General features: G+C 42.3%; 2 protein-coding genes and 1 pseudogene across 2 annotated transcripts; 2 read left to right on the plus strand and 1 right to left on the minus strand.

The window, feature by feature from the left end:
* Positions 1–328: 328 nt before the first annotated feature.
* On the plus strand, positions 329–29,672 carry LOC124775344. Its single transcript, XM_047250175.1, has 4 exons — positions 329–372; positions 26,883–27,091; positions 27,868–28,091; positions 29,412–29,672. The coding sequence occupies exons 1-4, from the start codon at positions 329–331 to the stop codon at positions 29,670–29,672; spliced, it is 738 nt and encodes a 245-aa protein (XP_047106131.1).
* LOC124778901 lies at positions 24,613–24,730 on the plus strand (annotated as a pseudogene).
* A 38,521-nt stretch (positions 29,673–68,193) lies between the features above and the next one.
* LOC124775345 (otolith matrix protein OMM-64-like) lies at positions 68,194–225,065 on the minus strand. Its single transcript, XM_047250176.1, has 9 exons — positions 225,002–225,065; positions 185,566–185,794; positions 143,445–143,770; positions 124,637–125,176; positions 87,145–87,409; positions 73,852–74,080; positions 72,735–72,887; positions 70,420–70,554; positions 68,194–68,504 (listed from the first exon to the last, which is right to left on the minus strand). The coding sequence occupies exons 1-9, from the start codon at positions 225,063–225,065 to the stop codon at positions 68,358–68,360; spliced, it is 2,088 nt and encodes a 695-aa protein (XP_047106132.1). The 3' UTR covers positions 68,194–68,357.
* Positions 225,066–288,358: the final 63,293 nt, after the last annotated feature.

The following is a 288,358-nucleotide window of genomic DNA, read 5'->3' on the forward strand; positions in this document are numbered from 1 at the left end:
ATGGGTCAAAGGTGTTGACAATTGTAGTAAAATAAAAGTAGTTGGTGATTTCACCCATTATTATAGAAAATAAATAAAGTTTTCCCTCCACCTACCCTTAAAAAAATGCACATGGATCTTGCCAAAAGCTGAGAAGCAATTCTTTTTGGTGTTGTAGCTCTCAGCAGCACTCTGGGATGCTCTCCGTGTGAGGCACCTCTGGGTATCTCTGTGAGTCACAGCTCATGATTTGTTGTGCAACACTGAGCTGTATGAAAGGAGGGGCGATAGGGGAGGTTGGTGGGACCGGCACCAAGCGCCGGGAAGCTGGAACCCCAAGGCACAACACATGCAACAGCAGGCATCAATGGGCTCAAGGCAGAGGGCAAAGGGGTAAGCTGTGATAATGGGGACCACATTCTTGAACCGGTAGCTTCTAGCAGTGAGCAGGGGTACAACTGATGAAAGTGGCACACCACCAGCCCATCGGTCATACATACAGATGTCACAAAGACAGAATCCCTGTTGGGAGACAACAGTGGCTCGTATCAACTTGGGACAGTGACCAAACCCCTGTGTCCACATCAACGATCTTGGTATGAAACAGCTGCATGAACCTGACCGTGTCAGGTGTGGCAAAGGCCACAGAAAGTGTAGGAGTGTGTGTGTTGATGCCAGCCATGAAACAGCTCAGCTGGGCTCCAATTCACAATAGGCATGAAGTGATAAATGCTCAGAAAATGGTGAAGGGCATTGCTTGGCTAAGAATCTGCATCAAACTTCTTCATTTCGAACATGAATGTACACACTACCTGTTCCATGTCACCATTTAATTTAGGGTAGAATGACAAAGCTATAAACAGGATAAATGCCATGACAGAAACCAAACAATTGAAAGGTGTGAGAAATGAACAGGAGCCCATTACCAAAACTAAGGTACAAGACAAGCCCTCAATACAAAAAATCCTCAAAGGCATATGAATTGTGACCTCAACTGACATCAAGGCATGTCAGAGAATGTAAGGAAACCAGGAAAATGCATCCACAACCAAGAGCCAATATGAATTCAAGAAGGGACCTACAAAGTGTATATGAATGCATTCTTATGGGTGGTGTGGAGTGGGGAAGGGGAACAGAGATGTCCTGGGAACTGCCTGTTGTTGGGCACACTGCTCACACGATGTGACAAAATGGACAATTTTGCCATCAATGCCTGGCCAAAAAATATGTCTCTTAGCCAGCAGTTAGTGCATGAGACTCCCAAATTGCCCTGGTTGAAAAGGTGTAGAATCTTGCACCATAGTGTGGCAAGAATAACAACTCTGGGAGAGAGATCTTCCTTGGGCAACAACAAAACACTGTCAAAAACAGAGAGGTGATGGAAAAATAATTGCACATGGAGTCTGAAGCCTGACCTGGCAGTTTATCTGGCTAGCCCTGTTGAACAAACCAAACCACATAATGGAGAACCGGGCCAGTAGCAATGGCAGCCACTATGTCCGAGATCATAATAGGGAAACCCTCAACCACTGTGTTTCAGTAGCATTATGGATGCAAATCAATTTTCGTAATCAAAATCGATTTCAGGATCCACAGGAAGGATGGATAAGTCATCTGCATTGGCATGTTTAGACTTAGGTTGAAAGTGGATTTCATAATTGTAGTGAGACAAGAACAGTGCCGAGCATCGTAGGTGGTGTACTGCCTTTTCATCCAAGGAAGTATGAGGATTAAACAAGGAAACCAAGGATTTATGATCAGTAATAAGGTGAAACTTGGAGCCATACATAAAAACATGAAATTCCTGGAGAGTATAGACTATGTCAAGAGCCTATTTTTCCACCTGAGAGTAATGCTGCTTGGGTGGGTGAGAGATTGAAAGGCAAAATCAACAGGTTGTTCAGAGCCGTTGACTTATCAGTGCCCTAGGGGTGCACCAAAATTACATGCTGATCTGGAGAGAAAGTAGCTAAACAACGGACCAAGAGTAGTTCGGATTTCAACATTTGAAAAGCATGTTTGCAATCCAGACGCCAGCAAAAAGGTAAATTCTTGCATAAAAAGGCAAGCAACAGGTGGGCCAATTTGGCCACCCACCTCAGAGAGATTTTTTGGTAGTAGGCTATCTTCCCTAGGAAGGCCTGAAGCTCCTTCATGGACAATGGACGAGTCATAGACATAACAGCGGGAATGTGGTGTAGCAGAGGGTCAACCAATCCCATGAGATCTTAAACCCCAAATAAACAATAGAAGGTCAAAAAGACTGAGATTTTGTAAGTTACACCGTAAGCTTGTGGACTGGAAGACAGAAAACAAAGCGCAAAAATTTTTCAAGTGATTGGCCATGGAGGAGCCCATAACAACAGTATCATCCCAATAATTAATGCACCCTGAGACAGATAAAGTCTGTTGCTCTAAAACATCATTGGAATATAGCAGGGTTGTTAGCCACCCCCAAAGGAAATTGCAAATATTGATAGAGACCAAAAGGAGCATTCAAAACCAGAAATCACCAAGACTCCGCACCCACAGGAGTCTGCAGATATGGTTCAGACAAATCAATTTTAGAAATGTACTGGCCCCTCAGTATTTTCCCCAACAGTTCCTTCTGGAGTGGGAGAGGATACGTATCCATGAACGACTGTGCATTGACAGTAGTACTGAAGTCACCACAGGGGCAAAGTTTTCCCAACAACTTCTGAATTACAACCAGCAGAGGCGACCATTCACTAGCTGTAACAGGATGCACCATCCCTACAGACTGAAGTCTGCCCAACTCTGCTTTCTCTTGATCATTCAATATGACAGGAATAGGACGTGCATGATAAAAATGAGGCCGAACCATGGATTTCAAAGAAATATGAACAGAAAAATTCATAGCACACACTATACCTTCTGAAAACAAGTCCAATAACTCATCACACAGTGTTTCCAGTTGTGAATACAGTACCTGATTGGACACAAGATTAACTGTTTCAGTGATAGAAAATTCAAATGAACGAATGCATCCATCCTAACAAGTTCTCAACACTGGCATCAGCAGCCACCAAAAATGTTATGGAGCAAACCACTGACCTGTAATTGGCAGATGGCATAAATTATCCTCATAGGGTAATCTTCAGGTTTGTTATAAGTGACTAGCTTCTGTGTGAATGGTGCCAATGGTGATGAGCATAAACTCACATAGGTTTGAGAATTCAATAACACCATGGCGGCAGTACCTGCGTCAACCTTAACCGGAGTAGTTGATGACACAGTACCTGTGCCAACCTGTAACTGGAGTAGTTGATGAAAAACACTTAACTTAGTAAATAACTTGGGAGAAGTCACAAGCATTGGAGTCACACAGTTTTTGTCCATGATGATATCCTGAGCAACCTGTGGTGAATGGCACACAGAGGTGATGTGTCCTTTCTTCTGACAAGCATTACATGTATCTCAGTGCTTAGGATATGCTGAACTTTTGTGCTAGACAAAACAGAAAGGACAAGATAGAAGAGAGAATACTGACACTGACACTGTAGCAGTCACAGCTGCTTGGGCTGGCCTTGATCTGCTCGGTGCTGGGCCCACATTTTTACTGCTGCCACTGCCGCTTTCTTGTACAAGCCATCTGTTGTACTAGTGGGCACATCTTGTGACACTACTGCCACATCACCCCATGCTTCAGATTGGTCTCCCACCACCTGAGAAACTTCAAAAGTTTGTGCTATTTGCAAAACTTTGGCCAACAGGCATTTTCACAGATTAAAGCCTTCTGGTGTACTTTCATTTCCAGAGCTAAACAGACTCTGCATAAGTGTCATTATGTGCATCACTAATGAACTGACACTTATGCCTTAGGCTGTGAAATTTGGCTGCCCAGGTCCTGTATGACTGGTCTGGTTTCTTATGGCATTGGCAGAATTCGACTTATGCTGATATGACATGTTCATTTGGAATGGTAGCTGGACAATAAACTGCATATGTGATCAAAGATAGGAGCTGCCATTTCTTGTAAAGGGGCAAGCTAACACAGCAACTGATACACCTTAGATGGAATCCACAAGAGAAATAAGCCTTTGCACAAATTTGTGTCTGTCACACCGAAATCCAAAAAATGCTCTCTGTATCTTCTTTCGTAAGCTTCCCAATCCTCACCTGAAACACCATACAGAGGAAATGTGGATGGATAGACAGGAGGAACAGTACCCTATGTCTTAATGGAAGCTGATAAAGTGGACACTGCTGAAGTAGGCCTAAGCTGTTCAATCAGGGCTGGTAGCATGGAATCCATAATGACTAAACCTGATGAAACTGTGCTTAAAGACTGCACATGTATAAACCATTCCAACTCATTTTCAATCATGTACTAACCAAGAAATACATGAAACTGATCTAAGTAATGCAAATATGGCTTTATTCATCACCTCTGAACAATAATGAAAATAAACCTCTCATGACTCTAGACTTGACAAGACAAAAAAATCAAACAGAAGGTGCAATATAATTGATACACAGGACAACTGACATGAGTGGTACAAACTTAAAGTACATAGTGAGAGTGAGTCAGAGCTGCTCAATGCATATATAGTGTGAATCGCTGATAGACAGTGTGGTGAAGACCGTGCCATGTGCATGCTTTTACATGTAACCCTAGCAGTTTAGCCTGGGCTGATAAGTTGGCAGTTGATTTAAGTACACACCCATAGTGACACCACCCTCAGTGCACTCACACTCACATGCTCTGAAATTACAGATTCTCTCTTAGCAAACTGCAGAACACAAATTACTTTATGCTCAGACATTGCCATTTTATGTATGTGACTCTACAAGTGGGAAAACAACAAAGCAGTATTCACATGTGCACTTATCTATAATTGTTTGAGTTCTCTTTAATTGTAGGCTTGAACCAACACTCTATAATGCTTACTTTTGATAGTATTAAAATTTATAACTGGGGCATTGTTTTATGGACACCATATATATAGAAGATTACAAACAAAATCCTGGCCAAAAATCAGTTTGGCTCTAGAAGCAGTAAGGATACTAGGGGGAAAAAAATCTGAGTTAGCATTTATTTATGAATGGAAGAACCTATAATGAGTAACTAGAATATTTTCAGAATATCTTTATATCTTTAGTCATCCATTCATTCCTCATCTTCCATTGATCCTATTCACCATTCACTGGTTGTGGAAAAAGTCGAGGGACATATTACCAAAGCAATTTACATTGATTAACATAGCAAATTAACAGAAAACATAATTTTTAAGGAAAACTGCTGCTTCTTTAGCTACACTATGTACCAGCTATTTAGCTCCCCTTACTAGCATTATATCTACATAACCATCATGATATTTATTGTAAAACAACAGTATCTATCTGTCATACGAACAGAGGCCTGTGTTCCAATAACATTGCCCCTCTCCTGGAGCTAACAGCAACCTTCAGTCTTTGAATGTAGATAATCATGTTACAAGGGTTGGAACTTTAATAGTGGCAACTATTTATTTACAGCTCATACAAAAGAGATATGTGCTTCAAAGTTTTACTGATCTTCAAAGTAGTCACCAGCATTGTGAATAACTCATTGCCAGCGATGTGGAAGTCATAGGATACTCTTAGCAGTGCCAGTTGTGTTGACAGTTCAAGTGGTGCAGTCTATTGCCTGACGAATTTGTAGCAGTTCTGAAGCGAATGCTGTGAAGTGTTTCCTTCAGTTTAGAAATCAAACTGAACTCACAAGGGCTTAAGTCAGGGGAGTGCAGTAGGTGGTACAGCACTTAGCAGCCCCATCAGTCAAACAAATCAGTAACAGCTTGCACTGTATGTGCTTGAGCATTGTCCTGCAAAATGATGGTCAGATCCTGCAGGAAACGTCATCACTTCTGTCTCTATGCTGTTCATTTTTGGAACACAACCTATGACCAGCTTAGAGACAGAAGTGATGACACTTTCTGCAGGACTTGACCATCACTTTGCAGGATAATGCTCAAGCACATACAGTGCAAGCTGTTACTGATTTATTTGATTGATGGGGCTTCTAAGTGCTATACTACCTACTGCATTCCCCTGACTTAAGCCCTCATTAGTTCAACTCAGTTTCTAAACTGAACGAAACACTTCATGGCATTTGCTTCAGAACTGCTTCAGATTTGTCGGGCAATAGATCGTGCTGCTTGAACTGTCACCACAACTGGTGCTGCTAAGAGTATCCTACAACTTCCACATCACTGGCAATGGGTTATACACAATTCTGGTGACTACTTTGAAGGTCAGTAAAACTTTGAAACACGTATCTATTTTGTATGGGCTGTAAATAAATAGTTGCCACTATTAAAGTTCCAACACTCTTATTTGAAGGAGTGGCCAGTAAGGCATATTTTCAATTTTCTTTCAGATTTATAAGGATTCTCAATTTCTAACATCTATCCTATCTAAACAGGTTTCTTTATGAGTAGCATTTTTTGTACTGAATAAATTTAATGACCTTGGGATATTGAAAAAAGATCTTGATATATGTAACTTCCTGGCAGATTAAAACTGTGTACCAGACCGAGATATTTGAACTCAGGACCTTTGTCTTTCACAGGAAAGTGCCCTACCATTTGAGCTAACCAAGCATGACTCATGATCCATCCTCACATCTTCAATTCTACCAGTACCTCATTTCCTATCTTCCAAACTTCACAGAAGCTCTCCTTTAGAGTGAAAATTTGAATCTTGATATTTGCATGTCAGAATTTGACATTTCTATGGAATTATGCTTCTGTAGTAGTAGGTGACATGTAAGCGTTATGAAAACACCAATAGGTCTATGTAGACATTTATTAAACTTTATTCAGTACAGGAGGCATCCACCATTTAACATCACTTCTCAGTGTGAACAGGTGTCCAGGGTACAGGAGCTTCACACCTCCACTCTGTGGTGCTAGTCGGTGATTCTCTTCCTCACAATGTCCCACAGAGCAGCCCCCCCCCCCCCCTCTCCCTCTGAGTGTGGCGCACTGGGTGATCTGGTGGAAAACCAAAGTCTGCAAGGCATGCAGGTTGTTGATCGGCAGTGCTCGCTGTAGAGTGGAGTTGGTGTACATCTTGTGCTGCACAAACCCAGAAGGAAGGTGACGTGACTGACTGTAGTGGGAGGTGGGAGTGGTGGCTTTGACTCATTCCATTGTTGAAAGCCGTGTTGAATTGTCAGTTATCGTGGGGTGATTAGGGTACATATTCGAATTAGGCAAGCTGGTCATGGAGTTAACGGGTAGACTGATCGTTAGGTTACCACAAGTGAGAGCTGCGATGACAATGCTGCAAAATCCACCAGTTGTTAATGGGCTGACTGATCATTAGGTCACCTATGAGTGAGAGCTCTGATGACATTGCTGCAAAATCCACCATCATCAGTAGGTAGAAGGTAGTGATTGCCCTGGACATGATTTGTGAAGCTGTTTGTTTGTGTGTTTTGCTTCTGTCCATAGGTCATTGTTGTACGAGAGATGTTTGAGTTGTCATGATTCTGTGGGATATTTGTGTCATCTTTGGTGATAAGTGTCCATGCTGGTTCCAGTCTGTTGATTGAGACCATGGTGGTGTTTCTATTGACCTCAATGTCAATGATATGAGTTCCCCATTGGACAACTTGAAATGGGCTATTGTAAGGTGATTGTAATGCCATCCATACAGTATCATCACAGAAAATGATGTGTGAACAATTTAGGAGTATCTTGTGTAGGGTCGGTTTGGGGGCAGTGTTCGTGGATGGAGGAGGCATCAGCGAATTACAAATATGGTTCTTGACACTATGCACCATTGAGAGAAGGTGCAATGGGTCAGGAGTTGTTGTTGGTAATGAAAATTCAGCTGGCTGGTTTAATATCTCAACATAGAGTATCTCTGCAAGTGAGACTTGCAGATCATCCTCACCACGTGTAGGTACTGAGGAGGACGCACAGGGAAGTTTCAGTCCATGCGCCCCTATGACACATAAGAGCTTCATCACGCAATGCTATCACTCTTCTAGGTCATTGCTTTTGGGATGGTGTGCTGTGGTGGATTGGTGAGAGTTGCTGCAGAAGCTACAAAGGGCTGTGAAGAGTACCAGTTCAAACTGGAATCCCTGGTCAATGGTGATATTATCTGGGCCACCAAAATGTGATATCCAAGCTGTGTAACAGCTTTTTCCCAGTGTGAAACACTGTCAACCATGGATATGACATGTCTGTAGTCCTCTGACTCTAGTAAAGGTCCCACAAGATCTACGTGCATGTGGAAAAAGCACCCGAATGGTATTTCAGAACTGCCAAGCAGTGGCTGTGGATGTCAACCCACCTTGCTTCATTGACAGTCAAAGCTTGTGTGTGCTCAGGTGCAGCAGTTACATCAAACATCTGTTCAAATGAATCACTCAGTGACCAGCCATATAATAGATCAGGAACCTAGGTGCACAATGTTGTGTGGGCAATCATAGAGTCTACACTGCATGATCCAAGGTGAGGGAGATTGTGTGCACTCAAGAAAGGTATTCAGCCATTATGTGGTCTTCCCACTGCAAGTGCTGGATGTTGGATGAGTATTGAGCAATTAAATCCAAATGACAGTAGTTTGACTGTCACTGACAGTTGTTGAATTGCCTCTGCTAACAGCTTGTGGTCGGTGTAAGTGATGATATGATGCCCCTCTGTATCTTCCTAAAATTACCTTACTGCTTCATACACTACTAAACTCTGCCCAAAGAGGCCATGAAGACCCAATGGTACTGACCGGCTGCCATGTCATCCTTAGCCCACAGGTGCACTGGAGGTGGATATGGAGGGACATGTGGTCAGTACATGACTCACCTGGCCGTATGTCAGTTCATACAGTACTAATAACTCCTAGTCAAATGATAACCATTTTGTTTGAGATTCTGTTAATTTCTTAGAGATAAATCTGGGAGGCTGTGTAGTAAACCCCCTCCTCCTCCCCCCTCCTTTCCCCCTCTAGCTGGAGTACAGTGCCGATAGCTGTGTCACTGGCATCAGTTGATAGTGAAATTTGTATGCCCAGTGTGGGATGTGCTAAGGACATTGCCATCACCACAGATTTCCAGTGATTGAATGCCTTTTGCATTTCTGTGTTCCACATTACTTTTCGTTTCCCCAGCCAGGGCATCAGCCAAAGGTGTCTGTGCTTGTGCATGTGGCAAATGGTGTCAATAAAAGTTCCGAATACTGAGGAGTTCATGGTAAGTTTGTGAGAGAGGCAGCAAGCAGATGGATTCAGTTCGATCTGGAGCTGGTTTGATTCCATCTGCATTGATGGTATGACTAAGGAAAGTAACTTTGTGTTTTTGTAGTTGTGATTTGTCATTATTGATGTTGACACCTCTGTCATGGAGGGTGATAAGAACTAGTTCAAGACTCCTTCCATGACTGCCAGCTGAAAAAATTAAACTATCATTCAGATAGGCATAGCAACAATTAATCTTGATTAATATACCATCAATGAAATGTTGCCATGTCTGTGCTGCACTTTTTGGTCTGTATTGAATCATCAAGAACTCATATGGTCTGAATGGTGTGATGATGGCTGTTTTACTGACATTGTCTGAGTGCATGGGAATCTGACAACAGGCTTTTTGACAATGAATTACACTAAAGGTTGTGTCTCCCATGAATAATTGTGAGAAATCTTGAATGTTTGGTGCAGGGTAGCTGTCTTGAATCATATGAGAATTAAGTACCCTGCAGTCCCGAAAGAGTCTCATAGAACTGTCTTCTTTTAAGTACCAGTTTGATGGGTAATCCTCAGGTGTTGATTGAAGAACAGATGATGCTCACTTACAACTTGTTGTCTGTTGCTGTCTTGGCTGCCTGAAGAAGAACTTGTGTGAGACACCATGCCTTTAGCAAACAAGTAGACCAGTGATTGTGCATAATACCATTTCTACTTGTGCACAGATAGAGTCTAACCTTTTGTGTGTCACTCGATGTACTGCACTGGACTCATTGTAGAGGAGTAGGCGAGGCAGGTAGCACTGTACTAACCTGTACTGTTTGGCACTAAGCTGCAGCACATGTTGTGGTGTCAGTGAGTTGTGGCAGTGAGGCATGACCACCTGGTGCAGGCACAATCATGTGGGCCATTCTTACATTGTTGTGTGAGAGACATAGACTTTGGTTGTGAGGGATGTTTCATGTATGCAATGGCACAGGTCACCATTGACAGAGCATAATTGTTGTTAGTTGACATGAGTCTCATATAGTTGATTCTGAACTGTGTTGACTGGTTGTATTGTGGTAATATACTCATGTATAGAAGGCTGCTATTGGCAAATGCCATGACATGGGTTGTAGGTGGGGGCGAACTGTGGGTTGCGACTCTTGGTAAAGTCAGGCCAAAAAGCCCCAGGATGAACTACTGTGAGGCACAGTGCTGTAAAGCATGGCAGTAGAGATGAAGTGAGAGGTGGAATTTGTAGAAGAAGTCTACTCATATCACCACTCTGGTGACACAGAAGGTCCTTATGCAGTGTAGCATATCAGAAAGATGCACTGCTAGATCCCATGTGCCATTTACAGGAATGTCTGTGTTGTTAGTCAGATGCAGCTGTAGTCTGAAGATTGTAGTGTATGGTTTGAATAGGAGGCAAGGCACATCCAAGCCTGTGTCAATGGGGAAGTAGACATCTGTGTTGCTGTCTTTGTATAGGCGTCCCTCATGCAGAGTCAGTGTGGTAGAAGAGAGGTGACTTGATGCTGTGGTGTGAGGCAGTGTGCCTATTGCAGCATGTGGTTGTCATTAGGATATGAGCAGGGTTAGTGACAGTTGCGTGTGGATGCAACGTACTGTACATGATACCAGCAGAGTTGTGGGAGAAAGGGGGTGCAGTCAGTGGGCACAGCATTCATAACAGTTGTTGTGGTACCATGTGCAGTCAGCAGCCCAATGCTTGGAGGGGAGCTTGCGATGTCAGCTTGGCATGATGTCAGATGCTGGCATGACTGAACAGAGTGCCTGCTGGCTGACTGAGTGGAGAGGGCAGTGTGTCCAAATTGATGTTCTGCCTGTGTCAAATGATTCAATATAATATGTTTGCTAGTGCCAATTTCTTGTCAAGTGGTTTCATCTCATGCACAGTCATTGCAAGCTGTAGCTGAGATGGAAGTTTCACAATCCATAATGTCCAAAGGGTTGGATCTGGCATTAGTGTGGGGTCAACTACCAAATGTAGGCAATGCTATAATTCTTAAGGGGTTCCCTCAGTGAGCTGCTTGTCATAAAAGACTCGCCACATCTGTTGTTCAGGATTGTGAGCAATTCATGTAGTGTGATGTTTTTGCTGCATCAGACTTATTGAGTGGAGGAGGGGAAAGGATAACATCACTTATTACTTTGAGATGTTCTGTGAGATAACAGATTAAGATCAGAAATTCTGAACTGTGATAGATAATGTTTAGTGAAGCAAATACACACTCAACTGTTTTGTGAAGCACAATGACACTTAGTCTGATCAGAATAGTGGGAGTTCTCATTGTGCTGCAGCTCTGTGTTATCCTGTGAATTCTGATAACAGTTGTACCACCTGAGATGACTGGGAAGACATGACTACTTCTGGGCCTTTCAATCATGATGTAGTTGGAGATGGGAACATGGCATCGATATTTCATAAAGGTTGTGCATATGAGACGGGTGCATCAGGCATTGGCAATAGTAGCACAGCTGATGTAGAAGACCTATCAGCACTATATCTGATTGTGCGAAACCTGAAATCAGACTATCCTTGAAGCAGCTCAACATGGGGGTGGCATGCGGGTTCACTAATAGAGACTCCAGTGATGGCCACTGCTGAGTCGCAATCACTATATTTTGTGAGATGACATTATGCGCACATTTTGCTCCATATTCCACACAATTTGTTGATGAAGTCAATGGGTGCACTCCACTATGGTTACTCTCAATGAATTTGTAGCCTTATGGCTGCAAGGAACAATGAACAGAATAAGCTTTGCATCAATTGTTAATGCACAATAGCATGACAGACAATGGTATTTCACAAATAATGTCAGCGTCATTTGTGTTAGCATACCTCTGTTTGATAGTAGGTGACATGTAAGTGACACAAAAACACCAATAGGTCTAAATAAACATATACTAAACTTTGGACAATACAGGAGGCATCAACCATCTAACATCACTCAGTGCAAATTGGTGTCCAGAGCACAGTGGCTCCACATCCCTACTCCACGATGCTAGTCACCTATCCTCTTTGTTTTGAAGTCATGATGACCTCATATTTCTGTACTGAAACCACCACAGCAAACTAACAATCTAATTTATATATAAAAACAAAGATGAGGTGACTTACCGAACAAAAGCGCTGGCAGGTCGATAGACACACAAACAAACACAAACATACACACAAAATTCAAGCTTTCGCAACAAACTGTTGCCTAATCAGGAAAGAGGGAAGGAGAGGGGAAGACGAAAGGAAGTGGGTTTTAAGGGAGAGGGTAAGGAGTCATTCCAATCCCGGGAGCGGAAAGACTTACCTTAGGGGGAAAAAAGGACAGGTATACACTCGCACACACGCACATATCCATCCACACATACACAGACACAAGCAGACTCTGCTTGTGTCTGTGTATGTGTGGATGGATATGTGCGTGTGTGCGAGTGTATACCTGTCCTTTTTTCCCCCTAAGGTAAGTCTTTCCGCTCCCGGGATTGGAATGACTCCTTACCCTCTCCCTTAAAACCCACTTCCTTTCGTCTTCCCCTCTCCTTCCCTCTTTCCTGATTAGGCAACAGTTTGTTGCGAAAGCTTGAATTTTGTGTGTATGTTTGTGTTTGTTTGTGTGTCTATCGACCTGCCAGCGCTTTTGTTCGGTAAGTCACCTCATCTTTGTTTTTATATATAATTTTTCCCACGTGGAATGTTTCCTTCCATTATATTGATAACAATCTAATTTTTTTTTTTACACATTATTCTAGCAACAGCATGACTTTGAGAAACAAAGATGTCTATTTCAGGTTCAGTTAGTCAGTGTTTTCATATACAAACTACATCCACTTTCTTACTTCTACAATAAGGTTTCAATTCTAGTATCTTATTTGTACTGCTATATATATATATATTGATTTGTAGAAGGGTAACTTCCTCATATCTGCTAGTACATAGTCCCACTGAGACAGATGTTGTTATTTCTTTCAACACACCAAATGGCTTATTCCTTGTGAAGGGAGACATCTTGTAAAGATACTGACACTGTTCATCATTTACCTTGGTCATGTTACTTAGATATGGGGTGGATCTCTCCTCATTTTTCCACAGTATTTTAAAAAGTCATCATCTCATATTGTGACTCATCTTTGTCTCATTGCCAGTCAAATTCTCCGTGTGCTTGCTGCTGTTGTTTCATATGATGATTTTGCTGTATATCTTCTGGATCTCAGACTCATTCTCTGGATTTCCCTGGTGCTCCTGCTGTTGATTTTTCTAGGAGCTTCTTTATCTTAGATTGAATATTGCTGCCATTTGAAGAGTATACGAAAACAATAGATTTTGTCATAATTATACATCTCACTTTTACATTGCAGGGTATTATACTACATCACCATTAACAACTCCTGTACCTAAAGATAGGCATATACCACTAGAGAGCTTTCCAAGATAGACCATAAAAATCAAATGCTTATCAATTACATTACAATTTATTACCTACCAAAAATGAAACCTACAAAATAACGTGCACCATTCCATGTGACAGTTATAAGTGTGTCACCCATATTTGGATTATTTTTCTATAAAGTGTCCAATGAATGAATTCTGTACTTTCTTTTGAACAAGAACAAGTTAATTATTAGAATGATATGAAATAGTATATGTATAGAGATGTCAGAGTCAAAGTCTTAGGCTGTACATAAATGTCATAAATGTACACAACAAACTGTTAGCAACTTTACCATGCTTGTGATTGTTTAGTTGTTTATTTTCATGATTTGTTTGAAATATATTTGTCCACTGTAAAGTAATCTTCAATGCTTATATGTAGATATTTTAAATATAAATAGATTGCATTTACATTACTTAATGAATAAAAGCTAACTTTGTTTCAGAACCCAGCTGATAGTAAAAAAGGATCCTTCCTGTGGCTCCTACGATAATGGCCAATGGTCAGGGATGGTAGGTGATGTCCATGAAGGAAAAGCACATGTTGGGCTCTCATTGTTCACAATGTCTGCAGCAAGGACATCAGTGGTTTCATTTACAACACCTATATTTCTTGGAAGGTCACTCATACAGATTTTTTTCAAGCAATTTACAAGAAATTTTAAATTCATGTAGTGTAGATTACATTTGGGTCCTTTTTATCATATTCATTGTTACTCTGGATATCATGGTCTTATCTTGTATGTTACATTATACACTGAATGAATCTTTGTCATTTATCTTAATTAATTGTTCTACTAAATGCACACACACACACACACACACACACACACACACACACACACACACACACACACAACAATAGGTCATAGACTCACTCTTTACATTCTGAAGATCATTATTTGTTCTACAATATATTGTAGATGAGATTAACAATATAATTAACATCACAGTAGGAGACTTCTAAGTAGATGAAGGGAAGGAATCCTACTGCATTGGAAGCAAAACAACATATGTCAGTAGAAGCAATGTGGACATAAAGACCAGACTAATGTAGGAAAAAGAAGTCTATTGGTATCAAAAATCAATCTTAATTTGACGAAGAAATTTCTGAGAATGTACATTTTGAGCATGACGTTGAGTAGAAGTAAATTGTGGACTTTGGGAAAACTGGAACAGAAGAAAATGGAAATGTATGGGATGTTGTACTATAGAAGGGTGTTGAAAATTATGTGAACTGATAAGATAAGGAATTATGTTGTTCTACACAGAATTGGTGAGGACATGAACATGTGGAAATCAACGACAAGAAGGACTGACAGGATGGTAAGATATATGTCAGGACAGCAACGAGTAACTTCTGTAATACTGCAGAGGGTAAAAACAGCAAGGAAAGATAGATATTTCATTGTATCGAACAAATAATTGAGGAATCTTCCTGGCAGACTAAAACTGTGTGCTGGATTGAGATGCAAACTCAGGACCTATGCCTTTCATGTGCAAGTGCACTACCAACTGAGTTACCCAAGCATAGGTCATGACCCATCCTGACAGCTTTACTTCTGCCAGTATCGTATCTCCTACCTTTCAAATTTCACAGAAGCTCTCCTGTGAAACTTGCAGGACTAGCACTACTGGAAGGAAGGATATTGTGGAGACATGGCTTAGCCACAGCCTGGGGGACGTTTTCAGAATGAAATTTTCACTCTGCAATAGAAAGTTTGTTGGTATGAAACTTTCTGGCAGATTAAAACTGTGTGCCAGACCAAGACTCAAACTGGGGACCTTTGATTTTCACCTGCAAGTGCTCTCACTGCAAGTTTCACAGGAGTACATGAAGTTTGGAAGGCTGGAGGTGAGGCATTGTTGGAAGTAAAGCTGTGAGGTCAGGTTGTCAGTCATGTTTGTTTAGTTCAATTGATAGAACACTTACCTGTGAAAGGCAAAGGTCTAGAGTTCAAGTCTCAGTCCAGCATGCAGTTTTAATCTGCTAGGAAGTTTCATATCAGTACTCACTCTACTGCAGAGTGAAAATTTCTGTCTGGTAACATCCCCCAAGCTGTGGCTAAGCCATGTGTCTGCAATATCCTTTCTTCCAGGAGTGCTCTACATGCAAGTTTCACAGGAGAGCTTCTGTGAAGTTTGTAAGGTAGGAGCTGAGGTATTGGTGGAAGTAAAGCTGTGAGGACATGTCATGAGTCATGCTTGGGTAGCTCAGTTAGTAGAGCACTTGCCCTTGAAAGGAAAAGGTCCTGAATGCAAGTCTCAGTTTGGCACACCGTGTTAATTTGACAGGATGTTTCATATCAGAGCTCACTCCACTGCAGAATGAAAATTTGCATCTGGAAACATCCCCCAGGCTGTGGCTAAGCCATGTCTCCTCAATTCCCTTTCTTTGAGGAGTGCTAGTTCTGGAAGTTTCACAGGAGAGTTTGTGTGAAGTTTGGAACATAGGAGATGAGGTACTGCCAAAAGTAAAGATGTGAGGACAGTTTGTAACTTGTGCTTGTGTAGCTCAGTTGAAAGAGCACCTGCCTGCACATGCAAAAGACCCGATTTCAAGTCTCAGTCTGGCACACAGTTTTAATCCACTAGAAAGTTTCACTGTAGTACACATTCTGCTCCAGAGAGAAAATTTCATGTGGGAATAATTGAGTGTTCATAATCTCCTCAAGTTTGCTGCCAGATCATACCATTAAGGCTAACCTGACTCAATGTTTTGGCAATGCAGCTGTCTACCACCTTCTGGAGAGATGCTGCTGCTGAGTCGCACTGAAAACTGATACATGACTGGAAACCATCATCCTATATGGGCCTGACATTTCAGTGATCCACATATCTACCATCTTCAAGAATGGTGCTACTGCTGCTGCTGAGTCCTGCCGAAGTTTTCATGTAAATGAACAAGACTTTCATCCAAACTTGGTACACATATGATGCACCTGTAGTATCAGGAGACAGTTACTGTGAGGATGAGGTGCTCCTAGAACCTATACTTGTGGGGTTGGAGAAGGAAAAGTGGTGACACATAACTATAACTTTGAAATACCTGGAGCAATGTCAGTCAGCCTTAGGATAGATGTGACTTGGACCTACTCTGTGGCAAAATGTACTGTTAGTGTGAAACATGTCTAGCACTCTAAGGGGTGAGATGGGATCTCTATGGATAATGAGTGAAGGTAAGGCTTGCACACCACATAAAATAATGTATATACAATTGAAACATACAGAACTACATTTTATTACTTTTTATTTTAAACAACACAAAAACAGATCCACAAATACAGATAACTCACCACTGAGATTAACTTCAAAGATACGCCTTGTACAAGAGGTAACACACACTACAGCTAGTTGTTGGACTGATTACTCCTGAACATCCCACCCTTACCATCTCTCTGCCTCCCCCCCCCCCTCCCCCTCCCATAGTGTGGAGCACCTGGAGTGTACAGCTTTTTGTAGATGTAGATGTAGATATTTGTCACCCAGTTACTGTGTGGAATGCTGAGCATTAAGTCGATGCAGTTTTGTTACAGTGACTGTGTAGCTACTGGCTAATGGTTCAGTAATCACAGGAGAGGCCTGCACAGGTGTTTTCAGATACAGTAAGGCTTCCAATGTCAATGCCAAAGGCAGTACCCGCACCAGATTGAACAACTCGATAGAAACCTTTGCAGTTTTGCTGTTTTACAAGGGCTCCTCATCACAACACTGGGAAGGGAATGGTGTATCATGGTTGGCGCAGCTATTTGATGGGATTTGCACAGAGAAGTTGCCCAAAGCTTTTTCGATAACAATAGGGTGTTTGCCATGGTATGAAGCAGGCAGGCAGGCTATGTGATCTTGGTGTTGTTGTACCTGCTGTGGCATTTCTGCTGTGGATGGCAGTGGTGCAAGCTGTAATGTGTAATGTCTCCTCATAAACCATTTCTGATAATAATTCTCTGATGCCTGCTTATAAACTGTACAAAAGCCTAAAGGTCAAGGGGAAGACCTCTGTCCATTTCCCATGGTGGCACATGTCTGATACCACTTTTCTACCATCCCATTGCTGGTGTGCTGGTAACTTGTCATGTGATGATGCTGGATGCTGAAAAAGTTGGACAATTCTTGGAACAATTCGGATTCAATCTGCCAGCACAGATCTGTAATGATGTGGTGGGGTCAACAGACTCATGCTATCCATATGGCAATGAAGGTCCTTGCTGTTACCTCAGCAAAATCATCCATTATGTGTTTGGCTTATACCCATCAAGCACATCTCTCCACTGATGTTAAAAGGTGCCTGTAACTGTCCTCAGGTGGGAGGGAGCCTACAAGATCATTGTGGACATGGGCAAATCTCATCGATGAACTGTGAAATTGCCCAGTTTCCGCATGCACATGTTGCCCCACTTCATAGTGCTGACACTGAAGTCACAAACATCCCCATTCACAGGCATTTTTTTTAATCATTGGCCACACAAAATGGTTTGTCAGTAATTTGCTGTTGGGTATGATTGTAAATAAGTTAAAAGCAACTTTGCAGAGTTTTGGCAAAATATAGATGCCTGGCACCAGGATTTAAGTGAGTTGCAGTTTTGTGGAAGGCCAGTAAATGGTGTAGTTGTGGATCTGCAGTGTGAGTGCCATTTAGTTATTTGTAGTCCTTGGTATTTGCCAGACCACAGATGTGTGAAAAGTAATCAGACATGATGTTTTCTGCTCCTTTTATGTGGCACTCATCTACATAAACAGGCTGACAAACTGTATGTCTGCACTGCTGGGGAGACACTTATTGCTAGTTTTCTGGAAGCACAGACTTTCAATTTGAGCTGAGTGTAAATTATCTCAAGGAAAGCTTCAATTACTGCTCAGAAATATTTAACAACTCTACAAAATGCAGGCAGTTCCCTGCCACACGCATTCCAGTACAGCAGCACTAGTTGCGAATTTTTGGAAAAAAATTTAATCGTTGCCAATGGTGGCCAATTTGTTGGTATATGGCTGCACCTATTTCTGTTTGGCAAGTGTCTATGACTATTGCCAAGGACGTATGTGGCACTCGGTGATCAAGGAGTACTGCACTAGTTAGACATCATGGAAAACTTTTTCCATCTCCAAGGTCCACTTGAGGGATCTCTGACCTGTGGTGTCCTGTGAACACATCCGTAAGTTGTGTTTGTATAGTCACCATTACTGGTAGATGACAGTGATAAAAGTTGACCATTTCTAGCAAAAATTGTAATTGTTGATAGCCTGTCAGGGGTATTGCAGGGCTGCTGTCTTTTACGGTAACAGACAAATGCCATCTACCAAAATTGTTTGTTCCAGGAAGGTCACTTCTGTTTTGCCATTGACACATTTTACTTTATTCAGCATTATGCCATAGCTATACTGCTTCTGACACATCTGCGTGTACATCTACATATATATTCTGCAAGCCACCATATGATGCATGGCAGAGTACCCTGTAGCCCTGCTAGTCATTTCCTTTCCTGTTCCACTCGCAAATAGAGCGAGGGGGGGAAGAAAACGACTGTATGTATGCCTCTGTATGAGCCCTAATTTCTCTTATCTTATCTTTGTGTGCTTACACAAAATGTACTTTGGCAGAACTGGAATCATTCTGCAGTCAGCTTTAGATGCCGGTTCTCTAAACTTCCTCAATAGTCTTCCTAGGAAAGAACACACTTTCTGCATGTGTCATACATGTAGCCAAGCATATGGTTAGAACACTACAAAGCCATCATGGTATATAAAGGAAATCCAAAGTGTCTTTAATACTCATCCATGAAACACTGCTATGCTATGCAGCATTTTTAAGACCAAATGGCATAAATAAAAATCAAAATAAACTCAAAGACATAATTACAATGCATCATAAGCATCTGGTAGCCCATGATGCTGAAAAGTTTTGTGATGGGTAAAGCATATGTAGATGTACATAGGGTACCTTCCTGGTACTGTCCTGGCATTTAAAGTGTGGTAATCTTCACAGGGGCACCATGAGCCATTGAAATGTGGTAATTATCACATGGCATCAGGATCAATCTTTCTTGCAAACAAAGTGCAAAGTTGAAGACCACAGGCTGTCAAAATGATGGATTATCCCAGCTAGGAGCATTTCTTCAGATATCACCATTGTTCCTGTGAACCACTTCAGGACAAGTCTATGGGTGTGCTGTGAAATGGGGCTTTGTATACAACACACAACCTGGGAAGGGTGCTGGTGAAATGGTGTTTAACAACTTCCTGGAAATACTCATAGAGTTATGGTACTCCTGCTCACCATTAATCAAAAGTAGCCCTAAGCACAAACAGAAAAACAAACAGCTAAAATGGTATACAGATGAGCTAGCTCTCACTAGGGAGGAGATGATCAGACTGTACAGAATATATAAAAATTCTTGTAAACGAGGACCTGAGCTAGATAATACTTCTTACAGAACTTATCTAAAATGTAAAAAAATCTACAAAGACAAACTGTCCTTGGCCAAAAAACAAGCATGTGAACATTACATTGAAAGTGCTCCCAACAAATGTAAAGCAGCATGGGATATCATCAACCAATATAATTCACAAACCCATACACAAGATGCAATGCTGGTCCCAGAAGAAGTAAATAATTACTTCTTAACCTCAGTGAGCGAGCTGAAAAACAAAATAAAGCAAAATGGCACTTGTGCACTACATCATCTTGGTGCTGTGCCCCATAGGATGTATACTTTCCACTGGAATGTTGTCACACCAGAGGATATTGTAAAAGCTGTGGCAAGGTTCACCAACTCCAATAGTATGGACTGTTATTGGTTTTCTAACTATGTAATGAAAAAGTAATACACCTTATCTGTCAACCGCTTTCTTTCATTTTTAATATTTGTTTAGAATCTGGAGTTTTCCCAGATGCACTCAAAACTGCTAAAGTGATACCAGTCTTTAAAAAGGGAGATAAGCATCTGCCCCAAAACTATCGACCAGTTTCTATTGTCCCAATTTTCTCTAAAGTTTTTGAATAGGTAATGTACAGTCAACTAAATAACTATTTTGATAAGCATGATCTCCTCTCCAACAGACAGTTTGCATATCAACATGGTAAAAATACCACTACTGCTGTCACTGAAGTTGTTAACCAGGTGTTAACTGCATTCGAAAATAAGGATCTAGTATCAGTCATACTTTGTGATCTTAGCAAAGCCTTCGACTGCATACCATCTAACACCCTACTTGCAAAACTGGAATTTTATGGCATACACAAACCATCTTTGGATGTAATCAAATCATACTTAAGTAACAGGAGACAGTTTGTATCAATTAGAAATAGATGCTCCTCACTGAAGGAAATTCGGACTGGAGTGCCTCAGAGCTCGGTCCTAGGTCCTTTTCAGTTCATCATTGCAATTAATGACTTACCTTACCATGTAGGAGCAAATTCAATTGTGTGTTATGCAGATGATACAACATTGCTCATTACACCCCATGACACAACAGAACTGCATCAGGCAACACAGGAAAACCTAGAACTAGTAATGGATTGGTTTTCTTCTAATGAACTCCTGTGTAATCCTGATAAAACACAAGAACTAATTCTGGGTTTAACTACAGCTGTTGAAAGCAAATCAATAAAATTGTTAGGATTCCACATTGATTCAAAATTAAACTGGGAGGAACACATTAGCCATATCTGCAAGAGAATAGCAAGAGTGTGTTATCTCATCTGGAGACTGACACATGTAGTCACTGATGAGTAAAGGTGGTATATTTTGGCCTCTTTCAGTCACACATTTCCTACGGCATGTTGTTATGGGGACATTCTTGCTTTGTCAGTGAAATTCTGAAAATTAAAAAAAAAAGTAATCAGAATAATAAGCAAAGCTAAGCCCGAGGAACACTGCCGCCCCCTCTTTATCAAGCACATGATATTAACTGTTGTGAATCTATACATCTACACAGCACTGCTTTATGTCAAAAGCAACTTAAATGAGTTCGAGACCAGAGAGAACATACATCCCCACACCACCAGAGGCAAACTGGACTTCGACATACCAAGACACAGACTCACAAAGACTGCAAACTCACACAAAATAATGAGTTTAAAACTCTTCAATAAACTTCCAGCATCTGCTCGGTCACTGACCAGTAATATTTTCAAATGTAAGGTTTATGACTGGTTTGTTCAAACACCCATTTTATAAGATAACAGAATATTTTGAAATAATCATTGACATTAGTATATAAGAATATTTCTAAAAGAAAAGGAATTAAATTGTAAAAACTTTACCGTAAAGTTATTGTTAATTGTATATTTAATGTTCAGACCTATTCCGCTGTAAGTGGTCAATGGTGAATAAACTGAATACCGAATACTGAATTCTGAATGGACAGGTGTGGTTCAGGTAAAATACACAGTGTTGTGCTTGGTATCCATAAACTAGTCATCCCAGGTGTTGGTGATGTCTACTCTCTGTACTGTGCTATAAATTGAGTGTCACAGTGTGCTAGTTATTGCGCTGCCATTGACTGTGTTCTGTGGTTGTGCTTTTCTCAAATTTGCTATTAATTCATAATAAGCAGGGAAGTCAGAGGTCAATATGGGCTCTGTAACATTGGCAGCTACAAATGTCCATGTGAAGGTGGTCGCAAGGCCTGTGTCAATGATCAGTAACTTGTGACCATAGATGGTGACTACCAGATTGTTTACCACTTTCATGTGAGGTGTAGAGAAGAGGCTATGGAATAAGCCAGTACCTGCTGCATACCAATGGTGCCAACTGTTGAAGAGTTATGAAGGTGGAGGCATTACTTTTCAGTCAACCCTCGTAATCAGCATTTGAACCATGTTGAGGTGCAGGTTCAAGGTCAACATTGATATCATGGTGCAACACCACCTACCAGTAAAATGCATCTGTGGCTCTTTTTGTCACTATAAATGGAAGGTAATGGATCAGTGTGACCTGAGTAGATGTCCAGGATGTCTCACAGACATATGTGCGAACTGTACCATCAAATCAGTGAATCTGAAAGAGGGCACATTATTAGCGAGAGAATGTGATGTATCCATCTGGGAAATTGCTGCTAATGTGGGCCAAAGTGTTTCGGCAGTGCAACAGATGTGTGCAGAATGGTTCACAGAATGTCGTAGAACACAACAAGTTGGGTCAGGTTGCACCACCCAGATGATCCCCCAACAAGATTGACACTTCATACGAGTGGCACTGCAGGACAGATCTGTGTCTGTCTGAGCTCTATCACAACAGTCAAACAATGTAACACATCATACACCATCAAGTGTGACAGTTCATTGCCATTTACACTCCTGGAAATTGAAATAAGAACACCGTGAATTCATTGTCCCAGGAAGGGGAAACTTTATTGACACATTCCTGGGGTCAGATACATCACATGATCACACTGACAGAACCACAGGCACATAGACACAGGCAACAGAGCATGCACAATGTCGGCACTAGTACAGCGTATATCCTCCTTTCGCAGCAATGCAGGCTGCTATTCTCCCATGGAGACGATCGTAGAGATACTGGATGTAGTCCTGTGGAACGGCTTGCCATGCCATTTCCACCTGGCGCCTCAGTTGGACCAGCGTTCGTGCTGGACGTGCAGACCGCGTGAGACGACGCTTCATCCAGTCCCAAACATGCTCAATGGGGGACAGATCCGGAGATCTTGCTGGCCAGGGTAGTTGACTTACACCTTCTAGAGCACGTTGGGTGGCACGGGATACATGCGGACGTGCATTGTCCTGTTGGAACAGCAAGTTCCCTTGCCGGTCTAGGAATGGTAGAACGATGGGTTCAATGACGGTTTGGAGGTACTGTGCACTATTCAGTGTCCCCTCGACGATCACCAGTGGTGTACGGCCAGTGTAGGAGATCGCTCCCCACACCATGATGCCGGGTGTTGGCCCTGTGTGCCTCGGTCGTATGCAGTCCTGATTGTGGCGCTCACCTGCACGGCGCCAAACACGCATACGACCATCATTGGCACCAAGGCAGAAGCGACTCTCATCGTTGAAGACAACACGTCTCCATTCGTCCCTCCATTCACGCCTGTCGCGACACCACTGGAGGCGGGCTGCACGATGTTGGGGCGTGAGCGGAAGACGGCCTAACGGTGTGCGGGACCGTAGCCCAGCTTCATGGAGACGGTTGCAAATGGTCCTCGCCGATACCTCAGGAGCAACAGTGGCCGTAATTTGCTGGGAAGTGGCGGTGCGGTCCCCTACGGCACTGCGTAGGATCCTACGGTCTTGGCGTGCATCCGTGCGTCGCCGCGGTCCGGTCCCAGGTCGACGGGCACGTGCACCTTCCGCCGACCACTGGCGACAACATCGATGTACTGTGGAGACCTCACGCCCCACGTGTTGAGCAATTCGGCGGTACGTCCACCCGGCCTCCCGCATGCTCACTATACGCCCTCGCTCAAAGTCCGTCAAATGCACATACGGTTCACGTCCACGCTGTCGCGGCATGCTACCAGTGTTAAAGACTGCGATGGAGCTCCGTATGCCACGGCAAACTGGCTGACACTGACGGCGGTGGTGCACAAATGCTGCGCAGCTAGCGCCATTCGACGGCCAACACCGCGGTTCCTGGTGTGTCCGCTGTGCCGTGCGTGTGATCATTGCTTGTACAGCCCTCTCGCAGTGTCCGGAGCAAGTATGGTGGGTCTGACACACCGGTGTCAATGTGTTCTTTTTTCCATTTCCAGGAGTGTATTATGGCATGGGTTGCATGCACGTCATCTACTTACCTGCCTACCTTTAACGAATGGGCAGAAACACAGACAGGGGAAGCGGAATCACAGTGACTACATTTGCACAAGACATACAGTACCAACTCAAGGTTTTATGGTGTGGTGTGCTATTGGGTACAGCCGCAAATCACAGTTGGTGCATGTCCAGGGCATGTGCCCATTGTGAATAACGTCCTGTGACCCATAGCCATACCCTTTCTGCACAACATCCCAGGTGCCATTTTTCGCCAAGGGATTGCACGACCACGGCCAATGGTCTTGCCGCAGTGGTAACACCAGTTCCCATCAGATCACCAATGTTAAGCACTGTCGGGCTAGGATAGCACTTGGATGGGTGACCATCAGGTCTGCCGAGCACTGTTGGCAAGCAGGATGCACTCAGCCCTTGTGAGGCAAACTGAGGAGCTACTTGATTGAGAAGTAGCGGCTCATGTCTTGGAAACTGACATACAGCAGGGAGAGTGGTGTGCTGACCACATGCCCCTCCATATCTGCATCCAGTGATGCCTATGGGCTGAGGATGACACGGCGGCTGGTCGGTACTGTTGGGCCTTCATGGCCTGTTTGGGAGGAGTTTTAGCGTTTTTTATTGCACAACCACATATTGCTGCATGAAGATGTGCCTTCTTGGTGTCACAGGAGCTCAGTCTTTTGCTCTGGACTGCCAGATCACCAGACTTGTTGCCAATCGAAAATATTTGGGATATGGTGAAACAATGAGTGCAGTGCTGTGACCCAATGCCAACCACCACAGATGAACTTTGGAACCAGGTGACTGCAGCATGGATTGTTATATCGCAGGACACCATTTGTGCCTTATACATGTAATAGCCATCACATGTGGAACAAGGTATCAGGGCCCATGGCATACCTTGTGCTTCCCAGGTAATGGGACACATGCTAAACCAAGGTGACTGAAATGCTAATCATTTCTGCTGAACATACTAATGTACATGTTCTGTGAATATGAGCATTCTATCTCTAGTCATTTTATTTTTTTCTGAACACGAGTGTATGCAGCAACAAATTATCAAAAACTGTAATTATATCTGTCATACCTCATAGGTGCTGTCAAAATTCTGATGGGGATTTTTGTCTCCCTCTTTCTTTTGATAAAGCATTTTTCTTTGCCTTTGGTCTGTGGGTTTGGTGCAGCAAGCAATTAATTCAGCTTTCATAGCAAGGTAAGCTTGATGGAATATGGCGGGTGTCTGATGATGTCTGACATCAGTGTTATCTGGTCTAAATTGCTGATCATTAGGATAAATTGTTCATAATGATTTGTAACTTGTTGGTGCACAAAATATTTTCCAACACAGCAAATCAAATTTGTAGTTGGTTGAGCATAAACAATGGGGCCCATAACAGCAAATATGATGTGAAAGAACCTCTCGAAACCACAAAAGGGAATTCATTGCTCCTGGGTGTGATCACGATGTGGAACAAATCACTGGAACACTCAGATTTTCAAATGTGGTTTAACATCACGTCATGGCATAGTGCAAAGATGAAATGCACAGCAGCGTGTGGTTGGAATTGTTGTCTGCATTTGTTGAACTGCCACAGGGTTGTGTATAGTTTTAGGATTCCATTTTTTTCTATGCACTGCGTCCACTTTGCATTGCAGGAAGAGAGAGCTCCAAATCCAGGATTTAATTGTAAATTTCTTGAATCTTTTTCATGATGGAGTGCAATTGCTTGTGAGTGTGTACCACTGCTGTGATGCCATATTTAACTGTCCACAAAAGGGACTGTCCACACTTATGCCCATTTTTTTCAATATTGGGGCTACCAGTTTTATACATATGGCTCACAACCGCATAAAATAATATACTGCAAATACACATCAATAAATGAACATAGACAACTTCACACTGAGAGCTACTTTATTAAACATACCTCTTGTAGCAGAGATAACAGATGGCAGCTGGTTGCTGGATCAGTCATCCCAAAGTATCCAGCTAATTCTGCATAACTTTTTTTATAATCTCTCTGACTGCTTTTGATATGTTCTCACTATATTCCCACCCTCATAACCCAGCTGTTTCTATGTCAGAAAAAGGTGTGATATATGCATGAAACTGCTGTGCACACATTTGCAAAAACAGGTTCTGTGCTTCATTTGTTTACATTATAGAGACTGAAATTTGGTTTTTTATGAACAGACTCTTTTCTGCATATATCATATTTTTAATATGAATTTTATGTTTACTCTGTCCTCTGTAGATAGTTGATTCTATTCTATAATTTTATTGTCCATGAAGTAAGCTGTAACCATCACTTCTGTCATAGATTGTCTAAATATTTTGCTGGGCTCATTAACCATGTCTTCTATCAACATTAATTGCATGACATCTACTTTAATTTTTGGTTGACATATATTAAAACTTTCATCAAAAACTCTTTATTACAGTTTCTGTACATTCTTCAACACTCAAATGCTTAATTTAGTATGCAGTTATCTACAATGAAGTGTGTGTGTTTTTTAAATGTAATATTGAAACTTCTTTGTGAATAGGTACTACATATTCATCAGAAGTGATGGAATTACTCAGTTGGGTCCAAATCCACTGGAGCTTCTTGTTCCACTGAAACATGATTTGTGGCTGGCTATTATGTTTACTTTATTTGCCTATACCATTGTCATGGGAGGTATATTTTATCTACAGAGGAAACCATTATGTGATGCTATCTTTTCAGTCATTGGAGCATTTGTTCAGAAATATGGTGAGAACTATTTATGAATTATTACTTGCTCTACGTTTCATTTCAATATTCATATGTATTGACTTCTGCAATATGAATTATGCAGAACATTAGTATTCACTATGCTGAGTGGAATTTGCTGTGTAATCAGTTACTACAATCAGAAATATTCATTAAAACATTTCACAGGTGGATGGGAAAAGGAGCAGAAAGAACTACAAGAGGAATTATTTTTGATTACTTAATTTTTCCACAAAGTTAGCTCTCCTTCTTCATGCATGATTTAAAAAAAATTGAGATATCTATTTTGTTTTGAGTGCATCCATTGGTCACACCAAATTTTTGCTACATTTGATGAATTTTATTTCATCGCAAGAAAAAAAATAGAAAAAGGGAATCAGAAACACACAGAAAAAAGAGATGAATGAAAGGAAAAGAAAAGAAACTGAAGATAAAAAAGGAAGTATGATAAATTTTCAGACATATTTGTGGATCAATCTTAGTTCTTCTTTCAGAATTTTGCCTCAAAAATGACTTGGTAAGCTTTCAGCCAAAATACAGTCAGAATAATTAATGGTGATCTGGCTTCTTTTCCTGAAACACATTTAACACTCAATTCCTGGAAAAATTTAAAGTATCATAAGGAAAAATGTAGGAGTCAGCAGATAAAATATGCAAATAAACAAGTGTCAGTTTTATTTTATATTCTTAAAAAAATTGATATAGGCCTACTGATGTTTTTCCAAGAAAATAATGCTTAACATTGCTTTGATTTATATGCTTTTGATTCACAACAGATGAAACTACTAGTTACCACCACAGGATCACATCAGAACAATGCCTACGATTTGCAGCTTATATCACAGGGTCTGTCTTGCTATCAGCGTATTCTGCAGGGATTATCTCCATACTTACTGTCAGCGAGCAAAAGCTACCATTTCAGAATTTTGCTGAAATTGAACAGGATGGTTCATATATGCTGAGCGTCACTGGAAACTCCTTCGAGTATGATTTTTTTAAGGTAATTATTTCCCTCGAATACGTATGTGTGCACTACACAATTATTTTCCTACTCTTGATGTGACAACTGTTCATGTAAAATATAAAAGTCTGATATGAATATAATCAAAGAGTCATTATACTGTACACTAAAACAACAAATCTTGTTTAATAATTTAATTGGATAGATAAAAAAATCTACTCACCAGATGGCAGCAGAAAACACATATAAAAGAAAGTTATAATCAGGCAAGCTTACGGAGTCTGTAGCTCCTTCTTTAGACAGAAGGGCTGAAGGAGAAGGAAGAGGGGTGAAGGAAAAGGACAGGAGAGTTCTAGGAAAAGGGGTAGATTTTGGGAAAGTCAAGGGAGACTTACCAGATGGGATGAGAAGGAGAGAGTCTTTCCTTCTCACTTCATCTGGTAAGTCTCCCTTGACCTGCAGTTCTGGGTGACTTTCCTGAAATCTACCCCTTTTTCTGGACCTCTCCTGTCCTTTTCCTTCACCCCTCTTTCTTCCCCTTCAACCCGTCTGCCTGAAGAAGTGCCACAGGCTCTGAAAGCTTGCCTGATTATAACTTTCTTTTATGTCCCTATTCTGCAACCACTTGGCAAGTAGAATTTTTATACATCCAGTTAAATTATCTTGTCAAAAATTGATTGTTTTTGTTGTTGTAAACCAATCTTGTCTGAAATTTTGAGAATATTTTCTTCCATGTTTAAGGAAGTTTACTTTTGGTTCAAATAGTAGGGTGTTTTTCCTTTCCTCAATCACTTCAACATCTTAATTTCCTTCAAAGATGCATGCAATGTAGCATCTTTTTGTGTTGATACTATTACAATTCCAGCATTTTTACTTCCCTTTATTTACATTTTACTGCTTTTATAAAAAGAAATAAAGAACCTTCTATATTTCATTTCTTATTTACTCATGACTACAGATGAAATTATTAGACTTTATTATATCATCCATATCTGTCTGATATTGTTAGATATTTCTAATGACTGAAAAAAATAAAATTATTAGTATAATTTTTCATGCAATAGTATGCATATTACTGTGTAGTCAGATTTTTTTCTTTTTAGTCTACTGAATATTCTCCTTTAATTAATCACATGACTCTCAGTGCATACGTGTAAGTCTACAAAATCCCCAGTGTTCAATGAACATTCATTCCTAGGACTTTTTCTGTCACGTATCAATTATTTCACCTCTGGCAATAATTTACTAATATAAAAAATGTTGTGCAAACTTATCTTTGGTTTGAGGATGGTTTTTAATTACTGAAACATATATGCAGCTGACAAAAATAAAATATATTATTTATCATTTTATTTGCAGCTGTCACAGCAAATGCTCCTGCAAAAGTTGTTCAGTAAACAAATGGACATTCATAATCCACCAAGAACAAAACCTGAAGGTCTATCTAGAGTGTGCACAGAAAACAAGTATGCCTTCCTGTCAACTGATCTGTCCATACAAAGCTCATGGAATCATCAAAACTGCAATGTTATAGCAGTTCCAATTGATATGTTCCGCTGTACTCTTGCACTGATATTAAGAAAAAACAGCCCATATATTGGAGCCATGAATTTCCAGTAAGTTAATTTTATCTAATATATGCAGACAAAGGCTTTTTGGACTTATAAATAATGTATCTTACACAATTCATCTTTTTTGCATTATTTGTACACTCCTCTTTTGCAGTTCTAATGTTTTAATTGCTTAATAACTCTCACTCTGTATCATTCATTCATTACCTCCATAGATGCCACATTGTAGGAGAATCTTCGTGGAAATGGAACAAGTCAAATTCTACATTAACAAATGGAAGTAGCTGTCATACAATGAAACTTGTTGTAGAATCTAAGTCTCTCACAATTTTGCCATACATCAATTGCCTGTAGGGTATGTCCTAATTGGCTGATTAGTCTGAGCTCATCTTTTAACACATAGCTGCAGAAGCCCACTTGCATAGATGCAGTAAGTGACATATTTTGACAGCGAACACATACTTATGACCCTTCAATTGTTGCTACTCTCAAACAATCTGTAATTAACTTTTAAAAAATATTGGTTTTGTGGCTTTGCATTATGGCTTATACTCAGCATTGAATATAAGCACTTGCAAGTAATTAGATAAAATTTTTTGGATGAAAAAAAACTTTGCTGAAAAATTTATACTTATATTGCTCAATTGGAGGTGTTTATCATTTTTTATCAATTTAATGCTTAGTTCTTGTTTGCAAAAAGTATTGGGATGATTCTCTAGGAAATAAGTGGCATTTCTACAACATAACAAATGACTTTCTCACAGTAAATATTATTTTTCAACATTCACAATTTATGTGTAATTTCTTTACTTATTCATTATACAACTTTTCATTAACAAACATTGAGATGTAAATGTGTCGAACTGAATGATATCTCGATTGCCACTCCTGTGGTTGCAGCTACCATCACTCATATAACATGTCAATAATGTAAACAATCGTAGGTAGTATTAAAAATGGTATTTTAAGCTATTTGCTATATACAAAAAAAACCAGTACAAAATCATTTAAGCATGATGTATGTACAGCAGAAAACATAAACATTTTGTTCATAATAAATTTCATAAAATGTAATGACTTTTCATGTCAAATATTTCATGATGAGTATTTTTAACAATTAATATTATGATATCTAAATTGTCATTAGAATTAAATTAATATCTCACTCATGTACAACAGTTGTAGTTCTGTTCAGCAGTCCTGATTAATACATACATAATATACTATCCCATACTATATTTAAAACTAGTAATTAACACATGTTTACTTCATGAACAATATTTAAAAAAAAAAGACTTGAACAAAAGTTATTTCAGTACCTTCTACATTGTCACAAATATCATTAAACAACAATGAGAATAAGTTGAAAAATAGGATGTGGCCATAAAGATTATGAATACATCATAAAAATTACAGTATATTTTGTTGTTTACTAATCAGGTATATCATATACTACAATAAATGAATCTATGTCTGTTACATTATACCTTTGAAACTTAGTGCAGGATCTGAAGCTCAAGTGTCTGCCATAGTTCAATTGCCTAATCTCCTAGTTGGCTTGTTCATCAGGATTAATTTATTGCCACAAAGAAAACCGCCTTTGTGTCAGTGACTGCCACTCCAACTCGTGTATCATGTCAGTGACACTCTCACCCCTATTGCACGATAACATGGAATGAGCTGCCCTTCTTTGCACTTTTTCGATGTCCTCCAACAGCAACAGCCATTTTCCTAAATCTCAGCAAAGCATTTGATACAGTTGACCATAAAATACTACTAGGTAAACTTGAAGCACTAGGAATCAGGGGGGTTGTAAATAAATAGTTTAGATTTTACCTTGTAGACAGAGTGCAGAGGGTGGAGATATTTCAAATTTCAAGTAGCTCAAATTATTTAGTGAAACATCTTCCAGATGGAGAATATTTGAACATTGGAGTACCTCAAGGGAGTGTGTTAGGCCCAATACTATTTCTTATTTATATTAATGACTTCCCACAGTGGGTAACACAAGGAGAAACAGTGTTGTTTGCTAATGACAGCAATATAATAATTACAGACAGGACACCAGAAATGTTAAATGTAAAAGCTGAAAAGGCACTTATGGAAGTTCACAACTGGTCAAATAACAACAAAGTAACCATTAATGTGAAGAAGACTAATAACATAAACTTCTATATAAAGAAAACACCAAATATGACAAAACTTAAAGTTCAGAATGAAACTGTAGAGTGTGTAGCCAGCAGAAAATTTTTGGGTATGTATGTTGATCAACAACTAAAATGGGATGAACATATTAGGGTGCTTAGGAAAAAAATTAGCACAGCATGCTATGCCTTACGAATATTAGTCACTGTGTGCAATCTGTGTGCAATAGTTCATGCCACAGAATGACACACTTTGCACACATACATTCTATAATAAGTTATGGCATAATACTCTGGGGTGCAAATGCCCAAAATGTGAAATATGTGTTCAGATTGCAAAAACGAGCTATCAGAATAATGAGCAAGAGTCACAAAAGAACACACTGCAGTGAGCTATTTAAAAAGTGGGGTATTCTGACAATCCCAAGTGAATATATCTTGCAAACTACAGTTTTTATTCACAAAAATATTGAGCAATACTTAGCAAACAACTGCATACATGATCACCAAACCAGAAACAGTAATTGCTTGTACCTAGACAGAATGAATAAAACTAAAACCAAATCACTATGTGTCAAGATAGACAATAAATTGCCAAAAGAAATCAAAAACATAAAGAAACTCTGTAAATTTAAAGCATTCCTTAAAGAATATTTATTAAAATATAGTTTTTACTCAATTAGAGAATTCATGCAGCATAAAATTGACATAAATAAATAATCAGGTTAAAAAATTATAAAGTGGACATATTAGATTGTAATTTACCCATACAAGTATTAGAGGAGTCTTGTGATATATTTCTTTTGATTGAAGCAGGGTCTTCTGCATTATGTAATTCAATGATAAATTGTGTGTGTAATACACACACACACAGAGATATATATATATATATATATATATATATATATATATATATATATATATATATATATCTCTGTGTGTGTGTGTATTACACACACAATATATATATATATATATATATATATATATATATATATAGGGCTATTACAAATGATTGAAGTGATTTCATAAATTCGCTGTAGCTCCATTCATTGACATATGGTCATGACCCACTACAGATACGTAGAAAAACTCATAAAGTTTTGTTCGGCTGAAGCCACACTTCAGGTTTCTTCCGCCAGAGTGCTCAAGAGCGCAGTGAGACAAAATGGCGACAGGAGCCGAGAAAGCATATGTTGTGATTGAAATGCACTCACATCGGTCAGTCGTAACAGTGCAACGACACTTCAGGACGAAGTTCAACAAAGATCCACCAACTGCTAACTCCATTTGGCGATGGTATGCGCAGTTTAAAGCTTCTGGATGCCTCTGTAAGGGGAAATCAACGGGTCGGCCTGCGTTGAGTGAAGAAACGGTTGAACGCGTGCGGGCAAGTTTAACGCGTAGCCCACGGAAGCCGACAAATAAAGCAAGCAGGGAACTAAACGTACCACAGCCGACGGTTTGGAAAATCTTACGGAAAAGGTTAAAGCAGAAGCCTTACCATTTACAGTTGCTACAAGCCCTGACACCAGATGACAAAGTCAAATGCTTTGAATTTTCGGTGCGGTTGCAACATCTCATGGAAGAGGATGCGTTCAGTGCGAAACTTGTTTTCAGTGATGAAGCAACATTTTTCTTAATGGTGAAGTGAACAGACACAATGTGCGAATCTGGGCGGTAGAGAATCCTCACGCATTCGTGCATCAAATTCGCAATTCACCAAAAGTTAACGTGTTTTGTGCAATCTGACGGTTTAAAGTTTACGGCCCCTTTTTCTTCTGCGAAAAAAACGTTACAGGACACGTGTATCTGGACATGCTGGAAAATTGGCTCATGCCACAACTGGGGACCGACAGCGCCGAATTTATCTTTCAACAGGATGGTGCTCCACCACACTTCCATCGTGATGTTCAGCATTTCTTAAACAGGAGATTGGAAAACCGATGGATCGGTCGTGGTGGAGATCATGATCAGCAATTCATGTCATGGCCTCCACGCTCTCCCGACTTAACCCCATGCGATTTCTTTCTGTGGGGTTATGTGAAAGATTCAGTGTTTAAACCTCCTCTACCAAGAAACGTGCCAGAACTGCGAGCTCGCATCAACGATGCTTTCGAACTCATTGATGGGGACATGCTGTGCCGAGTGTGGGAGGAACTTGATTATCGGCTTGATGTCTGCCGAATCACTAAAGGGGCACATATCGAACACTTATGAATGCCTAAAAAAACTTTTTGAGTTTTTGTATGTGTGTGCAAAGCATTGTGAAAATATCTCAAATAATAAAGTTATTGTAGAGCTGTGAAATCGCTTCAATCATTTGTAATAACCCTGTATATATATATATATGAATATAATAGAGGAAACATTCCACGTGGGAAAAATATATCTAAAAACAAAGATGATGAGACTTACCAAATAAAAGCGCTGGCAGGTCGATAGACACACAAACAAACACAAACATACGCACAAAATTCAAGCTTTCGCAACAAACGGTTGCTTCGTCAGGAAAGAGGGAAGGAGAGGGAAAGACCCTCTCCTTCCCTCTTTCCTGACGAAGCAACCGTTTGTTGCGAAAGCTTGAATTTTGTGCGTATGTTTGTGTTTGTTTGTGTGTCTATCGACCTGCCAGCGCTTTTTTTAATATCATTCCACGTGGGAAAAATATATCTAAAAACAAAGATGATGTGACTTACCAAACGAAAGCGCTGGCATGTCGATGGACGCACAAACAAACACAAACATACACACAAAATTCAAGCTTTCGCAACAAACTGTTGCCTCATCAGGAAAGAGGGAAGGAGAGGGAAAGACGAAAGGATGTGGGTTTTAAGGGAGAGGGTAAGGAGTCATTCCAATCCCGGGAGCAGAAAGACTTACCTTAGGGGGAACGAAGGATGGATATACATTCGCACACACACACATATCCATCCAGACATATACAGACACAAGCAGACATATTTAAAGACCAGTGATGTGGGAAAAACGGAAATGGAAATAAAGCGAAAGTTATCAGAACTAGACGAAATGGTTGTTTAATAGGTGAAAGGAACTGTTTGTGGACTAGAAACGGTGGATTTTGTAGCAACGGTAGTGTTGAAAGCGGAAAAAAATTTTTTTGGTTATGGTTTGGAAGAGGCTGACGTATTATTGAGTATATATAGGCGGGATAAAATTGTATAGTAGATTACGGTAAAAAGGAGAAGGTGAATACAAAGTGAAACTACTGGGAAAAACAAAAAGAGAAAATAAGACGACAGAAAAGATTTCGAAATGCAACAGTGACAATAACAAACGTAATTGTTGGGTCCAAATTAATGATATGAATTAATAGAGGGAAACATTTCACGTGGGAAAAATATATCTAAAAACAAAGATGATGTGACTTACCAAACGAAAGCACTGGCACGTCGATAGACACACAAACAAACACAAACATACACACAAAATTCAAGCTTTCGCAACAAACTGTTGCCTCATCAGGAAAGAGGGAAGGAGAGGGAAAGACGAAAGGATGTGGGTTTTAAGGGAGAGGGTAAGGAGTCATTCCAATCCCGGGAGCAGAAAGACTTACCTTAGGGGGAAAAAAAGACGGGTATACACTCGCACACACACACATATCCATCCACACATATACAGACACAAGCAGACATATTTAAATGTATATTATTTTTTCATATAAGGTAATGAAATACAAGCTATATATAATAAATTCATTATATATATATATATATATATATATATATATATATATATATATATATATATATATATATATATATATATATATATATGAAAAAATAATGTACACGTGTATGTGCAATGACGACATCCATACAAAGAAATTTGTTTATGGATGAATAAATAAATAAATAAATAAAATAAACAATCCTACCTGGTAAGGATCCCATATCACTCAGTAAATATTCCAGCAGTGGACCCACAAGTGTAATGTAGGCTGTCTCTTTAGTGGGTTTGTCGCAACTTCTAAGTGTTCTGCCAACAAAGCACAGCCTTTTTTTCGCCTTCCCCTCAATATTATCTATGTGGTCTTTCCAATTTAAGTTGCTCATAATTGTAATTCCTAAATATTTAGTCAAATTGACAGTCCTTAGATTTGTGTGATTTATCTTATACCCAAAATTTATTGGCTTTCTTTTAGTACCCATGTAGATGACCTCACACTTTTCTTTGTTTAGTGCTAATTGCCACTTTTCGCACCATACAGAAATTCTCTCTAGATCATTTTGTAATTGGAATTGATCATCTGATGATTTTACTAGATGGTAAATTAAAGTGTCATCTGCAGACAATCTAAGGTGGCTGCTCAGATTATCACCTAGATCATTTATATAAATCAGGAACAGCAAGGGCCAATGACACTACCCTGAGGAGTGCCAGCTATCACTTCTGTTCTACTTGATGATTTACCATCTATCACTCCGAACTGTGACCACTCTGAGAGGACATCACGAATCCAGTCACACAACTGAGACGATACTCCATATGCATGCAGTTTGATTAATAGTCGCTTGTGAGGAACAGTATCAAAAACCTTCTGTAAATCTAGATTATATGGAATTGATCTGAGATCCCTTGTTGATAGCACTCATTACTTCATGGTAATAAAGAGCTAGCTGTGCTGCACAAGATTAATATTTTCTGAATCCGTGTTGATAATGTATCAATATGTCATGTTCTTCAAGGTGATTCATAATGTTCGAGTACAGTATATACTCCAAAATCCTACTGCAAATTGAGGTCAGTGATATGGGTCTGTAATTCAATGGGTTACTCCTACTTTCTTTCTTAAATATTGGTGTGACCTGTGCTACTTTCCAGTCTTTAGGAACAGACCTTTCATCAAGTGAGTGGTTGTATATGATTGCTAAGAAAGGTGCTATTGTGTCTGTATACTCTGAAAGGAACCTGATTGGTATACCATCTGGAGCAGAAGACTCGTCTTTCTTAAGTGACTTGAGTTGTTTTGCAACACCTAAGATATCTACTTTTATGTCACTCATGCTAACAGATGTTCTGGTTTCAAATTCTGTAATATTTACTTCGTCATCTTTCATGAAGAAATTATGGAAAACTGCTTTAGTGGCACCATCATCGGTAACATTTCCATTGCTATCACAGACTGTTTTTTGCCATGAGTGTACTTCACACATGACCAGAGTCTCTTTGGGTTTTCTACTATATTTTGAGACAATATTTCAGTGTGGAAACTATTAAAAGCATCTCGCATTGATGTCCGCACTAAATTTTGAGCTTCCGTGAAACTTAGCCAGTCCTGGGGATTTTGCGTTCTTCTGAATTTGGCATGCTTTTTTCGTTGCTTCTGCAACAGTGTTGTGACGTGTTTTGTGTTCCATGGTGGATCAGTCCCGTCTCTTATTAATTTATGCGGTATGAATCTATCTATTGCTGTCTATACTGTATCTTTGAATTTGAGCCATATCTGGTCTACACTTACATAATTAGCTTGGAAGAAATGGAGACTCTCTCTTAGGAAGGCATCAAGCGAATTTTTATCTGCTGTTTTAAATAGATATATTTTGCATTTAGTTTTAGTGGTTTTGGTTGATATGGTTTTGAGCCTCACTACAATGACCTTGTGTTCACTAATCCCTGTATCCATCATGACGCTCTCTATTAGAGCAGGATTATTTGTGGCTAAGGTTCAAGTGCATTTTTACAACCATTTACAATTTGTGTGGGCTCATGAACTAATTGTTCAAAGTAATTATCAGAAAAAGCATTCAGTACAATTTTGGAAGATGTTTTCTGTCTACCACTGGCTCTGAACATGTATTTTTGCTAACAAATCGAGGGTAGATTGAAGTTTCCACCAATTATAACTGTACGAGTGGAGTACTTATTTGTAATGAGATTCAAGTTTTCTTTGAACTGTTCAGCTATTATATCATCTCAGTTGGGGGGTTGGTAGGAAGAGCCAGTTATTATTTTGGAATGGCTGTTGAATATAACCTCTACCCGTACTAATTTGCAGGACCTATCTGTTTCAACTTCACTACAAGATAAACTACTACCAACAGACACAAACACACCACCACTTACTTTATTGAATCTAGCCTTTCTAAACATGGTTTGCACCTCTGTAAAAATTTCAGCAGAATTTATCTCCAGCTTTAGCCAGCTTTCTGTTCCTATAATGATTTCAGCTCCAGTGCTTTCTATCAGTGCTTGAAGCTTTGGTACTTTTCCAACACAGCTACGACAATTTACCACTACAATACCGACTGTTGCTTGGTTGATTCTCGTCGTTTCTTTGCCCTGTACCCTTTGAGACTGGAGCCCTTCTCGATCTTTCCCAAGACTGTCTAACCTAAAAAACCACCCAGTCCACCCCACACAGCCCCTGCTACCCATGTAGTTGCCTCCTGTGTGTGGTGGACACCTGACCTATTTGGCGGAACCTGAAACCCCACCACCCTATGACATAACTCGACGATTCTGCAGCCTACACGGTTGCAGAACCATCTGAGCCTCTGATTCAGACCCTCCACTCTGCTCCATACCAAAGGTCCACAATCGGTCCTGTTGATGATACTGCAGATGGTGAACTCTGCCTTCATCTCGCTAGCAAGATTGGCAGTCTTCACCAACTCAGATAGCTGCCGGAATCCAGAGAGAATCTCTTCCGATCCATAGCGACACACACCAATAGTGCCGACATGAGCCACCACCTGCAGTTGGCTGCACCCTGTACCCTTCATGGCATCTGGAAGGACCCTTTCCACATCTCGGATGACTCCCCCTGGCATGCACACTGAGTGCACATTGGCTTTCTTCCCATCATTAGCTGCCATATCCCTAAGGGGCTCCATGACCCGCCTAACATTGGAGCTCCCAGTGACAAATTGGAGTAAAAAATCTAATTTCCACCTGAGTCCATAATACAAAGACATTCTAAATAGATAAGCGTAAACTAGAAATACATAGGTCAAATAATGAACCATACATACTAACAACATTGTGACTCTTCTATTTCTCCAAGTTATGAAGAATAGTTCTCGAGAATATGGATGGAACCTAGTCCCCAAAGAACACAATATTGGGGCAAGTGGCCATGTTGCCAGTATCAGTTGTTAGTGAACCGACTGCTGACATATGAAGGTGCATCTTTCCTCTACTTACATTCACAAGTCAATAGCAGATCTGCTGCTGCTCCACTTGAAGTTTTTGCTTGGGATTGTTTCTACTACACAGTGTTGACACTGCCTTAACAATAGTACCTTCAGTGGTGAGTAGGTTTGATTTGTGTCCTCTGACACATTAGGGTCAGCTGAGATGAACAGGCCTCAAGGGAGGAGCCAAATGAAAAGGGTATCTTAACATAAGGCAGTGAAGTCGCTGGAGGAGTAATAAAGCTAACTTCCCTAATAAAGAAAACCCCAAAAACAAATTCTGTCCACCCACAGGTAGTAAGGTGGCAGTACCACTACTGGACTTACCCTACACAAATACTGTGATGTGATCAGGTTATATTCAATAACCAAAACCTCTACAATCATGCTTCATAATGGACTAATATCACAAGATACAAAAATTGTTGAACAGACTGGTCTATGAATTGGAACATGGAATGTATATCTCCATCCATACTATAGAAATCACTGTGAACTGCATTACAGAGGGCACTTTCCTGCCAGCTGTGATTACTATAATTGTCACTGGTTCTTGAAACTTTGCAAGTAAGCCTTTGGTTGACAGTTGACATCTCTCTGCTAGTTCAGGTTTACCAGCATTTGCATGACATTCTCCTATGAGTCAACCAACCTGTGACCACTCATACTTCCCTTCTTTATATGCATTTGCGGTGTCGATAGGTCATGTTGACCATAGACAACTTTAATGTTTGGGACTCAGGTCACTCATCCGAGCTGCAATGTTAATTCAGTCTGTTCTTATACCTTGTACTGTGTGCACATGTATGATAATTGTCGAAATATATGTATGTGCAGATATTAGTGGGGACAATTTATTCTGTATACCGCTATTTGTATCCTATTCCCATACTGGTGACCACAAAGTTTCTACATCTTCCGCGACTTCCGCGCCAAATGTTGTAAATCATTGCATGCCGCCATGGCCACCTCACTCAATGCTTTGTTCAAAGATTTGGAAGCCCAACTATGACCGCTGGGCCCCTTCAATCCTTTGCCAATGGCCGGCTCTCCATTACTCCATAGTGATTCACGATCTCCAACCACATTAACCTCAAACTTTGTTGTTCTACAATGGTCAAGTGCTACACTGTTAACTCAAACAATGGACTCGGGTTTTGTGTCACCGGACTGTGCTTGCCAACATGTGAAATGTGAAGTGGATAATATTCAGAACTGTGTTCCTACTGACTGATCGTATAATGTTCAAAGCGATCTTCATTTGCACACGTAATTTAACTCTCAATGGGCCGCAACCACAGTTCATGTCATGCCGTGTGCAATGCCGTTCCAGTTTTGCCTCATTTGCAGACTAACAATGGACATTTTTGTGCGCAAAATTCTGCTTGCTCAACCCCCCAGACCTATTGCTTAACTTTTCAACTATATGGGTTCAAGTACATCTTTTGGTGTTTCACCTTCAAGGGGTGTCTTACTACACCGCAGTGATCTTCCGCAAGTTCCACTGGTAATTTATAGTCCAACCCCACGGCACGCATTTTCAACGTGCACAGAGAACTCACACTTTTGTCACACGAATTACCAACCCCCTCCCCCCCCCCCCCCCCACCCACCCACAAACACACACACTAACAGGCGGCCCTGGTTCCGACCGCTCAGCCGCTTGCCTCTCCCACAACTCCGCCTGTGTTTGCCGCGCTGGCTGTCCGCATTATTTCCGAGGTGGGCAAATTCAAATCAGTACCTGTAACCTACGGTCCAGTTTACAAACCCTTGCACGTATCACGCAGCCGCTCATACCCATGGTACCGACTGTGCCAGCCACGTTGTGTTTTTGCAACATGTCAAGGACAATGCAACCTGCTGTTGCTGCGGACCTTCTTGCCCGTAACACACTCACACCTACTGTGCCGGCCTGCTGTACGACCTCTTTTGCCACAGACCAGCCGGTTTTCCAAGGGACACTGAAGCTGCCTTCATCCTCTCCCCCAGGTCATCTGCTGAAGCTGCCACCTTTATATGAAGACAACCCTGTATCATGGTTTGCATCTTTTTGAGTTACATCACGTGTCCAACGACAACTCTAAATTCCTGTGTCTCGTCACACACCTCCATAATCATTCGGACTTAATTTGTGATCTGCTCATCTCACCACTGCCTCCACCACCATATGAGTTTGTGAAGAAAAAGATCATGGAACAACTCGCCTGCTCACCACAAGAATTAATCTTCAAGATCTTGTACAAGGAACATCTGGGGGACCGAACTCCATCACAACTCTGGCTCTCTCTTTGGTTACTTATGAGTGAGCATACCATGCTGGTCATCACTCTGTGGGTGGTGTGGTCTGCCAAATTGCCTATCACCCTACAGATCCACCTGCTACCACACTCCTTCGAGTCAATCGGCTCTCGTCTGCACATTGCAGACCAACTGTATTCATTGCTACAACAACACCAACCAGCTCACCACTCACCACTAATTGTCACAACTGCTCCTGATTACCATCTGTCTGCTGGCAGAGGCAGGGCTCACTCCACCTCTGTGCCTTCTACATCGCCTGGCAGTATCTGCTCACTCTTTTCACCATCCGAGCACTCCAGGATCGCCCACACACCATACCTGCCATTATACATGCCAGAAATACCAAGAAGTGCCGGTTACCTTGCCAGCACCAAAACGCTGACTGCAGGACCTAAAAGACGCCAAGTCCTGCGGGGAATCTCACAGGTGTCCTCATACATTGCACTCCGTCCACTAGTCCGCCCGGCTGAGCGGACGTTTGTACATGACTGACATTTTGTCACGGCTCATTTTCCTAGTCGACACTGGTGCTGATGTGTCTATATTATACATACATCAATGGTTCCCCCCCCCCACCCTCCCCCCCATATTTTCACCAATGAAGTCACTTCTATGAGCTGTGAATGCAACAAAGCTCAGGCTCTTTCAAATGTTATGGTGCACCTATCTCCTTCACTGTGTTTTCTGTGGACTTTCTACATTGCCAACATCGATGAACCAATTTTCGGTATGGATTTTTTGTCCCATTACAAACTCCCTCCAAACGTAGTTCAGGGCTCAGTGTTACACCATTCCACTAACACTCAGATACTGTGCTCCCGCACTTATGTTCCATGTTCTGTTTCTCTCATGACATGTGTGTTGGTATGCGAGTGCTCCACCCTCATGGGTGACATTGTGACCTGCATCACTAACCTACTATCAGAATACAACTTGGTGGCACAACTCCCCTGGGAAACAATGAATAGCATACACTTATGAGTTCATCGCAGCTCGTACATCACTCCTGAAACTGCAGTCCACAGTTCTGCCACCTAACTGTGTTTCTCCAGCAGACACCAGCTCGGAAACTCATCAGGATAGTCCAAAAACATTAATTGTGTGTGACAATTCGCATCTGGTAGACTCTGCATCCTCAATGCGCTCGCCACATTCACTGCCATGTGTGGCAGACAGTGCTTCTAATAACAGTCACGCATGTGATACGACCACGCCCACCGCATGGGCAGCTGCCCTGCGTGTTGATAAACATTCCCTCTCTTTCGTGCACCAGCCACATAACCCGGCGGCCATCGCTGTTCCACGCGTGACACCAATGCTGCTCTCACCCACGCTGGGTACCAAGTGCAAGGCTGACAGCAGACAGTCGCCACGCATTCCGACCCGCTCCATGCTGCGCACGAAGCCGCCCTCTCCAAACAAGTGCACACTGCACTCACGTACTAGACATGTGACTTTCATACTGCCTTTTCTCACTCGCACTAACAGCTACACCTCATCGCGCCCTACCTGTCCAAAAACTTCGCGTCAGGACATTAATCAGTCTTGTGTGCAGTTCTCAGTTTCTTCTGTCAGTGATGGAATGAAACACAAGATATTTACCACTGCCGGCCCTCCTATTAGCAAAAGGTTAGATGCCTCAACCCTATTAAGTTGCACACAGACCGGCAGCAAATTAATGAACTTTTGGAGGCAGGTATCCTGCAAACGTCAGACAGCAACTGGTCTTCACCGATCCACCTCATCCACAAACATGATGGTTCTTTCCTAATGTGCAGAAACTACAGACGTTTAAATGCTCATATTGTCATGGACAATTACCCCGTGCCTAACATAAATGATTTCACTCATATGTCATCGGGTGCTACAATCTTCAGTATTATTGACTGTAAACATGCTTACCACCAGATTCCTGTAGCACCAGATGACATCCATAAAACAGCTATTATCATGCAGCTTGGTTTGTTCCCATACAACTTCATGCCATTTGACCTAAAAAACGCGGCGTGAATGTGGCTTTTTTCATTGACTCCATCTTTCGAAAGTTCAAGTTTTGCTTCACATATCTGGTCAACACACTCATTTTCAGTCAGCTGAGGAACATGAAAATCATTTATCTATGGTCCTCGAGACCTTGAACTCCAATGGCGTTGAGTCAACAAAGAAAAATTCCAGTTGCGTCAGTCTTCTGTCACTTTCTTGGGTTACACCGTCTCCACTGATGGAATACAGCCTCCCAAGTCTCACATATACACCATCACTTCACTGCCACCCCCAGCTACTTAAAAAGAACTCCAATGTTTCCTGAGCACAATAAATTACTACCGTCTTCACCTGCCTTCTGCCACCTCCGTGCAAGCCCAGCTGACAGACTCACCGTTGGGTAAACAGACTTCAGGACTCAAACCCATTCACTGGACTGCACCTATGCTGGAGGCTTGCAATGCATTAAAGACTTCTTTAGCTCACGCTGTGATACTCGCCCACCCCGACTTTGTTCTTCATCCTCACGGATCACAAACCGCTCGCAGACGCTCTCTGCAACCTCCTCCCCCCCCCCCCCCCCCCCCCCCCCCCCCCGAGGACCCACCCCCTTGGCATTTCTGTCACTTTGATCTAGTCTCCAAATTTGCACTCAACATTCGCCACATCAAAGGCACGGACATCACCACAGATTTTTTTTCCGTGGATCAATACTATTTACGCATCATTGACTTATCCAACCTGGCCACCCTACAAGCCTCTGACAAGGAATCTCAAGCTCTCCACATGGACCCTCAAACATCCTTTATGTTTACTAAAGCTAAATTCCCTGGTGTTGTGGATGAGGTGTGGTGCGACTCTTCTACCGGTACCTTCATTTATACCCATTACTCCCCCCGCCCCCCTCCCCCTGCATGCCTTTGACACTCTGCATAACCTCGCTCACCCTGGCATCCATGCCACTACATGACTTGTCTCCGAGCGGCACTCATCTCTGAGCGTTTTGTTTGGGAAAATATAAAATGGGACTGTGAGACCTGGGCCTCTGCCAACACAACAAAACCAACCGGCACATCACCCCTACAACTGGGCAAGTTCGACATCCCTCCAGGACGATTTCATCATGTACATATTGATCTTATTGGTCCTCTTCCCTCTTCCACCGTCGGAGGGCCACAGATACATTCTATCCACAATTGACTGTACATCCCTGTGGGTAGAAGCAGTCCCCTTACCTAACATCACTGCTGAGACCATGGCCAAGGGTTTTATCTCCTCATGGATTGCTAGGTTTGGTTGTCTGACCACCATCACCACTGACCAGGGTCGGCAGTTTAGGTCTTCCCTGTTCACCATTTTATGTAATGTCTGCAGCGTAAAGAAAATTCACACCACAGCCTACCACCCACAAAGCAACGGCTTAGTGGAACAGTGGCACCGCACTCTAAAAACAGTGCTTAGGTGCCACGACTGCCTCTGGTCCGAAGCACTTCCAAGGGTACTGCTCGGCCTCCATTCAACTTTGAAGCCTGACTTACAAGGAACTATCTCAGAATTCGCTTCCGGGGAGAACCCCTTCCTACCAGGGGAACTCATTCAGCCACAAGTCTCTGAAGACTTCCCCCCACCCCCTCACCCCCTCCCTGGATTTCATAAGTCACATGCGTACCCACTTCAAACATGCACGCCTGCACCCTCCCATCAGTCACTCCTCGCCGGACACTTATGTGCCAACCGCTCTCAACACTTGCTCCCAAGTAATGCAGAGAGATGATTTGGGCTGACAACCTCTGCGACCACCTTATCTCGGCCCCTTTAAAGTCCTCCGGCGGGGCGATACAACTTTCGACGTCATCGTCAAAGACAGTCCGCAAACTGTTTCATTGCACCGACTTAAAGCAGCATTCATGGACCCTGATGTCCCTCTGCTGACTCTCCAACCAGTCTCCCTCCTGCCATGGAGTCCAACAATGTTCCTCGTCGGGCCGCCATGCCGTTTGTGTTCACCTGACGCCTCCCTGTCGTCTTTTGCGAGTTTCTAAGACATGTCACCCTCCACCCCATGTGCTGGTTTCGCTGCTACCTCATTGACTATGGAGACACCCTCTCCCATAGTCACCCTGCACTACAACGTATCCCCACACCACGTGGACAACATTTCAATTGTGACTCTCAACGACCGAGTTCTCATTCTACTCATGGACACCGCAGCCCCACCACCCAACGACCAGTTAAACGTCAGTCTTGTGCATAGCCTCACCCCTACCTCGTGAGTGCAACCCAATGACAATTCGCGCCTTCATCTCGCCAGACAGCTCAATTAGCATCTGGGCTTGCCACACCTACACCCCGCCATCCGCCGTTCAACCCGCCTGCTCTCAGGCTGGCCGCTGCATCATCCATCCTTGCTGGCTCAATAACTTCAAGGTGGATCTGCCTCCCATTGCCCCACCTCCACATCCCACCCCAGTCGGGGTGGAGGTCCCAGTCATGCATCTACCAGCTTGTACGACCACCAACAGTGTCAATGCCCACATGGTCTTCCCTCAAGACTCACATGCGGTACTCCATGCTGCCGGGGGGTTCTGTGTGGTATCAATAGGTCATAATGACCATAGACAACTTTAATCTTTGGGACTCAGGTCACTCATCTGAGCCACCATGTCAATTCATTCTGTTCTTATACCTTGTACTGTGTGCACTTGTATGATAATTGTCAAAATATATGTATGTGCGTATATTACTGGGGACAGTTTATTCCCTATACTGCTATTCGTATCTTGTTCCCATACAGTCAGTATTCTTGTGTAGTCATTTAATAATAGGACTTTTTACCTATTTATGCACAATACATTAAATTGCTTATGCTGAAGGTCAACTTCCAATCCCTGCACTATCCATCAATCATCTGTATATCTTCCTGCATTTCACTACAGTTTTCTAGCACTGTAACTTTTCTGTATAGCAGCAATATCAACAAACAGTCACATAGAGCTTCCAATGTAATTTACTTTCTACCAAGAAATTCTCAGTCCAGTCATAAATTTCATTTGATAACCCATAAAATCATAGTTTCACTAACAAGCATTGGTACGGTACTGAATAATATCCTTTTTGGAAGGCAGGAAATACTTCATTTACCTGATGACCTGGATCTGTGGCTTTTGGGGCACATTATGAACAAAATGTGAGATTTACTTTGCATGACCAATGTTTTTGGAATACTTGATTCTTGGAATGGAGGAGATCATTCTGTTTGAGGTACTTGTGTGCAAAATATTGTACAACAGATGGATTTAACTAATATTATACCTGTGTTTTCTTTCAACCACTGAGCATAGTGTGGAGTGATCTCAGCTTCAAATTCTGTTCTTGCCATTCATGTGTCTTTGGGCATTAATTTTGGTGTCTCACTGACTTTGCATATGAACACAATTTCTTTGAGTTTTGTTAGGCATTAAAATTTATATCATTTTATACCCACATGTATTTCATTACTGTACAATGAAAACTAAAGTTTTTGGCAGTGGGTTCATAGATCTGCTTTCAAACTGTTGCTTGATCTTTCCACTCTCAAACAGAGTGTGGGAAAAATGAACACCTAAATCCTGTGCAAGCTATAATCTCTCTTATTTTATTACAATGGTAATTTCTCCCCGTGTAGGTGGTAGTCCACAAAATATATTGCAATTTGGAGGAGAAAGATGGAGATTGAAATTATATCAAGAGATCTTGCCACACTGAAAACCACAGTAACCTAGACACATTCACAAACAACAGAGACCTAATAGATTTTGTGAATACAAAAGGAACAGATCCAATTGAATATAGAGTCCCCAGTGGCATAACAAGTATGCAAGTAGGTTACATGAGAATAAGAACATGATGGGTTAGCATTTCTCATAAAAATAAGTGAAGACTGATGTGTTACAAGCATGTGTATGTTGACTATTTGATCTATAAGTAGAATAGTGCAAGTGTGTTCTGTTGTATTTGATGTCTTCATATAATCCATTGTAGGCTTCACTTATGGTCAAGAATGCATGTTGAATAAAATTAATTTCTTTATCAACAAATTAAAGTTGTGTATTAGACCACAAATGACACAGTAAAAGTCCTTGGCATTATATTTATTTGACCCACAACAGAAATTACTATGAGATAGCTCTAGATTAAATTGAATAAATTCCAAGTGATAAGTCGCCAATAAGCACATGTTAAGCAATTATAGTTCTATTAAACCTAGCAGTGGTGGAAACCATAAATTCATAATTAATAACACATAGTAAACAGTCCCCCCACTGGACATAGGTGTTGAAATTCATATCAGTACCTCCATATCTGCCATTTGCACATCCATTGGGGTTATTAAGTAATCATTAGCAATTCTGTTATTCATAAAACTGAATGACTGAATCTAACAATGGGAAACCCAGGTTGGAATATTGACAGTTATGAAAAGGATAGATTTCGGTGCCATAAAAAAGACACAATGAGTTGCTGGCAGGCATGATGAAAGGACTGTTACAAGCTGAGCTGTCACATAAACTTCTTCATAAAAGAACAGAAAACACCCACAAATTCACACAAGCAGGCACATTCTATGCACACATGACCACTATCCCTGGCTGCTCTGGCCAGACTGCAGCTGTTGCATTGAATGAAAGCAGCAGTCAGGTTATGATGATAGGTAACCAAAGCCCTGGCAAAGGATGTGGTTCAGTTGCTCCAATTTGAGGTGATATTGGGTGATGAAGAGTGTGCTACTTTGTAGCTGGTTCTTGGTTGGTGGGAGGATTGGTGGTTTGTGGGGATATGGCATAGGAAATCTGTTTGTGGAGTAGTTCTGGGCGAGAGTGACTGTGAAGTCATACTGGCATGGGATTTCCTATCATGGCAGATATGCCATTCCTGGGTGGTCAGGCTGTATGGGAGAGGATTCTTTAGTGTGGAAGGGGGTGGTAACTGTAAAATGCTGGTGCTGTTGGTGGTTAGTGTGTTTAATGTGGACGGAGGTGTGGATGGAGCCATCAGAGAGGAGGTCATCAATGTCCAAGAAGGTGGCATGCTGGGTTGAGGAGCACCAAGAGAAGTTGATGGGAGAGAAGATATTGAGGTTGTGAAGGAATGAGGATAGGGTGTCTTGACCTTAGTCTACATCATGAAGATATCATAAGTGAACATGAACCAGACCAGGGGTTTGAGGTATTGGGAGGCTAAAAAAGTTTTTCTCTAGGTGGAGCATAAACAGCTTAGCATAGGAGGGTGCCATGCAGGTGTCCATGACTGTGCTGCAACTTTGTTCGTATACTTTCCCTTCAAAGGATAAATAGTTGTGAAACAGGATATAATTGGTAAGGTGTATGGAAATGAGGTAGTGGGTCTGAAATCTGAAGGATGTTGGGATAGGTAGTGTTCAATAGTGGCAGGATCATGGGCATGAGGGATGTTGGTGTGTGGACAAGTGGCATCAACAGTGACTAGTAGGGATTCAGGATGTAAAGGGGTGGGGATTTTTGAGAGCTGGTGAAGGAAGTAGTTGGTATCTTTGATGTGGGAGTGTAAATTTTGGGCAATAAGTTGGAGGTGTTGGTCAATGAAAGCTGAAATTCTTTTTTATGGGTGGGGGTGGCAGCTGTGTGGGGGCGGGGGGGGGGGGGGGCAGGAGTGGGCCATAATAAGCAGCTATAATGGGTTATCAAAGATTGTTGGATTTGTGGATTTTGAGGAGCATGAAGGTGTTTGTGTGGGGTGTCACAGTGGTGAGGAGGGAAATGGATTCGAGGGAGGGATTCTGAGAAGGGCCTAAGGCTTTAAGTAGGGACTGAGGGTTATCCTGGACTTCTGGAATGGGATCATTCTGACAGACTTTATAAGTGGACAACTGGCAGAGGCAGAACCTTGGTCTGCAGGTGAGTGCCAGGTTGGAGGCTGTGTGTGCCTATCCTTTCTCCTGCTGAAAGGTTGGTGTTCTTAGGAAGGTACTTGGGGAAAGATGATCTACATCTACATAGATACTCTGTGGAGGGTACCCTGTACCACTACTAGTCATTTCCTTTTCCATATCACTCTCAAATAGAGTGAGGGAAAAATGACTGTCTGTATGCCTGTATATGAGGCCTAATTTCTCATATCTTACCTTCATGGCCCTTACGTGTAATGCATATTGGCAGCAGTAGAATCTTTCAGCAGTCAACTTCAAATGGTGGTTCTTTAAATTTTCTCAATAATGTTTGTTGGAAAGAACATTGCCTTCCCTCCAGGCATTCCATTTGAGTTCACGAAGCATGCCCATAACACTTATGTGTTGTTTGAACCTACTGATAACGAATCTAGGAGCCTGCCCTTGAGTTTCTTCAATGTTTTTCTTCAGTCTCATCTCAAACACTCCAACTGTACTCAAGAATAGGTCATAGCAGCATTCTGTATGCACTCTCCTTTAAAGGCGAAGCACTCTTCCTAAAATTCTCCCAATAAACCAAAGTCGACCGTTCACCTTCCCTACCACAATTCTCACATGTTCATTCCATTTCATACTGATTTGTAACATTATGCCCAGATATTTAAATTACTTGACTGTGTGAAGCAGGACACTAGTAATACCATATCAGAGCATGACAGGTTTGTTCTTCCTACTTATCCGCATTAACTTACATTTTTCTACAGGCCAAGCCAGGCTGACAGTAAGGAATGTCTGGATGTCATCAGGGGTTGGATCAGTGCAAGGTAACTGGGGGGGAGGGGGGGGGGAGGGGGGAGGGAGGGAGGGGGAGGGGGGGAGGGGGGGGGGGTTGGTGGAGAATCGTGATTCAATGGTGGTATGAACTGTGAGAAGGCAGAATTCAATGTTGGGATTAGGTTGGTTTTGGTACACGGATAGATGGCAAAGAAGTATTTCCATTGAAGGGCTCCTGAGGAGGAGGGTGGATCTTTACAAGTCCAACATGGTTAAATTTCGGTGTAGAGCTGAAGGTGAGCCCTTTGGATAGGATGGAAACTTCAGTTGGGCTGAGGATATTGGTGGAAAGTTTAACAGCAGGTTTCTATGATTTCTTCGGCTCTGGATTTAGTGGAGTGTTGGTAGGGAGTTTTGGGGATGTGGCAAGTTGAAAGGTGAGCTAGGAAGGGTTTGGGTGCTATGAGGAGTTGAAGAAGAGGAACGTTGTGGGTAGGATAGTGCTGGATAGTAGTGCACCAAGGTGGCAAGGTGGCAACCTCTCCTCCTTTGAAGGGAAGGTATACAAGCAAATCCACCCCTCATAATGTGTTGTTTGATCACCCAATCAACCATCACCATGGGCACCTGCATGGCAACATCTTATAAAAACTTGTTTATTGGAATATAGAAGAATCCTTTCTAGCCTCTCAAATCCAGAACCAGCTGGACTGGTTCAGGTTCACTGATGATATTTTCATTATCTGGACTCGGGTCCGAGGCACTCTGTCCTCATTCCTTCACAACCTCTCCCATCTGCTTCACCTGGTCGTCCTCAACCCAGTGTGCCACCTTCCTGCGTGTTGATCATCTCCTTTCTGTTGGTGCCATCCACACCTCTGTCCACATTAAACACACTAACCACCAACAATACCTACATTTCAACAGATGCCATCCTTTCTACACTAAAAATCATCCCTTACAGCCTGGCCACTGAGGACAGTGTATCTGTAGTGAAAAGAATTCCTTTGTCCAGTATGCTGAAAGTCTCACAAAGGCCTTCGCAGATGGGTACTATCCCCCAGACCTTACCCACAAACAGATTTCACTTGTCATATCCCAACAGACCCCCAAACCTCCTACTATCCCCAAAAACCAGCTAGAAAGGAAAGGAGCACCGTCCTTATCATCCAATACCATCCCAGACTGGAACAACTGAACCACATTCTTCATCAGGGCTTTGGTTATCTATAATGATGAAATAAGGGACATCACATCCAGGATCCTTTCCACCCCTCATAATGTGTTGTTTGATCACCCAATCAACCATCACAATATCTTAGTCCCTTCCTATGCCACTCCCAGTCCCAGTCCCTCACCAGAGGGATCATATTGCTGTGGAAGATCCAGGTGCAAGACCTACCCAATCCACCCACACATCACTTCCTATTCTACTCTTGTCACACACTTATCCTAAAACATCAGAGACCAGGTCACCCATGAAAGCAGCCATGTCATTTACCAGCTCTGCTTCATTCATTTCACAGCATTTTTGTCTTCATGTGTGACTACCAACCAGCTGTTAACCAGGATGAATGACCACCACCAAACTATGGCCAGGCACAAAGTGGACCACCCTGTGCCACGACATGAAGCTGAACATAACATGTTTGATATAAATGGCTGCTTCACAACCAGAACCGTCTCTATCCTCCCCTCCACCATCAGCTTTTTTGAACTGTGCAGATGGGAGTTATTCTTACAACACATTCGCTGTCACCTCTGTTCTATAACCTCCTACCAATTCACGTCCCCTCACCTTTATTGTGTGCTGTTCTATGCCAATTCACCTACCAGTCTCTTCCCCCTTCCTGTTCCTCCCCCCCCCCCCCCCTCCCCCGCCCCTCACACAACACAACTATAACAACATTTTGCCTGGCAATCTTGTCCCGCTGCATCCCAGTCCCTGCGTGCTCCATTAGACAGTGCTCTTCTCTCCCACCACATGTACCCTGCTATCCCTTCCCCATTGCAGCCCCACTCCAGATCGCTACTTTCCTTCAACGCAAGAGTAGCCTTCTGACAAGAGTCCGGAGATAGCAGTCATGTGTGTGTCAGGTGTGCTGCTTGTGTGAATCTGTGTGTGTTTTCCTATCTTTTCTGAAGAAAGTTTTGGCTGAAAGCTCAGTCTGCAACAGTCTTTTAATTTGGCTATCTGCATCTCATTGTACCTTCTTTATGGTGAGCAGCAATCTATCCTTTTCATGATTGTTGAAATTAGTGAATCTTTGTATGAGTCTGTACACAAAGCTGGCTCTGTAGACTTACTAAATGTAATTATGATATTTTTTGTGTATAGTGTTTTATAGATGATAGTGCTGATGACTTACCACCTATTTTTAATGTTTTTTGCTTGAATAAAATAAAGGGAGTAGTAGACATATTCAAAAATTTCATGGTATATTGGTAAAGGTAGCAGTGGAGAAATAGCTACAATGACATCGTAAATCAGTGAAAACAACCTCTTCTAGCGTCCCTTCTGAGAAGAGAATTGCCTTGACTTGACACTACTTCCATGAATTAAAATAGACAGGCCTAAAAATAAAGTGTAGTTTTATCAGTGTTTGCTGACACCAGCACATTAACCATGGAGCTTGTAGTGTAACAGACTATGATCACAAACTGTATTTATCAATACATGTGATTACTAAAGATCACAACACACTATAATTTAATTACATATATTCAGGTCATGTCTTAATTGTCAACTTATACTGACCATTTTACGGCAATGCTAATGTCAAAAATTAAACTTCAGAAGAAAGTACTTTAATAAAATTTTATAAGCTGTCTGAACTAAATGATCATTATCTAAACAGACTTTACATTACTAGTCTTTAGAATGCACTGGAACACTGTTTTTAATGTAGAATGATAAATATTTGACGTTTGAGTTACCGTTATTGTGAGAAACTGAAATGCTGATTTAATAATAGTGAAAATTTACATATTGTAATATTTATTTATTTTAGTCCTTCTAATCCTACATGTATAGAATATATACAAGGATATTGGACATGGTTATGTCTTTAAAACATAAAATACAATTTGTATTGCATTCCTAGGGACTAGATATTTAAGTAATTTAGCAAAGAATCATGTATACAACAAAAATTTGAGACAACACACACAGTAGAATATTCATAATGCATCTTTATTTTTGTTGTTTGGTTTCTAGGTACTCTGTCAGACTGTAATAGCAATGATCAATTAAATATGCCTTTAGTTCAGCCTTAAAACTACTGAGTTTATTTACTGACTTAATATGGGTAGGCAGATTATTGTAAATTTTTATATGAAAAGTTAAGTATTTGTTGTTGCATTACTCCAGAAGATTATGCCATATTTAATTACAGAATGCACATAGGACTAATATACATTTAACAGTCTGGCTTTGCTGCAACAACTTTTTAAGATCCTTGTCATGTAGCAGGTTTTGCTTAGTTTTCTTTGCAGACATTCAATGTGTACCTCCCATTTTGTGTTGCTCTGGAGCCAGAATCCCATAAATTTTGATCTGTCAACACTTTCAGGAATTCTGTCCCGTAGTCCTATTTGTATGTTTGGGTGGTACCTTCCTTTTAGATTGTAGAAGTTCAGTGCTACTGTCTTTTCTTTGTTTATAAATAGCTTGTTATAGCTGAACCACTGCTCTACACTGTTCATTCTTTGGATAGCAGAGTCTTTTAGTTTTTCTTCTGCTTTCCCCTAATAAGGAAGCTTGTATCGTCTGCAAATTGGAAGGTAGTTTGGCAATACTTATTGTATATAAGATCATTGACATTGAGGAGAAACGCAATGGGTCCTATTGCTGATCCTTGAGGGACGCTGTATTTCACATTTTCATATCCTGAGTAGTAGTAGCTGATTTTGTTATGGTCAGTATATTGCACTTCAACCACCTGTTTGCGGCCACAAGGTATGTCCTGAGCCACTCATTGGATATACCTCTAATTCCTAATTGGTCAAGCTTCTGCAGTACAGCATTATGGTCAATGACGAAAGCTTTTGATAAATCAACACATATGCCTGTCACAAACTCAGTCTCATCCAATTTAGCATAGATTTCATGAAGAAATTCAAATATTGGACTCTCAGTTGAACAGCCTTTCCTGAAACCATGCTGTGAGGGAGAGAGAATTTTATGTTTATTTAGGAAATCATCTTTTATAAAATAATTTATAAAATTTTTGAACATACAGGCAGTAGAGCTATTGACCTATAATTGAAATGTCTTCTGCATTTCCTTTTTTGAGCAGTGGTTTCAGTTTTGCTGTTTTTAAACATGGAGGGAAGGTTCCTGATGCCAGTGAGCTGTTGCACAAGTGTGTCATGGGTTCAGCTACAAGCCAAGACAGAATTTTTTAATAATCACATCTGGTACTCCATCAATTTCACATGAGTACTCTGTTTTCAAAGTTTTTATAACTGATAAAATTTCTTCTGTATTTGTGGGTGAAAGGGCAATGATGTAGAAACATTTCTTATGCTATTGGATGATGGAGTTGATATTTTGTTGTGTTCTTCCGGTCCACTCACCAACTGTTTACTTATGCTTACAAAATATTTGTTGAAAGTCTCTGCAATTTTTGTTGAGCAAGAAATAATTTGTCCTTCGTAACATAAGTTTATATTTTTATATTGTTTGGTTTCACTTGCTATTTGATTTTTTATAACTTCCCATATAGCTTTAGATTTGTTTTTTCTAATTTTCAATGTATTTGTCATTTTCCATTGTTTTAGTTTTCCTTACAACATTTTTGAGCATCCTTTTGTGATTCTTCAGGTATAATGAAATTCATGAGATGTGTTCTGTGTCTTTGCTGTATTGTGCAATCTTCTCTTCTCTGCACAAGAGATTCTAATACCTGTAGTAACTCATTTTTTTCTCTTTGAAGTTAAGTTGACATTTTTTTAAATGTACATGCAGCTTTGAAGTATGACATGAATATTTCCATGAATTTTTCAAACTTTTTGTTGGTCTTTTCACAAGTACACACTTTGTACCAAGTTTCTTCACTTAGTCTCTGTATAAAAACGTTTGTTTCTTACTGAATTTTCTTGTTTCTTTTACAAGTCCCTCTTTCTCATTTGTTTTGCTTGGGGTGCATAAAACAATAAACTGTGCATAGTGGTCACTGAAGCCAGTATGAAGATTTCCAGCATATTCATTTAATAATCGTAAAAGCATTACGGAGATGAGATATAAACTCCAGTGGAAGTCTCTGCAAAAGAGACCGTCAGTAGCTCAGTACAGGATTTTGTTGAATTTTTGAGAACATACCTTAACCAAGGAGTCAAGCAGTATATTGCTCCCTCCTACGTATATCTCACGAAGAGACCATGAGGATAAAATCAGAGAGATTAGAGTCCACACAGATGCATACCGATAATCTTTCTTTCTGTGAACAATACGAGACTGGAATAGAAGGGAGAACCGATAGAGCTGCTCAAAGTACCCTCCGCCACACACCGTCAGATGGTTTGCCGATTATGGATGTAGATGTAGATGTAGAATTTGTGATTTACATTTGTGATTATTAATATCTGATCAACTGTTGAGTGTAACTCTTGTAGGAGAATGTATGGTGGCTTTTATGTTATATGTTTCCAGTAGGGCCATTATGCTTTGTTGGTCTTTTGAGATTTCTTGAAAATCAATAATAAAAACTCCACATATTATCACTATTTTGTTGAAGTTCTGTATAGTATTTAAAGCTGTTTCTAGTTGATGACAGAAATCATTTAAGTTCCCATCAGGGCTCTTATATACACAGATGATTATTAATTTTAATGAGGAGGGTTTAACTGCAGATGCTTCAAAACCTTTCTCTTCAGCTAGCAGTTCAATGGGTTTTATGTTACAGTAATCAGTACCAGTTTTAACAAATATCCATCACCCTCCATGACTAGATGTAGTTCTAGAGAATGATGAAAGATTGAAGTCTGGAAGTTTTGTGAGTGACATTGCATCTTTAGGCAGCCATTGTTCAGTTATACACATTACAGAAGCGTTTTCTAACTTATCAGTAAATAAAATTTCAAGTTCACTTAATTTGTTTTGATTTAATTGGACATTTTGATGAATCAGCATGAAATTAAATGATTTTTTAGACTTTGGCATATTTAAATGATCATTTACCTTTATCTTGTCAATAAAAATCCATTCAGGTGTACTGGGAGTACATCTTTTCTTTTCCATACTGCACTTATTCTTCTGTTATCATCGACTGCAGAATTTTCTTCTGTGTCTGGCTCCCCTGTTAATTTTTCAGCTGCTCCAGTTGTTAATTCTGCTGTTGATGTTACTGTTGATGATTTTGCTGCTGGTATTGGAGCTGGGTCTGCAATTGGTGGAGCTGTTACTGCATTCATTGTTATTGCTGTGACTGAATACTGGAGGCACCTTTTCTTGCTGTTGATGTTGGTGACTGAAGTCTTGCTGACGTTGTTTCCTTTGAACTTTGGGAGGAGGGAGGGGGGCAACGGGGGAGAGGGGGGGGGGCAATCAAGTGGGTAGCGGGAGGGGGGGGGGGGGCCAAATCCAGGATGATTTTGCTTTTGAGTATTTGATGCCTCTTGTTGATAACTTCTTTAATTTTTTTGACAAGCAGTTTTTCCCCCATATTGTTAATGTGCAATCCATGTAATGTGCGGAATCTGCCCCCAAAATTGTTAACATTTACGAGTTGCACATTTTGGAAATGTTTGCAAAGGAATGAAATTTGTTGGTTAGCTTTGATTATGTCTTTATTTATGCATGATCAAGATGGTAAGTCATGCCAGTGTGGGATGTTCAGCACTAAAACGTTTGTGTTTGTCAACTGTCCTAAGCACCTTTTAATTCTTGTTTTGTTTTGTGAGTTTCGTTTTTTTACACGTCATTTGACCCACTATAGCACAACAAAGTCTTCAGAAGATAAGTCAGCAATATCTGTGGATTGTACATGCTTCCAAACTTCCGACATAGAAGCACCAGGCTTTATGTAAGCAATTGTTTGTACACTGGATTGACCATTCAGAAGGTGGGCATATCCACAACCATGACTGTCTGCCATAACAACTACTTTTTTTTTCATTCAGGTTTCTTTGCATGTTTAGAAGGGCCACCAGTGTTATAGCCCAAACATTTAGTATCAGCACTGGACAAACACCTGGTATTTAAGTCTCACAAGAGTTCAGGTCTTTCAGACTCTTTTTATTTCATGACAGTAACTGAGTTGTTAAGCATTCTTTCAGATGTATCACTCTGCATATTTGTAGTTTCACATTCAGCTCACAAATGAGTATTATCACATGCGCAATGTTTCTTATCTCGCACAGTTGATTGCACACTGAATCTGCTTCTGAACACGATATTAGGTTTATGTAATAAGCTTTGTTGAGAATGTGGCACTTTGTTTATCACTTTGCCTGAAATTTTGAGGTTACTGTGAGGCAAATTTGCTGTTGGTACACACTTTTAAGATGTAAGTTTTTTTAGTTTGCTCATCTGGATATTAATGGTTAGCTGCAGACTACTTACATGATCATTTAACTTTCTGATTTCATCGCTACAATTCACACACATGCTGTTTTTATTGGTATAATTTTCACTTTTTTTTTGCATGAACACTATGGATATCAACACTAGCCTCCATCTCCTGCGGTGTTGTTGAAGAGACTCATTTTATGAACTTTAGCACTAAAAGCTTTGTAATTCACAAAACAGATAATTAAAAACATGTTTTTATTTTCTCTTGGCCTTGATATCACATGTGAAATTATTTGTGTTATTTTATCATTGTCATTTACATGCAATATTAATTGTAATAATACTGAGAATATAATGCATTGTCAAGATTCCGTATCAGGGCCAGTCTTATGTCAAAGAGTTCAGCTGTTGCTGCCAGTATGTGGGAATTGTTATTCAGCTGTTATTTTCAAGTAGTAGTGGTGGTTGTTAAAGGGACTGCAGCTGTTGAAAGTGGAAAATCAATTTTTTTTTTAACTTACAAATTTCATGAATTTGGCCGACATGACCTTTTTTAATACTTTTGAAATACGGGAGGAAATAGTGATGGGCCTGTAGTTTTTACATTCTCTATCCAAATTTTTTTATATATTGGAATTACCTTAGATGTTTTCAAAGCATTGGGGATAAGCTTGCTTGAAGTGAGCAGTCACATAAGTGTTTAAGTACTGCAACTGTGTTTAGAGCACTCTTCTCTAAGATTGTTGTAGGGCCACCATCGATGCCTGCAAGATTGGAGTTATTTTAGTCATTTTATTGTCATTTTAAGTTTCTTGAGAAATGTGATTTTTAAAATGATTTATTTATTTATTTATTTATTTATGGGCATGTCGGCCAAATTCATGAAATTTGTAAGTTAAAAACAAATTGATCTTCCACTTTCAACAGCTGCAGTCCCTTTAACAACCACCACTACTACTTGAAAATAACAGCTGAATAATTAATGTTCACAGTCAAAATGATATAAGTCATAGGAACTGTGAGTTAAGGAAATTAATGTGTTTCTTAAGACATGTGCTTTAGCAGAAGTAGTGCATTTTGTTGTGGGCGGAAGTATAGACAATAAAGTGCAACCACTGTGTAAAATAAGGAAAGAACAATGACTGACCAATGCATGGCACATACTAACACACAACAGAAAACAGTATTCACCTAGTTTTTCAGCTCTTGCTCTTTTTATAGTAATACTACATGTGGTCACACACAAAATACAGACACTCAAATGCAAACTCCTTGGGAACGGTGAGATCCACTTTCATGGAGGTGTGCACCTGGGCATCTGTGTAATTGGGTGTGTAAATGTGTGTACTTTTAGTAGGAAAGGAGCAAGAACTTGAAAGCTGATATGAATACTGTTTTCTGTTACATGTTTCTGTGTGCCACACATTTGACAGTCATGGGGAGTGGTTGCCTTTCCCTTATTTTTGTACTTTTTCATCCAGGAATATCCATTATTGTGACAAAGTGCAATCATTGTTTGCAGAGAGGAATGAAAACAAAATGGCACAGCCCATTGATAAAGTGGAGTATTGTGCAGGATAAAGTAATTCATTTTTAGCCATTGAAGGGAATCAATGGAGCAACAATCCATGATGAGATGATGTAAATGTATGGCAACAATGCACCCTCTTTTGACATAGTGGTTAGGTGGTGCATAACTTCCTGTGTGGTCAAACACATCTGAATGACAAAGAATGAAGTGGTACACCATCTCTGTCTGAGATGAACTGGGAATCAAAGGGCAACTGAAGGCCCTGATGGTCAAAAGCTGGCTTATCACAAGCAAGATGGTAGTGGTAAAAATAAATACCACTCATGAATCAGTTTCTAATGTCTTGCATTACATTTTGATGTGACAAAGGTCGGTGTCTGCTATATTCTGTGGCTGCTCACACCTATTCAAAAGCCTGCACATCTGAGACAGTAACAGAAATGATGCAACAGTGTCAGCCCAAGACAGATGATTTCTTTAGCTACCTAATCACAAAGAGTGAGTGTTGTGTATATCACTGACCCCAAAACAAGGAGCAAGCAAGCAGAAAAGCTGAAGACCCAACCATCATTGACCAAGGTGAGACTGAGTGCTTTTTGTGACTGCCATGATGTAGTCTAACAGATTATACTCATAAGGGGCAAATTCTCCTTCACAGGAAACTGTCCATGGGAGTGTTTTTATTTCATGAAATGGCCCAGCTCATTCTGCACAGGATTCAATAACACCTGCTGCTGTTTTTGGGCTATCATATTTTGTCTTACTCCCCTATATTCTCCTGATGAGGAACTCAGTGACTTCTCCCTGTTTCCTCAGATAAAAAAACTGTTGTGTGACAGGCATTTTCAGAATGATGAGAAGGGGATTTTCAAGGTGAAATGTTTCCTGAAAAGCCAAGATGCAGGTTCCTACTAAATATCTTCCAGTGAGGAAAATATGCCTTGTTGCAGAGTGAGTATGTAGAGAAGAACTTACATCATCACCAAGCTTAATGGTTGGAGGTTGACTTTTTTCAAGGTGGTAATTAAAGCCTTATGACTATCCCTATCAGTTTTTTGAACTGCAGTAATGTGGTATCATTTTAGAACATATAAGATAAGATGTCTGTTAATGAACTATGTACAGAAAAATAGTTGGAGACATTGCAGTATTATGAAAATCGTAGTATGGGAGAGACAGCCACAGTGTTAATTTCAGAATGTCGCCACAAACAATTTGTCTTTTAATATCTTATGGTGATATGTTTCATGCATAGCTAGATCAAAAACAAGTACCTGGCTATGTTTTTATTGAGAAATTTTGTAACAATATTCTTACTTATTTTACAGCATCCAGATATTAAGAGGAGCTGGTTTACTGAATCATATGTTAATGTTTTACAATATTCGTGATACATCATCTCACCAGTTGGAAGTTGAAAGCAATGTCATGGAAATCAAGAATGTTGTTCCTATTATCTGTGTATTAGTTGTAGGAATAATATTTTCCTCTATGTGTCTGATCATGGAAGCTGTATGTGAGAGACTGTGTGTGCTTTACAGACAAAGAATAATTTGTTAACAAACTTTGTTTTGAAGAGTATATTTCTGCAGATTATTTATTTAATATTACCAGTTTGTCTATGTATAGTTCATGTCCTATAGGCTTATAAGCTCAGTTCATTCTGTAATTTGAGAATTGTACTTTTCTGTTTACTAAATGTTCTATTTTCTATTCTAATTTTATAACAAGCATAATATTTGAATAATACCAACAATATTGTATGTTTTAACAAAGGGATAACAAGATTTGGTGTGTCCTAGTGAATTACATAGGCAATTTGAGAAGCTTTTATTTCTGTGATCTTCATGTTGTTTTGTAACACTCAAGCTAAACCTGATCATTACTATTAAAAACAATGAGCTTGAAAAAAAACTTAAAATGGACTTTGAAATGGACATCCACAAGAACTAAGAAATTGTTAACAGTAGTAATCCTAATTTGTCATCCACCACTGACAGTCTGTTTTTTCCCTCTCCTCTCTTCCAGTGAAAAGCAAGGATGAATTATTGAGGAAGAGAAATGAAAGGAGGAAAGAATTAAGAAATAGGATGAAATGAGAAAAGATGTCAGGAAAATCATTGTGAGGAAGAAGGTAAAAAAAGGTTGAGGAAGGTGGGGCAAGAATAAAACTAAAGAAGTAATTGAGTAAATGACACAACAGATGGTATGGAAAGGATACCAGGGAGAAATTAACTTGTTTTAGGGTTTGACTTTAGATATTTGTAATCTTGGGAGAGCAATGTGAAGAGGCATTCAAGATCTGGATGGTGCAGGATTCTAGAATTTCTTTTGACTTTACTGAAACTGGGAGCTATGTTTATCAGGTGGTCAGAGGAGGAATCTGCCTGAGAAATTTGTTTGTATGCAAAATCTGCATGACAGCAAAGCCTAAGAAATGTTACTGATATTATTTTTGAGTGATTGAGTGTTATATGTTTTTGTCACAAATTGCTTTGCTGCACGTAAGGGAGCATTTGAAGAGGAAGAGTTGTCAGCTGATGAAATGAAGTTATTAGTATTATTACTGGTTGCACTATTGGGCTGGAAGTTGACATCGAGAAAGATCAATTTGGATATGAGGAAGGACCAGGTGAATTTGAATTGTGAGAAAGACTTAAGCTGTTGTGGGAAATGGAAGATTTCTTATTTACTCTGCGCTCAGACCGTAAATATATCATGAATAAATCTATGCAGCATCAGGTGATACAGCTTCCAGGTGTTGACGAATGTCACTTCCACGCAGCATATGAGAAGACTGGTGTAGGGCAGGGCCATGCTGGTTCACATAGATTGATCCACTAATTTATTTGTCAGTCATGCCTTCCAAGGTGAAGTCATCGGTGAATATGAAATTCACTAGTGTGACAATAAATAAGCTTTTTGCCCATTTCTGGCTATTCTTCTTCTTGTTTTGTCTATGTTGATTGTGGTTCTTGGCTGGCATGTTTTTTCATTAATCTGAATTTTCAGTTTAATATGATAAACATAAATACCCAAATGACATATGGAGCAACTAATATTATTTGACAAAATTCAGACAGATATAAGGTTCAAATTAGTGTAGATTTATGGCAGAGAGCTTTCTTCCATCTCCTCCTCCTTCTGCTTCTCCTCATCCTCCTCCTTCTTCTATTTCAAGGACTGGGCATTGTCTTGTCCTTAAACTAAAGGAATTTGTTTATTAGAGGAAGTTGAGATCTACATATATAGTAAATGGCAACTGGTGTTTTTGCTGAATGAGCAGAATGAGTGTAAGCTGAATGCCTACTTTAATTAATACAGGAACTTACAAGTACGACCAGGATCACACACACTGCTGCTACTCAGTGCGAAGCCTTGTGAATGAGGCTCTGGTGACATAGAGACTGGGACTTCCTTCTGCAAGCAACTCTACAGGAAAACTAAACAGCTTACAGAGACGTTCCGAGTGGAGCCAGCTGGATTCTACTTTGAATGTATTATGACTATCCAGACTTTTAGTTAAATATTTATTGTTTCATTGACAATCTTCCCACATGATTTGTCATGCTGAAAGGTTTCTGTTAATAGAGTCTACATTATTTTTTACAAATTTTATTACTGTTTTCACACAATGTTGTGTTATTTACTTAGTCATACTAGGAGGTTTCTACTAAAAGTCTTTTATTACCTTATAAAAGATTTTAAGTATAGATTTGATTTCTACATTCTGCTTTCATTGTCAGGCACACAGTTTGCTACATGAAATCACTTTAATTAATTATGCATATCCTTTTTAAACTACTAAATATACTGCAACACTAGTGCCCTCTGCAGGCTATATTTATGGTTTGTATAAGTATAAAATGTCCCCAGGCAAGGAGATAGTGAGGACTTTGTCAAGGGGGGACTGTTTTGTTAAAGAGAAGCTTAAAAAGATTCATAGTTTTCATTTATTCTATAAATTTTCATAAAGAATGATAAACCATTTAGCTTAAGAATGATTTTGGAGTTTTCACCAAGCAGGGGTATAATCGTTTCTTGGGAATGCTGTATTCTGGCAAATTGCTAAGAAGCAGTCATGCTCCAGTCTTCCTTCATCCTCCAAGGTCATTTTACAGTCTACTTCTTTTCTTTAGTCTGGATTGGAGCTAAGGAAGTGATCTAGAATACACAAGCAATAATTTTTTGTACACTTTGATTGTTACTGAAAGGACTTTTGGAATAAAGAGATCACTGTTAGACAGAGAAGCTAGATAATTTTAGGTGGAAAAAATTGCTTGTAATGTAAGAAAAATCATTTTCTGCATTAAAGAATGTCCTGTGAGACATGTGTGAGCCTAAGTGAGGAGAATTTGGATTATTATTTATTTTTCATATGGCTTTTAGCGCCAGGAGTCTCCAAAGAGATGCTTGGCTCATCTTTGACGCAGCTCTTTTCATTTAAGTGGAGGGCTGCATCTTTAAGGGAATTGGAAACTGTCAGGAAATAAAGGTATCTGAAAGGAATTGGTTGTGGTGTATCATACGAATCCAACCCTGGTTTGCCTAAACTGAAAATGGAAAACCACAGAAAAACATTTTCAAAGCTGCCGGTAGATGGATAATCATATCACCTCCCAAATTCAGGGACTGCTAGCTCAGCATCTCAACATGCAGAGCTACCCCAGGTCAGGCAAGAATTTGGAAAAACTGGTTGTTGTATATTGTTTTAAAATAAAATAAAATTCATTATAACAAAAAATTGAATTCTGACAGTGCATGTTTTTCCTTTAACTGTGCATGTTTATTCATTTGATAGTGCACAAATGACAGTATATTTAAGATTTAGTTGTGCCTGGAATTGCACAAGAGCGTAAATAGGTACTGGATGAAAGGTGTGATGACAACACATTCTGTAGTTAATTTGTTTCTAAAAGATTTTTTCAGTGGGCACAGCCAGCTCAGATGAATTCAAGTGGCCCACTGAAAAACTCTTTTAAAAATGAACGAACTATAGAATGTGCTATCATCACATACCCCTTCTTCTCTACATGAACCCCTTCCCACTGTTCCATGTAGGTACTGGTTTTCATAAATGAATACCACACATGTGACAATATTGTGCAATATTTTGCCATTTGGCCTAGTAATGAGAGTATTGAGCAATTTTTTTTAAAGAATTGCAACCATCACTATTTGGGCAATATTTTTGTTCATCAACATGATGTTTGGGCAACAGAGACAAATGTATTTTTATGCACTGATTTTAATTTAATGTTATTTGTTCTGATATTTACTACTCCACTGCCTTGTGAAATACTGAAGTATTGCAGGCTCAAAGTTCTACCAGCCTCCAAATATAGACTCCAGTGCTAACATTAATCTGCTATAGATAGGTAATTTGGCTATTGCAGTAGTGTGTTCATATTTTTGAATTACCTGCAATGTTAGCAAGTGAATCAAAATCAATTTTCCTCTTCTTTCTTGTTATGACAGCACACACCACAAAAACAGTAAATGGTAGCACTTACATTAAATTCAACTGCAAGTAAGAACTGAACTGATTAACAAAATAACAAATGAACTCAAGCAAGGCCAGTAGTTGGTCCTGGCTAAAACAGCAATGGGTGACAGGTTATAGTGCTAAAACTGTAAAGACAGTTTAAAACTAGCATTGGCCTTGCTGACTACTGATAGTGGATATCCCTTTTTCGTCATAGGACTGAAAATAAAAATGTCTTTTAATTTCACTACACAGCATCTACATCATGTGTAATTTCTTTTAGGTGAGAGGAAGGGTCTGGACTCCCTGGAACACCTCACCTGCCTCTCCACCCTTTGGATACATCCTTTTCCCACACCATTACCACCACTTATCATAAACCCATATATGCACAGGCTGTTTGAGATAATACTGGAATCGTAATATTCTTAATGGTGTGTATGGCTGGTGAATATGACTGTTAGCCATGTTATGGTGGATGAAAGGGGGAGAGAGGATGCAGGGTGCAGCTGGCTCAGGCAAATCAAAGCAGCCTATTGAAAAAAATCTTTTAGAAACAAATTAACTACAGAATGTGTTGTCATCCCACACCATTCTTCTCTCCACAAATCTCTCCCCATGTTCCATATTGGAATTGGTTTTCATAATGTTTCTATGTATCACTAGGTCTTCTGTATAGCTTGCCCTTTTGTCACATAAATATTTTTTTTTATTTTCTGCTTGTAACAGACCCAGTGATGGCAGATGCTGCTGAAACTGGTCGTTGTGTATAGCATATGCAACCAGAACAGCCATTCATAAAGTGCCAAACATGATTGAAGACTTGTTTACAGACTTTGTGTCTTCATTTGATAAAAAGGAAATGAGTCATAGGATCTCTCACACAAAACTGAGTATAGTCATTGTAGATATTTAGTCGCATATTCAAAATGAATTATTACCTAAAAATATCAATAGTACACCAATGATTAACATGAGCAGGCAGTACTTATATTACCATGGTTTTCAATATACAATGTTGAGAATTTGGACAGTTCTATGGTGATTGCTAAAGATTATTAATTTGATGGTGTGATATGTGCTGAATTTAATCTGAAAACCACAAATGGAACAGACATAGGTCAAACAGCATCAAGGATTACCAAGTAACTAATTCTTTCAAGAAAACTGCATGTGCAAAGATATCATCTGTGTCTTGGGCTCTCTGGAGAAAAATCTTGGAAAGAAGGTTATAGAGTGATTATTGTGGATGCTAAGAACAGTTTGGACTGTGAGCTCATCTGTTCAGTGGAGGACAGCATCAGGTACACAGCTGACAATTCTCTTCACACCCATCTATAGATTGTGTCATCCTTTGATCAATGCAACAAATGTAGGATGAAGCATTCTGTTGAATGTGTAAATCCAGAGCTTCAGGATCTATTCAGCAGAATGGAGCAGTCACATATGTGTGTGTATAATGCATCAATCTTCACATAGTTGCACTGCACACAACATGATCTACTTCTGAACTTCTCTTTCATAACAAATTTCTGATACGTTCTGTGTAATCTGAACATTGTCTGTCCAGTCATTGTGATTTCCAATATTTTTTACTAGAACTTTTTTCCATAAATTCTCCCAAAAGAAAGAATTGCTGAATAATTATAGACACAGTTGCAACAATCAGTGTAGAAACAGCAAATGACAGCTTGGACAACACAAAAGTTACTGGTAGTGATCATAATAAATTTAAACTTCTCTGCCAGAATAAAGAACCTTGTTAAACAAGAAAGATGAACTTCTCATATCATTGAAGGAAACTGAATAATTTAAAGGTATTTCAACAGTTCTGCTGTGCCTAGCAGAACATCATTTGAAAGACAAAGAAATGAACAGATGCACCATAGTGGATACAGTTTAGTGTCACTTTACTGTAGGTGTGCATTGTAAGACAGAAGCAAGCAGCTAACACCAGAAGTGAAATAAAGTCCCAGAATATTGACATAAATGAGTACAGCACTGAACAACTCTTTGATTCCTGTACTTCAGTAATAGACCTGAAAACATACAAGATAGCATTTCTTACAATATACTGACTTAGTACAGCAAATTCTTCCAGTTTCATTAAGCAACTAGAGAGGGTTCTAATAAAACTTAGAGGAAATAAGTTGGAACTAGTGGTATGTGGAGAGTTCAATATTTATTTGATCATAGGTAGTTCCGATTGAAGACACTTGAATTTCATGATGCCTGACTTGATTTGATCCCACAGTAACATTCAGAACAAGAACAGAACGATATGATACAATTATTTCTAATTTATTTCTAAATACAACAATCTTCCATGAAACAGGTGTGAAACCCTCATTAAATGGTTCATGTGAGTATCAAGTTCGGACATTGGCAACACAGAGTCATAACAAATCAGATTTTACTAATAAGTGAAGAGCAGTTGAATGGAATGGATAGGGTCTTGAAAGGAGGGTATAAGATGAACATCAACAAAAGCAAAATGAGGATAATGGAATGTAGTCGAATTAAGTCGGGTGATGCTGAGGGAATTAGATTAGGAAATGAGACACTTAAAGTAGTAAAGGAATTTTGCTATTTGGGGAGCAAAATAACTGATGATGGTCGAAGTAGAGAGGATATAAAATGTAGACTGGCAATGGCCAGGAAAGCGTTTCTGAGGAAGAGAAATTTGTTAACATCGAATATAGATTTAAATGTCAGGAAGTCATTTCTGAAAGTATTTGTATGGAGTGTAGCCCTGTATGGAAGTGAAACATGGATGATAAATAGTTTGGACAAGAAGAGAATAGAAGCTTTTGAAATGTGGTGCTACAGAAGAATGCTGAAGATTAGATGGGTAGATCACATAACTAATGAGGAAGTATTGAATAGGATTGGGAAGAAGAGAAGTTTGTGGCACAACTTGACTAGAAGAAGGGATCGGTTGGTAGGACATGTGTTGAGGCATCAAGGGATCACCAGTTTAGTATTGGAGGGCAGTGTGGAGGGTAAAAATTGTAGAGGGAGACCAAGAGATGAATACGCTAAGCAAATTCAGAAGGATGTAGGTTGCAGTAGGTACTGGGAGATGAAGAATCTTGCACAGGATAGAGTAGCATGGAGAGCTGCATCAAACCAGTCTCAGGACTGAAGACCACAACAACAACAACAACAACAGTTTCATGGAATCATAAACTGCGAATTTGTAATAGCACATGGAGAGAATTTATGGGATCAACAATGGGAAGAAGTTTATCAAGGATGCACAGTAGATGAGAAATTTTATCCTAGCCAACAAATATTCTAATAATATTATGAATTTCAATTTTCTTTTACAATGGATCAGGAGCATGCCACTCCTACTCATCAGATAAATGTGTACCAGCCGTTTCAAATGCAAATGTTTTCACCCACAGTTCCATTGTATAAATATTGTGATAAACAGTAACTCAGTTCCTTTGTATAAAGTCTTTTAAAATCTGTGTAACACTTATTTTTTCCTAATTAATAATGTTTTGTCTATTTTTTAATTAGATCTGTTTCTGCAGTTAAGAAATAATAGTGAAGTATTCATACAAAGCAGTAAATACAGGCTACATGAAAGATCCATTGAAGTATCTAAGTTCTTCCACCATCACAGCTGATGATAAAAGCATAGAAAACAGATCTACTGATATATTCAAGATATTTTATTATCATGTGTCATTTATACAAATGTATAAAAATACTTTTACAAATAGTATATAAATAAATAGATAAATAAATAAATAGAAACACATAACACAATAAATAAATAAATAAATAGAAACACATGACACATTTAGTCCTGAACTGATTTCAGTGTACAAAATAAAATGCAACACATTAGAGCTGGTTAATATAACCAGGCCTCATTTGCACTGAGCGAGCAGGTACAATGCTTATTTCAGAGAATCATTATAATCATTTCAGGACTTAACAACTGTAGGCGGTGGTTGGAGCATAGATTTGGCTGCTCGTGTTAACTTCTGTGATACAAGATGAGCAATGTGACTGGAACGGCGCCAAATAAATTCACGAGTCTTATCATGGTTATCAGCACTCTCAACTCGCACCTGTGAAATTAACATATATGATTAACCCACTTTTCATATAGTAAATACACTGCCTGACAAAAAATGTAAGGCCACCAGAAGGGGAGGACAAACTGAAACTTCATGAGTTAAGAGCATATTTGATGTTATTTCAGTGGTTACAAAATTGAATCAAGTTCACTAAGAATTCGGCAGTAAGAGCTCACTTATCACTATGACATAACATCCCATTCTGGCCTGGATGCATGCCCTGATTCAGTTGGGAGGGGTGTCATAAAGCTATTGTATCTCTTCTGAGGCAAGTGGCTCACTACTGTTGTAACTGGTCTTTGATGTGCTGGGTACTGGTACTGGGACAGAGATGACATCCAAGCTGGTCCTAGACATGTAATATTGGGGGCTGATCTGGGGATCTTGCTGGCCATAGGAGTACCTCAACATCATGCACACAGTTCAGGGGGATATGTGCCATGTGTTGATGGGCAATTTTCTGTTGAGAAATGGCATCACATTACTGTTGCATGAGAGGTAACACGTGAGGATGCAGGCTGTCCGTGATGTACTGTTGTGCCATTAGAGTTAGCCTCAATTGCTGGAAGCTCTAACCTGAAGTCATACTCAGTCGTTGCCCACACTGTGATGCCAGGGGTACCACAACTGTGCCTCTCCAAAACGTTGTAATAATGGAACCTCTCCCCAGATCACCAACAAACTCACTGAAAAGGGTCATCAGTGATTAAGCAGAACCACAATTCAGCACTGAACACAAAACGACACTGACCTCAGCAGTTATTGCTTCCTGGTCATGGCACCACTCTTAACACAGAAGTTGGTGGTGAGCACAGGTATCTCCTGAAGGAGAAATGGCAAGTGTTAGAAATAAAAATTGTGGAGCAGGCGCAAGTCACATACAACTTTCCCCGACATGTGCCACTAGAGAAAAGTGAGCATCTTCAGAAATTTAATAACCAAGGGCCACAATTTTAATAGCAGCTTGTTGTATTGTGGAGTTATCAGCCTACACAAGGGACAGTAATTCCAAAGACCAACTGCTGCTAATCTCCGAGCTATGGTGCAGGATTAGATAGAATAGAATGTTGCGGAGAGTCCATTATTTGTTCTCAGGTGGCAGATTCAGATGTCAAGGGTTACAATGTGCTTGGTGCACAATACAGTGATCCTCCCTTGTAGTGGTCAGATGTAGTTGACTGGAACCTTGACAGGAATATGTTTGTCCTTGTGTTCCTATGCAGTCCAACATCGGGCCACTGTCACATCCGAATGCCCTCCAAATTTGTATGTTGCATGAACCGACCTGCTAGGCAAATGGAGACCAACAATAAGGCCCCTTTTAAACTCTATCAAGTGTTGATAATGCTGTGTCACACAAGTGTGTTACATCTCAATGTCCTTAAAATTGATCACTCAACATCTGATGCTGTTCATACACCTCAACCCTACCAGGCCTGGTAACAATATTAAACACAAAAAGCACTAAGGTACTCTTATGGCCATTCTAACTGTCACTGACACTACCTGTCACTAATCATTTACATACCTGCTAATGGTGTGTATGTGTACAAAGATACAATGACATTCAAACATGTCTTCTGGGTGCTTCACTATTTTTGTCAGGTAGTCTACGTTACTTTCACGGAGTCTTTTCCTGTTGATTGTTTACTTACACATGTATAAAAAGTTAAAATGGTAATAATAAAGATAATGCAAATATCCTCAATTTACTTAGGTTTTTTAAATGAGTGGTTAATTATTTGGATGCAAGATGATTGGCTAGGGAGCTGATGTTGAAATCAGTGTAAGAGACAGGGGATGAAAAGTGAAAAACATATTTCAAACTCATCAGCCATACTTATTTGTGTTCAGTTTTCCCATGCAATCATACCAGGTGCATTGCTCACAATTTAGACCATCATACCTGTTTTGGTTGAAGTACCCTGATTGAATGCAGAGTTGCTGCGCCACCATTCATTATCCTCAAATTTAATTTTCCGGACATTTCTGTTGTTGTGGCAACAGCACTACGAATGTCTTTCTTGGCTCCTCTCCCAAACTGTAAATAAATATATTAAGATTAGCTGCATATTCTTATTTGTTCCAATAAAAAAAGTTAGAAATGAGAAGTGAAAGTTTTCCAATGAAATTTCTTGCCTTATGAACAACAAATAGCTATTATCAATCTTTTCTTATTTTAAGTACCATCATTATCCGTTTTCTCATTATGTAATGTGGTCTTCAGGATTTAGATATAAGCTTAGTTCTTCAGTGTTCACCACAATGCGTTTAGAAGGCTGTTACTCACACCAAATGTCTAGAGGTAAACTTTAAGGCTATGAAACTATGACATATTCCCATTTCTGAATTTTTAAATTAGGTTTCATTCTTTGTGTCTTAGATTACACCTTGTAAAAGTCTGGCCACCTCATTCCTTATACATCTTACCATCTATATTCTGACTCATAACTACTTTTCATTCAAAGGAGGAATATAAAAACAAATCTGTAGCACAGGCATGCGAACCCGCATGGCACCCTCCAATGCCAAGCATTCTGTAGTCCATCTAGAGTAAACCTTCCTACCTTTCCAAAACTATCAAACCCTATTCTGGTTCACGTTCATTGATGATATCTTCATTTATCTCAGGGCCTAGACACTCTATCCACATTCCTTCACAACCTCAACACATTCTCTCCTATCCATTTTAACTGTTCTCTCCTATCCAATGTGCCACCATCCTGGGCATTAACCTCTCTGATGGTTCCATTCACACCTCTGTCCACACTAAACCAACTGACCACCAACGGTACCTGCATTTTGACAGCTGCCACCCCTTCCACACCAAAAAATCCCTACCATACAGCATAGTCACCCATTAAGAATGTACGCTGAGTGTTAAGAATCCCTTGGCCAGTATGCTGAAGATCTCACAGAAGCCTTTACAGACAAGCATAGTCCCCAAACCTAGTCTACAAACAAATTTCCCATGCCATGTCCTCATACACCCCAATCCTTGCACCACCACAAGAATCCACTGCAGAGGGTGCCTCCCTCATCGCCCATTATCATCCTGGACTGGCGCAACTGAACCACATCCTTCATTAGGGCTCTGATTATCTCTCAACATGCCCTGGAATGGTGGACATCTTACCCAAGATCCTTCCCACTCTTCCTAAAGTGGTGTTCTGTTGCACAGCCAACCTACACAACTTCCTAGTCCATTTCTATGCCACTCTCATTCAAAACCCTTTGCCACAAGGATCATGTCCTGGTGGCAGACCATGCACTAAGACCTGCTCAATCCACTCAACCAGCACCACCTACTCCAGGCCTGTCACAGACTTACCCTACCCCATCAGAGGCAGGACTACCTGTGAAAACAATCATGTAATACACCAACTCTCCTGCAAACAGTGCGTAGCTATTTTTGTTGGCATGACTACCACCCGCCAGTCCACCAGGATGAATAGCCACAGCCAAACTATTGCTAAGAACAAAGTTGACTGCCCATTGGCATGACATGCAGCTGAGCACAAAATGCTCAATTTCAATAGCTACTTCACAATCTAGGCCATCTGGATCCATCTCACCATGATCAGCTTCTCTGAACTACACAGAAGGAAGCTATCCTTACAACACATCCTCTCTCCTGTAAACATCCTAGCCTCAGTCTCTGGTAACCACTGTCCTCACACCCTCCACCTAACAATTTCTCCTTCATCCATTCTGTCACTTCTCCAAATTCACATCATCTTCAGCAGGTGCTGCTCCCCACCAGCTACAACAACTGTGCATCGCATACCTAGCCCATGTACCTGCCACCCCTCCGACCTCTCTATCCACTACCCACCCGATCTGACACTATCTCCACCACAACCTAGTCCATCTGCTGAAATGCATCACTGGCAATGTTCATCCAGCTGGCACCGTGCGTGTGTGTATTTTACTCTAGCTCACAAAAGGATTACTCTGAAAGATAGCAACTTTACTTGTGTGTGCCTAACATTCGCTCAATGCTTCTGCTTGTTGGTGATTGATCTACTTTAATCCAAAAGTATTTATGTTTGGATCATTTGTAGACAAAAACCTTGACAGAAATGTACCAATTGGCATGTATTGTAGCAATGCCTTCTCAGGGAACATTTTGTTGTCGTTATTCTGTTGTAAATGTCCATGCAATTTGTCATAATATTGTACAGTGATGTTAGTTGAACATACTTTTACATTCTTACTTACTTCTCGTTCAACTTTAAGCATCAGAGGTCCCAGACTGAATCGTGATTTTATGGTTGTGTGAGAGCTCATCATGTTGACTGTTACATCTCCATCACGTTTTATGGAAGCAAGGCCATAGAGAGTTGCACGTGTTGGAGGTCTGTTGGATTTAGTCTGTGAAAGAAAGAGTTCAAGTTTGATAAACTTATTATAACAGACAGGGCATAGTGCTATAATTTCAAAGTAAAATGTGCTTGTAATGAAATTTCTTCTGACCAAACTTCATTGTAAATTACTGATATTTTATGAGAACTCAGACAAAGAAGTGAAAGATAACAATGGACATATTAATAGAATCTGGACCTGATGGATAATTCCATTCAATGCAGTTTTGACATTTGTTGCAAATGTATCTGTTGCAATGCTGACTATGTACTAAGAATACATTGATCCTCCTAGAAACAGAGTATGATTGCAGTTCTTGTCATGCAATGCTTTTCTAGCCAGACATATGTCAACCAAATTTTCTATAAAAGCAGTTAACACATTTTTCTTGTCATCCTGTGAAAACAGGCTCACAATGCTACTGCTCTTCTCACGTAACACGTAATACCTGTTTTGATACCTTCCACAGCTCCACAATATCTCAGTCAGTGATAAAACCTATTTCATCAAAAGAGATAATGTATATCAGCTGGTGTGCTAACATACTAATTTTTTCATGTTAGCATGAAAACTACTGAACTGCCAGTGAGAATTAAGTCACAAATGAGGTTGCTTGTACTGTGCTTGGTTCATCACATGGATGATTTAGAGGCTTCATCCCAATGCCAGTATCTCATAACATTATGACAGAAATTTACTTGAACATACATGCTTAGTACCCACAACCCATCTGGCTTCAGTTTATGCATAGTTCTTACAATTACACCTCTGTACCTTTTCACTAGCAAATTTCTGCAGTTATTTTTTTCCTTCCACTTTTTTGTGCTTCTGAGCATAAATAAGTGTTGAACAAGAGCTCTCATTACATAATAAATGAGGAATGTAAAAACAACAGTATATATTTTTGTATATCTTTGGTAAATTCAAGATTGGGGTACATATATTATGACTGTTACTGCAAAAAGCATAGTACCTTATTGTTAGTCTTATTTCCTGCCTTCTGTGCTGTCTGTGGTTGCTTTTTCTTCTGAGGTGGTCTTGCTCGGCTGCTTAATGTTGGTCTCACAGTGCTTGCTAGTACATTGGTCTGTAACCTTGTTGATTCTACAGTCGCTGTGATAGTTTGTTGGTAGTCCTTCAGCTGTTCTGACACAGCAACCATTGATGTTTTCAGTGATTCATCAGGTACTGTTGCATTGTTGCTGAGGATTCATTTATTAAGAAAAAAGAAACTTAGTTTATACTCTCACATAGAAATAATTTTTCTCTAGAACTAGTTTTGACTGGCGTTCTGTTAGTAAATATATACACATAAAATATGGGACAAGTGCAATTGAAAACAAAATGTACATTCAATTTTTATCTGATCCTAGCTACAGACATTCACGTTTTACACCACATGAACATTGCTGAACAGTATGCCTCAGATACTAAATTAGGTTGTGCATTGGATAAGACACTGGGTATGTATTAAGAAAAAATGGGATTTTCAAATCAGCATTCATATATCTTAAATTAGGTTTTAAATAAATGTTCACATAATCACATCATGTGAACACTACCATGCATAACAAGATTAAATCTGTGTGACTGTGGAGTACAGCTGATGGCAACACAGCTGTAACCAATCAGTGAACATAATACAACTTTTTACTGTTATAATGTTTTGCAACATTGGTAATGCATAATTTTTAATGTATGATCATTGGTTTATTTCAGTATTTGGGAATCCATATTTTTATGTCTTAATTATTTATTTCCTGTTATTATGAAAGACTATCCAGAACTACAATTGATTATACAAACTTAACTAAACACAGTAATTAGTATTGTAAGCTATTCCACATATAATGTATCATCTATGTTGAAAAATCAATATCAATGAGACTCTGTGATCTGTCAGTATAAATCTATGCATCTTCGAGTAGTAGTAGTAGAGAGTTGGATGTGAGCTACAATGGAGAGAAGTTTCATGATGTGTGAAAATGTTCTTTCGTGGTTATTCAAATGTGGTGAATACATACTAATTTAACCTTATATGGTGTTTTATTTTAAATAAGTTACATTTAATACCTGGTTACATTGATTTAAGTACAAGACAGAAATCCTTTGTTGATGACTTAATGAATGAAAGAATTATGCCGCAATACTCGGACCAATAGGAAGATTAACATATTGTTCTTAATCACTTCCAAGACCCAAGATCCCTTTTTCTGAAATCATATCCCATTTACTTTCAGTACAATGAACAACAACAACAATAACACCTACAGAAACAAAGAGAAAGATGAGTCTGTTTTCAGTGATTGACTTTTAGTGATGAGCAGAGTTCACAAATTAGTTCTCAGACCCATGTCTTATAATAGATCTTAATCACTTCTGTGTCTGGTAATCACTAATGTAATTGTAACTGTGCTACTATAACATCAGTTATTTAACAATATGTCAATTACATGCGGGACGAGGTATCATTACACATGGTTCCAACAAAAAGACTATAGCTGATTCTCTGGCCTTTTATTGTCCAATATGAAATTGTAATTTGTCTCTAATGGCCTCAATTTCAGTAAGATATTTAGCTACAGGACAGAGAGCAATGCTCACTAAAATTAAAAAAATTAAATGTTGTTTGGCGTTATTGACAGGGTGGTTTCAGCCACCTGGTTGGAAAGCGTGTCCTTCTACCTGCACATTAGCCCTTTGCTTGTGGGTATGTGAGAGATGTGTCATATATGTATTTGTGGAATGTAGATGAGCATAATGGATGCACATGTAGTGTAGTGTATAGTGTAGTTTTGTATGATGATGATAGAAAATGGGTGAAACCTGGTGCCCGCACATAGCCTATTCCTCAAGGCTGACAAGCTTAATATCCCCACCTGATGGATTGACCACCTCTTAACATCACTTGCCCTCACTTCATGAGGCACTGTGGAGAGGTTTATAATTTAATCCAGGACAGTGATGCAAGGACTGGTGATCAGGAATCTTATGCTACCACCTCTTCGTCCCTTGGTGGCCAAATACTGGCTGCAAAAATTTCGGCCACCTCTGGGATTCAGACCGGCTTATCTCTGGGTCAACACTGCTGCACAGACATATGTTAGCAGTCTTGGTTATGGAGGTGGGTCAATGTTTGGTGTATAAAGGGATGTAGACAACTGTTGCTTTAAGATACATATCAATGGGGTCATGCAGATATTAAGCCACCAACGGGAGCTATCGGCTATGTAATATAACTAAAGAAACAGAATTATTTTTGTGTAAACACAATTAGTTCATAGCAGTTCATAAAGGACAACTACTAATGTGGTTTCTGACAGGTTCTTCACTTTGATTGTGTATAAATTGACTTGTCCCATGTCCTGAGTATCTATGATATTGAATCAGTGGAATACGATGAATAAATGAGTTGCTACTGTAATGAACTGTGAATCTGACACCACCAGTTAACAAAAACATTACACACTTTTGTGAAAATAATCCACTGTGGCAAGAGGTACATTAGAAAAATTGCTTAGCAATGAAATGAAAGGCAAAGGAAATATGCAGGGTGGACAGAAATGGTATAGAAGTTTTGTAAGGGTGTTGCAGGGGAGGTTGTGCAGAGAAATAATGGTTAAGAAAAAAGTTTGATATGATGCATCATTTCTGAGTTATTTATCATTGAAGTTAGCCATCAGGTTGTTGTGTGCACAAATTCAAGCACTTGCACATGCTAAAATGCAGTAATGCACAGACATCTGTGGGTCTGTGTGTTACAACTAGTTCAAATGCTCATTAAAAGTTAAAATGTGCCTTTCTTGGAAGTGATAAATATGAGCTAGGTGAGCAAAAGTTACATTTGTTTGGTTTGAGGAAACTAAATGAAGGATAAGTCTGGTGACTGTCTCTGGCAGGCTTCTCAAATTTGCATGTTTGCTGACTTGGTTGGCTAATTTCTATGATAAATATCTCGGAAGTGGTGCAGTGTATTGATTTTTTTTCTTAACAATTATTTGTCAGCACAACCTCCCCTACAAAAAAAAGGACTAGTAACAAGTGAAACAAAATAGATTTTTACAGGAAGAAAGTAACAACTGTTACTAACACAGTAGATTCAAAATCAAAGGAAAAAGAAGTGTGTACACTAGAAAGATACTGGGAAAGAACTAAAAAAGGGATGCAGTTGTGCTAACTTTGAAGGGAGGTTTGAGTATCAAAGTGCTTAATTGGGTATTGTTCTTGTTGGAAATGGTGTGCTCTAGCTTTTCTCTGAGCTTTGGCCATACTTACACAGTCAGTTATAGTTCATCAGGAACTCCAAATCATGGTGTATATTGGCAATTTTCACATATTCAGATCATTAATAGAGGAGAAACCCTAGAGAGAAGAAGCCCTAGGACTAACTGATGATTCAGCCCCTGGCCTGTAGGCTGACTATTACCCCCACAAACAAGGAACTATGGGAACAAAATGTGGTTCACTTAAGCCACCTATGAGGTGTGTCGTTCTCCTTACCAAGATCATGTGTGGAATATCAAATTGATCATATTGCTTATTTACTATATTACGAATTGCAAATATGTGAACGGATAGACAAAGAGAGCATAATCGTACAACAATACAAATATTAACCATTCAGTTGTCTCATTACCACCATTGGACTACAGTAACAAATGAGGAATGTAATTGTAATCAGAGCAAAAAGTTTCACTGTGGATTAAACAGATTGGCTTTTGGCATATTTTGCAACTATTTTTTTCTGTTTTTCCTTTACAGTGTGGGTATTGCAACTTTTCCTGTTGACCCCAATTCCATTTTCTGCATTTCTGCTCTTGTCTTCTGCATCTTCTTCTCATATTGGTTGGTACTGTTTCAACCTCTGCTGACAATCTGCATGCAAACCTGAGGTGTCCAAATGTATAACAATCAAATGAGACAAAAGTAATGCAGGAGGTAGTTGTTTTAGGAATCCTTTTCTTCTGATAAAATTTTCATTGTTACCAGAATGAATCACTTGTGTATTGATTCCACTCATATTTATCATATCAAGCATGGGTCAACTGTGCATATTTCTTGTAATATTGTACATGCTATTTGTACACATTCTATAATGGACAAAAGTCATCTCCTATGGGGCAATTCCAGCATCCAAAGGGCATTTTTGCTGCACCTATAGTCCCAAGCTACTTCTGAATAATACTGCAGGTGATGAAACTTACTCTCTGTGATAGTGGAAGTTAATTCCATTTTATCTTTGCGCCTTTCAATACAGTAATGATAATTTTCTTTTCAAATACTTGTTTCTCATCTTCATCTGTTTCTGAATTTTATTGTTAAACTTGAGCTTTTTCAATACAATCTGAGACTACATCATCTTCAGGTTCATTATTGTCCTCTTCAAACAACATCTTTTAAATTACTTCAACACATTTTGGGTCAAGGAGATTATATATTTGCTGTAGCTTGCCATGATCAAGTATGCCCATCTACAATAACAAAATTCCTGTAATGTAATGTTGTCAGATATAGAGTATAAATTTGATACTCAATATTCAGACAGCTGATTAAGTGATCAAAACAAAAAGGAATTTTGTACTACTTATGAAGTTAAATTATTAACTAAATAACTGTACTGTTGAAAGTAAATGAGAATTGACTCAACATACTAAATTGAACAATCAGCAGATATCTCTACAACAGAGCAGTCACTCCAGCACTCAGCACACAACAATGAAAATGGTTCTGAGAAGGGACACTAATAGTAAGGAGGTAACATTTCTGTAGACTCTTGACAAATTATTCACAGAAAACTTTAGTGTATCAATTTGATTAGCCTCATACCACAGCATGTTTAACAGTAAATGTGTAAAGCTTATTTGTTTTATCTATTCAGAATGACTACATCAAAAAGTCTAAAGCAGGCTAGCTAAACAAATCGTTAGTAACATGCCATATCCATTATGCTTTCTGTATTTTATAACCATACTTGTCACATATAATCTGCAGGGAAAAGCACATTTGAAATATTAGCTTCTCAGGAAGAAATAATATAAATTAAGTGAGAAAATTCTAAGTGGTGGGCGGTTAGGAAGAATCACTTAAAAGCGCAGAGCAGAAGACGTAACAGGGTGAAGAAAAGAATTTAAGTGAACAGAACACTAACATATAAGGTTCAGTATCCACAGTACTAAGAATAATCTGAAGAATGATATGCACCACAGGCCATTAACATTTCAGCACCAGGAAGGGCAACAAATAATAAAATTTTAGTTCCTATGCATATACAGTATAGTAAGTAGAATACATGATTAAACTGGTAGGTGATTTGAGGGTATAAATGGTGCAAAATTTAGTATGCAGAGCTGTCACCTGTGGCAGCAACTATGGGTCTAGCTTGGTGGTGCATCAAGTTGAACTGACCTTTGATGATAAATGTAGGTATGTCATTTGATCCTGCTTCAACCTTATGCCAAAACATTGTTCATAGTGGCTGGCAAGTGATGGCTTGCCAGTCTCACAGCCACATATGACATCTACATCTGCATCTACATGATTACACTGCAATTTACATTTAAGTGCTTGGCAGAGGGTTCATCAAACCACAATCATACTATCTCCCTACCATTCCACTCCCGAACAGCGCGCGGGAAAAACGAACACCTAAACCTTTCTGTTCGAGCTCTGATATCTCTTATTTTATTTTGATGATTATTCCTACCTATTTAGATTGGGCTCATCAAAATATTTTCGCATTCGGAAGAGAAAGTTGGTGACTGAAATTTCGTAAATAGATCTCGCCGCGACGAAAAACGTCTTTGCTTTAATGACTTCCATCCCAACTCACGATCATATCTGCCACACTCTCTCCCCTATTACATGATAATACAAAATGAGCTGCCCTTTTTTGCACCCTTTCGATGTCCTCCGTCAATCCCACCTGGTAAGAATCCCACACCACGCAGCAATATTCTAACAGAGGACGAACGAGTGTAGTGTAAGCTGTCTCTTTAGTGGACTTGTTGCATCTTCTAAGTGTTCTGCCAATGAAACGCAACCTTTGGCTTGCCTTCCCCACAATATTATCTATGTGGTCTTTCCAACTGAAGTTGTTCGTAATTTTAACACCCAGGTACTTAGTTGAATTGACAGCCTTGAGAATTGTACTATTTATCGAGTAATCGAATTCCAACAGATTTCTTTTGGAACTTATGTGGATCACCTCACACTTTTCGTTATTTAGCGACAACTGCCACCTGCCACACCATACAGCAATCTTTTCTAAATTGCTTTGCAACTGATACTGGCCTTCGGATGACCTTACTAGACAGTAAATTACAGCATCATCTGCGCACAACCTAAGAGAACTGCTCAGATTGTCACCCAGGTCATTTATATAGATCAGGAACACCAGAGTCCCAGGACGCTTCCCTGGGGAACACCTGATGTCACTTCAGTTTTACTCGATGATTTGCCATCTATTACTATGAACTGCAACTTTCCTGACAGGAAATCACGAATCCAGTCGCACAACTGAGACGATACCCCATAGGCCCGCAGCTTGATTAGAAGTAGCTTGTGAGGAATGGTGTCAAAAGCTTTCTGGAAATCTAGAAATACGGAATCAAGTTGAGATCCCCTGTTGATAGCGGCCATTACTTCATGCGAATAAAGAGCTAGCTGCATTGCACAGGAACAATGTTTTCTAAAACCATGCTGATTACATATCAATAGATCGTTCCCTTCGAGGTAATTTATGTTTGAATACAGTATATGCTCCAAAACCCTACTGCAAACCGACGTGAATGATATAGGTCTGTAGTTCGATGGATTACTCCTACTACCTTTCTTAAACACTGGTGCGACCTGTGCAATTTTCCAATCTGTAGGTACAGATCTATCAGTGAGAGAGCGGTTGTATATGATTGCTAAGTAGGGAGATATTGTATCAGCGTAATCTGAAAGGAACCTAATCGGTATACAATCTGGACCTGAAGACTTGCCCGTATCAAGCGATTTGAGTTGCTCTGCGACCCCTAAGGTATCTACTTCTAAGAAACTCATGCTAGCAGCTGTTCGTGTTTCAAATTCTGGAATATTCCATTTGTCTTCCCTGGTGAAGGAATTTCGGAAAACTGCGTTCAATAACTCCACTTTAGCGGCACAGTCGTCGGTAACAGTACCATCGGCACTGCGCAGCGAAGGTATTGACTGCATCTTGCCGCTTGTGTACTTTACATATGATCAGAATTTCTTCAGATTTTCTACCAAATTTCGAGACAATGTTTCGTTGTGGAACCTATTAAAGGCATCTTGCATTGAAGTCCATGCCAAATTTTGCGCGTCTGTAAATTTTAGCCAATCTTCGGGATTTTGCGTTCTTCTGAACTTCGCATGCTTTTTCTGTTGCCTCTGCAACAGCGTTCGGACCTGTTTTGTGTACCATGGGGGATCAGTTCCATCTCTTACCAATTTATGAGGTATGAATCTCTCAATTGCTGTTGCTACTACATCTTTGAATTTGAGCCACATCTCATCTACATTTGCATAGTCAGTTCAGAAGGAATGGAGATTGTCTCTTAGGAAGGCTTCTAGTGACACTTTATCTGCTTTTTTAAATAAAAATATTTTGCGTTTGTTTCTGGTGGATTTGGAAGAAATGGTATTGAGCCTAGCTACAATGACCTTGTGATCACTAATCGCTGTATCAGTCATGATGCCCTCTATTAGCTCTGGATTGTTTGTGGCTAAGAGGTCAAGTGTGTTTTCACAACCATTTACAATTCGCATGGGTTCGTGGACTAACTGCTCGAAATAATTTTCGGAGAAAGCATTTAGGACAATCTTGGAAGATGTTTTCTGCCTACCACCGGTTTTGAACAAGTATTTTTGCCAACATATCGAGGGAAGGTTGAAGTCCCCACCAACTATAACCGTATGACTGGCGTATTTATTTGTTACAAGACTCAAATTTTCTCTGAACCGTTGAGCAACTATATCATCGGAGTCTGGGGGTCGGTAGAAGGAGCCAATTATTAATTTAGTTCGGCTGTTAAGTATAACCTCCACCCATACCAATTCGCACGGAGTATCTACTTCGACCTCACTACAAGATAAACCACTACTGAATGGCACAAACACTCCACCACCAATTCTGCCTAATCTAATCTATCTTTCCTGAACAACGTATGAGACTTCGTAAAAATTTCTGCAGAACTTATTTCAGGCTTTAGCCAGCTTTCTGTACCTATAATGATTTTAGCTTCTGTGCTTTCTATTAGCGCTTGAAGCTCAGGGACTTTCCCAGCACAACTAAAATTCCGACTGTTCCTTGATCCAAGCACGTCCTGTATTTGCCATGCACCCTTTGAGGTAGCAGCCCACCCTGTACTTTCCCGAGGCCTTCTAACCTAAAAAACCGCCCAGTCCACGCCACACAGCCTCCGCTACCCGTGTAGCTGCCAGCTGAGTGTGGTGAACTCCTGACCTATTCAGCGGAACCCAAACCCCACCACACTATGGTGCAAGTCAAGTAATCTGCAGCCAACACGGTCGCAAAACCGTCTGAGCCTCTGATTCAGACCTTCCACCCGGCTCTGCACCAAAGGTCTGCAGTCGGTTCTGTCAACGATGCTGCAGATGGTGAGCTCTGCCTTCATCTCATAAGCAAGACCGGCAGCCTTCACCAAATCAGATAGCCGCTGGAATCCAGAGAGAATTTCCTCAGATCCAAAGTGACACACGTCATTAGTGCCAACATGTGCCACCACCTGCAGCTGGCTGCACCCTGTGCTCTTCATGGCATCCGGAAGGACCCATTCCACATCAGGAATGACTCCACCCGGAATGTACACGGAGTGCACACTGGATTTCTTCCCCTCCTTAGCTGCCATATCCCTAGGAGGCCCCATTACCCGCCTAACATTGGAGGTCCCAACTACCAACAAGCCCACCCTCTGCAATTGCCCGGACCTTGAAGGCTGAGAATCATCCTCTGAAACAGGGCAGGCAGCTGCATCTGGCTCAGCCAGAGACAGTACCTGAAACCTGTTTGTCAGATGCACCGGGGAAGCTTTCTGATCAGCCTCTGGGGACATCTTTCGCTGCCTGGCATGCCTTGGAACGACCTCCCAATCAATCACAGGCAAGGGCTCAGCCCCACTGCGGGCAGCAACCGGGGCAACCACAGTGGCAGACCGATCTGGGGACAGACGGGACGAGGTTGACATCCCTATGATACCCAAGTCTGGCTCCCCACAGTGGTGCCCATTGGCAACAGCCTCAAGCTGTGCAACCGAAGTCAGCACTGCCTGCAGCTGTGAGCGAAGGGATGCCAACTCAGCCCTCATCCGAACACAGCAATCACAGTCCTTGTCCATTCTAATCGATGTTGAACAACAGTTACTGAAACACGAGTCCATGCCTAGATAATGCAAGGGAAACACGCAAAGAATGTATGAACTAACCTGTACAAATGCCTAACGACTGCGCTACAATCTGCCTGAAATTACGATTACAGTAACTAAAACTCGAAATTACACCTCCTATATGAAACTCACACGCAATTTAAGTAAGAATCTATGAAGTAAACACAGAAAAGAAGCTATATATGTATCTTTCTGTGCTGTGTAACCTTCATTCTGTATGGTGTCACATTTTAACTCTGGTATCATGTACCAATACCATCCCACTGGAATTCTACAGCTGGTAGCAGAACTGCAAATTTCCATTAGATGCCACTAGCAGTTGTGTGAGATCAGCTGGATCCAATGGTGCACACCTGCTGAGCCTTGCCTCCAGCAGCTCTGGACTATGAACGCACTCTGATGCCACAATAAAGGACAGCCAGTGGGAAACACATGGCTCACTTGCACTTGGAGCCACTTCACTACAGGTGCTAAGTGGATGCTTTCTAGTCACAGCTCCTATGACATAGTTCTTGCTTAACACAGTGATAGTCTCCCTTGTTAACATTGATGAGCTGGACTCTGTTTCTTGCTTCATTATTTGTAATGAATCTTCATTCACTTGGAGAAAAACAAGTTAACTATTTCTTCCATTTACTGTGATGTTTCGTTTCCTAATCATCTCAGCTCCTGTCCAGCTTTCCTATGATGGCAGTTGCCACACCACTTTGTTGCCAACCTCTCCTTACTATTGTGTGTGAAGTTGTACCTAACATTAACTATTTTTATAGTTGTTTTCCGTAGCAGAGCATTGCAAACCAGCTCAGCATTCACCTAAATGAGTATGAGGGAAGCTGCTTAAAAACAATACTTGTGTGGCTGGTTTCCCAGATCATTCACTCACGTACTCATTCATTCACTCAACTGTTGTGTTCTGTAGCTCCTTCAAGCAGTGGAACCTTCAGAGATGTGGAACAAATCAAGGTACACATTAACAGAAGACAAGCAAATCATTTTAACTTAATGTTTACACTGTCTTAACAATAAACTATTCCTATGCTGTGATTCTTCAGTTTCTCCCAGCGTATTTGTTGCTCAAACAGTCCACGGGTATACTGCTGGTTCCAGGCACAATATTTCAGCCATCAGACATGTCGCCATCGTCAGGTGCGCTGACGAACTGAGCTCCTGAGGGTGGGCAGCCGATTTAAATCCCCCCCCCCCCCCCCCCCCCTCCGTGGGCCGCTCTGGCAGTCGCGAAGACATGGGTGTTGGAATCTGTTGTAGCGTCGAGTTGCTTGCTACGTCCGCCCCGGTCGCCAGTTTGTACTTCTTGCTGAGAGTCTTCTTAATTACATTTTCAATGACAGGTCCCAAACTTTGCTGAGATTGTAGCCACAATCTCAGTTGATAAGATCTTCCCTGCCTTGCTGAGAGTCTTCTTAATTATATTAAATGCTGGGTCCCAAGCCTTGCTGAGATTGTAGCCGCAATCTCGGTTGATAAGATCTTCCCTGGTGCAGGGAAGACCTTATCAACCAGGATTGTGGCTACAATCTCAGCAAGGCTTGGGACCCAGCATTGAATGTAATTAAGAAGACTCTCAGCAAGAAGTATGAACTGGCGACCAGGGCGGACGTAGCAAGCACATCGATGCTACGACAGATTCCGACACCCACGTCTTCGCGACTGCCAGTGCACGGGCGCAGGCACGGATGGCGGAGAGAGCGGCCCGTGGGGGGAGGGGATTTAAATCAGCCGCCGACCCTCAGGAGCTCAGTTCGTCGGCACACCTGACAATAGTGACATGTCTGATCGCCGAAATATTGTGCCCATTGAACACTATGAACCGGCAGTATACTCGTGGACTGTTCGAGTATTCCTATGCTGCTTGGCATGTCATGCTTATGCCAGATAAATTTTAGCTGATAGTTTAGAAAGAAAACTACTACTTTAAAAATACTGCTGTCTCCCAAGTTATACTAAATGGCAGCTGTTTATCTCCTATTGGTAGCTTAATATTTACTTGATTACACTGGCATTCTTCAAAGAAAATGGTTGCATCAATCTGTAAATACTGAATTCTGTTTGAAGTACTTTACTACTCATGATGCAGATTTTCATGAAAAGTACTAGTTGCCATATAATTAAGAGCTATTTCAAATTTGTGTGTGTGTGGTTAGTTTTTAACACTCTATTGAACTAGGTGGAGTTCACAACTTTTTCTTTTGTGTTAGATGGGAGCTTGTTGAATATCTTCAACCAGTGCACAAATGGAAATGTCATGTGGCTAGGGCCTCCCGTCGGGTAGACCGTTCGCCTGGTGCAGGTCTTTCGATTTGACGCCACTTCGGCGACCTGCGCGTCGATGGGGATGAAATGATGATGATTAGGACAACACAACACCCAGTCCCTGAGCGGAGAAAATTTCCGACCCAGCCGGGAATCGAACCCGGGCCCTTAGGATTGACAGTCTGTCACGCTGACCACTCAGCTACCAGAGCGGACACCAGTGCACATAAGTCCACTTAAAACCATAGACAAAGAGGGAAAGACTACATTAAAATAGTTTTTATCTTGAATTGTGGTTGTGTACATCAAGGCTCAGTTGAAACTTAATTTTATTCTCAGCAACAAAAACGATTAAGGAGCAACTGCATTGGAAAGTGAGTGTAAGAATCTGAAGACCCTTAACAAGAATTGTGCAAGATGTGCAGCCACTTTACATAATATTGTTACTACTTGCTTCCTCTGTATAAACATTTTATTTACTTTAGGTTCAGTGCACCAGCAGATAATTTCATAAGACAAAAAGGAGTGAAGGTTTTCAAAATTATCCAAGAAACTTGTTAATCTGGTGTAAGGGTTCATCCCTGCTCTGCCTGACCTTCCTCTCTCTTAAGCTAGTGTGCTCTGTGCTCTGCATCAAGCTACATGAGCAAGTCAGTCTCTCCTAATGAATGTGTTTTTCAAACAACTGCAAGCAGTGTGACTGACAGATTTTAAGCCCACAGAATGATCAGGTGTCAGTAAACTCTCTTTCATTCCCTCCTTAACTAATATGAGGTCCACAGCCCATATGAACCAACACCAGAACTACATTGTGAAATATCTCACTGTAAGCACAATAATTTGCTGGAACCTGATTTCCTGAATGTTTGCCATAATATTCAAGAACAATTTGCAGTTACTCTTAAAAAACTCATTTAAAAGAAAAAAAAAACTAATCTTAGCTTTTGCAACTATTAGTTCCTTCCTCAGGGATGAAAGAAGGTACTGTTGCTGTTGCACTCTTACTGAGGATATTCTTACAAGAAAGAAAATAGGTTAATATTCTCAGGCAGAAAATATTTTTCTCAATTACTGCCTTTAATTGGCATACAAATCCCTGTTTGCTCACTGAGGAATAAACTAATAGTCTTGAAAGCAGGGTTGATTTTTAAGTTTTAAATGTGTCTGTTGACAATACTTAAATAATTGTTCTAAAGCTAAGAACTGACCAACCAATCTGGCTCTCTGTAATTTTATAGTTTCTAGTAAGTCTCCTCTGATGCAGCATTCTGGGTGACTTTTCCATAACTCTCCCCATTTCCTAATCCTCGGCTGTTCTTTTGCTTCATTCCTGTTCTTCCCCCTTCAGCCATTCTGCCAGAAGAAGGAGCCACTGGCTCTGAAAGCTTGCACATTTCCTTAACTCTTACATGTGTTTACTCCTGCTGCTACTTGTAGCAGATTTTTTTTATCATTCCAATTACATTGTCAAAAATTGATTATTTTTGTTGAAAACATAATAAAGACACCAATAACATATTTACTACATTTTCTTAGTTGCTTGACGTTTTTAGGTATTGAAAGTACAAAAATTAGCTATAAGTTACCTTTTTCTGCCTGTAATATGTGGTTTTCGTTGCCCACTAGTTGGTCTGCGAACACTGTTATTCTTCTTTTTGTTGCCATTTTTCTTTTTATTACTACTACTTGCTGTGCCATTTTTCTTGGTGTTGTTGTTTGAATGTAAACGTACATTAACTGGATCATAACTCTTCCGCAGAACCTGATTTATTCGATCTAAGATATTATCCACAAAACGATTGTACTTAGTTATATAAATAGGTGGAACAGCATTGTTACCATCCATCACTCCTATAAAACAAAATGAAACAAAATAAAATAACAAATTTTCAGTGGTAATTTTCATGATATGGTGAAAATAAAATAATGGTTTTTAACTGCTTATAATACAGCTGATACAGAACATATATTGCTGCTCTCTCCTAAGATAATTTTGGCATAAAAATTCTTGATTTAGCATTAACAAAGACGTCTGGCCTTCTCGTTCTAATCTTTTTGCAGTTAGTACTCACATTCATTCACTGATTATGCTTTTTACCCTTGATCGAGTGCAAAAGATATCCAGTTAGCATTGTTGTTATACTTGTGCATACTGAGGATTATTTTGTGTGGCATCTGATTTAATGCATGACCATTAATGTCAGTGGCTCCTACCAGTAAATAATAAGTAAATCCAATAAATACAACTAAAGGGAGGAGAGCCAACATAAGGGCAATCCAGTGGCTTTTGATAGTGTAACACAACAGCTGCAAATACTGCAGAGTGATTATGCAGCACAATTCATGACTATGCTGTAACACTGAAAAAAATGATATTGCTTTAAAATGCATAGGTCTATGTACACACAGCACCAAAAGTTTTGCATGAGCTCGTTATGTCAAAATTGATGGCACAGCAAACAAAAATTGGCTCTGAAGCGTGTGTATGTATTCATTTGCAGATTAGATTAGTACTTGTTCCATAGATCATGAATACAACACTTTGTAATGATGTGGAACATGCCAGGTTAATAAAAGGTGTCTATACAAGATATTACATTACACAAAATATTACATGACACTTTTTTTTTTTTTTGTAGGGGGTGGGGAAATTACCCACTTACTACATCCAAAAATTCATCTAATGAGTAGAAGGAGTTGCCATTAAGAAATTCTTTTAATTTCCTTTTAAATGCTATATGGCTATATTTCAGACTTTCGATGCTATTAGGTACGTGACCAAAGACTTTTGTGGCAGCATAATGTACCCCCTTCTGAGCCAAAGTTAGATTTAACCTTGAGTAGTGAAGATCATCCTTTCTCCTAGTGTTGTAGCCATGTACACTGCTATTACTTTTGAATTCGTTCGGATTGTTAATAACAAATTTCATAAGTGAATATATATATTGTGAGGCTACAGCGAAGATCCCTAGCTCTTTAAATAAGTGTCTTCAGGATGATCTTTGATGAGCTCCAGCAATTATTCTGATTACACACTTTTGTGCAATGAACACTCTTTTACTCAATGATGAGTTACCCCAGAATATGATGCCATACGAAAGCAGAGAATGAAAATAGGCATGGTAAACTAATTTACTGAGATGTATATCACCAAAATTTGCAATGACCCTAATAGCATAAATAGTTGAATTCAGACATTTCAGCAGATCTTCAGCGTGTTTTTTCCAGTTCAACCCCTCATCAATGCATACACCTAGAAATTTTGAATATTCTACTTTAGTTACCGAATTCTGATCAAAGTCTATATTTATTAAAGGTGTCATTCCATTTACTGTGTGGAACTGAATGTACTGTGTTTTGTCAAAGTTGAGAGCCCATTTGCAGAGGACCAATTAATGATTTTCTGAAAAACATCATTTACAATTTCACCAGTTAATTCTTGTCTGTTGGGTGTGACAGCTACACTTATATCATCGGCAAAAAGTACCAGCTTTGTATCTTCGTGAATATAGAATGGCAAGTCATTAATATATATTAAGAACAGCAGAGGACCCAAGACCGAACCTTGCGGTACCCCATTCTTGATTGTTTCCCAGTTTGAGAAATCACCAGTTTTTGGCATATTATGTGAACTGCTTATTTCAACATTCTGCACTCTTCCAGTTAGGTATGATTTAAACCATTTGAGCACTGTCCCAGTATTTCCAGATCACAAGATAAAAAAAAAAAAAAAAAAACTGACATAGTGAAACAACTAAATAATAGAATTTGAAGCCATTTTGACTATTTTTCAACCATGACTGTCTCAAGAAATATGTAAAGGTTTTTTTAAATTACCACTATCAGTCACAAACTTCGTCAACTATTGTATTACTTATTTATGTTGTGACATGTTTCGGGGGTTATACCTCATCTTCAGGCTAAATGGCATAACAAAACAGCTTTACAATAAGGTCCTACTCATGTTACATAATCTTTTCATAAATGTTGTTGTCATCTTGTGGAAGAAGAGAAAACTTAGTAAGAGGCGATGTCACTTTGGAAGCTGGACTGATGTTTGCACGAAAATGTTTTGTAATGGCCACTCACTTTGTTCTTCTGGTGTGGCAGTCTCATCAATGTATGTACCTTTAATATGAAAAACAAATGAACTGACCCACTCAGCAGAGGTTTCAGAACAAAATACAGTTTTTTATGTGATTCATTCAAGCTGCAAGTTAATGTGTACAGTGGCCATTGTTTAATTGTCATGCTAATCTGAAAATAACATAATTTTTCTTGAATATCTGCCTTTCTCTTGATCTGATTCTTAGCTGATGTTTTTAGATTTTGTTATTTAATCTAGGGCAAGTCAAAGAATATTATACCTGTGCTTGTTATTATTTTTTGTTCCTATTGGTGGACATTTTATTATGTTTCATGTGTTCTTTATTTATTGTTTCACATATTAAATTTTTGTGCATAATACTTACTTTGAGTGTATTACTTGTAAAATTGAAGGTTTTATAATATCTTCTGTCATTATTGTCACCAGAATATATAGTTATGACAATGTACAGATTGATGTAATCATTTTATGGTGTTCATTGATGATCATTTTATCCCAAACTGATAGTGAAGGAGTATTTCTTTTAGCAGCAGTTTTTGGTAGTACAAAATAGGACTTTCTTTAAATATTTATGAACTGTGTGGTACCACCTGCACAAAGTAGTACTACTTTTACTCTGTAGCTTTTTTTCTCTTTTATTCTAAAAGAAGTCTGTTGTGAATACTGGAAACTGCAGGGATTGTGTGGATACTGTTCCATAATTTATGGGATATACCAGCCAAATGGAACTGAAATGTTCCATGTGTTACTGACTTACATGCTGCCGCAATCTGTTAAGCTCTGCATTGAATTGTTCCACATGTGACTTGCAAAACATTCTGGAGATTCAGGTAAGGAGTATTTTTTGCAAAATGTAATGAGTCAAGATGTACAGGAATAAAATAGTCCAGTAACAATTTTCGGGCAGTACATTTTGCATCTAAAAGGTACAATGAGCTGCCTGATATCCAAATGCCAACATGTCTTAAAGGTCCAGAATGAATTTTCACGAGCAGTGGAGTGTGAGCTGATATGAAACTTCCTGGCATATTAAAACTGTGTATTGGACCAGAACTTGCAGCTAAGATCTTTGCATTTCACAGGCAAGTGCTCAACCAATTGAGCTACACAAGCATGACTCACAACTCGCTCTCACAGCATTATTACCATCCGTAAATTGTCTCCTGCCTCTAGTTGGTAGAGCAGTTGCAAGTGAAAGGCAAAGTCCACTGTTCTGAGTCCCTTTATGGCACATAGTTTTAACCTGCCAGAAATTTTGATGTGTTAAAGGAGTTTGCACAGAGACAGATTTTGACAGTTGTAACAAACCACTGAACACACTAAACTGAAGCATATTCATGTGCTGTGGCCAGTCACATTTACAGAGTAAGAAGAGTCTCGTCATAATACAATTGAGCAATACACAAACATCAAATTTTATTACAGATTGTTTGAAGAAGATCTATGGGAACATATTGGCACAAGTGTACAGAGCATAAAATATGTTTGTGACTTACGCGTACTCTTTTCATTTGGAAAAGAAACTATTGATAGTGGTATAATTGTCAGTGAGCACATTAACATGTAATATTGTGGTTGATGAGAATTTCTAAGACTCACATTAGAGAAATTTAATATTAGGTAGGACAATTTTAACACTGTCATTCACAAACATTTGAGCAAACAGAAGGTCTATAACTGATTTCTGTTGCTCACACTGGTTGATATGAAACAAGCTACATAGGTCAACAATAGAGGAAATTTAGTTAACATGTGTCACACCACTGAGATTCAATATTTTTTGTAAATCACCATCACAAAAACTGAAATCTGACGATATCAGTTTGAGTCAGAATAGGGTAGACAAACATCACAGTTATAGTACACAGCTATCTGCATCACATTTACCAATCATTAAAAGATGTGATATACACGGTTCAACTGATTCCAAAATATCTTTCACTCTCAAATTTCAGCAACTATATAAACAATGTCAAATATGTGTTAAGTGTGTGATGACAGGGAATCTTTCTTGCACATTGTAGTTTTTTATGATACCATTCACTCAATGTTTTAGATGTATATTGTATTATTTTATTAGATCTAGTTTATTTGAAACAAACAGAAGTCATTTCATTTTAGAATTAATATTCATAAAAAGGGAATGTATCTCCAACCCCACTCAAATAAAGGTACCCCCTCATCAAAGATAATCATTATTCCTTTTTTATTTAACTTGTATCTCTGCTGTTATGAATGGTATTGTTGTTTAATAGTTATACACATGAGTGAAACATATTTTTGCACAACCCATGATGATTACTGTATAATGTATGCTGGTGGACTAGTGTTGCTGAATTTTTAAACCTTTAAACTATTGCTTTAATAATATGGAACAACAGGTATTTAAAAAAATTTAAATAATTGCAGCTCATGTATTTTGTAGGGTCATGAAAAGGTTGATCATATTTAGATGAATGAATGAATAGATGGATGGATGGATAGATGGTTATTGTAGAAGCTCTATAGATATGTAACTTGCAGTTTTATATCTGTTGACATTTTGTCTTAAATCTTTACACCTGAATTAGAGCACCTTCTAAATTCTAGAAATGATATAAAATCTATTTGTAGTTTTTGTCATTAGACACAATTTTACATATTGGAAAGGGTCAAAAACAAATTTCTAGATTTCTGTTGTTCATCATAATATCTGTAAGAATGAATTCATAGTAGAAATTTTATTATTTCTTATTGTGTTACCACCAAAAGACAAAAAATAATTCTGTTGTTCAGAAGACTCAGCTAGGTAGATTCCTCATAATTTCAAACACCATAATGGTTATAAGATATCTTCATTAGTATTACTAGAAATGTGGCAATACTGCATCATCAACTGTTGGAAAGTAAAGCTGTTTCTGCAGATAAAATGTACATGTACTTTTCATTCATTTGGACACATTTGAGATAATATTTATATGTATTTTTCTTTCATTTGGTAATAGTCTATGTTGAGTACACCACTTGTGCTGCTTTTGAAAAAAAATACTTATTGAATTTATGTTATTAATAGATCCACATACCTGGTTATGATGTTTCCCTTAGATGATTACTTTTTTGCCCAAAACCTGATGAAAATATAGTCTACTTACTATGAATCAACTCCTCGGATTGTTAGAATGGGAAAGGTGTGAATTGTAGAAATTAGAGGAAAAGGTAAGCCAGGTTTTTGAAAGATGAGAAACAATGGAATATTACCCAAATAAAATATGAGCATGTAACATAAAGACAATTTCAAATGATATTATTAATTAACTTTCCCATAAAAAATCTTTAAACAGTGGTAGTGCTGTGAAATAAAACTTAGAGGAATAAGGTGAAAGTCTAGAGGTATAAAAAGAGCTCATTTGTTACAAAACATCTAACTGGGAGAGAAAGGTGGTAGCATACAGTTTATGATCACCTGATTATGTGCTGCTGTCTGCAATCAAATTTATTTACAGTCTCATAGTTTAAGAGGTATTGTTGATATGATCAACACATCCCTGAGATACTGTCATTTCATGGAATGAACTTTTTTTGGGGGGTCATCACATGGTACATTCCTAAATAAACAGCAGTCAACCTGATAATCTCTATACTTAGTGTTTTATGCCATAGTTATAACTTCCACCAGTAATGCAAAATAATTATGGTAATGTAATCCACATTAGAAAATATTAAGCACAGTGTTTTCCCAGTTGTTACAATAACCATAGAAATTAGGTTGATGATGTTTGTGTCACAACCTGAAAAATCTATCTGTGCAATGAGAAATGGTATAAAATCTTGCCTGTGTATGTCTCAATAATGCATGGCGCTGGGATAAAATAATCTCTTTGAAAATTATAATCTAGGAATGAAAGTGTTTCAATTCAAGCATGAAACATGAAAAGAATGGTTGGAATAATAAGTGGACACTCAATTTATGGTGTGGAAATTTAAATAAAATGTTACACTGTCCAACAGTAAAATATTGAAGATTAAAGGTCAAAATAACTTATTGATTTGGACCACTCATTGATTACATATTGTGAAACAAGAGCGAAAGCTGTCATGCGCATCTTGGCCTTTTTTTTAAACTTGTCATTTTTTTCAGTTTCTCTCTCTTTTTATATTTGCTGACCTTTTCCTCAACGGTTATGTCATTAGAACTGTATTTCTAATAATGTTATTAGAGATGCAATTTGGCCTTCTTTTTATTTCTCTTTTTTTTAACTTCTCTCCCTCTCTTTCCTGGTTAGTCTTTAACATTAAGCCAATAATAATGTCTTTATAAACATAATATCAGTTTAATTACATAAATAAGTAGGTGACTTGATTGTGAACTACTAAAAGGAACAAACACACAATTGACCTACAGTGCATCTGGAAAACTAAGAGATGTATCACTGAAGAATCTAAATCAGCATCTGCATCAAGCACTCTATGATAATGTTAGCTAGTATCTTAAAATAAAAATGTGCATTGATTTTAGATCTTTGCAAATCATCATAGCATGCAGTAATACTGAAGCAACATTAACTTTGTTATACACTGTTAGCAGCAAATGCATCTCTTGTAAACAGTCTGGTGATGCCATTGTCGTTCTCTGTATGGCACAACTCATGTAGCACCAGCACCTAACTGTCCATTTCAAACAATTCCTCTTTGTAATACTCTATTAGTAGAAACTGAAATTCTTGTGAGTAGCCCTAAGTGTCACCACTGTTATCATAGGTCACCACAGGGCATCAGATGGTATTACCCTCTTTGTCAAGTATTATTGTCCTTTCCCAGCACAGTTTCCTGTTTGTGAGAGTAGGCCATCAAGTTTTTGACTGTTCTGATGAATATTGTATATCTTTAGTGATTTTCCAAAGCAAGCCCATTTGTTTGTAACATTAGATGAGATTCTCCCTCTGCAACGTTGCTTACCTTGTGAGGAATCAAAACCGTAGTGTGGAGGAATTATATGGGCAACTGCTGAACAGATTTGAAGAGGTAATTACAACTACATATAATTTTATACATGGATATCATACTAGCCCACATACTTAATAGAATGGGCGTTATACGTGCCCCTACTATACAAACTGAATTTTAGCTCGATGTAATGTAACGAGTATGTAGGGAAGCTAGTCGGCCGCCTAGAACTGGTACAATGTAAGTTGAATTTGTTTGTGAAGGTGTGCAGCCCTACTGCCGATAGCACAATGCGGCTGGACGGGCTGCCATTTCCGCTAGAGCCACGTGCGTTAGCGAAGACCAGATGTGGGGAAAAATCCCAAAGCTAGGAATTTCAACAGCTGTTATTCGCAGGTACTCTGTGCAGAAGATGCTCCAGGAAATGGCGGAGTGTCAGAAAAACTTAAAGATGACAAAGTTACAGTTATTTGAGATTCGACAATAGCGCACAGTCAAATGTTAGTGAAAATCTGAATACACCTGTGATTTCCGAAAATTGCGGCTTATCAAAAGACACAACTATATTTCAATGTCTTTAAAACTGCAGATTTAATATTTCACAGTGAATAAACATTTACACAAAGAACCTCTGAATTAACAACTTTTAATCCCTTCATACGATTTCAACAAACGATACCCAAATGATAGCATTGTACTACAGCTATTATCACTGAAAGCTACATATCTGTATCTATTTTATTTATTGATTTACGAAGTTTTTTTACCTCTTTTTCATTATGCAAATGTTTGTCAGAACATCATATTCTCCATTTTTACACAGCAAATGAATGCAGCATGAGTATTTCACATTTTTTATACTTGTTTTTTATTTAATGAATAGTTTACTATTTTGCCAATAATTTCATTTAAATGTTGAGTGCAAGTGCTATTAAAAAACTGTGCTAATTTAAAAGCGGCCAATGGCATGTGTTGACGGAAACTACAACTGAAAAGAAAACTGAAAGACACTTCTGTTAAAAAGGCATAAATGATTGTTTAAATAATGTTTAGCGATAATCTACAGTCATTTAACATGAGCGCACTTGCACAAGAATTCTGGCATATATTTTTACGGAAAAACCTTTATTTATAATTATTGTAAATTATCTGAGTGTGAAAGAATGTTTATAACATGTCTTTATTTAAATGTTGTTGTTTAGTCCAGGAAGTGGCCATGTTAAATCAAATCATATCTGTAGAGTGATGTATTTTCGGTGGGGATGGCCTTCAGCCAATGACAGTTGGACAGTGGCGGAACTCTACTGGAGTCAAATGGAAATGGGGGCTTTTCGAGTCAAAAGCTCAAGGGAGCGATTCGGGACATTTTGCGTGGAGTTGTGGAAGAAGGAAGACCTGTGTAAAGGAACGTGTGCTATTCAGTCATGTAGGTGATTGTTCCTGGGCAGTGAACGGTCGCTATCATACTTCTGAGGGGACTTTATGTTTCGCTAGGTCTGAATATGCTCCATAGTAGGGCTTTCACCACTTGATTTATGAAACTGAGAATAGGCAGAGTATCTTCGTATCAAGTGCGTTAGTTTGTGAATCATCATGTTGTACTCTGAACCTTTAACTTTACTGCATTTGATAAGGGTATTTTTTGTCTGTACTTTACCCTAATATGGCAACGGCCTTTCCGCAGTGGCTACACCGGTTCCCGTGAGATCACCGAAGTTAAGCACTGTCGGGCGTGGTCGGCAGTTGGATGGGTGGCCATCCAGGCCGCCATGCGCTGCTGCCATTTTACGGGGTGCACTCAGCCTCGTGATGCCTGTTGAGGAGCTACTCGACCGAATAGTAGCGGCTTCGGTCAAGAATACCATAATAACGACCGGGAGAGCGGTGTGCTGACCTCACGCCTCTCCTATCCGCATCCTCCATGAGGATGACACGGCGGTCGGATGGTACCGGTAGGCCACTCGTGGCCTGAAGACGGAAAGTTCTTGAATTCACATTATCCAGCATTATTCTCTGTCGTATACATCAATTACAGACGTTAGAGTAGAACCCTTTTTATTAAATTATTCAGTTATCTTTTATTTTATATTTCTGTGTATTTTATTCACTCGAAATTCTAGCCAATGCATAGACTACTTGACTGCAGCATTACAGCTACAGGTTATTATTTGCAGCAAATTAGCTGTGGGGCATGAAAGCAGACGTTCACGGCTTGACCCTATGACTACATCAAACTATTCTTTTTAAACAAAATGGTTCAAATGGCTCTGAGCACTCTGGGACTTAACATCTGAGGTCATCAGTCCCCTAGAACTTAGAACTACTTAAACCTAACTAACCTAAGGACATCACACACATCCATGCCCGAGGCAGGATTCGAACCTGCGACCGTAGCGGTCTCGCGGTTCCAGACTGAAGCTCCTAGAACCGCTCCGCCACTGCGGCCGGTCTTTTTAAACAGAACCGTGCATAGCCCCAGTACCTAAAGTATGAGTAACCACAGGTAAAGACGCAATTGATTTGCTTGTATGGACTGCTGTTTGTAAGAGCAGCTACACTCAGCAGTAACATTTAGGTAATGCCCCATCGAGACCTAAAAACAGATTCTAACAAAACGACTAAAAGAAGTCCTAACCTTAATAAAACATTACCTCAGTCACTACGGAACCTGTAGAAGTTTACCCTCTAATTGACACGAGATGCCTGCAAGTATTTCCTTCAGTTCCTTTTGCATCTTTGTCGTTAGCTCTGTTGCTCATGTTGGAGATGTTTCGTTTGATTGTCAGTTATCATTTATGTCATTTCAGTGCATTCTTCTATATTGCAGTGAGAAAACGTATTGTTCTGCTGTAATCATTGCTAAATACTGCCATTCTGCAATTCTGTATTTTATATTATACTATATGCTTAAGCAGATAAGGCCCTGTGAATACTGTGAGCGCTGATAGAAAGTACATGGTCATGGTAACATGGTTTCTAAAAAAGTTCACCTGTTTCACTTTGTCATACGTCAAACATTATCAGTAGACACTGTCTGTCAATATTCTTGCTTTAGCCGTCTACGACTTGGATTTTATAGGAGTCCTGTATTTCTATTTCAACAGCACATCAATCATTCTTGAATTTCTTTTCCCATCCCCCTTCTCCACATCCATGGCTAAGATGATTAATGTAAGATGGTCTCGAATCAGGAGTAGGAGTATCACTATAGCCAACATCTTTTAAGAAGGTAGACAGCTGTAGAATGACCGGTGGAGTAGAAGTGGTAATGTACAATTTCTGTCATGCGACCATGTCTAGGTTTAAATTTTAAACGGTTCCACGGTGTCTTATAAAGTGAAAGCATGAGACACCGTCGGTGCTGATGGAAACTTTACACTCGCCGAGCCCCTCAGTGTTATTATGTACTGCACCAAGTTTTACCAACGACCATCAACCAAGCTGATGCTACACTACACTCCACTAGCGCTTGAGGCGATTGCAAGTTGTGCACCAATTTGTTTTAGTCCAACCTCACACTATCCTCGTACTATATCCGTTTAATTCATATCTGCGAGTAAGTTCATTTATTTTTTACGGGGATAGCAACTGTCATAATGGAATGAGATTCAGTGTACTAACAATTGTAACAGCTGAGCTTTTAGCTATATATCGAGCAACTCTGTACGCTTAGAATCACGTAGGTTGTAAGTTCGTCATCCTTTCTGATTGCAGATCAATACTAGATCTGCTGAGGCACTTAGATAGTGGACAATCCAACCATCCGATACCATATGACATAACGAATCTGATATCAAAGGTCGTAATTAGGAATCAGGATGTTACCTTGTGCTGGATAAAATCACACTGGGGCAATCCTGGCACTGAAACAGTAGACAAGCTAAATAAAGCAGCCATCCATTACAGAGAGATGGAACACATGGAATTACCAACTACAGACTTTTTAAACGTTGTCAGGCTAATAATCAGAGAGATAAGGGACACAGAATGGCAAGACACCTCCGAGAATAAAGGTAAAGGTTATGCCAAAGTAAACTCGCTGCTGATTACTAACTTACGGTATGAGAAAAATCGATGCTTCTGAAGACTCACGAACACTATAAAGCGCCTCACTTTCAACCACTTCTTTCACAGGAAGCATCTACATCGTTCTGTGTTGGCCGCATCCTCAGTGTGTGACTGCGATAAAGGAGAGAATGTCAACTACATAACCACACCTTTTTTGGCTCCGCGAACAGATACAGCGCTACGAATCACCTACTATGTACAACGTTTGCTGACATGTGTAACCGTACTGCTACGCTTGAAAGACATTTGTATGCCTTTTTGTTAGAAGAGCAGTTCAACTTTTAAGAAGATTCTACTGTAATTATATGCTGATGTGCCTTGTATCAAATCCTATGTGCATATTGTTCTAAAATGTATTAAACCTTATATGTACGATAAGAGCTATATTAGGTCCTTCTCAGATGCCAATTAAAAAAGAAATTATTTTTTAATTATTTATCAAGGGGGGCTTTAATCATTTTCGACAAGCTAATGTTCCGAAAGACTACCTAAAATTTATTTTTCAGCAGTTGTAAAGAAAGCATTTCGAAAATTTATTCTTTTCTTTTTTTTTCGTCAGTGATATCTTAGCGCATGCAATGCGTATCTAGCCTCTTAACTGTTTGCTTGCTTACATATTTCATTGATTCTGTCTACATAAACTTTTATAGAGGGGAATTTACTCAACTTAATATTTATATTGTGGTCGCATTTAGCAAGTTTAGACATGAAGCAGCTGACTTTGACTGAACTATGTATGGTGGCAGATATGTTAGGAAACAGGAAATGTCGAAAAGCCCACGACACGTGCTGAATACTGTGCAGTGAATGCCACCTCTTCAATCGCCAACGTCGACATTTGAGGTCAACGGTCGCTGCAGGATCCGTTTCTCGCTAACTCTTTAAAGGCGCAGTCCGTATGACTCGCACGTTCATCGATAACTGCAGACAGCATTAAGTGTGCAGGGACTGTCCCTGCTGACTGGATTACTTGCAGTGAGCTTTGAGGACCCTGCTCGAACAGCGGAAGTACAAATGGAAAACTGGGACTTGCCGAGTTTCTTCTTACGGAACTATGTTGAAGGTCACATCCGCCAACACACAATAAAACCATTTCGGAGTAGTCGTCATTTTGGGATGACATCTTTGAGAAACTGTCCAGCACGGTATAGCAGGCAGGAATACAACTGTTAATAGCAACACTAGTTTTGTGTGCGAATATTGGTAGTGATAGTGACAGGTCAAGGTACAGGATGGGGTAAACAAAAGTAGTCCGGACGAGGGGTTACAATTTTGAAACCATTTGTGGCAGCATTAACGGAGAAGTAAAGGACCGGCAGTTATATCCAACAGGGCGGAATAATTGCCTATACAGCCGGCCGAACCTTGGAGGACATTTACATATCTTCACGCCTGACAGAGTTGTTAGCAGAGTTCAGTCTGATCGCTGCCCTAGCTGGCCACCCAGGTCGCTTGACCCGACAGTCTGCGGTTACTTTGCGCGGGAGCCCTCAAATCTAAAGTGTATCAGTACATCCCTCATAGTCTTCAAGAAATGCAGCAGATCATTTCGGATGAGATTGCAGCAATTCCAGCAGTCCAGTCTTGATCCGCCTCAACAACTTGCTAATAATAATAATAATGGCGTGTGACGAGGGCCTCCCGTCGGGTAGACCGCTCGCCTGGTGCAAGTCTTTCGATTTGACGCCACTTCGGCGACTTGCGCGTCGATGGGGATGAAATGATGATGATTAGGACAACACAACACCCAGTCCCTGAGGGGAGAAACCAGCCGGGAATCGAACCCGGCCCCTTAGGATTGACAGTCTGTCGCGCTGACCACTCAGCTACCGGGGGTGGACAGCAACTTGCTGACCAGAGCCAGAAAGTGCCAACAGATGAATGGTCGTCACTTCATCTGCTATAGTCAGGTTAGTACTGTATTTCCTTTCCTCTGCTTTGTTTCTTTGTATGCTAGAACTCTGTTCTCTGGGCCACTTTTATTTGCCCCAGCCTGAGTCATGTAAATGGTTTGATAGTTAAGCTCCTCGGGCAGAATATTAGTCACCGCCTTGAAAGAGCACAATGGTCATTTTGGAGCATTGTAGATGCCGTAGAACTTCTGGCAGGCCGTCACGTGAGACTCCATCGCTGACGTAAGTCGGGAGATTGAAGCGGTGTGTATGTGACAGTCGACTGTACGGAATCAGTGCAGTAAGACGGGTCAAATGGGGACGTGACAGAATGGTAGAAAGGGGCTATCGTGTGTGGACGTACCGATGACCACACGGTGAATGGAGTTGTCCTATTTTCGGTGTTTCAACGAGACAGCACAGCGTGTCTGCAAGGAATGTTGTACCACTCGCTGTCATGTAACACAACCTAAGAACAGTGACCATAAAAATATTCTAACCGATTTAGACTGGAAAGGTGTGTCACTCCTTGTCAATCCCGACAAAAAATGCTGCTGTCAATGAATGCAGGTCAGTGTCAACCAGTTTCCATGCAAACATCGTGAAGGTAGTTGTATGCAACGGACAATTTTGAATCGGGTACCTCACAAAAGGCCATTTCTCACAATGACACGTAAATCTGTATGTGTGCAGTAGGTCAAAAACCAGAAACTGACAGTACCTGACTTGACACTTGTAGTGTGATCCGACGACGCGCAGTTTTACCGTTTATAAATTATTCAACACGTCGAGTGCGCAAACGGTTTAATGAGGCTTTTGGACTGTACTGTGTAGAGGATGCTGCTCAGGCTGCAGATAGTTCTGTTTATTTTCGGATTGATTTAGTACCATGACTTGGGTCCACTTATTCGGATTACCACGAACATGAACAAAGACGTTAACTTCATCATTCTCGATGACCAAGCATTGTCTTTTTTTCTGCGTCTTCAGGATGAATGACCCCCTCTTCCAGGATGACAACAGCCTTGCAGATGGGGCTGCATGCATATTTTCCTGGTGCGACGAACACCCAGCCACCATGCCGTCCTATTTCATACTGAATGGTCCGGTGTATCACTCAGCCTTGAACCCATGCGTAATGCCTGAGGATATGTAGAACAGCTGGTGAAACGTAGCGGTCGACATCCCTGCAATTTGGTGCTTCATTATCAGTGAGTAACCTCATCTGGATGCGGCATACACATAGAATGTTGTTGACTCTCTTCCTCGCCATTGTCAAGGCCAGAAGCGGCATTACAGTACCACCGTGATATCTCACAGGGAGAATAAATTTCTTGTTCGGTCTGCATGTCTATATATCTGCACTTTTCTCACATTGCATCCTGAAGCCATGGATCAAGACTGTCAAGTAGATACGCTATTTCTTGATTTCCGAAAAGCGTTTGATGCAGCACCACACCTACGCTTATTACCAAAAGTACGATCACATGACTTTTAATTATCTTTTATTTTACACGTCTAGTCCCGTAGGTCCAAATTGAGGAGCAAATCTTCGAGGTCATGGAACGTGTCAGTTCACGAAATTACGACATAAAAGCAATAAGAAATAAAATAAAATGTCTATGTAAATGCAATCCACAATATAATATAGGAATCAGCTTAATTTTTCAAGGAACTCATCAACAGAATAAAAGGAGTGACTCATGAGGAAACTCTTCATTTTCCATTTGAAAGCGCTTGGATTACTGCTAAGATTTTTGAATTCTTGTTGTAGCTTATCGGAAATGGATGCAGCAGTATACTGCACACCTTTCTGCACAAGAGTCAAAGAAGTGCGATCCAAATGCAGATTGGATTTCTGCCCAGCATTAATTGAGTGAAAGCTGCTAATTCTTGGTAATAGGCTGATATTGTTAACAAGAAACGATAGTAAACAATATATATACTGAGAGGCCAATGTCAGAATACCTCAACTAGTGACGTATCAAACTAAATTTCAGGCTGGTTGAGGATTTCTTAGTAGGGAGGACGCAGTATATTATCTTGGATGAAGAGTCATCGATATATGCAGAAATAACTTCAGCTGTGCCCCAGGGAAGTGCATTTGCAACCCTTGCTGATCACGTTGTACATTAATGACCATGCAGACAATGTTAATAGTAACCCCAGAATTTTAGCACATGATGCAGTTATCTACAGGGTGGGGCAAACAAAAGTGGCCCAGAGAACAGAGTTCCAGAGCACAAAGAAACACAGAAGAGGAAAGGAAATGCAGTGCTAACCTGACTATAGTAGACACTGAAAGTGACCATAGCTCACCTATTGGCACTTCTGGGCCCTTGTCAGCAAACTGCTGAAGGCGGATCAAAGTTGCACTGCTGGAATTGCTACAATCTCATCGGAAATGTTCTGCTGCAGTACTTCTTAGGCTTGAGGGCTCCTCACACAAAGTAATGGCACACTGGCAGATCAAGAGACCAGCGTGGCCAGCTAGGCCGCGACCAAACTGGCTTCTGCCAACAACTCTGTCAGCAATGAAGATTGTGTAAATGCGCTCCAAGATTCGGCAGGCTGAAAGGGCAGTTACTCCATCGTGTTGGGAGAAACTGTTGGCCTTTTCCTCCTCCGTTAGTACTGCCACAAATGGTTTCAAAATGTTGGAAATGTAACGCGACGAAGTCAGCCTCTGATGAAAGAAGATGGGACGGTGTACAGACACTGCACACCAAACCCCACGCTTCTAATCATGCAATGGTGTTTTGTGGAAGTTATGGGGATTCTGCGCTGCCCAGAACCTTTGATTCTGTGAGATGACATAACAGCTCAGGCGAAACCGGATTTCATCAGACATACAGAACAGATCCATGTCCAAGCCATTCATTGTTACTCAGTGAACAGCCATTCACAAAACTGGAGGCAGTGAGGAGCATCTGCTTTTTTTTTCTTTTTAATGCGTCAATAACAGACACTCTGTAGTTACGCATGTGAAGGTCCAGGAGGAATACTCGTCTGCATGATCGACGTGTTATGCCGGTCTTTTGCAACAGGCATTGGATTGATTTGGTAGGGCTTTGAAGCATTTTCTGGTGAAATGCAGCCACATTTCTTGCTGTGTGCGGCCACGTTTAGGAATGTTTTCCGACTTGTTCAAAATAGATGCTGTCTGATGCCATTTTCGGACTAAACGTTGTGTGGCATTACAGAATGCGATTTTCACTCTGCAGCGGAGTGTGCGCTGATATGAAACTTCCTAGCAGGTTAAAACTTTGTGCCGGACCGAGACTCGAACTCGGGACCTTTGCCTTTCGCAGGCAAGTGCTCTACCATCTTTTTTTTTTTTCGTTGCGTTTGACCCTGCGGACGTCAGAAGACATGCGTTCGAGCTGATCGTTGATTCCTTTACTCAGTTTTTTTTTATTACAGAGGGCGAGCAGCCCTCTCACCGAACACGCTGAGCTACCGTGCCGGCATTTTTTTTTTTTTTGTGGTAAAGTCTTATGGGACCAAACTACTGAGGTCATAGTTCCCTAAGCTTACGCACTACTTAATCTAACTTAAACTAACTTACACTAAGGACAACACACACATCCATGCCCGAGGGAGGACTCGAACCTTCGACTGGGGGAGCCACACTATCTGAGCTACCCAAGCACGACTGACGACGCCTCCTCACAGGTTCATTTATGCCAGTACCTCGTCTCCTACCTTGTGGAAGGTAGGAGATGAGGTTTGGAGGTTAGGAGACGAGGTACTGGCGGAATTGAAGCTGTGAGGACGGATCGTGAGTCGTGCCAGGGTAGCTCAGATGATACTTGCCCACGAAACGCAAAGGTCCCGAGTTCTAGGCTCGGTCCGGTACACAGTTTTAATTTGCCAGGAAGTTTCATGTCGTGTGGCAGTCTTTGCTGGCACTTTGACACCATTAAACTTCTCATCAAACAACTGAACACGACGGTGTTGTTACGGAACTTTGCGCAACGAACACTTTGCTCCACTGTGAGTATCATCGTCCCCTTGCACTGCTCCACTCACACTGACACAGCGCAGCTTATACTCTGAACCGCTGTGGACCACGTGGCGGGTGTACACATGGTATATGCATCACGAGGTGTGGTTATATGCATGCATTCACGTCCAGTCGTAAACACTAGTCTGGTCACTTTGATTTGTCCCGTCGTGTAGATGGTAAAAGGGGATCAGCATGGAATACTGAACGTAGCGCTTTCCGTGCTGCAATGCGAGTAACTTCACGGTCAGAAAGATTGCCTATAATTTGAGTGCCAGACGCAGGGTGCTGTTGTCGACGAAAGCAGAGAATGAGGGTAACGATGCTACCTGGATCCGTATTTCATTGGAAATTCATTTTACATCAGAAATGGAATGGTATATATTGGACACACTCGATTGGACATTAAAATGATATGTTCGTATTTGTCTCATTCTTGTTATTAATGAGCAGTAACAGACACCTTTGATCAGTGATACAGCATACATAAGCATAAGCCGTAGAGCGGTGGTCGTCGAACTACGACCTGTGAGCCGGATGCGGTCTAAATCGGTTACTTGTGCGGCCCGCTCACTCACCCGTAATTTTAAAATAATATTCATTTAGCATCAGTCGAATCCGCAATGTCAACTAACGTTAATAGCTTTTAAAAGTGTAATGTCCTGCTCAATACTCCATCTGGATCTGCACATGCATCCTTACCGAGTGTCTTTTATTGATGCATTAAAACCAGCAGACGCTCCACAGCGCCTCCTGTTTTGTGAGTGGCTGTGTACTGAGCAACAATGAATGGCACGGACATGACTCTGTTCTTTATGTCTGACGAAACTTGGTTTCACCTGAGTGGTTATGTCAACTGACACAATCACAGGTTCTGGGCTGCGGAGAATCCCCATAACTTCCGCGAAACACTATTGCGTGATTAGAAGGCTGGTGTTTGGTGTGCAGTGTCCCATCTTCTTTCATCAGACGCTGACTTCCGCGCGTTACATTTCCAGCATTTTGAAACTATCTGTGGCAGTATTAACGGATGAGGAAAAGGCCAACATTACTTCCAACAGGAGGGAGTAACTGCCCTTTCAGCCTGCCGAACCTTGGAGCACATTTACACAATCTTCCCGCCTGACAGAGGTGTTAGCAGCGGTCAGTCTGATCGCGGCCGTAGCTGGCCAACCTGGCCTTCTGATCTGTCAGTATGCGATTACTTTGTGTGGGGAGCCCTCAAGTCTAGGGTGTATCGCAACGTCTCTAGTAGTCTTCAAGAACTGCGGCAGAACATTTCGGATGAGATCGCAGCAATTCCAGCAGTGCTGCTTCGATACGCCTTCGGCAACTTGCTGACAAATGCCCAGAAGTCCCAAGACATGAATTGTGGTCACCTTCAGAACCAGCTATAGTCAGGTTAATACCGTATTTCATTTCCTCTGCTGTGTTTCCTTGCGCTCTGGAACTATGTTCTCTGGGCCACTTTTGTTTGCCCCGCCCTGTGCCAGACTGATGTCTAACATATGTTCTCAAGATATTTGTGCGTGGGGTGAAAGAATGATTCTGTCGGAAGGCCGCAAACGTGATTTAAGATTAACTGTGGTGGGGCTATAAGGTTTTTCCCTATATATCGTGACTTAACTTTGTGCCTTACGGCAGGTCTTGTCATGAGTAAAGCCTCGCCAGAGAGGTCCACCGCATGAGCGTCTGGGGAAATGATGCCAGTGGTGGTTTCCCGTTGCCTTCCACTGATAATGATGAAATGATAATGAGGACAACACAACACCCAGTCCCTGAGCGGAGAAAATCTCAGACCCAGCCGGGAATCGAACCCGGGCCCCTTGGCGTGACAGACCGCCGAGCTCACCACTCAGCTATCGGGGCGGACAATTATCGTGACGACAGGTCATTAATACATAAGTGAATTATAGAAATTTTCAATCGAAGTATGATTGCAATTTCCGTAATAATCGTCTGTAGATCACACCATCCTGTAAAATTAACCGAAATCCTAGTCAATAGCGTACGTGGCCTTCGTCATGGTATGTCAAACTCGAAGAATGTTACAGAAAATGGCTCCGGCTAAAAAACCATCAACTCACACCTGGAAGTAGATTTTTGGTTGTATACACTCGCGTGGATGAATGTACTATTTGTTTCCAAGGTGCGTCTTCGATATACAGTTTCATCAGTGTCTGAATGATTCACAGTTAATCGTCCCTTTAAATACAACTAGAAAGAATGGCATTAAATTCATCTCTGATGACATCAGTGCCTGTGCGGTGTGAAGAGTACAAAGGTCATTTCGAAACAATGTAGTAGCTATAAGCTAAGAAATTAGTGCTAGGGAATGTTTATAACTGTGTGTTTGTTCTTTTAGCGTAGATGACCGCCTTTTGTCGTCATATAAAATATTTTTTTCGTTTCTCTGTGCATTGTCTGATCTACTTCATATGGCTTCTAGAGACAGTGACCTGTAGCACTATTCGTTCCACATAAATTTGTTGTATAAATATTACATTCAAAACGGCATTAGAAGCCGAACTAGGGGGCACAGTTGTAAAGTTACATTCTAAAAAACTATTTTTTTACTTGTATCGAAACAGAAACGTATCGTTTCATCGAGACCATTACAAGGTTAGTCAGGGTCTTCATAAATACAGGGTTATTCATAAGGGTCTCCAGGGTTTCACAAGATAACAGCACCAAAACTACAATACATACAGGAAATGGAAACATAGCAGTGGACAGAGCATCTAGAAGTTTTTAACTCAAACTCCAAAACTGGTTCCGAGGCAACTGTGGTGCACCACGAGCCGTAGATGTGAAAGGACGAATAGGCGTGCACCTGTTGAGCAACTGTCCGCCTAGATAAACCGAGGGCTATCAACAGTGTCTCCTCAGCCACCGTTCAGCGAATGTTGCTGCTATGACCCTTCACAGCAGGTGCCCGTTTCTTGGAACCATACTGCTGTTCTTCAGTGACGGAGGCTGGAATTTGTACGCCAATACCGGAAATGGACGTTCACTGAGTGGCGACAAGTGGCCTTTTCAGATGAATCACGTTTTATGCTCCATCGGACAGATGCCCATTGGCGTGTATGGTGTGAAACGTCTGGAAGCAAACGCCCTGCAACAATCGTCGGAACGGTTCATGCAGGATGTGTGTGATGTCCTTAGGTTAGTTAGGTTTAAGTAGTTCTAGGGGACTTATGACCTCAGAAGTTAAGTCCCATAGTGCTCAGAGATATTTGAACCATTTGGTAATCTGTGGGACCATCTCGTCCGGGCTGTTTGCGCCTTGAATCCTCAACCGAGAAACCCAACGCAGCTGGCTACGACACTGGAGTCGGCATGGTTCCACATCCCTGATGGTACCTTCTAGATCCCCATTAACTCTCTTCTTGCGCGTTGGGTAGCGGTCCTCGCTCCAAAAGGCGGCTATTTGAGTTTTCGAGAGGTGGTCACTTTAACGTGACTGGACAGCGTGTAATTTGCAAGCTTGACAAGTACGCAGAAAAGTGTAGGGCAATTCTTCCGCTATCATACTCGCGTAGGGAGAATGAGAAAAGCATAACTTGCAAGCTTGACAAGTACGCAGAAAAGTGTTGGGCAATTCTTCCGCTGTCATACTCGCGTAGGGAGCATGAGAAAAGCATTTCTGCAGTCCCGGTACACACTGAAATGTATGTGCCACCGTACTGCAACACGCCGCTACTGCAAACAAAACCAATTCGACTTTATCAGCGAACAGTGTCCGCCACCGTAGCTGAGAAGACAGCGCGCCGGCTTACGTGCCGGGGGGCGAGTGTTCGATTTCTCCGCTCAGGGACTGGGTGTTTGTGTTGCCTTAGTCATCGTCATTTCATCCACATCGACGCACAAGTCGCTGAAGTGGCGTCACCTCAAAAACTTGCACCAGGCGATCAGGTCTACCCACCGGGAGGCCCTCGCCACATGACATTTCATTTTGTTTCAGCGGACAGTGCAATTTTGTTTTGGCTACTCTCGCGGCTTGCTACGGCACTATGCAAAGGAAATTCCAGTGTTTATCAGAACAGCAGACATGTAACTGCAAACAAACAAAGAAAGTGAATCTTTTGAGATAATAGTTAAAACTTAATGGCTACCGCTCGTGGATAGTTTTTTTCCTTCGCTCAAGACGCGAAAGGAAATAAGATATAAATACGCTGTTAGCGGTTCGAAGTACCCATCGACACGAACGTTGCACAGCGATCTGTAACGAACCCCATTTTTCACAATTTACGACACTGACCATATCATTATCTACTTGCGACGCTTTTATTGACTACGGCAGTAATAGCACATTACATATTACATTTTGTTATTGCTGACATGGTATTATTTATATCAAATACGTTGGACTGACATTTTATGACACCTGACGACATTTAATGCGCTTTAAAGTGATAGTAAACAAACTTTTTACCTCAATTCGCAACTTCGTTCTTCTTCTGACTGGTTTGATGCGGTCCACTACGAATTCCTCTCCTGCGTTAACCTCTTGAGCTTAGAGTAGTCCGTCTCCGGTAGCTGAGTGGTCAGCGCGACAGAATGTCAATTCTAAGGGCCCGGGTTCAATTCCTGCTTCGGGACTGGCTGTTGTGTTGTCCTAATCATCATCATTTCATCCCCACGACGCGCAAGTCGCCGAAGTGGCGTCAAATCTAATGACTTGCACCTGGCGAACGGTCTATCCGGCGGGAGGCCCTGCTCATACGACATTTTTTTTTAATCTTAGAGTAGCACTGTATCTTACGTCTGCAATTATTTGTTCGATATATTCCAATCTCTGTTTGCCCGCATCTCGTGGTCGTGCGGTAGCGTTCTCACTTCCCACGCCCGGGTTCCCGGGTTCGATTCCCGGCGGGGTCAGCGATTTTCTCTGCCTCATGATGGCTGGGTGTTGTGTGATGTCTTTAGGTTAGTTAGGTTTAAGTAGTTCTAAGTTCTAGGGGACTGATGACCATAGATGTTAAATCCCATAGTGCTCAGAGCCAATGCAATCTCTGTTTTCTCCTACACATTTTACCCTCTGTTCCCTCAAGTACATGGAGGTTATTTCCATATTTTCCATTCTTCGCCGATTCCGTGGAGAACATCCACATTCATTACCGTATTAGTCCACCTAACTTTCAAAATTCTTCTACAGCACCACATATCGAACTCTTCGCTTCTCTTCTGTTGCGGTTTTCCCACTGTCCATGGCTGGTCGCAGTGGCCGAGCGGCTCTAGGCGCTTCAGTCTGGAACCGCGCGACCTCTACGGTCGCAGGTTCGAATCCTGCCTCGGGCATGGACGTGTGTGATGTCCTTAGGTTAGTTAGGTTTAAGTAGTTCTAAGTTCTAGGGGACTGATGACCTCAGATGTTAAGTCCCATAGTGCTCAGAGCCATATTGAACCATTTGAACCCACTGTCCATGATTCACTACCACACAGTGCTGTACTCCAAACTTACATTCTCAGAAATTTCTTCCTCAAACTAAGGCCAATGCTTGATACCGGCAGACCTATCTTAGACACGAATGCGCTCTTGGCTTGTACTGATCTGTTTCTACGTCTTCCTTGCTTCGTCCGTCATAGGTAATTTTGCTTTAAAGATAGCAGAATACGTTAACTTCGTCTGATTCGTTATCCCCAATCCTGACGTTATGTTTCTCGCTACTCTCTTTTCTGCTACATTTCATTATTTCTGTATTTTTCCGCTTAACTCTCAATCCTTATTCTATACTCATTAGACTGTTCATTCCCTCTAACAAAAACTATAATTCTTCTTCGCATTCACTGAGGATAGCAATATCACCAACGAATCTTATCACTGATATCCTTTCACGCTGAATTTTTATTCCACTCTTGAACCGTTCTTTTATTGCTTATACTATGTATACAGGGTGTACAAAAAGGTACGGCCAAACTTTCAGGAAACATTCCTCACACACAAATAAAGAAAAGATGTTATGTGGACATGTGTCCGGAAACGCTTAATTTCCATGTTAGAGCTCATTTTAGTTTCGTCAGTATGTACTCTACTTTCTCGATTCACGTCTATGATTTCATACGGGATACTCTACCTGTGCTGCTAGAACATGTGCCTTTACAAAGACGACACAACATGTGGTTCATGCACGATGGAGCTCCTGCAAAGTTCAGTCGAAGTGTTCGTACGCTTCTCAACAACAGATTCGGTGAACGATGGATTGGTAGAGGCGGACCAATTCCATGACCTCAACCCTCTTGACTTTCATTTATGGGGGCATTCGAAAGCTCTTGTCTACGCAACCCCCGGACTCTTCGTGCTCGTATTGTGGACGGCTGTGATACAATACGCCATTCTCCAGGGCTGCATCAGCGCATCAGGGATTCCATGCGACGGAGGGTGGATGCATGTATCCTCGCTAACGGAGGACGTTTTGAACATTTCCTGTAACAAAGTGTTTGAAGTCACGCTGGTACGTTCTGTTTCCATTTCATGATTAATGTGGTTTGAAGAGAAGTAATAAAATGAGCTCTAACATGGAAAGTAAGCGTTTCCGGACTCATGTCCACATAACATATTTTCTTTCTTTGTGTGTGAGGAATGTTTCCTGAAAGTTTGGCCGTACCTTTTTGTAATACCCTGTAGATTGAACAGTAGGGGTGAAAGGTTGCAACTCTGTCTTACACCGTTCACAAACCGAGCACTTCACACTTTGTCTTCCACTGTTATTGCTCCCTCTTGGTTCTTGTACATGTTGTATATAGGCCGTCTTTCCCTGCAGCTTACTTCTATTCTTCTCAGAATTTTGATAATCCTGTACGTTTTCACAGTATCGAACGCTTTTTCTAGGTTGCCGAATGCTATGAGCAAGTCTTGGTTTTTCTTTAACCTTACCTCCGCAGCATATCACACTGAAAAAGACGTTCGCACCGCTTGAGCGAAGTTGTAATTTTGGTTTACTTGTCTTCACCAAATTACACACATCAAAAAAAGTTTTGCATCACCCTGGTTCCCAGAACTCATGAATATAGACGTTGACTATGGACACTGTATTACAGACACAATCCCTTTGACTGTTCAGAGATGTCACTAAACCCGCCCAAAGATGTAAACAACCATGCATGAGCAGCACCTATTAGACGGAGGGGGTCCAAAGCCGATCACTTCCAGTCATTTCACTAGGCAGGAGGTACACGGCTCGTATTGTCTGCAGTTTAACCATGCCTAGACGGTCAATACTGTGGTTCGATCGCGTCCGCATTGTTACTTTGTGCTAGGAAGGGCTCTCAACAAGGGAAGTGTCCATGCGGCTCGGAGTGAACCAAAAGGATGCTGTTCGGACATGGAGGAGATACAGAGAGACAGGAACTGTCAATGACATGCCTCGCTCAGGCCGCCCAAGGGCTACTACTGCAGTGGATGACCGCTACCTACAGATTATGGCTTGGAGGAACCCTGACAGCAACACCACCATGTTGAATAATGCTTTTCGTGCAGCCACAAGACGTCATGTTATGACTCACACTGTGCGCAATAGGTTGCATGATGCGCAACTTCACTCCCGACGTCCATAGTGAGGCCCATTTTTGCAACCACGACACCATGCAGCGCGGTGCAGATGAGCAAAACAACATGCCGAATGGACCGCTCAGGATTGGCATCACGTTCTCTTCACCGATGAGTGACGCATATGCCTTTAACCAGACAATCGTCGGAGACGTGTTTGGAGGCAACCCGGTCAGGCTGAACGCGTTAGACACACTGTCCAGCGAGTGCATAAGATGGAGGTTCCCTGCTGTTTTGGGGTAGCATGTGGGGTCGACTTACGTCGCTGGTGGCCATGGAAGGCGCCATAACGGCTGTACGATACGTGAATGCCATCCTCCGACCGATAGTGCAACCATATCGGCAGCATATTGGCGAGGCATTCGTCTTCATGGACGACAATTCGAGCCCCATCGTGCAGATCTTGTGAATGACTTCCTTCAGGATAACGACGTCGCTCGACTAGAATGGGCAGCATATTCTCCAGACATGAACACTATTGAACATGCCTGGGATAGATTGAGAAGGACTGTTTAAGAACGACGTGAACCACCAACCATTCTGAGGGATCTGGGCAAAATCGCCGTTGAGCAGTGGGATAATCTGGACCAACAGTGCCTTGATGAACTCGTGGATAGTATGCCACGACGAATACAGGCATGCATCAATGCAAGAGGACGTGCTACTGGGTATTAAAGGTGTCGGTGTGTACAGCAATCTGTACCACCACCTCTGAAGATCTCGCTGTCTGGGGGTACAACATGCAATGTGTAGTTTTCATGAGCAATAAAAAGGACGGAAATGACGTTTATGTTGCTCTCTATTCAAATATTCTGCACAGTTTTCGGAACTCTCGGAACCGAGGTGATGCAAAACTTTTTTTGGTGTGTGCATTAACGACGGATTCTTTTAATTTGTTTATTTATTTTCAATAAGACTACGGATGACCCCCCCCCCCTCCGATCTTCGTCAAAAACCGTGCTAGTGCTTCGTGTCTCATGACCTCAATGTGGCTGAGACAATAACTCAGATGTTGCTGTTTTCCTCTACGCCCCGAGATTAGTGGAACGTTCATTCGAAAATATCTAAACCGCCAATCACTTCTTCCGGCGTGCCTCCTTTACGCAGCGGCGTAAATGGAAGGGTAAAAAGTGAATGGCTGCGCTTCGAGTGATATCGACTCGAGACGCGGCTGTAGGTGCCGGAGGCCGTTATCCCGATGTGGGACAACGAGCAGAGGTCGACGTCCCGCTGCTACCTGCTGGCTGGTTGGCTGCCCCCCCCCCCTCCCCCCATACCGCTAGAGGGCACCGCCTGCCGCGCACCACACCTGTCACGCACCCAATGCGTCACCTGCTACGGAAACCGAATACGTTTATGGATCTATTTCGTACGTCTGCAGGTGCAGATTTAACTGCTGAAGCAGTACGATGTCTGGCTGTGACAACTAGAGGCTCTACACGTTCCTTCACGATCATTTGGACATAGTCTGATTCTTGGCTTCTGCCTCAATATCATGTAACACAAGAATCTTATGCTGCTGGCCGTTAAAACTGCAACAGTATGAACGTCACATTCAACAAACGTCAAACTGGCATAAAGTGTAGTAGAAAGCTGATGCAGAAAGCAAGTACTCTTTGGACATCAGAGAAGGTCAGCAATTTGTCATCATGTGTATTTTGTTACAGAAAACACCGTAAACTTCTTTTCGGCATATTCACCATGCGAATAAGGCATGTGTTATACCTTGTCATTAACTGCAACACACCTGCTTCGTTGAATTCGGCCGCCTGCGACTTGAACGAGATTTGGACGTTTACCTTGATTTCACCATTACTTGCAAAGTGCTAACTGGCAAGATTGCTTGAGATGGGAAAGCAAATGGAAGTCGGATGGAGTTAGGTCGAGACTGTAAGAAAGGCGACGGAATTGTTCCCAGCGAAATGAATCAAGAAGCGTCCTCGTTACGAGTGCAGCATGCGGTAACGCGGTCTCATGCGCGAGCATAATACCGCAAGTCAGTAGTCCTCGCCCGTCACGTATACGCGCCGTAACTCTTCAGTGTCTCACAGATTGTCACGTGTCGTTCCATCCAGTCCACTAACAAAATCCTCGACAGTCCCAAAACACAGTGCACACGATTTTTCTTGAAGATAGAGGTGCCTGTTTTGGGTTTTGGAGAATCAGTATGCCGCTATTCCAGTGACAGTCGTTTCGTTTCAGATGGCTCGTAACAAATCCATATCTCATCGCCTGTGACAATCCTTTTCAAAAAATCATTTCCTTCAGTCACATAACGCCGGAAAAACTCCAAGGATGTTCCCATGCGTTTCCGTTTTTGAGCAACAGTTAGTGTTATTGGTACCCATCGCGCACATGATTTTTTTGTAGTGCAAATGTTCAGTCAAGGGCGCCCGTACCTACGAGCAAGGGGGGAACCGCTCCCCTTCCCCCCTAGCTCCCAGGGAAAGAAAAAAAGTGCATTTCGGTGTTTTCCTTTAAAAAAGAGATTTAAAAGTCAGTATTACACAGGTTTTTAACATACTGGGGTCTGAAAATTTGTTGTGGCTACTCACAAGTCGCCATTCGTCTTCCAAAATATTAAAAATACACCATATCCCGAGATCTACCCCCTTTCCCTCCCCCCCCCCCTCTCTCTCTTCCTCACAAACAATCGTATCGGTGCCTTTGTGTTCAGTCACAGTTTTGTGTAATATAGATCACGACCCATCATAAATATTTATTCGCCTTTTGCAACGAACTTGTTCGTGGATGCAGCGCACCAATACTACGGTAATCAATAGCTGGCGTCCATTGCCCTTTTCCTTTTGGACATTATCCCTTCCTTCGTTAAACATCGAAACCCACTTTCGGACACTGCCTCACTCATCGCGTTCTCTCCATAAGTTTCACTTATCTGATGATAAATTTCTCACAGTCGAACATCTGTCACATTCATAAACTTGAAAACGGCACTTCTTTCACAGCTGACCGATCGATGCATAGTTTTTAACGTGATTACCGTGAAAGAATGCCCTCAAACGTTAACGTAGTGAAACAAAATGGATAAGCTATTTCTTTCTCGAGTTGAAGGATGCAACTGCGCAAGTGCGACCATCGCGTTGTCAGATGCGTGGGAGGCATGCGCGAACGGTACTTGCTTTTTGGATCAGTTCTGTACATACTCATATATGCAATTGATTACTATTTCAGCGCAACTGTACAGTGCGGGTAAGAGTAATGTCATCTGCATTCTGTATGCGGGATGACTCAGCTGCTCCTACCTATAGGTTTTATGCAACCTGCAATGTCTTCAGATACCAAGCACGAGATATTTACATTCTCTCGCGTTCTAAGCACAAACTATTAGTCCTTAAGAAATGAAGACGGCCTTTTTTGTACGAAGTTTAATGTAGTTAAGTTTTGCACTGGGGTGTGTTTTCGTTGGAAGCCACAGTCTTCAAGTTATTCATGAAAAACGTGTTTGAAGGGCACTTTCGTACGTTTTTCTTGAATAGTTCGAAATCTCCGCCCTATAGCGAAAATGTATCCCAGTACAAAACAAAACTGCATTAAATATTCTACAAAAAGGTCCCATTTATTTTTTCCGTAGCGCTAATAGTTTGCCCGTTGCGAAGGAGGGAATGTAAAAATTGTGCAAGTGGTGTTTGAAGGTGTTTAAGATGGCATAAAACCGATAGGTAGAGGTAGCTGGATCACCCTATATGAGGAAATATTATGCAACTGGCATTTCATTCAGAAATCATATTTGGATATTGAATTTTTTTTTATTTCGGCCACTTGTGCGGCACACTTTCTAGCGAGGAAAGGATAAAGACCCCATTCCACTGTTTCCAAGATCCGCCAGCATAATCTAAAATAAGTTTCAACACATAGCTTCGAATTCTGGTATATAAAGCCATTTCGCAGACAGTTGACATTGTTCATTCAGTAGCAAGCCAGCAGCTCCAGATACGGATATGACACTTTCCATCATCCTTCTCTCGAACAAATTCTCAAGTTTGACTTCCGAACAATAAAAACTGGATCTTGTTGATTGAACCATGAAATACGGGGTATTTTGACTGAAAATTGCGATGAGAATGAGCGAAAATTGGAAGTGTAAACCACCCAAAAACTCTGAACGCCTTAATAGGACGTGTAGCGTGAATACCACAGATGTTAAGCAAACATATTGTTGTTCGCGGGCTTCCGCAACGGCAAGAATGTGTTGAACAATGTGTTGTCTGTTCAGGCTCTTACACCTGACTCTGGGGATGCGTGGCTTCACGTGCAGCCCGACGCACTGTGCTTCCTTTCGTGACTCGTGACTTTCGAATGTGTGCCACGCGTGAGCGGACGTTTGGCAGAGTTAATTCGGTATGCCACTGATGCTGAGCAACAAGCGAAGCTCAAACTAACGCATAGAGGGAAGTCTGCTCTAATGAATTATTGCCGATGGTAGAGTTAAACTTGCCTTGTCTCAAGGAATATCCGTACCAGTAGAAAAAAAAAAAAAAAAAAAAAAAAAAAAAAAAAAAAAAAAAAAAAAAAAAAGAAAAGTATACGAACGCTAATCATCGTGGTCGCCAATGGAGACCTCTTTACTGTTGTTTAATTAGCATTCGTTCGTTTCGTAACAGTGAAACAGTGAGGGAGTGAACACATCACCTCAGTGCGCAGGCGCGGCAGAGTCTGCGCGATTATTGGCCGGTTCACCCTCCAGTTATTACACGCAGTAAGTAGGTCTCATCGATCGTTCACCTGTTCTTGCGTTGTGCATTTGGAGCTTAACAGACGCTGATGAGGACGTGAAAATAGAATCTGAACTCTAACGGGCGATAACGCAGCGAATAACTCTAACTCAGATAGAAGGCGAAACGCAAAGAGAAAATTTTTGTTTTTAGACCGTTCCCGAAAAATTATGTTTTTTTAATAAAAATCTTCAAATAGTTCGAAACAGAAACTAGATCATGGCATTTAGTGCTCAACTATGTCTAAGGAAGAGAAAACTTCAAAGAATTAGTTCAACCGGAAGCCATTCGGGTTTGAATGTATAATGAAAACTTTCATACCAACGGACGCCTCAACGGTACTACAAATGGCATCATTGCGCTGTGACTGCCATATGACCCATCGGACTGATGTCCTGTTTCATTACATAATACACTCCGTGGACAGAAACACACTTAGTAATGATCGCATTTCCTCACCCTCGCGGTGACCCGGAAAAACAGGCTACAATGAACGTCCGAAAAGATTTTTTTTCTTTTCTCGCTATCTCGTTATGTAACTTCGCTGTGGCAGTGAATTATTTGAGACAAAGATGTGTACCTTAATTCTGACGTTAACACTAGCCTTCTTCGCATTTGGAATTATTAAATTCTTCTTTAGGACAGAGGGTGTACAGTCCATACCATATATCGTGTACAACAAATAATTTTGTCATGAGGTTGGTTCTCGAAAGGGTCTCAATAACTTAAAGGAATGTCATCTACTCCTGGGGCCTTGTTTCTACTTAGGTCTTCCAGTACTCTGTCAAATTCTTCTCGCAGTATGATATCTCCCATTTCATCTTTATCTACACCCTCTTCCATTTCTATTATATTGCCTTCAAGTTCATCTTCCTTGTATATCCTCTATATACTCCTTCTACCTTTCGGTTTTCCCTTCTTTGCTTAGTTGTGGGTTGCCGTCTGAGCTCTTGATAATCACACAGCTGTTTCTCTTTCCTCCAAATGTCTGTTTAATTTTCATATGGCGAGATCTATCTTCCCTCTATACTGTACTACAACCAAGAACTGCCACGTTTCAGGTATTAACTTAAACATCGAATATCGAGTACAAGATATAACTAGGACCGTAATGAAAATTAAGCGGGAGAGAGCACAACACGCAGCTACACGAATGGATAGTAGTTGGAGGAAGAAAATTCTTTGGTGAATACCAGGAGATAAAGCGAGAAACAACCTAATATGTCAGGAAGTTTCATATCAGCGCACACTCCGCTGCAGAGTGAAAATCTCATTCTGGAAACATCCCCCAGGCTGTGGCTAAGCCATGTCTCCGCAATATCCTTTCTCTCAGGAGTGCTAGTTCTGCAAGGTTCGCAGGAGAGCTTCTGTAAAGTTTGGAAGGTAGGAGACGAGGTACTGGCAGAAGTAAAGCTGTGAGGACGGGTCGTGGGTCGTGCTTGGGTGGAGCACTTGCCCGCGAAAGGCAACGGTTCCGAGTTCGAGTCTCGGTCCGGCACACAGTTTTAATCTGCCAGGAAGTTTCAACCTAAAGGAAGTTGTTTTAGTGTTTCATAATTACGCAGCCTAATGCCCAAAACAATTTTATCCAAATTAGAGAACTTTTATTCGAGAAAGATAGTGCCACCATTCTGCCGTCAGCATCTTATATCTGGCATAGAGACCTCAATAGGCGAATGTAATGGGACAGTAAACCGTTAATTTTGGGGCGAACTACACTCTGCCAGTACTGTACATTGGTTTTCTGGGTATGTTCACTATCTGATCGAAAGTATCGGGACACCCCTATGTGATGTGGAATTGACAACTACACGTCACGAGCCGGCCGGTGTTGCCAGGCGGTTCTAGGCGCTTCAGTCTGGAACTGCGCAACCGCTACGGTCGCAGGTTCGAATCCTGTCTCGGGCATGGATGTGTGTAATGTCCTTAGGTTAGTTAGGTTTATGTAGTTCTAAGTTCTAGGGGACCGATGACCTCAGATGTTAAGTCCTATAGTGCTCAGAGCCATTTGAACCATTTTTTACACGTCACGAGAGGTGGACCCGCAAGTACAAAAGAAGGAGGGGAGTATTGTGTTGTCAGTAGAGAAGAAGTAACAGCAGGATTGGTAGGTCAGGGCACCTCAGCGACTTCGAGTGTGAACTAATCGTTGGATGTCACCAGAGTAACAGATCAATCAGGGACGTTTCAACCTTTCTAAAGCTACCCAAATCGATTGTCGGTGATGCGATTGTGAAATGGAAATGCGAATGAGCAACCACAGCAAAATGAAGACCAGTCAGACGTCATGTACTGACGGAAAGGGACTGTCGAGCATTGTATAATATCAGTGGAAGGAATCACTCGTGAGTTTCAGAGTGCTACCAGCAGACCAGCTAGCACAATGACTGTGCGCAGGGATTGAAAAAGAATGGGTTAAAATGTTCGAGCAGCTCCTCGCAGGCCACACGTTTGCGTAGTCAGTGCCAAGAGAAGCTTGAGGACTGGACAGTGGATGATTGGAAACGAGTAATTTGAAGTGATGAATCATGCTATACCCTGCCCCAGTCATATGGAAGGGTTTGAGTTTAGCAAATGCCTGGAGAACGTTACACGCCTGCATGTATAGTGTCAACAGTTAAGTGCGGAGGAGGTAGTGTAACATTATGGGCGTGTTTTTCGTTGTTATGATTTTTTGTATCAGCATGATAATGCACCCTGTCATACAGCAACATCTGTGAGATAATGATTTGTGGACAGTAATATCCCAGAAATAGACTGGCCTGCCGAGAGCCCCTATTAGTAAGAACGTCGACTTCACTCTAGACCCCAGCGTCCAGCATGACTACCTTCTCTGGTTTCGGATCTTGAGGAAGAATGAGCTGCCATTCCTTCGAAGACATTCAGACAGCTCCTGATAGTGTGGCCAGCAGAGTTCGCGTCGTCATGAAGGCGAAGGATGGACAGTAACAGGAGTCTGGATACTACTGATCGGATAGTGTGTGTATATGTATATCTACGACGTCCTTATTGAATTCTCGGTGTGCTGTAACAGGTGTTGGTCACTTACCTCGAGGTTGCCGCCGAAGATGTTGTGACGATGCTGCTGAGCTGGAGTCCGGACTTACCTGGTGGTTGGCGGTTGGCGGTTTGGCGGCGGTAGTCTGTTGGGTGTCTGATGGTCCAGTCTGTCAGTGTAGTGTTAGTCAGGCGTTAGAAGCGTACGAAGCCAAGTCACCACTCTCTGTTAGTAACAGGAAGCACAAGGTGTCAGTTATAAGGTCACAGTTTTAACTTCGCTGTTGTTAATAGGACTGTCCAATTCTCCAGGAACGACGGCGGTGGCCACACTCTTACTGAAGTTAGAGGGTAGAGCAAATACAATCTGGCACAAGCGCCGATGAGAAAGAGCCATGCATTCATTTTCACGTTTCTCGCCTCCTTTTAGACAATGCTTCAGAAGAAAATGATTGGTCGTTGTAGATTGAGATCGCAATGTACGTATGTCTAGCAACAGATCACAAAATCTTCCTCCTATAATCGAGTAACGTGCGGCAGCTTATACAACGCACTCATTCGTAAAATTTGACGGTGAGCTTACAAGGAATGGGGAGAGAACATGCTGGATTGTACGGAATGAGTCTTGATGTTTCTGACAAACTCAAAAGAAGGAGCTTCTTATAGAGAAGAGGTTTTTTCCCCTCAGGCAACCCCTATCATGCAATGCAACGTTATTGCAGCTCTGTTTGAAAACGGGCGCCTTCGTTTCAAAAACACCACCAGTTGAAGCAAGTGATTCACGTGTAATCAATCCGACTTTCACTGCGAATTCTTTGCTTGTTGCCTGGAAGCGATTTCTTCTGGTTCTTCCCGATGATTGTTTGGCTGATAATCAGGCGTTTCGTCAGCGCGAGTGGCTGATATTCTCATCATGGATGATGAAGGATAATTCTTTGAGAATGTAAGCTAGTAGTGGTGGTGAAGCGGCAGATCATCAATGAAACAGACGCCAGCCGAAGAAGTCGAAACAGACGATTCTGCGCAATAAGTGATCGTATATGAGCTCTTCTAAATAAATCATGTGCGCAGAAGTGGGGGAAAAGGAACAGGAGAAGCACCTGAGCCTCTTGTATGGACTCTGTGATCAGCAGTTCCGTTTCTTTGGCTGCATATAAATGTTGAGGACCGTACGCTATTCTAACAGGCACCAGTGAGGTACTATGTAAATGTAAGTTGTTTTTAAACCAACTCAAACGTCAAATGCTGATATACTATAAGTCTTAGCTGAGCATGATCCGTGTTGGTCATTTAAAATACACTCCTGGAAATGGAAAAAAGAACACATTGACACCGGTGTGTCAGACCCACCATACTTTCTCCGGACACTGCGAGAGGGCTGTACAAGCAATGATCACACGCACGGCACAGCGGACACACCAGGAACCGCGGTGTTGGCCGTCGAATGGCGCTAGCTGCGCAGCATTTGTGCACTGCCGCCGTCAGTGTCAGCCAGTTTGCCGTGGCATACGGAGCTCCATCGCAGTCTTTAACACTGGTAGCATGCCGCGACAGCGTGGACGTGAACCGTATGTGCAGTTGACGGACTTTGAGCGAGGGCGTATAGTGGGCATGCGGGAGGCCGGGTGGACGTACCGCCGAATTGCTCAACACGTGGGGCGTGAGGTCTCCACAGTACATCGATGTTGTCGCCAGTGGTCGGCGGAAGGTGCACGTGCCCGTCGACCTGGGACCGGACCGCAGCGACGCACGGATGCACGCCAAGACCGTAGGATCCTACGCAGTGCCGTAGGGGACCGCACCGCCACTTCCCAGCAAATTAGGGACACTGTTGCTCCTGGGGTATCGGCGAGGACCATTCGCAACCGTCTCCATGAAGCTGGGCTACGGTCCCGCACACCGTTAGGCCGTCTTCCGCTCACGCCCCAACATCGTGCAGCCCGCCTCCAGTGGTGTCGCGACAGGCGTGAATGGAGGGACGAATGGAGACGTGTCGTCTTCAGCGATGAGAGTCGCTTCTGCCTTGGTGCCAATGATGGTCGTATGCGTGTTTGGCGCCGTGCAGGTGAGCGCCACAATCAGGACTGCATACGACCGAGGCACACAGGGCCAACACCCGGCATCATGGTGTGGGGAGCGATCTCCTACACTGGCCGTACACCACTGGTGATCGTCGAGGGGACACTGAATAGTGCACGGTACATCCAAACCGTCATCGAACCCATCGTTCTACCATTCCTAGACCGGCAAGGGAACTTGCTGTTCCAACAGGACAATGCACGTCCGCATGTATCCTGTGCCACCCAACGTGCTCTAGAAGGTGTAAGTCAACTACCCTGGCCAGCAAGATCTCCGGATCTGTCCCCCATTGAGCATGTTTGGGACTGGATGAAGCGTCGTCTCACGCGGTCTGCACGTCCAGCACGAACGCTGGTCCAACTGAGGCGCCAGGTGGAAATGGCATGGCAAGCCGTTCCACAGGACTACATCCAGCATCTCTACGATAGTCTCCATGGGAGAATAGCAGCCTGCATTGCTGCGAAAGGTGGATATACACTGTATAGTGCCGACATTGTGCATGCTCTGTTGCCTGTGTCTATGTGCCTGTGGTTCTGTCAGTGTGATCATGTGATGTATCTGACCCCAGGAATGTGTCAATAAAGTTTCCCCTTCCTGGGACAATGAATTCACGGTGTTCTTATTTCAATTTCCAGGAGTGTATATTAAGTTGTCCTCAACCTAAAGCTTAGTTTCAGTACCGCACTGTTTCACTAGGCATGCTTCTATTGCAGGTGATATGCTCTTGCATTACCCCATCTTTGAACTGATTTACACAGACAAATTACAGGGATACCTACAGTTCATCATGGATTCCGAACCACAGTACAACTTCGCATGTTTCACATTACTTGTTATTGCCTCAGATGAAAGTTAGAGGGAAAAAAATTTCTAGTACCGACTGGGATGAACCCCAGAGGATAGGAAACTTGGCAGTTATCCACCGATTTAAAACAGTTTAAAACTGCTGTCTCTAGCATACCTCAAGAAGCGACTTGAAGTTTGGTCTTGCGCCAGTGGCCGCCAGCATTGCTGTAGAAATAGAGAACGGACGCAGGCTTGAGATTCTAATGGAGGTTGGATTTTTCTGCCACTGATCCTCCAAGAGCAAAACAACTTCGTTTCCAGCTACGATATTATACTTGTACTAAGGCCACAGTTTGCACTACATCCATTTTCTGGACTGCTATTGTCATTGTGGGAGAGTCATTGTGATCTTTGGAAAGGAGGAAGAGGAGCCAGTGATGAGTTAACGCTTTCAGTCGGTTCACAAATCGTACTAGAGCAGTTCAAATATAATGATTAAACCGTACATGTTTGTTGATGTAATAAACTCAGTGAGAGCTGTAAGCAATTCTTTTAATTTTATCCCATTGAAAGACCTGTCGTCTCTTTCATGTCGCAAATTTTATTATTTGATCTTCCAGTAAACGTGTAGTTCATGACAGATAGAAAGTTGTAAATAGTAAGAAAAAAATACGAAGTTTCCTGACTGCACGTAGCCCTAAACTGACATGATCTTACCCAGGCTAACAGAAATTGCCCTGCAAGACAGGACCAAAACGGCCTATAGATCGAAATGATAAAACTTTGACATCACTTGACTGACAAGAAAAGAAATAAAGAGAGAGGGAGAGAATCCTTGACTTATTCTGTGTTAAGGAAATGTTCGTCCCTTTCCTATGACAGTTTAGGAGTACAAATTGGAATCTGAAGAGAATTGAACTGTGAAATACATTTCATATGTAGTTAGAAGCATTTATAGGCGGATTAAAAATGGATCTTTTAATATTAGAGATTTTAGCCAGTGACAGTTGTCGCAACCAGGGAAACATGCAATCGTTCGCAGGAAATTTTGAACGGTAATAACCAACAGTTTCACAACCTCAGGTAGAGGACAAATGGAAAACTATACTGAACTTCCTTGATTAAAAGAAGGACATATTTACGAAGGCGTATCCGAATTTCAAGTGTTAACAAATCGAAGCACCCTCAGTTATTCGAAAACAGTTAGATGAGAAGCCAGTTACACAGCTAATAAACAATGAAGTGATATTTTATGCCGAAACCAGATGTTTATGTTTATGGGTTAAAATGTTCGTACTGTTTTATCAGTGTTACATTGAAATGTGCTAGATGGTCGTTAGTAGATTATTAGTCTTATAAGAACAGTTATCGTGAATTAGTAGATGTCACGCCGCTTAGTAGTTTGAGGTTTTCGACAGGTACATGTTTCTGCTCAAATAACAACACATTTTTTGATTAAAATTTGTGTATTGAATCACTCTGTAATTTCTGACACATTACACGGATTCAGTCAGTAAAAATGTACACATTAGATCCCTGAGCATCTACAGTCACCACACAACGTGACATTTACTGGTCGCGAAACCAGGACTCATCCTCCATGCGTACATTATAGGCAGCACAGATTTCCGAGTGTACAGGGCAACAGAAGAAGGTTAATAGTCTTTCTACTTTGGTCGAGTTATTTTCAGCCCAAAGGTAGCGCCCTTTTCGCACCACAAAAAAAAAGGTAGTCTGTGAGAAGTCCACACGTGTCTCTTCCGTAGTTGCGAAGCCAACCGCTCACTTCTCATCTTCCACACGTAGGCGTCGAATAAATATTTAAAATAAATATATAAATTAAAATAAATAACGAGACGCGCGAGAGTGTTCGTACGTTCGCCGGGCGCCCCGCGACCGGGCGCGTAATCAGGCAAGATTGGCTTTTGCGGACTCACGTGATCTCTTCGCCTCGATGACGTCGTCGGTGACGTCCAGATCGTCGTCGTCTTCGTCGTCGTCTTCGTCATCGTCGTCGTCATCGTCGTCGTCGTCGTCCTCGTCGAGGTCGCCGACGCCCAGGTCGTCGTCGTCATCGTCGTCGTCGTCATCGTCGTCGTCGTCGCCGCCGGCACCGACCGGCTCCTGGACGGCGGGGGGCGGCGCCGCGACCGCCTCCGGGCGCACCTCCGACGCGTCGGGCACGGCCTCCGCCGCCTCCTCGGCGGACTCCGCCTCCGCCTGGCTGTCCGCTTCGGCGTCTGCCTCCGCGTCGTCGTACTGCAGCGGCTGCGCTTGCTCACCCGGCGCTGTGTAGTCCGCCGAGGCGGCCGTTTCTTCGGAGGCTGCGGCAGCGGCGGCGGCTGCGGCGGCGGCGGGGGCGGCAGCGGCAGGCGCTACCTGCACCGGAGCGACGGCCGCGGGGGCGGCGGGCTGCGCTGGCGCCGCTGCCACCACTGGCTGCACTGGAACGTCGTCATCGTCATCGTCGTCGTCATCTGCAAATGACAGCGCATCACTTCCATTAGTGAGGGTCCCATCACTCTTATATACAGATTACGTACACTGATGTGACAAAAGTAGCGATATATACACTAATGGCCATTAAAATTGCTACACCAAGAAGAAATGCAGATGATAAACGGGTATTCATTGGACAAATATATTATACTAGAACTGACATGTGATTACATTTTCACGCAATTTGGGTGCATAGATCCTGAGAAATCAGTACCCAGAACAACAACCTCTGGCCGTAATAACGGCCCTGATACGCCTAGGCATTGAGTCAAACAGAGCGTGGATGGCGTGTACAGGTACAGCTGCCCATGCAGCTTCAACACGATACCACAGTTCATCAAGAGTAGTGACTGGCGTATTGTGACGAGCCAGTTGTTCGGCCACCATTGACCAGAAGTTTTCGATTGGTGAGAGATCTGGAGAATGTGCTGGCCAGGGCAGCAGTCGAACATTTTCTGTATCCAGAAAGGCCCGTACAGAATCTGCAACATGCGGTCGTGGATTATCCTGCTGAAATGTAGGGTTTCGCAGGGATCGAATGAAGGGTAGACCCACGGGTCGTAACACATCGGAAATATAACGTCCACCGTTCAAAGTGCCGCCAATGCGAACAAGAGGTGACCGAGACGTGTACCTAATGGCACCCCACACCATCACACCGAGTGATACGGCAGTAAGCCGATGACGAATACACGCTTCCAATGTGCGTTCACCGCGATATCGCCAAACACGGATGCGACCATCATGATGCTGTAAACAGAACCTGGATTCATCCGAAAAAATGAGGTTTTGCCATTCGTGCACTCTGGTTCGTCGTTGGGTACACCATCGCTCCTGTCTGTGATGCAGCGTCAAGGGTAACAGCAGCCGTGGTCTCCGAGCTGGTAGTCCATGCTGCTGGAAGCATCGTCGAACTGTTCGTGCAGACGGTTGTTGTCTTGCAAACGTCCCCATCTGTTGACTCAGGAATCGAGACGTGGCTGCACGATCCGTTACAACCATGCGGATAAGATGCCTGTCATCTCGACTGCTAGTGATACCAGGCCGTTGGGATCCAGCACGGCGTTCCGTATTACCCTCCTGAACCCACCGATTCCACATTCTGCTAACAGTCATTGGGTCTCGACCAACGCGAGCAGCAATGTCGCGATACGATAAACCGCAATCGCGATAGGCTATCAAAAGTCGGAAACGTGATGGTACGCATTTCTCCTCCTTACACGAGGCATCACAACAACGTTTCACCAGGCAACGCCGGTCAACTGCTGTTTGTGTATGAGAAATCGGTTGGAAACTTTCCTCATGTCAGCACGTTGTAGGCGTCGCCACCGGCACCAATCTTGTGTGAATGCTCTGAAAAGCTAATCATTTGCATATCACAGCATCTTCTTCCTGTCGGTTAAATTCAGCGTCTGTAGCACGTCATCTTCGTGGTGTAGCAATTTTAATGACCAGTAGTGTACATATACAGAGGCGGGAGCATCGCGTGTACAAGGAATAAAACGATAGTGCACTTCCAGAGCTGTCATTTGTTGTCAGGTGATTCATGTGAATGTTTCCGACGTGATTATGGACGCATGGCAGGAATTAAGAGGCTTTGAACGCGGAAAGGTAGCTGGGACATTCGGGCACATGGGACATTCAGTTTCGGTGTCAAGAGTGTGCCGAGAATACCAAATGTCAGGCTTTACCTCAAATCACTTACAATGCAGGGTCCGACAGCCTTCACTTAACGACCGAGAGCAGCAGTGTTTGTGTAGAGTTGTAAGTGCTTACAGACAAGCAACACTGCGTGAAATAACCGAAGAAATCAATGTGGAACGTACGACGAACGTATCCGTTAGGGCAGTGCGGCATAATTTAGCGTTAATGGGCCTTGATAGCAGACGACCGACACAGCACATCATCGCCTGCAGGTCTTCTCCTCTCTTGAACATAGATTACTGGAAAACCGTTGGCTGATCAGATGAGTCTCGATTTCAGTTGGTAAGGCTGATGGTGGGCTTCGAGTGTGGCGCAGCTGCCTCGAAGGCGCGGACCTAACTTGTCAACAAGTCACTGTGCAAGGCGGTGGTGGCTCCATAATGGTGTGGGCTGTGTTTATATGGGTCCTCTGGTTCAACTGAATCGTTCATTGACGAAATGGTTATCTTCGGCTACTTGGAGGCTGTTTGCAGCCATTTATGACTTTCATGTTCCGAAACAACGATGAAATTTTTATGGATGACAAAGTGCCAATTCACCAGGCCAAAATCGTTCGCGATTGGTTTGCAGAACATTCTGAATAAATAGAGGGTAATATTTGACGAATATATTTTTGATCAAATGATGTGCACTGTCTAAGTACTATGGTTATAATATGAGCTTTTTAATGACTCATTTTGTATTATGCTTGTACATACTTTATGTGCGTCTTTCTTGTACCTTACAGTTTTCTCTTGTGAATATGGTTGTACTGATTGAAACCGGTAGAGAATAAACATACTGCTGATGGCACAAGTACGTTTCTTTTTTTTCACAATATTCATTTTGTGTTTGGCAGACCACTTGTGTAACATCTAAAATAAAGGGCTCTAAAATATTTGAATTCACTATATCTCATTTTTTTGAGAAAATTAGAACTAAAGTTTATGCAACGCAATCGGATGAAAACTGGCTGGGTCGTTATGTACCCGTAAGATTAACACCTGTCAAAGAAAGAGGTGCCGGCCGAGCAACCAAGGAAACTGGGTCAGAAGCGGAGGGTATTTGTTCGATTCCTAGATGCATTCTGCAGTTTTCTTCGTATGTATTTTTCTCTGTATCGAAATTGGTGGTGATAAGAGGTTCACGAAGTAAATAAATCAACAACGAATAGCAACAAGGTAGGTAAATAGAGGTGGTTTTACAACTCGTGTTATAGGCTTCCAGGGGTTGTAGAGGGAACTAATTAGACAATGTTATGAAAGAAACCCGACTCCGGAAATGTACCATTTGAATGTAAAAAAAAGATGGAAGATCAGATCCCTTTCAAAACTCCCACTTTATGGTGCGGTACGAAATGCAACAGACGCATAACGCATGCATCGAGAACGAATTCTGGTCGCCTTCGTCCATCACATGCCGTTTTCGTCCAACAACGGCTGCGAGAAACTATGAGGGTTGGTTGCGGTGCTTCACGGACGCGCGCCAGGGTGTGGATCCTACGTACGCGGGCATGCGACGGAACAGCTTCTGTAGAGTGCACATGTCAGAGGTCACTGTTTCTGCTTTTTGCGTACCGCGATCTGATCTTCGATCCGACCTTCAAACCGATTTTACATCCAAGCGCTACGCTCGAGACGTGGATTCCCAGTTAAAACTTTATCTGATTAGTCCCTTCTACAAACCCTTGAAGCCTGTGATAGGACTCGTGAAAGACCCTCTATATTCGTCAAAGAACTTGGATAGTGAATATTTAAAATTTGAATCCTGATAGACTTACAATGGCTCTTTTATTCACTTTATTACACGCCTTCACATTCCTTCAAACAGTTGCGGGGTCTGCAACGCCTGTATACTATAAGACAACAAGCTTTTGGCGTAGTTGTTAGATGGATTACTGCTGCTACAATGGCAGGTTACCAAGATTTAAGGGAGTTTGATGGTGATATTATAGTCGGCGCACGAGCAATGGGACACAGCATCTCCGAGATAGCGATGAAGTGGTGATATTCCCATACGACCATTTCACGAGTGTACCGCGAATGTCAGGAATCCGGTAAAACATCAAATCCTCGACATCGCTGCGGCCGGAAAAAGATCCTGCAAGAACTGGACTAACGACGACTGAAGTGAATCGTTCAACGTGACAGAAGTGCAACCCTTCCGCAGATTGTTGCACATTTCAATGCTGGGCCATCAACAAGTGTCAGAGTGCGAACAATTCAACGAAACGTCATTGATACGGGCTTTCGGAGCCGAAGGCCCACTCGTGTACCCTTGATGACTGCACGACACAAAGCTTTACGCCTCGCCTGGGACTGTCAGCACTGACATTGGACTGTTGATGACTGGAAGCATGTTTCCTGCTCGGACGAGTCTCGTTTCAAATTGTTTCGAGCGGATGGACGTGTACTGGTATGGAGATAACCACATGTCTCTATGGACCCTGCATGTCAGCAGGGGACTGTTAAAGCTGGTGGAGGCTCTGTAATGGTGTGGGGCGTGTGCAGTTGGAGTGATATGAGATCCCTGATGTGTCTGGATATGACTCTGACAGGTGACACGTACGTAGGCATCCTGTCTAATCACCTCCATCCATTCATGTCCATTGTGCATTCCGACCGACATGGACAATTCCAACAGGAAAATGCGACACCTCAGACGTCCAGAATTGCTGCAGAGTGGATCCAGGAATACTCTTCTGAGTTTAAACACTTCTGCTGGCCGCAAGACTCCCTAGACATGAACGTTATCGAGCGTATCTTGGATGCCTTGCAAAGTGCTGTTCAGATGAGATGTCCTCTCCCTCGTGCTCTTACGGATTTATGGTCAGCCCTGCAGTATTCATGGTGTCAGCTACCTCCAGCACTACTTCAGACATTAGTTACTCCATGCCACGTCGTGTTGCCGCGCTTCTGCGTGCTCGAGGGAGCCCTACACGATGTTAGGCAGGTGTACCAGTTTCTTTCTGAAAGTTGAATGATACTACAGATCATTATTGCATCCACAGGTTTAGAATTATTCCTTATTGATTTATTTATGTTATTAACCATCCTATTCCTACCAATTTCGATACCGAGAAAAACGTATACGAAAAAAACTAGAACGCGTGTGGGAATCGAAGACAGGTCCTTCGCTCTACAGCCTTGGTCGCTCTGCCAGAGCCGTAGCAGCTGCTAGCCTAATTGGTATATAAGCGGCTTTCGCAAAGTCAGTTTTCTCGATTTCTCAGAAGATATGCGTTTTTGAACCCCTTATATGATAACGAAAAATCCTTAATTTTCAGTTATCTATCGATCCAGTCAATTCTGAGACAACTACGCCTCTAGAACTTTAGGGACGATTTTCACTAAAATTGGCCAGTTGGTCTCATGCACTGAGGGCTACGTACAAATTTAATGCATATAAGTAGTTCATCCATCCCGGGAAACGGGAATCTCAACGATTTTCGCCTGTTATCGGTATCGATACTGGCGAGATATCGGTCGCGGGCATTGGAAGTCCGAATCAAAACTTCTACTGTAGTTCCTGAGACTAGCCGTACATACGTAAAGAAGCGAGCAGATGACTTCAGTTTATACATGTAGAGGGAGAAGATCTAATAAAATATTTTCGTTTACTTACTAAATCAGGACTTCAACTTATATTTTATATTTGCACGCAGTAATATTTTTCTATGGGCGCAATGCAAGTTCCAACGGCAAAAAGTTACTTTTTGTGTGATATAATTACAGTTTATCAATTTTAGAATTTCTTCTCTTAGTTATACTTTGAAATCTTCCTTCTTGTCAAATTTCATTATTCTATGTCAATGGGACTTTTCCTATAGGTTTTGAAGAGTGAGTTTGCGAGTATAAAAATATGTGACATAAATAATCATATCTTTTCATAGCACTGACTTAAAAGATTAAATGTTTCATACTACCAAGGAACGGCAAACCTATGCGTGTGAGATTAATCTGAAGTTGATACGCCCACTCGTTCCTAAGAAAATGAGGTCTTAATAGACGGACAGACAGACAGATGTGTGTGTGTGTGTGTGTGTGTGTGTGTGTGTGTGTGTGTGTGTGTGTGTGACAGAGAGAGAAAGAGAGAGAGAGAGAGAGAGAGAGAGAGGGAGGGAGGGAGGGAGAGAATTTATAAAACGGAGTTACGAACTGGGGGGAAGTATTTGGGTTTTCAATATTTAGCCTTAACGAATATAATAGATGATTTGGCTTCGCCATCGGAGAATTATTCTTCTTCTTCTTATTCGTCCGGCTGATTCAAACTTTTGCCGTACTGTATCTTGCTGTTTCGTGCAATTTGCTCCACGGGTACAGAACGTTGAACCCTAATCCTCCTACATTATTCATGGAATTCACCAAAGCTCTTCTCATATACCACCATCCTCTAGTTTTACTTACGTTACGAGAGGGGTTTTAATGTGACGGCTATGGTACGAAGCAGGTAGCGGTCACTACTAGTATAATGTAGTGCAAGTTTTATCACTTCTAAGGCAGCAGTCTTTCTTTATCAGCTCGATGAGGCAGATGGTTTCTGTCAAAAGCGGTCATTTCGCTTGTGAATATAGTTGTCGTGACACAAATTTTCTTTGAGCACCTATACACGATTACAATGCTGCAGAGCTTTTTTTCCGATGTCAAACATATCGAAGGTCATCTTCCCCTTATCGAAAAACTGGTCAATTTATCAACTAACAGCTGCAGTTCAGATTGAATTCTGTAAATTTTCACTACGTGTTACACGTGTCCGTAAAAGCTGCAAGGTGATAAGCTGAATGGATTAGTTCCTTTGGCGAATGTCTAACTGGCTAGTGTTCTGAATATTTTACTTGATGTGTCAAAAAAGAAATGAGACTGATTCCATTACTTAGGAATCATTTGTCGTGTTGCATTAGTGCCCAGCTGTTTTGTGAGCTTGAACAGTGACATTAACTCTGTGACAGTCTCATTACTGACAATGAGGGGCTACTGATGTCTTAATGGTCTCTAAAACCGGTTTTGTAATCTATTCAACGTGGTTTTTTCAAAGACAAAAGTAGTATCCAAAATGTATGAGCGTCAGCAAGAGTTACCTACTGTCCAACATTGAGCCTTATATGATTTCTGAGTTACAGGACAGTAAAAATAAAAATGTCGTGTGACGAGGGCCTCCCGTCGGGTAGACCGTTCGCCTGGTGCAAGTCTTTCGATTTGACGCCACTGCGGCGACTTGCGCGTCGATGGGGATGAAATGATGATGATTAGGACAACACAACACCCAGTCCCTGAGCGGAGAAAACCTCCGACGCAGCCGGGAATCGAACCCGGGCCCTTTGGATTGACAGTCTGTCGCGCTGACCACTCAGAGCTACCGGGGGCGGACTACAGGACAGTCAACTGCTTATACGTTTAAACAGCGAAAAAATTACTGATGCTACTGTACAACATTTAACCGTGACAAGCCAGTCAAACAATCTGTCCAACGGAATATGGAGATTCTCTCTCTCATCTTTGACTTCCGTGATCTTTACGTTTAATAATTTCTAAATGAATAGCTCTCTAAAAATCCCACTCACCCTTCTGAAACTGTGCATGCTGATCATTGCAAATTATAAGTACACAAGGGAACCTGTAGTGCCAAATTATTAACTACATTGCTACTCAGCTCAAGAAATTTCTAGACCTGACTGTGGTCGTATGTAGCAAGTGTGACACAAAATAACCTGTATTTGACGTATTAAAAAGTTCCTGGTTCACTTCTCTACATTACAGATAAAATAAGACATTTCAGACAAAAGTAAATGTCGCTTCGCAGAGCGCTAAAAATACTTTTCTGGCAGCCACACCAAGAGTGGGGAACGGACAAATAGGCAAATGGGGTACGAAATTGACCAGAATGAGGTTTAGTTTTGCAAAAAAAAAAAAAGAGAGAGAGAGAGAGAGAGAGAGAGAGAGAGAGAGAGAGAGAGAGAGAGAGAGAGAGATTAATTGCTTGAAAGTAATCAAAATAATTGAGCTAACATAATTAGTGACTTGAGGGGAAAACTGAAATATTTCACGAACAGCTGCTGCTAGCTAAGTAAATGAAGTGTCGAGAAATGGCAAATCATACCATAAAATGAAACTTTCTTTGTCTTGATCCACATATTCTTAATAATAACAGAATACTGAACATTTTATTTATCTCCAGCAAGACTTAAAAATAAATAAAAGGAAGAGAACAATAAAATGCTTTGTGAAACGATTTTTCTCAGAGATAGAAGTAAAGTTGATTAGAGGAACATTCGACGTACCTTTGAATGATGTTGAAAACCATGTACTGCAGAGGATAAGGCGATCGAGAATTGAAATTTCAGTGTAAATTAGAATTTTGGAAAGAAATCTTCAATCTACAGCGGTGTGTGCACTGGTATGAAACTTCCTGGCAGATTAAAAGTATGTGTCAGACCGAGACTCGAACTCGTGACCTTTGCCTTTATTGTTCTTTCCATTTGGTCGGGGAGGACGTCACATGACACCCGTTCAAGTCCATCGTGGATCCATTCTCTCAGTCTTTTTTTATTACAGGGGGCGCCCGACTGAGCTAGCCAAGTACGACACACGACCGGTCCTCACAGCTTTATTTCTGCCAGTATCTCGTCTCCCCTTTCCAAACTTCACTGAAGCTCTCCTGCGAGCCTTGCAAGGTTCTGAGTTCGAGTCTCTGTCCGGCACACAGTTTTAATCTACCGGGAAGTTTCAGGATTTTAGAATTTTTAAAACTGTTACAGGATATTTCTCTGTTGAAATTTCAAAAAGTGATCTCCTCGCGTCACTAACGTGTGAACAACTCAGCTGCTATTCATGATTTCGTGCATCATTCAAAGGCGCGATAAACGTGTCTATAATCTGCACCGTGCAACACAGTTAAAGAACCACTTTCCGGAACACCATAATTGCGAAGTACAAGTTTGAAATTTGGCTCAAAGGTGCCTACAACGTTTCTCTGCAACGCTGCAAAAGCATGGCGACCAGCGACGTCGCCCCAGCCTCGACGACAGTTCAAACAACTTGTCGACACACTCGAAAAAAGGGCCAGAGCTCATAAGTCCATGTGCCGTGTAAGGCGGGTTAATGACGTCACTTTGGCGCCACATTTCACCGATATTCTGCCCAACGTCACGTGATGGGAAGGTCGTCACACCCCCTCTTACTACATTTAACCTGCTCTTTTGAAGCCTCTGCGATGGAGGTCAGAACGGCGACACCCTGCCTTCAAATCATGCGGTTTTCTTGTGGGTGGCTGGAGAAAAGATTCTAAGATTGTAGACACACCTCCGCTCAGATCAGGTTCGGGAAGGCCTCAGGGAGTAGCATAAAAGACGTCAAAGGAACCACTCCTTTTCCTTGGGGCGTTAATTCCCGCACATTTCGCGGTCTAAACAGCTCTCAGTGTGATAAGGAACAGGACAAATTCACGTCAACCTTCGACTCTGCTGACATCCCAAAACGTACAACCCCCTCCCTCCCACCCCTCCCCCCCCCCCCCCCGCGAGAACATTGTGGGGATGCATACCCATTGAACAAGGTCGTAGCCATGCAGCATGATGCAATTTTTGCTTTCATGTACAGGATGGAACCACTATGGACCATTGAAAATCATTCTACGGAATTTGAATATGATCTGAAGCAGTAAAGACTGATTTTGTTTCTACAGCTGCCCTGTTTCACACCCTGCTGTGGCTTGATCACAGAGGGCTGTGACATTGACAGAAGTGGGAATACAATGGCAAAGGCTCCCTCTAAGATCTTCATTTCGGCAACACCCTTTGTAGAGCCAACACACATTTATTGAAAGTTTTAAGGATATACCTTTAAAGACAAAACCTGTGAGCCGGCCGTTGGTGGCCGAGCGGTTCTAGGCGCTTCAGCCTGGAACCGCGCGACCGCTACGGTCGCAGGTTCAAATCCTGCCTCGGGCATGGATGTGTGTGCTGTCCTTAGGTTAGTTAGGTTTAAGTAGTTCTAAGTTCTAGGGGACTAATGACCTGAGATGTTAAGCCCCATAGTGCTCAGAGCCGTTATGAAAAAAAAACTGCGAAGTATTCCAGACGCCTGCAGGCAGGCAACTGGCATCTGAGGGGGTCAAGTGGTTGCCTTCCTGCAGGCATCTAGGGCCACTTCGCAGGTTTTCTCTGTAAAAACATATTTTTAAAACTCTCAATAAATGTGGATGGGTTCTACCAAGGGTGTTGCCAAAATGAAGATCTTAGAGGGAGCCTTTTCCATTGTATTCACACATATATCAACGTCGCAGCACCTCGTGATCACGCCACAGTAGGGCTTGCAGTAACGGGAGGTCTCTAAAACGATAAGCACACTTTGCTGCTTTGGATCACGTTCAGATTTTCTCCACAGTGTCCCTAGAGAGGGACTGAAACCTCCATGGGTGTTAGTAGCGTCGAAGGTTGTGATGAATGTTGTCGTGTTGCTCGTCGCACTGAGAGCTCATTTCCGACCCGAAATGTGCGGGAATCAACGCCCCAAGGAAAGAGGTTGTTTTATTGACGCCATTTAAGCCACTCTTGATTCCTTTTCATGTCGGTTCTGAGTGGTGGTGATGTATCTGAAATGTTTTCCTAGGCTATCCAAAAGAAAACCGTGTGATTTCAACACTAAGTGTTGCCGAGGTGTCAAAATAATGGGTGAAACATGGATAAGAGAGGGTGTGACGACCTTCCCATAATGTGAGAAGTCCACGGTGGCATTGGACTGAATTGTGGTGAAAGCTGGTGCCAAAGTGATGTCGTTAACCTACCTTCTACGTCGCCTTAACTTCTGAGCTCTGACCTTTTTTTTCGCAAGTGTCCACACCATGCTGTTTGGATAATCATCGAGCCCAATGGTGTCGTCGCAGGGAGTCACACTTTCGCACCGTTACAGACATACGTTGTTGGCACCTTTGACTCAACCTACAAACTCACACGTCGCAATGGAAGACTATCACGGTGTTTCGAAAAAGGGGTCCTATAATTATGTATCTCAGTGTATTTTATTATCTTTCTGATTTCTTCGCCTCTGGTGTTTCTATTTCCACTTTATAAATTGACGAGAGCATTTGCCACGCTACCGAAAAGCTGCTACATAATCGTTCCTTGGAATACCCAAAATATTTTCTTGCAAAGTAAATGACACATCTAATTCTACAATTCATTTTCCTCCATAAATGCTAACGTATGTGAGTCCGACTGTAGAGACTACCCTATTAAATTTCTCTTGCTATTCTTTTAGATACAGAAACTTTTGTAAATTAAGTACAACTTCCATACAATATCCAAACTGCTTTACAAGGTAAATTACTTCGAATTGTTATTTCCGTGAATGTAGTACAGACAAGACAATTTTCGTAAGGAAATGAAAGTGTCTTGTCAGTTTTTCTTGCCTCTTAGAGGGTGGCCAGAAACTTTTTCTGTTGCCCCCTCCGCCCACCCCCTCCCGGGACGGAATCAGTGTATCCCATCTGTCTGCGTCTAAGTTTTATCCCACGCTAAAGTTTGAGAACGTTTTTTCTAAACGTTTTGTGACAAGCCCAGTATTCACCTTGACCGCTCACATCGTCTTAAGGCCACATCCAGGCTGCCCAGCTCTCCGGCTCTTGCAGTTAATCCACCTACCGGGTTCTATCCTCTGGTTCGTCTCCCCGGAAGCAGCGTGTTAACGCACATGGCTACCCTGGCGGGATTCTCCTGTGTCGGCATGTTAGCTGGAATCTAATATTCCTTCATAAATTTCACAAAACCTTTAGATATGTTGTTGTTGCTGCCCATGTTGTAATATTTAGCCCGAAGACTGGTTTGATGCACCTTTTCCTCGTTAGTTTATCCTGTGCAAGTCTTTTCATCTCTGCATAACTACCGCAATCCGCATGCATTTGAACCTTAGTATTGTATTCAAGTCGTGGCTTACTCCCACAATTTGAATCCCCCCCCCCCCCCCCAATCTCACCAATACCGAATTAGCTATTCCTTTTTTTACCTCTCAATCTTTCATATCAAACTATTCCACCTTCTAACCAAACTGTGCCATAAATCTCATTTCTACCCAACTCGATTCAGTGCCCCCTCATTGGTACTGGATCTATACGTCCAATTTTCACCATACTTCCGTAACGTCAAATTTTCTCCATAATTCGGTAACGCGAAATTTGAAAGCTTCTATTCTTTTACATACGCCTGTTAGGCCCTCCCAATGAACCATGGACCTTGCCGTTGGTGGGGAGGCTTGCGTGCCTCAGCGATACAGATAGCCGTACCGTAGGTGCAACCACAACGGAGGGGTATCTGTTGAGAGGCCAGACAAACGTGTGGTTCCTGAAGAGGGGAAGCAGCCTTTTCAGTAGTTGCAAGGGCAACAGTCTGGATGATTGACTGATCTGGCCTTGTAACAATAACCAAAACGGCCTTGCTGTGCTGGTACTGCGAACGGCTGAAAGCAAGGGGAAACTACAGCCGTAATTTTTCCCGAGGGCATGCAGCTTTACTGTATGATTAAATGATGATGGCGTCCTCTTGGGTAAAATATTCCGAAGGTAAAATAGTCCCCCATTTGGATCTCCGGCCGGGGACTACTCAAGAGGATGTCGTTATCAGGAGAAAGAAAACTGGCGTTCTACGGATCGGAGCGTGGAATGTCAGATCCCTTAATCGGGCAGGTAGGTTAGAAAATTTAAAAAGGGAAATGGATAGGTTAAAGTTAGATATAGTGGGAATTAGTGAAGTTCGGTGGCAGGAGGAACAAGACTTCTGGTCAGGTGACTACAGGGTTATAAACACAAAATCAAATAGGGGTCATGCAGGAGTAGGTTTAATAATGAATAGGAAAATAGGAATGCGGGTAAGCTACTACAAACAGCATAGTGAACGCATTATTGTGGCCAAGATAGATACGAAGCCCACACCTACTACAGTAGTACAAATTTATATGCCAACTAGCTCTGCCAATGACGAAGAAATTGAAGAAATGTATGATGAAATAAAAGAAATTATTCAGATAGTGAAGGGTGATGAAAATTTAATAGTCATGGGTGACTGGAATTCGGTAGTAGGAAAAGGGAGAGAAGGAAACGTAGTAGGTGAATGTGGATTGGGGCTGAGAAATGAAAGAGGAAGCCGCCTGGTAGAATTTTGCACAGAGCACAACTTAATCATAGCTAACACTTGGTTTAAGAATCATGAAAGAAGGTTGTATACATGGAAGAACCCTGGAGATACTAAAAGGTATCAGATAGATTATATAACGGTAAGACAGAGATTTCGGAACCAGGTTTTAAATTGTAAGACATTTCCAGGGGCAGATGTGGACTCTGACCACAATCTATTGGTTATGACCTGTAGATTAAAACTGAAAAAAACTGCAAAAAGGTGGGAATTTAAGGAGATGGGACCTGGATAAACTGAAAGAACCAGAGGTTGTACAGAGTTTCAGGGAGAGCATAAGGGAACAACTATCACGAATGGGGGAAAGAAATACAGTAGAAGAAGAATGGGTAGCTTTGAGGGATGAAGTAGTGAAGGCAGCAGAGGATCAAGTAGGTAAAAAGACAAGGACTAGTAGAAATCCTTGGGTAATAGAAGAAATATTGAATTTAATTGATGAAAGGAGAAAATATAAAAATGCAGTAAATGAAGCAGGCAAAAAGGAATACAAACGTCTCAAAAATGAGATCGACAGGAAGTGCAAAATGGCTAAGCGGGGATGACTAGAGGACAAATGTAAGGATGTAGAGGCTTATCTCACTAGGGGTAAGATAGATACTGCCTACAGGAAAATTAAAGAGACCTTTGGAGATAAGAGAACCACTTGCATGAACATCAAGAGCTCAGATGGAAACCCAGTTCTAAGCAAAGAAGGGAAAGCAGAAAGGTGGAAGGAGTATATAGAGGGTCTATACAAGGTCGATGTACTTGAGGACAATATTATGGAAATGGAAGAGGATGTAGATGAAGATGAAATGGGAGATACGATACTGCGGGAAGAGTTTGACAGAGCACTGAAAGACCTGAGTCGAAACAAGGCCCCCGGAGTAGACAACATTCCATTGGAACTACTGACGGCCTTGGGATAGCCAGTCCTGACAAAACTCTATCATCTGGTGAGTAAGATGTATGAAACAGGCGAAATACCCTCAGACTTCAAGAAGAATATAATAATTCCAATCCCAAAGAAAGCAGGTGTTGACAGATGTGAAAATTACCGAACAATCAGTTTAATAAGTCACAGCTGCAAAATACTAACACGAATTCTTTACAGACGAATGGCAAAACTGGTAGAAGCCGACCTCGGGGAAGATCAGTTTGGATTCCGTAGAAATACTGGAACACGTGAGGCAATACTGACCTTACGACTTATCTTAGAAGAAAGATTAAGAAAAGGCAAACCTATGTTTCTAGCATTTGTAGACTTAGAGAAAGCTTTTGACAATGTTGACTGGAATACTCTCTTTCAAATTCTAAAGGTGGCAGGGGTAAAATACAGGGAGCGAAAGGCTATTTACAATTTGTACAGAAACCAGATGGCAGTTATAAGAAGTCGAGGGACATGAAAGGGAAGCAGTGGTTGGGAAGGGAGTAAGACAGGGTTGTAGCCTCTCCCCGATGTTATTCAATCTGTAGATTGAGCAAGCAGTAAAGGAAACAAAAGAAAAATTCGGAGTAGGTATTAAAATCCATGGAGAAGAAATAAAAACTTTGAGGTTCGCCGATGACATTGTAGTTCTGTCAGAGACAGCAAAGGACTTGGAAGAGCAGTTGAATGGAATGGACAGTGTCTTGAAAGGAGGATATAAGGTGAATATCAACAAAAGCAAAACGAGGATAATGGAATGTAGTCGAATTAAGTCGGGTGATGGTGAGGGAATTAGATTAGGAAATAAGACACTTAAAGTAGTAAAGGAGTTTTGCTATTTGGGGAGCAAAATAACTAATGATCGTCGAAGTAGAGAGGATATAAAATGTATACTGGCAATGGCAAGGAAAGCGTTTCTGAAGAAGAGAAATTTGTTTACATCGAGTATAGATTTAAGTGTCAGGAAGTCATTTCTGAAAGTATTTGTATGGAGTGTAGCCATGTATGGAAGTGAAACATGGACGATAAGTAGTTTGGACAAGAAGAGAATAGAAGCTTTCGAAATGTGGTGCTACAGAAGAATGCTGAAGATTAGATGGGTAGATCACGTAACTAATGAGGAAGTATTGAATAGGAATGTGGAGAAGAGAAGTTTGTGGCACAACTTGACCAGAAGAAGGGATCGGTTGGTGGGACATGTTCTGAGGCATCAAGGGATCACAAATTTAGTATTGGAGGGCAGCGTAGAGGGTAAAAATCGTAGAGGGAGACCAAGAGATGAATACACTAAGCAGATTCAGAAGGATGTAGGTTGCAGTAGGTACTGGGAGATGAAGAAGCTTGCACAGGATAGAGTAGCATGGAGAGCTGCATCAAACCAGTCTCAGGACTGAAGACCACAACAACAACAACGCCTGTTAAATATTCATCTTTCGGATCTGCAGCTGTCGTCCTATCTATCCATATTTGCAGTTAAATTATAGTCTATGGGTTCCGCCTTTTTGCAAAGAGACTGCGTTTTCTTTTTACCCAAAGAAGAAGAATCAGCCACAACAAAGCGTGAGTAGTAACAAATATATACGCAAACCATTTTGACACGCCAAAAAATCATGCTTTTCAAAATCAAGGGATGTGTTAAACTGTCGACGAAATTTGCATTTACATCTTTTGGTCTACAGATGACAAGCTATCAGTGCACGACACTATAGAGCTGTTCCTGCAAAACTACATAATTTAAAATTACGCTAAGAAGCAAAACGAACAAAATCTTTCTTTAGACCTCAATTTGTTAAATAAATTATAACCTAAAATATTTTCACTTTTTACAGTTTTTCAGTAAACAAAAAACCCACTGAAGATGGCACAAAGGTGCTGAAACATGTCTGGGTAAAAAGAAAAAGCAGTGTGTTTGCAAAAAGGCGGAACCGACAACCTGTAACGCCTGTTAAGTTTAGGCAGAACGAACATCTGATAAGTATACATGGAACAATTTCGTACAAAATGTAACATTTCTCGCATTGCTGCTCCAGTTAAATCTCCTTTCATTGATAATAAAAATCTTTCATATAAATATTATGTTTAATAGAATTTGAACCTATAGACAAGAAAGATAAGTAATTACTCTCTTTCTTTGAGTGTGTATGTTTTCTTATACCTAGAATGCATGGACAGGGCTGTACGACTTTTGATACTTTTTAAGTACTGATTGGTTTAACTCTTGCCTACTGAGACCGGAACATGACAGTTTCAGGATCCATAAAAATACAATATAATTCCCAAGGAATTTCATTTACATGCTATTTTTTAATTTTATTCAAAACTGTCTCTATTTGTTTTCTCCAAGTAGTTCAAATATTTCATGCATAGGGCGTTGTAGTGCGTAGTTTTCTGCTCGAGCAGTCGCTGCAGGTATTTTTATCACCACTTGTCACTTCGTCACCGATTGTTTGTATGAACACAAGTAACATTGCATCGGAATCAAGAAATACTAATGGAGTGTAGTTGAGTGTGATGCTGTACATTACTCTATAGATAATCGCCAGGCGAACAATACCGTGAAAAACACGCACTGCAATTCAAAAAGAGGCACAATCTACGTTTCGCAGGAACTGATCATTTATGTTAAGGAAAGGTTATTGGAAGAAGTATTAACCAGCACCAAACACACAGTTAAAAAATCGTTTTATTGACACGTTTTGTTAGTTACAAATGGATTGTATAGCTTGTTACATGAAATAAGTTAATAAATAGTGCTTCATTAGTGGACTAGAATCTCGGGCAGTTTCCTAAACGTCCCAAAACAATTAACTGATTACGGTGAGAGGAAGTAGTTTTTGTTTCCTCATTTACACAACAGAAGAAAAATCAGGTTATTTAAAGCGGAGCTACATTTTCAGTCTTTGAGAGGTTGAAAGCATGCATGTTCTTATCATAAAATTGTGTGTTTATGGATAGAAGTTAGCAAAAAAGAGTGTAACACCCGAACCATGCAGAAGATTGGGGAAATGTGGTACGTCTCAACCGATGGGACCAATATAGCACGACATAGACGTGTCATTTATTTAAAAGCCTTCTTTGCTAAAATCCACGGAACTCAAATTCTGTTACCTGCGTGCGAGAATTTATTTTTCACCAAACAACACATTTTCGAGCAAATCAAGAACTATGCATCAAGATCGGTTTTTCTTCAGTGACTACATTTCAGTGCCTCATTGTTCCTATCTGGAGGTAAATGCAGGCCACATGTGCTACAGAATGCGGAGTGTAGAAAAAACAAGATAGGAATTTTATTATTTTTTGGAAGAGTAAGAGAGAATTTAAATAATTAAATATACAACCACGCGTAAGACGATGGATATCGTTACACGAGGATTGTCCAGAAAGAAAGTCCCGATCCGTGGCGAAATGGATACCACAGTGAAAAGCAGATGAAGCTTTGCACAGATGTGTTGGCTAGTGTCTCTAGTATGACCATCGATCGGATCAAGACGCTCTTTTCAGTTGTGAGCGAGCGCACTGTGAGCTAGTAAAGGTGCCTAGCACAACGATGTCTCACGCCAAGCTGGAGGGCCTGCTGAGAGGCTTTGCCTTAATGAACGCAGCCCGCCTAACACAACTGCCACACACTTCCTTCTTCATGGCAATTCTCAGCCGCACTCTGCAGGGGCAATGAAGACTCTCCTGCAACCTTTTCGATGGGAAGTGTTCGATCACCCACAACACAGCCCTAACTGGTTCGTCCTGAGTATCACATAAAACGCTGGATACGAGGACAACATTTGAGCCCAGGCTACGCGTTATAGACCAGCATTGAGAATTATCAGAAAGCACAGGCGACTGCCTTCTATGACCACGGTGTTGGAAATTTGGTATAACGCTCTGACAAATGTCTAAGTCGGAGCGGCGACTATGTAGAGAAGTATCTGGAAAATGTATCTGACTCTTGCAAGTAAAATGTTTCTGATTTTCACTGTGGTTTCCATTTAGCGACCGATCGCAACTTACTTTCTGGACAACCCTCGTATATAAAGAATCGAAAGCTTAATTACAATAACTTACAGTTTTAAGCGATAAGTTACAACTACTGTGTTATTGAATGTGTTTGAATGGTGGAGAAGGTAGACTGGCTTACGAGATGATGTATTCTGACCGTAAATAAATACGTAATCCCTTCGCGGAAGGAATCCTTATGATCTACAATAAACTGATCCTACGTTTCCTAGGTAATCGGGATGGAATGACTGATTGTACCCAACGTAGAGTTCAGTATCTGAATCCCGTTTCACTGCCTACAGTTCAGACGTTCTCGTGAAGAACCTGAGGTTTGGCTGTCGGGACGGGCAGCACTGCCGCTACTGGCCGTGTGATGACGCGCGTGGCTCGTGTGGGGCACGGCTGGGTAAGCAGCCTGGCGCGGAGGGCCGCGAACTTGGATCCGGGCGCAGCAGAGGCCTAGGTCGCCGGCGCTACGACCCACCTCCCAGGATGTCCTCCACGAAGCGCTCCAGGTAGTCCTCGTCGTCGTCGTCATCGTCGTCGGCGGCCGCCGCGGCGCCCTCGTCCTCGTCGTCGTCGTCGTCATCGTCGTCCGTTATGTCGTCCAGGTCGACGTCCTCCTCGTCATCGTCATCGTCGTCGTCGTCGTCAGTCGAGGCTGCGGGCGCGCCCGCCTGCTGGCGGCCCGTCTCGCCGTCGGCGGCCCGCGAAGATTCTGCGGGGGCGGCGGGGGCGGCAGCGGGGGCGGCGTCGCAGACAGCACAGGCCAGCGCGGCCAGCAGCGCCACGCACAGCACCCACTTCATTCTGCAACACATCGCAAACCGTGCCGTCAGCCTTCATCACATCACGCACAACTCTAACGACGGACTCTGGGAAACAGCATTAGTTTAAGGGGGGGTAGGATGTCAAACGGGGCGACTTGGAGCAGGAGAGGCACCACAGGACATTTTAATTTCCACTGTCTATACTTTTACAAATAAACTCATAAAACTTTAACAGCATGACCAGGAAGGATTCGGGATTCATACTCATAGCAGTGGAAGCTCAAAAACGTAACAAAATACAGAATGAGATTTTCACTCTGCAGCGGAGTGTGCGCTGATATGAAACTTCCTGGCAGATTAAAATTGTGTGCCGGACCGAGACTTGAACTCAGGACCTGCAAAATGCGCAGGAGAGCTTCTGTAAAGTTTGGAAGCTAGGAGGCGAGGTACTGGCAGAAGTAAAGCTGTGAGGACAGGGCGTGAGTCGTGCTTGGGTAGCTCAGTTGGTAGAGCACTTGCCCGCGAAAGGCAAAGGTCCCGAGTTCGAGTCTCGGTCGGGTACACAGTTTTAATCTGCCAGGAAGTTTCGTAATAAAACACATTTTTTTACATGTGAAATTTCATAATTTTTTCACTTACTACTGGCTGCATTTGTTGCTATAGGTACACTTTTCTTCCTAAGTAAGAGAGATTCTTCGATGAATTTTGCACAGAATACACACCATACTTGCAGGTGTCTGAAACTCTAGAAGTTATTTAATTTATGAAAAAATGAATGAACTGTTACATTTTAAACTTCATGTTTAGAAAAAGTTCAAGTTTTATAGTTAATTATCTCAATTTTTCCACAGTTTTTTAATAGAGCTGGAAAATTCTTGAGTTTCATAGACCTGTAACTACTGTTTGTATGCTATGAAAAATTCATCGAAGAATCTCTCTTACGTAGGAAGAAAAGTGTACCTATAGCAACAAATGCAGCCAGTAATAAGTGAAAAAATGGTGAAATTTCACACGTAAAAAAAGGTGTTTTGCTAAGTTTTTGAACTTCCACTGCGATGGGTGTGAATCCTCAATCCTTCCTGGTCATGGTGACGAAGTTTTATGAATTTATTTGTAAAAGTATAGACAGTAGAAATTAAAATGTTCTGTGGTGACTCTCCTGCTCCAAGTCGGCCTGTTTGACGTCCTACCCCCCTTAATACACTATCTGATCAAAAGTAACCGGCCACACCTACACTACGGAATTAAAGGATTACTTTTAGAAACCCCTTAATTGCTTCTCATCGCTACGTTTAAGTTTGAAATTTGGTTGAAAACTGCTTACAACCTTTCTCTGTAATGGTGCGTGGCACCCTGTGACTTCACCCATGGACTCGGCGACGCTTCCAATAGCAAGGCGCCAACACATGGTAAAAATTTGCCACAGCTCGGAAGGACATATGAACTGTAAGGTGGGTTAATGATGTCACATTGGCACAAAATTTCATCACAATTCTGCCCAGCGCCTCCGTGGACTTATCACATGATGGGAAGGTGTCATAGTCCCTCTTACCCATGTTTCACCCCTTCTTTTGGCGTCGCTGCGATGGCGAACAGAACCGCAACACCCAGCGTTGAAATCACGGAGTTTTCCTATGGATGGCCGAGGAAAACATTTCAGACAAACTATCGTTCAGAACCGGCACGAAAAGGTCTCATAAAGGGTGACAATGAAACTGCCCCTTTCCGTAGGGTATTGATTCCCAATCATTTCGCAGTCGAAACCGACAGCTCGCAGTATGGTGGGCAACAGCAAGATGTTCTTGGCAACTATTGAAACTGCTGGCACCCTTGGACATTTCAAACCTTCTCTAAGGACACTGTGCGACTATATACGCATTGAATGTGATCACGCCCCTTTGGAGTACAGTGCGACCGCAATTCTTGCCCTCCTGTACATGTTGGAGCCACTACGGACCATTCAAAACCATTTCATGAACTCTGAACGTAATCCGTAGCAGCAAAAGGTACTTTTGATTTTCCAAACCTCCTGTTTTCCAACCTCCAGTGGCGTGGTCACGCTGGAGTGCAACATGAACATGCGCCTGAATAAAATTAAGACCCCCCCCCCGGTTTGGCAACACCCTCAGTGCCAACCACGCACATCTATTGCGCCCATTAGTAATGTACCTTTCGCCTGAGGGTTAGGCAACCCCTTCGAAAACCCTTGGATTGGTTTTTCTACTTTCAGGCGCTAGAGCAGCTTTCAGGTTGAATTGGTGTCAAAGTTTCAGACAGGTACGTTTGTAAGGTGCGCAACAAAGTAGCGTCGGTGGCACCGGGGATGTTGCCAAACTGAAGGGTATTACACATACCCTTTGCCAGTTTATTTACGAGCATGTTAAAGTACCAAAAAAAAAAAAAAATGTTCAGATGTGTGTGAAATCTTATGGGACTTAACTGCTAAGGTCGTCAGTCTCTAAGCTTACACACTACTTAACCTAAATTATCCTAAGGACAAACACACACATCCATGCCCGAGGGAGGACTCGAACCTCCGCCGGGACCGGCCGCACAGTCCATGACTGCAGCGCCCCAGACCGCTAGGCTAATCCCGCGCGTTAAAGTACCCTTTGCTGCTTAGAATCACGTTCCAATTCCGTTGAATGGTTATGAAGGCTCCCTGGTTGTTCTAACCTGTACACGACAGTAAAAATTGCTGTCGCACTGCATTCCAAAGGGGTGCGATCACGTTAAATGCGGATTCAGCCCCACAACGACCTATAGAAGAGTTGACAGTTGCGAGAATATCAAAGATTAACAAGAACAGCTTCCTGTTGCTCAACGCATTGCGAACTGTCGTTTTCGACCGCAGAATGTGTGGGAGTCAATGTCCCAGGAATGGAGTGATTTCACTGTCACCCTTTATAACACCTCTTGAGGTCTTTCCATGTCGGTTTTGAAATGTTTCCTCGCCCACCCATAAGAAAACAGCGTGGCTTGAGCGCTGGGTGTCTTGGTTCTGATCACCATCGCACAGACGTCAATAGAAGGGGTGAATTGTGGTTAAGAGGGGCTATGACGACTTCCTCATCATGGAACAAGTCCATTGTGATTTCCTTTTCCACACTTGTGTTATCTTAGCATGTACCCTATCTTTGATGCCCTCGTCGTTGAATGCATGTTGAACACCAATCTCCTTTACTTCCTTGAAGGTTGTGTAGTGTTGAAATTTGAGTATTTTGGTATGACAGCGTCTGTAAAACTGTTCTGTTACAAGTCCTTGCGAAGGAAGAAAGAAAGGAAAGAAACTCTTTAGAGACGGATCACGGACAGGGGGTTTAAAGGTATCATTCTTCAGTTCTACGCGCTGTTCGCTTGGCTACGTAGAAAGATCGATTTCGTTACCGGAAGTAGATGGTGTGCTGCAGAGAACACGGTCTGGAGGAGGGACGATCAGATATGACGAGCAGTCAACACCAGTACCGCTAGTGTTCGAGCGTCAGTCCAGAAGAAGAACGATGGAAGGATCTCACTGGGGAAACTATTCCGGTTTTCGCCTAAAACGATTTAGAGGAACTAAGCCGAGTCGTACTCTTTCAGAGTACGATCAGAAAGGAAGATATCAGTTTAATGTTACATCGACATCAGGATAAATTCTGAGGAACTACAGAAAGCGAGATTATGCAGTTAAGTATAACATATGGGATGCACAAATAAAGCATGATTCCTCAGTCTGCGTGAAAGGAAAATAGGTACTGAGTAGTCAGCGCTTGGAAGAAACTAGAGCACTGTAAAATGCGGAAGAGCGCTTGGTTATTTAATAACGCATTACGCATTTGTATCTGAGAATTGAGGTGAGAGAGAGGCAGAGGCAGTCTGTGTCCAGGACAAATAATTGTTTTTTTTGGTGGCACCAGCATGTCTACAGATTGTTTCTAAATGATTCCCTATATGTAGTGAGTGGGTTGTTGGGTTCATACCTGCTTCTAGCTCAAACAGTACGCAAACAATGTAACACGCGAACACCCGTTACACAACGTCATAACGGGTAGGCAGAAGCCTCATGTAATGCCCTATCATTTCCCCATTCCGACTTGTGGTGCCTTCGGTGTCAGGCGGGTCACGAACTACTAAAGTCCATAGTCTCTGACATTGAGCAATATCATCATAAACGATCACTCCACAGGAGGAATAAAAAATGTTGTTGTTGTGGTCTTCAGTTCGGAGAGTGGTTTGTCCTGCAGCTCTATCCTGTGCAAGCGTCTTCATGTCTGAGTAACTACTGCAACTTATATTCTTCTGAATCTGCACACTGTAACTATGTCTTGGTCTCCATATACAATTTTTAACCCCCCACCCCTCCCCTCCCACACACCCACCCACCCACACACACACACACACACACACACACACACACACACACACACACACACACACACACACTTCCCTCCAGTACTAAATTAGTGATCCCTTGATATCTCAGAATGTGTCCTATCAACCCATCCCTTCTTCTAGTTAGGTTGTACCACAAATTTCTTTTCTCCTCAGCTCTGTTCAGTACCTCCTCATTAGTTACGTGATCTATCCATCTGTTTAAACTGTTTGTCGTTCGTGCTGAATTTCCGCACAAATGTTATAAACGAAACTACAGCTACACGAAACACAGCGAAATGTTTCGAAAGGACGGAAATCTTTAAGTATGAAAAACAGGGCACCGAAGAGCATAAGTAATCAATTTACAAATAGTTCGCAGTTCTCATTCCATCATACTGCCGACTACAGTCGGTAGGCTAGCCATGAATAAAGTTTATCTTGACAAAGAAGAAACGATGTAGACGCACTGTTTCGAAGAATAGTAGCTCATCTACCATTTTTGGAAGATTTGAATCATACACAAATCTCCCAGAGCCCTGAAATGATTCTAATCAAGTATCAGTGGAAAAATTCGAGTATGACATCTAACAATGGTGATTGCTGTTTGAAGAATCCATTGACGCAGCGCGTCACGCTAGTCTATCCAAGCCCCTTCATCTCACTATAACTACTGCTGCCTACACAGGCTACATTTGGACTTCCTACTAGTGGGAAATATGGATAAGACAGCTGCCGTTTCAGCATCACTGACGCAAAACCAAGTCAAATCACAAGTAAAAAGAACAAGGGTCGAACAGGCAGCGATATTAAATGCCGTGAAGTACAGTGGCAAGCAGGTCTTTGAGGAATAAGGACGGGTGGGGGATCCAGCACATATATAGTGACGTCACTTACGGTGTCTGTCCTAGGTCAATGCTCAGTAGTTCCGCAAACCGTTGAGAACAAGAGCGTCGAGTATGAAGGGCCGTGTGACCTGGAAGTGGAATGTACTTGGGAGTCACGCTTTGAAGACGCTGTCTTGTCCACACACACACACACACACACACACACACACACACACACACACAAAGAGGGAAAGAGACGCAAAGAAACAAAGGGAGACAGAGTGGGGATCATACTAAATCGACCGGTTATCGTCAGTTATCGAACCGAAAATGGCTAGACAAGTATTGCGACAATGCTAATTAGTATGAGCTACAGTTATATACGCTCGAGATTGCTAGGAAAGTTGTTAGTCAAGGGCTGATAAGCAACACATGCAATCACAGCTACTTACATATTAACTACAGCAGTTCGTGATGGAAAAAGCATCTGTTTTAGAGTAGGTAGTGATGCTGCTATATAATTAAAGAACAACTCCCGCAAGTAGTGAAGAAAAAGAACTAAATGCGTAAAGTGATAACGTAAACACTTCTTCCAAGTTTTCTGGATTTTCCTGTTCTCATAAACTTCTGGAGAAAAATATTAATTAACATCTTTACCTTCTCTCGCAGGGAATTAGTATCATCAACGAGGATGGCACCTTTCTGACAGATCATGTGTCCAACCTAATGCAATCTGAGGAGATCCACCTCACTGTTTTAGCCCCGTTGCTGGGATCTTCTTCACTAGTATGCTGTTCGAATGACTGAACACTATCCTTCTCTTCGGTTATCGGTGCTTCGGTGTGAAGAATTCTTGATGATGCTTGTCTTACTTAATAGCTTGCTACCGGGTGTTCTGTCGAGTTTCGTTTTCATTTTCTGCACAATATCTCGATGACCGACCGATCCGTCCTCTTCACGAGTTGCGAGTTTTGTTGTTCTGTGCACTCGCTGCCTGAACTCCAACCAGACTGTGACTATTGTTGATACTACGCCGCTATTTAGAGCCGAGGTAGATTCCTGATGTCCACTACGCCCATTGATGATCATTCGTTTTCTTAGAGCCGGCGCTGATATTCCATGAAGCGCAAATTCTCTCAGCGTTTTCAAATTCTCATGGATATGATGACCGGCGAGATTTTAATAAATTGAATTCCGCATCCTGAACTTTATTTAAATAGAAATCGCCCTCCCTGTTTATTAGGTTTTCTGACATCTTTATTTCGATTAACTCCTCAACAGTACTTCCCAGAAACTAGGCGTTTGCACCACAATACTGGTCTCATTATATTTCATTTCATGATTATATTCGAAGCCCTGAAGAAGACAGCCTAGTCAGTTGTCGAAATATTGTTCGTAAAATGGAAACAACAGCTCGGCGGATGATCCGGCGACACACTATTAATCAACTGCGTCGAGAGAACATGCGAGATCTGGTTTATTTGCTCGACCTAAACTCTATGTTCGGTACCTGAAGATGCGTGATCCTGGAGCAAACTCTGGCAAGAGACTGAAATGTTTGGGTGAACTGTATCACCCAGAAAGTTTTTTATTGTTTGACATCAGTGAGTACCCACACACGTATATAGTATCAAAAATATATATGAGATTGCTTAAGTGGATCAGTTTTAGACTACTCGAGTAGCTATGACCTCGAACTATTACGGAGACGTGCTGCTCGGATTGTACTGGTATAGCCCAACATGAAAATGCACCAAAGATGCTCGGGGAACTTAGAAGATAATGTTTGGGAGCAGGGCAACGTGTCATTTCCTTTAGATGTCGTTGCTCTCGCGAAAGCCTATTAGGCAAATTTGGAGAACCTATATTCGAGGAAGGCTGTGCTGCTATTTACTACGATATTTGTGTATCTTGCGTTGGAAGGAAGATTAGGTTTTACCGACCCGTCCATGATGGGGACACTGGGAACGAAACCCAAATCAAGCTCAGACTGCTGAACAAACTATCGTGGCATCTTCTTTAAGCGATTGAAGGAAATCATGGAGAACCCAAATCTGAATGACCGAACTGACTTTTAACCGCCATCCTCTTGAATACGAGTCCAGTGTCTTACTAATACTTCACTTCGCTCGTGTCTCGCACAGGAAGCACGAGAAAGTGGTGTAAAAGAGTAGGGCGCGTACTTAGGTGTTTAGACATTCAATGTTCCTTCGCTCTACTAATGGAGTAGAATGGAACATCATTATATTCATTCGGCCTGAAATCTTATTGACCGGTGTTCAGTTGGCTTCAGTGATGAGTTCCGATTCGAACTGAACCCAGATGGCCAGCGAAGTCGTGTCTGTAGACGCTCCGGATAGCAGAAGGATACCAGCGTCACCGTCGTCCGCCATAAGGCCCGAAGACCACGAATGGTGATCCGCGGTGCCATTTCATTTCGTGGCTGGGTTCCTTTGGTTATCATCTGCGATACTCTTATAGCACAGGGGTACGTGTACGATACTGTACGCCTCGTTTTGTTGTCCTTCATGGCAATCCATTCGGGGCTTACATTTCAGCAAGATAATGCCCGCCCGTACGCAGCGAGAGTTTCTACTGCTTTGTGCTTGCCATATCCTACGTTGGCCACCAAGGTCGCCGGATTTCTCCCCAGTTGAGAACGTTTGGTACATTATGGGCAGAGCCCTCCAACTATTTCGGGAGTATGAAGATCTAACGCACCAATTGGACAGAATTTGGAATGGAATCCCTCAGGTGGACACTCAACAACTCTGTCAATCAGTGCCAAGCAGAATAACCACTCGCATAAGGGCCAGAGGTGGACCAGTGAGCTACTGATTAGCTTCAATAAATCGTCTAATTTTTCTGAAATTGTAATAATTTGTTTCTTTGTACATTTACGTCATATTCCGTCCCATATGCGGATAATTCCTTCGCGTTGTGTCTCTCATTTTTTTTAAGCGTTTATGTAGAAGAAGTTGTTTATTGCTTGTAATTTACATTCTGAATCTACTTCATCTCGTTTCTGAACCTTTCATACGGATTACGAACTAATGATAATAGACATCGATTGATATTTCCACATTCAATACATAGGGACACAGTTGCGCGACTCACCTCTGACATCTTTATCCGGAAGAAGAAGGAAGGTTATGTTTAACGTCCCGTCGACGACGAGTCTGTAGAGACGGAGCACGAACTCGGGTACGGAGAGGATGGTGAAGGAAATTGGCAGTGTCTTTCTGAGTTAACCATCCCGGGATTCACCTTAAGCGGTATAGGAAAAGCACAGAAAACCAAAATCTGGACGGCCGGACGGTGGATTTCAACTGTCGTCCTCCCAAAAACGAACCCAGTGTCTTACCGCTACGTCACCTCGCTCAACCGATCAGGAAGGAATTGGCGTCAGGCCTTTTCTGGCACACATTGCCGTTGGGGACAAGCTCTTCGGGAAGCACAGTAGTTACTTACTGTAAAACCGGAATGTCAGTGCGAGAAATTTGAGAGAGGACTCCGGTCTCGGAGGCAGATTTGTGAAGCTGCCGCTGAGGCCTGGTGTGAACCGGAAGACGACAAGGCGGCAGGAAGGCCGCAGAGGTCGCGTCGGCCGGACATGGCACACTTGGCTGCGCCGCAAGTGTGCCGCACCAAATACCGGCGCGTCCGCTTTCCCCGGCCGCTAAGTCCCGTCCCGCACCTGCGCCGACGCCGCCTAACACACTTGCCCAATACCGGTCCGCTGACATCCCTCTTGCTGGCCCCATTACACCGTACAATGATACGATTTTTTACACCACGCAGTTCAAGAAGAAACAGACGTGAGGGTGATTACGTGATGATGTTACAAACTTCCAGAGGTGCTCGAGAGCAGTAAGTTTTGAGGTAAGGTTCCCTCGTCCGGTAACGACCGAGACGAAAGTTGTAAGGGAAAGATCGTTCTAGCCGGCCGTAGTGGCCGAGCGGTTCTAGGCGCTACAGTCTGGAACCGCGCGATCGCTACGATCGCAGGTTCGAATCCTGCCTCGGGCATGGATGTGTGTGACGTCCTTAGGTTAGTTAGGTTTAAGTAGTTCTAAGTTCTAGGGGACTGATGATCTCAGAAGTTAAGTCCCATAGTGCTCAGTGCCATTTGAACCAAAAATCGTTCTGATATCCCTGACAGTGAAATATACATACCTGCACTGCTGTTGCTAAGATTGTACTGTAGGCAACTTTCAGACGAAGTAGTATAGACCAAAACAAGAAAAACAGTCCAATAAATATGAGCTCTAAAATGCATGCCTTAAGAGGTGTGAAAACTGTTCATCTTTGCTACTGCGAAACACATCTTTTCTACTGCAAGCTCTTTGCTTTCCGTATTTTGGAAGGTGGTAGTATGGATCAAAATACACAAAAATGTCTAAACTGGATGCCTTACGTGCCCACAATTTTTAAGATATGCATTTTACATCCAATGTTTATCGAACATTTTTTCTCGTTTTGATCCATATTATTTCCTCCAAGCAAGGCTTGAATACCTTCCATCGCCAGCGTGTGTAATGGCCCGAGACAGTAGGAATCTTGCGAATGGATGTTTAGCTCAGAACGAATTCATTCCAGAGATTCTGTTTACTAAAAATCAGTGTTTACTTGTAATAAAGTGAACAGCAGCTGCAGCACTCATGGGTGGATGAAAATCTTCAGGCAGTTATTTTTTTCTCAGTTGATATATGGTGTCGTGAACGTCCTCACTGGTTCAGTTATAACAAACAATCAGCGTAAATAACGACGAAATCTGCAGTTCCCGGAGAATTTACTGTAGGGTAGTTCTATGTTTTTGCCCTGCAACATGAGCTAGAGCGTACCTGCCAAAGCGTTTTTAGTTTTAGTGTCACATTGCTACACTGAAGCATGCACTCCTGGGTCGGTAGCATAGCAACCATCTCTGGAGTTATCGTTTGCAAAAAAATGGTTCAAATGGCTCTGAGCACTATGCGACTTAACTTCTGAGGTCATCAGTCGCCTATAAGTTAGAACTAATTAAACCTAACTAACCTAAGGACATCACACACATCCATGCCCGAGGCAGGATTCGAACCTGCGACCGTAGCGGTCGCTCGGCTCCAGACTATAGCGCCTAGAACCGCACGGCCACTCCGGTCGGCTATCGTTTGCAAGGGGTGGTTGAAGACTCTGGTCTAGAGGAAGAAAGTGCTAACAAGGAAAACATTGCTTGGCCACGTTTTATATTCTTATGAGTACGTTACGGAAGAATTTAGGCATCAGATCCGATTAACAACATAGCATCTGTCTATAGCATCCACAAAAACCGGTGAAGTTGGCAGTGGCATTCTTGAGCATTAGTAACAAAGGAGAGAACAGGGCGCTACGGTTTAACTATCTGTGGACTTTGAAAGAAAGAGAAAGAGGATTAGAGTGTAACGTCCTGTCGATGAAGGAAGGAAGGAGAATTGGGGTTTAATGATCCACCCATGATGAGATCATTAGTGACAGGGCTCTTGCTTAGTTAGAGAAGTATGTGAACAGAAGTCGAGTGTATCTTTTTCAAGAGAAAATTTGACTTCAGCGACACAGAAAATCCATGAATAATGTTAGCCTGACTTTGACATGCAGAAGAAACGAAAGTTTACCTGGGGATCCTGACAGGATATTCAGAAGTTAACTTCCGCACGGTGCTGGAAAACACTGGCTGTCATAGGAAAATTACTCTCCCTTAAGATTAATCCAGTTGGCCCAGGCTACAACCCCTGTAGAAGGATAAAGACTTTCCATTTATCTCCAGACGGAACACTCCCATTCCCCAGATATGAGAAACCAATTCTAGCCGCTACAATGGCGAACAGAGTGGGCATTAGGCATGACTAGAAAATGGTATGTTATATTAAACCCGCTGCATAATGTCGCCCAGAAATTGTATGGAGACATTGATAATGGAAGCACATCAAAAAATGGCCTCTTAATTCTATGCCTACCATTCACATACCCGACAGTTCCAAATAGTTGTCTCCCAGAATCCATTGGGAATAGAAGGGGTGCTTATGAAAGCATTATCATCAGTCTGCTTGATACTGGCAACTGCTGACAAACAGGGTGATTCCATGATGGTGTTACAAACTTTCAGGTATATTGGAGAAGGGATTTATTTGAGGTAAGGTACCATGGTCCGGAACTGAACGAATCGAAAGGTATCATTCTGATGTGTCTGACAGTGGAATACATATACCAGTATTGTTGTTACTAAGATTTTAGGACAGGCAACGTTTAGAGGTGTACTATGAACCAAAACAAGAACAAAATATCTAGTAAAAATAGGCTCTAAAATGTATACCTTAATAACTACGATCACTTGTACATCTTTTATACTGTGAAACAAGAGTATTTTCCATTTCGTGTGCATACTGTTTGCCAAATCTTTCAGACGCAACAGCAGTGCTGATAAGAAAAGCAATATTTGTGTAGTGTAACAAAAACATTCGAGAAAGTTATTCTATGGCGCATTCCTAATGCAGTAAAACGTCGTTACTATTCTGAAACAGAAGACAATACATTGCAATTTCTGTGGCTGTAGACACGCACCGTATCCTGGCACTCCGAATCTGTAGGTACCTTTATCGGATGATTTAACCAAGTACGAACAGCTCTACTATATTAATGCAATTTTTCTGAGGCAGACAAGCCGGAAAATCCGGAAAGAAATAACGCAGGATAACTGTTGATTATTTGAGAGGCTGCTTCCTATAACCAACAAGTAATACTACTAAGTTATAATGAGTAATATCATTAGATTGGTAGGAAGACCGTCACCACAGCCACTATTAGCAACAACAGCAGTTACATTCGATGGAGGAATCAAGCTACATTGAAGACAATGCTTTACTAGTAAGACAAATATAAAGTGCGTGCGAAAAGAAGGAGAATTGAGGGGAATCTCATCTGCAGACGCTTATAGTTGAGTGAAATCACGATATTATTCTTTATGAATCTCCTGAGTCAATGCTATCTTTACTCAGTGAAGGAGTGGATCCGATCGCGAATCATCGTCCGATATTAGATGAAAATCTTGGTATGAATTGTGAGGAGATCACTAACTACGGACGTCATCACGCTCTCAAGATGCTGAGACTGTCAGTGGCAGTATTTCTATTGTCACAGCGAACGAAGACGCCCCTCCTGACAAGTGAGGATCGGGTGATTGAGTTTGAAAGCAGATCGGTGCTGAGACCTTTTAACAACAACAAGGAACAGACCTGTAGTTTCGAACGTAATTGTTATGTCTGTGTGCAAAACTTCCTTATCTTTATGTAACACTGCAAAGAGAGGATTCGTAACATTATGTTACGTCTAGACTCTCTATAACTACAGGCAGCTGCATAAATACCTGAAATTCAATTTCCTGAAACACTGAATCATTAAATACTACAAGTTTACCAACCACATGTGCATATTGGCAATCGTTATTGTTAGATGAGGATACTCACATGTAACTGAATGGTAATTTTACCTTGACTGAAAAGTTCTCTGTGAAATATGGAGTCCATCTGCCGACATCATACAATAAATCTGAAGCAAATTAAGTTCATAATTCAAAGAGTGTAGTAGTGCTTCTTGATAGTAACGGTGTGAAGAAGATTGGTCGTCTGGTAATGTGAAGAAATTTTATATTTTAATCCAGACAGAATGAATTAGTTACTGCGACAATGATCTCATTTTATGATAGAAATTGATTTGTTAGTTCCAAATGAACTCTTCCACCACCATGATTTTTTCTCAAAACTGTAGGGGGAATGGCAGTCATACTGTCCGGCTTACGAACCAAATTTCAGCTAGCGCTGTAATATTGTTTGAAGGGAGTGATGGAAGGGTTTGCCGACATGTCTGCAATAAACACCTATACAACGCTACTGATAAACTTGTGCTAATGTCTGACAATATCATAAATTATTGGTAGTTTTTGGTAGGTTATGTTCCGATAAGTTCATTGTAGAATCGAAGAGCAATTATAAGTGAACTTGACTTCCTAAAAGTAAGAAAAAATGCACAGTTTACCCGGTATTGTTAATCCTTAAATACAATTCAGTCCAAAAATATTATGCCGACGGCTTCGAAGTGATCTTTGAAATCGTTAAATTGTTAGGAGGGAAGAAAACACACTGTTAACGTTCCGTCGACGAAGAGGTCATTAGAGAGAGAAACAAAACGAATAGTAGAACATGGATACGAGGGAAACGTGTTGGCACTCTCCCTAATCGATTTAGGGAAACCATGAAAAGTCTAATTCCGGACTGTCGAAACGCCAGTCCACAGCATTAACTAATGCGCCGTCTTAATCTACAAAGCTTGCGTCACAATGACCGTCTAAAAACCACACTCACGAACAAGAAAATGATCTATGAAGGTTAAAAGAGTCTAGGTAAACGTATTGTGCTTTCTTCGGTAACGATGGTGCCAATGTTTTGACGACGTAGCGTGAGAATTATCCTCTTCACTGCTAAGATGAAGACTCGGAAGAAGGTTTCTGCAGCGATGCTGAAACTATGTCAAGACAATCATTGAACATTGAATACGAGGTGGTGGGTTCGCCTCAAACGATTAAATTTACGCGTTAGAGCTCTATCCACCCTGTCTTCAATCCGCACAGAATCACTATCCATTTCACCCGCCAGCGCACTTAATTTATCACCTTCTAGGCCTTCGGTTGTTGTTAAGCGAATAGCTGAGTCACTTGTGTAGAGCTGCTGCAGCAGATGCCCTTCCGAATCCAAATATTAGTGTCCCGTCTGCGGCGATACCCGTATTGACGAGGCTATACTGACATAGAGACAAAGCTAAGAATAAGTACCGTTCTACTGGCTGCAGACGCTCGTCCGAAGAAACGATCTCTGTTCGGGGCCTCCATTCGCGTATGGTGATGCGGCACGAATTACTATCGAAGATTAGGGTCGTTTGTTCTTTCCGTTGCTGCCGAAGGGCCTCCTCACGACCCTGTTTACTGAATGTAGCAATTCCTGTCACCAGTGAAAAGATGAAAGTAGCTGTCCAACGTATTCTATACGAGCATGAAGAATGCAGCGTGAAATTTATTCTCGCAATTTACGATTTGCTAAAGTTTGGCATTTCTCATGTAGTTAAAATAATGCAGCAGGAAAACACTTATTACTCCGACTAAATATAGATCATGGAATCCTGATCTGAGACCTAGAAAAGAGGCGTTATACGAATGAAACGATTCTACCAAAACATTTCCAGGTCTTTAACGTCAAATTTCATTATTTTACGTATTTACGTCGAATGTACAGCTGTATTTAATATTGACCGTATATTCTAAGAGTCTTCAATAATATTTTTGGCCTTTCCCAAGATAAAATGTCTGACAGGAACTGTTTGTCATAGCGTTTTAGCGCGCGATAATTTATCGATCTTGAACTATGTCCTTACGCTGTAGCCAGCTTCGTCAAAACTGGTTAACTCAGTGGCAGCTCAAAAATGGCTCTGAGCACTATGGGACTCAACTGCTGAGGTCATTAGTCCCCTAGAACTTAGAACTAGTTAAACCTAACTAACCTAAGGACATCACACACATCCATGCCCGAGGCAGGATTGGAACCTGCGACCGTAGCGGTCTCGCGGTTCCAGACTGCAGCGCCAGAACCGCGCGGCCACTTCGGCCGGCTCAGTGGCAGCGGACGAGCACTTTACTTCAGAACTATCATTGGACTCTATAAAAAAATGTCAAACACAAAATCTGATACGAAATATACAAGTATAATAACACATAATAATATGTATATTTACTGCATATGTCCAGTTAGTGGCGGCGCCTCAATTTAGCACTCAGTTGAGGCATATACTTTGGCATTCGTTACTTCCACTGCTCAAAACATTTCTGCTCATAGTTTTCTTTGAGGCCGTGCAAAAACGAGTCTTTGTCTCCCCGCGGAGTGCAAGAAAACGTTTGTAGTAAAATGCTCGTCCAATATCTGATCGATTTCGATGAATTTAAATGATTATTGTCATAGCGTGGTGCCACAGTTGAAGGTCGAAAAAAAGTCGCTCTGTAATAAAAAAACGAGCAATAGAAAAAAAGATAGTTTGTTGTGATAACGAAACCGATGTTTTCTTTTGTCATAGCGCGTCCCACGAAACATCACTGAGTAGTCTATATGTGAGTTGACCTATCCATTATATTAAAGAAATTTAATGCATCTACTGAAACACAGAGAAAGATCGCACTTCATGGCTCGGAGAAGAGATAGCCATGTGGAATACATACACGCAGACGTATTGGCCTACATTTTTGGCCTCATTTAGTTTTTGTGCAGAAGAAACATAACCGGTGATTTCATTCATCTCTATCGAAAGTATCCGCTGGCATTGAATGTGCAGTGCCTTGCAGAGTGTATACAGCGCGGTCAAAAAACTGAAGCACCCTGGAGACACGGCTCTCAGTGTAACGTCTTACACATACACACCATCGGCAGGTATGTATTGGATTACATTAGCAGTTCTCTGTGACAGATACGACAGCCACTAGAATGCATTGATTTTGTTCATGTTTAGTGTTGTTACCAGACCTAGTAGAGTATACAGGGCGATTTTTTTCAGCGTGCACAAACTCTTGGGACAGATCGGCGAGACGGTACGGAACGAAATTGGTCTAATGAACTTATGTCCGGAAATGCATGGTTTCCATACTAGAGACCATTTATTCAGTCATATTTTGTTACAGAGACTGCGGTCAAATACGCGCTGTACCACGCGGCCACAGATACAGTATACATGGTTCCTCAAACGTCATGCCCTAGGGCCCTCTCCTGCCATAGTAATTGGTAATGTTGTGTCCGAGTCACTTCTCTTGCTGACTCGCCTTGTAGTGGATGTGATGTAACGTTGTACACAATGGTTCCGTACTCGAATCGAGAGATTGCCAACATGGTGTTATTTACGGAAAAGCAAATAGCAACGGGTGGCGAGCAGCAGGGTTGTATCAGGATACCTATTCCCGCCGACAAGAACCACAGCATTCAATGTTTGCAACAGTGTTTCGCCGTTTGTCTGAGACAGGGTCGTTTCAGGAAGCAGGAATTCATGAAGGACGCACCGAGAATGTTCGGACGCCAGACTTGGAGGAAAATGTGATTAACACTGTAGAAGGCGACCGCCGTGTCTGTACAGGGTAAGCCAGGCGACCGTGTGGAACATTCTCCATGACAACTGTTACTTCACTTATCACTTACAGCGTGTACAGGACTTACTAGCGTAAGACTTTTCACATCAGGCGCAGTTTTGTCACCGATTTCTTCATCAGGTAACCACGATTCCGGAATTTATGTCATCCTTCCTGTTCACGGATGAGGCCATCTTTACCGGAGTGGTATCTTCAACTTTCATAACAGTCACCTGTGGGACAGTTTGCAGAATCCTCAGGGTATGGTAACAGCGAAGCATCTTCATCGGTGCAGTCGGAATGTGTAGGCCGGGATAACTGGCGACAGTATTTTGGGACCAACCTTCCTTCTACGTCGCCTAACAGGCCGTGTTTATAGGCATTTCTTGCGGGTGACTTTGCCTCTCCTGCTGGAAGAAGTGCCATTGATGATTCGAAGGGTTATGAGGCTCCTGGTGCTCCAGTCTGCTTCGCCGTTAACGTCTGGACGCATCTCAATCGTGTCTTCTCTGGTCGATGGATCGGATGACGGGAGTCCAGTTGCATGGCCTGCTCGTTCACCGGAACTCAACCAGTGCGATTTCTGCTTGTGGGTCCATCTCAAAAGTACTGTGTATGCAGAGCCCATTCCAGATGTGGAGACACTGGAGCAGCGTATTCATGCTGCCTCTGACACTTTTCGGATGCAGCCTGGCCGATGTGAACGTGTGAAAGAGAACATGCTACAGCGCGTACACGCATGCATTGAGGCACGTTGAAAACATTTTCAACACATACTGTAACTGTGGCAGTATGGTACAGCGCGTATTAGACTTCAGTCTCGTAACAATGTATGATTGAATAATTGGTCTCTAGCATGGAAACCATGAATTTCCGGGCATAAATTCATTACATGTCTTTTGTTCCGTATTCTCTTACCGATCTATCCCTAGAGTTTGTACGAGTACACGGTGGAACAAATCACCCTGTATAAGAGGCGTCAACGGCGTCTGATGTTGAACTATCACTCTGAAGGTCAAGAAAATGCCGTCTGCTCGTGTGCGACAGCGTTGTCAGCACCTGATAGTTTTTGAAAGGGGACCATTGTGTCTCTCCGGCTGATCGAATCTTGGAATGTCAAGAGTTGTGGGGCATTCGGATGTGACAGTGGTCCGATGTTGGACTGCTTGGAAATGTGAGGGCAGGTATACCAGTCGTCGAGGTTCCGGTCGGTTACCCCTTCACATCCGCACCTAGAACAAGTTATGGCCTTCCTGTAACATTCTGTGTCATCCCGGACAATCGGTCGGAGACGAGCAGTAGCCAGACTGGGGAACTATCGTCCCATGCGCACGCTGTAATTAACAGTGCAACACAAAATGCTGCATTTGGAATGGTGCCTGGCCGGGAAGTATGGACTGCTGATGAATGGCGTCACATTGCGTTCAGAAATGAATCGCAGTTCTGCGCTACCCCGTATGTCCGTGGTCGGCGAGTATGGCGGGGACCAGGGAAGAAGTCCCATTCCTACTGTTTTTACGAGAGGCACAGCTGTATCAAGTTGTGGAAAACTATCAGGTGTGACTTCGCGCCAAGTCCGTTGTTTGTTGATTAAGGAAACTCTACACTGCGGTAAGTCATAGACGTCTGTATCATCGTGTGTTACCTCTCATATGATGTAATAATGGTTCCATTTTTCAACAGGACAATGCTCGTCCACACATGGTCCGTGTCTCTATGAATTGTCTGAGTGATCTTAGAGTACTCCCGTGGCCAGCAATATCCCCAGGTCTGCCCCTGATAGGAGATTTATGGGACCAGTTCGGACGTGGACTCCATCCAAGTAACAGTATCCAGGATGTCAAGGACTCGTCACAACAGTTGTTGGCCAGCTTGCATCTCGAGAGGATACAACGGCTTTATGGCACCCTTCCCAACCAAATCAGTGCACGTATGTAGGCCAGAGGAGGTGCAATGTCATACTTATTGGGTGCTTTCATACTACCAAGTTCTATGTGATTTTGGCGCGATTTTGTAATCACAGACAAAACATCACACAGCCTCTCAACCCATGAAGTTTCATTTCATTTCTTCCTCCCCTACTGGTTGCTTCACTTTTTTCTCAGGCACGGCATGTGTATGAGTACGTGGTGCTTTCCCAAAGGACTGGCTGCAGAAGGAGCGTCAAATACTAGCAGAAAGATAAAGTTTTATGAAGATATTGTAAGACATGATTCTTTTATCTTCCAGTTCGCTTCCAATTCCGGTTCCAGCTAACAACAATGGGAGTGTAAATATTTCTGAAATAATATATCCCAGTCTTCGTTCACTGGTTTTTTTTTCGTCTTTTGAACATAGTTCTGTCGATAAGGTAAAATTCCTATTAAGGTACGTAAATGGATACTGTTACTCAGGTTTTTATATGTATCATTACCCATTTGACATGCCCCTCCATGCTTTTTCACGCACTAGTGTACGCTACGCGCACTTATGTTGTTCCTGCTTGTTATCTAATATCCTCTACCTGCACTCTACTGAATCACCGTCCTTTTTTAATCAACTGAGGACTTCCATACGCACAGATCGTCCCTAGCTTTTAACATGAAAATTATACAGACGTCTGAGGATCCTGAACTGAGTGTTTGGAAACGAGGAATCAATAGTCGGAAATGAATATTTCATGTGATACGAGATCTTGAATAAGCAATGCGTGCGAGGCACGTACTTGTTCTCTTGTTCCGTAACAAACAACTGACCTCCGCATCGACGTTGAAAAGCAGTACGCAATCGATTGTAATGTGGCCACAGTGGAGATTGTTTCTGTCTAGTTCATGACTGACTGTCACAAATGGAGCATTACTCGTTACAGAAACGTGAAGACACTCGTTTAATGTATGGTGCAGCAGGAAGTAGAACTAGAAATCGACGGAGAATACTTTCGCAATAAGAATTTCGTAACCGGGAGGAATTTACCGTCATGGATAAGTATGAGTAATTGGGTCTTTCAAGGCCCAGGAAGTTAGCCAGAGTTCTCGATAAAGATTTTGCGCACAGAGGAATTTTAGGAAATGACATGGAACTGTTTGAGAGAAGGGTCATCAGTACGTCACCGTCAACCTGCCCGTGAAATGCACACCTCAGACAATCTGGAGAGTATCGGTGAAGTATCAACAAACACTGGTGCTATTTCAAATTAGTCTGTAATCGTCTATCTTCTGTGTAATTTTGATTCTACTGGTGTCGGGCATCCTCTAAAAATATCGTGTAACACTTCCTCTAGTCTTGATAATGACCTCAATTAGACAAGGAGAAGAGCCCACGGTTCCTTCAAGAATATCCAGTAGACTCCACTCATTGATGATCAAATCATGTAGAGGCACCAAATTGCGAGGGTGATGTTTGCTACTTTTCACTCGCTATTGCAAATAGTCCTGGGCATTTTCTGTGTGACTGAGGTGGGCTGATTCGGCGGACAACTCGAAGAGATACACGATTTCTGTTCGTCAAAAGAGCAACGAATCAATACAGCCTTGTGAACACAGTTTTTGCCCTATTGGGAGTTGTGTGTCCGCAGTACTCTCACATTGGAAATAGAGATCAAAGAGCAACGCATGCTCAACGAGAATGTTAAAATAAACATCCTAGTTGATGTACACGGTAACCAGAATTATTGGAGCCAAGTTGTGGTACGAATAACACCCCCCAAATGACACTCTCCACACACTGCGCATTAAACGACCATTGGAAAAAGGTGCACTCGACGCCTTGCGTCATTTGAAAAGAGAAAGAACCACTGTTCATCATGCCACATTGAGTGCCTCCACTCAACTGCCGTCCAGTTTCTGTTTTGTCTAGTGCTCAAGAGGTGTACAGCTATATGCTCAAGTGACAAAAGTCATGGGATAGCGATACGTACATATACACATGGCGGTAGTATCGCGTACAAAACAGCGCTGCATTGGGAGAGCTGTCATTTGTGCTCAGTTGATTTATGTGAAAAGGTTTCCGACGTCATTATAGCCGCGCGACCGGAATTAACAGACTTTGAACGCGGAATGGTACTTGGAACTAGACGCGTGGGACACTCCATTTCAGAAATCGTTAGGGAATTCAATATTCCGAGATCCACAGTGTCAAGAATGGGCAGAAAATACCAAATTTTTGGCATTAGCTCTCACCACGGACAACGCAGCGGCCGATGGCCTTCACTTGACAACAGAGAGCAGTGGCGTTTGCGTAGAGTTGCCAGTGCTAACGGAAAAGCAACACTGCGTGAAATAACAGCAGAAAGTCCGTCAGGACAGTGCTGGCGTAAATGGGCTATGACAGCAGACGATTGATGTGCTTTTGCTAATAGCACGACATCACCTGCAGCGCCTCTCCTCGGTTCATAACCATATCGGTTGCACTCTAGACGACTGTAAAACCGTGGCCTCATTAGATAAGTCCTCATTTCAGCTGTATCAGCTGATGGTAGGGTTCGAGTGTGACGTACACCCACGAAGACATGGACCTAAAATACCAAAGTAGCACTGTGCAAGTTTGTGGTGGATCCATAATGGTGTGGACTGTGTTTACATGGAATGGACTGGTTCCTCTGGTCAAAGTGAACCGATGATTGACTGGAAATGTTTATGTTTGGCAACTTGGAGACCACTATTTGCAGCCATTCGCGGACTTCATGTTGCCAAACAACGACTGAATTTTTATGGATGGCAGTGCGCCATGTCACTGGGCCACAATTGTTCACTATTGATTTGAAGAATGGTTTGGCCAACCACATCGCCCGCATGAATGCCATCGAACGTTTATGGGACATAATCGAGAGATCAGTTCGTACACAAAATGCTGCAGGGGCAACACTCTCACAATTATGGACGGCTATAGAGGCAGCGTGGCTCAATATTTTTGTAGGGTACGTCCAGCGACTTGTTGAGGCCATGTAACGTCGAGCTGCACCACGCTGGGCAAAATGAGATCCTTCACGATATTAGGAGGTACCCCATGACATTTGTCACCTCAGTGTGTGTGTCACTGCGAACAAGAGCCGTTTAATACAGTCCTCTTCCCAATATTCGACCGGAAACTGGTTGTGATAGACTTGTATTCACTGACAGCAGCAATTTCTGTCGGATTTAAAACCGACTGTCATGGGCAAGGCTTTACACTTGTCTCCAGTCCCTCTCGATTATGACTTTTTGTCGACCACTGTTATTAGGCCGTGCTACAGAACTGCGAATGGCGCACTATTCCTTGTAAACACGCTGGACATTCCGCGTTGATACATCAATAAATTGGTCCTCTTCATTCACGATGTGGTCATGGGCACGGCCAAACACGATATCTCGTTATTACTATTCTGTCACGTATCACCGCCGGATCATATTATTGCCCTGATGCCGTTATACCCCCCTAAGCATCACTTCACTGCCGTGATTAGCGCCAGGGGTAGAAATTCACATGACCATTTGTTCTACCTGTCTGCCCTATTAATGGGTTGATTTATATTATGTCCGATGAGCTAGGCGATCTACAGTGAGAATAACACAGAAAACACCGGTTGTTTCCTCGTCACAGCGTTATAGCGAAGGGAAATCGCCGTAAGGACGGCACGGTGACATGAGCTTCGCAGTGCCGACGTCAGCGCACCGTTTTGCGACTTCCGCGAGCCATACAGAGCGGAACGGACTGCACGGCTAATGCTGTTGCTCAGAGACGCCTGCCTGCTGGTGTCCCCACTGTGTAACTGTAGCAGGGCGCGCTTCACGCTCCACGGCCTCCCCGCTAATTGCCTTCTGTGAAACGGGGGCTGCAAACGGGATAATCACCGTTCAAACATGTCGGCTTTGCTTAAACTCAAAGTTCATCAACTCGGCCAGGACACATTTCATAACAGTCATTAACAAAAGTACGTATCCAAAGTGTTCCATTTTTATCAGTTATTGGCGAATATTATTACGTCTGTTAGTCAAGATAGCGGTAATGTATCGACTGTGTGTAATTTGGAAAATTAAAAAAAGAATGCTGAGGTTAGCTTCCTTCCGTTCTAACAATACTTAGTTAATGCTTATTCCCTTCAACTCGAGCTACCTGCCTCTATACGTCCACTGAGTTTACGGCGTTTAGGGGTTGTTAGTCAGCAGAAAAGCTGCATACCTCGTTCGGTGTTTTCTTACTATATCCCTCATATAAACCCGATTACACATGGATGAACAATAAACTGTTGCACCGACGTATCTAGTAGAGTATCTGCAGTTCCCCCTAATCAATTGCAATCGGTCCTTATACTTTTGTACGAGTATGTTAGTTTACTTACGTAAAACGCAAGCTTCGTAAACCAGCTGAGCAGCTAAGTGAAACATCTCAAACGAGAAAATGCAATACTGTAACTTCTTAGCATTTACTCACGTAACCCTTCGCAAAATGTATTCAGGGAAACATGTACTGTTCTCCGTCTGACACTGATGATTGCAGTGGCCAATATTATCTTACTCGTAGTGAATGCCGGGTTGCTTCCTTCAACGAGGTCGCGTTCGATTCCATCCTCCAGCTTTGTCCAGTTGATATAGTGCTTTGTTCTATCTTGCTGTGAACAATGTGTCAAAGAACAATATGAGGCAACACATTATCCGCGCAACAATAGAACAACTCGCTATTTGGAATGTGATTTAGCTTTAAGATATACCAAGGTATGAATGACAAAATAAACCTTCATGTGCTCCGAATTTCTCAGTTTATTTTGTACTTCGAGAAAATAATCGGAAATGAATTGAAAATTGCCAATCAAATGAATTTATAAATTATAAGACTCTGTTTCTTGCAGTAAAACCTGAGTTACTTTGAAGTAACAACTGAATTTTTCGTTTGTATCTAACACTAAAGACGTCGCTCAGGGACTTACCAGAAAATAAATGAAAATTGCAACTACAGCAGTAAAATTATTCATGAGCAGTTAGGTTTGTGAAACACCGGACACCAAGAAGGATACGAGTGACTGGATTCAACGAACTGGCACAGGTTGGACTCACAGCAACATGTAAATGACTATAATTACAGAATCGTATACGACTTCTAATTTTGAGAAGCCAGTATGGTGTAAAGCCATATTTGCTCGAATCATGATCTGCAAATGCCGCCGCTTGCAATATAGAATTCCCGGTTAGTTTCCCCCCTTCATGCGGTTTATATGCGAGTCCGCGCCGTAACTATCGTTGGGAAGCATTGTGACGTGCGCGTTAAACAACTGTATCCGAGACGTTTTTCCGACTACAATACATCTACACACGTAATCTGCAAACCACTGTGAGGTGGTTAGATTTCCGAAAAGCATTCGACTCGATATCCTACTAGCCGGCCGCTGTGGCCGAGCGGTTCTAGGTGCTTCAGTCGGGAACCGCGCTACTGTTGCGGTCGCAGGCTCGAATCCTGCACCGGCATGGATGTGTGTGATCTCCTTAAGTTAGTTAGGTTTAAGTAGTTCTAAGTCTAGGGGACTGATGACCTCAGATGTTAAGTCCCATGGTGCTCAGAGCCATTTGAACCATTTGATACCCCACTGTAGGCTGTTAACGAAGGTACCGACTGTTAACGGAGGTACGTGCATACGGAATAGGCTCCCAGATACGTGTCTGGCTCGAAGACTTCCTAAGTAATGGAACCCATTATGTTGTCGTCGACGGCGTGTGTTCATTGGAGCCAATGGTGAGTGCCCTAGGGACGTGTGACAGGATCGTTGCTATTTTCTATACATGTAAGTGATTTGGCAGACAGGGTGGACAGTAACCTGCAGTTGTTCCTTAATGATGCTGTGGTCTACAGGAAGATGTCGAAGATAAGTGATTGTAGGTTCATACAAGATGATCCAGGCAAAATTTCAAGTTGGTGTGATGGATGGCAGCTGGCTCATAACGTAGAAAAATGTAAGTTAATGCGGATGAGCAGGAAAAACAAATCCTTAATGTTCGGATACAGCGTTAGTAGTGTACTGTTTGACACCGACACGTCGTTTAAATATCTGGGCGGAAAGCTGCGAAGCGTTATGAAATGGAAAGAGCATGTGAGGACTGTGGTATGGAAGGCGACTGGTAGACTTTGGTTTATTAGGAGAATTTTAGGAAAGTGTAGTTCATTTGTAAAGAAAACCGCATATAGGAAGCTACCTATTCTTGAGTACTGCTCGTATGTTTGGGATCCGCGCGCTGTCGAATTGAATGAAGACATCGAAGCAATTCAAAGGCAAACTGGTACATTTGTTACCGGTAAGATCGATCAGCATGCAAGTGTTACGGATATGCTTCGGGAGCTCAAGTGGGAATTCCTGGAGGGAGGGTGACATTCATTTTGAAGAACACTACTGAGAAAGTTAAGAGATTCGGCATTTGAAGTTGACTGTAGAACGACCCTACTGCCGCCAACATACATTTCGCGTAGGGACCACGAGGATAAGGTACGAGACCCCTGTAGAAACTACTACTTCTGTCGGTGACTGTAATCTAGGATAACATGCTGAGGCCTCCCTACCAAGAAATGCTCAATTCAATAACAAATTACGTTGAATCATTTATATAATCTTACTTTTGTTAATAATTTTTGATGTGGTACAGAGCTAAATACCTTTCCGAAGTCAAGGAATATTGCATCTACCTGATTGCCTTGTTCAATGGCTATCTGGATGTCACGTGAGAAAAGCGCAGTTTGGGTTTCGGATCGTCGTATTTTTGGAATGCATTCTTCTTGGCATGGATGAGGTCTTCCTATTCGAGATAACTCATTATGTCTGGGCTCAGAGTATGTTCAAGGAGTGTGGGAGATATAGACGTCAATGAGGCAGGGCTGTAGTTTTGTGGGTTACTTCTGATACCCTTCTTGTAAACGGGTGTGATCCGTGATTTCTTCTAGCCACAGGCCGAGTTTTTGTTTAATGTCTTTAAGGTATATTATGGTTCAAATGGGAGCTAACTCAGCTGCAAATGCTGTATAGAATCTTAGTGTGCGACATACACTCCTGGAAATGGAAAAAAGAACACATTGACACCGGTGAGTCAGACCCACCATACTTGCTCCGGACACTGCGAGAGGGCTGTACAAGCAATGATCACACGCACGGCACAGCGGACACACCAGGAACCGCGGTGTTGGCCGTCGAATGGCGCTAGCTGCGCAACATACGGAGCTCCATCGCAGTCTTTAACACTGGTAGCATGCCGCGACAGCGTGGACGTGAACCGTATGTGCAGTTGACGGACTTTGAGCGAGGGCGTATAGTGGGCATGCGGGAGGCCGGGTGGACGTACCGCCGAATTGCTCAACACGTGGGGCGTGAGGTCTCCACAGTACATCGATGTTGTCGCCAGCGGTCGGCGGAAGGTGCACGTGCCCGTCGACCTGGGACCGGACCGCAGCGACGCACGGATGCACGCCAAGACCGTAGGATCCTACGCAGTGCCGTAGGGGACCGCACCGCCACTTCCCAGCAAATTAGGGACACTGTTGCTCCTGGGGTATCGGCGAGGACCATTCGCAACCGTCTCCATGAAGCTGGGCTACGGTCCCGCACACCGTTAGGCCGTCTTCCGCTCACGCCCCAACATCGTGCAGCCCGCCTCCAGTGGTGTCGCGACAGGCGTGAATGGAGGGACGAATGGAGACGTGTCGTCTTCAGCGATGAGAGTCGCTTCTGCCTTGGTGCCAATGATGGTCGTATGCGTGTTTGGCGCCGTGCAGGTGAGCGCCACAATCAGGACTGCATACGACCGAGGCACACAGGGCCAACACCCGGCATCATGGTGTGGGGAGCGATCTCCTACACTGGCCGTACACCACTGGTGATCGTCGAGGGGACACTGAATAGTGCACGGTACATCCAAACCGTCATCGAACCCATCGTTCTACCATTCCTAGACCGGCAAGGGAACTTGCTGTTCCAACAGGACAATGCACGTCCGCATGTATCCCGTGCCACCCAACGTGCTCTAGAAGGTGTAAGTCAACTACCCTGGCCAGCAAGATCTCCGGATCTGTCCCCCATTGAGCATGTTTGGGACTGGATGAAGCGTCGTCTCACGCGGTCTGCACGTCCAGCACGAACGCTGGTCCAACTGAGGCGCCAGGTGGAAATGGCATGGCAAGCCGTTCCACAGGACAACATCCAGCATCTCTACGATCGTCTCCATGGGAGAATAGCAGCCTGCATTGCTGCGAAAGGTGGATATACACTGTACTAGTGCCGACATTGTGCATGCTCTGTTGCCTGTGTCTATGTGCCTGTGGTTCTGTCAGTGTGATCATGTGATGTATCTGACCCCAGGAATGTGTCAATAAAGTTTCCCCTTCCAGGGACAATGAATTCACGGTGTTCTTATTTCAATTTCAAGGAGTGTATAAACCAAACACGCAAGCCAGGGAAGCAGCTGTACCCTTTGAAGAAGAAGGCTTGGAAAATCACACGTGTTCCGACATCGCCCTGCTGCGTGTTCAGATGTGGAGTTGCCTGAAGGAGACGCATTCCTCGGTATCTAAAAACTCAAAGTTGTAGCAGCCGCCTTTTACATTTATGTTAAATACTCTACAGTAGAGAAGGCGTGTTTTATCGAACGGCTCCCCCAAAATTGCAATGCTGCTGAACAACTTAGTGTGCCAGACTAGCCTGTATGGTAGCATCCAGTACGTAACTACCTCCACTGTCGTGGTGGCTGAAACAGGACTCACTGGATGACAGTACACTGCACAGTACAGTACGCCAGCGATGCGGTTGTGCTGCCCACTACAGTCTGAGGCGTAGATGTTTCTCCACTACAGAGGCAGACGCAGTGGCATTCGTGCCACCAGTCCAGCCTGCAACAGTCGGCGTCGGACTGTCGACGCTGGCACGTACACATCTGTTGCTGTACTCGAGCTATGAGCCACGCCGTTACGGCCATGTGGACGAGTTGCTGGTCATCCATACAGTGGTCATAACGGGTGGGCCAGTGCCACTAGTCACTGTGAGTGACTCTCTTCTATCCACCGTCTCATCACATGTATCACTTTCGTAGAAGCTTATCCTGTATGATAATTCGTCTTTCAGATAAATTCTGTGCCGCTCGAACTCACCACCACGCTGAAGCCGATCGCTTTAATGGCGCAGAGGCTATTGGAATTTGCTGATTTCGACGTCACTTGTCGGCTCTTCAGTGGCTTCCGCTCAGGTAAGAAAGGGCGCACGTGGATTTACGTGGTCATGATCCATCAGTCGTGTATTGACCACGTATTACTGTTACATTGGTCTTGCTTATCCTTCGAGTATTTATTTATCTGGGTTATTCATTCTGTTTGCTACATACTTTACAAACGTTACTGCACTATCTCGTAAGAAACCAACGTATAAGAGAGATCTCTATTTAAGTTATACATTAAGTACGCCGTAAATGAAATAAAAAATTCTCATTGAAGATGAAATATTATGTCTAATCATGGAAAATACTATTGCTAGCTAAGGTTGCGTTAAGAGATTACAAAAGAAACACGTGAAAGATTTAAAATATTTGGGAATAAACATAGTCTACATCAGACAGAACGATATCAGAAGAAAATTACAATCTTTACAATAAGGTCTTCATGTGACGCTTAAAGAGAATATTAAAACTGCATTCCTGAAATTCTGTGAACTGTTAGCCGTCCCTGCAATTTTTATATAGCTCAGAACCATGCAATGTCAGCAAACAGATGAAGAGGAGAACTGAGGCAGCCGAAATTAAGATTGTTGCATGTTGCTGCAGATTACACTTTAATGCATGATAATAGGAACAGGATATAGTCAATTTAACAGGAAAAAAGAACAACGCATAAAAATCTGGTCTGGACTTATGTATAGAACGTACTGGTAAACGCTGTTTCGGAAGACTCTAAATTGCGTCCACACGTGAAAAAGACACGAGAAATGACCTCAGAAGTGATGGATGCATCAGCTTTAAATTAGCTACCGGAGCAGACCTACAGGTTCATTCTTCGACACCTGATGTTGAAGATGTATAAGATAGAACTAGAATTCCTGCGAATAAGTAAAAGACAAACTATTTTAGTGACGGGTCTGTACGTTTCGCACGTCTCAGTATGATAGCTGTGCAGTGTGGCAAGTGAATACCAACAAGTTATCAAGAACTGGAAGGCAGTGACTGTCTGTGCGCAGTGCACAACAACGCTGTGTAGTTCGTTGGACGCGCCGAGTTGCTTGTACTGCGTTTTATAGCTAAGCTGAAATCATAATTGCTACCGAGGGTCAAGCAGCACCAGCCACCTGCTGCTTTGTAACGGGCGGGAATCCAGCACCGACTTCCTGGTTACGGTAGGTTCACTGTCAGGAGTGTAGCAAACGGTCCGCGATCCCTTCGTCCACTTGCTTATAAAGGAAGGACGGAGGATTAGATTTTAACGAGCCGTCGACACGAGGTGATTAGAGACTATAGTTTCTTTGAGTTCACATAGAACGTAACTTCTTTCCATAGCCAAGCTAACAGCATTCACTGAAAGTCAGTAGTCAGCCAACCCGGTGCGAAAGGTTTGGTTTTGTACAAAACACATTTCCATCTGCATGATACTGAAAAAAAAATACATTTATGTGATCGAATCCCTGTCACAAAGTGCAGGGGGTGGACAAGAATATAGAAATACCAAAACACAACACATTACAATGCCTAATACGGTGTACGAAAACCGCTGGCATTGAAAACAGCTTCCAGTCGTCTCGGAATGGGTAAATACAGGTCCATTGTGGTTTCCAAGGGAATCGTATACCATTCTTCCTGCAAAACAGTGGCAAGTTCAGTAGCAATGATGAACACACGCCCTTCTCCAAAGTAGACCACACAGGCTCAGTAATAGTGACATTTGGTGACTATGTTAGCCAGGAGATGCGGTATTTCATCTTCGTGCTCACGAAACCAGTTCTGGACGACGAGAGCTGTGTGAACTGGGGTGAACAAGCCATCACTATTGGCGAACAAACGTAGCATGGGATGGGCCTGATGAGCGAAAATGATAATCCTTGGCAGTAATGCGACCTTGAAGAATAGCAACGGGGCCCATGGGGTAACGCCGTGTGGCTGCACAAATAATCACCGAATCCAAGCCTAGTTTCACTTTTGGGACCAAAACTCCGTCAGAAATTGCAAATACTGTGAAACAAGACACATTAGACCCAATTACATTCTTCCATTGCTCCATAGTCCAGGTTTTATGAGCTTCGGCACCACGTTTTCTTGTATTGAGCATTTGCATCACTGATAAGTTGTTTCGGAATTCCAGCTCACTCTGTAATTCACTTCTTATGGAGATCCGTCCGTGCTGATAGGAGTTCGTGAATGTGACATTAGGTTCTGCGTTATGAAACTTCCTGGCAGATTAAAACTGTGTGCCAGACCGAGACTCGAACTCGGGACCCTTGCCTTTCGCGGGCAAGTGCTCTACCAACTGATCTGCCCAAGCACGACTCACGCCCCGTCCTCACAGCTTTAGTTCTGCCAGTACCTCGTCTCCTACCTTCAAAACTTTACAGAAGCTCTCCTGCAAGCCTTGCAGAACTAGCACTCCTGAAAGGAGAGAGGAGTGCTAGTTCTGCAAGCTCAGATGGCAGAGCACTTGCCCGCGAAAGGCAAAGGTCCCGAGTTCGAGTCTCGGTTCGGCACACAGTTTTAATATGCCAGAAAGTTTCATATCAGCGCACACTCTGCTGCAGTGTGAAAATCTCATTCTGGAAACATCCCCAAGGCTGTGGTTAAGCCATGTCTCCGCCATATCCTTTCTTTCAGGAGTGCAGATTCTGCAAGGTTCACAGGAGAGCTTCTGTAAAGTTTGGGAAGTATGAGCCGAGGTAATGGCAGATGTAAAGCGGTGAGGACGGGGCGTGAGTCGTGCTTGGGTATCTCAGTTGCTGGAGCAATTGCCCGCGAAGGCCAAATGTTCCGAGTTCGAGTCTCGGTCCGGCACACAGTTTTAATCTGCCAGGAAGTTTCATATCAGCGCACACTCCGCTTCAGAGTGAAAATCTTATTCTGGAGTTCTGCGTTACTTTCTCAGCTATTTTCATCTTATTTTTCGTCACAGTTCTCTTCAATGACCGACCATCATCATTTAACTAACACATTCTTCCGAGTTGTGGCGTAATGGATGATGTCTTTCTGCTTTCCTTGTGTTTTGCAGAAATCTTCGATACGGCGCCTCTTGAAACACCAAAAAAATCGCCTACCCTGGTTACAGAAGCACGCATTATACGAATATCAATAATTTGCCCACGTTCCATTTCACTTAGCTCAGAGATAATGCACTCTCAACCATACAAAACACTGTTATGACCACGAATGACGCAACGTGTTCATGTCATTGCTCAGGCGCTGTTCGTGGCTCAGTAGAACAACACAAACTGCAGGCTTGGCTAGCATCTTCATTTATGTTTAGGCATGCTTTTCTCGCAGTGTTTTCGTATTTTTGACCAACCCCTATACGTTTGATGTAGTACCTGAATCAACTATAATCAGAAATCATGATGACTCCTTGCGCAAATTTCCACCGGATAACAGCCTCCATCTCTGTCAAAATTATCAAAAATGGTTCAAATGGCTCTGAGCACTATGGGACTTAACATCTTAGGTCATCAGTCCCCTAGAACTGAGAACTACTTAAACCTAATTAACCTAAGGACATCACACATCCACGCCCGAGGCAGGATTCGAACCTGCGACCGTAGCAGTCCCGCGGTTCCGGACTGCAGTGCCTAGAACCGCACGACCACCGTGGCCGGCTCAAAATTATCTTCCTGCAGTGATTCATCTTGTGACGACATGACAACAGCAGACAAAAAATTCAAACATTGCTATTCTTTTCCACAAGCTATCTCAGTGTCGAGAAACCGATCAGCCAGGGAGAATCGCCGTATCGAGCACCCAGCCATATTAACTCCTTCACATCTGCGCCTGCCATCCGGGAACAAGTAATGGATTCCCTGCAACGTTCTGTGTCATCCCACACGTTCGATGGGAGACGAGCAGCAGTCGGACTAGGGACTTACCGTCCGCTATCGTTAACACAAACGTCTGCATTTGGAGTGGTGACGTGACCGGGAAGCGTGGAATTCTGATGAATCGTGTCGCAACGTGTGCAGAAACCGATAGCGGTTTCTGCACTACCCCAGACGTCCGTGGTCGGCGAGTTTGGTGCCGACCTGAGGAGATGTCCTATTCTTCCTATGATTCCGAGAGGTACAGCTGTTTTGCTGGCGTCATGTTATGGGAAGCCATTAGCTATGACTTCATGTCACGTCTGGTAGTGACTAAGGGAACTGCGATCACACGGCGGTAGGTCACGTGTTACCTCTCATGTGATGTAATCCTGGTGCCATTTTTCAACAGGACAACGCTCGTCCACCATGGCCCGTGTCTCTTTGAACTGTTGGGGTACTCCCGTGGCCAGTAAGATCCCCGCATCTGTCCCACATACAAAATGTGTTGGGCCAGCCCGGTCGTCAACGCCGTCCCATGCCAGTACCCAGGATATCAACAACCAATTACATCAGCTGGTGGCCAGATAGCCACAGGACGAGGATACAAAGGCTTTATGGCACCCTGCCTTACCGAATCAACGGATGCATCCAGGACACAGGGAGTGCAACGTTACACTGATAAATGGACTGATACTGCCAGTTTCTTAGTAAATTTTGCTCTATTTTGTAATCACTGAAATATCATCACATGCCCTCTAAACCCGTGAAGTTTCATTCCGTTTCCTCCTCCCCTTTTGGGTGCTTCACTTATTGTGTCTGGCGGTATGTATTGACGACATTAGCGATCTATTACACTTCTGTTGAAGGTTGGCAATCTAATGCAATGTACTGGTTTTTAAGCTAAGTCATCCAAGAACTCTTCCAATCACAGTTAAGAGGCATATATTTGCAAAACATTAGGTGTTTCATTTGACTGTTCTCTCTTGAAGCCATACTACTTCTTTGGAGGAAATTTTGTTGTTCTACTATACTCTGAGCTTAGAATACGTTCTCTGGTAGTGTACGGAAACTTTCTAAGATTATTACCATCGGTCAAGATCAGATATTAGCCAAAAACCCAACAAATGTTAGTATGCAACTAAAATCTTAAATTAAAAGTAAATTTCTTTTTACTAAACAAAAACTTAATGAGTCAGTGAGAATATCTCCTACAGTTCACTCGATGTTCATCGTTAGCTACCCTCTTAACTCGTCGGTTCCCCATTTTTGTTTTCATTGCTACGATAATCGAACATCTATTGTCGCACCTGAGAACAGAATACTTATTGGTAAGGCTTTTTTCGATAGTAGTGAGCAGTGGCCACCAACATTTCACTGGATATGTTGTCAATGCTGTTTTATAAACATCTATTTTCAGCGTTTTGTCGCGGATGAGTCCAAGTAAATGACCTTGGAACTCAAGCATTTACGTCGATTTTTCAAATCAGGAGTGCTCGAAGGACGCTCCAAAAGATATGTATATTCTATATTTTAAATGTTCAATTTATTTCCCATACGTTTGATATTTTTACCGTACGGTGATATCTTCTCGAGCGACAAAATGCCATTTTTCCACATAATATCCATCCGTTAAAAATGTCTTAAGCCACCGTGAAACTAGATCAGTACACCTGCATGGTAGAACGTTGCCGGCCGCGGTGGTCTAGCGGTTCTAGGCGCGGGGAGGCAAAGACTCGTTTTTGCACGGCCTCAAAGAAAACGATGAGCAGAAATGTTTTGAGCTGTGGAAGTAACGAATGCCAAAGTATATGCCTCAACTGAGTGCTAAATTGAGGCGCCGCCACTAACTGGACATATGCAGTAAATATACATATTATTATGTGTTATTATACTTGTATATTTCGTATCAGATTTTGTGTTTGACATTTTTTTATAGAGTCCAATGATAGTTCTGAAGTAAAGTGCTCGTCCGCTGCCACTGAGCCGGCCGAAGTGGCCGCGCGGTTCTGGCGCTGCAGTCTGGAACCGCGAGACCGCTACGGCCGCAGGTTCGAATCCTGCCTCGGGCATGGATGTGTGTGATGTCCTTAGGTTAGTTAGGTTTAAGTAGTTCTCAGTTCTAGGGGACTGATGACCACAGATGTTAAGTCCCATAGTGCTCAGAGCCATTTGGTAGAACGTTCAAATGTGCGTGAAATCCTATGGAACTTAACTGCTAAGGTCATCAGTCCCTAAGCTTACACACTACTTAACCTAAATTATCCTAAGGACAAACACACACACACAGCCATGCCCGAGGGAGGACTCGAACCTCCACCGAGACCAGCCGCTCAGTCCACGACTGCAGCGCCCCAGACCGCTCGTCTGCACGGTAGCCGTCGGGACTATCTCGTTCGAGCCACTTTCTTCCTGCCTGCACAAAGGAGTCTTCGTCTTCAAATTTCGTTACGCGATGGGATTTAATCTGGTTTTTCAGTTAACGGAGTGGTCGTGGTCACGTGATGCCACAGCAAAGCTGTAGGGTGTCTCACTGTTGTTCATTGGAATCTTGTGATCTCGGTGACAGTTTTCTCACTGATATGTGGTGGTCTTATTATTCAACAGCAGAACATCGCATTTTTTTCCGATTTTGTCGATTGCGACATGTTCAAGCGAAAGTTTTTTAAGAGTTGCCACATACACATCCGAACTGACAGTTGCATGAATCAAAAATCACAGTAGTCGTCACGTTTCCTGCTGAAGGAGCGTTTTTGAACTTCTTCGGCTTTGATGGTGCAACAAGGTTTTTTTTTTTTTTGTGGCTATCCGCCAAAATTCAAGGAACCCACCTGGCACAAACCTTTATCAAATATTCTGCACGCACTCGCTTCTCATACTCCCATTCGGACTGACATTTCGTTCACTGTTATGAGTTTTCAAGCCAAAAGCTGATTGTGAATACACTGCACAGCGCCAGGAGTCTGTGCACTGGGCAGTGATTGTACCACTGCACAGGAGGTTCAGAACTTTGGTGTCCCCACTTTCACCGGATAATCCGCTTGCCCAGCCACTTACTGTGCGGCCATCAACAGCGCCACCCCACACGCTTTCTTCAACCCACATGTTGGTCACTGTGTCGTTCTCACAACACAGGAGCTCTAGAACAGGACGTTGTTTCAGATGAACATCAACTACAGCAGCTGTCTTGGGCGAGTTCCATGACAGGGCGACTTGCGGAAACAGGTAGTATTAAATTTGAATACAACCAGGAAGAATGTTTCTACGAGCTCCGTGAATAATGAAGATGGAGAACAAAAGTTGTATTTTTTTTTTATGTGTGCATTTCTTTCCGACTGACCCTCATAGTTGCTAATAGGATGATGACAGGTGTTGAATGCTATTACTGGACGGATAGCAAACGAAACAAAAAGAAAGATGAGCAAGTCTACTCTCTACTTAGGCCATCATAAGTTATTTCACAACCCAAATAGCAAAACTCGTCTACAACTTTTATCGTCTGATTTCCTAATCCAATTCTGTCAGCATCACCTGAGTTAATTCGACTATATTTGTTTGCTTTTGTTGGTGCTACTCTTACATTCTCCTTTCAAGGCACTGTATTCTAAGTTCAACTGCTGTTCTAAGTATTTTGCTGTCTCTGACAGAATTACTTTTCCCTTTGATGCCCTTCGACTCTTATGACTGCCGTCAGGTTTCTGCATCCTTTGTAAATAACATGCCGTTCTCTGTATTTTTTACTTGCTACCTTCAGAATTTCAAATGAGTGTTTGTGAACTTCTAAGGGACAAAAATGCTTAGGTCATCGGTCCATAGACTTACACACTACATAAACTAACCTAACTTATGGTAAGAACAACAAGTATACCTATGCCCGAGGGAGAACACGAACCTCCGGCGGGAGTGGTTCAGAATTTAAAAAAGTCTGTTTCATTTCCTCACCGAGGTCGGTTTCTGCGAGTTCTCCATTCTTTGGTAAATAATTAGTGTCAGTATCTTGCGAACATGAATTTTTAAACTGTTGCCTCGTGGGATTAGCCGAGCGGTCTTAGGCGATGCAGTCATGGACTGTGCTGCTGGTCCCGGCGGAGGTTCGAGTCCTCCCTCGGGCATGTGTGTGTGGTTAAGTAGTGGGTAAGCTTAGGGACTGATGATCTTAGCAGTTAAGTCCCATAAGATTTCACAGACATTTGAACTTTTTTTTTAACTGTTAATTATTATTGATTTCATACACAGCACGTAACCGGAAGGGACTTTTCACTGAGAGAGAGATTTTCGACACTAGACGGACGAAAAACCTTCCTGTCACGCGATTTCAGAGGTAGCAGCGCCTAGCTGTGTCGCGGGCCGGTGTGGCAGCGGCGTGGCGCCTGTGGCGACCACAGCATCGACCGGCGCGGCGCGGCGGCGCTAATCCGATCGGCCTAGATTCGCGGCCCGCGGTCGATAGCGCGCCAGCCGGCGTGGCCACGCCGCTGCGCCGCCTCTGCTCGGAGGACGAGGGCCGCAGGAATGCGACGCGGGGCGGACGCTTTCCCGCGCCACTGGGTGACATCCAGCTCCACTTGCCGGCCCGCCCGGCCTTGACCGAGGCCCTGGCCACGCGCCAAAAAGGGGGTCACGCCGAACCACCCGGACCTGTAGCTGTCTGCCAGCTGAAAGTCGCCTAGCTCTCCATGTCAGCACGGTCGTGGTTCGTGAAGCTTTTCCGTTCCTGACGTCTCGTTCACAGCTGTGCTGGACATCTTCAGAGGTGCTACTAGTTCTACTGATTCTAGTCGACTGGCAGGTCGGACGTCGGAAGCTAGATAAATAGCGTGAAACGGAGGGGTGAGAGGGGTGAAAGAAGTTTACAAGTTATCGGCGGAGATAATCCTTGTCACAGATAAAACCAAACCGTGGAAAGTCGTCTGTCAAAGATAAAACTCATCTGTCGATTCGTAAATCTACTGTCTTTGTTTCACAAAATTTAATGATTTATTTTCTATTAAAATTATCACCATGTTTATACATTTTGATGACGTCTCTACACAGTTGTGGATAATACTTCGTTATTGTAGATAAAATTTTAATTTCGGAAAACCTCACCTCCGACTGAAGGGCATTCTCTGCTACAGTTGATTTTTCTACTTTTACTAGTAGGGAAAACCTTTATGTTACTTTTTTTTAAATCTCATTTTGTTCGATTTTGTTCGTTGCATCCGCTCGGGGCGGCCGTCGTAAGACATCTGTTTTAGTTCGTTGTGGATCGATTAACTCAGTTTCTTTATTACAGAGGGAGCTAACCCTCTGACCGAACACGCTGAGCTACCGTGCCGGCTTACTTCTGCCGTCTATTCACTCTTTTATTGGTAGTTCCAGTGTAGACCATACCATACATTCACGGAATTTTATATACCCTGCATGCCGACAGAGAAGATCGTTTATCCTTTAAAGATTTGAGGGCTTGAAGTATTTGCTTGGTCTAAAAACCGGTCTGATGTCATATCTCTGTAAAAAAAAAATTCGAGCTGATTAGTTACTTTTTTAATAAAAGGTAAAAAATTATGTTCTTCCGCCACTGTATTCTATCCTTGTCCTTCGGTCTACTGTTATCTGGCGTAGATTTCTATTTACTTCTTTTCCTAAGTAGCCACTTTTTTCCGAAAGCCTGCTTGAGATGTTTTAACTTGGCATCTATGTGTTCTGGTGTGCAAATTCTCTAGACTCTGTCGACAAGGCTTTTAATGACACCGCTTTTTTGTTGTGGGTGATGCTTGGCGTTCTTATGTAAGTGTTCGTTGTATGATCTTTGCATCCGCTCTCGTCACCAAATTACTGATACGGTGAGACAACCTTACACTGAAGTACCCGACCACAAGAGGAACAAGGGGACAGAAAAATCATGCAACTAGGGCGAGAGTAGCCTACTGCAAATATCAGGTCTTTCTATTTCAGAGCTGCAGCACTTATTATGACAGAGGTGCTTGCGGAAGTCGCCGGCCGGAGTGGCCGTGCGGTTCTAGGCGCTACAGTCTGGAGCCGAGCGACCGCTACAGTCGCAGGTTCGAATCCTGCCTCGGGAATGGATGTGTGTGATGTCCTTAGGTTAGTTAGGTTTGATTAGTTCTAAGTTCTAGGCGACTGATGACCTCAGAAGTTAAGTCGCATAGTGCTCAGAGCCATTTGAACCATTTTCTTGCAGAAGTTCCAACCGTACAAGTGTGGTCCGTCATTTGGACAGTCTACGACAGCCGTGCTGCCTGAAGAAAGCAGAGAATGCCGAGATGATTCTGTCTAAGAAAACAGTGTCAGCCGCTTTGCTAGTGTTTCTGAAGCCTATTTCGCTCTCGTAACTGAATGCGTGTCGTCTGAGGGCACCGTGACCGTTTGTAATGCAATGAAGAAAGACAGACTCCGTGTGGCTAACTTTTTATGTTTATTCGATTTACCGCTATTCTCTGATTCATATCTAATTACTGCGGATCTTAGGTCGCCAGCAGGGCAAGCATTCAGTTAAGACCAGTTCCATCTGAGTCCGCGTCCTGCTGACGAACTGCGATTGGGAGTAATTAGATTTGAATCTGAAGATGACCTGGAATGAACGCCGAAACGGATTTTCAGAATTAACATAGAAAGTACCCCAGACGCTGTCTTTCTTCGCTTTACCGCTCTGTTGATAAGCATTTCACCGTAAGTTCCTATGGGGCCAAATTGCGGACGTCATCGGTCCCTAAGCTTACACACTACTTAATCTAACTTAAACTAACGTACGCTAAGGACAACACACATACCCATGCCCGAGGGAGAAACGCCCGAGGCGGAACCTCCGACGAAGGGGTGGGGGCTACCCCACGCTTCGCTGTCAATCATAAGTGAAGAAATAGGTTCTAATCAAATAAGAACAGGCGAAAAAGCTACATTTTCTCATACGATTTGAGAACAGAAACTACACTCCTGGAAATTGAAATAAGAACACCGTGAATTCATTGTCCCAGGAAGGGGAAACTTTATTGACACATTCCTGGGGTCAGATACATCACATGATCACACTGACAGAACCACAGGCACATAGACACAGGCAACAGAGCATGCACAATGTCGGCACTAGTACAGTGTATATCCACCTTTCGCAGCAATGCAGGCTGCTATTCTCCCATGGAGACGATCGTAGAGATGCTGGATGTAGTCCTGTGGAACGGCTTGCCATGCCATTTCCACCTGGCGCCTCAGTTGGACCAGCGTTCGTGCTGGACGTGCAGACCGCGTGAGACGACGCTTCATCCAGTCCCAAACATGCTCAATGGGGGACAGATCCGGAGATCTTGCTGGCCAGGGTAGTTGACTTACACCTTCTAGAGCACGTTGGGTGGCACGGGATACATGCGGACGTGCATTGTCCTGTTGGAGCAGCAAGTTCCCTTGCCGGTCTAGGAATGGCAGAACGATGGGTTCGATGACGGTTTGGATGTACCGTGCACTATTCAGTGTCCCCTCGACGATCACCAGTGGTGTACGGCCAGTGTAGGAGATCGCTCCCCACACCATGATGCCGGGTGTTGGCCCTGTGTGCCTCGGTCGTATGCAGTCCTGATTGTGGCGCTCACCTGCACGGCGCCAAACACGCATACGACCATCATTGGCACCAAGGCAGAAGCGACTCTCATCACTGAAGACGACACGTCTCCATTCGTCCCTCCATTCACGCCTGTCGCGACACCACTGGAGGCGGGCTGCACGATGTTGGGGCGTGAGCGGAAGACGGCCTAACGGTGTGCGGGACCGTAGCCCAGCTTCATGGAGACGGTATCGAATGGTCCTCGCCGATACCCCAGGAGCAACAGTGTCCCTAATTTGCTGGGAAGTGGCGGTGCGGTCCCCTACGGCACTGCGTAGGATCCTACGGTCTTGGCGTGCATCCGTGCGTCGCTGCGGTCCGGTCCCAGGTCGACGGGCACGTGCACCTTCCGCCGACCACTGGCGACAACATCGATGTACTGTGGAGACCTCACGCCCCACGTGTTGAGCAATTCGGCGGTACGTCCACCCGGCCTCCCGCATGCCCACTATACGCCCTCGCTCAAAGTCCGTCAACTGCACATACGGTTCACGTCCACGCTGTCGCGGCATGCTACCAGTGTTAAAGACTGCGATGGAGCTCCGTATGCCACGGCAAACTGGCTGACACTGACGGCGGCGGTGCACAAATGCTGCGCAGCTAGCGCCATTCGACGGCCAACACCGCGGTTCCTGGTGTGTCCGCTGTGCCGTGCGTGTGATCATTGCTTGTACAGCCCTCTCGCAGTGTCCGGAGCAAGTATGGTGGGTCTGACACACCGGTGTCAATGTGTTCTTTTTTCCATTTCCAGGAGTGTATTTAATATTCCAAAGCTAGTGGTATAACATTAGGACTATGAAAATCCGCATGTAACACGAAACAAAGGGTTATTATTTAAACGTCAACACCTCTTATGCAACACGTACTTTTCTGAGATGTGAGGAGATATGAATGCAGAAAGTGTAGAAATTGAAACGTTTGGCACTACTGCCATGTTACAACGCAGGTTCAGAGAGACTGGCTATAACATACAGATATAAACACGCGAAACAAAAACATTAGTGCTTTTGTCCAGTTGAGATCGACATCATCAAAGACAAGGCAAAGATTTGAATGAGGCAAGAAGCAGGATGAAAGTAGGCCAAGGTCTTGCTCACTATTCTATAATTTGCCCTAAGTGATCATGGGGAACGAATAAAAAAAATCGCCGAATGGTATGGTAAACCCTTTAAGCGTTTTGGCACTTTGAACGGCTAACCCGAGTAACATGGATTGGATCCTTATAAAACAGTTTCCATCATTTTTCTGTAGAAAAGAAAGATGGTATAGGCTTAACGTCACGTCGACTTTTGGTAGCTCTTAATAGAAATATTACCAGTGGTTTCTTCCTAACTCGCCTCGGGATTATTTACTTTTCACTCAGTACATAAAACCTCTCCCTATATACACCATAATCTAGTCAAGTTCTTTATGTTCTCATAATTTTTTTAGCTGTTGCTAGCGCTGCTCTGATTTTCTTATTCGTAACCATAATCGCTTCTCGAAAAGAATTCACCCAATTTCTAAGGGAGAAATTACTTTTTTAAGCCACTAGCAACGAAAATATCTTAATGCAAGTGCATGAGACACATATTTAATTCGAGTTGAAGATGCAATAGAATCACTTCCTACCTGCCTTTATCACCAAGCTTACGGCATTGTTTCCTTCAACGATGCAATCATAATATGGCAAAGGTAGACTTATGTGTAGGTAGCATCCTTTTATCGACAAAACTGGAGTTTGATAAATGTAAAAAAATCGGTCGGATAATGATATCTAACTTGACATTTTAGCGGCATAGACTAGAAATCTTTTATTTGGCATAACGTCATACACATGTATGATTACGGTTGACTTTCACAGACTAAAGATAACGGAAAGTGAGAGAACCAAATATTTCGATCAAAATATTCATTTTTTAAATATCTTTCTTACGCTTCTACACAGAGAAAAGTAAGATAAAATGCAAACAAGAGAAAAGAATATTCCGAAAATGATTGGAAATATAAGTGTAGAGGTATTCGAAAAAATATCCTATTCGAACAATCAGCAAACGGAATTGCTGATTTTCCTACAACGCTTTTTCTGTCACTTACTCTTCATGTTATACAGAAAATTTTTATGTGAATTAAAACGTTCGACTTGAAGAAAGAGTATCCAGTTTTTTTTAACATCTCCGACATACGTATTTCCGTGATTTTTTTACTTTATTTCCATTGAAAATGCATTTTGTTAAGATTATTGGTGTCGTGGTACTATTGTTAAAATATGTTTTACCGAATTTCGACTATAATGCAAATAATATTTTTGCATTAGAAACTTGGGGGCTGCAAACAATCTTCTACCATAACAAAAAAAGCTGAAATCATGCTCATATCTAAGTAATCCACAAGACTGTAACTACATGAAACTTTTTAATGAACACATCCGAACAATGCAGTTACCCGACAATATCGATATGTCTTTAATAGCTTTCTTTATTGTACGTCATATTAGAATTTCTTTTGTATGGCGAAAGTATGTTATTAAAACTGAATGAGTAACACTGAACAGAGTACGTAATTCGTAAAAAGAAGCTGAAATCAAAACGTCCTCTCACGTTAAGCACCAAACCTCTGCCTGTCAGCTGCATCTGGTGTAGCTGTTTCATAAAATTAAAGTGCGATGTTTTTGTAGCTGTTGTAAAGAACACTCCCCATCTATCGGCGACCTGCGAAGCTAAATGAAGAATATAGGCGTGTCTTCTGGTGTACGACAGGGAACGATGAAGACAAATAATAAAGTACTATTACGTTTACCTGCACTTGTTGCACAGGAGTCACTCACTGTTGTAGTATCACCAGTGTTTTATTAAACATCCATGCACCGGAGGAGCTGAGAGTGCCCCTGCATCTCTTTTACGAATTATGCGTTTGACCGTGGTCCCCCATGCAGTGCGAGTGTAGGAGCTGCTGTGCACCGGCTCACCTTGTAGTTGCACGGCGGCGGGCGACGATCGGGTGTCGCGCGGGTTGCAGCAGGATGTTGTCAGGGGGCGCAGAAGACGCGGCAGACGCTCTGCGGGCACAGACCGCGCCCGGCGGCGCGCGCGCCTTAAGTACGGCCGGTGACGTCACGTGACCTGCGCCGGGCAGCGCCGCACCGCGCAGCGACGCGAAAGTCGCGCCGGTGAAAAGCGACGCAGACGCCGACGCGACTGCAAACAGACACGGAGCGGCGGCTGCTGGCAGATCCGCGGAACTGGCGGGACGTGCCGCGGTTACCAGGGCACCGCCGCGCTACACGAGCCTCGGCACACCGAGCCTGCTCGTCCGTGTTGAACTGCAGACAGTGAAGTAGCTTCGGACGTCCTCAAGAGAGTGTTTTAGGACCACTGCGGTGAAGGGTGAAACCGAACTCCAACGACAAAAGCTCGGAGACGCTCTGAGTATTTTCGTAAAAGGGACACCTGGACTCCGGTGGCTCCTTACACAATAAAAGAATTATGAAACTTCCTGACAGATTAAAACTGTGTGCCGTACCGCGACCCGAACTCGGGACCTTTCCCTTCCGCAGATAAGTGCTCTATCGACATTTTTTAAATCTCATTTAGTTCGTTGCATTTGTTCGTTGGGGACGTCCCATGACACCCAGTCAAGTTCTTTGTTGATCCATACACTCAGTTTTCTTTATTACAGAGGGCAGCTAACCCACTGACAGAACACGCTGAGTTACCGTGCACCAACTGACGTACCCCACCACGACTCGAGACCTCTCATCACAGCTTCAGTTCTGCCAGTATTTCGTCTCCTACCTTCCAAAGTTCACAGAAGCTCTCCTGCGAACCTTGCAGAAATAACACTCCTGGAAGAAAGGATACAGCGGAGACATGGCTTAGCCACAGCCTGGGGGATGTTTCCAGAATGAAATTTTTACTCTGCAGCGCAGTGTACGCTGATCTGAAACTTCCTTGCAGATTAAAACTGTGTGCCGCGCGGATACTCGAACCCGGCAGAACTCAAGCTGTGAGGACGGGTCGCGTGTCATCCTTGGGTACCCCAATCGGCAGAAAACTTGCCCGCAGAAGGCAAAGGTCCCGAGTTCTAGGCTCGGTTCAGCACACAGTTTTAATCTGCCAGGAAGTTTCACAGCAGCGCACACTCCGCTGCAGAGTGAAAATTTAATTCGGAGGATAATTATGATTTATTCGGCTGGTTACAACAATAACTTTTGTTTCTGTGAGAGTACCTACACAACATTGAAAAAGACTGTACGTAATATGCAAGTACCAAAATATACAACACGAAATATAAGGTAAACCAACGACCATGAGACGCAAAAGTGGTGCGATGTGGTTGCTATCGTCGTCGAAACAGTTCAAGATAGCGTTGCTGTGCCGCTCTTCCGGTAGATTTAGTGTTCCCATATACGAGGTGCATATCGACGCACTTCTCAACAACACACTTTTCGCTTCTACTATCACGTTAACGTACAACTAACACTCCTGAAAAAAAAAAGTCGACACAGAACCGAACAGTATTAAACGCAAGCTTCAGAACGAAGAAAAACATGGAGATTACTGTTGCCAACAGCAAGTAACACGAGTGACTGCTTACAAATAAGACTTTTCCTTTGTTGTCAGGTATTTTCAGTGTAACACAGATACAACTATAAATGGAAGTAAGAAATGCAATCACTCAGCAACGTGTAAGGGAGACCACGTATCCCTGATAACAGAATATTCAGAAAATATCCCTGAACAGATTCCGAAATTCTATCGGTGGAGCTCGCATCCACCCATGCATACAAGTGAATAAAGTCGAAAGTTCATGAGACTGTTCACGGACGACCCTATTGTATATGGAGAACTCGTAATGGTAGAAAACTGTAGTAAAATGCAGTAAGACATGCACAGGATCGCCGCTTGGTGCAAAGTTAGGTAGTTAACCCTCAAAATAAAAATAATCACAGGAAAGGAAGTTGCGAAACTGAGATTCATCGAAATAGTGCTCAGGAAGAGTGACCCATCACCAAACGAGATAGCTTACAAAACCTGCTCGACCAGTGCTTCAGTATCGCTCCTCAATGTGCGCCTTTAGCAGCCGTATTGATCGAGGAAATAGAGGAGATCAAAGGAAAAGAACTGCATTTTATTGCGGCTTCGTTTAGTAAGCACGAGAGCTATACAGAGATCCTCATACACTGGTAGATGCTAAGTGAGAAGCGTTGTGCATCATGAAGAGCTTTGTTAAAGAGCATAAATTATTAGATGATACAACTAATTTATTTCTTCCTCCTACACAGACCTCATAAAAAAGTCCATGAAGGAAAATGAGAGGAAGTGGCGCTCACAAGACAACTAATAGGATTACCACCATTCGCATCACGAACGGAAAAGAGGGGAAGCGACTATGGTATACGAATAATCCTCCGTGACGCACCATAAGGTAGCTAGCAGAGTATATACATGTATATAATTCCTTACAGTCGGAAATCTGTATGTTTTCACACACCAAAAGTGCTACATTACAGAAATATGGAAGGTTTCAAGGCTAATAATAATAATAATATCAGTGCACAGGAAATTCGTTGCATATTTTACGTTATCGTCTAATTTCACTGATTTAATGTCTTCAAATTACTAACGAAGTTATAGTGTTGCTCTGAAGGAGCGTTTTGACATGATCATATTATTTTTCATTTTGTTTCAGATTTTGATGCATTGTATATTTCGGTAATTACTGGATTCAGCATTTGAGAAATTATCAAAGGAAAGATCCCTGAAACAAAATGTAAATATGTCGCATTGTTGGCTGGGGTACCCAAAGGACTGGGTTTAGTCGTCTGTCGGTGTTCTTCCCCTGCACTATTACCGCCTTTTCTTACGATTAAATGAGAATTATGAGTAGTAGGGCAAACTATGTATGGCCCCGCATTGCATTGTTGCCAAATTTATTCAAGATGGTGGATCCAAGATGGCGGCGATAGATATGGCAACCTTGTAATGACGGCATTCGTTGTTATATTCGTACCAACACGATAAAATGGCTGGGCATGAAGTATCTATAAAGGTTCCTGTCACCAGTATTTCTATAAGGAAAAGGCATAGAAAGTGCACAAAATGCGCTATTCCTAGCTTAGCAACATACTGGAATCAAGATAGCTTGGTTTGACGATATGTGGGGAAGAAGCTGACTGTGGCTTTGTACAAAATAACATCACTGCATTATAGTTTTCGAGGTCTCTCACGACGCTAATGCCAGTGGAGCATTCACCTGTAGCCCTTTCCCATTATGATGCACACTTGATGCTATTTAGTAACACCGAAAAGATGATTTAATAAAACTTGACAAAAATTTTGTCCCCTACCTTCGTGTAAACAGATCTATTGTGCTGATGATTACTTTACACACGTCGGTATCCAGTACACTCTACGATGGATGTAAACCGCCGTGTTATCTAACGCACGCCACTGCGCCCATATAAAGGGTGTTTCCTCAAGAGCGTGGAAAAATTTAACAGGACCCAGGGAATGCTCCACTGAACAATTTGAGGTAGGGAACCTGGGGTCAGAGAAGCCAGCTTGAGGAGATAATAGGAATAAAATCACATTACTGTGTATTTTTTTCTTTACATTAACTACAGTTAACTGCAAATACCATCATTGACACAATGAACGTACCATTTGTACTGTATCTTACACAATGTGCTGAAATTGATGGCCATCAGCCTCAGTGCAAGCATGACACAGGCTAACAAGATTCTGACGCAGCCTGACAAATACCCCTGGTGTGTTTCGAATCACATTACAGGCAGCTACAATTCTGACAACTAATTTCATCTACATATTCGCTGGGGTCCCATACACAATTGAATGTAGAAATCCCTATAGCAAGTAATCAAGGGGATTCAGGTCAGGTGACCTCGCAGGCCGTGGAAGAGGACCTCCTCTCCAATCCAGCAACCAGGAAATACAGCACTGAGGTTGTTGAGGACATCCACTCCGAATTGAGTGCAGCGTCTTATTAAATGAGTCTGTCATTTATTCATAGGACGTTCTGTCATGGACAATGTAAATACGATACAACAGAGCCACCTTATGGACAAGTAAAGTAAACAAAACCTGCATCATGACTTCCTACTAATCAGGCACATCCTCCCTGTTTCCTTGCAGGAAATAAAGAATGTACATGTAAATGAACAGCTCAGTGCATGTAAACTTGTTAGATGTAGTTGGCCACTGTAGCCGAGCGGTTCTAGGCGCTTCAGTCCTGAACCATGCGGCTGCTACGGTCACAGGTTCGAATCCTGCCTGGGGCATGGATGTGTGTGATATCCTTAGGTTAGTTAGGTTTAAGTAGTTCTAAGTCTAGGGGACTGATGACCTCAGATGTTAAGTCCTATAGTGCTTAGGGCCATTTGAACCATTTTGTTAAATGTAAATAAGCTGGAAAACAGCAATGCTAGACAAAGTGGTAGACAAGCTTACTTCCATATCTCCTGAAGCTGGCTTCTACGATCCCAGATTCCCTTTCTCAGACGGTTCAGTGAAGCATTCTTTATGTCATGTTACATTTGTGCACGCTCTTAAGGAAACACCTTGTATGTACTTTTTTCTAAAATAATAATTTTTCTTGGGCTACCCGCCAGATTGGCTCTATTTCAAGTAAAAATGAGCTGTGTGGAATTTGGGCTCAGTGGGGTACGTAGAAAGGGCGCCGCTGGCCCTTCGAAATCTTAAGATCAGAAAAAAGTAAAATCATCGACTTCGCAAAATGTCACTTCTGTCTTATAAAGTCGTTTATACCTAATGTAATCCGCCCGTTTACATCACTTTCAGTTGACTGAATACGTACTCATTTCACATATCACAATGGTCGAGTAACATGAAGGGGTCAATGACCCCAGGACAGACAGAGAGAGGGCGGAGCCAGCTAAGTTGTTCTTTTTTACGACCCAATGCGGTCTACCCCAGAAACCTTCATTTTCGTCGAAATGTAACAATCATAGCAAGTACAATGTTTTCGTTTTCAGTTCTTTTAAATGAAGTAATAAACTTACTTGCTTATTCATCATCTGCTATATTAGCAGGTCTTCTGTCTCTCCATTTTCTGGGATCCATCGCTTCCTTCTTAAGGCTGCTGTATGTTGTACCGTCCCTCATGTCATCCAGTATCTGTAATCTCTTCCTTCCTCGCTTCCTTTTCCCTTCTGCATAACCTTCTAAAACTTTTTTATCAGTCCGTCATTCTTTCTTAATATATGCCCAACCCAATTTCTTTTTCTTCTCTTTATTACATCTAGTAACTGTCTTTTCTCTCCCACTCTTCTCAGTACCTCTTCATTTTTTACTCTGTCCATCCAACTTATTCTTTCCATCTCCCGCCATGTCCAGATCTCAAAACCCTCCAGCCTTTCTCTGTCTTTTTTCCTCATAGTCCATGTTTCAGCGCCATATAGAAGAACACTCCATACAAGACATTTTATGAGTCTCTTTCTGAGTTCTCTGTCCAGACCGCTGCAGAAGATTCTCCTTTTCTTATAAAACGCCTCTTTTGTCATTGCTATCCTTGTTTTAATTTCTGTGGTGCACTTCCAGTCGGTGTCTATCCTGCTTCCAAGATACTTAAAATTTTGCACCTGTTCTAGTGTTTCTCCATTCAGCATAATTTTTATTTCCTTATTTCCTCGCAGTGCCAATACTTTTGTTTTATTTGTGTTAATTTTCATTCCATATTTTTTTTCCATTAGTTGCAATGGTGTCCACCAAATCCTGTAATTCTTTTTCCCCTGTGGCTAGAAGGATCATGTCATCAGCAAATCTCAAACACCCTACTCTTCTTCCTCCAATTTCTACTCCTTTGTCATCTAATGAGCATTGGTCAATCATATTTTCCAAGTAGAGGCTGAAAAGAGTAGGTGATAAACAGCATCCTTGTCTTACTCCTTTTCCTAGTCTGATCCAGTTTGTACTTTCTCCTCTCACTTTAACTGAAACTTTCTGATTAAGATATAATGAGTTTATAAGACTTCTGGTTTTCCAGTCCACTCTCTTTTCCCTCATTATAGTCGCCAACTTGTCCCAAACCACATTGTCAAATGCCTTTTCTAGATCGATGAAGCACATATATATTGATCTCTTCCTTTTTCAATAAACCTTTCTCCCAAGATTCGTAGGAGCCCTATTGCATCTCTGGTGCCCGTATTCCGTCTAAAGCCAAATTGCTCCTCGCCAAGATTCTCCTCCATTACTTTTTCAAGTCTTTTATTAATTATTCTTAACATCACTTTGGCTGCATGTGAAATGAGGGTGATTGTCCTGTGCTCGCTGCATTTCTTGGTTCCTTGTTTTTTCGGTAATGGAATCATTACTGTTGTCAGAAAGTTCTCAGGCCATTCACCACTGTCATATATTTTATTACATAACCTCAATAGTTCTCTTTTTCCATCGTGGTTCAAGCATTTTAGTATTTCTCCCGGTATTGTATCTGTACCTACCGCTTTGCCATTTTTCGTTGCAGCTATGGCAGACTTTACTTCTTCCATTATGATGGTCGGTCCTTTCTCGTCATAACTTACACTGTTGTGTGATTCAAGTTCCAGAGTTTCTGGTTTGCTATTTGTGTCATATAGCTCTTTTGTATATTCTTCCCATCTCTGGAGGACATCGTCACGATCTTTGTATACTACCTCTTCGTCTTTACTCAAAATTTCCATAGTAGCTCTTCCTGCTCAGTTTTGTTCCCATGTCATAGTGTTTACTCTGTTGTATAGTAAGTCGTATCTTCCCTTCCTGTCCAGTTCTTCAATTTCATCACATTCCTCTTTAGCCATTTTTTCCTAGCCGGCTCTGTTTCTCTTCGCAGTTCATTATTTAAACTTCGGTATATCTTTCTTGCATCTTCAGTGTTCTTGTTTTTCAATTTTCTTCTGTCCTCCATCTTGGAAATCATTTCTTGTGTGACCCATGGTTTTTTTGACCTTTTCCCTTTTAAATATCCTATATTTTGCTGTCCTACTTTAAGGATCCTTCTTTCAGCATATTCCAGTAATCGCTGGCATTATCAGGTGCTTCTTTGTCTCGTAATGTGTTTAGAAAGTCCCGAGACATCATTTCTGTAATTTGTTCTTTGTTGGATCTTATCTTCTCTAAATCCCACTTCTTCACCATGGTTGCCTTCTTCAGTTTTTTCATTCTTATTTCTATTTCTGCCATAAGTAAGTTGTGGTCACTATTAACGTCTGCACCTGGTAATGTGTGCACCTTCTTGATTCCATTCCTGTATCTTTCTTCTACCAGTATAAAATCGATTTGGTTTCTGTATTTATCCCCTGGTAATTTCCAAGTGTAGAGCCTCCTCTTGTGGTTCTTGAACCATGTGTTTGCCGCTATCAGCTGCCTTTCCCTGCAGAAGTCAATTAACCATTCACCTCTGTCATTTCTCTTTCCAAGACCATGACTGCCTACTACGTTTCCCTCTTTCCCTTCTCCCACAAAGGCGTTCCAGTCTCCCGTTACTATTTTGCAGCATTTTTTATTTTCGTCCAGTATTCTCTCTATTAGATTGTACGTTTCCTCTACAATTTGGTCATCGTGTTTTGAAGTTGGCATATACACCTGGACAATCAGTAAATCTTTTTGTGCTCCTTTCAGTCTTACACCAATAACTCGATCTTTTGCATAGTCTACATATTCCACGCATTTAGCCAATTCCTTTGTCATAATCATTCCTACTCCATTAATTCCTTTTACTTCTCCTCCTGAGTAGTAGAATACATATTCATCTGACTGCAACTCTCCATGTCCATTCCATCTTACCTCAGCAACTCCTACGAGGTCCATATGATTCTTTTCCATCTCTCTTTTAAGGTTTCCTAGTTTTCCTACTTGTAGCAGAGTTCTGATATTCCAGGTACCAATTCTCGTTTTGATTTTTTGTCTCCTTTCAAGTTGTCCCCCCCGGAGATCCGAATGGGGAACTATTTTATCTCTGGAAACTGATTTAACATGAGAGGAAGCCAATTTTTGTGCATAAAATGGAGACTGCATTATGCAGGGAAGATAATCTGCAGTGGTATTCCGTCGCCTTCCACAGTTCTGGAGGCCGCCCCTAACATGGAATACAGACGCTTTTGCAGCCGCCCGCTCCGGGTCAGACGCTGCATGAGAAGTATAGGTTGGAAAATGAAAGACCCTTAGCCCTCGAAACCTAATAGCGTCAGGGTCGGAAAAGAACAAGAGCTGGCCGAGGGTGGCCAGATAGGAAAGATAAAAGTGAGCAATGCCAGGACTCAGCTCGGGACCCCGTGGTCGCCAGCCCCGTATTACTAGGTGTGACTCCCTGAGGGAACTTGGGTATTACTCACATGAAATAACTGGAAGTAAACTACCGTTTTTCGAACAAACGTTCACAATTTGCGGAAGGGTAAACTAACTGTGCATCAAAGTGCCACACGAGCTGTGTGAGAATTGTTGATTTGTTGTGAAAATCACGTATTCCGTGACAGGAGCCGAGAGGCCGCATAAAAAGTTAGATTCCTTGTATCAACAGTGGAAGTCACTTGAAAACTACTCTGGAAGTTCGTTGGAGGCTTGTATGTGAAAAGAAACTCGAGATCGTAGCACATGCTAATACTTTCAAGATCTTACTATTGAAGAAGATAGTCACAATTCAGACATTCAACGGTTGAAATAGCAGTCAAGGTTATGCATGTAATCGACCTGAGCGAGCAGAAGCAGTTGTGAAGAGGCGAGAATGAAGTGAATATGAAATTATACAGCATATATTTTCTTTGGCAACCCCTGATCCTATTTAGTATCCTAAATAAAAACAAAAAAAGTGAAAACGATCAATGCAGTGAATTGCGAGAATTCAGGTAGGAACCGATCAAATCTCAAAAATTATTTCTAATGGGATTGAATAATTTGTTTCTAATAAACCCAGAGTATTTTTACCAGATTTTTTTTTTAGTTGCAAGTTCCTTAAGATAGATCTTTCGCAGTGGAATGAAAATTAGAAGTACGTCAACGGTAGTTATTGAACTAAATGTTCTAAATGATCCAGCTGAGATAGGCCGCAGATGTCAATAATAAATAACTCACCCAAAATCTGTAAACTAAAGCAGTGTGTTTTTCAGGTTGGAGACTAGAGGGACACCTTCCCCTTTTCCTATGGAGCCCAGAATACAAAAAACGCATTTTTTGTGTAATACACGAAATGCTTCCACTTAATTTGTCTACCCGAACGCAACCGGAATAAGGTCAATTACAGAAGGTCTGTATCAAGGATCCATATGCAATGACTGACTGAAGCAATTGGGATTTTTTTTTTATCAGTCGTTCGACTATGTTGATGTGGTCTTTTTCGGCCGCAACTTCTTCCCCCCGTACTGCTCTTTCATGGATGCCGGATCGACTGTCCCAGAACCCTGTCACTTCTTCTGGTAAGGCTCATCATAGTGTCCTTTTCTCACCTATTCTTTGTAGTATTTCATCATTTCGTACTTTATCCCTCCTCGTAACTTTCAACATTTTTAGATAGAACCACATTTCCAGTTTCTCCCTCTCTGAGTTTCCGAAGTCCACATCTCATTTCCAAGAAACGCTCTGCTCCAGACATCCGCTTTCAGAGACTTCTTTCACAGTTGTACATCAATACCTGCTACCAGCAGAGCTCTTTTACTGAAGAAAGCTTTCTTCGTAGGAGCCAGTCTGCTTCTATTTTCCTTGCTCTAGCCACCCTGCTTATTCTTGTTTTCCAGATAGAATATTCTTTCCTTCTTCCACTACTATCTCGTTTACAATTTTTATGCTAAACGATTTATTATTCTCATTGCACCACTCTTCAACATCTACGGCGGTTACGTGGCGCTATATGCAATTGGACTTGCCACGTTAAAATTCAAATTAACATTTATAAATTAAGCGTGCAATCATTTCATAAAAATGATTAATCGATATTGTCACACTAAAATCCAAATTAATGCTGGTAAACTTAGTATAACGTCATTTCATTTCTATAAAAGTAATAATGGACGATTTTGTTGATGAAACCATTTAATGTAGAGCTTTAAAACTGTACAAGGCAGAGATTAACACGACTTTACCCATACTGCAAAGTGTGTAAAGCTATATTGCGAACTCTTCTTTTTTTGTAAAATGCGGACATAAAACATACGGACCTTATTATTAAAATAAATAGCAAGGGTATTAACACACTAACGTAAAAAGAGCTGTAGATTTTGGTATAGTATCCAACTCGCCACTGTTGTAAAGTCAACATAAAATAGTTTTTGTTTACCATCCCTGCTGATGCAGTCTCTCTTCTACACTGTCAGAGAACTATTGTAGTGGTCATATCGTGGAATGAAATTCCGCATATTTTCTGAAGCCATGCACCAGCAGAAAGTTATATTACCACTCAAATTGTCCCTACGTTACTATTCCATTAAAAGCAACGAAAACGCAATCTGTTGGTCGTGAGCGGAGTGGAATACTCCCTGGATTGCCTTGTTTTACTCTCTGGCAGAGATGACTCCTCGTGGCAATGTCTGCTACTGTTTTCTTTAGTGCACGTTACCCTCACTCCTCATTAGCTGGATGACCGCAACCGACGCCTTGACCTGGATTGTGGCCCATGAACTTGCGATCTCGCACTCAAAGCGCTCCTTGTCGGTCTACATGATTAGTAAACAGTACAGTCACTAAGGGCAGACCCTCGTTCTAAAGACAAACACTGCCCCCCAATGTAAACACATGCAGCCCGCAAAGAGCACGGCCAAGCGAGTACGGGGTTAATGCTCACATTTCTGCTGTCAACAGTTAGTGAATGGAATATGTTTGTTTCCAGATAAGAAGCACAACGCATAGGCCTACCGTCGGTATTTGTACTGCTGTGCAGATATTTTCAGTACAGTACAGTCAGGCTTGGGGATAAAGTGGGAGCTTGGAGACCCTTAGATGGCGGGGTGGAATTCTGGTCAGCTTTCGCCTTTCACTGATGTAAAGATACAGAAGAAGCGACACGTGGTTCGGATTCCGCGTTCACCTCTAGGTCCCCTTCCATTGGTAGGTTTACTGGGGCACGTTAAGGACGCGCAAATCACGAGAAATGGCGTCCAATTGAAAGGACTTGCGAACTGACTGCGACTGAACATTGTAGCGTTCTCCTACCCTAGAGGCTTTTATGTTCTTCGGGTGTTCGATCGACCGACTGTCCTGAGTAAACCTGAGTGCTTCGAAATGTAGTCACTGACCCAGGAAGAAGCCACACAAAACGAGACTTTAATACAAATCCCCCTAATTAATACGATTCTACTAATCGTTAATAAGCCGTAACTTGTAGCACTGAACTCTGACTAATCAGAAGAAGTCGAGAGGAAAAATTCGGAACTTTGACAATACGTGCTAAAAATTAATCAGAGTCAAAGAATAATCTCTCTGCGACCGTGTAATGGAAATGGAAATGAGTGTTTGGCGTCATTGGCCGGCAGGCCCCATACGGGGCAGGTCCGGCCGCCTTGGTTCAAGTCTTATTACATTCGACACCACATTGGGCAACCTGCGCGCCGAATGGGGGATGAAATGATGATGAAGACAACACAACACCCAGTTCCTGAGCGGAGAAAATCCCCGACCCAGCCGGGAATTAAACCCGGACCCGTTAGGACGGCAATCCGTCACGCTGACCATTTTTTTTAAATTTTATTTTGTTCGTTTTAGTTCGTTGCATCTCCTCGGGGCGTACGTTGTGAGACACCCGTTTCAGTTCGTCGTTGATCCATTAACTCAGTTTTTTTTTACTACAGAGGCCAGCTAACCCTCTGAGCGAACACGCTGAGCTACCGTGCCGGCTTAAATGTGTGTGAATTTTTAATGGACCAAACTGCTGAGGTCATCGGTCCCTAGACTTGCACCCTACTTAAATTAACTTATGCTAAGAACAACACACACACACCCATGCCCGAGGGTGGTCTCGAACCTCCGACTCAAGTTAAGCCCAAGTCCAAATCACCACAGCATAATTCGTAATCATTCAAACCGCTAAACACTTCCACCAAAATTCAAACTCTGCATCGATATATTTCATAGTAAAGACTACATTAATGGACCACTTCAAGTCCCTAACTAGTTCTCAGTTCAGTAAATGTGCCAGAATAATTGTGTATGGATTAGAATATGACCAAGTCCGGTATTCAATTAACAAAGGACCTTGGAACCGGTTATCGATTGACATGCATGAAGTTTTTTACAACAGGTTTTTGAAAACATGAAACATAGTTATGACAGCATTAACGATTAACATAGTTGTAGGAGCATAAATATAAGTGAAAATTCACGTATAAATTTAAGAAAGGTGTCGAACGCGCTGTGTAATAATTTTACACGATAGTAAGAGAGTTAATTGTTCTGGCACCACAAGTTAATAGATAAAAAAAAAAACAGTAGGAGCACCAGAAATACAAATGTTCAGGACCTAAACTGAAATAACTACACGTATAAAATACACATATTATTTTAGATTTTATTTCAGTGGGATCTTCGACCGTCACAATTATGTGCTCTATGATGCCTGCCCTACTCTCGTCCAGCCGTCGGCTATGCGCTGTCGGCGGTTAGTGGTTGCTTGCAAGACTGACTGGCGCCCCTTTGATATAAATCGTGATACCTGCAACATAATTTTCACCTCGATCAAACATAGAATTCCCCCCGTTTTGGACCATGGTTGCACCCTCAGCTGCCTCTTTATCAAATATCATCTCCAAGCGAGCAGGTTGCGGAATGACTTACAAAGTAAATTACCACAGTCGCAATAATAGGCTCCTTACAACGTCCCTCTTGAGTGACTGCCAGTCAGTCATGACACAGGAATTTACTCTACTTTAGTGCAATACAGGAACACAGATACAGGGGGAGGGGTAGGTATAAGAAGTGAAACGAAACACAATTGCTCTGTAAGAAGCCCCCGGAGATCATGGGCCCTTATGCCAGAATACTCAGAAAATATCCTTCTGAAATTTTGTCAGTGGAGTTATGGTTCACCCTGCAGATGCGACCGTGGCTGACTAACATATAGATTCAAAACTGCCCATAAACACGCACAGTACAGTATTGTACACTGTTCATCACCCGATCTGTTTATGCTAACTTCTGTATCAACACTTACATCTATGTCTCCATCTGTACTTTACAAATCACTGCTAAGTGCATGGCAGAGGGTACTTCCCACTGTATCGTATATTAGTGTTTCTTTCCATATAACTCGCGAAGAATGACTGCTTATACCCCCGTGTGCGCGCCGCAATTAATCTAATCTTGCCTTCGCGGTCCTAGCGAAAGTGATGGGGGTCTGTAGCATATTCCTACATTCCTGCCTGTTCAGGTTTTTCAGCTTCTCCATGACGTTCTTCCGAGAGTAAAACAAATCTGTGACCATTCGTGCTCACGCGGCTTCCACGTAGCTGCATGACGGCTGCAGGTGACTACCCTATACTATTCTTACCGCTCGCTTTTGTGCAATCAATACTTTCTTTCTAAGAGGTGATTTTACCCCAGAAAATTATTCTGTAAGTCATTATTGGGTGGAAATATGGGGTACACGTTAGGAGGCTGATTTGTTTGTTTCCGAGACTAGAAATTATAGCAAAAGTAGCTGTACGTAAATGTCTGCGTAGCTCATTAATATGCTTCTTCCAGTTCAGGTTTTCATCGATATATACACCAAAGGTTTGGAGCATTCAGCTTTGTTTACTGATTCCTGTTCATCTGCTACATCCATTGCTGATATGACTCCATTCATTGCACGGATTTAAATACAGTGTAATTTTTCAAAATTGTTTCTGCATCTGTCGATGTACGCTGTCCAATGACATACTGAACCCACTACCAAGAGTTCTTCAATCGAGTCCCAAATTTCGTTTAATATCCCACCTGAATGTGCTTTCGTTAATAAGCGTTAGAGTGGTAATAAGTCAAATGCATTCAGGAAGTCATGAAATACTGCATGCACCTGACTACCTTAGTCCTTGGCAGCTAACATGTCATGTGAGAATAGGACGAAATGGGTTTCGCATGTTTTCGGAGTCTGTGCTGTTTCGCATGGAAAAAGGCGTTCGAGATACCTCACTACGGCTCAGCTGAGAATATGTTCTAAGCACTTCGGCTACCCTTCTGGTAGAGGTGCGAAGGTAGCCTTTTTTTCTTTCTAGTGCTGGGAAAAGTTCCTTTTTTTTTTTTTAAAGGATCTACGATACAGTACGGTTACTAAAAGAGATAACTCACCTGAAAATTCTGTATAGAATCTAATAGTGATTCCATCGGACTCTGGAGCTTCCTTGAGTAGAACAATGGAGACGTATCCGGAATGATAACGACTCAGATCCTCGCCTGACCACCCAGATTTAGATTTTCCTAATTCGCTTCAGGCGACTGTTAGGATGGCTCTTTCCAAAGGGCACGTCCGATTTCCTTCCTCAGCCTTCAAAAATATGAGCTTGCGTCCCATCTCCAACGACGTCACCGTCAATAGGACGTTAAAGCCTAGAATTCCTTCCTTTTGAAATACGAACAATGATTATAGCGACAAGGAGTAAAATTGCATACACATTGAATTACGTGAACTTCAGAAAACAGTCACACGATAAAGCAACGTATGTCATATCTGGTTCCTAAACGCAGCTATTTCCATACGTAATGAATCTCATTGGCAACTGTATACAGGGTGTTACAAAAAGGTACGGTCAAACTTTCAGAAAACATTCCTCACACACAAAGAAAGAAAATATGTTATGTGGACATGTGTCCGGAAACGCTTACTTTCCATGTTAGACCTCATTTTATTACTTCTCTTCAAATCACATTAATCATGGAATGGAAACACACAGCAACAGAACGTACCAGCGTGACTTCAAACACTTTGTTACAGGAAATGTTCAAAATGTCCTCCGTTAGCGAGGATACATGCATCCACCCTCGGTCGCATGGAATCCCTGATGCGCTGACGCAGCCCTGCAGAATGGCGTATTGTATCACAGCCGTCCACAATACGAGCACGAAGAGTCTCTACATTTGGTACCGGGGTTGCGTAGACAAGAGCTTTCAAATGCCCCCATAAATGAAAGTCAAGAGGGTTGAGGTCAGGAGAGCGTGGAGACCATGGAATTTGTCCGCCTCTACCAATCCATCGGTCACCGAATCTGTTGTTGAGAAGCGTGTGAACACTTCGACTGAAATGTGCAGGAGCTCCATCGTGCATGAACCACATGTTGTGTCGTACTTGTAAAGGCACATGTTCTAGCAGCACAGGTAGAGTATCCCGTATGAAATCATGATAACGTGCTCCATTGAGCGTAGGTGGAAGAACATGGGGCACAATCAAGACATCACCAACAATGCCTGCCCAAACGTTCACAGGAAATCTGTGTTGATGACGTGATTGCACAATTGCGTGAGGATTCTCGTCGGCCCACACATGTTGATTGTGAAAATTTACAATTTGATCACGTTGGAATGAAGCCTCATCCGTAAAGAGAACATTTACACTGAAATGAGGATTGACACATTGTTGGATGAACCATTCGCAGAAGTGTACCCGTGGAGGCCAATCAGCTGCTGATAGTGCCTGCACACGCTGTACATGGTACGGAAACAACTAGTTCTCCCGTAGCACTCTCCATACAGTGACGTGGTCAACATTACCTTGTACAGCAGCAACTTCTCTGACGCTGACATTAGGGTTATCGTCAACTGCACGAAGAATTGCCTCGTCCATTGCAGGTGTCCTCGTCGTTCTAGGTCTTCCCCAGCCGTGAGTCATAGGCTGGAATGTTCCGTGCTCCCTAAGACGCCGATCAATTGCTTCGAACGTCTTCCTGTCGGGACACCTTCGTTCTGGAAATCTGTCTCGATACAAACGTACCGCGCCACGGCTGTTGCCCCGTGCTAATCCATACATCAAATGGGCATCTGCCAACTCCGCATTTGTAAACATTGCACTGACCGCAAAACCACGTTCGTGATGGACACTAACCTGTTGATGCTACGTACTGATGTGCTTGATGCTAGTACTGTAGAGCAATGAGTCGCATGTCAACAGAAGCACCGAAGTCAACATTAGCTTCCTTCAATTGGGCCAACTGGCGGTGAATCGAGGAAGTACAGTACATACTGACGAAACTAAAATGAGCTCTAACATGGAAATTAAGCGTTTCCGGACACATGTCCACATAACATCTTTTCTTTATTTGTGTGTGAGGAATGTTTCCTGAAAGTTTGGCCGTACCTTTTTGTAACACCCTGTATGAAGCCAGGGAACGCTAAACATCGCCAACTGCCACAACGTTATGCGCGTCAGCTGCTACATACAACTCGTGTCAGTCATGTAGCTAAGAGGTAGACAATATTGTTATTGTGAAAAATAACTGGCTCTTTATTTATACGCCGTAATGAATGCACTCGGCAGCAGATTTTAAGCTGATTTCAATAAGTGAACCAAGTTGTTTTAAAGGTTTCCTGATAAGCGTCTAGTGGAAGTCTTTACATCTTCCTCCGCTATGGAAAATGGTTTTAAGTAGTGATTTATATTTCGTTAATATCTATGGAATGGATTATTCGAGTTTGGCCCTTTGGAGGGCTGTCTAATTATATTAAATGCTAGTGATGGGAATGATAGGGTTAGCAGAGACTCATTGGGAAGGCACTGGGCATTTGAAAACAGCTAATGGTAACACAGTATATTGTTCTGGTAGCTCGAATAACTCCATCAATGGTATTGCCTTGTTGGTACACAAGGGATGGAATGCCGCAGTGATTGACTGCAATCCTGTCAGCGACTGAATAATACAAGTGAAATTCATCGCTAGAACCTGCAAGATAAAAGTAATATAGGCATATAGAACTTCAAAAGCTAATGATGAAGAGTTAGAAGAATTTTACGAGTCTCTTTTCTCCTGCCTGGAGTCAATAACCGAAAAGTAAGTTACTTTAGCGCAAGGAGATTTTAATGCTAAGGTAGGGAAGTGGGAATCATCAAATTAAATACTTGGATGCAATGGAAATGATCGTGGAGATGGACTGACTCAGTTCTGCCAGGAAATTAAGTTTGTTATAGCCAACACGTGCTTCCAACACCATCCACGAAGATTATACACCTGGACTTCACCAGGTGGAACAGACCGTAATCAGAATGACTATTCTTTGACTGGCTTAAGAAAGAGTTCGTAAGTTAAAAGCTTTAAGGCTCTTTCTGGTGCCACAGAGCGGGGTGGCGCAATGTAAAACAGAAGTGATTTCTGGCGTTACCCAAGGAACTGTTACAGGCCCTTTGCTGTTCCGTATCTATATAAACGATTTGGGAGACAATCTGAGCAGCCGTCTTCGGTTGTTTGCAGATGACGCTGTCGTTTATCGACTAATAAAGTCATCAGAAGATCAAAAGAAACTACAAAACGATTTATAAAAAATATGTGAATGGTGCGAAAAGTGGCAGTTGACCCTGAATAACGAAAAGTGTGAGGTCATCCACATGAGTGCTAAAAGGAACTCATTAAACTTCGATCTAAAAGTAACTCATTAAACTTCGATTACACGATAAATCAGTCTAATCTAAAAGCCGTAAATTCAACTAAATACCCAGGTATTACAAGTAAGAACAACTGCGTTTAATTGGCAGGACACTTAGAAAATGTGACAGACCTACTAAGGAGACTGCCTACACTACCCTTGTCCGTCATCTATTAGAATACTGCTGCGCGGTGTGGGATCCTTACCAGATGGGACTGACGGAGTATATCGAAAAAGTTCAAAGAAAGGCAGCACGTTTTGTGTTATCGCGAAATATGGGAGAGAGTCTCACAGAAATGATACAGGATTTCGGCTGGAAATCATTAAAAGAAAGGCGTTTTTCGTTGCGGCGGAACCTTCTCACGAAATTCCAATCACCAACTTTCTCCTCCGAATGCGAAAATATTTTGTTGACCCCGACCTACATAGGGAGGAACGATCACCACGATAAAATAAGGGAAATAAGGGCTCGTACGGAAAGATATAGGTGTTCATTCTTTCCGCGCGCTATACGAGATTGAAATAATAGAGAATTGTGAAGGTTGTTCGATAAACCCTCTGTCAGGCACTTAAATGTGATTTGCAGAGTATCCATGTAGATGTAGATGTAGATGTAGATGTGGTTAGCAGACTGGAATCGCAGTCGGAAGAACGATGGTTCAAACCTGCGTCCGGTCATCTTCATTGAGGTTTCCCGAGATTTCCGTAAATCGCTTCAGGCAAATGCCGTGATGGTTCGTTTGAAAGAGCTCGGCCGACTTCCTTCCCCATCCTTCCCTACTCCGAGCTTGTGCTCCGCTTCTAATGACTTCCTAGTCGACGGGACGTTGAACACTAATCTCCTCCTCCCCCCCCCCCCCCCCCCCCTCCCCTCTCTTTCTGGTGGTGACTGTGGTTCTAACCATCAGCTTTTATGTTTTGAACTGCGAATGAAACTGTAGAAATTTAAAGAGATACCTCAAAAAGTAAGACGATTAGAGAAAAAGGCTGAAATTGAAATTTAGGAAGCGAGTCCAAGAAACATTATTGGCCGATCAGACAGATAACATGACATCTGCAGAGAAATGGAATTTGTTGAAGGAAACATTAGTTAAAACATCTGAGGAACAGCCAACAATAGCAAAAAAGTGAAGAATAAAAATAAGTGGCTTAGTAACGAAACCAAACAAATCACTGAGGACAGAAAAGTACTGAAGATTAGAGGATTGCAGCGAACTCAACAGTCCCGCAAGTTATCGGCGTTAATGCAGAAAAGCTGCCGAAAAAACAAAAATAATTGCATCAGTGACACATGTGAGAGAACTGAGAAATTCGGGGATTTCAATGAGATGCAATGTATGTTCAATGAGATAAAAAAATTAACGAAGCCTTCAAACCAAGAATGTGGGTTATAGAAGACGAAGATGGCAAACTCCTAACCAACATAGAACTAGCTGCTGGTCGATGGAGAACATACTGCAACGAGTAGTACATGGACAGAAATGTAAAACTTGGTCGTGCAAAGAGTCTAATTGAGAAGGAACCTAATCTCCTATAAGAAGAAGTCCAAAAAGCTACAGCTAAATTGAAAACTAACAATACACCTGGACCCGATCATATTACGCTGAAATGATCAGAGCATCTGGAGACTATGGTTTGAAAATTATGCATTAAATGTGTAACAGCATATGGAACAACGGAACATGGATAGAGGATTGGACGATGTCGGTAATGATTCTGTTTAAGGGAAACGCACGGTGATGTGAGAGTTACAGAACCATTTCATTAATTTTACAAGCCAGCAAGGTTCTTCTAAATGTCGTCAATGAACGCCTGAGAAACTACTCAAATAAAGAAATACCATCAGAGCAAGCTGGGTTTGTGAGTAATAAATGAACACGAGAGCAGATTCTCAATGTCAGACAGCTAATTGAAAAATATATGGAATTCAGTACCCCACTACTTCTTTGTTTCTTGGACTACAACAAGTCTTCCGACCGTGTTCAGTGAAGAGAAGTGTGGAGAGTACTAGCAGAGGTGGGTGTTCCTGGTAATTTTATTACTCTTATCAGAAATCTCTGCTCTGACAGTAAGGCAATAAACACACTAGACCTACTTCAAGTCCTTTTGAACAATGTAAAGGAATTAGTCCGGGGGTGCATTCTATCGCCAGTCCTATTTAATATCTATATATAATATGTTATGAAAAAAGTCTTCATGGTTGGAATGGTGGGATCCGAATTGGTGGACGAAGAATCAGTAATTTAAGATTTGCTGATGACACACCCTGTGCGCAGCATCACAAGTGGAAATGAAGAAACTGCGAGATAGAATTAAGAGACAAAGAGAGAAACTTGGAATGTCAGTTATTAAGAAAAAGAGCAAGCTCATGATAACTGACAGGGGTGAGTCACTACTACCTACTGATGTACTATCAGAATATGAAGAAGTTGATCACTTTGACTACCTGAGCTCAGTGGTTCAGAAAGAGGATGGCTCTACGCAGGAGATACGATGTAGGATTGCCCTGGGTAGGGATGTTGCATCGAAGCTGACAGTGATTTGGAAAGACAGAGCGCTAACCAGCCATACTAAATTGAGAGCAATGATATTTCTGGTGTTTTCCGTTTTTCTTTATGGCTCTGAAACTTGGACAATTACTGAAGGGGACCGTAAAAGAATTGATGCTTTTGAGATGTGGACATATAGGAGGTTGCTGAGAATATCATGGATGGACAAACGGACCAACAAATCAATCCTTCGAGAACTCAGGGTGGAGGAAAGGTTGTCCAGTATTTGTCTCCAGCGAATCCTTTAGTTTTTTGGTCACATAATTTGATGACAGGAGGTTAAAAGGAAAAGATGGCCATCCAAGACGAAGTCGGAGGGAAAAGATTGCAAGGAAGACCAACGTGGCGATGGATTAGACCAGATAAATGAGGCGTCACATCAAACGTGGGCCAGCTACTCAGGAATGCCCAAGACTGGGAAATATGGAGACGGACTGTTAAGCGGACTGTGTGATGGGTCACCAGCTTTGAACTATAAAAGACGGTGTTTTGATTATGATGACAGGGAAGTGTTTCGTTAAAGCAGCAGGAGACACATATTTTTCTCCACAATGCCGTCAAATACAGGTACCACCGAATTTTGATTAAGCAATGTTATTCTGTAAGCCTTAAGAAAAAGAATCAATGTCCAGAACACACTTAAAACACTCCTAATGGAAGGTTTCGTGTATAAAAACATATATGTGACACTACAGCTGTAACTTGATTGTTCTATAGCAGTAGAAAAAAAATGGTAATACGTATACAATAGCAAGTATGGTGCATACGGTCTCCGTCTCCCATGTCTTCTATGTGATATTCTACGTGTTCTGGTAATAAAACACAGCTCTACTACTAGGCCTACGGCTGCTGCTACTGCTTCTTCTGCTGCTGTGACGTATGGCTATGCACATACACTAGTCTGCATTATACTTCGGAAATAGAAGATAAGCAGACGTTTTAGGCATTCTTACTAGCGACGTAGACACAATCACAAGGACTACGATAGAGTTAGCAGAAAATGCTGTATGATTATACACATCCAAAGGATGTAGTTGTTTTTCTGTTAAACTGATACGTCAAAATTCTATATTGAGACACAAGCTATATCTGGATATGTAACTCTTAATACACTTACATCATGACCTTAAGGATTCCTTCGGAAAAAACTTCACACAATATAACATTACAGGTCGGGATTGATGTATGAGGTCTTGAATATCTTATTTGTATCTGTCAGTTGGTGTGGAGAAATTGAGATTTAGGGGATTTCTATATACAATTTTGCGTGATTAAGTGCCGAGGCTATGCAAAACTGTCATTTAGTTACGTGCGATTTGCGATCTGTTATGTGTTACTTTCCGATAATAAATCATATTTTTTTCTGATTACCGTTAAAATATAATGACGATAAATGTTTGAGATCTTTTGGAATAATATTTTAATAACTATGTAGATGACATGACGTCATTCGTTTACTCTTAGAAAAAAAAAGAGTGTTAATTGTGCGTTTATGGACGGTCAGTGTAGAGATCAGTGACTACTATTCCAGAAATAACTGATTGGACGAAGTTCAATTGCACACAATCGTGTAGGGCGAATTATGACCTTGAAATTGGCTGTAGATGTATGCTGGTCAATTTCGTGAAAGGCTGGTAAGCGTCGCGAGTGTGTCGCGGTATCAAGACTGCTTCCGCGCCGCCAATGGTTTGCTTTAAACTCACAAAATACAATTTACACTAATTCTTAATTATCGCGAAAGGGTAGATTATTTGATGAGCCTTTGTGGAAGACGTAAGTTTGGATATAAAGATCATTTTCAAAGTCGAATATAAATCCTGTTGATCGAAGTAGCCTACCAACCCAAATGCTCATACAAGGTTATCAACAGAAACTGTACTATTTGTCATGCACGCGTTTACACTCTACATCGAGGTGTGGATGATTTGTGGGCGCGAAATAAACATTTGAAAGCATATGATTAAACAAAAAGGAAAAATATAAAGAAATTTATTCGTATATTTTGTTATTTCATGAACAGTGATATTTTCTTATAGTGGTGTAGAGCCTTACGTGTTATTAATATTGTGACAGACTGATCGCAAGTGCTCTCGTTACAAGTCGAGTTTTGGGCCTGATTAAGAGTAGCTGGTTCTTAAGGTCTCAAAGGTTAGGTGAAGAATAATACCACACTTAAGTAACGCAGCATCGAAACCCACTATCTTTATACTATATTAAGCTAGCTATTCCGGAATCAGGTGATACCGTGGCCGTGTAGTTGTGTGTTGTCGACAACAAATAGGTAAACACTAACATAAACATTTCTCATGCTCTGATATCGACGAGGGAAAGAAGAGACGACAACGACGACATACACCTATACGTATGCAAACGGTATACGTGGTGTCTTACAATACAACAACACAATGGACGTCACGGTATAACAGCTCTGCATCATCCGTTAACAAATGTGATCTGCGATGTGGCGAATAGCACGCAGGATGTAGCTTGTACACTCTGCTGATAGCATGGGGGAAAATATTCGACTTCTTTAAATCATGTGTCATAGCGCATCACTGAGAATTCACAGTTACAGAACGATCGTTTTCCTCAAATGAGTGTCGACACTGCACTGAAAAATGACCCATGTTCTAGTAAAATACCTAGGAGTAACCGACGTAAAGCGGAAGCAAATACTGAGAGATATGTAGATCTCCCACGGAAGATGTGGTTTTCTGACAACAAAGTTACTGATAAAATCGAAGTACGTCATTGGTTGTCGAGACCTGAGAAGCAACCGCATCATGTGGCTCTTGGGATCGTATTAAGTTGGTATACTCCTTTCGAATATGTCACAGAGAAGACGAGGTATTTCTCGCGAAGTATAAGGGAGATTAGGATATGCACGGAGGTATATAGACAATCATTTTTTACTCGATCACTGCGTGAAAAGAGATGGGAGGAAAACGACAATACTGTTACCATGTACCCTCCGCCATCCACCATACAACGGATTGTGTGGTATTTGCTTTGATGTAGCGCGTTCGCAGGCAATGGAGTTATCTACAGGAAGGCACCAGCGAACTGCAGGAATACCAGTGTGGGAATCGGTGATTGGTCGTGGTGCAGGGACTTGTAGTAGGCTTGGGCGTAAATAAATCTAAGTAATGCAGAGAAACAGAAACAGATATTATCGACAAAACTGCTATACAAATATCTAGAAGCGAGCTAAAGCAGAAGAATGCAAGTATGTCGGGCTCTGATTCATTTTCGAGATTTTCTAGGGGAATGTAATCCACCTACGAAGAACTGACAGGTCGAGTTGTGTGTAGCAGAAGAGCGGCCGCAGATCCCTTCGGCATGTCACCTACACTCTGCAACTCGGATCGAAGTACTGGGTTTGTTTCTAATAATGATAATAACAACTACCAGTACGCGTATGCACACTCTCTATGTTGGAGATTATCGTCACTACCACTGTCGTGTATCTGACACAGCGTTTATAAGGATAGATAAACGAGATAAGACAAGAGTTAAGACAAGGTCAAGACAATGCGGGGATCTGTATTCTTAGGCCCGATTGTATAAACATCATTGACTGGAGGTCAATTTGAGATTAGTTCAGAAACTGAACTCTGTTCAGGACTCCTATCTATTGTGTAACACTAAACTTGGATCCTCTTAGGAGTTTCATTGTTGATCTATGTTAGCACGAAACATGCTTGGAAACACCACTAAAATGGGCTATCGACAGGATTCTCACAGTTCGACCGCTGATATTAATCGTACAACGTAGATATACAGTATTTATATCGAAAGTGTCATATTATAAAGATGAAGGAAAGTAACCAGAAAAAGATTTGTTGCTGGTAATCGTTTTGAGCCAATATAGAGACACAGTAGAATGCAAAAGTTTGATGATGTTACTGCAGCCTACAAGGAAAAGTCGTAAATGTTTTTATGTAAATACGTTGTTAGTAAATTCCACACGCATTGCGTTGTGACTCCTGTTGGTTTTATTTTTTGTTGGTACTGGAATATCTTCGCAGACAGATTTTCATCCCAAAGTTATATGCGGTGCTCTGTATGCACTTTAATAAGCTTTGATTAAGCTTATTACTGCTGGTACGTTTAACGAAAACCATCTGCGACGATTCCTAAAAATCTCCGCACTTTTACCACCAGCAGGCTTGATGAGCATATGTGTACAGCCAATAGCACATGAAATACCAAGAAACCGTTTGATAAACATCACGATGGATTTTACTCTCGTCATTTTCTTCCGTATGCATTTTGATGAATTCTTTTTTCAACGAGGCAATGTAGGCTGATACCTTATGGACAACTCCGCAAGATGTAGCTACATCTGTTTTAAACAAATCGCTAACTATCATCTGAAAGCTTCCTGTAGCATAAAATATTAATGTTAAGAGTAGCATGCACATTACACTCAGTGGCTGGTTTCTTTTGCTTGGTTTCAGTCATACTCTCTCTCAACTTTAGTTCTAGCTGCTGCGCAGTATGTTTGTCCAAGCGAAAATGATTTATCACTGATAAATGATTTATCACTTAATTCCGAGAATGAGTTCGCTTTCTGTCATCCTCAGTAGACACGTCGAAAGACCCATACATCTCTACAGCAAACGAAAGGAAATAGTATAATTCACATCGCGTAAAGTTCTTGCACACAGGATGCTGCACATCACAGTAGTCCGGATACCTTGGAAAACGGAAAGTATGGTATGGATTAAAACGTAGTGTTGTCATAATTATCAATATGCCAATACAGTAGTCATAGAAGTATCAAATGGAAAGAAAAGTTCCGAAGATCGACCTGTTTTCTCTGGTCTATGAGGAAGAATGCAACCTCTTAGCTACCTACACAATCGTATCAAAACTACCTGCTAAATATCACGTTGCTAATAGACTCAGCGGGACTTGAGCTTTGTTATGTTTTATTCATCAAAGCACGTGCAGCTATCATAGTAGTTTTTTGCTCGCAAGGGCGCCCATACGATAGCTTGTAGTCGGGAGGGGGTGGGGGAAGGAAGCTAGACATGGAGTAATGGAATATTTTTAGTATTTTGGAAGACGGATGGCGACTTGTAAGTATAAGTAGCCATAAACAAGTCCCAGTTTTGACCATGTTAAAAACCTGAATAATACCGGCTTTTTTTCATTTTCTTGAAAGAAAAACACGTGACTACACTATACTTTTCCTTGTACTGAGAGTTGCCACCCCCCCCCCCCCTTGGTATGGAGGCCCTTGTAAGAACGTGGTCAGTAGTTAGGAAATAAATGTGTATTATATAGATACTACAACTCGAACCGAGATGGCACATTTATAACAATGTTAAATCACTATCGACTCGTGTCAAAATCAACATACTTAACTGATGAAGGTTTCTCGGGTCTCCAGCCGGGTGGTAGCGTTGATATATCGCGACGTTTCGAGAAATGTCATACTACCCATCTTCTGACGAAGCCAGAAAGCCTACAGTCACGTATAATATACCTAACTGTTTATGGAAAACATTACGAGTTTTACTCTGGCGCTAAGTATCTAGAAAAAGCCTTTAAATTAATCACGCAAATTACGTGACGTCTTGAAGAATTGTTAAAAGAGTAATTATTATTATCTGCATTCCTTACGTACATAGCGAATAATTTTCTTACTCTAACCTTACAGATCGATATATATATATATATATATATATATATATATATATATATATATATATATATATATATATATATATATTGCCGTAGGATAATCACAAACTTCAATGTTCGTTTGAAGGAAGTTAGGAAACGAAATGGTGGACATATTGAGCATGTGCTGAGTTAGAACAAATCTCCATTGACTGTTCTTCATTGTAGTATATGTTCCTTTCAGATTGTATTGACAATAAAGTTTATATTCAAAAACATAATGGTAACACATTTCGTGCGCCACCCCCCGCCCCAACAGTCCAGACCTCAATCCATGTGACTTTTTTCTTTGGGGGTACCTAAAGGAAAAAATTTTTACGAAACGTCCAAGTGATTTAATGGAGCTCAGAAGACTTATTCTTCAAGCTTGCAGTGAAATTACAGAAGACATATGCCGTAGGGTAATCACTAACTTCAGTGTTCGTTTGAAGGAAGTTAGGAAACGAAATGGTGGACATATTGAGCATGTGCTGAGTTAGAACAAATCTCCATTGACTGTTCTTCATTGTAGTATATGTTCCTTTCAGATTTTATTGACAATAAAGTTTATATTCAAAAACATAATGGTAACACATTTCGTGCGCCACCTTATATATATATAACGATCTGTAAGGTTAGAGTAAGAAATGTATCCACTACTTACGTAAGGAAAGCAGATAATAATAATTAATCTCTTAACAACTTTTCGAGATATCTCGTAATTTTTTTCCGGCTTAAGCTTGATCTGAGGTCATTTCAGTGTTAATCTAAGGTAAAATTCTCTATGCAGTCGGCTTAATTTAGTGTCTTGTTTGTGGTGGTCTCGCGGTTCTAGGCGCGCAGTCCGGAACCGCGCGACTGCTACGGTCGCAGGTTCGAATCCTGCCTCGGGCATGGATGTGTGTGATGTCGTTAGGTTACTTAGGTTTAAGTAATTCTAAGTTCTAGGGGACTGATGACCACAGCAGTTAAGTCCCACAGTGCTCAGAGCCAGCCATTGTCTTGTTTATCCATGTGCGCCACCCAGCGCTCAGGCCGGCTCCAGCACGCACTGCAGTAGTGAGTCTTTAGTTGGCAACGTTAGCATCAACGACAGTGGTGCTATAGGAATACACTGTTCGGAATACGGAAGCTATTTTTTTGTTTGTTCTTAAATACAGTACATAGATCTTTCACCTATTCTTATCACAGTGGCAGAGACGTAAAAGCGGGATGTGTGTGTGATGTCCTTAGGTTAGTTAGGTTTAATTAGTTCTAAGTTCTAGGCGACTGATGACCTCAGAAGTTAAGTCGCATAGTGCTCAGAGCCATTTGAACCAACCATTTTGCGAGATGTGTGTTGCTCTGTGCAAGCGTTTCGCAGTTATTTTTACAAGTCTAGTATAATCTTTTAGCGTTACGAGGCCTTATGATAACTGCACACACTAAAAGTGTGGGGGACAGTTCGTTTAAGTGAATCGTAGGCCTCATGCAAATCTGTTTTCGTTAAACACTGAATATATGTGTATAAAAATGGTTGAAATGGCTCTGAGCACTATGGGACTTAACATCTGTGGTCATCAGTCCCCTAGAACTTAGAACTACTTAAACCTAACTAACCTAAGGACATCACACACATCCATGCCCGAGGCAGGATTCGAACCTGCGACCGTAGCAGTCGCGCGGCTCCGGACTGAGCGCCTAGAACCGCTAGACCACCGCGGCCGGCGAATATCTGTGTAATTTGTTTAATTACTGTGGTGTGATGGTCATTTGACCTGTATTGTTTTTACATGTGTGTTCTTGAAAAAAGTGGCTATTTGTGAAATACACTCCTGGAAATTGCAATAAGAACACCGTGAATTCATTGTCCCAGGAAGGGGAAACTTTATTGACACATTCCTGGGGTCAGATACATCACATGATCACACTGACAGAACCACAGGCACATAGACACAGGCAACAGAGCATGCACAATGTCGGCACTAGTACAGTGTGTATCCACCTTTCGCAGCAATGCAGGCTGCTATTCTCCCATGGAGACGATCGTAGAGATGCTGGATGTAGTCCTGTGGAACGGCTTGCCATGCCATTTCCACCTGGCGCCTCAGTTGGACCAGCGTTCGTGCTGGACGTGCAGACCGCGTGAGACGACGCTTCATCCAGTCCCAAACATGCTCAATGGGGGACAGATCCGGAGATCTTGCTGGCCAGGGTAGTTGACTTACACCTTCTAGAGCACGTTGGGTGGCACGGGATACATGCGGACGTGCATTGTCCTGTTGGAACAGCAAGTTCCCTTGCCGGTCTAGGAATGGTAGAACGATGGGTTCGATGACGGTTTGGATGTACCGTGCACTATTCAGTGTCCCCTCGACGATCACCAGTGGTGTACGGCCAGTGTAGGAGATCGCTCCCCACACCATGATGCCGGGTGTTGGCCCTGTGTGCCTCGGTCGTATGCAGTCCTGATTGTGGCGCTCACCTGCACGGCGCCAAACACGCATACGACCATCATTGGCACCAAGGCAGAAGCGACTCTCATCGCTGAAGACGACACGTCTCCATTCGTCCCTCCATTCACGCCTGTCGCGACACCACTGGAGGCGGGCTGCACGATGTTGGGGCGTGAGCGGAAGACGGCCTAACGGTGTGCGGGACCGTAGCCCAGCTTCATGGAGACGGTTGCGAATGGTCCTCGCCGATACCCCAGGAGCAACAGTGTCCCTAATTTGCTGGGAAGTGGCCGTGCGGTCCCCTACGGCACTGCGTAGGATCCTACGGTCTTGGCGTGCATCCGTGCGTCGCTGCGGTCCGGTCCCAGGTCGACGGGCACGTGCACCTTCCGCCGACCACTGGCGACAACATCGATGTACTGTGGAGACCTCACGCCCCACGTGTTGAGCAATTCAGCGGTACGTCCACCCGGCCTCCCGCATGCCCACTATATGCCCTCGCTCAAAGTCCGTCAACTGCACATACGGTTCACGTCCACGCTGTCGCGGCATGCTACCAGTGTTAAAGACTGCGATGGAGCTCCGTATGCCACGGCAAACTGGCTGACACTGACGGCGGCGGTGCACAAATGCTGCGCAGCTAGCGCCATTCGACGGCCAACACCGCGGTTCCTGGTGTGTCCGCTGTGCCGTGCGTGTGATCATTGCTTGTACAGCCCTCTCGCAGTGTCCGGAGCAAGTATGGTGGGTCTGACACACCGGTGTCAATGTGTTCTTTTTTCCATTTCCAGGAGTGTACTAGGAAAACATCGGTGAAACCGTAGAAAGCGGTGGTGGGCTTACAGTAGACACGTATTATGAATTTATTTGTTGCTAAAATGCATTATAGATATATTTAAATTTTTTTGCGTGCATCTTCTCGAAAAAGTGGAAGAAAATCGGTAAAATAGTAGCGGCACCCACACTTGGGTCTGACATCTCAAAAATATCGGTAAAATAGCAATGAAATCGCAAATAGCATCATATGTTCCAGAAAACAGCACTGAGTGTGATACTCTGGCAGAAATTTGAGTAAACGAAGCCAATTCTATTGGGTGCCATACTTCCTTTTTTGGTCATCAGTCTTCTGACTGGTTTGATAAGGCTTGCCACGAATTTCTCCCCTGTGGCAACCTTCCCATTTCAGAGTAGCACTTGGGACCTGCGTCCTCAATTATTAGATGTATGTATCCCAATCTGTTTCTTCCCCTACAATTTTTACCCTCTACAGTTCCCACTAGTACCAAGGAAGTTATTCTCTGATGTCTTAAAACATTCCTATTACGCTGTCCCTTCTTCTTGTCAATGTTTTCCATACATTCCTTTCCTCTCCGATTCTGCGAAGAACCTTATCAGTCCACCTAATTTTCAACATTCTTCTCTAGCACTACATCTCAAATGCTTCGATTCTCTTCTGTTCCGGTTTTTCCAAAGTCCATTCTCGCTACCATACAACGTTGTGTTCCAAACGTACATTCTCAGAAGTTTCTTCCGCAAATGAAGACTTATGTTTGATATTAACAAGTTTCCATTGATCATGCGTTCTTTTCCTCTGCTAGTCTGCTTTTTACGTCCTCCTTGCTCCATTCGTCATGCGTTATTTTGCTGCCTAGGTAGCAGAATTCCTTAACTTCATCTACTTCGTGGTCTCCAATTCTCTGTACTCAGTAACTGCTTATTCCATTCAGCAGATCCTGTAACTCTTGCTCACTTTCATTGAGAATAGCAATATCGCCAGCAAATCTTATCATTGATATCCTTTCACCTTGAATTTTAATTCCACTATTTAACCTTTGTTTGATTTCCGCCATTGCTTCTTCGATGTATAGATTGAACAGTATGGGCGAAGTAGTACATCCCGTCTTATATCCTTTTTAATCGTAGCACTTCGTTCTTGGTCTTCCACTCTTACTGTTCTCTCTCGGTTCTTGTACATATTGAATATTACCCGTCTTTCCCTGCAGCTTACCCGTATTTCTCTTAGAGTTTCGAACATCTTGCATCATTTGACATTGTCGAGCGCTTTTTTGAGGTCAACAAATATAATGAATGTGTCTTGATTTTTCCCTTGTCTTGCTTCCATTATCAGCCGCAACGTCATAATTGCTTCTCTGGCGCCGTTACCTTTCCTAAAGCCAAACTGATCATCTAACACATCCTCAACTTTCTTTACCATCCTTCTGTATATTATTCTTGTCAGCAACCTGGATGCATAAACTGTTAAGCTGATTGTGCTATAATTCTCGCACTTGTCGTCTTTTGCAGTCTTCAGGACTGCGTGGATGATGTTTTTTCGTAAGTCATGAGTTATATCGCTCGACTCATACATTCTGCACATCAGCATGAATAATAGATTTGTTGCCACTTCCCCAGAGGCCTTCAATGTCCTCTTTCCACCTGTCCGCTAACTCCTAAGCATTTAACAGAGGACTTCGGTTGCATTCTTAACGCCACCACCCTTGCTTTTAATTTCACCGAAGGTTGTTTTGACTTTCCTGTATGCTGAGTTAGTCCTTCCGACAATTTTTGATGGAGCCATTTCACCCTAGCTTCACTGCACTTTCTGTTTATTTAATTCCTAAGTGACTTATATTTTTACATCGCGAATTTCTCTGAACATGTTTGTACTTCCTTCTTTCATTGATCATCTGAAGTATTTCTTCTGTTACCGGTGTTTTCTTAGCAGTTAGCTTCTTTGTACCTATGACTTCTTTACAACTTCTGTGACTGCCCTTTTCAGAGATATCCATTCCTCTTCAACTGAACTGCTTGCTGAGCTATTCCTTATCGCAGTATCTATAACCTCAGAGAACTTCAAGAGTATCTTTTCATTCCTCCGTACTTCCAAGTTCCTCTTCTTTGCGCATTGATTCCTCCTGACTAATCTCTTAAGCTTCTGCCTACTCTTCATCACTACTAAACTCTGATCTGAGTCCATATCCGCTCCTGGATACGCCTTACAATCCAGTATCTGATTTCGGAATCTCTGCACAACCTTCAAGTAATCTAACTGAAATCTCATATCTCTCAGCCTTTACCAAGTATACCTCTTCCTCTTATGATTTTTGAACAGAGTATTCGCTATTACTAGCTGAAATTTATTGCAGAACTCAGTTAATTTTTCTCCTTTTCATTGGTAGTACCAAGCCCATATTTTCCCACAGCACTTTCTTTCGCTCCTGTCCCTACAATCGCATTCCAAACCGCATGACTATTAGATTTTCATCTCCCTTTACGTACTGGATTACCTGTTCAATATCCTTATACACTTTCCCTGTCTCTTCATCTTCAGCTTGCGACGCCGGCATGAATACCTGAACTACCATTGTCGGTGTTGGTTTCCTGTCGATTCTGATGAGAACAACCCTATCAGTGAACTGTTCACAATATTTCACTCTTTTTCCCTACCTTCCTATTCATAACGGATCCTACTCCCTAATGCTGCTGATATTACCCTATCGTCATCTGACCAGAAATGCTTGTCTACTTTCCATTTCACTTCACTGAAACCAGCTATATCTAGACTGGGCCTTAGCAATTCCCTTTACAGATTTTCTACCTTCCCTACTACTTTCAAACTTCTGATATTCCAAGCTCCAACTCGTAGAACGTTATCCTTTCGTTGGTTATTCAATCCCTTTTCATGATCACTTCTCCCTTCGCAGTCCCCTACCGAAGATCCGAATGAGGGACTAGTCCGGAATCTTTTGCCATTGCAGAGATCATTATGATACTTTTTCAATTATAGGCCACATGTCCTGTGGATGCAGTGGTTTCCATTACCTCCTGCATCCTCATGCCGTTGATTATTGCTGATTTGCTGATTCTACTGCCTTTAGGGGCAGTTTCCCAACCTCAGGGCAAGATAGTGCCCTGAACCTGTGTCCGCTCCTCCTCCCTCTTTGACAAGGCCATTGGTAGAATCAGGGTGCCTTTTTATGTAGGAAGTCTTCGGCCACCGTTGTTTAATGATTTTTATTCCAAATTTAGGTGGTGGCGGGTCCGAAACCGGGACCAAAGACGTTTTAATTACTAATCAAAGAAGCTACACGTAGACCACGGGTGCAACTGCTATCCCGGAAACTTGCAACGTCACCTGATTTTACTGCTGATGCTAGTCTAGCGGGGCCCTGACTGCAATGCCGTGCTTTGTCGTGAGTGTGACATGCAGATGCTTCAGTCTTCTAGTCAGTTACATACCTACCAGTTCATCAGACAGAGTACTTTTAGTGCTATTTTAAGAAACAAGCGATAACTGTCTGTCAAGGTGTGTTGTATTTCTGGTTTATTTCTTTTATATTGTACCTGATACTGTATATTACAATTACTTTGTATATAGTTATATTGAATAAATGCTTTCCTGGTCTGTAGGTGGTGACACTGAGTACCAGAACGGTTATCGAGAATAAAGGCTATCATTAGCGATCCTGGCAGACACGTTTATCTTATCTAATGCATACTATGAAAAGGTAGCTACTGCAAGGCAATGGTTTGCAAGAATAACATTCATGAATTGGACTGGCCCATCCAGAGAGTCCGCAGCTCGTGGTCTAGTGGCTAACGTTGCTGCCTCTGGATCACAGCGTCCCGGGTTCGATTAACAGCTAGGTTGGGGATTTTCTCTTCCTGGGGACTGGTCGTTTGTGTTGGCCCCATCATTTCATCACCATCAACATCATCATTCGTGACAGTGGCTAGATTGGACTGTGTAAAAACTGGACTGTGTAAAAATTGGACTGTGTAAAAAATTGGGACTTTGTATGGGTGCTGATGACTGAGCAGTGGAGCGCCCCACAAAACAAACATCTTCATCATCCACTCAGAGTACTGACCTGCACGTGATGTAACACCTTCGAGATAAGTTAGAACGTCGACTTCGCTTCAGGCCTCTGTGCCCAACAATGCTCTTGAGACGAATTAAGCCTCTTGTGCACACCATCGATAAAAATGTGAAATCCATATTATGTCATAGCCACCTGACTGAAAGTCTTGGATGGCAACTAGAAAAGTCCATTATGGAACTCACCCTAGAGGTATTCAATACACTTCGCAATCCGCCCACCTACAAGGGGAGGTTTGGGTCAACCTCAAACATAGATGTCACTCTAACAAATATGGAGCGGCATGTCATGTGAAAACCTGGAATGTTGAGAGTGCAATGACAACGAGTGCGCACACCATAATACATCATACCATTACTGGAAGGGAAATCCAAGTCACCACTGAAAACTTGTGCATAAGGCCAAAACACAGTATAAAGGAGGATTACTGAGAAGAAATGAGAAGGACGTTTCAATGTCTGGAAGTCCATGACTGGGTAATGATGCAGATGCTGAAGTGCATGAACTGACAGTGGCTTTAATAGAACAACGAAGGCGTTAAAAACTGTCAGGAGAGGACCTTCTAGAGGAGTACCTCACATCTCGACTGAGACGCTGCAGACATTAACACGTGGGACAAGAAGAGCCGCAGCATGACCCATGAAGAAAGAATCTGAAGACTGCGTAGGTACAGGTACGTTAAACCATGTTTAAATAAGAGTTATGGAAAATAATAATGGAGCAATGGAAACAATTCGTGGAGACTAACTTAGAAACCGATCCCTGACGAATATCGTACAAAACAGCCTGCGAGGAAATACGGTCACCAACAGTCTCCTCCTCACTCAGAAGAAATGACGGGACTGTAACAGAAAGTTGGGAACAGTCAGATGACCTGATAATAGAAACAAAGCTTCCTGGCGATGAAGATGAAAAGAGAGAAGATCAGCATAGTTTACGAAAAATGTTATGGGAAGACTACATAAACAATAAACCTGTATATCCCTTTGCTCAATAAGAAGTCACAAATAAATTTAAGACTGAAAAAGAAAAAAAAAATCTCTAGCACCAGACGGGATTCCTGCCGTACCAATATAATCCTTATGTGATAAAATAACTATCTACTTACATGAACTGTATAACGAATGTCTCTTGCAAGGAATGATCCCTGCACCTAGTTGCTGATTACGTAGAACCTGCAGACCAATTTATCTTCTGAACATTCTCGGCAAGATATTTGAAAAGCTGTTATGCAACAGATTACAAGGTGATAGACTGCTACGCAGGATGAGCCCTCACCAGTACGGGTTTAGAAGAAGAGAGACAACTAACGAGGCAATAATAAGGCGATCAGGTACTCATTCTACGTAGGCTGTAGCAATGATGATCGGTATTATGGGCACTTTCGACAACCTATGGTGGCCGCCTTTCTTCAGTCGCGTTAGGGAGTTGGGAGTGTCCAGAGGCTCTGTTCAACTGCCTGAGTATTGCCACGGGAGACAAGCAACTTTAATACGCCCAGGAAAGGAAATAATGAAGACAATAACGTAAGGATATCCGCAGAAATCAGAGAGTGGTCCAGAGTTTTGGGATGTAGCATTGATATCTATACTACAGAAGTTACATGACAGTGGTAACGCGAGCGGACTGGTAGCATTTGCAGATGATGTCTTGTTCATAGTAAGCGGTGACTCCTGGAGAATTATGGAAGACAAATGTCATGCTCCATGGTCTCGAACAATGGTGTCGAAGTGTCAAATTGTCACAAGCATCTTACAAAGCACCTCAACTACTGCTGAAAGGGAATGTAGGAGGAAATCGTAAGACAAAATCAAACGATGTGAGTATTAGAAGAAGCACAGTAACAAGAAATCTAGTGTGTTCCTGAACAAACGTAATTTGCAACCCATGTAGAGGAAGAATTCAAAATAGATAAGTATTGGAACAAGGGCGGTACCATTCCAAAGTACCATTATCCAAGATAGTGGCGATGACGTCATCCAAGATGGCGGCTGTGACGTCAATCAAGATGGCGGATTTTGGCGGGAAGTTTGAATTTTGGCAGGAAAGTGCCACGCACCCCCTCCCTCCCCCAGAAAAATGGCGTGAAGTTCAAATTCCAGCAGGATAATGCACCACACCCCGGTTATCTCTACTAAACAAAGAAAATGACGGGAAAAAGTACTTGTCTTTATTATTTAACTAATTTCAAGCAGGTGTTTTCTACACTGGGTCTGGACACCAACTGGCTTAGTTCATATCGTCGCCACCAGAGGACGGCACCGTGACGTCAGGTGATGACGCAAGTAGCATTATTCAAGATGGCCGTACCCAGTGTGTTCACCACGAGCTCCAGAGCCCAACTGGCTTAGTGCTTATCGGTGCAACCAGAGGGCTCTCTCCTGACGTCAGATCATGACGCAAGTACTGGTATACAAGATGATGGCACCCAGTGTGTTCACCGCGAGCTCCAGAGCCCAACTGAATTAGTTCATATCATGGCCACCAGAGGGTGCTTCCGTGAACTCACATGGTGACACAAGATCATCTGCTCTGTCTCTCGCACGCACTATAACCGGACATGCGCCACGTCAGCAGCCCGCGCCTCTATACTCACTCCGGACATAGTCTTCTGTAAATATGCTAACGAATTTAACTAAACACAAGTGACACCAACATCACTCATCTAACCCAGCAATTACCTAACTACTTAATTCAATTTCAATTTTAATCATATTCAATAAGTCAATTTACAATTCCAACAGTCAATGATCAAATGAGAAATTCCACATCTTCCCATTAGCAACGTGGTGTTCATTCATGACCTAGCACCCCCCCCCCCTACCCATAGAATGCTGCACTCCTATTGGCTACTGCATTAGTCACATGATTCGACTTCATATAACCTAGGACTTGGAATCAGTTTTCACCAAAGCCACACCCACCTGGACTTGGAATCAAACAGTTAAAGTCTCCACCACGATCCTCAACCTAGCAACACGCACCCTTACTGACCCATGTTGGCGGGCTAACGTGTACTAATGTGCACTAACATGCACTTACGTGTACTAACGTGCACAGTGCATGGCGTCATCCAAGTTGGTGCGGCGAAATGGCGGGAAAACGGATCTGAACACAAGTCTTTATTTTGCAGGCGGTGTCTCCACCACGAGATTTACTGTCCAACTGACATAGTACACATTACTGCCACCAGAGCGTACTGTCATCCCTCCTATGTCCTAATCCCAGATGGTGGTCTGTAGGGACGAGAATTATACTAAAATTACTCAGGCTGCGCCAGGCTGCTGGGAAGAGTAAGGAAGGAGTCCACTCTATTTATTTTCGAACATTTTATTTAGAGATAGAATATATTTATCACATTGAGGCAAAACACTCTCCATCTTATACTTGTGTTCACAATACATAGTCTGCAGACACGCAAACAACTCCTAATTTACGCAAATAATTTAATGACAGACATTCATACTCCTCCTAAATAATTCAGCACGTTTATGTCTAGACACGCTCAGTACTCGTAAACTGTCCAAATAACTCATAGCACATCCTACACACCTGCTTGCAAAATAATTCAATCAATGCCCGAAAGCAACCTCCGCCATCCCCTATCCAGTAGAGTGCACAAGCAGCCCCAACGACGTGGCGCGGCCGTCAGCTGTCAAACCACGCACACACCCCCGCCCAGGTCCCGCAAGCGGCCGCATCCCTTTCATACTTCATTTCTGAGAAATTGCTATCGCAATACATGTTCACCTAGACGCCGATGATGACGCGATCGGACATATTTCCAGAGCGCAAACGCCTGAATCCCGTTCATGCGCACGTGCGGTGGTCAGTTGATGCACACAAAGACGTCCGTTCAGGACCGCGCTCCGTCACAGCCAAAAGCCATGGCCGCCGAACGCAGGTGAAAGTAGCATGCCTCTATACAGTCATGGTTATACTGAGGTCATAGCATTCCAAGGCGCGCTCTCGCCAGTCTCATATGCGAGACATCTCCAGGCCCCACTTGTCTCTACCACTGAAGGTAGAACAGCACAGGGCGTGTTGACACACGCGTTCAGTCGTGCATACCCGCCCCAACGTGGCTCCTGCTTCTCCGCGTGGCGACTCAGCATCTAAAACGATCTCAACGTTACTCTTACGTTACATGGCTCTGCGAAAAAAATAACAACCAAGTCGGCCTCTCGGGAATTGTATAGCGTCCCACAAATAGTTAACACACGCTTTCTCTCAGCTTGTATGCGCGAAAATTCTTATCCCAACAGAACCTGTTTACGAAAATAACATCGAATGCACTCATCCCAGCGCTCCTAAAGTCTTTCCCCTCCAATTTTCAACATATGCAAACGTTCCCTCAGCTATGTACAGACCCCTATATCCCAGCACAACGATGGAGCATTCTTATTTTCTCTTATCGAATTTACACGCCTAATTACTTATGCCACCAGTATCGAAGCACCATCCACCTATTCTTTCTAGTGCTTTCAGCCCTTATATTACACAGATCGCTAAATTGCATTCACAGTTAAACCCGCAAAATTGTCTCCACGTTATCAAATACATACCAGACTCACAAGAATATTGCATGCCAGGAACATATTTACCTCTGTAGCTACAATTAAATATTACTACTAATGCTACAGTCTGACACCAATCAATGTACAGGTAATCTCTCCTCTTGATGACTGTACTTCAGTATTTATAGCGAGTATAATTTTCCACTTAAGAATTCTCACTCAATCTATACGTCCCTAACAATAGGACACACAGTCATCCTCTCTAGTCATGCCATAACATAAACCATACCAACTTTACAATGCAATATATACACATTTTAGATAAACAGTGCAGATATCTTTTATATCTGTACAGCACCTGAAAAAATTATCATATGTCTATACTCACTCCGGCTATACGTTAGGATGCTTCCCAGTCCTAGCAAAGCACCATCAGCCTTTTCTTTCTTTCTACAGACGCAACATTCAGTGGCAGTAAACTACTTTACAACGTTCACCACTTCGTACTGACAACTAAACCTCGCAAAGTGCCACACATATCGTCAAATACGTTAACACACCTACTCATTTACACTCTACTCTCACTGTGGCCAGGAGCTTGAATATTAGTGCGTGAAACCGATCTCATAAAAAAAAAAATGGTTCAAATGGCTCTGAGCACTATGGGACTTAACATCTGAGGTCATCAGTCCCCTAGAACTTAGAACTACTTAAATCTAACTAACTTAAGGACATCACACACATCCATGCCCGAGGCAGGATTCGAACCTGCGACCGTAGCGGTCGCGCGGTTCCAGGCTGAAGCGCCTAGAACAGCTTGGCCACACTGGCTGGCCAAACTGATCTCCAACTCAGAAATATATCAACGCGTACCGTATCGATCTAGTAAACACACAATTCATATTCCATGCCATACAAAATCACCCATTTTACAACAGAAAGTCCTCAATGAATCGAAGTCACTCTCAGAACTGATGCACAAAGACACACTCGTCTTCCCATCGATACAAACGCGCTACTCTTTCTGGTCTGGAACTGCCTGCTTGCTTGCTTGCATTTCTACAGGCGTCTCCAGACTCTGGGATTACATGAACACACCTATTTTCACCATAATATTATATCATTTTCGCCGTACTTCTCGATATCAAGCACACAGCAGTAGCCTACCTATTGCTAGCGCAAAATAATTCCGAAGATGTACACTAGAAATTATTTCTCTACAAACCCGAAACTTTAGCAATGTGGAGCATGCTCTAGACCACTAAGCAACCACATTAAAAATCATATTTCCACCCGCGAATACCGACCTTGCTGATGTAACACATTCCAAATCATCCCTATAATTTACAAGCCAACTAAGGTCTTTCACATTTCTAGAGAATAGGCAACCATGTCTTCCACATGCCAGATGCACACACCACAATCGATCTTCTCTCAACTAAATAAAGGCGCCAAATGTGTAGAAGGAGTGAACGGAACAATGTACATGGGAGCGAATAACGCTCCACCGCAAACGCACCATCTTCTCAAATTTCCACTTGCTCACGAAAGCAGCCCAACACATACTAACTATTAGTTCGCTTTTCAGTCGTGTAGAGGACTGCAAAGTTAACTATTATACATTACATGGGAGAGAATAACACTCCAAGAGGCCGCTGCATTCGGAAGACTGCTGCCGTTAACCGCGAACGTCAATCAGTACCACCACAGACTCTGCATACAACGAAACATTCTAGAAAACCGGCCACATATATCTTCTTCACAATAAAGGATGGCAGCCAAAAACAGTTGCAGGATAGAATTTTTTTATTACCTGCAACTGTTTTTGGCTGCCATCCTTTATTGTGAAGAATTTTAACAGTTGCTGCTGCAGCCATGTTTAAAATCTTGACATATATCTTCTATCATTATACTTACAATTAAATGTTACGGTCACGGTCTCAACTGAATGGCATTCGGCAATGACAGAAGTATCGGAAATACTCCCCTCTGAGGGCTGTTGCTCTGGAAATGGAAATATCTGTACCTTCCTTACTACTGAACATACTCTTCCCTTTGCCATCACAGTACCCCAAGTCAAATACATACCCACCTTACGGTTGAACATGGTGATTTCCTTTACACAAAAACAAACTTTATAAACCTCATGCTCAAATGCGAACATATCACGCACCCAGCGCTAATAATGTTTATAGTACTTGGTCAATAACTGTTTGTCTACGATACGAAATAATACTGGCCGAAAATCAACGATCCATGTGTACGTCTCTTACGTTCTTCCTGCGAGTCCTACCACCCTGGAATAGACGTAATCGACCAGATGTTAAAGAAAAAACACGATCCCAACAACTACTGCATGTTACTGTCACAAGTGGTCTTTGCTCTACACGTGCGCAAAAGTGTCCATGTTAAATGCTATACCCTCTTTACAAATCGAGGTACGGTGTTTTCGGGACAACTACCGTGACGGTGATGGTACGAATACGTATTATCAGCAAACGATGCAGCTGCGTCATAAAATCAATTAACTTTGAAAGTGATTCTGCTAAGGAACATGGTGTGTAAGAAGTACTTGCGACTACCTCACACCGCCCCAACTAGAAAATTCTTTAGTATTTGCAACGCGTTCTGTCTCGAGACCATATCAGGGGTTCCGCAATATATCCGCCGAGTTATAGGCGATGACTGATTGAGAAGAAGCACAAACAGTAGTAGTAGTAGTAGTAGTAATAGTATTAGTAGATGATGTGCCGATTGAGGTCCTAAGAAGAAAAAAATGTACACTAGCTTCCCAGATCTCTAGAGTTACGCTATATGTTAGAAATTATGTCCATCATTTGGAATCAGGTCTTCCCATTAAAGCACATACATGCATATGCTCACACCCACAAGTGAATCATCTTACTTTCATTCTCATATCTCTAAACGAAGCACCTTCATCCAACTTGTCTGCTACAGTAAAATTACAACCTGCTTTTAGTCACACCCTACACATCTTGCAGTCGCACCAATGTTTACACTTTTCCACAAGTGTTTGTTCCAATATAAGTCGGAACTTAGCAGAAGTCAGAGAAAGTACACATCCACTACCTTCTGCAACCCGTGTAGAAACAGAACGACCAACAGGGCCGTGTTTTGAGCATTCGGTGGAAATGCGCGCAATGTGGTACGTCCTCAAACTAGATACAAGTACTACAGATCCCTGTCCATTCAAATCAATCTGACAGCATGCTATCATCGTTATTCTCTACCTTCCCAACATAGAAAAATTACGCACTATAGAAGCTCATACTATTTACAAGTCATCTAGGCATCGATGCGGATGCAATGACGCATAACTGCGACGAACCTCCAGCGTGGAGAAACAGATTTCACAATACTTCCCCAGATTAGTGCAGAGTGCAGCCATCCAAGCATTCCTAACGGAGCTCCCAATTCCCTCACCTCAAACTGCTACTGCTACTGCAGACGACTATGTGGACACGATCCTATTAAATATACCTATACAGACAATGCAGAGGTCAATTTAAAGTCTGATCACCTATGCTCTAGGCACCCTGAGCCGCTCCCTCTTGTCCTGTTTAGTTGTTTCAAACACTTTTCTAACACGCTTTTGTACAACGATAAACATTTCCTTTTTTTTTCCTGCCACGACTTCCAAACTTGTGTCAGGTTCTAAACCGACATTGACACCCTCTGATCCACGGCCTCTCACAGAGAACTACACATCGTACAGTGTAAATCATATTCTTACGGCAGATAGCATAACACTGGATAATTTTAAATAAAAGACAGTTACAAGGTAGGGAAACTAGAAGTGTTTGGCTGCGTTGTGGAGAGCTTTCAAATTACCGTCCAAAAGGGATTCACGACCTCTACATTTAAACTCATATGTCACAGTGACGGAATAGATGATGGCTCCGCATTCCATTTCGAGTGATTCTTCATTTTGCACTCATGTGTGCGATCACTGTTTCATGTTACCAACCCCCAGAAGTTGTCACCCAGCCACAAAACTTTTTCTCCAACTCAAACAAGCGTTGTCAGTCAATCATTATGTGGTAAGCAACAGCACACCAATGCACGGATGGGATGGAAAAGACAACGCCGATGTACTGTAATATTAAGCAACACACTTGATAGCGCGAAGAATTTTATAGTAACTCCAACACCGGCCAATCATGTGACAGGATGTTTCCTCAATTTCAGTATCATAGGTAAAGCATCCCTTCTCTACTTTGCGAGTATCGTTGCGAACATGGATAGACGACTACTCAGTACGCCCATTCACACATAAATCATCAAAGTATACCGGACAGCGCTCTACATATTTCTAAGACCTCGAGCATAGTACTTAATTTACGATCCATCTCTCTGGGTATGGGAGTCTCAGAGCATTCTTCCCATCTTAGGGTAAAGGACCATCCTCACACAGTCACTGACCAACCCGCCCTGCAGCACCATTAGAGAATTAATCTCCAACCGATCAGAAGAAGACCGCTACACTCCACGTCACGTGAATGAATGAAGCTTTCCGAGTCCTAACCCGTCCAAGTGCACGACATTTCTCGAGATGTGACCATGTCGAGGAGCTTAGCACTCCTTATCGATGTATAGTAACAGATTTCAAAGTGCCGTAATGTAGTGGCATACAGTTAAGAACAAGAAAATATTCATTTTTATACGCGATGGAGTTCGAGATGACATGTGACAAAATGTTTCCCCAATTTCAGTATCATAGCTAAACCATCCCTTCACTACTTTGCGAGTATCATTGCGAACCTGGGTAGATGACCACTTAGTACGCCCATTTACAGTTAATTCTCGTACACATTTTTACCTAAATCAACGAAGCTATCAACTCTAAATTATTGTTCTAGAGTCTTAGATCTGTACCTGGAAAGTATTGGTAAGAGAGAGAACATAAACAGACGCACTCCGAAGACTAAAACGTTCTGCACTTAAAAACGGGCTAAAATGTTAGATCGAATACATTTCCGGCCTATCAGACATGCATTATTCTTCACAGTTTCTCTACGCTGAACTATCTCATCAAATCGTAAAGCGAAAAAAACTACTTCCGTTAAACATTTACATTACATCATACGAGCACAATATAGCATTGCGGAGACGTATAGTGTCGATTGTTCACATCCAGTCACAGTTCAGAAATTATATGACGCCTGCATCAGGTCTATATAAAATGATAGTTAGTAGCGGGGGATACATCATACAAGGAAACAGATAAACGCATAGCAGCAGCATCCGACATGAGAAAATTACAAGTCATTCCGCCACTAACTCTGTAAACACAACATCTGTTGGGCAAATGTGTACACGGGGATTGTAGCGCGTCACGAGCTTATACCGCTAACTTGGTTATAACGCTGAAGTCTCGATTTTACACACAAGATGCGACAGGGGCGATCGCATAAATCAAAGCTCGTTTAGAGGAGTGTGTCACGTTTCTTCACACATGAGATGGAGGTCCTCTGACGACCGACAGATGACAGGTTTACCGTTAAGGATCGCAAGTAGACAGTGCTTTAAAGTACATACACGTATACACGTAGCTGTATACGAGTAGAATGCAGGCTATGTCACGTGACTGATGCATCCCGACAGAACACTGCAAAAAAAAAAAGTACCTCCATCAATTTATCCTTCTCTAGATTGAATCTGTCTGGCATATAATCGTAAGTCGTTACAACTACATCTCAATCGATCACCCGGTTCACTCTCTGTTATCCTTTAACGCAGATGGAAGTAAGTTTAGAAACGAATCGTTCTCTGTCATCCCGAAAAGCATCAAATACAGTAGTCAACTTGCGTGTATCACTGCTACCTCAATAGACATACATTATAATCCTGCCTCAATGGGAAAAAATTGACTGCCTCCCTTATTCCCTTCGTTTTGATGTCCACGTTTTCCCAGATTCATCCTGTTACCGCATACTTGGTCCCATATACAAATTGTTCGACGCGAACCAGAAGATAGCAAAGTACTTCTTCAATTTCACCGCATTTGGGTCTATATTCAGTTAATTTATACCTATTAGCTCCTCATTTTTCGTAGTTCAATCGATTTTAGGTCAGATCTATCTATGCGATCATGGCATATCATCTAGTTCTGTGTTCTAAAATTGCTTATAAATGTAGCACAGCTACCAACACGTACTCCAAATGCATTGCTCGGGGGGTGTAATATAGCACTGTACTCGAATGTAACCAGTCACCTCCACATTCGGAGAGCGTCTGCTCTGTTTTGTGTATGTCTGTGTATATGCACGCATCACGGACGGCTCTGCGGTGTCTACGGATGTAATGTTGGCATTTTTGAGATCAGTTTAAACTTGTTTGATCCACACTGTAGGCGTTTATAGTTTCTGTGAGTACATTAGTATTTTCTTTGTTAATCTGTTGACATCCAGTCTCATGATATGTCCACTGAACTTCAATCGTCGTTTGCGGAAGTCTGCTTCAATGCTGGAGTATTTTTCTGTTGTCATGTTTGAATGTAGCTGATATCCTTCATCTGTGACCTTTTGACCCAGGATTTCGCGAATGATTTTCCATTCAACTTTTTTATGTTGTCGAGATCACATTTGTAATTGAGGTTTAGGGTCTCGCTTGCATACAGTGTTTCGGGTTTGATGACAGTCGCATAGCGTCGAATTTTTGTTTTGATATTCATGCACATTTTGTTGTATATGTTCGCAAATTTCCCGTATGCTTTTGCATTTTGGCTTCACGTGCTTTTTGGGCTAATCTTTCCGTACCTGTGGGTTCGATGATTTCACCTAAGTATTTAAAGTGAAAAGTATCTTTACATTTAATCGGTGTATGGGAGGGGTAAAGTGTGGCCTAAATACAATTGTTGCGCAAACGGAATGCAGTAGGATGTGCCGTACATCAAAGCTGTGTGAAGCATGGAGTCGAATTTTTGCAGTGAGAGCGTACACAAAAATTCTGGCAAAACAACATTTATTAGATCGCTAAATTTAATTACACACATGAACGTGTATAGTGAGTAATATGATGGTTGCTGTTGCCTGTAATCTATTTCGTCGCGTATTAATCAACTCTAGAACTTTACTTCGGAGTCCCCTGCAAGGTGTTGTTGTTGTTGTAGTTTTTTGGAGAAGACCAGACAGCGAGGTCATCGGTCTCATATGATTAGGGAAGGACGGGGAAGGAAGTCGGCCGTGTCCTTTCAAAGGAACCATCCCGGCATTTGCCTGGAGTGATTTAGGGAAATCACGGAAAACCTGCCGACCCTAGTGACCGAGCGGTTCTAGGCGCTACAGTCTGGAACCGCGCGACCGCTACGGTCGCAGATTCGAATCTTGCCTCGGGCATGGATGTGTGTGATGTCCTTAGGTTAGTTAGGTTTAAGTAGTTCTAAGTTCTAGGGGACTGATGACCGCAGCAGTTAAGTCCCATAGAGCTCAGAGCCATTTGAACCATTTGAACGGAAAACCTAAATCAGGATGGTCGGATGCGGGATTGAACCGTCGTCCTCCAGAATGCGAGTCCAGTGTGCTAACCACTGCGCCCCCCTGCTAGGTCTATGATCTATGGAAGAGGAATGATCAAAGTGTGGTTTAATCAAGAACACTTACATTCACACACACTTGAGAGACTAACAGGAATGAAAAGAACTAAAAACCTTCAGCACAGCACAAGTGGTTAGCAAGAGGGGCTGTTCCCTTGATGTAAAAGTGCGTGATATATGAATAAAATTTCTATTTGAAGTGAATTGCTATAAATATGAAGCATAATTAAGAATCATAGTTAATTCATATATTCTACAGCGGAAGTTCACCATGGCCTTGGCACTGTAAACTTTCTCATAACATCACGACCACGTAGTCCTCACAAACAAAAGTGTACGCAAGGAAAGTTATCAAGTGAAACGAATTCGACGAAATTCAGTCATAAAATCACGGAAATCATACGCAATATACATGCTCTCTCGAAAGGGATACTGGACGAAATGAACAGAATCGCAATAAACTCAACACGGGTCCACGTGTTTCATTAACAGTTCAACTGGACAATAGGATGTGATTTTGTCATACACGATAATAAACTATGAACGATGAAAAGAATCATTTACTTTGACTAGCTTTGAAAAACTTACATAAAGCACAACATTAACTTCTCATCGAAAAGGTACACTTACCGCCAGTAGGTCTCACCCGTCTTGCGTCCCACGGAACTCACCACGAGCATTCGCTCTCCCACCAAAACCACTCCCCGTACCTACGGAAGTGGCCAGAGGAGCCCCTATTGTGGTGCCAACCTATACAAAAGGTTCGCCCAAGGCAAACAGAAATCTCTTTGTTACCTGGTACGTGTTTCCTACAGTTGGCTGTTCTGACACAATGGCACACTACTGCACTCCCACGGACCCACACACTGAAATCCTTGCACACTCTCATCCATACATTCAACTGATCGGACAAGAAGAGGAAAGAATAGATACATTGAAATATGGCTCTTAAATGTATCAAACATGCGTGTGGGGCTCCGACAAGTATCAATAACCTAATGAAATGTTAAAACGAAATGTGGATAATACACTGTGGCCACCACAAACACACTCAGCTGCTGTCTTTTCACTTTTCTTCTTTACATCTAGGGTAATAGACCATTTGCACCAACAATTGAGGTCCCAGAGGCAAACAAATGAATTTGTGTGGTATGGCACAATCATGAAGAGGCTCATGCAGAGACCCTTCAAAAGTGATTGACTCTGTTTATTGTACCGTATTCTGTGATCAAATTTTCTGTTTTGACGTGTTTTGTGGCCATAAATTCAGTTTTTTTGGCACATTCTTTGAGTACTTCAATTTGACAAATTGCTGTTTGTTCATCCTCCGAGAGGATCACCAGAGCGTCAGCGAAGGCTAAACATGTGACATTGATGTTATCCCGTTTTTTTCCTAACATGACGGGTCTCCAGTTGTCTTGTTTTTTCAGTTCCTTTTCCCATTCTTTGATGACCTTATCGAGAAAGATGTTGAAGAGTAGTGGGGAGTGTCCGTCACCCTGTCAGACGCCGTTTTTGATGAGAAAAGGCTCGGAGATTTCTCCGCTGAAATCGACCTTGGAAATTGTGTCGGTTACGGTTTGTTGGATGAGTCGTCGTGTTTTCGGGTCAAGACTGCTCTCTTCGAGTATATAAAAGAGGGATCGTCGATCGACGGAGTCGTAGATTTACTTGAAGTAGACGAATGTGCAGATGGTTGGGATATTTCATGTGGCCCGAAGTTTTGATGTGGATTTCAGGGTTGTCTAAACCCTGTCTGGTATTCACCATTAGGGGCTCGAGCCGTTCTTGTACGCGTTGTAGAAGGCAGGCGGAGAGTATTTTGTAAGGGACGAGGAGGAGGGAGATTCCTGTGTAGTTATTTACGTCGGATTTGTTTCCTGTTTTGTGGTGTGGGTGGATGAGTGCACATTTCCAGTCGTCTGGCAGTTTCTCACTTTGCCTGATTTCTTGGATGATTTACGTGATTTCCTGAAGTGAATGTGACTCCATAATTTTCAGTAATTCTGCGATGATTCCATCTTCTCCTGATGCCTTTCTGTCCTTGAGTTTCTTGATGTGGTGATGGATTTCTTCTTATGTTTGGGATTCTGTATCGGGTTTTGTGTGCTCTGGGACTAGATGTTGGAAACGTTCGGGTGGTTTCGGGCAGTGGAGGAGTTCAGAAAAGTACTGAGCCAGTTCTTCGCAGTTTTCTTGGTTGATGGGAGCAAGTTTCCTGAAAGTCAGATTTTTCGGTGAGTAACCTTTAGTTTTGCTCGCGAAAGTCTTGTAGAAATTTTTGCTGTTGAGCTTCCTGAAGTTATCCTCTATTGATTTGAGTTGTTCAGTGACGTAGTCGCGTTTTGTTTTCCTGATGGTTCTGTTTGTCTGCTTGCGGATGTTGAGGAAGTGCTGTTGGGTTTCTGGTGATTTGTGGCTGTTGTATTTTTGGAAGCCGAGTCGGCGTTTAATGATCACAGTTAGAATTCCACCAGGGCTGTTTTAGCTTCTTTTGCAGTGGGATCAGTTCTTTGGCTTTTCTGATTCTTTTGTGGCGGAAGTCAGTCCAATTATTGCCGGTTGTTTCTTCCATTCTTCTGCGATTTTTGTTTCTTGAATTTTCTATACATCAAACTTTTGGATGTGGGCTTTCTTGTGGTGAACTCTCTTTGGGGAAAATTTTATCTTGGTTCGTGTAAGGTAGTGGTCTGAATCGATGTTCGTATCCTGTTGGACTTGAACATCATGGATGATTCTGTAGTGGGCGTGGGAGATGGCTACGTGATCGATCTGGTATTCACCGAGTTGTTGGATTGGCAACCGACACATTTTTTTTTATTTCTGTGCGGGTTTTCTGAAGTGGGTAGACATAATCTTGAGGTCAAATTGTTGGCAGATATCAACCAGCTGCGTACCGTTCGTGTTTGTGTTTTGATGTGCAGAATTCTTGCCAATGATTTTTCGATGGATATTTCTCTTGCGAAGTTGAGCACTGAAGTCTCCCATTAGGATTTCCACGTCATCCTGATAAATTTTGCTCATGGTCTTTTCGAGTTGGTTCCAGAATTTTTCGACGGTTTGTAGGTTCTTCTTGTTGCCGATGTTGGTGGGGGCATGTGCACCGATGCACTGATGCACTGATGCACTGATGCACTGATGCACTTTATGTTGGTGCTCTGGATGGGCATTGTCATAAGTCGATTGTTGACAGGTGAGATTTCTTTGACAGAGTTGATGATAGATCTATGCACAAGAAAATCCACGCCCAAGATTGTTTACCTTTCGCGACTTTCTGTTGTGGTTTGCTTTTGAAGATGCGGTAACTTCCATAGTCCATGATTTCATCGTCGGTCAGTCGTGTTTCTTGTTGTTGGTCGATTTCTTGAGTGGGGTTGTGTAGTTTTCCTGATTGGATGATTGCGTTGGTGTTCGGTGTTCCGATGAATGTTTTCTGTCTGTAGGGAAGTTTACCAGAGATCTCCAGCATTCTCTGCTGTGCTTGCCTGGACTCCACAGAATCCGAAAGTCCAGTTGCCGTCTCTTGACGGGGGATTGTGTACTACCTGGGATAAAGTTGTGATTGTGTGCACAGTTCATGTTCACTTGTATTTCAGTGGTTTGGCCTGGTTCGTTCCAGGACCGGCTAGGACCAGAGGATGTTGAGGCCTTTATAACATATTGTTTTCAGCCGAGCTCACTGAGCTAACAGACGCTGACCAGAGTACCAGTGTTTTTCACACAGACGTGTCTGGATTTCTTGGGCTCATGTTAGTATTTGGTTCGCACCGAGTATTTGATTTCCTCGGTACCATCCATATCTGGGAGGCTTTCCCCTATCCGCCACCTGGGGAGGCGACCGATGGAGGATCTAACAACCTCACACGGGATTATTATTATTATTATTACTGTTGTTATTATTATTGGCAGTGGCTATAGTTATATAAACTTGTTGATAAGCATAAATGTTATACAGTAGATGCTATTAATTTCACACTTTCATATTTTTCTGAATCTAAAAGTTTATGAGCACCCGGAACATATACTCATGAGCCGTCACTGCTCTTACTTGACAAAGGTCAAAGATCGAAGAACAATGCAGAATGCTTGAGTACACTCGCATATGTAAGATTCTGAGCCATTCACAGTTTGTATTCTAGAGATGCCATCTACTATTTCACTAACTGTGTATTAATACATCTGAATGACAAGATTTCGTCTACCCGGGTTTTTTGTAATCCGTCTTTCACTGCATTTGACTGCGACGTATAAAAGGTATCTCAGCAGTAGACCTGCTGACACGTTCTACTTCACAGCGTGTTGTCGCGAATATAATACTCGTATACCGAACCCTTTTTTTAAAAAAACTAAGCAAGGCTATCAAGTACATTAACGATCTTAACACACTTCCCTGACGAACGCACTGCACAGGACATTCGCTTCTGAAGATGTCTCTTTATCACAAGAACTGCATTTTAGGTTCCGTTAGCTAGAAAATTTTCAGTCCTATATTTTGCTTACAGAGCGGAGGAGCGTATCTGTGTGAAGTCTTGCTGAAGATTGAAAAACGCTTTATCAATCTGAGCTCCGCCGTCTGTAGCCTTCTGTATCTCGTAAACGTCCAGAGAAAGCTGAGTTTCATACGATCGGCGTTTGCAGAATCTGGCAGTAGAATTCGGAAGGGAATCCGACGCTGCGTAAGGGAAGTGTAAATCAGACGTTTTTCTGCGCTGATGCAGGGAAGCAGTGTAGTGACTGTACTTAGATTGAACTTCGTTTCCCCTGAATACGAGTTCAGTGTTTGCTTATTAAATGCTGTGAGAACTGTAATTCGTAGTTGTCATTCACAGATCGGTTTGAAGATCGTGACAAGCGAATATTTGGGTTACCAACAATTTCTACCCCGACTGCGTGCTCTTCTGGGCTTGTTTCAGCTGCCGCCTCTTTCCGTTTCTATGGACCATTTTCTGGTATCACTCTCCACCGTAATATTTTATTTCGGAAGTTCTCTAAGCTACAAAACGTTGATCTACGAACTACCTCACTTATTCATTTACAGACAGAATAGCAATTATATATATGTTATCTCATACTGATTCTGCGATCCTCTGTTACAAATAACTTGACGTATCTCAGGAGCTCAGTCAGAAATCATTTTTGTGGCACTCAACTGACTGACAGTTTGGCTGTGAATAAAATACCTCTTGAAAATTGAGAAACAAACCACGGAAATGACTGTGAAAGACAAGACTGCAAAAGATGAAATCGTAGCTCAAAAGAAAATCAACAGCATGACCGAGGAAACACGGATCTGCAAAAACAATGTCTCCCACCACAGGCGTACTGACGGTTTTATGAGAACAGGCCGCTATCGGTGTGGTCTTTGCACGAGCTAATTTGTTGGCGTGACTCGTTATTATCAGAGGGTTCGATCGTGCACCGTCGATTTAAAGCCGAAGCATTTAATACAGGATTAATACTTAATCATTTTAAGTAAGCAAACAAGTCAGTGAAAAATATATATCAATCAGAAAAATGAGTGGATAAAGCCCGTAAGATTAATGATGTTGACGAAACCAGAGAGTTGTAGTTTAGACAAAAAAATGTGTATTGAAGAATATTCTCACATTTGTAAATAATGGTCTATATAAACGGCTGATTAAAAATACTAAAAGAAACAATTAAACAATAATCTGTGTTCGTAGCGCGCGCAGAGCATCGAATATGGAAAGATGTGAGGGCAAAGTTTATTTAAGTGCACAGTAATTCACGTAAATACACAATAAACATTCAAAGTTCGTAAGTGCAGTTTCCCACCTAATGTAAAATCAAAGCTTGTTATCCTAAATACATACATATACAAATATTAACTGCACTAATAATTACGTTTCACAGACGCCTCAAATTCCACAAACAAAGTTAAAGTTCATTTTGTCCTGCAAAATCAATCACCGAAAACACAGTCAAATAATCCAAATCCACTGAAAGTTAAGGTCTCTAACATTCATAAAATTGTTCCAAGTCCACAGAAAGACGAAGCACTTAACTCGTGCTTGCAAAAGTATTCCAGGTCAAAGAAAAAAATGAAGTATTTAACCAGCGCTGACAAATTATTCTAAATCCGATTAAATGTTGGAGTAGGTAATTTATGTTGCTGCTCGACCACACAGCCACTTGCCATTCTCACGAACAACGATTGATCAGTGCACAAACCACCAAGCGCGCCCTGCTTCTCATCTTTAAATGCTTTCTGTGACGTGACACACTACTGAATACAAGGTAGGTGCTTAAATAATGACCTCTGTTCAAATTTAAAGTTAACTGCGCGTATATATATATATATATAGGGTCTACCAGCTATCTTGTCCACCCAAAATATCTCTGGAACAATAACAGCTATTGGAGAACGACTTTCACCGGTATCAATGTAGGGCTGGGGCCCATGAATGTACATATTTGGAAACATTCTAAAACGAAAGCACATGTGTTTTTTAACACAAACTTATGATTTTTTAAATGGATCTCCTATATTTTTTCTTCAGCAATCCATAACATGACAAAGCACATACACAATGGCGTTGATTGCATCGCGATATTCCCATTACATCCCGAGATATTGAGACGCGAAGTTGACGCTTGAAACACCCGACATGCGCTGCTAGCGCACGTCCTGAGGCTCAGGCGTGAACTCCATGCTGCCCGTAATTGCGATGTGATTGACATGTGTAATCACACCTCCATACTTATCAAGAGGTCCGAAACGAATATACGGTCTGCTGCCATCCTGCATTAACGTCGTACATTCCAGCAGGTATTTATCCCATATGCTAGGGGTGATGCGGTTCTGTAACATATCTGTGTACCGCAACGTTAGTCACAAATTTAACTTCGCTTATCGTCAATCCGTTACTAAAAAGGTAATGCCGTTCAACGTTAAAACTTTACTTTACTGTAGATCTAGCGCAAGTGACAGTTAATCATTCACTCGTAATAGTAAAATTCATGTTGATGGTTTTAGTGAAACGAGCAAGTGGACTAAAAGTTTTACCGTTGTTTAGGTAAAAATGCTTTGATTTGGGAAGTTCAGGTAGGACATAGAAGATGTTTAACCAATTAGTTTTATTATCACATAATTATCAATGTTATGTTTATCTAATGCGTTAAATGACAGATTGTTGCAAACAAATGTTTCTTAACATCACTGGGTAAAATGGCCCTTTGTAGAAACTTCCACTGTGATACCAGCACTACATACTAAACATAGCGTTCACATCTCATGCTCAAAGTGATGCCCATTGGCTTGCATACATAGAGTCACTCTGCGGATGAAGGATGCCCTACTTCGTGCTACTATTTCCTCTTTGATGGCTGCACAAACATCAATAATGCGTTGCTTCATGTCCTCTGGTGTTGTTGATTCATGTTGGTAAACAGCATCCTTCACTGCTCCCCAAAGAAAATAATCCAGTGGTGTAAGGTCCGGAGATCGGGCAGGTCACCTAACTGGGCCACCTCGTCCAATCCACCTACCAGGGAACTTACGGTTCAGAAGTCGTCGTGCTCGTAAGGCGTTATGTGCAGGGCATCCGTCATGCTGATACCACATGACCATTCTCCGGTTCAGAGGTACGGTGTCCAAGAGAACAGGAAGATCGTGTCGTATAAATCAGGAGTATTGTCTGCCATTTTGGATGCCATTTATAAAGAAAGGTCCGATAATGGTATCTCCAATAATCCCACACCAAACATTAACTTTCCACGGAGGTTGATGCTCTACCTGACGGAGCCATTTTGGATTGTCTGCGGACCAATAATGCATATTCCTCATATTGACAATTCCTTTGTTGGAGAATGATGCCTCGTCGGTAAAGAGAACATCTGGAAAAAAATTTAGATTAGTCAGAAGTTTTTGCTGAGCCCACCGACAAAATGTTACCCTATTGCGGAAGTCATTTCCATGAAGATCCTGGTGTAAATGAACATGGTAAGGATGAAATTTATGACGTTTAAGAATACGCTGTGCACTTGATTTCGACACACCAACTTCACGTTCAATTTAACGTGTGCTGATTTGAGGATTCACAGCTATGGTAGCGAGCACAGCAACTTCAGTACGTTCATCTGTGCGTGTTCTAGGACGATGTCGAGGTCTTGGAATTAAGCTTCCCGTTTCACGTAGACGAGATGTGAGACGACCAAACATCCGGCGCGAAGGCGATGGCTTGTCAGGGAATCGTCTTCTGTACAGTCGTTCTGCCTGAACAGCATTTCGTCCACCTACAACAGGGTACAGTACAGGTATGTAGAGTAGGGTAGAAAACAGACATATTAACTTAATAATCATAATGTTCGCTAACAGTACTATCAACAAACAAGCAATCTCATAACGTATTTCCCGTCAACGTACATTCTGCACAGATCAGCAGCATTTCTACCATATCTTCATGTGTGTACATTATACTGTACAGTATAAGTTCCACAACACAACGTTTATTCACAATGTGTACTACCTCCGTGCCGTCACTAGATTACTCTGATGCACGACTACACTGGCAAGCGGTGTACTGCACGCCAAAGCAACAACAAATGGGATGCTCAGGAGGTGGTGGAGTACAGGAGTTTGCATGGGTCGCAAATCAGAAACAAGGCGAATTGGTGACTGTGGCAGTAGTGGGAACTACGTTGTACACTTGACTAGGTTGAGCCAGGCCCTGCGCGACAGGCACAATGAGTCATATAACGCATTAGATAAACCTTATTTTGGGTGTGCAGGATAAATAAGACAACCTGACGGGTGTACACCGATCGGTACTGGTTCATATTGTGTACGTAGATACGTAAAACGTGCAAGAGGGAAACCATTATGTGCTTATGAGAGTTGATGGCAGCAGACCGTATTATTCATTTCGGACCTCTTGATAAGTATGGAGGTGTGATTACACATGTCAATCACATCGCCTGGGGTTCACGCCTGAGCCTGAGGACGTGCGCTAGCAGCGCATGTCGGGTGTTTCAAGCGTCAACTTCGCGTCTCAATATCTCGGGATGTAAGGGGAATATTGCGACGCAATCAACGCCATTGTGTATGTGCTTTGTCATGCTACGGATTGCTGAAGAAAAAATATAGGAGGTCCATTTAAAAAAAACATAAGTTTGTGTTAAAAAACACATATGCTTTCGTTTTAGAATGTTTCCAAATATTTACATTCATGGACCCCAGCCCTACATTGATACCGGTGAAAGTCGTTTTCCAATAGCTGTTATTGTTCCAGAGATATTTTTGGTGGACAAGATAGCTGGGACACCCTATATTAATATAATTATATATATATATATATATATATATATATATATATATATATATATATATATATGTGTGTGTGTGTGTGTGTGTGTGTGACTATAAAACAGCGAAAATTATTGCAATCATTTTGCAGCCTCTGATTAAAATAACAACACAGTATCAAACAAGTTGTTAACAAAGTTCAAAAAACTTGCCTATATTCTGTTCTACAATGTGACATAACCTATACATACAAAAATACATACAAATAGTAACTTTTGGTTACTCGTTTACTAGAAAATTAGATAAGGACCTGGGAATCTCTTACTGCCTTTATATTATGCGTAACTGGAGGATTTGTAGTATTGGTACATTTGCGTATAAACTTTACACTAAACTCGTCAGTAATTCCTTATACACATGCCTGATTTGAAAAGTAACCTGTTGTGATGTTTACTGACTTTGTCAACTTTCCTTTTGTACTTCATGTGATCAGACAGATCTAATAGCTCAGCTGTTATTAAGTTTATAATCTATCACAATTAAAACAATTTCAACCTTATTAATATGTATCGTAGAATTGAAGCCCTATAAAGATCCCGCATATGTTCCTGAACGAAAATGCTAATCAAAGGCGTTACTAGTCACGTAAATGTGGATATTTCGTTAAGTAAGTAAACAAAGTTAAGTCGCGTCGCTTACCACAGTCGAAGCGCATTTACACGTTAGTGGGATGGCAGTCATGTTAAGTGCCATCCTCAACATTGTTGACGTGCTGTACTAAGGTGCTTGCATTGCTTTCTTTTAAAGCATTTTCCACTGCTGTATCCGTACTTTGAAAATCATACGAACAAACCTTAATTATGTATTTATCTGTTTATGCACATTATTACTGTGTTTATCACCATACATTATATATACAGGGTGTCCCAGCTATCTTGTCCACCAAAAATATCTCTGGAACAATAACAGCTATTGGAAAACGACTTTCACCGGTATCAATGTAGGGCTGGGGTCCATGAATGTAAATATTTGGAAACATTCTAAAACGAAAGCATATGTGTTTTTTAACACAAACTTATGTTTTTTTTAATGGACCTCCTATATTTTTTCTTCAGCAATCCATAGCATGACAAAGCACATACACAATAGTGTCGTTTGCATCGCAATATTCCCATTACATCCCGAGATATTGAGACGCGAAGTTGACGCTTGAAACACCCGACATGCGCTGCTAGAGCACGTCCTGAGGCTCAGGCGTGAACCCCATGCTGCCCGTAATCGCGATGTGATTGACATGTGTAATCACACCTCCATACTTGTCAAGAGGTCCGAAACGAATAATACGGTCTGCTGCGATTACGGGCAGTTTATAATCTGGCATAATTATGTGTGTGCATCTCCTCCTAAGTCACTGGACCGGTTTGAACCAAACGTGGTAGATATGTCGCTTACTGTCAGCAACGGTAGCTGTGGCGGTAAGCTCCATCTACCTATCATAGTAAGGAGTTCTGACGTCATAAGGAGATGCGTGAAAAACAATCACATCATGCATGACGTTTATATAAATTACTTCTTTGCTAGTAACTATATTCGCAATAAGTTTCCCACGCAGTATCCACATGTGCCGCAGTATCCACATGCACCTACAAAAGTATATCATGGCAACACATATAGTTCAGGAGATACGACATCATAAACACCGAAATACATGAATAAATGCTGCATGGTGCATGTAGCTTTAATAAACTTATTCTTTACTACTAGAACACTCCTGCAGTCGTGTCAGCTTAAGGAAATCGCTGACACATGGCAGCGCTCTCGGCAGCCTTCAACTGCTCAGCGCAAACGTCTGTGGGCGAAAGCAATAGCCGCCCGAAGAGCCATGAAATGGTGTTGACATAGAGATACTTACAAAATAGCGTGGTAGACAACTGAGGCCAGGGTACAGAAACTGTTGAAGACCATGTATCTTAATTGGGACAGCGCCGTCTAAGGTGTCTTCTCACGGTCCGCGCGGCTTCCCCCCGCCGGAGGTTCGAGTCCTCCCTCGGGCATGGGTGTGTGTGTTGTCCTTAGCGTAAGTTAGTTTAAGTTAGACTAAGTAGTGCGTCAGCCTAGGGACTTCTGACCTCAGCAGTTTCGTCCCATAGTCCTTACCACAAATTTCCGATTTTTTTCTTAATTTGGCTGCTGCATTTATACATTCGTACATTATCCAGATTTGTTTATACCACTGTTTCACAATTTCAAAGGCGTTTCATGGAAATATTTTTTTTCGGTACTTCACTGGAAAACACAGTTGGTTTTTTGTATTTGCTTCTGATAGAAAATTGGCAAAATGAAAACCTGTGCAATTCCAAGTTCGTCAGGTAGTATCCTATAAATCTGTGTTGCATGTATATTTATGTCTGTCGTGTGTATGGGGGTGTTAACGAGTATATACAACGGGCTATCGGTGGACGTATTTTAGTTTTTTGCGTGAAATTATTCTGATATGTGTGGAGGATGTTCAACTTATAGCTCTGATTTTTTATAGGTACAGAGGAACATCACAGATATGCAGCCTTGCAAGAATCGACCAGGTCCTGACATCCTGCTAACAGATATAGTTATCGCAAATGATCGTCTAAGCCGACAGAGAGGTCGGAAGAGGGTGAAACATGGAGGTATCCAGAAACAAATGCAGGAGAAGAGAAATGTAGAAAAGGAATATAAAACATGTAGCGGCAAGGGGGTGTTTTGTGTGAAAACATATATGTCCTTCCTATGAATGCTCTAAAAAGTGTTTCGAGCGTATGAGTGAAGAAGATAAGCAACGCACATTCAGAAATTTCTGGCAATTGAATCGCTACGACACGCAAAATGTGTACCTGCAAGACTGTTTATGGTCAAAAAGTGTTATTTGTAAGAGGATCTTTTAAGTTTGTATTTTGGAGAGCTGTCGCAGCACTGTTTCGTTAATTCGCCCAGTAAGTAAAACGTGGTAACTGAGGTTAAGCGCACTCGGATTGCGAGTACACAACGTTAAGAACAGAAATTTTAAGAACAGAATTGTGGATAGTATTTACCATTTTAAAATATGTCGTTACGGTAGATATATGTGAAAACAATGACACATCTGGACACAAAAATCTAATTGGATGTTATACCTTATTTATGAGAATTTCTTGAAACTTTACTGCGCAGTTTCTCGAAACAACCAAAATGTCGCTTACCATTATTTACAGCCGAGATCTTCAGTTAGGCTTGAAATGGCAATCAGCTGTCTCATGGCCGAGATTTTTTTGATGTACTTAGTTTTTCTGTATCATGTTTAAAGTTTCTGTACCGTATTTTCGTTGAAAATACAATATCCATGGTTCATTTCTATGCCGTCTCCACCCTTCAACCAAACGTGAGCCGTCTACCCACTGGAAAATACCTGTATCCGGCGCTCAACCACAGCATGCCTTCATTCTTCGCCAGGTCGGGCGGTCACTGTGAACCATCAAATCCCTCACCACTCTCTATCCCAATGTGAGTTGGCTTCTCATAAGATCTCACTACCATTGCAAAGGAAAAAGCACGGCAATGTATCTTTGCAAGTTTATTTTTAGCAACGCGAAAGCTTCAGGGAAGAAAAGGTTAACAATCTTGTCAGTTTCAGAATGGTATTTCACTCCACCTTTTATGTAAGGAGAAAAAGAAAATCGTGGAACTTATATTTCAAATTACATTTTTACATCATTATTCGTGGACTGTACAATCAATATCATTAACGTTATAATTTGAATTGCACTGTTTTTAATCCTCCTTTTTCCTCCCTGCCAATTTTCATTATGAAAGCAGCAGAAGAGTATTTTGAGCTTCGCTACTGTTACTTCAGATGGTGATTTTTGCTTTTACCTCCTGTGTATTTCGTTGTTTTGAAGTACACTGCTTGAATAGTTCTTTTTGTTTCCACGAAGTCAGGTGCAAATCACTACCACCAAGCAGTAACTAAAATAATTTTGTTCGATCCTGCCTTGGGAATCGCTCTTTAATTAAGAGAGTTCAGTCAAATGGAGAACGAAATAGTCCTTCCATTCGTGCGAAGCACCTGTCGCAAGAGAATTACGATACCTAAGGAATACCGAAGTACTATTGTTTATCTTTCACCGTTTTCCGTGGAATCTAACACCTTGACGTTATTGCAAGACATGTATTGAAACAAAAAGATAATGTGTAATTTTAGGCGATTTCTGATACACAACATGTATTTCATTCTAGCACTAGTTGATTACCTGACATAGTTCAGTTACTTATTCAAGTCCCTAGTCCCTTCTCCTTATCCTGACCTTTCCAATACCAATAAATAAGTATATCTTTAAGATTGGATGTGGAAAATGCATGCTTTCTTAGAACACAAAGACATGAGAAAATAAATTTCTGCTTCTTTATCGCTTTCTGTGAAGTTCTGCAGGGTTTTATTCGCTTATAAGAACTTCTAGAAGTTTTTACAGAGCTCCGTTCGACAGAATCTAATCAACTCCATAAGTTGTGGCTTAGGTATTAATTTCAGCCGTTAACGGCCTCTCCCTCCACCCAGCCTCCCTCTGCCCTGCCTCTAGGGATGCTAGATAGTAATATATGTACGAGTACCAAGTGTTCCAACGTTGTGCAGAAAAACTACACGCAAAATGCTCTCTCGCTAACTCTCTTTCTCTTTCTGTGTATCTGTTAAAGGCACACACACATTAGAAACGCCACGTTCGGAATTCTATCCTCGGTCGCCTCTGTGACTTTTTCCTTTCAATAATAGCTTTTTTCACCTCTGGCAATGACTTGTGAGCCTGATTAATGTCAAGTTGGCAGCTGTAGTTCAAAATCGAAAGGAAGGCAAGAGGTTACTAGCTCAAATAACAACATGGCCTTGAAGCACTATGGTGCTCAAATCGGCCTTCAGGGTCAGGACAGCTACATAATTTCCTATAATTCTAGTGTTCTCATACTGTTTCTTTTTTAATTGTTTCTTTCTTATCTTCACTACTACTGCGCTCAGTACCCTTAGTAGTTTGTCAGCAGCGCCTGGCACAACACCAGCTATCTCCCGCTCACTATTTGGCACGCTGAGGAAGTTTCTTCCACGCTCTAGATACGTTTCCAATTCGCGCAGAGATAGTGTAGTCACCAGAACATTCAGCCTCCTTCATACCTGTATTCCTGTATTCCTCCTTCATTCCTGTATTCTTCACGATCCAGACAATTGTGCTATTGCACAGCATTTCTTCATTAACACCATGTCTCTCCTGTTCTACCTGCATTCCCAGTCACGTGTATTGTACATTCTTCTGTTTTTTCACAGAAGCGCCAAGGAAACTGGTATAGGCATGCTTATTCGAATATAGATATATGTAAACAGGCAGAATACGGCACTGCGGTCGGAAACGCCTATATAAGACAACAAGAGTTTCGCGTAGTTGTTAGACCGGTTACTGCTGCTACAGTAGTAGGTTATCTCGATTTAAGTGACTTTGAACGTGGTATCATAGTCATCGCACGAGCGATGGGATACAGCATTTCCGAGGTAGCGATGAAGTGAGGATTTTCCCTTACGACCATTTCACGAGTACCGTTAATATCTGGAATCCGGTAAACATCAAATCTGCGACATCGTTGCGGCCGGACAAAGATCCTGCACGAACGGGACCAACGACGACTGAAGAGAATCGTTCGACGTGACAAAAGTGCAATCCTTCCGCAAATTGCTGCAGATTTCAATGCTGGGCCATCAACAAGTGTCAGCGTGCGAACTATTTAACGACACATCATCGATATTGGCTGTCGGAACCGAAGGTCCACTCGTGTACCCTTGATGACTGCACGACGCAAAGCTTTATGCCTCATCTGGGACCGTCAACTCCGACATTGGGCTGTTGATGACTGGAAACATGGTGCCTGGTCGGACGAGTCTCATTTCAAATTTTATCGTGAGTATGGACGTGTACGGATATGGAGACAACCTCATGAATCCATGGACCCTGCATGTCAGCAGGGGACTGTTAAAGCTGGTGGAGGCTCTGTAATGGTGTGCCGGCCACGTTGGCCGAGCGGTTCTAGGCGCTTCAGTCCGGAACCGCGCGACTGCTACGGTCGCAGGTTCGAATCCTGCCTCGGGCATGGATGTGTGTGATGTCCTTAGGTTAGTTAGGTTTAAGTAGTTCTAAGTTCTAGGGGACTGATGACCTCAGATGTTAAGTCCCATAGTCCTCAGAGCCATTTGAACCATTTTGTAATGGTGTGGGGCGTGTACAGTTGGAGTAATCTGGGACCCCTGGTACGTCCAGATGCAAGTCTGACAGGTCACGCGTATGTAAGCATCCTGTCTGATCACCTGCATCCATTCATATCAATTGTGCACTCCGACGCACTTGGGCTATTCCAGCAGGACAATGCGACACCCCACACGTCCAAAATTGCTACAGAGTGACTCCTGCAACACTCTCATGAGTTTAAAAATTTCCGCTGGCCACCTAATTCCCCAGACATGAACATTATTGAGCATATCTGGGATGCCTTGCAACGTGCTGTTCAGAAGAGATCTCAAGTCCCTCGCACTCTTACGGATTTATAAACAGCCCTGCAGGATTCATAGTGTCAGCTCCCTCCAGCACTACTTCAGACATTAGTCCAGTCCATGGCACGTCGTATTGCGGCACTTGTGCGTGCTCGCGAGGGCCCTACACGGTATTAGGCAGATGTACCAGTTTCTTTGAGTCTTCAATGTAGTACATATTTATTTCCTAGGGGATGCTTCCCAAACCAAATTAAGTCTCAGGACAGAAGAATGTATATCATATTCCATCGCCCTACGGTGTGGTAGGAACTAATACACGTTCTCCCTGTATGTATTGTGTCCCATATCCGCTGACATTCATCCATCCACACTGTAAGTAGTTAAACTTGTAATAGAATAAAGGCTTCAACAGTGAATGTTAAATTGGCGTGAAGTGTACTACATGCTTGGATATGCAAACTGTTACCATTTCAATGCAGCTGCGGAAAGCAGGTTGGAGCAACGCCATCTTCATTCTGAACGTATGGAAATATTTCCCAGCAGGTTTCTCATTCATAAACCACATTTAAGTATTTGTTGCCTGTGAGATGATCCTGTAATGCCTCAGGGAAGCGAGAGAAATGTCTACCAGCCAGCATTATTGCTGCTCCTGTTGGTCGGGAATATGAAACGATGGATTCGGGAGGGCCATACTCAGCGCCATGTAGAATCACAACATTCCACGTGGCTAGCGGCCGACAGGACAGACAAAATATTAGCACGTCTGTGCAAGATCTTTCAAGCATGTCACAAGTATCCAGTCAGGAAAAAGTCTTGTTTGCAACAGGACAAGTATCCACATGGACTGCAGTTCGACATGTGGAGCACCACGGAGTATGTGGCCATGTCACACTGATAACATCACAGCTTGAGAACGTGAGTTTGCTCCCCTCCCCCTCACCCCTCCCAAACTTCTCTCACCCACTTCCCCCTTCCCCCTCTGCTCCCAATCCACACATCCTAGAAAAAAATGGCTGGAAAAATCTCTGTCTGTCTTGAGCTGTTGGTGTGGAAGGATATAGAGTAGTTTATTTTCATTATTATGGGCATTATGCTGTTGTAAAACTCCTCAACAGGCAGTAGCAGACTGATCTAGTTCACACTACCACCACCAGAGTGCACTCGAAATTCTGACGTCATGGGTTTTTCCCTCTTCCCCTCCCCCTCTAATCCCCCTCCTCCCTCCTCCTCGCAATTCTGCCCCACTTTTTATATCAAAATGATTTACTAATTAATTAAATTGACTAATTAACTACCCCCTCCCCCTCTAGGAAATCCCTAGCCTGCCCTCCTCATCTCCTATGGGCAGGAAACTAAAAAATCGGTAGGAAATTCGAATTTGGGCGGTAATTTAAAATGCTGGTTACATTCCATTGCAGAGGACATAATAATAATAATAATATGTTCTTTATTTACAAAACTTCTTTATGCATATCGCTGGTGAGGAAAGATGTATGGTACACTTTTTGTTTCATCATCTTTGGAATACCAGTACAGACTAACTATGACATCGTAACCCAAGATGATCGACCCAGAATTCTGGCGCAGTCTACTTCCCGTCCTTCTACTAGCGGGAAATACAAAAATTCAGGGGAAAATTAAAATTTTGCCATCTGGCTGTGAAGCTTCAGAGTTCAGGAGGAGTAGTTGCCACTGACCAGGCACTAAAATGTCACTCTAGCCATTCTCGTCAATAGCTGCAAGATTATAGGGAGTATATTCTCGCTATTACTCGAGCTCTAGAAAGTTGCTCCAGCCAGTACAGCCAACAGCCCTATGTGGAAAGGATATATGTAGCTCATTGTGCTAATATTATTACCCATCCTTATGTCCCTCCCAGCCGGTTGGCAGAAGGCTACTTCCTTGGACTTAAGCGATAGTTTTCCATTCTATTGTAATTGTAATTATAATTATAAAGACGGGTAATAATATTAGGACAACGAGTGCTGCTATTTTCTATTGTAATTTCATTCCCCTCCTCCACACGGGCAGGGGAGGGCTGGCATCGTCACAGTCCACCGCTCTTCAGCCAAAGGGCTTTACAAATACAGAAGGCGAACTATTAAATAAAAGGGGGATAAAAAAGGGGAGACATAAAAAACACAGTGAATGGAGATGATGGGAGTTAAAATACACACTAACACAGGGACATGCACTGGGGGACAGTTAAAAAGTCGACATAAAGTTAAAAATAACGCAGCTGGCAATGTGTAGCGCACATAAGAAACACTGGTGGCAAAACCAAAGTTAAAAATCGGCCACAGTATAAAAAGCAGACGAACAATTATGTAATATACGGGGTGGTACACTGATAGCGACCAGGCCAAATATCTCACGAAATAAGCATCAAACGAAAAAACTACAAAGAACAAAACTTGTCTAGCTCGAAGGGGGAAACCAGATGGCGCTATGGTTGGCCAACTAGATGGCGCTGCCGTAGGTCAAACGGATATCAACAGCGTTTTTTTTAATAGGAACCCCCATTTTTTATTACATATTCGTGTAGTAAGTAAAGAAATATGAATGTTTTAGTTAGACCACTTTTTTTTGCTTTGTGATAGATGGCGCTGTGATAGTCACAAACGTATAGGCCCAAGTACGTGGTATCGCTTAACATTCCGCCAGTGCGGGCGGTATTTGCTTCGTGGTACATTACCCGTGTTAAAATGGACCGTTTACCAATTGCAGAAAAGGTCGATATCATGTTGATGTATGGCTGTTGTGATCAAAATACCCAACGGGTGTGTGCTATGTATGCTGCTCGGTATCCTGGACAACATCATCCAAGTGTCCGGACCGTTCGTCGGATAGTTATGTTATTTAAGGAAACAGGAAGTGTTCAGCCACATGTGAAACGTCAACCACGACCTGCAACAAATGATGATGCCCAAGTAGGTGTTTTAGCTGCTGTCACGGCTAATCTGCACATCAGTAGCAGACAAACTACGCGAGAATCGGGAATCTCAAAAACGTCGGTGTTAAAAATGCTACATCAACATCGATTGCACCCGTACCATATTTCTATGCACCAGGAATTTCATGGCGACGACTTTGAACGTCGTGTACGGTTCTGCCACAGTGCACAAGAGAAATTACGGGACGATGACAGATTTTTTGTACGTGTTCTATTTAGCGACGAAGCGTCATTCACCAACAGCGGTCACGTAAACCGGCATAATATGCACTACTGGGCAACGGAAAATACACGATGGCTGCGACAAGTGGAACATCAGCGACCTTGGCGGGTTAATGTATGGTGCGGCATTATGGGAGGAAGGATAATTGGCCCCCATTTTATCGATGGCAATGTAAATGGTGCAATGTATGCTGATTTCCTACGTAATGTTCTACGGATGTTACTACAAGATGTTTCACTGCATGACAGAATTGCGATGTACTTCCAACATGATGGATGTCCGGCACATAGCTCGCGTTCGGTTGAAGCGGTATTGAATAGCATATTCCATGGCAGGTGGATTGGTCGTCGAGCACCATACCATGGCCCGCTCGTTCACCGGATCTGACGTCCCCAGATTTCTTTCTGTGGGGAAATTTGAAGGATATTTGCTATCGTGATCCACCGACAACGCCTGACAACATGCGTCAGCACATTGTCAATGCATGTGCGAATATTACGGAAGGCGAACTACTCGCTGTTGAGAGGAATGTCGTTACACGTATTGCCAAATACATGTAGTTTGACGGACATCATTTTGAGTATTTATTGCATTAATGTGGTATTTACAGGTAATCACGCTGTAACAGTATGCGTTCTCAGAAATGATAAGTTCCAAAGGTACATGTATCACATTGGAACAACCGAAATAAAATGTTCAAACGTACCTACATTCTGTATTTTAATTTAAAAAAACCTAGCTGTAACCCAACCGTTCGTCTAAAATTGTGAGCCATATGTTTGTGACTATTACAGCGCCATCTATCACAAAGCGAAAAAAGTGGACCAACTAAAACATTCATATTTTTTTATGTACTACACGAATATGTAATAAAAATGGGGTTCCTATGTAAAAAAAACGCAGTTGATATCTGTTTGACCTATGGCAGCGCCATCTAGCTGGCCAACCATAGCGCCACCTGGTTTCCCCCTTCACAGTCACGATCAATGGACCACCCTGTATACAGGTCGAGCACACAACTAAAACTACATCACTTGATGACACTGTATAATGTTACCAAACACAACACAAATGCAGCGCACTTGATAATGAATAAAAACCTGGGAGGATATGCCAGGGGAGGGGGGGGGGGGGACAAGGGAGAAGGGAAAAGCGAGAGAAGAGAAAGAGGCATGAGGTGGGGGGGGGGGGGGCATGCCGAAGTAGGGCTGGGGAGGGAAGGGATGGGACGGGACAGGATGGGAGTGGAAAACAGCCAAGGAGGGGGTGCAAGGACTCAGGGGGAAGGAGGGAAATCCACTCTGGGAGAAGAAGGGGAGAGGGAAAAGGGGGCCCTGAAGGGGTGGGGGGAACAAGCCCAGGCTATAGTTGGTAGGAAGGGTAGATGTCACGGCGAAGTTCAACATCCGGGAGGGGGATGTGCTGGAAATTACCCTTATGAAGGACCAGTGCTGCTTTTTTTTCCTTTATTGTATTTCAGCGCCCCATCTGGGGCTGGCTGGCAGCAGCATATGCGCTGCTCTTCAGCAGACAGACATGAATTATAGAAACGAAGACATTTGAAAGAACATAAAGGAGAAAATATGGTGTACATATACACAAAAAAGGGGGATCAGTACGGAAGAGAACAGACAAAAAGGGGTGACTGTAAAATGTAGATAAAAACTGTAAAAAATTAGTGCACTCAAAACAAAACCACACACTGGATCACAAAAGTATCGATGGATGGCATAGCACGTAACAATCACTGACAATAACACTATGTACGAGTCCAGTACACAACTAAAATCACAGCTCTGGATGCACAGGAGAACAGCAGCAAACACAACTGACATAGTACACTGATGACGATGAGCAAACAGAGAGGATCCGTCATGGGGGTACTGACGAGGAAGGAGGGAAAAAGGGAGGGAGGGGAGGAGTGGGGGAGGAGGGAAGAAGGGAGGGATAGGAGGAGAGGTGGTAGAAAGGAAGAAAGAAGGATGGGGAGGAGAGGGTGGGAATGGGCGGGGGGCGCGCCGAAGAGGGCTGGGGAGGGAAAGACATGGGACGGAAGCAGTCGTGGAGGGGGTGCAGAAACTCAGGGAGGGAAGGAGAAAAATCCGCTCTGGGAGAAGGAGGGGAGAGGAAAAAGGATGCCTTGGGGAGGGGGGGGGAGGGAACAAGGCCAGGCTACTGTTGGAAGGATGGGTAGATGTAACAAAGGAAATTCAGCATCTGGGAGGGGGAGGTGCTATAAATTGCCGTGATGGAGAAGATGGAGGAAGTGGAGATGGAGAGGAGGGATACAGCGATAGAGGCGTTGGATAGGAAGGGGGAAACCAGGGGGTGGGGGGGATCAAACCTGCGGACAGTGTAAAGGACACGGAGATGTTGGAGGAAAAAGAGGAGGTGGAGGAAGGGGATGAGGTCATGCAGGAACTGTGTGGGAAAGGAAGGCAGATACGGAAGGTACGAGTGCTGCTGTAAGTCCATGCCCTCCTGTGGCAACATAATTGGGGAATGAAACACACTTATACCTATTTGCAAGTAGCAAGTAGCATCTTAGCCAACAGAAAATTGGGAAACCATCGTATGATATTTTTTATCAGTCTGGTGCCCATTATCTTATGTGAACATATCACCTCAAGATGAAAAAACCTGCTAGTCCCTTTCAGCCCAGACCAGCTCCATCTACTGAATGTGTTGCAAACCTGAAGAGACGGCCATCCAGAACCTTTCTTTATACCTACCAGTCGTGACAAGCTAACCTGTGTCTTCTGGTCGGCCAACCTCCTGTAGCCTGCTGGTAGCCACGGACTGGCGTAGCTAACTTCTAGGACTATGCAAGGCAAGCAGGAGTTCCAGCTGCAATTCAACGCCGACATAGGCTCCACTGTTTACAAAATCCACTTTACCCACTATGAGACGAGTTTGTTGTTGTACATAAACCCCGAACTTCTCACGCTAAATGTAGATTCCTCCCTTATAAGCGCAGTAGTTTGGGAGACAGAGAAAATAGAAGCATACATACGTTTTCCCATCGCGAAAGTACTGTTTTTAGTGTGAAAAATCCTGTACAACAGTATGGCAAAGATTAAATTTCCTGTACGTATTCTCTCATCTGGTGAAAAAGATCTGTTCACATCATCTTAATATCTGTTACGTCCTGCATCACAGGACTGGAATATGAAACTCGTTCCTGGTCCATGACGGAGTGCTAAGAGCATACTCTACCTCTGTCACAGAATGCCACCTCTCTTTCGAACTCTCGTCACCTTCTAAGTCTCTTAAGGTAAGCAGAGACGTTGTGAATAGCAGGTTAATACTGCGTGTCACGTTTTAAATTCTGTAATATAGCTAATTTTATTACGATGGCCATCTCTCCCTGTGTGGCCGCGCGGGATAGTCACGCGGTCTCAGGCGCCTTGTCACGGTCCGTGCGGCTTCCCCCGTCGCTGATGCGAGCCCTCCCTCGGGCGTGGGTGTGTGTGTTGTCGATAGCTTAAGTTAGTTTAAGTTAGATTAAGTAGTGTGTAGGTTTAGGGACCAATGACCTCAGCTACGGTCGCAGGTTCGAATCCTGCCTCGGGCATGGATGTGTGTGATGTCCTTCGGTTTGTTAGGTTTAAGTAGTTCTAAGTTCTGGGGGACTGATGACCTCAGAAGTTAAGTCTCATAGTGCTCAGAGCCATTTGAACCATTCTGATGACCTCAGCAGTTTGGTCCCATAAGACCTTACCACGAATTTCCACAATTTCTCCCTGTGTGGGTGGCAGATGGGAATTTCGTTAAAAGGTCTCACCACAACGAAACAACCCATGATCGCCGCTTCAGCTTGCGAATCATATCCGTGACACTCTCACACTTGCTTCTACCCGCCCGGTGGCACGTCATTGATATCAAATTGATTGATTAATTAATTAAATTTATCACGAAAGCTCCTTTGCAAGGTGATTTTTTTTCCTATAGTCGGATTACACGCGCCAGATAACTGAAATGTGAATCCTTGGAGGGAAGGCGGTGTTATTTACGAGGAACACTGTTGAGAACCGACATTTGAAGCTGGCTGCAGAATTCTACTGCCGCCACCGTACATTTCGCATAAGGACCACGAAGATACAAATTAGTGCTCATATGGAGGGCGTATGGACAGTCCTTTTTCCCTTCGCTCTATTTTCATGTGGAATAGGAAATGAATTACTAGTAGTGGTACGTGGTACCCTCCACCAAACATCTTACGATGGCTTGCAAAGTATGCATATAAGTAGATGTAAATTTATACTACGTATTGAGATGTCAGTCTTTCCATCCATAGTCCCACAAAACTCACACAAGAATGTTCTCTTATTTATCGACAGAACGAAAGATGGAACTTATGGTGCTCATTGTCTCTTAGTAAAAATCTTCGTATTAGCCTCTGATTTTCCCACTGCAGTCAGTTCACGACTCCTATGTGAGAGGGTGTAATATTTGTATCCACAACACATAGAAGAGGCGGTATGGAGCTTACATCTCAACTCCTGTTTTGTTAGAGTGTCGCTTACCCTCCACATATGGGAGACAGTCTTCGATCACAAGACGTATGTGGAGGGAATAATGTGTTTATTAGTAACAGTTAGAAGAAGCGTACAGAGATCACCCCTCAACCCCCCCCCCCTCCCCGCCCCCCTCCCAGTTGTCAGAGTATCGTTTACCCACGTATTGGCACAAATCTCGCAGTCTTCATCCTATAGCGATATATAACACCAGCCACATCACAGCCCGTGCTAATTGTCTAGAAATCCAATTACGCTGCAACAGCACTGTACCATTAGTTAGAAGGCTGTGTAGCCCTCTACCCGCCACTGGCTATGGAGAGAGCTCGCATCCGGATACTTTTTACGACTAGTACTGCTTCTAGTGATTTGTAGTGAATGACGCAATAGAAAATTAGGAATGCTCTCGGCTGTTTTAGATTCAGTAGTTAGATTCACCTACATTCAACTCCAGCACCCACCAATCCTCAATCCTCGGCAAATCGCTATAGCTTACCAGTGTCACAGACCTGCTGTAGACAGGAGCCTACACCTAAATTCGTGTTCCGCAAACCACTGCACGGTGTGGACTACGACGTACAGTATTATCGATATCTTCGTTCCTTTTCCAATCACATGCGTAATGACCGAGTAAAAATGAATGCCTATGTGCCTCTGTACATACCCTAAATCTCCCCTATGATCGCTACACCGGATATAGGTTTTTTAATGGCCAAGGAAGCCTTACTGCTGCACTTTAACTATACGAGGACTGCACAAAGAAAACCTGTCGTCTTTCCAGAATTTTTTTCATCATATATTCGAATAGAGTATGCCAACCTACACAATCCTAGCAGCATTCACATGATGGTTTTGCTTCGCAGATAAGTCACGCAACACAAACAGATGTGGATTCACGGGATTGGTAGACAGCGACTATGTGGTGTCGATCTGTCAAATCAATGTTACTATTCATCAGTAGGTATCATTTAACCAAAAACGTGTCTACGCGTTTTAATTTAGAGATAGCAGCTGAAAATGATCTCAAAGTTATCGTGGTAACTGAGAATGTACAGTTAGGTATGAAAGTGTGGCTCGTTCAAAGAGGGTGGGGGAAGCTGTGTAGCTAACTGACATTAATGTCGAAGGGAAGTTGAAGGCTAAGTACAATACATTCTCTCTCGGAATTCCCGTCTCCGACAGCAGCAGTTTTAGTGCCTCAGACATCACTGTGCCTGGTGTTGCTACGTTAAAACTAACAGCTTGAGAGACATCACAGGACTTATTTCTAAAGCAACAGTGCCGTGAACACACGTGGTCCGCAGGCAGTAGTAAGTGCTGCAGTGGAGCGAGAGTTGATCTGTGGTATTGTTTTGCATAAGATAGCGGGAGCATTCAGATCGAAATGTACTGCTCGTGATTTACTCAATCATTCTAAGATCAACGAAAGTTCATCGAAAAATGACATACCTACTGCAACAGCTTCTCATGCAATAAATGCGCAACTCAAAGCATACAAAAACCGATTATTTGCGAAATACTGTCGGATAGTTTCCAAACATCACTCAGTGCTATTTAAGTACGGTGATGCTTTGCTTGGTACTCCCCCCCCCCCCCCCCCCTCACCATTAATAAATGTTACATTAAAACTAGGGTCTTCCACGCCCTGTATGTGCTCTACTCTTGTAGTGCTCTGAATTGTGCGCGGAGGTGCGAGGCTGTTGCACCAATGCAAATGATTCATTGGATACTGTGCATGTTGGAAGCTCTGTGATTCCATTAGAACTGTATTATGGAGGTACATCCCAATTGAAAAACTGGTGGTGTGTTTCTCATGAAACATTATGCTGTCAACGAAGACTCTGATACTATTACGGCGTCGTATATCTATTACTGTGATCATTGGTATATTAGGACATTTCCAGGACCTATATATAGAAAATCATTCGATATCGGCGGATTGCAGATGGACACAGAAATCAATAATACTGCTACAATGTAGTCCACACCGCGCAGTGGTTTGATAAATATGTAATTACACTGAAGAGTCAAAGAAACTGGTACACCTGCTTAATGGTGCAGGGCCCCCGTGGGCACGCAGAAGTGCCGCAACACGACGTGGGATGGACTCGACTTATGTCTGAAGTTGTGTTGGAGGGAGTTGACACCATGAAGCTTGCAGGGCTATCTATGAATCCGTAAGAGTACGAGGGGGTGGAAGGCTCTTCTGAACAGCACGTTGCAAGGATCCCAGATATGCTCAATAATGTTCATGTCTGGGGAGTTTGATGGCCAGCGGAAGTGTTTAAACTCAGGAGAGTGTTCTGGAGCCACACTGTAACAATTCTGAACGTGTTGGGTATCACATTGTCCTGCTGGAATTGCCCCAGTCCGTCGGAATGCACAATGGACATGAATGGATGCAGGTGATCAGACAGGATACTTACGTACGTCTCACCTGTCAGACTCGTATCTAGACGTATCATGGGTCTAATGTCACTCCAACTGTACACGCCCCACACCATTACAGAGCCCTCACCAGCTTGAGCAGTCCATGGATTCATGAGGTTGTCTCAAGTACCCGTATACGTCCATACGCTCGATACAATTTATAACGAGACTCCTCCGACCAGGCAACATGTTTCCTGTCATCAACAGTCCAATGTCAGTGTTGACGGGCCCAGGCGAGGCGTAAAGCGTTGTGTCGTGCACATGGCTGATGTTTCGTTGAATGGTTCGCACGCTGACACTTGTTGTTGGTCCAACACTGAAATTTGCAGCAATTTGGGGAAGGGTTGCACTTCTGTCACGATGAACGATTCTCTTCAGTCGTCGTTGGTGCCATTCTTGCAGGATCTTTTTCTGGCCGCAGCGATGTCGGAGATTTTATGTTTCACCCGGATTCCTGATACGGTACACTCGTGAAATAGTCGTACGGGAAAATCCCCACTTCATCGCTATCTCGGAGATTCTGTGTCCCATCGGTCTTGCGCCGACTACAACACTGCGTTCAAACTCACTTAAATCTAGATAACCTGCCATTGTTAGCAGCACTAAGCGATCCAACAACTGCACGAGACAGTAGTTGTCTTATATAGCCGTTGCCGACCGCAGTGCCGTATTCTGCCTGTTTATATATCTCTGTAATTGAAAACGCATGCCTATAGCAGTTTCTTTGGCGCTTCAGTGTGGATGCAGGTGCCTGTATACAGCACAGTTGTGACGCTGGTAAGCTATAGCGATTTGCAGTGGATTGAGGATTTGTGTACATTGGAGCTGAGTGTAAATGAATGTATCTATTGAATGTAAAATAGCCAAAGGGCCTTGCTACTGTTATATGGACCGACATGTTAATAGACAGGCTAAATTTACATCCACATCTATTTGCATACTTCGTAAGCCATTGTACTGAGTGTTGAAGGGACCCTGTGCCGCTACTAGTCATTTTGTTTGCTGTTCCCTCACAATCAGAGCAAGAGAAAAAACATATCAGTTACATGCCTCTATATGAGCACTCATTTCTCGCATCTTAATTTGATAGTCCTTAAGCGAAATGCAGAATCCTTCTGCAGTCAGCTTCAAATATCAGTCCTCAACAGTGTTCCTCGAAAGAACACCGCCTTCCCTCCAAAGATTCCCATTTGAGTTATCTGGCGAGTGTAATCCGATTGCAGGAAAAAAATTGCGCACCTTGCAAAGGAACTCTCTTGATCAACCTAACTAATTACTCAATCAATTTGATATCAATCAAAGAAGCAAGGGTGAGTGTGTCACAGATATGATTTCCAAGCGGAGCAAAATTCATGCGTTTTTCCATTGTAGCGTGACCTTTTAACGGAAATCTCCCACTTACACAAAAAGAGATGGCTACCGTAATAAAATCAACTATATTACTGAATTTATAATGTGATACGTGGTATTAACGTTGTAGGGAAGCAGCTTACTCACGCCGTATAAAATTCACATCAGTCTTTCCATCGTGTGCCAGCCTAGTCCGCTGTAACTAGCTCTGACGTTATAAATGTTGCGCAATACTTTAAAAATCAAGTGCCCGCATCTCGTGGTCGTGTGGTAGCGTTCTCGCTTCCCACGCCCGGGTTCCCGGGTTCGATTCCCGGCGGGGTCAGGGATTTTCTCTGCCTCGTGATGGCTGGGTGTTGTGTGCTGTCCTTAGGTTAGTTAGGTTTAAGTAGTTCTAAGTTCTAGGGGACTGATGACCATAGCTGTTAAGTCCCATAGTGCTCAGAGCCATTTGAACCATTTTTGAAAAATCAAGTAAATAACCTGAAACGTTTCTAGCATGTCAGGAGTAATACTAAATCAATATGTGTTGAATATCAGTTCAATAACTTTAACCATTTTCGAAATTTGGATGTTTTTCTGTAAAAATCATTGGCGCAACAGAAAAGAGCTAGAAACTTAAAAATTTATATTTAAATTCCTTTTTCATAATAATGTAGTAGAAACAGTATTCTGGAACTCACAAATTAAAATTTTAGTTGAAATTCATGATATTCTGGTTTTTGTCTTAAAAATTAAGGAAGCAAGCTAGATTAAGTAGGCGAATAAATAAAGCTAGGATGTTTAAATTTAAGTAGAATGGAGATCCGCTATAATCATAAAGGTATGAGAAGTTTCAACTGAATAACTATAAAACTATAGCAATAGCGTATCTCCAAAGGGCAAGTTCAGAGCTCGTCTACTGCGTGTAGTGTAATTAAATTAATTCTCTCGCCCAAAATATTTGACTTAACCACGTCAGACTTTTATTATGATTACTTACTAGTGTGCTGATTGCACATTTAAATTGAGAGCTTCATCGGCCATCAGCAAAGGAAGCAATGATTTATTCGATAACTTAAAGTGGTGCATTACTAGCTCAGCGGCTAGTCGGGAGAGCAGATTTGATCAGGCGTTCCCTTAGCCGTCCGCACCGCGGCTTTATATATAAGAACGCTGCGTGAGAGAGAAAGGTCCCAGTTCTCTCCAGACACTGATTAGCGCACCATCTGTGCCAGGAGTCGGATCGCATCGGTATCATTGCTATAAACAGCCTCAGATGCCGTAAAAAGTTACTTGGGATACGCATAACCATGAAATCGTTTTCGAGTGAAGTGTTAATTCTGGGATGACTTTAATGATCTATCTTCAGTTTGCGTACGTCGTATTTTCACGTGCCGCCGCGGGACAGACATTCTACCATTATTTAGCGTGGCATTTGATGAACATTATCATCAAATTATGGCGAGCATTCACTTAAACATTTAATTTGAACAGTTATAGTTGCATCAGCGCATTAGACTCTGAAGTGCTCTGGTAGTTGGATTGTGTGGATTCTTTTTTGGTCTGTGACTTTCAGAATATAGTGAACTTTTTAGAGAGAATGGTTTTTGATTATGAATCCCAGACAATCTCCTAATTCCTCAGAGCTATAAGCTGTAGCTGTAAATGTATTTCTCAGATGAAGTGGGCAGTAGGAATCCTAATTACAGGCTTCACGTTTTGCTAATCACTTTCTGGTTGCCAGTATTGTAGTTAGAGAGCCAGTGTTGAGAACGGCAAACAACAGCATTAAATAAATAATAGGAACACATATATAACATTATTCCACCCGCCGCCCCACATATGGTGCATCGGCCGGGAAATGCATCTTTTCTACATTACATTCTACATTTATTAATAAAAATATTCCACCCGCCGCCCCACAACATGATATTTATAACCCCTCTGTGCTGATATTTGGCTACCTTAAGAGACTTCGAAGGTGATGGGGCATTTGACTATCTTGAGAGAGTTTAAATGTGAGGAAGCTTCCTCTGACAGAAGTAGAGTATGCGCTTAGCCATTCGTCATGCGTCAAAAATTAGTTTCAGATTCAAGTTCAAATGGCTCTGAGCACTATGGGACTCAACATCTGAGGTGATCAGTCCCCTAGAACTTAGAACTATTTAAACCTAAATAACCTAAGGACATCACACACATCCACGCCCGAGGCAGGATTCGATCCTGCGACCGCAGCAGTCACGCGGTTCCAGACTGTAGCGCCTAGACCCACTCAGCCACACCGACAGGCTCAGAGTCAAGTCCTGTGGTGCAGGACATAAGAGATGTTAAGTTTATATGAACAGACTTTTTACGAGAGGAAATAATATTTACAGGAAATACAGGGTGTTACAAAAAGGTACGGCCAAACTTTCAGGAAACATTCCTCACACACAAATAAAGAAAAGATGTTATGTGGACATGTGTCCGGAAACGCTTAATTTCCCCTTCCCCTCCTTAGAACTCCCTCTCCTCTCCTTTTCCCTTCTCCTGAGCTGTGTTTACCTCCCTCCTACGTCCTCTCCCTTTCTAGTGCACCCCTTCCACATCTCTGCACTCCCTCTTGACTTGGCTTCCCTCTACCTCTCCCACCCCACCCTCCTCCTGCCCCTTGGTGCAGATCCTGACCCCCCTTTCTTTTCATCCCATCCCATCCGGCCCCCCTCCCCTACTGCCCCTCCTCAACTCTCTTTCCCCCCCCCCCCCCCCCCACTTGGGTGTGCCCGCGAGGGATTACTTTAAAGATTGTCAGTGTCCAAATATTTATATACACCGCGGCGTTAGCTTTTGTTTAATCTCTAATATCCATCTCGCCAGTTGTCATGGCGGACATTTTGGGCTCGGCAGGTGGTATAAAGAATGGTGGCCACGCAAATGATCGAGCAAATAAACGCTTAATTTCTACCAAGCAATTGCAAATCACTCTATCTTGGTAATAGAGTATGGTAGTTATTTCCGTTAGAAATAGGCGTTAGAAATCGATTACTCAGTGCATTCTTGTAATAAGTAGCGTGTGGATACATCTATCTCGGCTTTCCCGTCGTCCAATCCTTGAGAACAGAGAAAAATTTTCTTCAGCCACATTCCGAGAAAAATTGTCGTTCTGGATAGCAGTTCTTGCAATTATCCTACCCCGGTAATGAAATTCTTTATTAGGCCCTGTAATAGGAGCATGTAACGTAAAAATTTCTCACAACACGCATGTACTGTGGAGTTAGGAAATCTTTTATATACTACCGAGTTCGAGTGATCATCATCCGCAGCAAGCACAGAAATATTCGTTTTGTGTATAAAAACCGTTTTTTTTTCTTGCTGCAAAGTATTTTGTTAAGACGCTAAAAGGCGAACGCATTTGGAACAAATAAAATACATTGCAACAAGAAAACGGCTGCTTTTGTTTACAAAACGAACTTTTATTCACTGCTTGACAGTTGCTAGGGAATAGTGACATTGTTGGACAGGAATAATCACAGGCTATAATGGACGACATGAAACACATTACATACGTTATAGGCGTAGAGTGGTACATTTATAACGAACAGTGGTACAGATTTCGCCACATGGGGAAGCAGGGCAACAGACATAAATAAAGTTCATGTTTGATACACGTTAAATTCCCAACATATAGGCTGATATCGGGCTCTCAGTGAGGAATATGCCCTCCTCGAGAATTATTGCACATTTTACATCTGTTATTCATGCTGACCACCAAACTGTTGAGGAGTCCTTGTGGGATGTTGTCCCACTCCTCTCTCAAGGTGATTTTCAGTTCTTGTACGGTTCGAGTTGGGCTGTTCGTTGAGAAACAGTTCTTCCAAGATTATCCCAGGCATGCTATATAGGGTCTAGGTCCGAGGAGTACGCAGCCCTTTTCGTACGTTCAGCATCTTCACAATGCAGTGTGTCCAACACCTCGGCGTTCCCTCGTTGGCGCGCACAGTTGTACGATAACAGAAAGTCGGGACCTACCATGCCCCTAATCAGACGGACATGATACAGAATAATCTCCCTGCGGTGTCGCTGTGCCATAACGATACCTCGCGCAAAAAAATGCGGAGGTGTTCGACCACCGTGCATAACGCCTGCCCACACCACAACGCCTAGGCCACACAGATGACGTTCACGAGGATTCTATGGTGCCTAACAAGTTCTTCTCTCTCTCTCTCTCTCTCTCTCTATCCACAAGAACTGAGGGACAGGATCACTTGCCACAATAAAGCGGTCGTCGTCGGAGCACACCGTTCTGGAATACTGTAACCGACCCCAATCAGCATGCTTCCACACACCAATAGACTCTTTCTCGACGATGGCGTGTTGGAAATGGGACACATTTAACAGGCTTCCGATCATACAAACCATCCTAATTTAATCGCCGCGAAATGTTTTTGGCAGAGAGACGTGTACCGGTAGCAGTTGCAAGTTCTGCAGCGATTTGCCCAGGAGTGAAGTGCCTGTTCCTTTTCGTCACTAGGGCTACCTATCCATCCTCTTGCAGTGTGGTAGTCCGTCTATGATTACCAGTATGCTTTCGCATGGCATTTCCACCTTCAGCGGCCTTTTTTCATCGCGAGATGACTCTTTTGGACACACTCATTACTGTGGCCGCAATAGTGAAACTTTAATCGACTTCGAGCGGTCAAAATGCTCGTCCACGATCCTAAGCAATCAAATAACGTCTTGCAGACATGTCGCATAGGTTTCACTGAAAACACTTCCCGCCCTCTACATTTCCCTATACTGTTTCATAGCACTATTGGCAGGTGTACCTTAGAAAGTATTAGTTGTTCGTTAGTAATTGTCAAGCAGTGCAGTTCTGTTTTTTTTTCTGGATAATGACGGAGTGCGTCTACATTACCTAACGTTCAAGATTTTTATTTCTCGAGCGGCGAAGAAGCGCCTACTTAGGTGCAAATTAAGTGCCAGTGGTCTACAAACACCACGGTGTGGAGCGTGTGCAGACCACATGGCGCACCCTAATGACGCCATTGGAAGAGGATGACACAGCGACCAGTCAACGTCGGCGGTCTTCAGGGCCTGATGGGAGTTTACTTTAAGATGAGATAAAGAAGAGTGTCAGACCAGGCGAAAGATCGCTATAAAATTTATTTCAGAAGGTGATAAAGCTAGTCTGGTACGGTAGAAACAGTGTCTTTCAGCACCGTTATGAGAGGAGAGGAGCGCTTGCGTGGCGCAGCAGCTTGGGTCGCGTGGCAGGCCGGCGCCGCATCAGCGGAGAAAGCCCGTCCTCGGGCAGGATGTGGGTCGGCCGTGTTTTACTTTCTTCGCAGGCAGCTGGCGACCACACCTCGACACGTCGCTGATGCACCGCGCCGTATGGCCGCGAGCACCGCTAACGAGAGTTTCTCCCTGACCTCTGCGCCGCATTCTCCTACCAAGGCCGCACCGGACAAGGTACTCCGAATAGCGAGAGAAAAATTCTTCTTCTTCTTCTGTCCAGTATTAGGGATAGTGGCCATCTCCTTGCTTGTCTTTCTACATCTCTTCTACCTCTGAGTTAGTATCTGAAGATTTTTCGGAGTATTCTACCTGTCCTCATCCGTAGTATAGGGAGTGGACAAAATATGGAAATACCAAAAATACAACACGTTACAAGACTAAAACGGTATAGGAAAACCGTTGGAGTTCAAAATAGCTTCCAGTCGTCTCGGAACAGATAAATACAGGACCTGCATGATTTTCAAGGGAACCTTATACCATCCTTCCTGCAAAATACACTGCTCAACAAAAGTTTAGAATACTTTCGTAAAATGTGGTGTATGATACCAGAGGTCTCATTGACCTAGGCGCTCCGTGCATTATCCAGTTACAACCCATGAAATGGTTCAAATGGCTCTGAGCACTATGGGACTCAACTGCTGAGGTCATTAGTCCCCTAGAACTTAGAACTAGTTAAACCTAACTAACCTAAGGACATCACAAACATCCATGCCCGAGACAGGATTCGAACCTGCGACCGTAGCGGTCTTGCGGTTCCAGACTGCAGCGCCTTTAACCGCACGGCCACTTCGGTCGGCGAACCCATGAAATGGACGGTGCTTACCACTGGCATGATTTGTGACCGTTTCCCAGTCATGTAAACATACACCACGACCAGTCCAGTATCAAAAATATCTTCATTCAGCGCTGCAGTTGCCTGTCATGTAGAGGCATAAAACACTTTGACAGTGTCAGGAAAGATCTCAAAGTGGTATGTCTAAGGTGTGGAAAAAGTGTAGAGAAACGGCAAACGTAAACGATAGACCTCGCATTGGTCGTCCTCGTGTGCCTCTGCCAGGCACTTAAATGTGATCAGTAGTGTATCCTTTTAGATGTAGACAATATCAAAGCAGGATCGTTTCCTCCAACTGTCGGTTCGCAGGCGCCAACATCAGCTGTCAGAAATGTTGGAAATGACTTCTCCCGCTCAACTGTGGTTCGTATCTCAGACCAAACACTGCGCAGAAGATTGCACAGGGTGGTCTTCATTATAGAAGATCAATGAGAAGTTTTGTACTGAACGAACGGAACCGACACAATCGGTAGGCCTGGACTCCTGCAAATCAACATTGAGCCATTGCAGAATAGAGTAATGTCATGTTTTCAGACGAGACCAGAACTGGTTTGCGACCAGACACTACACTTGTTAGGGTTTGGAGAAGTGCTGGACGACACCAGGAACGCCGATACGTTCAGAAAGTCCATCCGTTTGCAGGGGTAAATATAATGTTTTGGGTGGCAATAATGATGGGACGCCGGACCCCTCTAATTCCCATCTATGGCAATTTAACCGGTCCCCGATACTTCCAAGAGGTCCTACAAAAGATTGTAGGGCCCTAAAGACGTGAAGTAGGTGAAGCTTCATCCTAGTCGATTACAATGCAAGAGCACACCTTACTCTAGCAGTGACTCGGTATCTTCAAAGATGCAAAATCTGCCGAATGCACTGGCCAGCACAGGCCCCGGACGTGAATGCAACTGAGCATCCATGGGTCCTGTTGAAGGTGGCCATTGCACACTTCCGAACCCACCTGCCAGTCTTCAGGACCTCAATGAAGATGCCATTGAGGAGTGGGACCTCATCTCCCAAGATAAACTTGATGATGTCATCAAGAGAATGCCTCCTAGAGGGAAGAACACATCCGTGTGCGGGGAAGACATACTCACTACTAAAGATTGATGAGCTTGCCACTGTGGCCGAGCGGTTCTAGACGCTTCAGTCTGGAACCACGCGGCTGCTGCGTTCGCAGTTTCGAATCCTGCCTCGGGCATGGATGTGTGTGATGTCCTTAGGTTAGTTAGATTCAAGTAGTTCTAAGTCTTGGTGACTGATGACCTCAGATGTTAACTCCCATAGTGCTTATAGCCATCTGAACCATTTTTTGAAAGACTGATTATCATCATTGTGAGTTAAATATTTTCACTATTTTCGTTTTCAAAACATACAGTTAGGAGAACCTGGTTTGTTGTAACTAACCAAAATCGTTCCTGTTTTTAGAAGGAATTACACCTATTTTGTTAAAAAGGTATTGTACAAACCTCATTCAGTGTGCTATAAGAAGTCCCTGTGGTAAACTATATGATACTCACAACTTTTGTTGAGGTGTTTAGTTGCAAGTTCTGGTAACTATTATGGAGATGGATAGCGATCACGAACCCTTCCCTCCAGAAAGGCTCAATAATATTGAGATCTGGGGGCTGTGGTGGCCAGAGCAGACGCAACAATTTACCCTCGTGCTCACAAAATCAGTCTTGGACGATGCGAGTTGTGTGAACATAGGTCAAGTTGTTTTGCAACACGGGATCACCTTTGGGGAACAAACATCATACCACGGGATGGATCTTATTAGCCAAAATGGTCATATATTTCTTGACAGTAATGCGACCTTGCAGAGTAACCGTGGACCCCGTGGAGTACCACGATTTGGCAGCCCAAATCATTACCGAACGCCGGTCGCGGTGGCCGAGCGGTCGCAGGTTCGAATCCTGCCTCGGGCATGGATGTACATGATGTCCTTAGGTTAGTTAGGTTTAAGTAGTTCTAAGTCTAGGGGACTGATGACCTCAGATGTTAAGTCCCATAGTGCTTAGAGCCATTTGAACCATTTGACTAGCGCCCGAAAAGACATAAATATTGTTCGCTAGATAGCGCAGGATGGTACAGCGACACCACGTGCCTTGAGAACGAAACAGGCTTGTTTGCAGCGAAGTAAGTATCCAAACGGGCAGTGCGACGTCGCCTGAACTCTGGAGCAGCACGGATTTTCAGAACTGTGACTAATTTTTGTGGCTTCCCTCGACGAGGCAGCAGAGAGGCCCACGCTGACGTTGATGGACACAACGAAAATGCTGGACGTAGGAGAAGCACAGCTCACCTTATATGACGATTGCTGCTCCTGCGTACAGCAACAACAATAGGTGTATCAGCGTGTGGAGCCTCTGAAGAGGGCGGAAATTGCTGGATTGCGTTCATCTTTGTCATTCAGGCCCAGTGCCTGGGAGGATAGTGATGGGATGGCATTTGGCACACAACACAGTCACCTCTGGTTCGAATAGCAGCAAATTTAGACAGCAGACTTTAAGCTTTGTGCTATGGCCTGTGGCTGTGCCCCATCTTCGAGGTCTCTGTGGCGTTATATTTCAACAAGATGATGCAAGACTGCATATAGCCTATACTATCCTGACCCATCTCTATACGGAGAGTATTCGATTAAATTGTTGAGACTTTCGTGGCTGCTTAATAACATACCTACAAAGAAGAAAGATTCTGTGCGACATTTATTCGCCTTAGCGGCATTCGAATAATACGAGGGTTGTACAGAAAGTAAGTTCCGAACGGTCGCGAAATGGAAACTACAGTGAAAACCAGAAACGTTTTATTTGCAACTGTTAGGTACATCTTTCACCTGCTTCTCTACATTGTCGCCGCTCCAACTTTGAGTTTTGCCATAGTGCTGTATCAACTACCCAATATCCTCGTCATAGAAAGCAGCCGCTTGTGCTTTCGGCCAGTTATCTGCATTGGTTTACAGCTCGTTGCCTGCGGAAAAATTTTGTCTTCATAGCCAGCGATTCTTGTGAGCAGAGATGACACTCAGGGGGAGCCCATTACGGACTGTATTGTGGGTGATCAAACACTTGTCATCGAAAACGCTGCAGGAGTGTCTTCATTGCCCCTGCAGTGTGTGGCCGAGAATATTGGCATGAAGAAGGAACTGCTTGACAGTTGTGTTGTGTGGGCTGCATGACACAGGTGAAATCTCTAACCAAGCCCTCATACTTGGCGGGAGACGCTATTCCCTACGCATCTTTACGTGCTCACTGTTCACTCAAAACTGAAAAGAGCGACGCGACACGATCAGCGGGCATACTAGAGACCTGCCCAACACATCTGCGCAAAGCTTTACCGGATTTTCCAGCTGGTTTCCATTTCACGACCGTTCGGAACTTACTTTCTGGACAACCCTCGCATTAACACTAATGAACAACGTCCCGAGAAAAATAATGTTTCAGTTTGAGCCCTGGCAGGGTTTATGGCATCGCTTTTCGAACTCCTGGCGCAACTAGCTTGATCTGTCGTGCAATGTCCGTCTGGTTTGAGGCCACTAAGGTCCTTGCTCGACTGGCCAAGCGGTTCTAGGCGCTTCAGTCTGGAACCGCGCGACCGCTACGGTCGCAGGTTCGAATCCTGCCTATGGCATGGATGTGTGTGATGTCCTTAGGTTAGTTAGGTTTAAGTAGTTCTAAGTTTTAAGGGACTGATGACCACAGATGGTAAGTCCCATAGTGCTCAGAGTCATTTGAACCATTTGAACCTTACTCGACGTTGTTGACGGGGACGGGGCGTGTTGTGGCGTGGCAAGTCGAGTATTTGGTAATTTTGCATAGCTGAAGCTATTGTCATTGAATGCCTGCCTGTTTTCTATTTGGTAATTTTACTTAACTGAAGCTGTTATTATTGAAGACGTGCCTGTTTTCTATTTGGTAGTTTTACTTAACTGAAGCTGCTATTATTGAAGACCTGCCTGTTCCCTTTTAATTAAATTAAGAGCTATTTCATAATTTGGGTTAGCTGAAACTGTCGTTAATCAAGGCCTACCGGTTTTATTGCCCAATTATTGAGATCTGATAACTTACTCAGTTTGTGTTGTAATTAACTGAAATTGTGATTGGCAAAGGCCTTCTTGTTTCAGAGGCGTTTATGTCAATAAGGTAGTAACAGTAAATGACACAAGATGGTGCATGGGCCCTAACCTTTCACCTTACATCTCTTTATCCATAATTGTAGGTTTCGCAGCAGAATTATTTTGCCTTCTTCATAATCAGGACCTATAAGTCCCACCATAAAGTTACTAATGAGTCAGACAATCAGAATGACACTTCAAGTTATTCTTTTAAACATTTAACGATTATTTTAAAGTTTTGCAAATATGAGTTTTAAATCTCGTAAACAGTGAGAGAATCAATATTAAAAGAATTTACAAGTTTCACAACAACTTTCTGTTAACCAACGGATAAGCTAAATAATTGAAAGCGTTAACAGAATTAAATAACAATTGAAAGAGAGTAAAACAATTACATTTGGCTGACGTAAGGTTACCAGCTTGAGCTTAGCCGAGACATCGTTCGGTCCCTTCGTTCAGCTCAGATTAGGTACCCTAAAACACAGGTAGGGTGAAAATTAAAACTGTAATCAAGGTGACAACAACAGAAATGAATTACAGACCACGTCCCGAAAGATCCCACAAGTTTCTTTCAGGCCTTTGTGGGGAAGGCGAAACAAAGACTGGGCTTTGTTGGCAGAACACTTAGAAGATGCGACAAACCCACTAAAGAGATAGCCTACATTATACTTGTCCGTCCTCTGCGGGAATATTGCTGCGCGGCGTAGGATCTTTACCAGGTAGGATTGACGGAGGACATCGAAAAAGCGCGAAGAAGAGCAGCTCGTTTCGTGTTATCGCGCAATAGGGGTGAGAGAGTCACTGATATGATACGCGAGTTGGGGTGGCAGTCGGTGAAACAAAGGCGGTTTTCTTTGCGGCGAGATCTATTTACGAAATTTCCATCACCAACTTTCTCTTCCGAATGCAAAATTATTTCGCTGACACTCACCTACGTAGGGAGAAATGATCATCATAGTAAAACAAGACCGAGTGAGGTGGCACAGTGGCTAGCACACTGGACTCGCATTCGGGTGGACGACGGTTCAGTCCCGTGTCCGGCCATCCTGATTTAGGTTTTCTGCGTTTCCCTAAATCGCTCCAGACAAATGCCGCGATGGTTCCTTCGAAAGGGCACGGCCGACTTCCCTTCCTAATTGGATGAGACCGATGACCTCGCTGTCTGGTCTCCTCCCCCAAAACAATCCAACCCACCCCTCTCCAAGTTCATTCACATCTACAATAAAACAAGAGAAATCAGAGCTCGAGGAGAAAGATATAGATGTTCCTTTTTCCCACGTGCCATTCGAGAGTGGAATGGTAGAGAAGTAGTATGAAAATGGTTCGATGAACCCTCTGCCAGGCACTTAAGTGTGAATTGCGAAGTAACCATGTAGATGTAGATGTTTCCTCCGAAAAATATAAGTTTTCATACTTCGGCTCAGTAATCGTGAATTAAAAACTAATAGTTGTGGTAATTCAATATATAAGTGTTTAAAAGGAACAAACAATTCAGAAGATTAATCTTTCATGACATTTTTAGCAAATGGCCTCTTAAAAAGAAAACACTCAAATTAAAAGTATAACTTCTTTTTATACCTAATCATTATTGCACCATTGGCAAGGTATTGTTTTTTTCAGGTGTGCTTAGGAATAACTCGGCCATGTCCTGGTAACTCGGAATGCTAATCGACATTGAGTACTGAGACAAATATAACAGCCAGCAATCCAAGCTCGACAGCGCTATACCGGAAAAACCAATTTAAATTTCTGTAGCAAGACCTCGCTTAAAGAACAGGGATTTTTTGCGGATTACAACCTTTGCTTCATTGACACGTAACAAAGGTGCTCACCGTTTTCGTTCTGTGCTGCTCTTTGACTTTATTGAAAATGCTGACAGTTAAGCATCCACCAACCGAAGCAGTAAGAAATGAAAACTCTGAAGACGCGAACTAACGACCACAAAGACAGCAGGAAGTGGTAATTGTTCGACTGTCATAGGCACACCCTTCACAGTTACGGATCACCAACTATAACATGACGAACCGGCTCTCCGACCTCGGCGAACCATCCTAGTTACCACACAGAACAACAAGCAAAATTCCCTCAGCAGAGAGCGCGCATGCGGTTAACCTGCTCAGCGAGCTGCTATGCAGCCTCTGGTAGGATGCCGGCGATCCTGTGCAAATCTCTACTGCAATCTACATCCTTCTGAATATGCTGAATTTATTCATCTCGTCTCCTCTACGATTTTTACCGTCCACACTTCCCTCCAGATATACATAATACATAAAATTTCGTTATTTGTTATCCTTCATGATGTTGCAATATAAACGTATTTCTCCGTGCAATCCACCACCTATACAAATCAAAAGATGTACAAACAAAATCGTCCGTATAAAGAGTAGTCAGCCTTTTTTTACCTGTCTCCCACTTTTGTATTTGTGTTCGTAGTGAAAATTTTCTAACCGCCCAACTGTTCCACAGTATGTTGATCTAGTAGGAAAGTATTTTTACTTCATAACATTTATAAAGCTGAGTGACAGCAAATTAAAGCATGTAATAATAACTACCTACTAAATAACTTACATCAATTTTATGAAAACCAACTGAACATTTTTGAAAACCCCTACTGCCTACCACCCACGATGAAAGCTGGAACGCCCAGTGGTGAACGTTGAGGACCAGGTTGACTATCACTGGTCAGCATGATCTCAAAGAGTTGCACATTCTTAAAATACTTTGCGAACGGCGCACGTGTTAGCAACAAATTCGAAAAACTGTACGAACAATATCAGGATTGTCGAATTTGTAGCGGAGTTTTAGTACTATTTTACAAGTATTTCGGCGGCTTCCCTAGCTTTCATCTTCGGGTTTGTTGAGCACAGATTTCGTTTGCTCGCTGCCTGTATTCTAAGCAAACTTTTTTTATTACCGCATCACATTCTTAAAGGACATGAAAGGCTGACGTGCTTGCTCTCATTTCAGTCTGGGGTTTTGTTCTGTTGTGGCCCCCTTTATTTTCCTACTTCTGACTTAATCATCATTTTTTGTGCTCTGTTATGAACCCGTTTGGTTGCTGTCACTTCACTGGTTAATGATAGGATGTCTGGAACCCTGCTGCTTCCCCTGGCCCTGAGGAAATGACGTAAAACTTATCCGAATATTTTTGTTAACGTATTTAATAGATTGGTTCAGAAGAGAATGAGACAGATTTGTAGCGTATGCCCGGCGTTATTCAATCTGGACATTCAGAAGCCTGTAAAGGAAACCAAGGACAAATCTGAAAAAGGAATTAAAGTTTGGGGAGCATAAATTAAAACCTCGAGCTTTATCGATGACATTGTAATTCTGTCAGGCGTGGCAAAAGCCATGGAGGAGCATCGAAACTGCGGTCAGCGTCTTGAAAAGGAGGTTATAAGATGAACATCAACACAAGTAAAATAATGGTAAAGGAATGTAGTCGAATTATGTCAGGAAATGCTGAGGAAATTAGGTTATGAAATTATGTACTAAAAGTAGCAGTAAGTTTTGCAAAAAACTGGCAGTGACAGACGTAAAGAGGATATGAAATACAGACACAGTAAAATTATTCTTAAAAAAGAGTAATTTGTTAATGTCGCTGATAAATTTAAATGTTAGGTAGTATTTTCTGAGCCGGCCGCGGTGGTCTCGCGGTTCTAGGCGCGCAGTCCGAAACCGTGGGACTGCTACGGTCGCAGGTTCGAATCCTGCCTCGGGCATGGATGTGTGTGATGTCCTTAGGTTAGTTAGGTTTAAGTAGTTCTAACTTCTAGGGGACTGATGACCACAGCTGTTAAGTCCCATAGTGCTCAGAGCCATTTGAACCAAGTATTTTCTGAAGATACGTAATGTATGTCTGAAATGTATTGCAAGGTACCCCTTATTCGCAGATAAGAGCGCATTTTACTTTATTTCCACTTTCGCTATTTCACATACGTGAAGTGAATGTTATCAGCGCTGCAGAACTTACTGAGCAAAGAGCGAGCAGTAGGTTCCCACGCTAAGAGATACGTAGGAAAAGTACATTTATTCTGGCATGAATCAAGTAATTGCTACTAACAATTATTTGCTAACAAAAGTTGCCTTTCGCCACTCAGAGAGTAACAGGAGTCTGTGGGCCATAAATGATATCTTTCAGTAATTTTACAATGCCAGGAAACGTTGATATCAATAAATAAATGAATAACTTTGGTATAACCGAAGATGTACGATCTTATGCGAACTATATCGATCGTACCCTCAATTTACAGACTGTGCGCCGTATTCGGCAGTAGTCGATAGGATGCCTGTCGATCTAGTCATGCGGTAGACCATGCTCCCTTACCATTAATAGTTAGCTTATAATCAGTGTGAACAAGTTCATTTTACGGTTTCTTAAATAAACGCACCATAATGGCATATCGTGTAAAAATTATTCAGACAAAAACGTCCTCCCGCTTCGTTACATAAAACATAAACAGTAGTACTGCACTTTCAGAATTCGTCGGAACTGATACGGCTCTGCAAGGGGACGTAAAACTATGAGAGCGTCTCCACATAACAAGTAGGAAGAATTCCTACGCGGCGGCTCACTAAGTCATTCCAAGGACAGACTGGCTTCATTATCGCAAAACTCGGGTGGGAAAGCGTGGCCACTTGTGCTGTACGCCCCTTATACCAAAATATACGGACCCCCCGGCTAAACTAAGACATTTCTAGAGGTTCTTGCAGTGTCCATGTAGGACACAGAAACGTGAACGATAAATGGAACACACGAGAAGAGAATAGAAGGGTTAGAAGTATGATGCCCGAGGAGGATGCTGAAAATTACTTGAATAGACCGGAAAACTAATGAGGAGATACTAAATCTGAATGGGAGCCACCAGGTTAGCCGGGAGCATTAATGCACTGCTTCCTGGACTCGGAGAGGCGCGCCAGCCCCGGATCGAATCAGCCTGACGGGTTAACGACGAGGGCCGGTGTGCCGGCCAGCCTGAATGTGGTTTTTAAGCGGTTTTCCACATCCCAGTAGGTGAATGCCGGGTTGATCCCCACGTTCCGCCTCAGTTACACGACTCACAGACATCTGAACGCGTTCACACTCTTCCGTGGATTACACTAGAGGCAGACAGCTGGGGTTCACTCATTCCATCACGGGGTGTATGGGGTGGCAGCAGGAAGGGCTTCCGGCCACACCTTAAACTTAACATTGCCAAATCTGAACTTAACAATGCCGACCCTGTGCAATCGCGGGCTAAGGTGGAAGCAAAAGTGAACTAAATCTAAATGGAGAAAAAAGGCATTTGTATCACAGGTTGACTGGCTGATAGGACACATCTTGAGGTATTAAGAAATCGTCTATTTGGTAACGAAGGCAAGTATGGGCGGATCAGCACTGTAGAGGAAGACAAAGGTTTTAGTACAGAAAGCAGGTTCTAAGGGAAGATTGCAGTAGTCAGGCTAGAGGCTTGCACAGACTGGACTAGCGTGGAGAGCCTAATCAAACCAGTCTTCGGACTGAAGAGCAAAACAACAACAACATCTAAGAGTCACTTTTACTCTCCATTTATTTATGTTAGCTGGTCTAATGGTTTTTCGTTTCATTCCTTAACAATGATGTTTGTTGCGCCTGAGTCTTTAAAAAGGAAGAGAGGTGATCAGCGTTCAACGTTGCGTCGACGACCAGGACATCAGAGACAAACAAGATGCTCAGTGGAGGAAGACTGGAGAAGGAAATCCGAAACGTCTTTTTCATAGGAAGATCCCGACATTTGCTTAAAGCGATTTAGAAAAATCACTGATAATAATTACTTGAATCGTCGGACTCGAAGATGAATCGCCGACCTGACGAATCTGAGTCTATTGTCTTCGTACAGTGCAACATCTTTTATTTTAATTCGTGGGACTACCACTTGTAGTGGATATCGGTATGAGACCTTCGGTATGTTTGGTTTCTCTAGTTCTTCCTTTACAAGCTGTGTCGCTGCACTGTCCACTTTTAGTCTGTTTCCTCTCATTATTGGCGTTCTTGATTTACGGATTCTGTTCCTGCATTTCGGTATACAGTTGTAACTTGGGAAGATGGTAGTAGTATTGGTTGATATTGTAAAAATACGCCAATCATTGACGAGCAGTTCATAGAACAACGCGTGCCATGTGGGTTCCTCGACTTTTGAGAGACGTATAGCTGGTATTAGTGGCTGTAATCACGCAAATACTTTGTAGTTTTCTTACGTATCACCAGGCTTGTTATAGAATTTGCTTCAGCTAACTGAATTTATATGGTTACCCCACTGCTTTTTATTTGTGATAGATCTTATGATGGCAATAGCCGAAGCTGGTAACAGTGAATTGTACAACATGTGTGCTCAAGTCGAACCTTGACAAGTAAATACTGTTGTTGGTGGTGAGACTTTGGGTTCGTATAAAAGTCTAGAAACAAAGCGCTAGTCAGCAGTCAAGATTGGCATCACTGACGACACCTAACGAAACAAAGACACTGTCCGAGGACCAAACAGTTTATGGCAATAATTATATTGGACTTCACATTTGGCCATAGTGTAGTGCTAGCTTCACTCTGTCTTTGGTGATGGACTAATTATTAATTGACACACATTTACAGCGCGCCTTCGCGTGGACACAAAGGACTCGTTTATAAAGGCTTAACGTTGCTGAGAAATAGAAGCTTTCTAATGTACATGTCTTTATATTTCAACTGCAGAAGAGCTAATGTAGCCCGTTTCTGGATCACATCACACTAACAATAACAGAGACATTAGGCGATGACCAAATTTCAGTGAGCACAAGGATTCAGCTGAACTTCCTTTTAGCAGAATTATCGCTAGCGGGAGGGAGAAAGCCCAGCCACGTGTGAGTAATACGGTCACAGCAGGCCACTGACGTGGGACGTGACTCAGGCAGGATCTCCCCTATTCTTTCCTGCTGCACCGTTGTATCAGTTCGTCATTCTACTAACAGAAGCGGAAATTTCTCATCTTAGTTTCTCTACTAGCACTCACACGAAATGGCGGAAGATACATTCTTTACTCTTCTTGTCGTAGCCAGTTAACCTACACAGCCAGTCTCTCTAAAAATTCTTGAAGCAGTAAACATTTGTTGGAACATTATTTTAATTTACCAAAGAATCATACAGTGAAGGCTTTCACAACCGAATGTCTCAGCTGGTGGTGAGTTTTCCGAATTGTATGGTCGCGGTCCACAAAACTTTTACGTTTCTGACATTACTTCCAGGGTGCGCTGGACATCTTCAGAGGTACTCCTGGTTCTGTTCAGTCTTGAAGATGTCCAGCGCAGTTCTCGATCAAAACGTCAGAAACGGAAAAATTCATGGACCACGGTTAGTCAACTGAGAAGACTCACCAGCATTACAAAACGATGTTTTCCTCAGGAAATAAGAAACAAGAATTTTAAAAATTGCTTTACTATTACCAGGTAACAAAAACATATTAAAGTGGTGAAACTGACTCCTTGTGTAGTAAGTTTCTTATACAAATCGTCTTGCTTTTTCTCACTTTATTTATGTGCCAAAGTGGTGTGGTAAGGGTCGGCTATTTAAAAGGCGCCTTCAAAGTACTGAGTTTGTCCTAAATTGTTGTTATGTAGGGACGGCTCGGATAACGAGCATGTCCTACAGACATTCTAAATATCCATTTATTATGTTTTTTTTATTCGGCTCACGAAACTGTAGTTTCCGAGGAATGGCAGGTTGAAATGGGACTTGAAAATCGTCCATTATCGATATTGTTGTAGATCAGTAGGAGGTCCGTTATCCTATAGCAAGTTCCTGAATTCGGGAAATAGAGTTGGTATAAGAGAGATAACTTCGGTCACTCCCTTTGTAATACCCGCTTCCGGGAAGACATTCACCGTTTCGTTGTTATGTGTTTTAAGACGAGCCTTTATCCATGTAGACCATATAAAACCGTTGACCGTATCACTGTGTTACGGAACACAGTATCGTGATAAAGCACTGCTGGTCATTAAAATTGCAGCATCGTGAAGGGGCCTTGCAACAAATTTGAAATTAGTATGAGGTGTACTACAGTCTTGGATATGCAGATTTTTAGAATTTCAGCGTAACCACACAAAACAGGCAGGAACAGCGCCACCTACGATCTGTGTGAAAGAAAAGATTGTGATTTCTCATTCAGAAACTGCGTTTTTCTCTTGCTTGTTTGTGAGAACTTCATGTTGTGCCTCGTGTAAGAAGGAGATACATCTCCCAATAAGTGTCGAAGTTCAACAGCAGCAGAATGATTCCCTGTCTAAACTCCGTTTTATCATTCTACAATACTCTTGCTCGCGTTGATCGCAGTCCCATGACCGTCATGCGGACGAAGAATCGATAGTTTCAGGATCGCTACAATCAACGCCATGCAATGTCTTACAAGAAACCCCTTGAGTGCGAGGTCGCAAGTTCAGTCTTTAGTAACACTCATCTGAAAGTGTTATGTTAACATTTGTAACAAGAAATAGATCTGCTGCTAATGACTCACCGAGAGCATCAGGAGGGCAACAGAAAATGAGAGTCCGGGAGGAGCAGAGATCAATCCTGTACAGGATGTTCACAAAATGGACATCGTCGACATTCAAGAAATGTTCAAAACAGACTATTGACTTCCACCATGTCTATGAACACCGAACGAAAATAGGTGCCCCAGAGTGATCACAAAATTTCACACTATCTAGTTCGAAGGAGAACTCCTTGGGATTTAACAAGCTGTACAGGACATTCAGGTAGGTATCCACTCTTAAGTGATGCAATTAGAATCATGTTGGTGTAACGGGATGATAAGAACTGATAAAATGCGATAGCCTGCAACCGAATGCGAAACAATCTGTCGTGGAGCTTATCATGAAACTGGTTATCCTATAAAGCGTGGCTGCAGATAGTGTGATGATATGTTTTGTGGACATGGAAAAAACAAACATCCAGAGGCTGAATATATCTAGTGACTTCAGCCGGTATGAACTACAGTGTCACACACTTTTCATGAGGGGTAGTTTGTTCTAAAGGAGTATTACTTTTATAAGCAGACAAGAAATCAAGCAAAAGCAAGTTATTTTGACCACTTTGGCCAAAAGCAGCGCTCATATCACAGTTGTAGTTCTCTTACGCCCATTTTCCCACTCTTGCTTGCTGTGACGTAAATATTCCCTACTGTCCTTGCAAGATCACGCATACGAGAAAGAATCGTAGGGCGCAAAGCAACTCCAGGTTCTCGCAGCACAATAAATAACTTTCCTCCCAATTTACCATTCGCATTAATAGTCGGTATAATAGTATACGAATGGTTCAAAGTAATGATGTTAGTTGATCTTGACACAACTCTCTTGGTACCTCTAATTTCCAGGGTTCCTTAATATGCATTTCCTTTTCAAATCCATATTGATCCGAGTTGAAAACAAATTCCTTACTCAAAGATGGAATGAGTCTGTTTACCTCATCTACAAATTTTCGGGCCGATTCCACCGTTTACTGTGCATCATCAAGTTGACCCAGTGTTTGAAATTTCATAATCTTACGTCTTCCAATTGTGTAGCACTGTTTGGAGTTATGCAGCCGTCCACTGCTTTCCTTGAAATCACAGTAATCTACAGAATGTTTCATAATTCGTGTTACACTCTTTTAGAGGTTGGAGAGGGGACGTAGTAGATCAAATTTTACGCAGGAACCCTTGTCCGGAAATGTCATTCAACGACGCTACAGAGCGTCAAAGTTATACACTACGGCGTCTGTTAATGTATGAACATACAGGGTGATGCCGTGATGATGTTACAAAGTTTCTACGATCATGCTGAGGTGAGAGTTCCTGCATAAGTTATAAGTGAAAACCGTTCTGTTCTCTCTGACGGTACGGTCTAACGCTTCCGACTTAAAGTGTCAGTGTGAATCTGGGTTATTTCGGTTTATTCCCCCAAACCACCTTCCACTTCTTTACGAGACGACTTACTTGGAATTTGCAGCCACTCTTCTTTACTGGATAGCTGACTGCTGGAAACCCTCTGGACATCTTCTCCGCCGAATAACGCTAGGTACAGGAATTTTTAGACTCTTTCTACTAATGAAATAAGTAGACATACAAACTTTGCTTTTCGTCAATTAAAGATGTATTTGACTTTCATACACAATAAAACTCTCACTTTCAACATAAATATATAACTTGCGGTAAGTCCCTCGTACAGTCGAATGTCAGAAACAAAATAAATTAGAGTTAAAAGAAAGTTGGCTGTAATACCGTAACTTTTCTTAACATAAATCAGAAAATAAGTCTTGCCTATAGCAAGGTTAGGTCAAGAGTTTTCAGGAGTTCTTTTTCAACTATCTTTGTTTTAATAACAATAATCAATGACCCAATAACAATAGAGCTGCATATAAACTCCATGGTTCTTCCTTACATACTCACTGAAACATCTATGGATTTCCCGACAGGTATTTGTTGGTCCCGTTCGTCAGTCGCGTCTGCTTTCTTCCTGCGACTGATTTTCAACCTGCACACACAAACATGTAACGCGCAGTAGGTAGGATTCTACCATCCCACACTCATATCAAGAATATCGTGTGTTCTAGACAGTAGAAGGCTCAGTGGTTCTAGAATTTACACAGAAATTCTCGAATAACTGCAACAGTAAATGTACTAGCGTTATTGTTGGTAAAATTGTAAGGTAGGCAACTTTCAAGAGTGGTAGTATGGACCAAAACAAAACAAAAAAATTGTCTAAAATGCGTACCTTAAGAGCTATGAGCACTTGTTCAATAGAAGCGATGGGTTTCACAGTAGCGAAGATGAACAAGTGCTCATGTCTCTTAAGGTATGCATTTTAGAGCCCATGTTTACTAGATATTTTTCGGCAAGTGTTGTTGTAGGTACAGGGCAATGTTTGCTTTGTTCATCGTTACCATTGCTCTGCTTTTTATCAACACCACTAGCACTGTTGTGAGTTACTCGTCTACTAAGCAGCTCACCACCGTCCGTAGCCCCATGCTGCGCTCAACGTTCGATACCCACAGTCCCGCCCCCTGTTGCCATTATCAGACAATATCGTGGTTGCATGGCAGACAATGTGTGGGGCGTCGAATGCCGTAAACATTATTGGCCTTTTGCGATCTCACACTCTTGGGATTCGTCGTTAGTGGCCCCTAGCGAGCAACACCCGAGAGGCCTGTCATGTCATTCGCTGCACAGCATCGTACAGGCATTTCACCTCCCTTGAGACAGGAAACTGCCTTATTTGCTGCAAGACAACTACCCACACAGACAATGCGACGACGTCTGGACCACCACGGATTGCCGGCAGGGCTGCCACCTTTGTGACTTCACTTGATGCTGAGAGTGGTCTACCGATAGTAGTGTGAGCAACATCAACACTGGACACAGGCGGGTCCCGGTCCTACGTACAGCAATATAATGTCTGTGGAGACACTGAGGCGAACGGTGCTACCAGATTGGGCCCAACAGCTGGCGTGATACTGATGGGGTGTCATTGGGTATACCATGTCATATCCTCTGATTCGCATAGCCTGTAGCTTGCAAAGCAGTCATTACATTTTTGACATGTTAAAGACGATGGCGATGCTCCATCTTCGAGGACCACGTGGCATAATCTTACAGTAAGACGGTGCAATACTACACGTTTGTCGTGCTGTCCTGACCTAGCTCGACGCTGCATGTGTTCGACTGCGGTCCTGATCAGCGCTTTCTGCAGATCCCTTATTAAAAACACGTGGTCATGGGTTTCCGAGAGACTGTCACGGCATCTCCAGCGAGCCGCTACGGCTGATGATCTCTTATACAGATCTGAAGCAGATGGAATGACGTACCAACATCTCTCACACAACCTCAGTTCGAGTCAGTGCCCAGAAGCGTTATAGCCGCTGTTGCTGTCAAAGGTGGCAGCCCTGTAAGCTGAATAGTGCGCCCTGTATACCCTCATATCAACTACGAATTTTGTCATGTATTCTTCATACTATGCTTTATAAGCACAATATGTAAAATTTCGCTATATTTCAACGTTCCTGCTGTTACAATTTTAATGGCTTCCAGTGTATTTTGGAGTACGATGCAAATTGTGACTCGTCTTTGTACGATACACTCAAAATTACGAGAGTCATTAGGAACGCTCTGCGATGCCGAGCGCCTCTCTTGTAGCGTTTGCCGCTAGAGTTTGTCGAGTATCTAAAAATGTCCTCGTAGTTGCGAAAAGAACCTGTAGCGAACCGCATCACTCTTCTTTGAATCTTTTTCTGTCTTCTCTATTACAGTCCTATCTGGTAAGTGTCTCAGAGTGACAAGCAGCATTGAAGAATCGGTCGACAGGGTTTTTACAAGCTAACTATTACGTGGGTGAATTACATTTCCTTTGGATCCCGCCAATGAATCTGTCTGTCATTTTCTTTTCCTACATCTGCTTTCAAACTGCAGTTCCAGTTTAGGTCGCTTCGGATGCACACTCAGCGATGTTCGATGAGTGTTACTCTTTCTAGAGGTTGCTTTACAATCGTGGAATCAAATAGAAATACAGCTTTCCTCTTATTTGTTAGCAATACGTTACTTTCTTTATAATTTTGAGAGTCAACTGCCCCCACCTGCACCAAGTATCGATCCGCTTCAGGTCAGCCGGCCTCTGTGACCGAGCGGTTCTAGGCGCTTCAGTCCGGAACGGCGCTGCTGCTGGGTTCGCAGGTTCGAATCCTGCCTCGGGCATGGATGTCTGTGATGTCCTTAGGTTAGTTAGGTTTAAGTAGTTCTAAGTCTAGGGGACTGATGGCCTCAGATGTTAAGTCCCATAGCGCTTAGAGCCATTTCAACCATTTGAGCTTCAGGTCATGCGATTTTCTGGCGTTGTGACTTTCCTATATATTTTATTGTCTTCCACGAACATCCTCACGTAGCTAACTGTGTTATCCACCTGATTATTTACATATATAAGGGTAAGGGGCGATTAAAAAGTTTCCGTTCGAAGGCCGTACAGTACAGACTCGGTATGCCAATCAGGCAAAATCACCGTGAACATTGAGGCAATCATCCTACCGACGCACCAGGTAGAAGATAATCGTTTGGTAAAACACTGTGTCCTGCTGCGTGATGAAGTCCGTAACTGGCTGCTGCATATCCAGTCCAACAGGAATCGTCGACACTTGCAGACCTTTTTGAAGGGACGGACGGTGTGATAATCGCATGGGGGTTGATCAAAACTGTAGGGCGGGTGCTCGAGTGTCTCCCACTTGTCCGTAATAGATGAGGCTGGTCTCTAACATCGACTGGCGTCTTATGTCGAACCGCAGCCATCATGGAACTTGGCGCACCATATTACAACGGTGGTTTTCGACAGATGTACTGACCCATACACATTCTTCATTCTCTGATGGATGTCTACTGGTGTTTCTCCTTTGGCAACCAAGAAATGAATAAGGGTAGCTTGGTCCTGTTTGGACGCATATGGCAATAACGTCGCCATAGTTCACGTTTCCGCATTTACCGCATGCACGTCGCAAAGACACGAATGCAAAACTGATCCCTTGCGTACCCATCGGAATCGCTGCAGCAATGCCTGTAACATCACAACTCAGACCCTACCTAACTGTTTACTGATTTTTTTTTTGCTTTATGGTTATTCAATATTATATCATTGACTTTCTGTAAATGTTGTTGGTTCGAATCGATAACACAAAATTGTATACTTCTATCTTTGTAAAAACTTTGATGTCTGGATAAAATACTGTGCAATGTATTGTCTTTATTAGTTAAATTCTTTGCCTCATTTGGAGGGAACAAAACGTAATGTATATAATTGTAATTTCTGTATGAATATTTTTTTTGTAGTAATACCAATATGTGTAACTGATCTATTTTATTTAATATGTTTGGTTGCTGTTATGTAATTGCTGATCCTCACTTAGGGTTCTTAGTTATTTTATATGTAAAAGGTGGTGTGGTTTCCCTCCGGAACGGAACTTTGTAACGCGCGCAAAATGTGGTTGGCATGGATAGAAAGGTGGAACCAAGAGTCAGTCGGGGATGAGCTACTGAACCACCAACAGCTCACGAATAGATTGTGAATTGTGCCTGTGCCGAGAGGGGCTTTTTGTGCCGATTTCCAATGTGCCACAGCCTCGGATGGATGCAGTAACTTGCTGGAATTATGTTGGAATTGATATTTGTCATCGCCACCAAGAAATGACAGAGCAGCAATTGTACCTGCAAATCCACCTATCAACATGCACTCGCCACCACATTGCGCGATCACTGTAATGGAACAGAAGAACTATAGTAATGTACAGTGAAGGATCAGCTCATTGGATGTTATAGTGTACTCAAATATAAGGTAAATTATAACTGAACTCCTGTACCTACCGTGATTTATCCTCAGTCACATATCCACTTAGAGTCCCTCCCATGTTAAAGTGCTTACCGAGTGTCCTTTATTAAAAGCATATTAGAGTTAATGTGGCAATAGAGTGTGCTAAAATTAATACTGTTTGTTGAAAGGATCTTACAAATATCTCAATTTTATGTCTCACTGCAGTAAAATTTCAGAACGATAACCGTTGAGAGTTACATGTTCATGCTTGCTAAGTGCTTGTTTCACTAATGTAATGAAAGTGCGTTTATTTTGCTCTACTACAGTGGTCAAGATCAAGCCCCCCCCTCCCCACCATTGAAAGTAGTACAAATGCACAAAGTTACTTAATTATAGAATGTTTCAATTACTCCTGCTATTCAATAGTGAGAATCATGGCTGGAATAAAAAGGAACAAACCATGTAGACCATTATTTAAAAGGATGGGGATTCTTCCCCTTCCATGTATTTTCCTATTTGAAAGTGCAATGTTTATAAAGAAATATACAATAACAAATCCTAGTATCCTCCCCAAAAATGAAAATGTTCATCATCATAATACAAGACAGAAAACTGACTTTCATGTACTCCATACAAAAACCATTTTGTGCCAAAAAGGAACATTACACCATGGAAAAATTATCTACAATAAATTGCCAAGAGAAATTAAAGTAATGACAGATGTAAAAAATTTTAAAGCAGCATTAAAAAAATATCTGTTGACACATTGCTTTTATAGTGTGGAAGAGTTCCTCCAAAATCCTCGAGAGTCTAAGTGATGATTATGCAAATACTGTAACCATTAATATTGGCCTATAAATACATTCAGATGTAATTCTCAAGTTTATAATGGGGTTCAAGTATAAGTTGTATAGCGACTTGCCCAGTATATGAAGTAAAATTCTGTGAATCTAATTCTCTAGTGTACATGTCAGTTCATAGTATAGAAGAGTTCCTCAAAAATCCTTAGAGCTTAAGTGAGGATCATGCAAATACTTTAATCTTTAATATTGGCTTATACATGTATTCAGTTGTAAACTTCAAGTTTCTAATGTGGTTTAATTATAACTTACACATTGACTTGCCCAGTATATGAAGTGCTGTAAAATTTTGTGAACATAATTTTCTAGTTTCTAAAGTGTTTTAATTGTAAGATATAGTTTGACCTGTCCAATATCTGATGTGCTGTACTGTACATGTAAGATTTACTGGACCAATAAATACAATACAATACAATACAATACAATTCCTGTCAAGTTCTGTACAGTATTGGGTTCCTCTTATGTATTGAAAGTGATTATTAATAGTGTAACAGGACCCTCAGTTTGTCTATTGTGCTAAGCTAAATAACGATTAATAGAAAGACCACTATCTATGATAACAGTAGCTTCTTTTATTCAAAGGTCAGTGAGAAAGTGTTTGTTAGTGAAGTACATTTAACTTTCATTCTAAATAGAGAAGTATTTAGCCCAGAGAGACTTAACCTATGCCCAGTTCATAATTTTGCAGTGAACTACATTTACAATTTTTTTGTTAGATAGGAAAATGTTTGAAAAGTAATACTGAACCTACCGGTATGTCCAACTTATGATTCTACAGTGAATATTAATAGTAATGTTATTGAGATCATTCAGTTTGAGTAAATCCTGAAGGTAATTGTGTGTATCGTTATCTGTTATATTTATGCAAACAGTTTGTTCTGCTCGGTCAGCTCCAACCTTAACGTGAACATATGCAGGTGCCAGAGTTCATTGCACTCTCCTGTTACAAAGTATAGGCTGTGTTTGCCCTTTGAAGTTACTTATTTTCAATTTCTTGAACAAGAATGTTACTCATTCTTATGCCTAATTAGGCTGGCGACCGTTTTTATTATCATTTGGACACTGTGGACAGGTAAATTATTGTTTGTTACTGTTTAAATATTTACGTAATTCTGCTTTCACTTCCAATAAGCCACCTCTGTTAGGTACATCACGGTCAACACAACAAAATTCCGTTCAGAGGGTAACACTGCTCTCCTTCTTTACACTGTAATTGCTTTAATAAAAATAATTTCATTATACGAACGGCCTCCAGCTTTGAGGTTATAGTATAACAGTAGCGGACGGTAGTGTTATGCACCCTGAACGGAAACTACTTGATTGCCCCTTATACTTGGACAGTAAGTTCCTATAACACTTCCAAAAGTTTCTTTAACATCTGACGATTTCGCCCGTTCAAGAACGACGTGTTAAGAAAACCCTGACTGTAGTCACAAGGTTACTCCGGTGACCCATAAATTCGTTTATTTACCTGGCGTCAAAGGGGGAACTATACAGAGAAGATTTCCGATTTCGAAATATGTGATAACACTGATGTGATATGCCGGTCGGAGAGGCCGAGCGGTTCTAGACGCTACAGTCTGGAACCGCGCGACCGCTACGGCCGCAGGTTAGAATCCTACCTCGGCATGGATGTGTGTGATGTCCTTAGGTTAGTTAGGTTTAAGTAGTTCTAAGTTCTAGGGGCCTGATGACCTCAGCAGTTAAGTCCCATAGTTCTCAGAGCCATTTGTACCCACTAATATGATATCCCATGGTTTGTAGTTAGTTAGCTGAAACTGGTATGACCGCCTATGATACTGAAGAAAAGTCCTTTTAGAAAACCTCACAATGAAAATTATGTTTAATTTCACCAAAAGGATACTATGATTATCTTCAGTGCTTCTGCCTAAAAACAGTATTTATCTCACGCTTAACCCCAAGGCTCCGTGGTTTGAAGTCTGAAAGCCTTGCAAAGAAAATCATGTTCAGTACTACGATTGTCTTGAGTGCTTCTGCCTAAACAGAATATTCATCTCTCGCTCTGCCCTATGACTCGGTTGTTTGAAGTCAGGAGCTCTCGATTGTCACTTACTTTCTACAATGATCGCATGCTGCGTAACTTGCTCCTGGCCGCAGCCGTTTACGTTCTTAAGTCATCAAGTTCCTCTCTCGAAGCGAAGAAAGTGTAGTTCTCTCCTCAGATGCTGCTGACGTCTATGTCACTTTGCAATTTTTTACGCCGTAGAGAGGCCAAATCTACACTTAAGAACGCTCATACATAGTGACAAATGGGGACATTTGTCGTAGCAGTAACATTTGTGAGAACTAAATGAATTGCGAATGTGTTAACACATGTGAAATTAGGTGAAGATTTACACAATCCGCCACACGGAGTTTATTGCAAACATTTATAATGCAATCTTTGTCATCTGGATGACTTCTGTAAAACACTTGAAATTGTAAGTGTATGCACTTACTGTTCTTCTACAAAAGGTGAAACTTCGATCTCTTTTGGCGACAAATCTCTAGTGTCTGAGCCAATAGGAGAAGTGTCACTGTTGTTGTGAGTTTTTGATCTACCGAAAGGTCGGACCTTGACAGCTGCTGACGAGGACAATTTGCCTGAGACGTGGCAGTGATATGTACAGTCCCTGACCTCACTCATTGACGCAGAACTTGTTTCGGAAAGCATAAGGACTGAGTAATAGAAAAAGTGTTGGTAGCAGAATATATGTGGTTGCAGTCGTTGACAGCGTTTGGTGAAAACTGCAGGGTGATCAGAGTTATGGTTCATGAGATATTTCAAGTTTAATCAAGGATGGAAATTAAAATTTGTGGTAGCGCATGGTGGCCGGACGCATACGCTGCCGTGAGTTGGCGTGACAGTGCTCCCGAGAATGACACTTCATCATATCGGTGTTTGGAGATATCGATGGAAACTTTTTTGGGTCACCGGCGAAGGAATACAAAATGCACAAAGTATAAGTTAGATGCAATTTCCGGGGACAGATACCCCTCAGTAGCAAGCTGGTGGACGAGACCAAGGAGGGACAACCGAGGAAAGAAAAATAGACGAGCCACTTAATAAGAGTAAGAATTAAGGGAGAATTATTTGAGATAGTATTCCGGAAGAGTTACCACTGGTTTCAACAAGAAACACATTGATAAAGCAGTTTGTCTGACGTCAAGGAAGTCACGAAAGTTATAAGTAGGAGAGACATACCATTGTGTGGAGGAGATGCTTCGAGGTTTGGCTGAGGCCCATAACCGCTCTTTTAGTTGAGAACAATATTATCAGGCTTATTCTCATATACGGGAGAGGTGGTCGATAATATTGGAAGTAATTAGTAGCATTGAAAAAGTTTTAATTAAAATTACCGATAAATAATCCCTCATCAGAATAACGCCTGCAGCAAAGTAGCGCCTCATGGAAGTCAAAGAGGGTTCAACGCGATTACTTTTATTTCTAAATTCTACTATATAAACCATGCGCAGGTATTGTTAGTTCTTTTTTCTTGTTTTCTTGGCCCTGAATAAGTCTAGTTAGCTGCGGCGTGCGATATAGCTGGCATTTCCGTGTGATATGCTACGGAAGAGATCAGGGCACTTCTGTTAAACTGCAAGAAAAGTGCCTATAGTTAATTTATACGGAACAGACTTCAGTTGAAACTGAAGTCTAGGTAGATCTTTGCTGTAAGGTCACGGACTAAGAATATCTGAGGAATTGTGTGCGCGAGAGAAAGTAGCGCTCAGTATTAAACTTTATTACATGCCGGATAACCGATGATAGGATCTATGGACTATACGAAGGGATGTTAAATTGATTATAAGAACGGAATTGGACACTTAGCTTTGTGAAAGTAAAAGCGTACGAAGTTTGAATGATTGTGCTGAAGTATAGTAATGAACCATAGTCCTTGCTATAATATCTTTCAGTGACGAACTATAAAAATCACCGACATTCTAGTTGCCGTAATTGCAGAGAGTAATTGTAGGATCAACCTTCTCTTTCTCTATACACAAAACGCAATCATTCGTGATCATTTTAATTATTATTAAATGTTGTTAATAAAAACTAAAGTGATTTCCACAATAGCATGTCAACGATAATTATAGGCAAGCTGCAAACTATATCTCTGGATGATGAAAGGTTCGATTATGAAATATTACGAAGTGTTAATTGTGTCTTAAAAGCTATTTAACACTTCATTTCCAATAGGACAGAAGTAATACAATATCAGAAGCAGTGCAGATAAGTACTAACGTCGGAAATAGGAAGTTGAAATAAAAATCAAAATCCAAAGACGTTATTAACTATCTTGTCTTCGGCAACGTAGCAACAAATTAAGGGTGATCGACTGTGCAAAACGTCAACATTAATTATTATACGAAAACCCGAAATTTAGTCACCGTTGCAGTGAAGGTGTTTGTGGCTGCTACATCTGATGTGCACATATGATGAAAAGTCGGACATATACAGTAGATAACGACATCAATACGTTACATCGGAGAAGTCGACGACACCAGATCGACGGAGGGCGGCTACAGGTCGGACCTACGTCAGTCAACCTTACTTACACGTTAGTTACATCATATGTCTTGTAGTTGTTCATTTTATGTTAATTAACTCATGACTCAACCTAATGTCTAAGCTGGACAATACTAAATATCTTGTTGTGTACTGGCTCAGTGTTGCAATATATTGCATCTGGCCGCGACTGTGCAGTTAGCTTATTTTGTGGCTTGGGAAATCGTATGATTTATTGTGGGCAGTTCCAAAACAACCCTAGCGTTTTTTGTCCAAGTCCCGCGTGGCAGAGCAGCAAAGTGATTGTAATAGTATGTGCGACTGGCTAATTCAGCAGGACGGAATTGTCTGGTCAATCGAAGTTAGTTGCAGTCTCGCAAGCTCCCTGAATTATGATAGGTACTACTGTCAACTTTGCATAAATGTTGTAACGTTTGTACACCAACTGAACTGGAGGACAAAGGGC

This window comes from Schistocerca piceifrons, chromosome 2 (assembly GCF_021461385.2).
Source record: "Schistocerca piceifrons isolate TAMUIC-IGC-003096 chromosome 2, iqSchPice1.1, whole genome shotgun sequence".
Lineage (NCBI taxonomy): Eukaryota > Metazoa > Arthropoda > Insecta > Orthoptera > Acrididae > Schistocerca > Schistocerca piceifrons.

Excerpts from the sequence above, each read along its gene's own strand:
- LOC124775345 (XM_047250176.1), bottom strand. The coding sequence starts at position 225,065 with ATGGCTGCAGCAGCAACTGTTAAAATTCTTCACAATAAAGGATGGCAG. Across the intron at positions 125,177-143,444 it reads CGTGGAGGACATCCTGGGAG|ATGACGACGACGATGACGAT; the intron begins GTGGGTCGTAGC and ends TGTCATTTGCAG. Across the intron at positions 74,081-87,144 it reads CATATTACAGGCAGAAAAAG|CAACAATGCAACAGTACCTG; the intron begins GTAACTTATAGC and ends ATGAATCCTCAG.
- LOC124775344 (XM_047250175.1), top strand. The coding sequence starts at position 329 with ATGCAACAGCAGGCATCAATGGGCTCAAGGCAGAGGGCAAAGGG. Across the intron at positions 373-26,882 it reads TCAAGGCAGAGGGCAAAGGG|GTACTACATATTCATCAGAA; the intron begins GTAAGCTGTGAT and ends CTTTGTGAATAG. Across the intron at positions 27,092-27,867 it reads AGCATTTGTTCAGAAATATG|ATGAAACTACTAGTTACCAC; the intron begins GTGAGAACTATT and ends GATTCACAACAG.